The sequence below is a fragment of the Schistocerca piceifrons genome, chromosome 1 (genome assembly GCF_021461385.2).
Source record: "Schistocerca piceifrons isolate TAMUIC-IGC-003096 chromosome 1, iqSchPice1.1, whole genome shotgun sequence".
Taxonomy (NCBI): Eukaryota; Metazoa; Arthropoda; class Insecta; order Orthoptera; family Acrididae; genus Schistocerca; species Schistocerca piceifrons.
The window spans coordinates 423,202,171-423,490,528 of NC_060138.1; the positions used below are offsets into that span (position 1 = coordinate 423,202,171).

At 41.2% G+C, this 288,358-nt stretch overlaps 1 protein-coding gene across 4 annotated transcripts; it reads right to left on the reverse strand.

The window, feature by feature from the left end:
* Window positions 1-6,078: 6,078 nt before the first annotated feature.
* Window positions 6,079-149,414, reverse strand: LOC124782952 (leucine-rich repeat-containing protein 15-like). 4 transcript variants are annotated; one of them, XM_047253987.1, is made up of 3 exons: window positions 149,392-149,414; window positions 43,593-44,020; window positions 6,079-8,492 (listed from the first exon to the last, which is right to left on the reverse strand). In XM_047253987.1, exons 2-3 carry the CDS (start codon window positions 43,997-43,999, stop codon window positions 6,695-6,697), a joined length of 2,205 nt encoding a protein of 734 aa, XP_047109943.1. In that variant the 5' UTR covers window positions 44,000-44,020; window positions 149,392-149,414; the 3' UTR covers window positions 6,079-6,694. The 4 variants fall into 4 exon arrangements, with proteins under 4 accessions (XP_047109943.1, XP_047109940.1, XP_047109941.1 ...); XM_047253984.1 differs by lacking the exon at window positions 149,392-149,414 and adding an exon at window positions 92,217-92,507; XM_047253985.1 differs by lacking the exon at window positions 149,392-149,414 and adding an exon at window positions 92,066-92,210.
* Between the last annotated feature and the right edge of the window lie 138,944 nt (window positions 149,415-288,358).

Here is a 288,358-nt window from a genome sequence, read left to right on the forward strand (position 1 = left end):
CCCGACTGCGCGGTCATCAGCGCCCGTACACTTTCCCAATCTGAATACAGTCCAATCTCGCCACTGATCATGATGATGGAATGATAAGGAAAACACAAACGCCCAGTCCCTGGGTGGAGGAAATCCCCAGCCCGGCCGGAAATCGAAAACGGGTCCACGTGATGCAGAGGTAGCAACGCTAGCCACTAGACCACGAGCTGCAGACAGTTAACTGGAGATAAAATGTTGGAGTTCAACTCAAGACATGAGTAACACATCCGGTGGTGTGTTAAGTTTCTCTGTGTTTATTTGTTATTAGCAGTTAGTGTCCTGCGAATGCTCAAAGGCCCCTTCCAACTTTGTCCACCGCTCCGTGTCCCGTGTTGTTGTTGGAATGATGGTTTATCACATGATTGACGCTCATCTCGCCATCTTCTTCCTTGTCTTCCCCTTCTAGTTTTTTCCCTTTAGGAGCGGTTAGCATATTGTTACTTTGTAAATAGTCGCAGGGACATCCACACGGTATACAGTGTCCCAGAATTCGCGGCTGAGGCATCAACTGTACATGACGAAAACCTAAATAATGTTACAAACCCAATGAAGAAATTTGAGACTCTTTTACCACAGAATTGTTTGTGGAACTGAATTTCACAGTGTTGACAAAGCATTGAGTCCTAAGCAAGCATTTGAGTCATGAGAATGGAAATTCAAATAATTGTTCAGACGGATAAAATTTGTAGGTACGCTATGTGATCAAAAGTATCCAGACTTCTGGCTGAAAATGATTTACAAGTTCGTGGCACCCTCCATTGGTAATGCTGGAATTCAATATGGTGTTGGCTCACCCTTAGCCTGGATGACAGCTTCCACTCTCGCAGGCATACATTCAATCAGGTGCTGGAAGGTTTCTTGGGGAATGGCAGCCCATTCTTCACGGAGTTCCGCACTGACGAAAGGTATCGATATCGGTCGGTGAGGCTTGGCACGAAGTCGGCGTTCCAAAACATCCCAAAGGTGTTCTATAGGATTCAGGTCGGGACTCTGTACAGGCCAGTCCATTAAATGGATGTTATTGTCGTCTAACTACTCCGCCACTGGCCGTGCATTATGAACAGGTGCTCGATCGTGTTGAAAGATGCAATCACCATCCCCGAACAGTGGGAAGCAAAAAGGTGCTTAAAACATCAACGTAGGTCTATGCTGTGATAGTGGCACGCAAAACAACAAGGGGTGCAAGCCCCCTCCATGAAAAACACGACCACACAATAACATCACCGCCTCCGAATTTTACTGTTGGCACTATACACGGTGGCAGATGACGTTCATCGGGCATTAGCCATACGCACACCCCGCCATGGGATCTCCACATTGTGTACCGTGATTCGTCACTCCCCACAACGTTTTTCCACAGTTCAATCGTCCAATGCGAGGCGTCGTTTGGCATTTACCGGCGTGATGTGTGGCTTATGAACAGCCGTTCGATCATGAAATCCAAATTTTCTCACCTCCCGCCTAACTGTCAAAGTACTTGCAGTGGATCCTGATGCAGTATGGAATTCCTGTGTGATTGTCTGGATAGATGTTTGCCTATTACACATTACGACCCTCTTCAGCTGTCGGCTGTCTGTCAGTCAAAAGACGAGGTCAGCCTATACGCTTTTGTGCTGCACGTGTCCCTTCATGTTTCCACTTCACTATCACATCTGAAACAGCGGACCTAGGGATGTTTAGGAGTGTGGAAATCTCGCGTACACACGTATGACACAAATGACACCCAATCACCTGACCACGTTCGAAGTCCGTGAGTTCCGCGGAGCGCCCCATTCTGCTCTCTCATGATGTCTGATGACTACTGCGGTCGCTATAAGTGGAGAACCTGGTAGCACAGTGCACCTTGCATGAAAAAGTATGTTTTTTGGGGGTGTCCGGATACTTTTGACCATATAGTGTGTATATATTGGTGCATTGCGGTGCAACGTTTTGCTTAACTAGGTGAGCTGCAGGTAGGTACAGCGATTTACGACTTTTACTGTTTTCATTCTTTTACCGAGATGTTTTGTTTGTATTTATCGAAGTAATACGGAACTGAAAGCCCATTTATTGCACTTACCTCATTACTCGATATGCGAACAACTGAATTCAAAGTTTTCTGTAAAATTTCCCATTGTGGGCATAATTTATTTCTATAAGTCGGTAACAAACTTCATATATTACAGTAAATATTTTCTGACAAGTAGGTGATCCAATAATGTTACGTTACTAATTTAAAAAAAATGCCCCTTCATGGGAGCTTTAATGGCCGTTTATAGGCGCACTCTGTCGCTGTTGTCCGATGTATTCTATCGTTAATGTATTGGGAAAACGTAATCACTACTTATAAACTTAGGGGTAATAACTATTAGGTGTAGCTGTACGAATTTGTAACATTTCTTGCGCTGAACTAGTAATGATTGCATGTTTGGTTCTATCTTTTGAGAATAGCTCTCCAAAAATTATATTGATTGGCGACTCCATAGTGTCCTGTGCACTACGACCAGATAATGGGTATACTTGAAAGGAGAGACAGCATTGGTCGTATATTTTTGTTTATTATCGCAAAATCGATTTTCGGTCACTTAGTGACCATCTTCAGTGCTGTAATATATAACTTAAATTAGTAAGCACTGGTGTCAATAAGCTTACGGCGATCACATAGTCTATGTGATCGCCGTAAGCTTATTGACACCAGTGCTTACTAATTTAAGTTATATATTACAGCACTGAAGATGGTCACTAAGTGACCGAAAATCGATTTTGCGATAATAAACAAAAATATACGACTAATGCTGTCTCTCCTTTCAAGTATCTCCAAAAACTGTTTTTGTGGTTGGATATTTTCTCTGACATAGGCATCACAGCGAAGCCAAATGCAGTTACGCCAGGTATTTAGTTCGCTCGATTCATTGTTTGGGTAAATATTGTCCGAATGCAGTAAATTCGTACAAACAATAAAAAATGGAAAACTGTAGCTTTCAAATCTGCGCCTTCAGATTACCACTGCACTGTTGTGGCCACGACACCATGAGAGACAGACGCCGAAGCACTCTCCATATGCTCGTCGAAGGTAATTTTGTAGCTGTTATCTTTATTCCAGAACGTGAGAAGGCATCATTTCAACTTGCAAAAGACGAATACTGGCTAATCTAGAAAAAAAATCCCTTGATGGTGTAACAGGTCTTTCATTCTTAGCTAACCCTGAACGGAATATAGTGAGCCATTATAATCGCATTCTTAAAACTTTTATAGCCTCTGTGCCTCATATCTGCTGTTATCGCTGTCATTTGAACATTCAGTCAGGTCCATAATCTGTGTCATAAAGTAAGGAATCCTTAGCACAAGGGACATCGGTGAATAAGTGAAAGTCGGACACCTGGCATTTCCTTAAACAATGACCTACTTCATCTGTCTGACATCACGCCGTGGCCCGGATTTTGAGCTGTTCTTTCCAAATTCTCTGATTATTCCACTGTTTTGTCTACAGTGCCGTAGGATTTTTGGTGTTGAGAGTAGGCCCTACTTATGTATGTATGTATGTACGATCCACATCTCCTTCTAAGCCACTGGACCGATTTCAACGAAACGTGGTGCACATATCACTTACTATGTGGTCAGAAGTGATGTAGGGGTAAGGGATAGGGTCTCCCATACGGATAGGAGTGGAGGTGAAATTTTCTGGAACAGTTTCAACCAAATTTTGCGTATCTGTATTTACACACATACTGCGACAACACCATATTGCTCCTGTCGGAGGGAATCATGTACCACTACTAGTCATTCCCTTGCCTGTTTCACTCGCAAACGAGCCATAATTTCTCTTATCTTACTCTCGTAGTTCTTACGTAAAATGACGTTAGCGGCAGTAGAATAATGCTGCAGTCAACTTCAAATGTCGGTTCTCTAAATTTGCTCAATAGTGTTTTGCGAAAAGAACGGCTCCTTCCCTCCAGGAACTCTGATTTGAGTTTACGAAGAACTCCGTAACACTCGCTTGTTAACCGGACCTACCGATATCAAATTTGGCAGCCTGCCTCTGAACTGCTTCGATGTCTTCCTTCAACCCGACCTGATGCGGATCTCAAACAGCCAAGCAGTACTCAAGAATGGGTCGCATTAGAGTTTTACACGCTGTCCCCTCTAAGGATAAACCATACTTTCCTAAAATTATCCCAATAAACCGAAGTCGACCATTGGGCCTCACTACTATCGTTCTTATGTGCTCGTTCCATTTCATTCTGCTTTACATTATGCTCAGATATCTGATCGACATGACTTTGTTAAGCAGTACGCTACTAATGCTGTATTCGAACATTACGGTATTGTTTTTCCCACTGATGTGTATTAACTTACGTTTAGAGCAACTTGCCATTAGTTACACCAACTAAACTTGGAACTTGATCCGTATGCGCCTACCTTCGTTAACAGTATGGAGTGGGATACCGTGTCAAACGCCTTCAGGAAATCTGACATTTGTCTGTTGCTCGACATCCATGATTTGCAGGATATAGTGCGAGAGAAGGGCAAGCTCAGTTTCGCACGTGGGATACTTCCTAAATGCGTGATGATTTGTGTACAGATACTCTGCCGTCACAAGGAAATTTATTATTTTCGAATTGAGAATATGACAAAGAATTCTGCAGCAAACCGATGTTAAGAACATTGGTCTGCAATTTTATGGGTCAGTTCTTTTACCCTTCTAATACAGGAGTCGCCAGCGATTTCTTCCTGTCACTTGGGACTTTGCGCTGGGCAGAGATTCCCGATAAATGCAAGTTAAGGAGCCAGTGACGTAGAGTGAAAACCTAATTGGGATTCCATTCGGATCTGGCGACTTACTGATTTGAACTCTTTCAGTTCCGCCTATTACGAGTACTATGCTCTCCGTAAGGGACTCGGTGAGCCGCTGAAACGACGGTATGTTTTTGGTTTCCTCCTGCACGAATGAGTCCCTAAAAGTGAAATTTAAGACTTTTTTACAGAATTCTATTGCCACAACACATTGGTCAACGAGTGGCTGGCAGAAGCCTTCGACCCCCTTAGCGACTTTAAGTGGGACCAGAATTTTCTCGCGTTCTCGGCAAGATCTTTTCCTACATGACTCATTATTTGTATTATTTGCATAAAAAATTCTGTGGAATAATGTACCCCTACCAACTTTAACGGGTGAGGCTAAGAAGCTGTGATGTATGAAAATATTAGACAACGGCCCATATTGGTATCAAATCCACAGCTTTCAGGGTCGTTAAGCTCAGTAATGACAGTCTCGGTGATGTTTCAATCCTAGGGAGTGGAAAGGGAGAAGCAAAGACATAGACGTATCTCTGAGATGCTTGAAGCAATTTCTGTCAAACTCGGAGCAGTTATCATTGTTATCTGGAAAAATATCTATGAAAGTAAGCACTCAGAAATGCCTGGAGCAGTTTCAACGAAGTTTGGTAAACACATGATGCCTCATTATTTGCTTTAATTTGTAATGTGTTGCGACACAAAAAAGGAGCCTGTGTCCACTGGAGAGAGTGCGACAAGTTATCGCAAAATCACAACACACACGTATGTCATACTAACATGTAAATCCATCTGATGATGGAGGTTTAAGCCTTCGCCGGCCAGAGTGGCCGAGCGGTTCTAGGCGCTACAGTCTGGAACCGCGCGACCGCTGATGTTTTATTCATGCCATCGCAATTGTTCTACACTTTGGCTGTCCGCATCCGTACGCAGAGGTAGCGTTACCGCCTACCACGCAAGAGGCCTGGGTTTAATTCCGAGCAGGGGACTGGGTGTTGTGTTTTCGTCATCATTGACACGCAAGTCGCCGAAGTGGTGGCAACTGAAAAGACTTGCAATACGGCGGCCGAAACCCTAAGGATATACCATAGCAATTTTTTTTTTTTTACACTTTGGCTAAGAGTCGTCACAGTCTACACAAAGTCTTGACTATTATAAATTTTAGTGGTGTAGGATAAACAGCGGTTTAGCTATCTCTGACGTACTGTAATGGAAATGGCCGATAGGAGTATTTTTGGAAGTACAGGAAAATGATTTTTATGGTTCAGATTAATTGTATACACTCTAGACGTTTATTTATTAAAACAAGTACTCGGTACTTTATTGTCTTATACAAAACGTATAGATCACAGTCAGTGGAAACACTTTTGCTAATGTAGTGTTTGTTGAAATAAATTAAGACGGGTCTGTAAGTATTTTATTTGTTCTCAGTGCAGTTCAGTAAATATACATTAAATACAAAAATCTCAGAACAATATATGACGAAAAACATTTCTGCACAACTGAAACGAAATAAATGCTTAACAGGCAATCAACTTATTCTGTGGTGAAAATATGGAACTTCTTCGAGAAAGAATGAATCGTCCCTCTTGTGTTGTATAGTAATTTATTGAAAACTTTCTCGAGTGTCCATGGCACTTAGAAAAGAAAATAAAAGAAAAGAAAGAATGTGTGACACACGGTCATAAATTGTTGTCATTAACGAATCTGAATATGAGAGGAGGATAGAAGTGAACACTAAGAAAGTACAGCGAACGTAATGTTAACCTAAATAGTCCCGTTTCGTGTGGAGACATTCCTAACGAAACACTGTGAGCTAAAGGAAAAATGTTAAGGCCTCGTACTAGCTACGGCCTGCAGGCAGGGATGCAGAGGCCAGTGGGAGGTGGTGTGTTCAGTGCTTGGCGTGTCGGCGGGACCTGAGGAAGGAGAAGGCGCCGATGCCGGCGGCGAGCCCGAGCAGGGCGGCGGCCGTGGGCAGCGCGAACGCGGGCCTCAGAGCGCCGTGGCCGCCCGCCTGCCTGGCCGAGCGCCTCTCGCGCCGGCCCGCGGGTCCGCGCGCGGGCGGCGTCAGCTCGCAGCCCGCCTCGCGCACGAAGCGCGCCCACGTGCGCTCGTTGCTCAGCTCACGGTGGCGGATGCGGCTGGCGGCGCGCGGCCGCTGCTTGCCCGGCTCGTAGTGGCACAGCAGGCCCTTGCGCCGCGGCTTCGTCTCCGGCGGCACCGTGAACCCTTCCAGGATCGCCAGGTTGCCCTTGCCCACGTTCGCCCAGTTCCACATGTCGGCGATATAGCAGTCGCACTTCCACGGGTTGCCCGTGAGGCGCAGGGTCGAGAGGTTGGGGCTGTGGGCAAAAGTGCGCGGAGATATTTTGGACAAGTTGCAGTAACTCAAATCCAAAACTTCGAGGCTGGGTATGGTTTCCAGGAAGTCGGCCTTCAGTTCGCCGCCGCTGCGGGAGCCTAGCAAGTTACCTCGGAGGATGAGCGTCGTCAGGTTCGGTGTCGACACGAAGAGATCGCGCGGCAACTGAGTTATATTGCAGCGGCTGATGTCTAGGACTCGTAGCCCGGAGAACTGTCGGGGTAACAGAGGCTCTCCCTCCTCCACAATTAGTGGATTGCCAGCCAGTCGCAGTTCTTGCAGATTCGTGTAAGACTGGTCATTCGAAAACACTTGTGCGTCGGGCGGATGCTGCAAGCCGCAGTCGTTGAGCTCCAGTACCTCGAGTTTGGTCAAATTCTGGAAGAGGCCGTATTCCAAATCAGTAAGTGGATTGTTAGACAGGACTAGGCGCTTCAGATGCGTCATTTTGGAGAAAGTATTGGCCGAAATATGGGACAGATTACTGTTCGCCATGTTGAGCACCTCCAACGATTCGAGAGGTGAGAGAATCCCCGTAAAGGCGTCATTGAGAGGGTTGGAAGATATGTCCAGTTCGTGAAGCGAGGTTAAGTTGTCGAAAGTATTTTGTGGGAGCTGTGTGAGGCTACAATTACTGAGATAGAGACGTTGAAGTCTGGTCAGCGGCTCGAGCGCCTGTCCGAGTACTTCTGATGACAGGTGGTTCCCTGACAGCATTAGAGTACGCAGCTTCGTCGCGTTAGTAAACGGATTTTCGGCGAGCGGCCCGTGCAGATGACAATTCGTCAGATCTAGAGTGTCGAGGTAGAGTAAACTGTGTCCGAGTGTGGTTCCGACGTCCAGGTCGCGCAACTCGTTTTCCCCCAGTATAAGATTTCGTAAGTATGTGTTGTTGGCAAAGGCGTCTGCAGGCAAGTAAGTGATGGCGGAGCGCCGGAGGATGAGCGTTTCCAGCAGCCGCATCGGCCCCAGCACCAGCGTCCAGTCGACAAGCGTCAGGCGGTTGTAGGACATGTCCAGCGTCTTGAGGTGCGCAAGCTGGGCGAAGGCCGTGTCGGACAGGTGAGACAGGTTGCAGTTGCTGAGGTAGAGCGTCTCTAGCACAGTGAGAGGGTCCAGGATGCCAGGGAGCAGCGTGCCCAGCGGGTTGCCGGACAGGTCGAGGCGGCTCAGCGACGTCAGGTTTGTGAAGAACTGCGGCGACAGTCGAGTCAGGCCGCACTCGCTCAGGTCGAGCGTCATCAGCGTGCGTGACACCAGGAACGGAGAGTCCACCGGCTGCAGCCTGTTTCTACGCAGGTCCAATGTGATGAAGCCGGGACTGTCCCTGTTGGCAGAAGCATTGCAGTGTAATTAACTCTCGCAACTTCCTACGGCACTAAGTATGTTAACTGCAGTTAGTTGCGCTTAAATATGCTTTATACAACGTTATTACACAATCTTTGCGTTTTCAAGAAGGTGGATGAAATGGTACTGAGCACTATGGGACTTAACATCTATGGTCATCAGTCCCCTAGAACTTAGAACTACTTAAACCTAACTAACCTAAGGACATCACACACATCCATGCCCGAGGCAGGATTCGAACCAGCGACCGTAGCAGTCGCTCGGTTCCGGATTGAGCGCCTAGAACCGTCGGGCATGGGTGTGTGTGTGTGTCGTCCTTAGTGTAACTTAGATTAAGTTAGATTAACTAAAGTGTAAGCTTAGGGACCGATGACCTCAGCAGTTTGGTCCCATAAGACCTTACACAAATTTCCAATATTTAATGTACAGAGCATATGATGATTGATTAATTCTATATTTCAAATTTCAATGGTCTTGATGGAAATAAAATGCAATTACAACTAGAAGGTTACCAGCTGCGGGTAGCTAACAACCTTGCTCATATCTAAGGAAACAAACAGAAAAATTGCCTTACAGTTAATGTGAACACTTAACAATATTTTAAAAAATACACATTTTTTATAAAAGTGTTAGAACATTAAATAGAATCTTCTCTTTACTTGTTAAAAACATTCAAAAGCCTCGATCGCATAAATACTTCTTTATTTAAGACAACCGGTTTCGACAGGTCCTAAAAAATATTTTTGTTATGAAACGTTTTCATTTTACGCTGAACTTCAAGCCAAGTTGTCATTTGTATAAAAATCAGCAAAAAAGTCCATGTCCATATATTTGTTACATCGCAAAATCACAGTACACATTAGCACATCTCTTTAAAAAAGCTGGATATGACCCAAACAGTGAAAATCCACTTTAAACACCATATACGGTACAATTGACTCAGTTGACTGAGTCGGTTGTACCCTACGCGCGGATTAAAGTTGACTGGGTCGGTTGTACCTTATGTGCCGATTAAAGTTGACTGAGTCAGTTGTACCTTATACGCCGCAGAAAGTGGATTTTCGCTGCTTAGATCATGGCCAGCTTATGTAAACACATCTGCGACTGTGTCCTGTGTTTTTGTGACGTAGAAAACATCTGTGAGCGGCTGCACAAGGTGCTTTATGTTTTCAAATATGTTAGTTATGACAGACTCTTTATAATGTGCTGATTTTTATCCAAATGACGAAAACGTGTGAGGTCCAACGTAAAATAAAAACATTTTATAACAAAAAGATTTTTTAAAACGTGAATATGACATCAAGATTGTCAACAACAGTTGTCTTAATTAAAGAAGTATTTAGAAGAACTAGGCTTTTGAATGTTTTGCAAACATTAATAATAGGAAGAAACCTACCATTTCGCACTGTAAGCGGTACCTAAGTACAGCGTTAACCACAACAACATCTTTACTAAGTGTATGTTGTCAACATTAAAAGGCTGGTCAAAGTGTAACCATGATTTACCATTTATAACTGACAGGTGGTGCACAAGGACACAGAGTTACAAGTTTGAGAAACTAGAAGGACTAATGATATCAATACACTTTTCACTTATTGAGACAAATACAAATACGTACAGGTAACTAGTAACCACAACTTAGAAATGAAATTCACTGAAACTGTTTCAGAATTAAATAATATCACAATTTATCAGAGAGTAGCAATCAAAACAAAAGGTAAACCAAGAATTATAATTTTTATAATTGAAATAAATGTAAGGACAGTGCTTTAATATCAACATTGTTGTTAGTGCACGAGAAATCAGTCTAATCAAAAAGTCCGTAAATTCAACAAAGGTATTATAAAACCTAGGTATTCAACCTTGGTATTACAATTACGAACAACTTAAATTGAAAGGAACACGTAGAAAATGTTGTGGGGAAGGCTAACCAAAGACTGTGTTATGTTGGCAGGACACTTGGAAACCCGGCAGGTGTGGCCGAGCGGTTCTAGGCGCTTCAGTCTGGAACCGCGCGCCGGCTACGGTCGCAGGTTCGAATCCTGCCTCGGGCATGGATGTGTGTGTTGTCCTTAGGTTAGTTAGGTTTAAGTAGTTCTAAGTTCTAGGGGACTGATGACCTCAGCTGTTGAGTCCCATAGTGTTCAGAGCCATTTTTGAACACTTGGAAAATGTAACAGATCTACTAAGGTGACTGCCTACACTACGCTTGTCCGTCCTCTTTTAGAATACCGCTGCGCTGTGTGGGATCCTTACCAGATAGGACTGACTGAGTACATCGAAAACGTTCAAAAAAAGGCAACACGTTTTGTATTATTGCGAAATATGGGAGAGAGTGTCACAGAAATGATACAGGATTTGGGCTGGAGATCATTAAAAGACAGACTTTTTCGTTGCGACGGAATCTTCTTATGGAATTCCAATCGCCAACTTTCTCCTCTGAATGCGAAAATATGTTGTTGACACCGACCTACATAGGGAAAAACGATCACAACGATAAAATAAGGGAAATCAGAGCTCGTACGGAAAGATATAGGTGTTCGTTCTTTCCGTGCGCTATACGGGATTGGAATAATAGAGAATTGTGAAGGTGGTTCGATGAACCCTCTGCCCGGCACTTAAATGTGATTTGCAGAGTATCCATGCAGATGTAGCTGTAGTCTACAATGATCCTCGATTTCGGCACCACCCTCATGCATGCTACCGTTGTACAGCCGATATCGAAGCACGAGCACAGGAGCCATAGGGAAGACAGTGAGTCTGCGTTGGCAGTCTTCCGTGAAGAAGACATTCAAGAATTGAAGATTTAGAGTTTCCTGCCTACAAACACATGAATGATATTAAAATATTAAATTTGGACTATTTGAAGTAGGTCATCGAAAATACTAAAATAATAGTTCTGAACGAGCGTTGCGTATTGAGTATTTGTTCAGAAGAATTTTTGTTGTAACTATAAATTTCTATTTCTTCCAATAGATCGAACAGCCATTCCTTGGGTGTGGTGTGCGACACTTTCGTATTATGGTTAATACCTTGCAGCAACGAGAGTTCAATCAGAAGTATTATTTTAATATTTTCGATCACGTAGTGAAAATTTAGTGTTTTAAAATAATTAACGTGCCAACAGACAGGAAAGTCTAAATCTTGATTGGAAGACTGCCAACACAGACTCGCTGTCTTCCCCATGACCAACTGTGCTCGTTTGGCGTTTCACGACAATTTTAATTTTAATATTAGACTAAATCACTGACTTTATCAATTTTCGTTTACTCCAAACGTAGAAATTAGTATTGGTTAAAAACAGTCTTGGTTGCAATTTTAGTTTTTTATTTTTCAACGGCGTGTTTCGCCTTATTTAGGTATCTTCAGGATGTTGTTGTTCTTGCTGTCTTCAGTCCTGAGACTGGTTTGATGCAGCTCTCCATGCTAATCTAACCTGTGCAAGCTCCTTTATCTCCCAGTACCTACTGCAACCTACATCCTAGTGTATACATCTCTTGGTCTCCCTCTACGATTTTTACACTCCACGCTGCCCTCCAATGCTAAATTTGTGATCCCTTGATGCCTCAGGACATGTCCTACCAACCGATCCCTTCTTCTAGTCAAGTTGTGCCACAAACTTCTCTTCTCCTCAATCCTATTCAATGCCTCCTCATTAGTTATGTGATCTACCCATCTAATCGACAGCAATCTTATGTAGCACCACATTTCGAAAGCTTCTATTCTCTTCTTGTCTAAACTATTTATCGTCCATGTTTCACTTTCATACAAGGCTACACTCCATACTAATACTTTCAGAAACGACTTCCTGACACTTAAATCTCTACTCGATGTTAACAAATTTCTCTTCTTCAGAAACGCTTTCCTTGCCATTGCCAGTCTACATTTTATATCCTCTCTACTTCGACCATCATCAGTTATTTTGCTCCCCAAATAGCAAAACTCCTTTACTAATTTAAGTGTCTCATTTCCTAATCTAATTCCCTCAGCATCACCCGACTTAATTCGACTACATTCCATTATCCTCGTTTTGCTTTTGTTGATGTTCATCTTATATCCTCCTTTCAAGACACTGTCCATTCCATTCAACTGCTCTTCCAAGTCCTTTGCTGTCTCTGACAGAATTACAATGTCATCGGCGAACCTCAAAGTTTTCATCTCTTCTCCATATAATTTTAATACATACTCCGAATTTTTCTTTTGTTTCCTTTACTGCTTGCTCAATATACAGATTGAACAACATCGGGGAGAGGCTACAACCCTGTCTCACTCCCTTCCCAACCACTGCTTCCCTTTCATGTCCCTCGACTCTTATAACTGCCATCTGGTCTCTGTACAAATTGTAAATAGCCTTTCGCTCCCTGTATTTTACCCCTGCCACCTTTAGAATTTGAAAGGGAGTATTCCAGTCAACACTGTCAAACGCTTTCTCTAAGTCTACAAATGTTAGAAACGTAGGTTTGCCTTTCCTTAATCTTTCTTCTCAGATAAGTCGTAAGGTCAGTATTGCCTCACGAGTTCCAACATTTCTACGGAATCCAAACTGATCTTCCCCGAGGTCAGCTTCTACCAGTTTTTCCATTCGTCTGTAAATAATTCGTGTTAGTATTTTGCAGCTGTGACTTATTAAACCGATGGTACGGTAATTTTCACACCTTTCAACACCTGCTTTCTTTGGGATTGGAATTATTATATTCTTCTTGAAGTCTGAGGGTATTTCACCTGTCTCATTTATCTTGCTCACCAGATGGTAGAGTTTTGTCAGGTCTGGCTCTCCCAAGGCCATCAGTAGTTCCAATGGAATCTTGTCTACTCCCGGGGCCTTGTTTCGACTCAGGTCTTTCAGTGCTCTGTCAAACTCTTCACGCAGTATCGTATCTCCCCTTTCATCTTCATCTACATCCTCTTCCATTTCCATAATATTGTCCTCAAGTACATCGCCCTTGTATAGACCCTCTATATACTCCTTCCACCTTTCTGCTTTCCCCTCTTTGCTTAGAACTGGGTTTCCATCTGAGTTCTTGATATTCATACAAGTGGTCTCTTTAATTTTCCTGTAGGCTGTATCTATCTTACCCCTAGTGAGATAAGCCACTACATCCTTACATTTGGCCTCTAGCCATGCCTGCTTAGCCATTTTGCACTTCCTGTCGATCTCATTTTTGAGACGTTTGTATTCCTTTTTGCCTGCTTCATTTACTGCATTTTTATATTTTCTCCTTTCATCAATTAAGTTCAATATTTCATCTGTTACCCAAGGATTTCTACTAGCCCTAGTCTTTTTACCTACTTGATCCTCTGCTGCCTTCACTACTTCATCCCTCAGAGCTACTCATTCTTCTTCTACTGTATTTATTTCCCCCATTCCTGTCAATTGTTCCCTTATACTCTCCCTGAAACTCTGTACAACCTCTGGTTTAGTCAGTTTATCCAGGCACATCTCCTTAAATTCCCACCTTTTTGCAATTTCTTCAGTTTTAATCTACAGTTCATAACCAATAGATTGTGGTCAGAGTCCACATCTGCCCCTGGAAATGTCCTACAATTTAAACCTGGTTCCTAAATCTCTGTCCTACAATTATATAATCTATCTGATACCTTTTAGTATCTCCAGGATTCTTCCATGTATACAACCTTCTTTTATGATTCTTGAACCAAGTGTTAGCTATGATTAAGTTATGCTCTGTGTAAAATTCTAACAGACGGCTTCCTCTTTCATTTCTTACCCCCAAACCATATTCACCTACTATGTTTCCATCTCTCCCTTTTCCTACTCTCGAATTCCAGTCACTCATGACTATTAAATTTTCGTCTCCCTTCACTACCTGAATAATTTCTTTTATCTCATTATACATTTCTTCAATTTCTTCGTCATCTGCAGAGCTAGTTGGCATATAAACTTGTACTACTGTAGTAGGCATGGGGTTCGTGTCTATCTTGGCCACTATAATACGTTCACTATGCTGTTTGTAGTAGCTTACCCGCACTTCTATTTTTTTTATTCATTATTAAACCTACTCCTGCATTACCCCTATTTGATTTTGTATATATAACCTTGTATTCATCTGACCAGACGTCTTGTTCCTCCTGCCACCGAGCTTCACTAATTCCCACTATATCTAACTTTAACCTATCCATTTCCCTTTTTTAAATTTTCTAACCTACCTGCCCGATTAAGGGATCTGACATTCCATGCTCCGATCCGTAGAATGCCAGTTTTCTTTCTCCTGATAACGACGTGTTCTTGAGTAGTCCCCGCCCGGAGATCCGAATGGAGGACTATTTTACCTCCGGAATATTTTACCCAAGAGGACGCCATCGTCATTTAACCATACAGTAAAGCTGCATGCCCTCGGGAAAAATTACGGCTGTAGTTTCCCCTTGCTTTTAGCCATTCGGAGTACCAGCACAGCAAGGCCGTTTTGGTTAATGTTACAAGGCCAGATCAGTCGATCATCCAGACTGTTGCCCCTGTAACTACTGAAAAGGCTGCTGCCCCTCTTCAGGAACCACACGTTTGTCTCGCCTCTCAACAGATACCCCTCCGTTGTGATTGCACCTACGGTACGGCTATCTGTATTTGTTGAGGCACGCAAGCCTCCCCACCAATGGCAAGGTCCAAGGTTCATGGGTGGAGGTCTTCAGGATATCTACATAGAAAACAGAAAACAAATACATCTATTTAAGAATCGCGATCACGTTGTGTAGACTTGGATAACCTATAAGCCTGTATAAACAGATCAAATATTGAAAGAGCATATACCTTAATTTGGTATTTCTTAGAAGAATCTTTTAGTCAGTGTAGCCAAAGGGCATCGTCGAATATATCAGGCCAACATCGCCTTCGTTAAACTCAGTAAAAACTAGAAACATACAATAGTAAAATCATTACCATTTCTAGATGGACGCGAGAGACTCCAAGATCTGCATAACGCGTTCCCGTTCACAGGAGCGAGTAACAGAGTAAGATGGGGGATCAGGTAGTAGTAAGATGTATTTGTTCTCTGTTTTCTATGTAGATAACCTGAAGATGCCTAAATAAGGCGAAACGCATCGTTGAAAAATAAAACACTAAAATTGCAACCAAGACTGTTTTTAACTAATACTGTTAAGCACTGGTTTGCTGTATGCCACATATGGATTGGAAGATATAGAAATTACACGTCTTCGTTTACCATTTATTTTAGTAGCTTCCGACTGACAAATTATGTTCTTCATCCTGATATAACCTTTCTTAATTTCATATTTATGGTGGGATTACCAATTTCATGTACGTCTTTGTACTTGTCTCAGTAATTTTATGTTATCGTGATATCGGTAGTAGCTTCCGACTGACAAATTATGTTCTTCATCCTGATATAACCTTTCTTAATTTCATACTTATGTTGGGATTACCAATTTCATGTACGTCTTTGTACTTGTCTCAGTAATTTTATGTTATCGTGATATCGGTACTTTTTGGCTCTCGAAACTGTGACTGTGTGTCCTTGCGCGCCATCGGTCAGTTGCAACTGGCACACCACTGTGGTCGTGGCCAAGCACGCACACCAATTAATCGTCCACTGGTTTTATACGCTAACGGTTACGCCTTTAGCAGCCTTTGAGTATTGCCAAGTATTGCTGTTTGGCTTGCCTGTGTGACGCTATTACTGCGCCTAAATTGTATTGGTCGAGCGGCAATGGGAATTTAGTAGTATAGTATTAGGTTACCGATTATATACTGAAGCGTCAAAATTTTAGAAAACACAATAGAGATAACAGTGAAACATTCTACAGCTATAACGATGACGCCTTAAAAATGGGATAAGAATGGCTATACTGACCCATTTGATGAATAGCAGAAATGGAAGCTCCAATAAACTGCAAAACAGGTAGTTCACAGACTAAACTACGAGAAACCCATAATGACGTAAAATGAATTAAAGGAATAAAAGATTTCTCTGTTATACAGAGAAATGCCAAGCATACTGGCATTTGTTTCCAGAGCAGTAAATCACATTTCCATTGTAATTTAATACATCATCCGTTACCCAGAAAAGAATGAGATGATGTTGCCTTATCACGCAGAGATGAAAGCTTCCGGGTTAGGAAATGATTTGATGTTACTTCGACGATCACAACAAGTGATTAATATCATTTGCGATCAGCATTGAAGATAAATAATTCAACAGTTTCATTGTAACAATTTAGATGTTGGAGCATTACTGACTTAATAAGTGGATGCTTTAACATGCTACAGCGCCCACAAAATTACTAGTGTCGCAGAGAGTTTCGAAATATACTCCACAGGACAGTGTACAGTGCATACTGGAGATTACTTTGCATTTATTTGTCATTCTTTGCCATATTACACTCGCATGTGGAGAAAAGGAGAAACTGTTGTATATGTGCCACTTAAGGGACCTAATCTCTCATATACAATTCTCACCATCCCTACGAAAGGTTGTAACGCCGGAAATGCATATACTCCTATTTCCATCTATTGTACTATTATTTTTTTTCCTTGTTTTGTTACCTCAAGATATGACATTTCTGTCTCTTTATATATTGTAATTGTTTTACTGTTTGTATATATATATATTTATGCACTCATGTCGATGTATAATTGGTTTGTTTCGTAAATATTATTTGTATTTTTACGCTGGGTCTTGCCTAGGGAAAACTGCTATCGAACGATTACGTCGATAGGTCGTGTGACGAATCAAAGTGTGTAGGATCTTTGGTAGTGTTAACTCTGCCGCGTGGAGCGCGGGCAGAACAGTGAGAGTCTGGCGGGAGTAGCGAGTGGAGCAGGTGTCGTGTGACGCTCCCGCGAGTTGCCGCGCTTTCGGGGTTTGGCAGCAAGTAATTGCGCTCGACTCGCGATGATAGTTTCTGACATGGTGTCGCGGACGGGAAGCATTAGCTGGCGCACATCAAGAGCCCGTTTCGCCTGGTGACCGTGTCGAGAAGAAGGCGCGCCAACATCCAGCTTCTGCAACAGCGACGGCCGACAATGAGTGACTGTCGCCACCTCCTCGATCGACGGCTTCAAACCTTCAATCAACCAACAAGGAAGACTAAAAGCACGTAAAGTTTCAGAACTGTATGGCAGACCTCAGCTTTTCAAATTGTTCCATTTGCCTCGCAAAATTACAGCAACTTAGCATGAACCTTTGTTGCTCATTGTCCCAATTGCATTGCCAAGCAGGGTCCCTTCCTTTTCCGAAATGAACCCGAGTGTCGTTGAAATTCAAACGCCAGCATTAAAATAATATGATTAGATTTCACTGCTTTAATTTCAAAGTTCAGTAGCTGGCTACAATATTTAGGTTACACGAGCACAAATTAAGAGTGCGAGTTTTGTTAGCATATTTTAGCTTACCTGTGACTGCAGCTCAGCTTGGTACGTACTAAATTTTACTATTGTTAATTGTTCAGAATCATTTAATTCAAGTTCAAAGTTAAATCTCTTGTTTCTAAATTGCGTAGAGTCAAGTTGCTTTTGAAATGATTGTTGAGGTAGTCCAAGACTAACCGTATTTTACTGGATTTCGATGTGCTTCAGAAAGAAAGCTTCTTATTAATTTCATTCACTAAATTAACTTTCAGTTTTCTGGTTTTATTAATTCTTCTGCTAAATTAAGTCAGAGTGTAGCGAAATTTATTACTTCTGACAAACTTTCAGTTTTCACACTACACGTGTCAACCTTCAGTTGCCACGCTTCTAGTGCTAATTATATGTGTAATAACCTTACTTTTTCAGTTACTATAGTAATTGTCCTTAGGACTGGCGACCGTGATTTCCTCCAAATCTCAAATATCTAATTACCGCTAGTTAATTGTTAACGTAACGGCCGCACATTTACTTTCTTTATTAACTTTATCCCTTTTCAAAATTAATTTCCACCAGTTTCATTTGCATTTTTCCTTTCATTTTAGATGTAACCCTTTCCTCCCTCTTTACCGATAGATTAACTTCGGTGACGATTGCTTTTCCCAAATTTCCATTAGGTACACGCGGTTTAATTTTTCACTGTCATTAAGGTCGATAAGTGAGGGGGGGAGGTTACACGTGGCGACCGTGACAGGACAATCTTCGGTTTTGAGGTTGTTCTGGACACGAATTTGGCATTGTGCAAATCTCGTAACAAAGTACTGGTTACGTACAGGCCGTTACGTCAGCGAGAATAAGTAGTGGGAGTAATCCTAATTACATTTGAGATTTGTCATTTATATTGAAAATTATTAAAATGAGTGAAGGCAACAATTACCAAAATTTGGTAGACTTGGATACGGAACAATCGGTCGAACAGTGGGAAACGCCCACGGCGGTTCCCATTGTTCAGGGGCAGGCGGATAGCATGAAAGACGCGACCGCCGAAACGCAACAAAGAGCAGAAATGGAATTCCAAACTTTAGAAAATGTTTCGGAATCGGAAGCGAAAATCAAATCTGTACCCCTTGATGATGAATACGGGGGAACATGTATAGAGGAACCAGCTACGGAAGTAAAACCGGTAGTTTCCGGGAATTTAACTGATTTATTGAACGTTTTGATTAACGAAATCAAGAGTCAATCGGTCAAGCAAGAAGCTCAGTCTGAAAAATTTGAACGGATGCTAGACAATCAGAACAAAGCTATTAACGTTGTTAACAACAATGTTGGAGTTGTTAACACAAAAGTTGATAAAATCAAAGAAGATATTGTTGTAATTAATACCGAAATCGGTAATCTTAAACAGGAAATGATAGGCGTTCAGGCGGAAATTGCGAGCATAAATACTCGTTTTAATTCTGAAATTAGCAGAATCGAGAAAAGTGTAGGAGAATCAGTTGCTCCGATCATCGAGAATAAGGTGACGGAACAAATTCAATTAGTGAAAAAAGAGGATCAAAAGAAGGTGGAAACTTTAAAGGCTTTAGTATCCGAAGTAGATACCAAAGTGACGAAGCAGGCTAACACCTGCGAAGAGAAAAAGAGGGAAGTGGAAACGCTTGCGACAACCACTTGCCAAGTGATTACGAGGGTGTCGGAATTAGAAAGGAAACTTGACGAAAAACAGAGCTATGTGCCAATCTGTGCACATAGTTCGGAGTTGTTGACGAAAGAGGAGCGGTTCGACCCCTTGAAAAAAGGCGGTATACACCCGACGGATTTCATTAAAAATTGTGAAAGAGTTTTACCCAGATCATGGACTGATGAGAGAAAAATTAATGCGATTATTGATGTGTTGGCTGGTGATGCCAAGCGTTGGGGCTTAAACCTCAACATTACGAACCTGACTTTTGACGAATTTAAAAATTTGTTTCTGGCTGAATACTGGTCAGAGCAAAAACAGCAAAGTGTCTGGCGCGAATTTGTCGTATCGAGGCCTTTCGATGCGAATTCGCGCGGTTCGATGAAGGAGTTTTGTGAGGGCTGGATCCGCAAGTTGGAATATTTGCGTGACCGCCGCTCGGAATCCGAAATAGTCTGGGAACTCTACAAGAAGCTTCCAGATGATACAAAACGATACGTAGGAAGCAATTACAGGACAATCAATGATTTCCTGGAAAGAGTGGAGGACGAGGACAATTGGCGCAATAATCGCGACAGTGGCAGAGGCCGTGGTAACAACAACGGGTACCACAGCAACCACAACAACGATAACCACGGGAATAATGCATACCGCAACCATGGCAGCAATAACAATAATGGTTCGGACCGTAATAACAATCGGTACAATGCAAATAATAACAGGAATGACGGAAACCAGTATCATACTAACGTGATACGGGCTTCACAGAATAGTAATAACGCCAGAGGGTGTGATCAGCCGCCTCAGCAGCATCCGGGGAGCGTATCTGCTGGGACGAGACAGGGAAACCATTAGCCGCGCCGGTGAGGGGCCGACCGGGCGTGGAGAAATTTTGGCGGCCCAATAGCAGGAGAAAACCCAGGTGTCGTCGGTACGAAAATTCCGTGTGGAATAATCAACGGCGGGAGAGTGTGCCAGTGTTAAGAGAAAGGAGTGCGCCCACAAGTAGTAGATCAGCTGTATACACGGCAGTAGAAGGTACATTCACTGTCAGTGAGAACAATTTAAGTAGTGTTCCGGAAATCGATTATAAGGTGCCAGCTGTAATACCCACAGCGGAACTGGAGATTGAGTTTAAGAATGATTCGCAATTGTTGAGAGAAGATCAGATGTCGGATAAAACGTCCGTCATCGAGCGAGGGGATGCAGAGAGGGATGAGGTCTGGTTAAGGCAGTTCGGTCGCTTATACGACGAACTAAGAGATTATAGGGGTCTGTATGGGAGAAGTGTTTATGGGGAGCGCGTGCAGTATTTGCCGCGTCTCGTCCCACAGGAAGATAGTATTTGTGAAGTGATTGAAAGTTCTGGCCCTAACCGGCAGACTTTACCAGAAATAGTTGATGTTAATGGGGAGCACGAGCAAGATTCGTCGTGTTTCGTCCCGAAGGAGTTAGATGTTGAAGGAGTAACGGAAAGTTCTGGCCCTAACCGGCAGACTTTACCGAAAGTTATAGTGGTAGAAGTAGCTGACCCATCCGACGCAAACCTCCAGTTTAAACATTGCGAGAGTATTAAGGGGAAAGATTACGAAAATTTTAGTGATAGCCGGACACAATTGGTAGAAAAGCACATAGATTTCAGCGTGTATGAGGTTAGAGCTGACGTTATGCGGTCAGACGGTAGCAGTGTGGGTTGCGCAGATCCAGAGGAAGTAATTTCAGATGCGACTGGGCACATTCCTCCAGGTAGATTGGCAGATGAGATCAATCTGATTAAAGAGGAATCAACGAAGGTGACAATTAGTGAATCGATAGCAAAGCAACACTCACTAGTTGACGAGTTACAGGAAAAGGTTTCGGTATTGGAGGCGAAGCTACAGACTAAGCCTCAGGACAGACGTGTTGAAATTAAAACTGTATGTGAACAGAGGCTGAAAAAGCCGCCAGATAAACCGGATTTGGGATCAAAGCCGGATGGTTTTTTCTGGAATGACCTGGATATAGACGAGGATTTACTGTGGGAAAATAAAGAAACCGTCGAGGACAAGTGTAGACAGATAGTAGTGTCTGTTAATATGCACGACCTACAACTAAACGTGTTGATTGACACCGGTGCAGAATTGAGTGCTGTATCTGGGAAAATATTTGAGTTACTGAAAGATAGACCTGGCATCGTAGTTATGCCAGTAACAGGAGTGAAAATTATCGGTGCTACTGGGAAGGCCAGTAAACCGGTCACAAAACAGATTTTTGTCCACTTCGAGATATGTGGGGCAAGATTTGAACAAGAGTTTGTCGTCGTGCCAGACTTGACTACGGAAGTAATTATCGGGTTAGATTGGCTATTAAAGTACCGTGCAGTGATTAATTGCGAAAGCAAAACTTTGACATGTACGTCACAAGATAAAACAATAGTAGTTAGTTTTGACGAGGCAGGAGACGGTGTGCATAGGCAATACCAGCCTATACACATTGTTAACTGGCCGGATGACATTGACGTAGGAATGGGTTTGAACTGCCGTAACATGAGGAATTTCGGCATTGACAAAAGTGTAGAAAGTGAATTGGAAGAGATAATCAAATTCCCTCCACGGATTAACATTAGTATTGGTGTGAAAAAAGATCGTTTGCGAGAAGTAATGAAGCTAAAAGCCGATGCTCGCACACGTCGTCATGACGCTAAAGTGCGTTTTGCTAAGTTTGCAATCGGAGACTTAGTACTTGTAATAGCTCATGAGAAATCGAGCGAGATAGACCATGAAATCTCTAATTTTAAGTTTGTTTATAATGGACCATATAAAGTCATTGGTATACCTCACACAAATGCTTGCGGAATATTGTAGACTTGAAATTGTACCAACCTAGGATCGATTAATACCACACAATTGGTAATTTATACAGTATGTAAAATAGAGTGTAAGATTTAACGATTTGCTAGATTGCCATGCTTTTGACTGACCAAGAGGACATTAAAGAAGTTGTAATTAATAAGTAATTAATTTTGACTAAATGATTTAAGAGAGAGTGATTATTTATCAATTGAAAAATCCAAGCTGCTAATTTAAGTTTTCAGCTGAGTCACAGTAGATTAAGCAACGTAAATATGATTTTGTAACTAGCTGTAAGATTTCATGAATATGTGTTTTACTAGTCATTGCCGATGTACTTAGACGCTGTTTTAAGTTTCAGGCTAGTACATGCGTGTGATGATGGACAGTGTTGAGTTATCCACTGTGATAGTATTAAGGGACTCCTTGAGATTACTCGGGAGTGAGTTTTTCCTAAAGAATTCAGTGAAACGGACGTTCTGGAAACGCCGTCACAAGGGCGAGTGAGATCAAGCGTGCCGCACACGCGGGCGCAACAATACTGGCGAGGCGAGCCGCTGTCGGCTCTTGTGCCGCTGTTGGCTCTTGTGCCGCTGTCGGCATTCTTTGTACTTGCGAGTACGAAAGGCGGAATAGTTTTTCTTCCCGGACAGCTGATGTGAAAGAATTCTGCTGTCAATATTTATGTTTTTTTTCGATCTACTGAATATTATTTTCTTGTTTAGCGTTAAGTGGAAGCTCATGACGAGATATTAATTATGAAAAGGTTATGTAAAAATGTGTATTCTATGTAATTAATTATTAATTTGCGTATTTTGATCTACCTGTTTTTATGACCATGTACTCTGATTAATTTTGCAAATAGTATTCCATTTCTCATAGTGTTACGAATTTTAATGATTTTGGAATAGCTGAACCATTTTCTATATCTTCTATGAATTTTAATATGTTGTCAACCTGTTTTATTTTGTGCAAGATGACAGAGTGGAATAAGATTAGGAGTGTCCCCACTCAATTATTATGGTCTAAAAATTGATTTATGATTAATTAGACGAATGCTAAATTTTGTTGATGTTTTGAGCATATGCATTTCCGCTGTTTCTTTTTTGGGACATTTTCTGAGTCTGTTTACGTTACACGAACATCCTCAGACAATGTGGGGCACGTGTAACGCCGGAAATGCATATACTCCTATTTCCATCTATTGTACTATTATTTTTTTTCCTTGTTTTGTTACCTCAAGATATGACATTTCTGTCTCTTTATATATTGTAATTGTTTTACTGTTTGTATATATATATATATTTATGCACTCATGTCGATGTATAATTGGTTTGTTTCGTAAATATTATTTGTATTTTTACGCTGGGTCTTGCCTAGGGAAAACTGCTATCGAACGATTACGTCGATAGGTCGTGTGACGAATCAAAGTGTGTAGGATCTTTGGTAGTGTTAACTCTGCCGCGTGGAGCGCGGGCAGAACAGTGAGAGTCTGGCGGGAGTAGCGAGTGGAGCAGGTGTCGTGTGACGCTCCCGCGAGTTGCCGCGCTTTCGGGGTTTGGCAGCAAGTAATTGCGCTCGACTCGCGATGATAGTTTCTGACATGGTGTCGCGGACGGGAAGCATTAGCTGGCGCACATCAAGAGCCCGTTTCGCCTGGTGACCGTGTCGAGAAGAAGGCGCGCCAACATCCAGCTTCTGCAACAGCGACGGCCGACAATGAGTGACTGTCGCCACCTCCTCGATCGACGGCTTCAAACCTTCAATCAACCAACAAGGAAGACTAAAAGCACGTAAAGTTTCAGAACTGTATGGCAGACCTCAGCTTTTCAAATTGTTCCATTTGCCTCGCAAAATTACAGCAACTTAGCATGAACCTTTGTTGCTCATTGTCCCAATTGCATTGCCAAGCAGGGTCCCTTCCTTTTCCGAAATGAACCCGAGTGTCGTTGAAATTCAAACGCCAGCATTAAAATAATATGATTAGATTTCACTGCTTTAATTTCAAAGTTCAGTAGCTGGCTACAATATTTAGGTTACACGAGCACAAATTAAGAGTGCGAGTTTTGTTAGCATATTTTAGCTTACCTGTGACTGCAGCTCAGCTTGGTACGTACTAAATTTTACTATTGTTAATTGTTCAGAATCATTTAATTCAAGTTCAAAGTTAAATCTCTTGTTTCTAAATTGCGTAGAGTCAAGTTGATTTTGAAATGATTGTTGAGGTAGTCCAAGACTAACCGTATTTTACTGGATTTCGATGTGCTTCAGAAAGAAAGCTTCTTATTAATTTCATTCACTAAATTAACTTTCAGTTTTCTGGTTTTATTAATTCTTCTGCTAAATTAAGTCAGAGTGTAGCGAAATTTATTACTTCTGACAAACTTTCAGTTTTCACACTACACGTGTCAACCTTCAGTTGCCACGCTTCTAGTGCTAATTATATGTGTAATAACCTTACTTTTTCAGTTACTATAGTAATTGTCCTTAGGACTGGCGACCGTGATTTCCTCCAAATCTCAAATATCTAATTACCGCTAGCTAATTGTTAACGTAACGGCCGCACATTTACTTTCTTTATTAACTTTATCCCTTTTCAAAATTAATTTCCACCAGTTTCATTTGCATTTTTCCTTTCATTTTAGATGTAACCCTTTCCTCCCTCTTTACCGATAGATTAACTTCGGTGACGATTGCTTTTCCCAAATTTCCATTAGGTACACGCGGTTTAATTTTTCACTGTCATTAAGGTCGATAAGTGAGGGGGGGAGGTTACACGTGGCGACCGTGACAGGACAATCTTCGGTTTTGAGGTTGTTCTGGACACGAATTTGGCATTGTGCAAATCTCGTAACAAAGTACTGGTTACGTACAGGCCGTTACGTCAGCGAGAATAAGTAGTGGGAGTAATCCTAATTACATTTGAGATTTGTCATTTATATTGAAAATTATTAAAATGAGTGAAGGCAACAATTACCAAAATTTGGTAGACTTGGATACGGAACAATCGGTCGAACAGTGGGAAACGCGCACGGCGGTTCCCATTGTTCAGGGGCAGGCGGATAGCATGAAAGACGCGACCGCCGAAACGCAACAAAGAGCAGAAATGGAATTCCAAACTTTAGAAAATGTTTCGGAATCGGAAGCGAAAATCAAATCTGTACCCCTTGATGATGAATACGGGGGAACATGTATAGAGGAACCAGCTACGGAAGTAAAACCGGTAGTTTCCGGGAATTTAACTGATTTATTGAACGTTTTGATTAACGAAATCAAGAGTCAATCGGTCAAGCAAGAAGCTCAGTCTGAAAAATTTGAACGGATGCTAGACAATCAGAACAAAGCTATTAACGTTGTTAACAACAATGTTGGAGTTGTTAACACAAAAGTTGATAAAATCAAAGAAGATATTGTTGTAATTAATACCGAAATCGGTAATCTTAAACAGGAAATGATAGGCGTTCAGGCGGAAATTGCGAGCATAAATACTCGTTTTAATTCTGAAATTAGCAGAATCGAGAAAAGTGTAGGAGAATCAGTTGCTCCGATCATCGAGAATAAGGTGACGGAACAAATTCAATTAGTGAAAAAAGAGGATCAAAAGAAGGTGGAAACTTTAAAGGCTTTAGTATCCGAAGTAGATACCAAAGTGACGAAGCAGGCTAACACCTGCGAAGAGAAAAAGAGGGAAGTGGAAACGCTTGCGACAACCACTTGCCAAGTGATTACGAGGGTGTCGGAATTAGAAAGGAAACTTGACGAAAAACAGAGCTATGTGCCAATCTGTGCACATAGTTCGGAGTTGTTGACGAAAGAGGAGCGGTTCGACCCCTTGAAAAAAGGCGGTATACACCCGACGGATTTCATTAAAAATTGTGAAAGAGTTTTACCCAGATCATGGACTGATGAGAGAAAAATTAATGCGATTATTGATGTGTTGGCTGGTGATGCCAAGCGTTGGGGCTTAAACCTCAACATTACGAACCTGACTTGACGAATTTAAAAATTTGTTTCTGGCTGAATACTGGTCAGAGCAAAAACAGCAAAGTGTCTGGCGCGAATTTGTCGTATCGAGGCCTTTCGATGCGAATTCGCGCGGTTCGATGAAGGAGTTTTGTGAGGGCTGGATCCGCAAGTTGGAATATTTGCGTGACCGCCGCTCGGAATCCGAAATAGTCTGGGAACTCTACAAGAAGCTTCCAGATGATACAAAACGATACGTAGGAAGCAATTACAGGACAATCAATGATTTCCTGGAAAGAGTGGAGGACGAGGACAATTGGCGCAATAATCGCGACAGTGGCAGAGGCCGTGGTAACAACAACGGGTACCACAGCAACCACAACAACGATAACCACGGGAATAATGCATACCGCAACCATGGCAGCAATAACAATAATGGTTCGGACCGTAATAACAATCGGTACAATGCAAATAATAACAGGAATGACGGAAACCAGTATCATACTAACGTGATACGGGCTTCACAGAATAGTAATAACGCCAGAGGGTGTGATCAGCCGCCTCAGCAGCATCCGGGGAGCGTATCTGCTGGGACGAGACAGGGAAACCATTAGCCGCGCCGGTGAGGGGCCGACCGGGCGTGGAGAAATTTTGGCGGCCCAATAGCAGGAGAAAACCCAGGTGTCGTCGGTACGAAAATTCCGTGTGGAATAATCAACGGCGGGAGAGTGTGCCAGTGTTAAGAGAAAGGAGTGCGCCCACAAGTAGTAGATCAGCTGTATACACGGCAGTAGAAGGTACATTCACTGTCAGTGAGAACAATTTAAGTAGTGTTCCGGAAATCGATTATAAGGTGCCAGCTGTAATACCCACAGCGGAACTGGAGATTGAGTTTAAGAATGATTCGCAATTGTTGAGAGAAGATCAGATGTCGGATAAAACGTCCGTCATCGAGCGAGGGGATGCAGAGAGGGATGAGGTCTGGTTAAGGCAGTTCGGTCGCTTATACGACGAACTAAGAGATTATAGGGGTCTGTATGGGAGAAGTGTTTATGGGGAGCGCGTGCAGTATTTGCCGCGTCTCGTCCCACAGGAAGATAGTATTTGTGAAGTGATTGAAAGTTCTGGCCCTAACCGGCAGACTTTACCAGAAATAGTTGATGTTAATGGGGAGCACGAGCAAGATTCGTCGTGTTTCGTCCCGAAGGAGTTAGATGTTGAAGGAGTAACGGAAAGTTCTGGCCCTAACCGGCAGACTTTACCGAAAGTTATAGTGGTAGAAGTAGCCGACCCATCCGACGCAAACCTCCAGTTTAAACATTGCGAGAGTATTAAGGGGAAAGATTACGAAAATTTTAGTGATAGCCGGACACAATTGGTAGAAAAGCACATAGATTTCAGCGTGTATGAGGTTAGAGCTGACGTTATGCGGTCAGACGGTAGCAGTGTGGGTTGCGCAGATCCAAAGGAAGTAATTTCAGGTGCGACTGGGCACATTCCTCCAGGTAGATTGGCAGATGAGATCAATCTGATTAAAGAGGAATCAACGAAGGTGACAATTAGTGAATCGATAGCAAAGCAACACTCACTAGTTGACGAGTTACAGGAAAAGGTTTCGGTATTGGAGGCGAAGCTACAGACTAAGCCTCAGGACAGACGTGTTGAAATTAAAACTGTATGTGAACAGAGGCTGAAAAAGCCGCCAGATAAACCGGATTTGGGATCAAAGCCGGATGGTTTTTTCTGGAATGACCTGGATATAGACGAGGATTTACTGTGGGAAAATAAAGAAACCGTCGAGGACAAGTGTAGACAGATAGTAGTGTCTGTTAATATGCACGACCTACAACTAAACGTGTTGATTGACACCGGTGCAGAATTGAGTGCTGTATCTGGGAAAATATTTGAGTTACTGAAAGATAGACCTGGCATCGTAGTTATGCCAGTAACAGGAGTGAAAATTATCGGTGCTACTGGGAAGGCCAGTAAACCGGTCACAAAACAGATTTTTGTCCACTTCGAGATATGTGGGGCAAGATTTGAACAAGAGTTTGTCGTCGTGCCAGACTTGACTACGGAAGTAATTATCGGGTTAGATTGGCTATTAAAGTACCGTGCAGTGATTAATTGCGAAAGCAAAACTTTGACATGTACGTCACAAGATAAAACAATAGTAGTTAGTTTTGACGAGGCAGGAGACGGTGTGCATAGGCAATACCAGCCTATACACATTGTTAACTGGCCGGATGACATTGACGTAGGAATGGGTTTGAACTGCCGTAACATGAGGAATTTCGGCATTGACAAAAGTGTAGAAAGTGAATTGGAAGAGATAATCAAATTCCCTCCACGGATTAACATTAGTATTGGTGTGAAAAAAGATCGTTTGCGAGAAGTAATGAAGCTAAAAGCCGATGCTCGCACACGTCGTCATGACGCTAAAGTGCGTTTTGCTAAGTTTGCAATCGGAGACTTAGTACTTGTAATAGCTCATGAGAAATCGAGCGAGATAGACCATGAAATCTCTAATTTTAAGTTTGTTTATAATGGACCATATAAAGTCATTGGTATACCTCACACAAATGCTTGCGGAATATTGTAGACTTGAAATTGTACCAACCTAGGATCGATTAATACCACACAATTGGTAATTTATACAGTATGTAAAATAGAGTGTAAGATTTAACGATTTGCTAGATTGCCATGCTTTTGACTGACCAAGAGGACATTAAAGAAGTTGTAATTAATAAGTAATTAATTTTGACTAAATGATTTAAGAGAGAGTGATTATTTATCAATTGAAAAATCCAAGCTGCTAATTTAAGTTTTCAGCTGAGTCACAGTAGATTAAGCAACGTAAATATGATTTTGTAACTAGCTGTAAGATTTCATGAATATGTGTTTTACTAGTCATTGCCGATGTACTTAGACGCTGTTTTAAGTTTCAGGCTAGTACATGCGTGTGATGATGGACAGTGTTGAGTTATCCACTGTGATAGTATTAAGGGACTCCTTGAGATTACTCGGGAGTGAGTTTTTCCTAAAGAATTCAGTGAAACGGACGTTCTGGAAACGCCGTCACAAGGGCGAGTGAGATCAAGCGTGCCGCACACGCGGGCGCAACAATACTGGCGAGGCGAGCCGCTGTCGGCTCTTGTGCCGCTGTTGGCTCTTGTGCCGCTGTCGGCATTCTTTGTACTTGCGAGTACGAAAGGCGGAATAGTTTTTCTTCCCGGACAGCTGATGTGAAAGAATTCTGCTGTCAATATTTATGTTTTTTTTCGATCTACTGAATATTATTTTCTTGTTTAGCGTTAAGTGGAATCTCATGACGAGATATTAATTATGAAAAGGTTATGTAAAAATGTGTATTCTATGTAATTAATTATTAATTTGCGTATTTTGATCTACCTGTTTTTATGACCATGTACTCTGATTAATTTTGCAAATAGTATTCCATTTCTCATAGTGTTACGAATTTTAATGATTTTGGAATAGCTGAACCATTTTCTATATCTTCTATGAATTTTAATATGTTGTCAACCTGTTTTATTTTGTGCAAGATGACAGAGTGGAATAAGATTAGGAGTGTCCCCACTCAATTATTATGGTCTAAAAATTGATTTATGATTAATTAGACGAATGCTAAATTTTGTTGATGTTTTGAGCATATGCATTTCCGCTGTTTCTTTTTTGGGACATTTTCTGAGTCTGTTTACGTTACACGAACATCCTCAGACAATGTGGGGCACGTGTAACGCCGGAAATGCATATACTCCTATTTCCATCTATTGTACTATTATTTTTTTTCCTTGTTTTGTTACCTCAAGATATGACATTTCTGTCTCTTTATATATTGTAATTGTTTTACTGTTTGTATATATATATATATTTATGCACTCATGTCGATGTATAATTGGTTTGTTTCGTAAATATTATTTGTATTTTTACGCTGGGTCTTGCCTAGGGAAAACTGCTATCGAACGATTACGTCGATAGGTCGTGTGACGAATCAAAGTGTGTAGGATCTTTGGTAGTGTTAACTCTGCCGCGTGGAGCGCGGGCAGAACAGTGAGAGTCTGGCGGGAGTAGCGAGTGGAGCAGGTGTCGTGTGACGCTCCCGCGAGTTGCCGCGCTTTCGGGGTTTGGCAGCAAGTAATTGCGCTCGACTCGCGATGATAGTTTCTGACATGGTGTCGCGGACGGGAAGCATTAGCTGGCGCACATCAAGAGCCCGTTTCGCCTGGTGACCGTGTCGAGAAGAAGGCGCGCCAACATCCAGCTTCTGCAACAGCGACGGCCGACAATGAGTGACTGTCGCCACCTCCTCGATCGACGGCTTCAAACCTTCAATCAACCAACAAGGAAGACTAAAAGCACGTAAAGTTTCAGAACTGTATGGCAGACCTCAGCTTTTCAAATTGTTCCATTTGCCTCGCAAAATTACAGCAACTTAGCATGAACCTTTGTTGCTCATTGTCCCAATTGCATTGCCAAGCAGGGTCCCTTCCTTTTCCGAAATGAACCCGAGTGTCGTTGAAATTCAAACGCCAGCATTAAAATAATATGATTAGATTTCACTGCTTTAATTTCAAAGTTCAGTAGCTGGCTACAATATTTAGGTTACACGAGCACAAATTAAGAGTGCGAGTTTTGTTAGCATATTTTAGCTTACCTGTGACTGCAGCTCAGCTTGGTACGTACTAAATTTTACTATTGTTAATTGTTCAGAATCATTTAATTCAAGTTCAAAGTTAAATCTCTTGTTTCTAAATTGCGTAGAGTCAAGTTGATTTTGAAATGATTGTTGAGGTAGTCCAAGACTAACCGTATTTTACTGGATTTCGATGTGCTTCAGAAAGAAAGCTTCTTATTAATTTCATTCACTAAATTAACTTTCAGTTTTCTGGTTTTATTAATTCTTCTGCTAAATTAAGTCAGAGTGTAGCGAAATTTATTACTTCTGACAAACTTTCAGTTTTCACACTACACGTGTCAACCTTCAGTTGCCACGCTTCTAGTGCTAATTATATGTGTAATAACCTTACTTTTTCAGTTACTATAGTAATTGTCCTTAGGACTGGCGACCGTGATTTCCTCCAAATCTCAAATATCTAATTACCGCTAGCTAATTGTTAACGTAACGGCCGCACATTTACTTTCTTTATTAACTTTATCCCTTTTCAAAATTAATTTCCACCAGTTTCATTTGCATTTTTCCTTTCATTTTAGATGTAACCCTTTCCTCCCTCTTTACCGATAGATTAACTTCGGTGACGATTGCTTTTCCCAAATTTCCATTAGGTACACGCGGTTTAATTTTTCACTGTCATTAAGGTCGATAAGTGAGGGGGGGAGGTTACACGTGGCGACCGTGACAGGACAATCTTCGGTTTTGAGGTTGTTCTGGACACGAATTTGGCATTGTGCAAATCTCGTAACAAAGTACTGGTTACGTACAGGCCGTTACGTCAGCGAGAATAAGTAGTGGGAGTAATCCTAATTACATTTGAGATTTGTCATTTATATTGAAAATTATTAAAATGAGTGAAGGCAACAATTACCAAAATTTGGTAGACTTGGATACGGAACAATCGGTCGAACAGTGGGAAACGCCCACGGCGGTTCCCATTGTTCAGGGGCAGGCGGATAGCATGAAAGACGCGACCGCCGAAACGCAACAAAGAGCAGAAATGGAATTCCAAACTTTAGAAAATGTTTCGGAATCGGAAGCGAAAATCAAATCTGTACCCCTTGATGATGAATACGGGGGAACATGTATAGAGGAACCAGCTACGGAAGTAAAACCGGTAGTTTCCGGGAATTTAACTGATTTATTGAACGTTTTGATTAACGAAATCAAGAGTCAATCGGTCAAGCAAGAAGCTCAGTCTGAAAAATTTGAACGGATGCTAGACAATCAGAACAAAGCTATTAACGTTGTTAACAACAATGTTGGAGTTGTTAACACAAAAGTTGATAAAATCAAAGAAGATATTGTTGTAATTAATACCGAAATCGGTAATCTTAAACAGGAAATGATAGGCGTTCAGGCGGAAATTGCGAGCATAAATACTCGTTTTAATTCTGAAATTAGCAGAATCGAGAAAAGTGTAGGAGAATCAGTTGCTCCGATCATCGAGAATAAGGTGACGGAACAAATTCAATTAGTGAAAAAAGAGGATCAAAAGAAGGTGGAAACTTTAAAGGCTTTAGTATCCGAAGTAGATACCAAAGTGACGAAGCAGGCTAACACCTGCGAAGAGAAAAAGAGGGAAGTGGAAACGCTTGCGACAACCACTTGCCAAGTGATTACGAGGGTGTCGGAATTAGAAAGGAAACTTGACGAAAAACAGAGCTATGTGCCAATCTGTGCACATAGTTCGGAGTTGTTGACGAAAGAGGAGCGGTTCGACCCCTTGAAAAAAGGCGGTATACACCCGACGGATTTCATTAAAAATTGTGAAAGAGTTTTACCCAGATCATGGACTGATGAGAGAAAAATTAATGCGATTATTGATGTGTTGGCTGGTGATGCCAAGCGTTGGGGCTTAAACCTCAACATTACGAACCTGACTTTTGACGAATTTAAAAATTTGTTTCTGGCTGAATACTGGTCAGAGCAAAAACAGCAAAGTGTCTGGCGCGAATTTGTCGTATCGAGGCCTTTCGATGCGAATTCGCGCGGTTCGATGAAGGAGTTTTGTGAGGGCTGGATCCGCAAGTTGGAATATTTGCGTGACCGCCGCTCGGAATCCGAAATAGTCTGGGAACTCTACAAGAAGCTTCCAGATGATACAAAACGATACGTAGGAAGCAATTACAGGACAATCAATGATTTCCTGGAAAGAGTGGAGGACGAGGACAATTGGCGCAATAATCGCGACAGTGGCAGAGGCCGTGGTAACAACAACGGGTACCACAGCAACCACAACAACGATAACCACGGGAATAATGCATACCGCAACCATGGCAGCAATAACAATAATGGTTCGGACCGTAATAACAATCGGTACAATGCAAATAATAACAGGAATGACGGAAACCAGTATCATACTAACGTGATACGGGCTTCACAGAATAGTAATAACGCCAGAGGGTGTGATCAGCCGCCTCAGCAGCATCCGGGGAGCGTATCTGCTGGGACGAGACAGGGAAACCATTAGCCGCGCCGGTGAGGGGCCGACCGGGCGTGGAGAAATTTTGGCGGCCCAATAGCAGGAGAAAACCCAGGTGTCGTCGGTACGAAAATTCCGTGTGGAATAATCAACGGCGGGAGAGTGTGCCAGTGTTAAGAGAAAGGAGTGCGCCCACAAGTAGTAGATCAGCTGTATACACGGCAGTAGAAGGTACATTCACTGTCAGTGAGAACAATTTAAGTAGTGTTCCGGAAATCGATTATAAGGTGCCAGCTGTAATACCCACAGCGGAACTGGAGATTGAGTTTAAGAATGATTCGCAATTGTTGAGAGAAGATCAGATGTCGGATAAAACGTCCGTCATCGAGCGAGGGGATGCAGAGAGGGATGAGGTCTGGTTAAGGCAGTTCGGTCGCTTATACGACGAACTAAGAGATTATAGGGGTCTGTATGGGAGAAGTGTTTATGGGGAGCGCGTGCAGTATTTGCCGCGTCTCGTCCCACAGGAAGATAGTATTTGTGAAGTGATTGAAAGTTCTGGCCCTAACCGGCAGACTTTACCAGAAATAGTTGATGTTAATGGGGAGCACGAGCAAGATTCGTCGTGTTTCGTCCCGAAGGAGTTAGATGTTGAAGGAGTAACGGAAAGTTCTGGCCCTAACCGGCAGACTTTACCGAAAGTTATAGTGGTAGAAGTAGCCGACCCATCCGACGCAAACCTCCAGTTTAAACATTGCGAGAGTATTAAGGGGAAAGATTACGAAAATTTTAGTGATAGCCGGACACAATTGGTAGAAAAGCACATAGATTTCAGCGTGTATGAGGTTAGAGCTGACGTTATGCGGTCAGACGGTAGCAGTGTGGGTTGCGCAGATCCAAAGGAAGTAATTTCAGGTGCGACTGGGCACATTCCTCCAGGTAGATTGGCAGATGAGATCAATCTGATTAAAGAGGAATCAACGAAGGTGACAATTAGTGAATCGATAGCAAAGCAACACTCACTAGTTGACGAGTTACAGGAAAAGGTTTCGGTATTGGAGGCGAAGCTACAGACTAAGCCTCAGGACAGACGTGTTGAAATTAAAACTGTATGTGAACAGAGGCTGAAAAAGCCGCCAGATAAACCGGATTTGGGATCAAAGCCGGATGGTTTTTTCTGGAATGACCTGGATATAGACGAGGATTTACTGTGGGAAAATAAAGAAACCGTCGAGGACAAGTGTAGACAGATAGTAGTGTCTGTTAATATGCACGACCTACAACTAAACGTGTTGATTGACACCGGTGCAGAATTGAGTGCTGTATCTGGGAAAATATTTGAGTTACTGAAAGATAGACCTGGCATCGTAGTTATGCCAGTAACAGGAGTGAAAATTATCGGTGCTACTGGGAAGGCCAGTAAACCGGTCACAAAACAGATTTTTGTCCACTTCGAGATATGTGGGGCAAGATTTGAACAAGAGTTTGTCGTCGTGCCAGACTTGACTACGGAAGTAATTATCGGGTTAGATTGGCTATTAAAGTACCGTGCAGTGATTAATTGCGAAAGCAAAACTTTGACATGTACGTCACAAGATAAAACAATAGTAGTTAGTTTTGACGAGGCAGGAGACGGTGTGCATAGGCAATACCAGCCTATACACATTGTTAACTGGCCGGATGACATTGACGTAGGAATGGGTTTGAACTGCCGTAACATGAGGAATTTCGGCATTGACAAAAGTGTAGAAAGTGAATTGGAAGAGATAATCAAATTCCCTCCACGGATTAACATTAGTATTGGTGTGAAAAAAGATCGTTTGCGAGAAGTAATGAAGCTAAAAGCCGATGCTCGCACACGTCGTCATGACGCTAAAGTGCGTTTTGCTAAGTTTGCAATCGGAGACTTAGTACTTGTAATAGCTCATGAGAAATCGAGCGAGATAGACCATGAAATCTCTAATTTTAAGTTTGTTTATAATGGACCATATAAAGTCATTGGTATACCTCACACAAATGCTTGCGGAATATTGTAGACTTGAAATTGTACCAACCTAGGATCGATTAATACCACACAATTGGTAATTTATACAGTATGTAAAATAGAGTGTAAGATTTAACGATTTGCTAGATTGCCATGCTTTTGACTGACCAAGAGGACATTAAAGAAGTTGTAATTAATAAGTAATTAATTTTGACTAAATGATTTAAGAGAGAGTGATTATTTATCAATTGAAAAATCCAAGCTGCTAATTTAAGTTTTCAGCTGAGTCACAGTAGATTAAGCAACGTAAATATGATTTTGTAACTAGCTGTAAGATTTCATGAATATGTGTTTTACTAGTCATTGCCGATGTACTTAGACGCTGTTTTAAGTTTCAGGCTAGTACATGCGTGTGATGATGGACAGTGTTGAGTTATCCACTGTGATAGTATTAAGGGACTCCTTGAGATTACTCGGGAGTGAGTTTTTCCTAAAGAATTCAGTGAAACGGACGTTCTGGAAACGCCGTCACAAGGGCGAGTGAGATCAAGCGTGCCGCACACGCGGGCGCAACAATACTGGCGAGGCGAGCCGCTGTCGGCTCTTGTGCCGCTGTTGGCTCTTGTGCCGCTGTCGGCATTCTTTGTACTTGCGAGTACGAAAGGCGGAATAGTTTTTCTTCCCGGACAGCTGATGTGAAAGAATTCTGCTGTCAATATTTATGTTTTTTTTCGATCTACTGAATATTATTTTCTTGTTTAGCGTTAAGTGGAATCTCATGACGAGATATTAATTATGAAAAGGTTATGTAAAAATGTGTATTCTATGTAATTAATTATTAATTTGCGTATTTTGATCTACCTGTTTTTATGACCATGTACTCTGATTAATTTTGCAAATAGTATTCCATTTCTCATAGTGTTACGAATTTTAATGATTTTGGAATAGCTGAACCATTTTCTATATCTTCTATGAATTTTAATATGTTGTCAACCTGTTTTATTTTGTGCAAGATGACAGAGTGGAATAAGATTAGGAGTGTCCCCACTCAATTATTATGGTCTAAAAATTGATTTATGATTAATTAGACGAATGCTAAATTTTGTTGATGTTTTGAGCATATGCATTTCCGCTGTTTCTTTTTTGGGACATTTTCTGAGTCTGTTTACGTTACACGAACATCCTCAGACAATGTGGGGCACGTGTAACGCCGGAAATGCATATACTCCTATTTCCATCTATTGTACTATTATTTTTTTTCCTTGTTTTGTTACCTCAAGATATGACATTTCTGTCTCTTTATATATTGTAATTGTTTTACTGTTTGTATATATATATATATTTATGCACTCATGTCGATGTATAATTGGTTTGTTTCGTAAATATTATTTGTATTTTTACGCTGGGTCTTGCCTAGGGAAAACTGCTATCGAACGATTACGTCGATAGGTCGTGTGACGAATCAAAGTGTGTAGGATCTTTGGTAGTGTTAACTCTGCCGCGTGGAGCGCGGGCAGAACAGTGAGAGTCTGGCGGGAGTAGCGAGTGGAGCAGGTGTCGTGTGACGCTCCCGCGAGTTGCCGCGCTTTCGGGGTTTGGCAGCAAGTAATTGCGCTCGACTCGCGATGATAGTTTCTGACATGGTGTCGCGGACGGGAAGCATTAGCTGGCGCACATCAAGAGCCCGTTTCGCCTGGTGACCGTGTCGAGAAGAAGGCGCGCCAACATCCAGCTTCTGCAACAGCGACGGCCGACAATGAGTGACTGTCGCCACCTCCTCGATCGACGGCTTCAAACCTTCAATCAACCAACAAGGAAGACTAAAAGCACGTAAAGTTTCAGAACTGTATGGCAGACCTCAGCTTTTCAAATTGTTCCATTTGCCTCGCAAAATTACAGCAACTTAGCATGAACCTTTGTTGCTCATTGTCCCAATTGCATTGCCAAGCAGGGTCCCTTCCTTTTCCGAAATGAACCCGAGTGTCGTTGAAATTCAAACGCCAGCATTAAAATAATATGATTAGATTTCACTGCTTTAATTTCAAAGTTCAGTAGCTGGCTACAATATTTAGGTTACACGAGCACAAATTAAGAGTGCGAGTTTTGTTAGCTTATTTTAGCTTACCTGTGACTGCAGCTCAGCTTGGTACGTACTAAATTTTACTATTGTTAATTGTTCAGAATCATTTAATTCAAGTTCAAAGTTAAATCTCTTGTTTCTAAATTGCGTAGAGTCAAGTTGCTTTTGAAATGATTGTTGAGGTAGTCCAAGACTAACCGTATTTTACTGGATTTCGATGTGCTTCAGAAAGAAAGCTTCTTATTAATTTCAGTCACTAAATTAACTTTCAGTTTTCTGGTTTTATTAATTCTTCTGCTAAATTAAGTCAGAGTGTAGCGAAATTTATTACTTCTGACAAACTTTCAGTTTTCACACTACACGTGTCAACCTTCAGTTGCCACGCTTCTAGTGCTAATTATATGTGTAATAACCTTACTTTTTCAGTTACTATAGTAATTGTCCTTAGGACTGGCGACCGTGATTTCCTCCCAATCTCAAATATCTAATTACCGCTAGTTAATTGTTAACGTAACGGCCGCACATTTACTTTCTTTATTAACTTTATCCCTTTTCAAAATTAATTTCCACCAGTTTCATTTGCATTTTTCCTTTCATTTTAGATGTAACCCTTTCCTCCCTCTTTACCGATAGATTAACTTCGGTGACGATTGCTTTTCCCAAATTTCCGTTAGGTACACGCGGTTTAATTTTTCACTGTCATTAAGGTCGATAAGTGAGGGGGGGAGGTTACAAGGTATATACTACGGAGAAAGTATAATTTTAAATCTACATCGCATATTGGTTCCTCGAAATTACGCATGACTGGTCCATGAGACGATTTCTTTCTTGCAACGATTAACATTAAAGTTCCTCGAATATCTCTTCTACACTTGCGCGTATGGGCTATGCGACCTGCTGCGATTCTAACAGTGGCTGTGAATTCATTCGATGTCTGCTGTAATATCTGCTTTGGAGACTCCAAACGTAGGAGTTATGCTCGAGAATAGGTAACACTAGCGTCTAATGTGGTTTGACTTACAGAGAACTGCACTTCCACAGAATCCTCTCAATAAATCTAAATTTTCCGTTCGCTCTCCCTGTTATAATTGTTCTCCAAATTACTTACTGTAATCTCACATTAATTACGAATAAATGTTAATAGCGGGTTTTAAACGTATGTAACTTCATATCTTCCTATGATCGAAGCAAGTATGTGCCAGGAAAAAGAATGTAGCAGTCTGCGTGATAAAGCGCATTCAGAGAAGAGAAATAAGTTACATTTTAATAATAGGAGGAACTACAATTCCTTGAAATATTTGTTGGACAACCGTTTTTTCAGAAAAGTAGGTCACATAAGATGAGATACTTTGCACCTAGATAATACAGAGCTGAATCTGATGATAGTCACCGGCCGAAATTAATTGTTTTTAAACATTATGCTATGTAACTGCAATCTTGCACTGTAATAAAAACCTACTTAAGTAATCGCCTACACTTGTACATATTTGCGTCTTCATTTGACATATCGCTCACTTTCGAATATGACGTACGTTATGCAATATTTACATGTAATTCATCATAATGGAACGAAGGGGTTTTAGGGTTTTCTTGTCATTTTCTTTCTAAGGCGTTCAGAAAAGGCGGGCACTACAAAATACTACTTACCGGTTATCTCTGTGGAAAAGCTAGTGCACTACTGCCCATTGAAGTTGCTACACCAAGAAGAAATGCAGATGATAAACGGGTATTGATTGGACAAATATATTATACTAGAACTACCATGTGACTACATTTTCACGCAAGTTGGGAGCATAGATCCTGAGAAATCAGTACCCAGAACAACCACCTCTGGCCGTAATAACAGGCTTGATACGCCTGGCCATCGAGTCAAACAGAGCTTGGATGGCGTGTACAGGTACAGCTGCCCATGCAGCTTCAACACGATACCACAGTTCATCAAGAGTAGTGACTGGCGTATTGTGACGAGCCAGTTGCTCGCCCACCATTGACCAGACGTTTTCAACTGGAGAGAGATCTGGAGAATGTGCTGGCCAGGGCAGCAGTCGAACATTTTCTGTATCCAGAAAGACCCGTACAGGACCTGCAACATGCGGTCGTCCATTATCCTGCTGAAATGTAGGGTTTCGCAGTGATCGAATGAAGGGTAGAGCCACGGGTCGTAACACATCTTAAATGTAACGTCCACTGTTCAAAGTGCCGTCAATGCGAACAAGAGGTGACCGAGACGTGTAACCAACGGCACCCCATACCATCACGCCGGGTGATACGCCAGTATGGCGATGACGAATACACGCTTCCAATGTGCGATCACCGCGATGTCGCCAAACACGGATGCGACCATCATGATGCTGTAAACAGAGCCTGGATTCATCCGAAAAAGTGACATTTTGCCATTCGTGCACCCAGGTTCGTCGTTGAGTACACCATCGCAGGCGCTCTTGTCTGTGATGCAGCGTCAAGGGTAACCGCAGCCATGGTCTCCGAGCTGATAGTCCATGCTGCTGCAAACGTCGTCGAACTGTTCGTGCAGATGGTTGTTGTCTTGCAAACGTCCCCATCTGTTGACTCAGGGATCGAGACGTGGCTGCACGATCCGTTATAGCCATGCGGATAAGATGCCTGTCATCTCGACTGCTAGTGATACGAGGCCGTTGGGATGCAGCACGGCGTTCCGCATTACCCTCCTGAACCCACCGATTGCACATTCTGCTAACAGTCATTGGATCTCGACCAACGCGAGCAGCAATGTCGCGATACGATTAACCGCAACGGCGATAGGCTACAATCCGGCCTTTATCAAAGTCGGAAACGTGATGGTACGCATTTCTCCACCTTACGCGAGGCATCACAATAACGTCTCACCAGGCAACGCCGGTCAACTGTTGTTTGTGTATGAGAAATCGGTTGGAAACTTTCCTCATGTCAGCACGTTGTAGGTGTCGCCACCGGCCCCAACCTTGTGTGAATGCTCTGAAAAGCTTATCATTTGCATATCACAGCATCTTCTTCCTGTCGGTTAAATTTCTCGTCTGTAGTACGTCATCTTCGTGGTGTAGCAATTTTAATGGCCAGTAGTGTATTCAGGACATGAAAAGAACTTTCAGTGTAACATAAGTCGCACCTGTAAATCCGGCGCATAAAAAAAAGACAGATCTCATCAAACTGTATGTGCCACCCGATAACTGTGACATACAAATCGAGCGACTTGTGCGGCTCAGCTTAAATAATATTAGAATGTCCAGCTGAGCCTATCAACAGCCCTCCTAGCACACATGTACAGGGCATGAAACATATATATTTTCCAGTTCAATCTCTAGAACTGGTAATCGCCTCCAACAAAAATCACTAGAAAACCATTCAACTGGATGTGTACTACCCACTCATATTGGAAAGTGACGGATAGGAGACCTATACGTTTCAATCACATTAAAGCGACCACCGCCTATGTTCGACGTTAACGTGCATTAACAACTCACAGGCGGCAGCTGGCAGCACTAGCAGTGGAAGGTATCTAAAAAGTGTAGGGGTGAAGCGGTCAAGAGAGTAGTAGTCGTAATACGGAAACGAGCGATTTATCGGAAGTCCAGATGGGCGTGATAATTGGCTTTCGGGCCAAGGGTCGAAGCATTTACGAAGTTTGTAAACTGTTCGCGTGTAGCATGGTTCAAGTATACCGTGCATGTCGAAATGGCGCTATCCACAACCAGTACAGAGACAACTGCGGTGTGGGGTGGAAGACAGCTGCGGAGATGTGTAACTGTTGAGCAACTGACAGCCCAGTTGAACTAAGGGGCTACCAACAGTGTCTCCTCAAGGATCGTTCAGCGATCGCTGCAACGTATGGGCCTCCGCAGCAAGCGCCTGAATCCTGTTCATCGGCGACAAAGGCTGGAATCTGCGCGACAGTATCGCAACTGGACGTCCAACAGCGGCGACAGGTGGCCTTTTCAGATGAATCGCGTTTGATGCTCCAACGGCGTGAAATGTCTGAAAGCAAACACCCTGCAACAATAGTCGGAATGGTCCAACACAGAGGAGGGAGCGTTATGGTCTGAGGAATTTTATCGTGACATTGCATCTACATCTATATTTATACTCCGCAAGCCACCCAACGGTGTGGGGCGGAGGGCACTTTACGTACCACTGTCATTACATCCATTTCCTGTTCCAGTCGCGTATGATTCGCGGGAAGAAAGACTGCCGGAAAGCCTCCATGCGCGCTCGAATCTCTCTAATTTTACATTCGTGATCTCCTCGGGAGGTATAAGTAGGGGGAAGCAATATATTCGATACCTCATCCAGAAACGCACCTTCTCGAAACCTGGACAGCTAGCTACACCGCATGCAGAGCGCCTCTCTTGCAGAGTCTGCCACTTGAGTTTGCTAAACATCTCCGTAACACTATCACGCTTACCAAATAAACCTGTGACGAAACGCGCCGCTCTTCTTTGGATCTTCTCTGTCTCCTCCGTCAACCCGATCTTGTACGGATCCCACACTGATGAGCAATACTCAAGTATAGGTAGAACGAGTGTTTTGTAAGCAACCTCCTTTGTTGATGGACTACATTTTCTAAGGACTCTCCCAATGAATCTCAACCTGACACCCGCCTTACCAACAATTAATTTTAAATGATCATTCCATTTCAAATCGTTCCGTACGCATACTCCCAGATATTTTACAGAAGTAACTGCTACCAGTGTTTGTTCCGCTATCATATAATCATAGAATAAAGGATCGGCGATCTCGTCATATGGGAAGCCGCAATGGAACAGCAGAAGTATGCATCTATCCTTGGGGAGCCTGCCGGAGTGGCCGTGCTGTTCTAGGCGCTACAGTCTGGAACCGAGCGACCGCTACGGTCGCAGGTTCGAACCCTGCCTCGTGCATGGATGTGTGTGATGTCCTTAGGATAGTTAGGTTTAATTAGTTCTAAGTTCTAGGCGACTGATGACCTCAGAAGTTAAGTCGCATAGTGCTCAGAGCCATTTGAACCATTCTATCCTTGGGGATCGTATCCACCTCTATAGGCAATATGTCTTTGCTCCGCACGGTGGAATCTACTAGCACGACAATGTAACGTGCGATACCGCTTGCAGTGTACGTGAGTGATTCGGAGAGCATCAGACTCCGCAGCTGGCCACGGCACTGGAATCGACATGGTTCCACATCCTTCTCGGTACCTTCCAGAGCCTCACTCACTCTCTTCCAGCACGTCCGCGCTGCAAAAGGTGGTTATTCAGACTTTTGACAGATGGTCACATTACTGTGACTGGACTATGTATAACTAAAAATCGATTTGTTTCTGTTAACTATCGAGGTCACCTTTTTGCAGAAATCTTTATGAACGTAACACATACGAGGCCTGTCCAGAAAGTAATTCTTATTGATTGCAAAATGGAAACCACAGTGAATATCAGAAATGTTTTATTTGTAACAGTTAGCTACAACTTCCAGCTACTTCTCTACATAGTCGCCGTTCTGACTTAAGACATATGTCGTAGCGTTGTACCAACTTTTCAATACCCTCGTCATAGAAGACAGCCGCCAGTGCTTTCCGCCAATTCTCCACGCTGGCCTACAGCTCGTTGTCTGTGCCAAAATGTTGTGTTCACAGACAGCGGTTCATGTGACCAGAGATGAAACTCAGAGGGAGACAATTACGGGCTGTATTGTGGGTAATCAAACATTTCCAATTGAAAACGATGCAGGAGCATCTTCACTGACCCTGTAGAATGCAGCTGAGAATTGTCTTGAAGAAGAAACAGCACGACAGTTATGTAATGTTGCATACATAGCTTCAGGAGAAATTCCTCAGCAGGCCCTCGTACTTGGCGGGAGTCACTACTTTTTAGACATCTTTACGCGCTCACTGTGAGCTCAGAAATGAGAAGAGCGACGTGATGCTATCTGGGGTCATACTAGAGACACTGCCCAACACCTCTGTGCAAAGCTTTATCGGATTTTCGTTGTCGTTTCCATTTCGCGAGCGATACGAACTTACTTTCTGGACACCCCTCGTATTTACTGTCTGGGATAGAGTATGGACAAATTATCCACAACAGAAATCTTGGAGTATTGAGGATGAATAACAATTTACGTACCGGAAAGCATCGGGATCGACTCTGGCGATCTTGTTGCTCGAAAAGTCTGCATCCAGCAGGTAGCCAAGCCCCTGGACGTATTCTCTCTTGAGCTCAGTGAGGTTGTTGCCTGCCATCTCGAGCGTACGTAGCTTGATGCCGGGAGGGAAAGTCTGGACTTCGGACAAGTCGTTGTCGTTCATGTTGAGGATGTAGACATTGATGCTGAGGCCCTCTTCGAGCGTGGGCACGGCGGTGAGGTTGGAGCCGGAGCAGTCGGTAACCCAGTTGATGCGGAAGTAGTGGCAGTCGCACTCCTCGGGGCACTCCAGGTCTGGCAGCTCGCAGTGGCAGGGCACCGCCAACACCGCCAGCAGCGCCACCAACACGGCAGCCAGCGACCGCCAACTTCCACTCTGCGTCTTCATCGTCGCGTCAGGTCAGGAGTCCTACGGCAAACACAATGTGCTCATTCACAAGGGAAGCACTTTGGGTACTCTGAAGATAAATTTTGCAAAATCTCAGCATGCATAAAATACAGGGAGCGAAAGGTTATTTGCAACACATAGAGAAACCAGGCTGCACTTACACGAGTCAAAGAACATGAAAGGGAAATAGTTGAGACTGTGTGAAACAAAGTTGTAAGGTACCCACGATGTTATTCAGTCTATACAAAGGGCAAGCAGTAAATGACAACAAGGAGAAATTTGGAAAGAGAATTGCAGTTCAGGGAGAAGAAATGAAACATTAGCCATTTGCATATGACATTGCAACTTGTAATGGTACTTGAATTACGTAACCATTACGGCAGCTCACCTGAACCTCTCGATACCAGCAATATTCTACTGTGTTTTTGTAAAGTAGTTATCATGTTTCTGAGACAACATTCATATTTGATTTCATTAATGTAGAGGTACGTTGATGCATCGATATGTTTATGTTGCAATGATATTATTCTTATGTGTATTCTTTCTTTTGCCACTATGATCTTTGACGTACTTGTAACTCTGATTTTTGGGCGCGTAAGCGATTATTAGTTAGTTAGAGAGTCGGACCTTGAGAAAGTCAAGTCTTGGACGTCGTGGTGGAAAGACGCATATTGTAGTCAGCTTATAAAATGTGAACTTTAACAGTCAAGAAGATGTTTTCAAGTATGTTTTGTATTGTGAAGTGATGTTTTGTGTGTTACGTGATATTGCAACAAAAGCAATAAAAAGGAAGTGTAACTTAAATTCGGAGTGCTGATTATTTTTTTACATCACCATTGTGCTAACTTTCTAAGGTTTAATCTTCAAGAATGGTTTGTGAAACACATCTATAAAACTTTTGAATATAGCAGAATAAAACCTAGGCCTCCTTGCATCCGAGCTTGGAATCATCACCACCTAGATTTTCGACGATTGAGCCATGATTTTACAACGAAACCAGCGTGGGATACACGAAAACATGAGTGCCTAGTTTATTCATTATTACATGAAATGACTTTATTAATTGTGCTCTAATGACACCTGCCACATAATAACTTTGTTGTTGCCCGAAAATTGCAGTATTTAGCAGCGAGAGCAACACCACAATCATTATTAAATTTTGACCTCTGTTGTGGTAGGGTTGTTAGAAACTGTATCAGAGAAACAAATGACTTAAAAGAGCAGCTGAACGGAATGTAAAGTGTCTTGAGACGAAGCTATAAGATGAACATCAAGTAAAACAAGGGTAATGGAATGTAGTCGAATTAAATCAGGAGATGCTGAAGGAATTAGCCTACAAAATGAGACGCTAAAAGGAGTAGATGCGCTCAGCTATTTGGGCAGCAAAATAACTGATAATGGCTGAAGCAGAGAGGATATTAAATGCATATGGCAATAGCAAGAAAGCATTTCTGTAAAAAGATATATTTGTTAAAATTGAAAGTAAATTTAAGTGCCAGAAAGTGTTTTCTGGAGATGTTCGTCTGTAGTGTAGCCTTGCGCGGAAGTGAAATGTGGTCGATAACAATTCAGACGAGAATAGAATAGAAGCTTTTAAAATGTGGTGCTAGAGAAGAATACTGAACATTAGATGGGTAGATGATATAAGTGTTGAGGATGTAATTTATGATAAAACTTGCCAAAACAAAGGATTTGCTTGACAAGACATTTCAGGTAATCTGGTAATTGAAGGAAGTGTATGGCTAAAAGCTGTTTAACCCTTTGTTTCCTGACATAAGAAAAAATTTACTTTTTAACATTTTCTTTGCAGAATTTATGCTATTGTGGCCTCAAATGACGGTAGGATTTTTTGTAAAATTTTATTTTATTTTTCACAACTTTTTTCTCTCCTGGTACTTACAAGTACCGTCAGACTCCATGTACAGAATCACAACATGCGCAGAAAAATGCTCCAATTTTTATAACTTGTACCTTATTCCACATAAATATTAAATATTTTTACATTAGAAAATTAATTAACCGAAATATGATATTTCTGAATTTTTTTTTTAAATTTCGCATAAATTTATTCAAGAGCAACTTCACAATACATAGACAGTATATACATATCAGTATATACATATCACATATTTAGTGTTAGTGATACCTCATGAAATTGTAGGAAACAGTTCTTTTTCTCATTGCAGCACAAACACACTTTACATGTACTACATTGTGAATGTGGTCTCGACTGAATTTTATTTTTCGCACACATTTCGCATCGTCCTCTTTTACAACTGAACACTACAAAATGGTTTCCTCGGTTGCCAAGACGTACATCCTTCGGAACAGATAAGTTATCCTTCCTTCTCTTTGGGAGAGTTATTTCATCTTTACCAGAGTTTCTCTTTTTGAGATTTGGCACTTGCTGTTCATTCATTAGCCCTAGTGCCACAGCACACCTGGATTCCAGCAGTGGCAGTGCCCCATGTAGATAACTGAAAATGACGTAAGGATTGACAAAAGTAATTTCTATTGCTCCCCAGAAGAGACGGTGCCACCATTTCTCTGATCGCTTGTCAAGACCATAAGTTGAATGTAATCTGTCTGCATGATCCACACCACCCATGTTTTTATTGTAATCACATACAATAACTGGACATGGTATAGTCATACTAGTTCCATCTTTCTGTTTTCTTGTCACTACGCTCTGTTCAATGCCATGGAAGTTTGACGCAAAATATACTACTTTATTTTCCTTCCACTGAAATACTGTTAGGTCTAAAGATGACTCTCTGTGATTTGATTTAGACATTTTTCTTTAGGTAAATTCCCTGGCAAACCTTTCCTGTTTGTTCCAATTGTTCCACAGGCAAATGTATTTACCGATTTCTGTGTGAGAAAAAGTGGACAGAACAACTAGTGAGAGGTAACGCATTGTTGCTACAATAAAGTGTTCGCACAACCTGACGGTACTAATAAGTCCGCTTTATGTTTTCCACTTTATCTCATTCACTTGTAACGTAATGCTTCAAACTATTATAAAAAAACAAAGAAGGTAAGTACGTACAATGGAAAACTCAACGGAAGTTTCAATAAATTGCGCACAAATTCAGGCAACACCATGGAAACAAGCACATACAATTTTCTGTTTTTCACAGCAGCGCGCGAAAAACAATTTCAAGCTCTGACCGCCAGAGAGGTCTATGTATTGCACAATAACATCTATGAAACAGTAGAGCAGAGTTACTGTTACGTACCGACAGGCTCTCAGATCACGAAACTGCACCACGAGAAAATAGTTAGAGTCAAAACTTACTGGTACTTTTAAGTACCGTCAGGCAACAAAGGGTTAAGTCCAAGGCTGGAATACGCTAAGAACGTTCAAAAGCATTTAGATTGCATGATCTGACATGGAGAAGCTTGCACAGGATACATCAGAGTGGAGAGAGCTATAAAACCGTTTCCGGACTTAAGTTCAAGACAGCAACAACTTATCGACAAAGAAAACCAACGTCTACCGAACACTCTCTGAATATAGAAAGCGGAATGGACAGCAAATACCGTGCGGTTCCAGGCGCTACAGTCTGGAACCGAGCGACCGCTACGCTCGCAGGTTCGAATCCTGCCTCGGGCATAGATGTGTGTGATGTCCTTAGGTTAGTTAGGTTTAATTAGTTCTAAGTTCTAGGCGACTGATGACCTCAGAAGTTAAGTCGGATAGTGTTCAGAGCCATTTTGACAGCAAATATATCTAACAAGGAGAGACTCCATCGGTGGGATCGACTTTTTGGAACCTATACGGTGAGATCCCAGGTATCACAACTTGCAGCCATTTCCCTAGTGGGCCTTCGTTTGCGAGAAATCGACGAAAAAAATTCGGAATTTCAAGTGACCCTCAAGAACGTTTAAAAGATATAGGTTTATGGAATGGCTGCTTGTTGTAATGACAGTGTAAAGTCTTCACTTTCAAAAATGTGTGGGTTCGAATCTCAATGGGTGCTTTCAAGTTTTTTATTTTTAAATCTTTATCAGTATTTTTATTCAATTAATTGGTGAACAGAAATAGAATAAAAATTACTTTTAAACAAATTAATTGGATAAAAATGATGATAAAACTCATTTCGATAAAAATTTAAATAATTAAAGTACCTGATTACAATTGACCCCACAACCTTCTGCACGTGAAGATCTTATCCTATCCATTACCACACATAACTGGTAGTTACGATGCTACTTTTTAATGTTAATAAGCTTTACCCAACACTCCGAAATTGTTTTCGTCAATTACTCTCAAACAAGGGCACAACAGGGCGAATAGCTGCAGCATGTGATACCTGGAACCGTAATCTACATCACTGTGTAGATTGTTTCAAAATTGTTGATCCCGACGCTGGGAACTTCTCTCTGTTAAGTCCTCTCTACTGTCTCCAGTTTCTGTTACCGACTCATCGATGAGGCTGACAACGCCCACACGAGTGATACTTTAATAGAGACGCAGATTACAACTTCAGATTTCTCGGGGTGCCCACACGAGTGATACTTTAATAGAGACGCAGATTACGACTTCAGAATTCTCGGGGTCCCTTGTTGATCATGTCAAACTAACTACGATAGATTTAAAGTACAGCATGAGAAATAGAAATCCACCGCTAAGTTTCTTCGGTTGACCAGCCGACGGACTATTTTCACTGTCTCTCAGTAGAGTATGCAATTATTATGGTTCCTGAGGAAAGATGGCTTCTAAGTGGCTGTGCACTTAGTTTCGCCACGACAATTACCACATTACTGGGATCTGTCACCAACAGTCAACATGGCTGCCTAAAACTGACGAGCAAGGGCTCCATCGGAATATTGGGAAGTTTTGGCGATAACATCTGATACATCTGACGTAACACCATGGTCTCAAATGCCTATTTTATTGTCAAAACAGCATCGCTAGGTAGTGCCTAGCAGGCATCTAGCGTACATTTCTGCACAATCGCAAATACTTAGGCATCCTAGCAGTTCCCTCGGGCGCTCGCAAGTCACATGTCTCCTGGAAACCTATGGTATTCCGCGATGTTTGAACAGGACTGGTACTCTTTGGACAGAGCATTGACACATTAGACAAGACTAATTTCGAGTAGAAAACAAGCTCGCAAAGAGAATTCAAGCAAAAAGGTTGTTGACATGATTAGATATGTCCTGCTGGTTTCAGCACAACTCTTTCTTCAAACTATTGAAATAACATATTCTGAGATGTACTATACGTGTGTTCAGAAAGTATCGGGAATTTTCCATTTTTTGAAATAATTTTATTTATTCGCCTACATTAATGTTATCTCTTTCAAATTAGTCCCCGTCAGACATTATACACTTATGCAAAAGCTTTTCTCAATCCCTGAAACAATTCTGGAACTCTGTCTTAGAGATAGCAGTTTCCTCTTTCAGCGATGCGGTGTAATACGCATCTGAACGTGTCACACTACGTCCCTTCACGATTCTCTTCATTTTTGTAAACAGAAAAAATTCACAGGGGTCTGCATCTGGCGCGTATGGAGACATTAACATCATTAGTGTTGTTTTTCGCCAAAAATTCACAAACAAGCAATGAAGTGTGAGCAGATACATTTTCGTGCGCAAAAGCCATGGATTTTTTCGCCACAAATCGCGACGTTTTTTCGGATTGATCCTTAGTGATCGTCTGACCTTTTGGCAAGAAATCATGATGCATTATGCCGTTAAAATCGACGAAAACAGTGAGTAGAACCTTGACATTCGACGACACTTGCGAGATTTTTTCGATCTTAGCGATCCAGAACGCCGCCACTGGGACGGTAGAGCCTTAGTTTTGACATCATACCTGTACGTTCATTTTTCGTCACTTGTTATGACACGTTCCAGTAGTTCTGCATCTTTGTTGACTTCATTTAGCGACCCCCGACCAATTCCCATTCACCGCTGTTTTAGCTCGAAATTCAATACCTTTGGCACAAATTTTGCTATCACTCGTTTCTTAGCCAAAACACCCGTAAAGATTTCATGGAACGAGCCAACTGATACGCCAACATCATCGGCAACTTATTTGATTGTGATTCGGCGATCGTTCACAATCCATGTTTTCATCGATTGTTGATGTGCTGGGGTGTCTAGAACGTTCGTCATCTTCAACTTCTTAGACCAATCACAAACCCTTGTTTTACTCATAGCGGACTCACCAAAAGCAATATTCAAAATTTCTAAAACTTTGTTGCGTTTTATTCCATTTTATAGCAGAATTTAACGCAAATTCTCTGACCAATTTTTAAAATGAATCAATAAGCACAACTCATAAGCAAAAATATATGTAGCCTACATGTAGCCTTCTTGACAACTGACGACAGACTAAACATTAATATGGCTACCAGGTTTCAATGTGTTTGCCAACATAACAACGAGAAAGCGCGCGAACCGGACCTATTCAAGTCGCGAAATTACCAAATTCCTTATAGGCCTACTTTTTTAACACGGCTCTTATGTTCTTGAATGAAAAGAATAAAAAATGTACTAAATGCTTTTAACAGAAATGAAATTCTAACTCTGCATTATGACTGAACTCCATCTGAACTAAAATTCCACATGGCGCTAACAATGATACAAAAATTACACGAGTTTTACAATGAGACTACTGCACATACGACATTCTTAAGATATCTCGTCAACAGAGTACAAATTTTAAGGATTCTGACCCTCTTTTGAAGAGAGAAAGCGTTCCTCTGAAGCCAGCGCTAAAACGATTTTGGAAGTTTATTCAGTCCACAACGTCGAACTTCTACAAAAGTGTCATTAATGCGATAGTATCCCGTGGAAGCGACAGTATAAAATTGTGTTTTCGAGTATATTCAATTTTCCTTTCCTCCGAGCTACTTTCATTTGAAGTTTCACTAGCGAGTGTGACAGCTATGTTCACAGTCTAGTACGAAAAATTGACATCGGGAATGAACGTACTACGCAATCGAGGAGGTGTGCTAGGATAAAATTTCTACCGCAATGGCGGCAATGTATGCAGAACTCACCAATCGTTTATCGCTGCTCTGACGGTCAGGTCTGCCCATTCGATTAGCATGCGCTGGCTGCTTCGCCTTCAAGGCTATCAGAGGTCGCGCTAAACAGCTGGTGCCCTGCTGCACAGCTTGTCCGCGAGCTCAGATTCAAAATCGTTCAAATGGCTCTAAGCCATTGGTTCCCAACAGGTGGTTCGCGGACCCCCAGGGGTCCGCGAGCTATGCCAGAGGGGTCCGCAAGATGCTATTAAAATATAAAATATATTAAATATATTTCGTATGATAACAGATTTTTTGTTTTGGCCGATTCCTGCATGAGCAGAGTTTTAGTAAACGTTAACTTCTCCGTCTAGCGCCTTCCTAGAACCAACTGACACTAGCACACACTATTTTTCTTAAGGAGTTTGTTATACTAAACACCCAGATTTGAAGACAAAGATTTTGAGCAATAATCAAAAATTTAACAATAACAATGATGGCTAAATTGAAAAACTTTTAAGCTCAATATTTTTTCAATAATGAATAAGTCAACGTTTTTTCTAAGTTCCAAAAATAGAAAACGTATAAAATGACTCTTAATTTGGCTTTTTTAGGTACTTGTGCTGTGATATGACAAGGTACCAATCATGCTCGATGAAGGAGTCCTCGAGAAAATTTTGTTGGGAACCCCTACTCTAAGCACTTTGGGACTTAACATCTGAGATCATCAGTCCCCTAGACTTAGAACTATGTAAACCTAACTAACCTAAGGACATGCCCGAGGGAGGATTCGAACCTGCGCCTAGACCCGCCTGGCCACAGCGGCCGGCTTGTCCGCGAGCCAACTCGAGAAACATCTAACACGATAGGACTGAATTATTTGTACATGCCACAATCACTGTCAGGCTTTAGTGGAGACCGCTGTGAAACTGATCTGCAATGGATACTGCATGATTAGTGGTAATTGTTCATGTCACTGCCCTAATGGATGCCTTGATGGCAAAAGGTGTACTGACGATTGATCCTGTTCCATGTAGTATCTGTTGTATTAGGAACAGTAGAAGAAGCTGCACTACTGCCATTGTTCTGATGTATATGAAGCTATGACAAACAACTCCCTTCCAACTACTGTAGAGCAAACAATACAATGTGCGCTACAGACAGCTGCACTACCCATTGCATTGCATTGCATTAGGCTATTCAGTGGTAGCTCGTTTTGTTTTTGTGGGTGTGACATTGAGAAGGATATCAGTTTTAGCAATTTAGGCTGCGGAAGAGAATAGCTGTCAACAAGAAGGCACGAAACAAGAACATTTATTTATTCTAAAGGGAAGAAAGAACACAAGTCATACAACTCTATTATAATATTCAATTCTACTTACTGCGCCAGGACAATCACTGCATGAAAACACAGGTGACAAAATGGTTCGCCAGTGTGTCTTCCGCAAGTGGAACTATAAGCGGGAGTTACGGTAAAAGAGAAGTCAGAGTGTGACGTCTCGTCGATGTCAGTGTCATTAGGGACGAAGCGTTAGCTGCTAACTAACTATGAGAGATAAAATCGGTCGTGGTGCTGAAGAAGCCATACTTGCATTCTTCTGAACTAAGTTACGGAAGATACTGTTACAAATTTATAAAAAATTACGCTTTGGGCGATCATATTAAAAAATCTGCTTGTTAAGTTAGTAGCGATGTTCCTGCTTTTAGACCCTTATACAAGCAACTGTAGAGGACAGTGTAACCTGCACGGGAGTGCAATATAACAAATTAGGCCGAAGTTTATGTTGTTCACAGTGTTGACTGTACTGGAGTGTATGAGTACGATAAGAGTTTAATTGCAAACAAGTTTGCTATTGACACCATTTATCTTGTATTTAGCATCACGTATGTCGACTTGAAATCACGTTGTCTTTAACACAACTAAATATTCGAATGAGGTTTGTGAACTGGGGCTTAGCTAATGTTCCGTCGACAGTGAGGTCATTAGAGACGGGGTAGAAGCTAACACGGGGAAGAAAATCGGCCGTGCCTTTCAATGAAACCATCCTGGCATTTTCCTTACGCAGTTTAGGGAAATCGGTTGAACTAAGTATGGATGATCAGACGCGTATTTGAACCGACGTCCACCCGAACACAGGTCAAGGCAACTTTCGTGCACAGTACATCGAGAGTAACTTCCGTACACAAACTACAACAAAGATGTTTTTTGAATGTACTCGACAGATATAATCCTAAAGGTCTTCCACACATGATATACTTCTGTACAGAAAGTATTTATCGTCAATGGGTACTGCAGCTATCTGTAGTGCACTTCGTATTTTGCTCTAATTTGCTTATATATATTTTCCAATGGTGCTTATAACTATTGGCTACTGTTGTTGTTGTTGTGGTCTTCAGTCCTGAGACTGGTTTGATGCAGCTCTCCATGCTACTCTATCCTGTGCAAGATTTTTCATCTCCCAGTACCTACTGCAACCTACATCCTTCTGAATCTGCTTAGTGTATTCATCTCTTGGTCTCCCTCTACGATTTTTACCCTCCACGCTGCCCTCCAATACTAAATTGGTGATCCCTTGATGCCTCAGAACATGTCCTACCAACCGATCCCTTCTTCTGGTCAAGTTGTGCCACAAACTTCTCTTCTCCCCAATCCTATTCAATACTTCCTCATTAGTTATGTGATCTACCCATCTAATCTTCAGCATTCTTCTGTAGCACCACATTTCGAAAGCTTCTATTGTCTTCTTGTCCAAACTATTTATCGTCCATGTTTCACTTCCATACATGGCTACACTCCATACGAATACTTTCAGAAATGACATCCTGACACTTAAATCAATACTGGATGTTAACAAATTTCTCTTCTTCAGAAACGCTTTCCTTGCCATTGCCAGCCTACATTTTATATCCTCTCTACTTCGACCATCATCAGTTATTTTGCTCCCCAAATAGCATAACTCCTTTACTACTTTAAGTGCCTCATTTCCTAATCTAATTCCCTCAGCATCACCCGACTTAATTAGACTACATTCCATTATCCTTGTTTTGCTTTTGTTGATGTTCATCTTATATCCTCCTTTCAAGACACTGTCCATTCCATTCAACTGCTCTTCCAAGTCCTTTGCTGTCTCTGACAGAATTACAATGTCATCGGCGAACCTCAAAGTTTTCATCTCTTCTCCATATAATTTTAATACATACTCCGAATTTTTCTTTTGTTTCCTTTACTGCTTGCTCAATATACAGATTGAACAACATCGGGGAGAGGCTACAACCCTGTCTTACTCCCTTCCCAACCACTGCTTCCCTTTCATGTCCCTCGACTCTTATAACTGCCATCTTGTTTCTGTACAAATTGTAAATAGCCTTTCGCTCCCTGTATTTTACCCCTGCCACTTTTAGAATTTGAAAGAGAGTATTCCAGTCAACATTGTCAAAAGCTTTCTCTAAGTCTACAAATGCCAGAAACGTAGGTTTGCCTTTCCTTAATCTGTTTATTTAAGTTACTCCCTACGTATATTGTGCACGGAACACTATGTGTGATGTTTAGGATGGTTGAAACTCTGCACAAATGGGCCATAAGAAAGCTGATAAGTACGAGTTCTTCCAAATTTCGCCATTAGCTTTATATAAAGATCGATAACGAACTAAAAATAGCGCGTTTTTTATATATATTGTAGTAAAGCCAACAGATCAAAGCAGAACCTTACACATCAAAAACATTACATAAAAATAGCATAGTAAACAGACAAAAACGCACTTGAAAATGGGAATCATGTAAGATATAAATAAAATAAAATCGTGACTCGTAGGAGAAAAGTTATTCACAAACAAATCCATTGCTTTCACAGTCGCAGTGTTTCACAAACCATTTATAATGAATCGAATCAAATTGCTGCGCTCTGCTCGATGGTGTAGCTAAAAGTTCATTTAGTTCTACCGTTGCAATCTAAGTAACTGTAAGTCATGCAAATTTCTATGGAAGAATGGTCATTTTCATTAAACCGCATCGCCGTTGGTAAGCAATAGCTGTGGAAATATTTCTACTGAGAGCGGTAAGTGGATGCGGCGCAAGCTTTTTTGGCACCCACCTGAAGTGGTTCGTGTGGCGAAAATCAGTCTCTTCATGAAATTTTGTTTTGCAGGAAAGCGCAAGAGTGCAGATCTAAATCGAATCGGAAGATGAAGTACAGTGGATTCCGTATTCCCATTTATAGCTTTTTTTTATTACAGTGGATTCCGCATTCCCATTTATAGCGTTCTTTATTAGTTAGTTTAAAACACAATCTTGCGCGGCCCCTCCCGCCGGAGGTTAGAGTCCTCCCTCGGGCGTGCGTGCGTGCGTGCGTGCGTGCGCGCGCGCGCGCGCGCGCGCGCGCGCGCGCGCGCGCGTGTGTGTGTGTGTGTGTGTGTGTGTGTGTGTGTGTGTGTGTGTGTGTGTGTGTGTTGTTCTTAGAATAAGTTAGTTTAAGTAGCTTGTAAGTCTAGGGACCGATGAATTTAGCAGTTTGGTCCCTTAGGAACTCACATACATTTGAACATTTTTTTTAAACACAATCGCAAAAGTAAGATAACCGACGTCAACGGCTCAAATGAACGAATACGCCACATCAAGCACGAAGACCTATAGATGAAATTTGAATCATTTTGGCACTTTAGTCCTAACAACAATGAAAACAAAGGTACTGAACAATGGTATCGAAAAAAGTGAAAATAATTTTCTCGTTGGTGACGGCTAATGTTCTTTAACGTGTTTTTGTTTAATTTTTTCCCAATAAAATCTTGGCAGATTACTTTAAAAAAAGGAAGAACAGTAATTGGACTGGTTTAAGATTCTTTGTTAGAACTCCTGATGAAGTACTCGCTGAGAAACGACGAAGAACGGCTAATAAAAAAATGCTCTTTCGCCTGACATCGCATTGTTCATAGAGCGGCAACCATTGTCTTCCAAGTGATTTTGTTGAGATTTGAATTGGTTCTTCGTTCACCTTATATCTCTGAGATACCTCTATGCGAGTTCTATTATTTCCCAACTCGAAAACAATGGCGAATAAAATGTTTATCCAATGAGGAAATAGTCACTTGTATACATTGAAGTATTTAACACACGAATCACAGCTCTAAGAATACAGGATCAACCAAGGAACGACGGAATCATATAACATGACGATATTTTACGGAGTATGACAGAACGTATTATCCGAGGTAACGGATAAAGTGGATCCCCTTAACAGTTGTGGAAGTAGAAATAAAGTGTCTTTTAAGAAAATGGTTGTCTTGCTCTTTCCCCAGTTTTATCAAACTATACTCGCTATTAGAACAAAAAGTAGTCAATTTTTTTAAAATTCAGTTTTTTAATACATAATTTTGTATTTACTAACGCGTTCTAAAACTATGTGTCTTCTTTATGCTTAACAGTATGAGGATATAAACGAACGCCATCGTAATATACAGGAACAACATCAAAGCGAAAGGTCAAACCGTAACTAAGTGTATACAGATACGCAATCCACTATTAGTGTTTCTTGTTAACTGATATGATGATTACACAAAGTAATGAAGGAAAAAATTCATTTGCTTGTGAATAATTTGTACTTATCGCCAAAGTGACGCATTTTACAGTTACGAGTGTGTAGCGGAAAGCAAAACAAGAAACACGTAAATAATTTATTTTTTTGTTCTTTCGTGGAATTGGCCACCGATTTCAAAATTCGATTTGGAACTGAAATAGATTTTTAATTCGCTGAGTTAAATTCGTTACGATTGATTCTAGATTGTTTATGAGGGAGTTGTCCAGTGTAATTTTATCCCTATCGTATCACTGGCGTCGTTCCCAATGTTCCTATTAACGCCGCTACGTTGCTAATTCATGTGAGAGCAATGCCACGCAATGCATATTTAAAGCTTTTCTAATGCACATTTCGATTGATTCTGTAATTCTATTAATCGACAATGATCGTAATGTTATTTCAAAACGGGATTTCATTAAACAGAGTGATTTGCTCGTCTGTATTGCACGAGAGTTGTGATTTTACTCACCTCTACGGAACAAAAAAACATTTTTTGTGTTATGGAGGCAATGGGTGACTAAGTAAATGAAGTATTATCAACAGTTTTATGAAATTCCTACAGCTTTTCGTAGACGCTTGCGTATATTGTGTTCGAGCGTGTGTAATGGCATCACTTCCGATGCTTGCAACAGATCATAAGCAGAGCACATGCGGCGTAAGTTACTGTACGGTATCACTCGTTATAAAAGCATCCTTCTGTAACAAATTTTAATACATCTGCGTAGTGAATAGTGACATCGTACGGAGCATATGGCGGTTTCTATCTTTCTTTCCATTAGGATAAAATGGAACATGCGACATGAAAGGCGGGGTGGGAGACAAGGAGAAGACTTTGAGGAAAAAATATTACAGCATTAAGAAACTCAATGAAGATGACAACCAAGTCACACCTCTAAGTAGCTGAAAGTGGGCCACTGAATGAAATAAGAAATGAATATGTTACCGACCATACCCGGTTTTAGACGAAACTGTTCACCCTAAAATCGGGTTTGGCCGGTAACAGATACAATAACTGAGAATAAACTTAACACCATGTTACGTAGCAAACTTTGCAATGTGTGTACTCAGGGCAGACTTTTCTTTGGCATCAGGAGTTATTTGTGAAAATCAGCGAACTACACTTTTTACGCCTTAGACAACTTGCATCACATACATTAAAGATCCTCGAGATTTACAAAGATTAAGTACACTTGGAGAAAAGTGAAACGAATACGAATATTATAGACCATCACAGCGTTTGACTACGAAAGGTAGAATTATACCTGTAATGTAACTTGACACAGCGTGAGGCATGCTAAGAAAGGAGGAACCGCTCGCAGCAACCAACGTGCAGAGTGCCAAGTTATATGACACAGTTGGTAGTACTTTCATTCTGATCTTACGAGGGAAGCCAGAGGGTTATTGATTTTACCCCGTTTCTGCACAGTTGTAGTATTTGCTTAGACGTAAGAAATGCTGCTCGATACGAAGTGCTACTCAAGCGTTGTGGACAAATCAGGGTTCAAAACGTTGTGAGCCTGTTGATAGCAGTACGAGGTTGCTAGCCATCGTGCAGCTGCGTTAGTGTATCCGGCTAAGGAGGCAAACTGGAAGTCTGCCCGTATTGTGTTTTTTTTTTCTTTTCTAATCTTACACCAGACACTAGTATCAGTACAACAAATCACGCGCCTTCGGAAAGAAACAGTAATAACAATGATCATCATGATGGCGCATTCGTGATTAGGTATACTAAGGAATCGTGATGAAATTAACTCCAACCCCCCTAACGTGACCTCAACCCCAGGTTTTGCAAATGTAGTGGTATCTAGGCCGGATGGTTGATTCTCTGGCTTAGCGTTATGATTAAAATTCAGAGAACAATGTTGTTGTTGTTGTTGTTGTTGTTGTTGTGGTCTTCAGTCCAGACACTGGTTTGATGCAGCTCTCCACGCCACTCTATCCTGTGCAAGCCTCTTCACCTCCCAGTATCTACTGCAACCTACATCCTTCTGAATCTGCTTAGTGTAATCATCTCTTGGTCTCCCTCTACGATTTTTACCCTCCACGCTGCCCTACAATGCTATATTTGTGATCTCTCGATGCCTCAGAACATATCCTACCAACCGGTCCCTTTTTCTTGTCAAGTTGTGCCACAAACTTCTCTTCTCCCCATTTCTATTCAATACCTCTTCATTAGTTATGTGATCTACCCATCTAATCTTCAGTATTCTTCTGTAGCACCACACTTCGAAAGCTTTTATTCTCTTCTTGTCCAAACTATTTATCGTCCACGTTTCACTTCCATACATGGCAACACTCCATACAAATACTTCCAGAAACGACTTCCTGACACTTAAATCAATACTGGATGTTAACAAATTTCTCTTCTTCAGAAACGCTTTCCTTGTAATTGCCAGTCTACATTTTATATCCTCTCTACTTCGAGAACAATGTTAGGCAAGTGAATATTAAACGATTTAAGCAATAACACGCCAGATAAGTTCTCAAAAGACACAACTTAATCGACAAACATCATCAGAGGTTATCCAATTTGCACGAAATATTTATGAATTATACACACTAACACCGTATCAATGTCCGTACAGTAGTTCCTGAGATTAGACAGAAGACGGCTACAGGGAACTTTAATACGGATAGATTCAAGCGTGCATTAAAGAGTTATCCGCAATGACGTCATTACACTTATAATTGTGCACTGAGAACCGCAAGGGCGAAATGTTTTCTGAAAATAGGTGTCTGTTAAAATGAGATTTGTAGATAAAACACCAGTGTTACAGGTCTGAACCGTTTTTTAATCAAGTCTCATCTTCCCACAGTTCCTATCAAAAAGTAATGTACGACTTTATATTCATCATCATCAGTTATCTGCTATATTAGCAGGTCCTTTGCCTCTCCATTTTCTGCGATCCATTGCTTCCTTCTTAAGGCTGCTGTATGTTGTACCGTCCATCATGTCATCCAGTATCTGGAATCTCTTCCTTCCTCGCTTCCTTTTCCCTTCTACATAACCTTCTAAAACTGTTTTTATCAGTCCGTCATTATTTCTTAATATATGCCCAATCCAATTTCTTTTTCTTCTCTTTATTACATCTAGTAACTGCCTTTTCTCTCCCACTCTTCTCAGTACCTCTTCATTTTTTACTCTGTCCATCCAACTTATTCCTTCCATCTTCCGCCATGTCCAGATCTCAAAAGCCTCCAGCCTTTCTCTGTCTTTTTTCCTCATAGTCCATGTTTCAGCGCCATATAGAAGAACACTCCATACAAGACATTTTATGAGTCTCTTTCTGAGTTCTCTGTCCATACCGCTGCAAAAGATTCTCCTTTTCTTATAAAACGCCTCTTTTGCCATTGCTATCCTTGTTTTAATTTCTGTGGTGCACTTCCAGTCGGTGTCTATCCTGCTTCCAAGATACTTAAAATTTTGCACCTGTTCTAGTTTTTCTCCATTCAGCACAATTTTTAGTTCCTTATTTCCTCCTATTGCCAATACTTTTGTTTTATTTGTGTTAATTTTCATTCCATATTTTTTTCCGTTAGTTGCAATGGTGTCCACCAAATCCTGTAATTCTTTTTCCCCTGTGGCTAGAAGGACCATGTCATCAGCAAATCTCAAGCATCCTACTCTTCTTCCTCCAATTTCTACTCCTTTGTCATCTAATGAGCATTGGTCAACCATATTTTCCAAGTACAGGTTGAAAAGAGTAGGTGATAAACAGCATCCTTGTCTTACTCCTTTCCCTAGTCTGATCCAGTTTGTACTTTCTCCTCTCACTTTAACTGAAACTTTTTGATTAAGGTACAATGAGTTTATAAGTCTTCTGGTTTTCCAGTCCACTCTCTTTTCCCTCATAATAGTCGCCAGCTTGTCCCAAACCACATTGTCAAATGCCTTTTCTAAATCGATGAAGCACATATATAGGTCTCTTCCTTTTTCAATAAACCTTTCTCCTAAGATTCGTAGGAGCCCTATTGCATCTCTGGTGCCCGTATTCCGTCTAAAGCCAAACTGCTCCTCGCCGAGATTCTCCTCTATTACTTTTTCAAGTCTTTTATTAATTATTCTTAACATCACTTTGGCTGCATGTGAAATGAGGCTGATTGTCCTGTGCTCGCTGCATTTCTTGGTTCCTTGTTTTTTCGGCAATGGAATCATTACTGTTGTCAAAAAGTCCTCAGGCCATTCACCACTGTCATATATTTTATTACATAACCTCAATATTTCTCTTATTCCATTGTGGTTCAAGCATTTTAGTATTTCTCCCGGTATTGTATCTGTACCTACTGCTTTGCCATTTTTCATTGCAGCAATAGCAGACTTTACTTCTTCCATTATGATGGTCGGTCCTTTCTCTTCATCACTTACACTGTTGTGTGATTCAAGTTCCAGAGTTTCTGGTTTGCTATTTGTGTCATATAGCTCTTTTATATATTCTTCCCATCTCTGGAGGACATCGTCACGATCTTTATACACTACCTCTTCGTCTTTACTCAAAATTTCCATAGTAGCACTTCCTGCTCTGTTTTGTTCCCATGTCATAGTCTTTACTCTGTTGTACAGTAAGTCGTATCTTCCTTTCCTGTCCAGTTCTTCAATTTCATCACGTTCCTCTTTTAGCCATTTTTTCCTAGCCTGCTCTGTTTCTCTTCGCAGTTCGTTATTTAACCTTCGGTATATCTTACTTGCATCTTCAGTGTTCTTGTTTTTCAATTTTCTTCTCTCCTCCATCTTGGAAATCATTTCTTGTGTGACCCATGGTTTTTTTGACCTTTTCCCTTTTACATATCCTATATTTTGCTGTCCTGCTTTAATGATTCCTTCTTTCAGCGTATTCCAGTGCTCGTTGGCATTATCAGGTGCTTCTTTGTCTCGTAATGTGTTTAGAAAGTCTCGAGACAGCATTTCTGTAATTTGTTCTTTGTTGGACCTTATCTTCTCTAGATCCCATTTCTTCACCATTGTCGCCTTTTTCAGTTTTTTCATTCTTATTTCTATTTCTGCCATAAGTAAGTTGTGGTCACTATTAATATCTGCACCTGGTAATGTGTGCACCTTCTTGATTCCATTCCTGTATCTTTCTTCTACCAGTATAAAATCGATTTGGTTTCTATATTTATCCCCTGGTGATTTCCAAGTGTAGAGCCTCCTCTTATGGTTCTTGAACCATGTGTTTGCCACTATCAGCTGCCTTTCCCTGCAGAAGTCAATTAACCATTCACCTCTGTCATTTCTCTTTCCAAGACCATGACTGCCTACTATGTTTCCCTCTTTCCCTTCTCCCACAATAGCGTTCCAGTCTCCCATTACTATTTTGCAGCATTTTTTATTTTCGTCCATTATTCTCTCTATTACATTGTACGTTTCCTCTACAATTTGGTCATCATGTTCTGAAGTTGGCATATACACCTGGACAATCAGTAAATCTTTTTGTGCTCCTTTCAGCCTTACACCAATAACCCGGTCATTTGCATAGTCTACATATTCCACACATTTAGCCAATTCCTTTGTCATCATCATTCCTACTCCATTAATTCCTTTTACTTCTCCTCCTGAGTAGTAGAATACATATTCATCTGACTGCAACTCTCCATGTCCATTCCATCTTACTTCAGCAACTCCTACGAGGTCCATATGATTCTTTTCCATCTCTCTTTTAAGGTTTTCTAGTTTTCCTGCTTGTAGCAGAGTTCTGACATTCCAGGTACCAATTCTCGTTTTGATTTTTTGCCTCCTTTCAAGTTGTCCCCCCCGGAGATCCGAATGGGGGACTATTTTACCTCCGGACACTGATTTAACATGAGAGGAAGCCATTTTTTGTGCATAAAATGGAGACTGCATTATGCAGGGAAGATAATCTGCGGTGGTATTCCGTTGCCTTCCGCAGTTCTGGAGGCCGCCCCTAACATGGGATACAGACGCCTTTTGCAGCCGCCCGCTCCGGGTCAGACGCTGCATGAGAAGTATAGGTTGGAAAATGAAAGACCCCTAGCCCTCGAAACCTAATAGCGTCAGGGTCGGAAAAGAACAAGAGCTGGCCGAGGGTGGCCAGATAGGAAAGATAAGAGTGAGGAGCCTGGCATAAGTAAGTGGAAATATTAATTACTGTTTAGGATTATATTTATTATTAAGTCACTTAATTTGCATCTGTTGGCTAGCGACCATGGAGCCCTTCGACAGTTGTAAAATTTGTAATTAATGTAAAATTAGAATCAGAACATAAGGAACAGATACTAAATGCATCATATGCGCCGGCCGCTGTGGCCGAGCGGTTTTAGGCGCTTCAGTCCGGAAACAAGCGGCTGCTACGGTCGCAAGTTCGCATCCTGCCTCGGGCATGGATGTGTGTGATGTCCTTATGTTAGTTAGGTTCAAGTAGTTCTAAGTCTAGGGGACTGATGACCTCAGATGTTAAGTTCCATAGTGCTTAGAGCCATTTGAACCATTTTTAGCCATCATATGCACAATTACGACACATTCCAACATTTCCTCGTCCTCGTCATCATTTTCATTAATCACGTCCTGTGGTTGGATGTTCAGATAAAACAACCGATATACCTACGATTACGAATTACTATTACTACGTACGTGATATAGATACTAAATTATGTTGGCAATGTTAGGTAACAATTGAGCAGCAAAGAGCAACATAACTACGCCTTGTGCTTTTGGCCCAAATGGAAAAGAACGTCCAAGAAATCGGTGACAAAGCTTTTCGTGAATGTTTACATACACACTGTGGGCCTATAGATACAGATAAAGTTGGTTCACCAGAAGATCATTACGTGTCAGCACCACGCATACATGCTGTAGTCTTAAGATTCCTGACGCTGTGGTTGAGGCCCTTGTGGTTCTTAGCGCCTCAATTATTCGTTGTCTTTGGTAGGCTGAAAGCATTTGGAGTAGTTTTCATCATCAGGGTATGAGAAACATAGCGTGGATTGTACCAAGCACGTCTTATAAACTCCACTTTTTGCCTCACACAATTGAATTTTAGTAAGTTAACGGAAGTTCACCTCATTAACAGTCGTAAAGAATGGCAGCTCAGAAATATTGTTTTACGTAAACCACGCGTATTTTAACACAGGGACGGATCTTTCAAATGATGCAGTATCAGGGAGTTAATAGTAATGCAGTCTTTCAGCGAAGACATTTCCCTCTTGCCCTGCGGTAATGTAGAATCATTCTGGAATCGTTTCTGGAAATTTTTGACCAGTTGCGCCATCACCGTTGCTTGACGACTGGAGCTGTCGTACAGTATTCAGCATGCTCCCAAAACTCTGAATATAGGTTTCTCACAAAAGCTTGATAAGCACAACTTACTAGAGCACCATCTGTTATATTTACGTCTGAACTTCAGTTGTGGTAAAGATGAGCAAAATCGGTGATCTGTTGAAATTAGGCCCCCTGTGTTAGATATCTGCGACGTGCTAACAAGTGACTCACGACAGAAGTTCATTTCGGTATTTTCCAGTGACTGCAGGTAACAGGATATGAGCCACCGTCAAAAGCCGAAGGCCAAGATACGAGAAATCGTCGTCGATGCCCATCGCTGTCTGTCAGCATATTCGATGAAGAATTGTCTCCTCAAACTCGGAAATTCAGAGACCCCCAGTGTGCGTGAGAGGAGAGAACAACAACAAGCAGTCCGATTTCCTATGCTGATACTCCGTCCTGGACAATGCGTCGACATTCGAAGGCGGCGAACTAGTAGGCGTATCATTTGTTCTAGTTTATCTTAGCAACTGAGAAACCTTTATTTGAAAACAAAATATCGTGTATACCCAATTGCGAATTTCTCTGTTAAAAGAAAATACTTTGAAATTACTAATGTGTCCTATAAATTATGCGCGTACACTTTCTGACTTATCGTTTTTCGCCGCAATAAGACGGCAGTAGAAGTCAAAGTGCGTACTTCGCAGCACTTGGGGTTCACATCCAGAACATCTTTCGGGAAAAGAAAAAAGGAAGATTAGACTTTTACGTCCCAAAGACATCGAGGTTATTAAAGACAGAGCACAAGCTCAGATTGATCAAGTATGGGAAAGAAAATCGGCTGTGCATCCCGGCATTTGCCTGGAGAATTTTAGGGGAATTACGGAAAAAGTTCACTCTTGGATGGTCGGACGCGGATTTGAATCGTCGTCCTCCCGAATGTGAGTCCAGTGTGCTAACCACTGCACTATCTCGCTCGGTTTTGTATCGGACATCTGTTTGAAAAGGTTCACTGTGAACATTCATATGTGTTGTGTTACTGTACTCGGCTATTCACCAGATGTCGTAGTTATGAATGCTAACTGTGCTGGACAATACGCAACCTTATGCGTACTGTCACTTGCCGAAATACTTGCTTCATTGTCGTGAACCACATGTGAAACATTAACGACGTTCACATTATGTGGGATACCACGTGCATGAAGTTATTAATTTAAGTTACTTTTTCTTTACTCATTGTGCCAAAAGTACTCTCTTGGTGTGTTCATTTCTGTACTTGCATGAGAGCTACAGGTGTCACGGCAGTTACCTGAACGCTGGAAGACTGAACAACGAGGCGCAAAATGTTGAGTCGCCATATGTACGAAAACTAGCGACTTGCAATGTATACGGCAATAAAGCTGAAAACAAGTCCAGTAATTAAGCTGAATATTATTTCACCTTTAGGTAGTATAACAATGTGCGACACTTAGCAGCAGTTGTAGCATGTTTTATGGTCAGTTACAAGCAGCGTATTGTCAAGAATATGTCAGTAGTTAGGTACAGGAACTATATGTTTTAGTTTTCTCTGAGAAACAGTGTTTTGTGTAGGGCCCCCGTGAGGACGCAGAAGTACCGCAACACGACGTGACATGGACTCGACTAATGTCTGAAATAGTGCTGGAGGGAATTGACACCATGAATCCTGCAGCGCTGCCCATAAGCCCGTAGGAGTACGAGGAGGTGGATATCTCTTAAGAACAGCAAGTTACAAGGCATCTCAGATATGCTCAATAATGTTCGTGTCTAGGGAGTTTGGTGACGAGAGGAATGGTTTAAACTGGAGCCACACTATAGGAATTCTGGACGTGTGAGGTGTCCCATTGTCCTGCTGGAATTGTCCGTCGGAATGCACAAAGGACATGAATGGATGCATGTGATCAGACAGGATGCTTACGTACGTGTCACCTGTCAGAGTCGTACCTAGACGTATCAGGGGTCTCATATCGCTCCAACTGCACAAGCCCCACACCATTGTAGATCCTCAACGAGCTTGAATAGTCTATGCTGACATGCAGGATCCCTGGATTCATGAGGTTGTCTCCATACCCGTCCATTCACTCGATACAATTTGAAACGAGATTCGACCGACCAGGCAACATGTTTCCAGTCATCAACAGTCCAGTGTCATTGTTGACGGGCCCAGGCTAGGGTACGCGAGTGGGCCTTCGGCTCCGAAAGCCCATATCGGTTGGCACACTCACACTTGTTGATGGCCCAGCACTGAAATCTGCAGCAATTTGCGAAAGGGTTGCACTTGTGTCACGTTGAACGATTCTCTTCAGTCGTCGTTCCTCCCGTTTTTGCAGGATCTTTTTCCGGCCGCAGCGAAGTCGGAGTGTTTATGTTTTATCGGATTCCTGATATTTACGGCATACTCGTGAATTGGTCCTACGGGAAAATCCCCACTTCATCCCTACCTCGGAGATGCTGTGTCCCATAGCTCTTGAGCGGACTATAACAACACATTCAAACTCACTTAAATCTTGATAAGTTGCCACTGTAGCAGCAGCAACCGATCTACAAACTACACCAGACACTTGTTGTCTTATCTAGGCATTCCCCGACCCTCAAATGGCCCTAAGCACTATGGGACTTAACTTCTGAGGTCATCAGTCCTCTAGAACTTAGAACTACTTATACCTAACTAACCTAAGGACATCACACACACCCATGCCCAAGACAGGATTCGTACCTGCGACCGTAGCGGTAGCGCGGTCCCAGACTGTAGCGCCCAGAACCGCTCGGCTACTCCGGCCGGCCGGCATTACCGACGGCAGCGCCTTATTCTGCCTGTTTGCATATCTCTATATTTGAATACGCATGCCTATACCAGTTTCTTTGGCGCTTCAGTGTTTATTTCTCCGCTTAGAGGTACCCAATGCTAAGGTTTTCTCGATCAGTTTACAGATGCAGATACTATACAGAGGAAGGACACCTGGTTCCCCATGACGTGACGTGACGTGACGTGATGTGTGTGTGTGTGTGTGTGTGTGTGTGTGTGTGTGTGTGTGTGTGTGTGTGTGTGTGTGAAATAAGAATCTATGCTGTCTGACATAAGCTAGCGAACAAAGATATATTACGTCATACGAAAAAGCAAATTATGGATTACGCTGTACTTGTTCAACATCACCTTCAGAAGGTTAAGGCACCCTCGTCCACTCCTCCAATAGCGAAAAAGGCCCCTCTATTTCGGTATGAAGTAGCTATACGTGCAGCTACTAGAATGCTTCGAAACCCTTGTAAAGTTCGTGGAACGGACTGTTACACACCATCTGACCATCCAGAAACATCCAAGCGCGGTATCTTAAGAGTAATTTCTTCTTTCCAATCTCGTTCTATCGTCAACACTGCCCGCTTTAACTTATTGTGTTCAAGAGGCATCGGTTCGGAGCGAATCTGCTTTCGAGAGGCACATTCATACAGCAATCACTTGTAAGGAAGGTGTTGAGTTTTAGGACGAATGAACGCTATAACCTGCATGAGAATATGCTCTTGCCAGTGCTAGCGGAGCAGTCAGTATGAAACTGCAGTGACTGACTTACAGATTCCTTATGATTGACGCGTGTACTTTAATAGCTGGGATAAATAAAGAATGTTGTAAACTGACAACGGGACTGACGACACTCGCAACGCTAGCTCATGAGCTATTGCAATAACAATGACGCTCACTACATCTTCAGCCAAGGTGCAGAGGAATGTTTTCAACTAACATCGGAAAATTCCGAAAGGCGCCTAATAATGTATTGGAGGTTTCTGATTTCTGAAAATGGCCTGAGTGAGAAGGAAACACACCCAAGTGCACCCAATGTTCTGAGCGAATAAGAAGTACTCAAATCGGGGACGGCAGGTTTACGCGGATGAATAGGCACAAAGTGACATGCTGGGATAGAAGCAATCAAAGCAGTGAAAAGAAAGGTGAAATTGTAGGGTCATCGGAATTGTAGGAGTCTCATATGATTCAGGCGAATTCACAACTATATTTTAAAATGTACTGGTAATAATCTTAGAAAGTAGACACTAGTGCGAGCTCTTCTTCAGAAGGTTACACTCACTGGCTACCGTGAGTAAATAATATATCTCTCCGAAAGAAAGCTGTCATCCATGCACCTCGCCAGCCATCTTAAATTGAAGGTCACCTAATTTGTTAACTTGGACAGAAACTGCCAAGTGATAATCATCGCCCAGTGTGACAACGTGACTAATCAGTATTTTTATTTTTTATCGACTTGCTGTCGATCTATTTCTTCGTTGTTTTTTCGCCAATTGTTCTTCGTGACTGCTGTATGACAACTTTCAAATTTCATCACTGAGAAATCACTGAGCTTTTTAATTCCAGAGGGTGGCCAACCCCATCACCGACACACTGAGCTACCACGCCGGAAAAGGGGCCTAACGAACAATGAGCTGACATTAACTATACGTTGTCAGGGAAGCAAGTTAAGAACTCAACCTAAGTTTCGTAATCTATTCTATCAAGTACTTATGTGTATGTATGAATAGACAGAAAAGGGAAACCTTTAACGATGTTTAGGGTGGTGGTGGGATTAAAGGGACCAGACTGCTATGGTCATCGGTCCGTTGTTAGGGTTCCGCTACACCATTCCCCCCTTCTCTGAAATACGAGGAAAGTAAAACGCAGTACCACAATAAAACAGTATAAATTTTCTTGTATAATGTTCTTTTACATCACAGAATCAATGTCGTTAAATAAAACTAGTCTAAGAGGTATAGCTCACTTGTCACATGTTAACAAAACCTTTGTCTTTCGTTCACAGCGTATGACAACACTGAATATGTTAAATTACTAAACATAGCGCTAGTTTGTAGCGTCCAGGACCTAGAGAGAAAGGAAAGGAGGTTAAACCCTCCATACTATATCGACGTAGAGTTCGTTAAAGACTGGACTAGCTTAGTTAGAGAACGAGGGTTGGAAACGGCTTGGTATTTTACGAATAATTATCTCTGCTTTTGTTAGATGTTGGCATAGGAGAAACTCGGGACATCAAAATCGGGATGGTCAGTGAGTAGGAAATTTTAACCAAAATTCTCTCAACACAAATAAACAGTCTCAAGTAATCTCCTTCTTGCTCGATACGCGTGTTACAGAAGAAGAAAACAGGTACGATAAAGAAGAATGATTAAAAAGTTTAAATTATAATATAATTCGCACTAATTTGTAGAGTTTAAACCATAACGACTCAGCCACTGCATGTTCTATACAGCCATGCCATGCATGCTAAAGATCTTTAATGTGTTGTTGTAGTGGCCTCCAGTACGAAGATTGGTTTGATGGTGCTCTCCACGATAGTTTCTGAATTACTGCTGCAACCTTCAACGATGCGAACCTGCTTACTGCATTCATGCCTAGGTCTCATTCCACAATTTTTGCCTCACACACTTCCCTCCAAACTGACTATTCCTTGAAGCCTTAGGATGTTTCGTAACAAACATGGCCTTATTTTAGATGCGCCACAAATTTATTCGTTTCCAAATTCGAATCAATAGGTTCCTCCTTATTAGTTATTAAATCTACCCAGCTAATCTTCAGTATTCCTCTGTAGAACCATGTTTCCAAAGCTTCTATCCTCTTTTTCTCTGAGCTACTTGTCCTCCACGTTCACTCCCACGCCCAAGGCTACACTACAGGCATATCTTCAGAAAAGACTTCTTAATGTGTAAATTTATATTCGATATTAACATGTTTCTGTTTTTCACTAACGCTTTTCTTGCTATTGCCAGTCTGCATTTTATATATCCTGTCTATTGCGGCCTTATTCATTATTGTGGTGCCCAGAAAGCAAAACTCATCAGCTACATTTAGTGAATTAAAAAGCAGCACCGTTAGTGACTAGCTTTTAAAGTCCATGCTGGTGAACTGTTTGTTAGGATATACAAAATAGGCCACAACTGAGTGGAAGAATGACTTAAGTTTCATTGTAGGTTTGAGTGCAAGGTAGATATTAAGTTCAAACGCGAGATGCTGTTTATATAGGGACAGGTTGCAGAGGCATTGAAGGTCGGAGATGATTTACACCGCGAAACTAACTAGCAAGTAGGCCGCTGTAGGCGGCGTTGGGGTCCTTGACCACAGCGAGATAATCCCACAAGTTGGCTGCGCGTAACGAGCGCTGAGATGGGCGCAGGTGCGGCGTTGCAGCCCCCACAATGGAGGTCAGCCTGCGCAGATAAGCCGGCCGTGATCTGTGCCCCGGACACTTCCCTTCACGGCTTCCCGGCCGCTCCTCGCACTTGCCGCCCATATACTACGATGCTGCACTCAGGCCTGCTTCCTCCGAAGCCATCGTCCAAAGCTAGACCTCAATCTCCTGCTACTCTTGTAGTAGACTCCGTGTTCGGCCTTTGCTGCGTCGTGTTTCGTTGTTCGCCATTTAACCTCATTGACCTTTCATACTGGTTTTCTTGCCATTTTTGATTTACAGCGTCAGTGCAAAATGAAAAAATTCTTGTACCTACAGATATAAAATCAATACTGTAAGCAAGAAACGAACGAGAAAACCCTCATCTTTCACAGCCATTTAACTGAATATGCCGAAACTAGTGACGTAACGAAGAAATGCGTTTCAGCGGTTTCACGCATCGTACTAACAATAATAAACTTGTTTCCCCAGCAGCTGTCGATAACGTGGCCACACAAATGATGAACATGCCCGATATTATTCGGAAATATCAGTATGCTGAAAACATGTGATAATTTAATATATTTACGTCACTTGGATGTAAAGTAGTCAACCACGCAATGTTGATGTAATTGCATTAATGAAAATTATTGCCGGCCGTAGTGGCCGTGCGGTTCTAGGCGCTGCAGTCAGGAACCGCGGGACTGCTACGGTCGCAGGTTCGAATCCTGCCTCGGGCATGGATGTGTGTGACGTCCTTAGGTTAGTTAGGTTTAAGTAGTTCTAAGTTCTAGGGGACTGGTGACCTAAGATGTTAAGTCCCATAGTGCTCAGAGCCATTTGAACCTTTTGAAAATTATTCTACAACGGCGCATACTATTTTGCTCTAGACTACGGCAAAATGCAAGCCAGATTCGCTGGCGCACATCTGTTGTGCACATTCTTCTCAGCACCGGAGAGTATTTAATATCTGTAGTCATAGAAAATTAATACGTCCAGGTAAAAGCTATTTCGAGAAAAATAACACGTAGTTCAATGTAGCCTGATAATGGAAAGCACCAAGAAATGAAATTTTGTAGTTAAGAACATTGGGGTCTTTAGCACTTGACGTATACCTAACTTTTGTTTCTTGTTGTTTTAGTTAAATTACCAAGCGTGGATGATCAACACGAAACTCTAATACGCGTATGTGCTGTGGTGGAATTCCTCTAGAAATCCAACTGTAACTGCGCAACACCAGTTCACAGTGAACTGTTTCCCGTTTGTGGAATCAACACAAAGACTCGGAGTAACGTATTTTAATGTCTTTAGAGGATTCGGCGTGGTGACTGCGGCATCCAGGGTCAACCACGTTCAAGATGACTGTCCATTCATTGATCAGTGTGGAAGAGCCATTGCCAAAGAATAATATTACTTGTCCTTGGTCAGTTTAAAGCGTAACACGTATGAAGAGGTTCAGTTACATGAAATGCGCACAGGGTACAGCGGGGCTATTCCACTCCTCCTGAAGTAGAGGTGTTGCAACAGTGCGCTAGTTCCTCACAGAGTCAAAGTAGTTTGCGTTCAGTGTGTGATAGTATTTCTCTGTCGCCGCATGTCGTTTTAGTAAAGGTGTTTTTTGTGAAGTTAGTGACAGGACAGAAAAACAAACTCTAGAGGTAAGCGAATTGTGACGGCTTATTGCCATAGTTAAATGATTCAACCAAACAAATTAAGGTATGCCATCCAGAATAACGTGAAATTTTAAATTCTTATTGTCGGTTGTATAAGAACAAAGGTTATGCAGTGTGTTTATCAACATATATTGCTGGCTTTTTACACAAAGGTCTGATTTGCAGCGTCTTTCGAAATGTCTGCACATGAAGTGTTTTTCGCCCCGTACAAAATTGGCTACTTCCGCTCAGTCAAATTATTATTTTAATTGGTATTTTACTGCGAAATTCTAGAGAAAACGTCGTCATGGTTTCGTTTCGGATGTCCATATATGCAGAAGGAAAAAGCCAAGCGCTTTGTAGTCCGCAGTTCGTGGTCTAGTGGTTAGCGTTGCTCTCTGGATCACAGGGTCCCGGGTTTGATTCCCGACCGGGTTGGGGATTTTCTATGCCCGGGGACTGGGTATTTGTGTTGTCCTCATCATTCATCATCATCATCATCATCATCATCATTCGTAACAAGTGGCTCGATCGGACTGTGTAAAAATTGGACTGTGAAAAAATGCGGACTTTGTACGGGCGCTGATGACTGTGCATTTGGGCGCCACAAAAACCAAACATCATCATCATCATCATTATCATCATCATCACCACCACGGTCCGAGGAAGATTTGAAAACAAGCAGTAACAAGTGTTGCAGGCAGCTCCTCTGTATAAATTGCCAATACTATGCTACGTTGTTTCACGAAGTGTCTGGCTGCAAAAGGGCGAAAAATGTTTACATTTGATGAATGCTTGTGATTTGGACGCTAAAATACTCTGGGAGGAATAGCCTCTTGACTGGATGGAATATGCCCTCCGCTTTTTATACAGTGGGTTTTCTGCCTTATCCAAACTTTGTAAATGTAAACGAATTTCGACCTTTTGTGTATTGGAATGTATTCTCAATTAAAATACCATAACTATATCACAATGAGAGATTTTTCGAGAGGTTAATGTTATTTTATGTAGGTTAGAACTGAAATGAGCGGAATAGCCCTGCTGTACCTTAAAGAGGTGTCAACATGAGGCGGTATCACATGGTGTACATACTTCAGATGAGAAGTTAGGTCAATTATGATAATAGTGGGATCACATGCTCCACACACTGTCGGGTTTGAGCGACTGAAATCTCATAGTTCTAGAGAGGAAATGTGCTCACTGTATGTTGAATAAGCGATACAATGACCAGAATTTGAGGGTTTACGAAAGCACAGTCATGTCATGGAAATAAAAATGTTGCAGTGAAATGAATCAGGTGGATTCTGTAGGTGTGATAGTTCCTTATAGCCAAAAAAATGCTTCTATTAACAAAACTCCATTTTCCTAATAGTTAATATTACCGAACTACTGTACTTTTCGACCGAGCTTTGTACAACTGTGTCCTGTACACAGCTCATAACATTCGAGCGTAAATGTTGAGTCTCGTCGACCACCAGAACAGATTTTTTCTTTGTTTTTGCCCGAAGACAACTAGCTTTCGTCTCCGCGGTTTAATGGTGCCTACAGTAGTCAATAAGTTACACTTAATGTAGATATGGATGCAAAATTACGTATTATTTCGCAACTAATCATGATTTCTAGTGAGGAAAGGCACTTTATTTATGGGGGTAAACATTAAATAAATTGGAAATACGCTGTCTGTGATTTTCGTTCTGATGTATGTGAAGAACATTGGCAGTAACTGCCTTCGAAACCACGCTGGTCTGCGCCAAGTGTGCTTTGACTGACAGCAAGCCCCAGGTGGCCGTCGCATTCCGGTATCATGGGCGGATATCTCAGCAGCGGACCAAGATTCGCCAAGGTTAGTCAGTTTTTCAACAGTACCTAAAAAGCAATATGAGCGTTGCGCGTTCCGAAACAGTTTTGCCCAGGGCCGCTAAAACTTATCACCCTTCTCACGGGACAACGAGCCCAGGGCAAAGATATCACGGCCGAGGAGCGTGCTGGATCAATCATTCGCGTCTCCACAAGGACAGCAGAATAGTGAAAGCAAATGTTCACAGCCGAGACGAAAATGTACACTGCGTGACCAATAATGCTACACTTTGATGTGGATCTTGTGGCTAGGCCAACAATGTGTAATAACCAAAACCGTAATTCCGTCGTATTTGATTACTTGCCCACCATTCCTGTACCCGCCATGAAAGTGAGATGCCTTACTACAATTAAAAACAGATGCACCCATCAGTATTCCCGTGATGGTCAGTAGTCTCTAATCATGGAATTAAGCTACAGACACTACCACATTGCTTGCCAATAACTGACACTTGCTAAGGAACAACTGCCAGTTGCTGCGGAACAAGCAACATTGCTACGGGGCACCAGAGCAATGACAGCAAAAAGAAATGAAGAGGGCGGACGTGTAAACAGCAGCGAAGCCTGTGCACGAGCGCTCAGTGGGAATTCGACAGTTCGTGCAGTACCGTGTCTGACAACGGTTGTTCTGGAATCGATGAGTGCGATATTGCTTGTGGTACGGGAAAATGTCTATAAGACCTCATATGACTTCTTACGATCGCGGACGAGCAGATAGACGGCCTTGAAGACGGTCAAAGAGTCACTATTGTGGCCGCAGTAATGCGTGTGTTCAAAAATTTCATCGGGAGATTTAAAAAGGCCAATAAAGGTGGTGGTTCTAGACGGACCACCACACCGCAAGAGAGTCGATATGTGGCCCTAGTGGCGATAAGGAACAAACATTTTACTCCTAGGCAGATCGCAGCAGAACTTGACACCGCTACCGGTTTTCATGTCTCTGCTAGTACCTTTAGCGGCGATTAGAACAGGCTGGTTTATATGCTCGTAAGCCTATTAAACGCATATCACTTCAGTTACGCCATAGACGAGAAAGATTTCATTGTTTTGGAGCAGCAAGAGGGGCCCAGAGTGATGTTCTTCGGCGAATACCGCCTCACTGTGGCAAGTGGTTCTGGCCACCAGTTGGTGTGGAGAGACAGAGGAATGCGAAACACATCACAGAATGTTCATCAACGTTATCGATATTGCCTAGGTTTTATGGCGTAGGCAGGCATTATGCACAATAGGCAAACACCGCTGCGTACCTTCGCCGGAGGTATCGTTACAGCACAGCAATACTGCAGGGAGATTGTTCTGGATTCCATCCGTTTAGGAATGAGGTACGTCCCGATTTTCTGTTTATGGACTACAAGGCCCGCCCACTCAGAACCACTGAGGTATCGGACACACTGGAAAGTGAAAACATTGAACACATGGAATGGCCTGTTTATTCTCCGAACCTAAATTCTATGGAGCATGCCTGGGATGGCCTTGGCAGAAGTGTTTCTCAGCGAACTTGCCCCTCCCCGAACCGTACAAGAAGGGAGAAGTGCCTTGAGAGAGGAGTGGGACAATATCCCTCAAGGATTCCTTAACAGTTTGGTAGCCAGCATGAATAACAGGTGCAAAATGTGCATTAATGACCTGGGGGTGGGGGATATTCCTTACTGAGATTCCTTTATCACCCTTTATGTTGGGAGTCTCAGCTGTGCAAACACCAACGTTATTTATTTCTGTTATCCTACTTTCTTAATGGATTAAATCTCTATTATTTTTTGTTATAAATTTATCACTCAATCTCTATAACGTACGTGCAATGTTTCATCTCGTCCAACATTGTCTGTGATTATTCCTGTCCAACAATATCTCTGTTCCTTAGCAATTGTCAAGCAGTGTACACTGTAGAGTTGGGCGACACGATTCATTTTCCGATTCGATTCCTACGATTGAATCTCATAATGCGAATCGACTCCTACGATTCGTTCACGATTCTTGCACGATTCATTGTAGTCTGCGATGGCACGATTCTTACGGAATGCAAAAAGTTCTACATCTCACAGATGGCGGGACATGTCTGAAATTTTCAATGGGGTTAGAATCGAATTGTGTCATGATAAGATATGCCAGAAATAGTTTATTTATGAGTAAACATGCATATAACGTTATAAGTGTGATTCTCGATTTATACGTGTAATGCCTTAATTGATGAAAGGTCACGTTTGATTTGATTGCATCTATTGTTTTATTTCAGTATGCCAGGAAAGAGGAGTCGATTTGTGCTAGACTTGGCCACTGTTTCTATGTTTCAGTACAGTGTATCGATACGTGGAACTGTTTCATTGTTTCGGAACGGCTGTGGTTCACTGTTTCGAAACAGTGGTGTTTCATTCCGCCCCTGTCTCGCATAACCGGACCAGATTCGATCTCGAGCCAGACACAGAAACAGTATCGTTGTTTCAAAATAAGGCTGTTTCAATCCACTTGTGCTTGGAATGGACTAATTGTATCGAAAGAGTGATGTTTCATTCCGCTCTGTGTCGGACGAGATTCGGGCTCGGCACAGGTACTGAAACACAACATACCACTTCATGAAACACTTTCAAGAGTGTCGAAATCGTTTTGACAGGCAATAGCATGAAGCTTAAGATATCCGAAAATAAAGCTTCGTTTCTAGCTGACTGTCCTATTTCGAAATGGCGTAACATCTTCTTTATAAACACCAACCAAACAATAAAACAACGCATACTATTCACATTCAAAATAATAAGTATGTGAAAATCATTCAGTTAAATTACACTTTTTTTATAACATATGCTTCTCTGTTCATGTGCAGTAATCATATTAAGAAACTCAAGTAAGCCTACAACATTTTCAATAAAAAAAGGCGTAGAGTGACAGTTATTAGACATATACATAAATTTGATGTAGGTATAATTGCAAGCAATCTCTTTGACACGAAAGCAGCGCATTTGCTGAAGGAAATACGAAACTGCCAAGACACCTAACTGATAGTTTCATACTTTCTGCGATATGATTAGCGCTCTCGCACCTCATTTGTGTTTATATGGACATACTTACACAGTAGACATTCACGATGATAAAATGTGTAGGTTTATTAGATTACAAAACACAAACTGTTTCACTATTTCGAAACAGCGTATCGAAACATTACGCTGTACTGTTTCATTTGTTTCGAAACAGTTACGTGTTTCAGTTTGCCCATCTCTAATTTGTGCGAAAGGTGGTGCAACATTACTTCCTTTGTTCACACGCATCCTCCACTTGACTGCCATCTGGCGGTCGTAATCATTCGGAACGACTCGGCATGATTCGGAAGTTGCCTTCGAAGCATAGCGTACTAAGAATCGATGAATCGTTGGAACTTGGAATCGTCACGACTCGGAAACACGCAATCGTTCTTACGATTCTTTTGAACGACGATTCGTCCGTATCACTATTCGATTCTTACGATTCTTGATTTAGAGTCGTTCAAATGAACGACTCATTCACGAATCGCCACAACTCTAGTACACTGCACTGCAAAAGCTTTTTAAACCACTCTGCCTATAAGTAAACGCTGCGAACTTACGGGTAAATGCATCTAAAAAATGTTAGAGGCAAGTGGAAAAGTCGATCTGCAGCTATCAGACAAGTCGGACGGGCCTGGAATTACCCAGCCGATGTAGTTCCCAGATGTCGACCATGTGTACCTTATACAGGATGTTTTGAAAAGATTCATCCTGTTTCACAATACTGTATCTTCTCTAAATGAAAGAAGGTAGAGACTTGGGCTGGAGTTTAACTTGAGCATCGAAACTAAAGGTTCACTTGGGCACCAGTTGTTAATTCACTGGTTCACGTGTTTGAGGCTGGCCGCCTCCGTGATGGAGCTAGTCCACGGGATGTTTGCGTAATTTGCAGTGCATTCGCAGCATTCCTGTCCCCGTCCCGACTTGTCCCGATAGCTAGTAGCTCATTCGTTCGTTCATAACCCAGTGTGCGTCGACCAAGATGGGGATAACACATCCACATATAGATGAGCACAGGAGGGACTCCAAAAATTCGTGTTTTGTGCTGTATCCCGAGAAAAGATTTACGGGCCGTTCTTTTTTGCGGAAAAGACGGTTGCAGGAATCATGTACTCGGATACCTCGGAGATCTGGTTTTTCTGCAACTGCAAGAACATGCCTAAAATTTCGCTTTCAGACAGGACGGAGCATCACCGCACTAGCATCTGCACGAAGGAGCATTTCTTGACAAAGATATGCGTCAGCGATGAATCTGCCATAAGAGTTGTATGGATCTCGCGTCGTGCCACTGGCCTTCATTGTCGCACGATCTCATAATGCACAATTTTTTTGATTGAGATTTGTGGAACACATCTACTTGTCTGCCCTTCCAATAACTTTCCGTGAATTGCGAGTGTGCGTAGCAACAGTGGGTTAGGGTTGTTTGGAGGAGGAGACCAAACAGCGCGGTCATCGGTCTCATCGAATTAGGGAAGGAAGTCGGCCGTGCCCTTTCAAAGGAACCATCCCGGCATTTGCTTGGAGCGATTTAGGGAAATCACCGAAAACCTAAATCAGCATGGCCGGACGCGGTATTGAACCGTCGTCCTCCCGAGTGCGAGTCCAGTGTGCTAGCCACTGCACCAGCTCGCCCGGTCCTCAGAAATGTTCGCAAAATTATGGAACGAGTTTTACTGTCGTCTGTATGTTTACCGTGCGTCCGGTAGAGGGTACATTCAACATTTCTGAAACGGTAATCAAAACACTGATCCTAAACATAATTGCAAAAAAGTACCCCAAGGTTGTACATGTCTTCACGGAAAAAAAATATATTCTTGTAAATTAAAAACTTTGAAAAAGACTTTGAAGTCTTGTGTGTGATTTAAAAGTCAGCCTAAGTTTCTATCTTCATTCATAGGGAATGCAATAACTTGTGAAATCGTATCAATCTTTTTCAAAGACCCATTGCTTTGACTGGCTGCTAACACATAACCTTCAAGTCGCAAGACTGGTCTTTACGAACAGAGTTCAAATGAATAACTTCATTTCGTCCGAGACGGAAGACGGTTTTAGCAGCCATGACCTACAAGTTACTGCGTAGGTGGAACAGACAGATTATACTGACTTCCGTTAGAATTGTAAATGTCTGTACTCCTCACAAAGACAAAGTTTTTCATAATATACATGGCCCAGTCACATTAATGCGACCAAGGCGTATGTTCAGCGGCGAGTGCAATAACCACTCACAGACATCAGGTGGCAGCACTAACAGTGGAGGGTATATAAAGAGTGTGGGGAGAAGGGGGGAAACGGGAAACAGTGCAGTCGTTGACGTAATGCGGAAAACGCAGCGATTTATCTGACGTTCAAAACGGCATGATGATTGGCTTTTGGGCCAAGGGTGGTAGAATTCCCGACACGGTTAAGTTTGTAAATGTAAACCGTTCACATGCCACTGTGGTTTAAGTACACTGTGCATGGCAAAATGGCGCTATATAAACCCGGAGCCGAGGCAACTATGGTTCACCACGGGCTACATATGATAGGAGTGAACGATGACTGCGGAAATGTGTGCAACTGCTGAACAACTGATGCCCATTTAAACCAAGTGTTCACAAACAGTCTGCTCAACAACCGGTAAGTGCGCATTGCTGCGTATGGGCCTCTGCAGTAGGCGCCTGGAGATGTGTACGGCCGAATAGAAGTGCAACTGTTGAGCAACTGACAGCCCAGATGAATCAAGGGTTCACAAACAGTGTCTGCTCAACAACCGTTCAGTGCACGTTGCTGCGTATGGGCCTCTGCAGTAGGCGTCTGGTTCGTGCACCCATGCTGACTGTTGTTCATCAGCGACGAATGCTGCAGTTTGCACGCCAGTACGGCGTCTGGATTTCGAGTGAGTGGCGACAGGTTGGCTTTCAGACGAATCACTCTTTCTGCTCCCTCGCACAGATGAGTGTTGTCGTGCACAATGTGAAACGTCTGAAAGAAAACATCCTGCAACGTTATCGTCTGGTGTACGTTTTCGTGGCAATCCGTGAGTGATGTCGTCATTCTGGAAGGTACAATGGATCAACATAAGAAAGCAACTATTCTTGGGGACCATGTCCACTCCTAGATGCAGTGTTCGTGAGAGTTTCGAAGAGAACCAGGATGTGCCTACCATAATCCCCTGGCCACTAAACTTTCAGGATTAAAACCTATTGGAAATTCTGTGGGACCACCACTTTGAGTGGGTTCTGCGCGCCATGGCTTCGCAACAGAGAAAACTAGTGCAATTGGCCACAACATGGCTCCACATCCGTCAGTACGTTCCAGAACCTCGTTCACACTCTTCCTGTACGTCTCGTACCGTCCACATTGCAAATGGTCTTTATTTAAGCTTTTGACAGGTGGTCACATTAATGTGACTTGACAGTGTAGATTCTGTTCAGCGTTAACACGTTGAACGCCAAGAGGCAGCTGGGTGCCGTGGTCAGTTCTGGCGGTGAAGGTCCATCAATGTGTGTGAGGCAGTCAACTATGTTAACTACAAAATTATTAACCTGAACAACTATTCCATTCTCATATTTTATTGTCAAACGAAAATCCATAATACACTTCCTTAAAATGTATATGAAGACAGTAACCGTTCTCGAAAGAACAGATACTATTGATGACCGTGCAGCTTTTCCCTGGAATAAATGATTACTAACTGAAACCCTCAGCTGCCGACAGGTGTTCGTTAATATACCTCGATGTGGACTGCTGAGGCACATTACATGTGTAGAATTGTGGACAGCTGTGAATGTGAATTTCACGGGGGGCGCGCTATTCTTCTGTGTCCTCGGTGGCTCAGATGAATAGCCGGCACGGTAGCTCAGCGAGTTCGGTCAGAGGGTTACGTGCCCTCTGTAGTAAAAAAACTGAGTTAATCGATCATCCACGAACTTAAACGGATGTCTTACGACGTCCGCCCGAAGCCGACGCAACGAACAAAAGCAAACAAAATGAGATTTAAAAAAAGACCCCGGGTTCGAGTCTCGGTCGATACACACATTTTCAGCTGTCCACATCGAGGTATATCAACAACACCTGTCGGCAGCTGAGAGTTTCAGTTAGTAATTATTTACTTCCTTAAAAATTAATTCTTAGGTAAGTGCCATGATCAGCTGGTTTTCTAGCAACCAGAAATAAGTCATTGTACCATCCAATTTTATCTAGCAAGTGTGTCTATTGTGCTTAATATTTTCTTGTTGTACTGTCTGCTGAAACGAGTGTGTACCCGAGCAATTCTATTTCACCTTTCTTACATTCTGCTGATAACAATTGGTACTTCTACGATTTTCGTTATAACCGTCTTCGTAATCTTTGTCGTCTTGCCGTGATACCTGTATTACGCTAAACATTGGCTTTTGGGGACATCTAAATTCTGGGTTTAGTCGCTAAATTATGAGCTTCAGCTTGTAGTTTCCGATACATAAATTTTTCAGCTGGGCAATTGGACAACCCAAAAGCCACGGATCTGGCCTCCGTGCAGCTTGTTCGGCATGTGAAAAAATATAGCAGGCGGTGCAATTAAAACGGTTCAAGTAGGCCGAGCATGCCACTTGGGGCGTTCGATCGAGTCGCAGAATCTTTACGATCAAAGTGCGATAAAGAAAGCTTAACATAAAAGTACCTCAAGACAGTATTATTCTTCCAGTGAGCCCAGCCTTGCTCAAAAAGGAGGGTCTAAAATGACAAATACTACTCCACAAACACTAAGCGAAACCTGCAAAAGAAACGAATATATGAATTGACAAACCAATCATTCATTCAATAAAAAATAAAAAAAAAAACAAGTTCTAGGGATGTAGAAGAGATACAGAGAGATGCAAGTATCATTAACGCTCACTACTGTTGCAAACTGTGATTGTTTCCAGCAGTTAGTTACCTCATAAAAGCTGTAAAGAGTTCTGAAACTTCGTTTTCACATTTCTGGGGCGATATCAGCGCATTTAATTGCTGGCAGCGATTTAGTGCCCGACACAATGGTCGTTCAATCTCTGAGGTCGTGCAGGCACTGGGCTTAACAACTGCCACCATGGGTATTATTTATCTTTTATTTATTCTTCATAATTACAGCCTATTATCTGTAAAGCTAAAATATGTCATTTAAATAACATTTCCTTGGATAGCAATAAATTATGTATGAACTATTTATTTCTGATAATTTAGAAAAAGAAGAAAAAGGAAGAAAAAAAGGAGTAGTGCGAATGCCTCGTTTTGGGGAAATTACAGTCACTATTAGTGTCAACCTGGCCGCGCGGGATTAGCCGAGCGGTCTGAGGCGCTGTAGTCATGGACTGTGCGGTTGGTTCCGGCGGAGGTTCGAGTCCTCCTTCGGGCATGGGTGTGTGTGTTTGACCTTAGGATAATTTAGGTTAAGTAGTGTGTAAGCTTAGGGACTGATGACCTTAGCAGTTAAGTCCCATAAGATTTCACACACATTTTTTGAGTGTCAACCTGTCATTGGCAACAACGCATTGCTGACAGAAGTCCCTGTCATCTAAAATGGATTGCAACAGCACATGACTACGCTATAGTTCAGAGAATCATTTACCAACCGACTACTGGACAACGACAGCTGGTGAGCAGCCAGGCCACTCAGAACCACCACCTCGCAGTAGAGTGTAGAAGCCACAACCCCAGAAGAGAACCTCAGCTCAAAACACTTCACAAGAAAAAGAGAATAGCACGGCTGTAGCAACGTTCATTGCAAAGCATCAAGTCGGTTTGACTGATTAGTCACGGTGTACGTTGGTACATGGCATTGGCAGGATTTATGTATAATATTTGATCAAAAGTATCCTGACACCTATTAGTTGGCATTAATATGGGATGTGTCCATCCTTCGCTTTTCTGACAGCTTGAACTCTGGTGGGGACACTTTCAATGACGCGTCGGATGTCTAGAGGAGTGGCAGCCCATTCTTTCTCAAAAGCCGAAATCAGAGAAGGTATGATGGACTTTGGGGTCTGGACCAAAGTCGACGTTCTAAAGCGTGCCAACTACACTACTGGCCATTAAAATTGCTACACAACGAAGACGACGTGCTACAGACGCGAAATTTAACCGACTGGAAGATGATGCTGAGATATGCAAATGATTATCTTTTCAGAGCATTCACACAAGGATGGCGCCGGTAGCGACACCTACAACGCGCCGACAGGAGGGAAGTTTCCAACCGATTTCTCATACACAAACAGCAGTTGACCGGCGTTGCCTGGTCAAACGTTGTTGTGATGTCTCGCGTTAAGGAGGAGAAATGCGTACCATCACGTTTCCGACTTTGATAAAGGTCGGATTGTTGCCTATCGCGATTGCAGTTTCTCGTATCGCGACATTGCTGCTCGCGTTGGTCGAGATCCAATGACTGTTAGCAGAATATGGAATCGGTGGGTTCAGGAGGTTAATACGGAACGTCGTGCTGGATCCCAACGGCCTCGTATCACTAGCAGACGAGATGACATGCATCTTATCTGCATGGCTGTAACGGATCGTGCAGCCACTACTCGATCCCTGAGTCAACAGATGGGGACGTTTCGAAGACCACAACCATCTGCACGAACAGTTGGGCGACGTTTGCAGCAGCATGGACTATCAGCTCGCAGACCATGGCTGCGGTTACTCTTGACGCTGCATCACAGACAGGAGCGCCTGCGATGGTGTACTCAACGACGAACCTGGGTGCACGAATGGCAAAACGACATTTTCTCGGATGAATCCAGGTTCTGTTTACAGCATTATGATGGTCGCACCCGTGTTTGGTGACATCGCGGTGAACGCATATTGGAAGCGTGTATTCGTCATCGCCATACTGACGTATCACCCGGCGTGCTGGTATGGGGTGCCATTGGTTACACATCTCGGTCACCTGTTGTTCGCATTGACGGCACTTTGAACAGTGGACGTTACATTTAAGATGTGTTACGACCCGTGGTTCTACCCTTCATTCGATCCGTGCGAAACCCCACAATGTGCCGCTGCTGCCATAAGAGCAAAAGTGAGTACTGCATGCTAGAGGCGGAGTTGGTTATGTATATGCATTTCAGTAAGACAATGTTGGACTACACTGTGCTGCTTTACCGGAGAACAGAGAAGTTTCTTCCTTACATTCACTATGTAAATGGTCCGGCCACGCATGTAAGTAAATACAAATTAGCTGTGTACCTTGACAGAAGCATCATTACAGCCAATAACAAACATTTATATGAATGTGTGGTGTCTGTTCTTTTGCGTATAACTGATTCGTCCCAATGGAATATGAATCTACAACCTGCAGTGCAGATGCACATTTACATTTGCCGCCGGCCGCTGTGGCCGAGCGGTTCTACGCGCTTCAGTCTGGAACCGCGCGACCGCTACGGTCGCAGGTTCGAATCCTGCCTCGGGCATGGATGTGTGTGATGTCCTTAGGTTAGTTAGGTTTAGGTAGTTCTAAGTAATAGGGGACTGATGACCTCAGATGTGAAGTCCCATAGTGCTCAGAGCCATTTGAACCATTTTTACATTCGCCGTCCTGTGGGAATCCAAAATTAACGAGCGTGGATGACATTGACGGGGACTGCGGATTGACGGGGACTGCGGATAAGTGGTGCAAGGTGGAAGTGAGAGCCGGCCAGGGAGCGTGCCGAGTCTGACTGCCCATTTGTGATGGAGACTGTGTCCAGGTGGAACAGTGGTTAGCACAACTGCCTAATAAGCAGGAGATCCTGTGAAACTTCCTGGCAGATTAAAACTGTGTGCCGGACCGAGACTAGAACTTGGGACCCGAGTTCGATTCTCGGTCCGGCACACAGTTTTAATCTGCCAGGAAGTTTCATATCAGTGCACACTCCGCTGCAGAGTGAAAATCTCATTCAGGAGATCCTGTGTTCGAGTCCCAGTCCGACAAACATTTTAACTCATTGCCACTGCTTCCGGGTAATGCCCTGATGCAGCTGATATCATTAGTTCCTTCTCTTTCCTTTCCATTCTCCTTCTCCACCATCAATTTACATAATAAAAAACATATCAGGTGCCTCATTAATTCCATTACAGTCCTTCCTAAGGCCATGACACCTTCATAAAACTCTTGCGTGTTAAATTATTTTACGTAAGCGTCACTGAGTATGCCTTCATACCAAGAACCATTTCGGTGAATTGTATATCCGATGTGGCAGACGTGTGCCTGAATGATAACAGTTAACTATCATGACTGCGTGTTAAGTGTAGCGCTAGGCATGTGTTGACAGTGAAAGCGAGTCGCACTTATGCCATTCTTGTTGGAACAACACCTACATGGGATTCGGCAGTTCAGTTCAAGTTTTAATGCTTATATAAATCTTTATTGACTGCACCTTAATTATATGGATACTGATAGCTCTCGATATCAAGAGGCTTCAGCAGTATGATGTGCGTTTCCTATCCTCAAGCAGCACTATCCCAAGCAAGTTCGTCTGCCCCCACACTGTTCGGTTTTTACTGTGGAAGCGATAGCCATTTGAGATATTCTCAGATCAAGCGCGGCTCTAGAATCCGCTGATAGTGTGGATATTAGACTGAAAATTTGTATTGCAATCTACTGAAAACCCAATGTGAAGCAATAAAATATGTATTCAAATACTGGAAATTATACGAAAAATATGGGACTCTCGTTTCCATGGGCCCCAGTTGATGTAGGATTGGTTTACAATGACAAGGTCAATCAATCAGCGAAGGAGCCAAATGTCTCTGGACGCGTAATGAACGTCATTCTACTATCGTTCGATTTCAAGTTATGAATAAGGCAACTGGCCGCGGAAGAATGGGCAGAGAATTGGTAACTTTCCATCTGCCGCCAAGATCAATAACATGCTGCGATCCAACTTCCCCCTGGTTTAGAAAATTTCAGGTGGGAGAGAAGCGGATAATGGACTTGGTACGTATGCACACAGACCACGACTCAACTCCTTCCCGCTTAGAAAGGATACGCATCGGCCTATCTTTACTATGACTGTCAGAAGAAAGAAGAAGGAGATGTACATCACTTGCTGCTTGCCAGTGGCTTTTTCAAAGCACAGCAAAACCGTTTACTACAAAACCTTGTACAACTGACGGTACCCTTTTCAACAAGACTCTTGTTCTATTGTGTCATAAATATCCTGAAATATACAAAGCCTTTTTTGTTTTATACGAGATGTATATATGAAATATGGTGTATTAGTTGTAGATGTACAAACACTCTAATCTCCAGGTGTTTGTTCCCAAAGACTGCTGAGTTCCTTTTATACTCTATTTTGTCTATACAAGTTTATATGTCACGATTCCTTAGCTATAAGTATTGTACCAATTTAGACAATGTAAAACAATACTGAATAATTGTTTAAAATATCGGGACTTTTCTGTATATTCGAGTTTATATTTGTAATGAGTTGTTGACATGATTAAAAATCCTATCCGAAGAAAAGTGACCTAAGAGCTTAACGTTCCCACTCAGCTAACGGATCATCATAAAAAGTGTCACGTGCTCCCACTTCATGAGATATTGTACAGAGATTAATCAGCTATCTGTCCTCCTCTTACTGCCTCAGTGCGGGCAGTGAAACTTTCTTTTGTCGGCAGGATTCAAATTTGTGTTATCTCTACCACACATCCGCACATCAGCAACCTTGGGTACAAAAGAGAGACGGGGTAAGAAAATATCGTTTATGTAGAAGTGTGGTTGTTATTTACAGCATCAGTTTGATTTCTCTAAACAATTCCTCTACAGAGGTATATTATCACCCCCATACTTTAGTATCAAGAAGGATGCAGATGAGCTGGTGTGGGTATCACAGCAGAATAGTTCATGTGTGAGGCGTTGTGTGGGGAGAGCTACTGACCAAAGTGTCTACTTGCCTGCGGCAATAGGCCTCGCCCACTTCTTTTGCAGACAAACTATGTGTCATCTGGTCTTCACCTCACATCGTCCTCTGTTTTCTGTGTGCTTAATCACTCACTTGCCCCCAATAATCGCATTGCGTTTGCTTCATGCTCGTCTCTATGTAGAGTTTGGAGACTCTGCATGTCCAGTTTTTTTTCCTCTTCCCAGGTTCAGGTCCCCAAGATTGTAGTACAGTAATATTTTGTGTTGACAGAGATGGTATCATAGCACTGTTGTGGCTGTGCAAATACAAAACTGGCAATGAGGATGGACGGCCCAAGTGGTGTGGTGCATATCTGTTGTACTTTGGAGCTCAACGTTGCCCAGGGATCATGCTAGCCATGGTGGAACAAAACTGTCGAGTAGCCATCCCTCCAGCATTGCATCCTCGTGTACTACAGTTACTGAAGGCTTTGTTGCAGCGTCAATTATACTAGCCAGCGATTGATTGCAATATTCAACATCTTCTGCGGGCTTGTGCAACCTATGCACAGAACCAGGATGCACTGTTGCATCATTTGTCCACTTGCCCAGATCCAGAGAACCTACTGGTCATGGTATACATCGACTTTGTGGGCCCTATTTTGAGAAATATGTGAGTGGTGGTGGTTGACGCATTGTCAGATTTCCAGTATGTGGCCAAACTATCTGCCATAATGTGAGTGCAGCTGTTCACTTGCTGTCAACCAGTTTTGCTGTTGACGGCACTCCCTGCACCAATGCCTCCAGTAACTGGTGTTATGGGTATAAACAGATTTTTTTTTTCATTCATAATGGTGTCCAGCATCTGACTAAACCCTGTTGCAGCCTGAATCTAACTCAGAGGTTGAGCGATTCATACAAACAGTTAAACCGAAATAAAAAAAAGTCCATGTCTACCTTGTCACCTGATGGTGCGCTGTCTAGTTTTCTAGCCTCATACTGGGCAATGTTGGTTAACACGTGCAGTCCAACGGAATGTTTGTGGTGAGTGCCACGCAAGGAGTGTTTCAGATCCATTGCACCCCAAGTCGAATTTCCCGGACTATCATGGTCCGCTGGGTTTTTCTAACAGGGCTGCCATTCGGAATGGTCTTTCGGCAGGGGTGCTGCTGGATGTCAATGAGCCACAAAGGTCGGCGTTCGTTTGCAGTAGATGTTGGCTGGAGGCAGCTGACCTATTGTTCCAGTCATTTGCGTATACGACATTCTGGACCTTTGGCGCTGCTCTCTCCAAGCCAGCTGGGTGATGGGGCTCGTCACAGCATTGTTCCAGGAGAGGTTCCCAACTGCAGCAGTGTGCTCTCACCTGCTGCCGCTCCCACCGTGCCGTCTACCGTCCTACCTTTCCACAGAATACGGCACAGGCAGGGATAGCTCCCACGACAACCACTGTGCAGCCCATGTAATTCAAACTGGGGCCATCATTTCCCCACTCACCACTAGACGAGACCTCATCCCCACCAATGCCAGCAGATCAACTGCTACCCCAGCCTCTGCAATCTTCTACTCCTCCAGCGGAGCCAGCTGCATCGGCGCTGTCTCCCTCGATGTTCGATCATCTACTGGGTAATCTCACGCCCTCTCAGATTTTGCGCCAGAGGTCGCATAACAAACCTAGCTTTTTGGTCTTACGTGACCTTTTCAGGGGGAAGGTATTTAGTTTCCCTACCAGCGGATAACGACATGGATGCATATGAGCTGCCATCGATATCACAGTGGAATAGTGCAGAATGCTGCCATGGAGGAAGTGAGTGAGGCGTTGCATGGGCAGAGCCACTGATCCAGGTGTTTACCTGCTGGTGGAAAAAGGCTTATCCCAGAAGTTCTTAGACATCATTACCTCGGACGTGGCTTTTGCCTCGTGCCATGCTCAGTTTTCCGTCTGCTTACTTATTCGATTATGCTGGTCACATTGTTTTTGCTCCGTGTTCGTGTCTGTGCAGTGTTAACACGCTCTGCTTCCCAACAGATTGTCTCGCATATAGAGATTCGTTTCCTCTTCGCAGGTCCTGCTCCCTGGGCTTGTGGTCAAGCCGCTGTCGGCTCGTGTGTGATATTTTCTCATGGTTTTACTCGGCTATCTCTGTCACCCCACGATGTCAGGTGTTACAAAAAGTACAATTTCCTCTTCATTTTTGTTCGGTGGTATCAACAGGCGACAATATCTATGAAATTGATTGCCACGTACCACATTTTACCTCTGACACAAAGTCAGACTGTAATCTTAGTAAATTCGGTAACTGACAGGTCAAAATTTGTAAGATTACTTTCTCTTTGCTTTATTCGTAGCTGGTATTAGGCAGCGGAATGATTTCAAGTAGTGTCGGTGATACATTGTATATTGATTAACAGAATAAACGTACTGAAGGTTTGAACCAACGCATTTCGCTTGTAGTTATCACCGATCTAATCGCGTCTAACGGATTGCGCATAATTTATTATCACGCCGAATGAACATTTTGATAGCCACTAGAAGTGGAAGTCATAGAATAGGACACAAAATGGCAGAGTCGCTAACAGAAAAGCCGTCGGTAGGAATCAGTTCCGAATGCAGTCGGGACCCAACAAAGAGTTGCGTAACGCAGTTCGCACGTTCTAAAATGGCGCGTCGGCTTGCTTCCGCTGTGATCAGCAAGCTGGCATACGTTTATTCGCGTTGTCTTCTTGGGCGACCTCCAGTGACTCTCGAGGTCGACGGCAAATGTAAGCAGTTTGGAGGCCGCAGGATCGAATCTATCACAGTACTTACATGGCTTGCAATCCACCTTGCGGTGAAATGCACATGGCAAATGACAATATTTTCAATAACAGAATCCTTAACATATCACTGTTCGCTACGTAATCCTTACTACATCCTAAGGTGGGACATACAGCAAAGCTTGTAGAACGTTACAGCAACAACTTCACCAACCATAAAAAATTTTCTTTCTCAGACGTCTTAATACCAAGTTGACCAGGATTTTTTTCTGTTATAAAGTAATCAGCAATTTTCTTGAAGTAATTTACTTCGGTAAGACTTAAAAACACTGCGATTATTTGCCGTTGTAAATTCGAAATTATAACTTACTGCATCTTCGATTAGATTTTTACTATCTCTCGTTTCATTATTTTCCACTTCTACTGTTACATCTGTTGCATACTATGACAAGAAAGCTTAGTCGTTATATTTATCGTAATATATCATACAGAAAGTGTTATCATGCTAATTCCACATGTTTAATAAAATTCATATTGTCATACACAGCACAAACAGTTGACCTACATGAGTGACATTCCAGGATTATCGATGAAGAAAAGAAAAGTGAGATGACGAAATGAGAAAGTGCCATTTTCACATTACGTAGGATGTCTAATCATGAACGCAGTAGTAGAATGTAAGAAGTAGTTTCACATTTTCAGGCCTTGTTCGGCTACAGCTGTAATTTGACTGCTTGTTTTGAAGAAAGCGTGCATTAACTACCTCACCATACAAAGAAGTAACGAGCAAGGTGACGTAATGGTTGGTACTGGAATCGCACTCAAGAGAAACGGGGTTCAAATTCTCATCTACCCATCCTGATTCAGCTTTTCAGTGGGCTCCTTAAAACGATTAAGTAGAGTGCTTGGAAGATTCCACTGCAAAGTCTTCTGGCGTTTTTCGTGCGCCACCCACACCAATCCGTTGAGCTCTGTCCCTAACGACCTCGACCGACGAAGGTGGCAGAGTGATTATGACACTGGTGTCACATTCGGGAGAAGACACGTTCTATTCCCCCATCACTCTTTCAGATGTAAGTTTTCTGAGGTATTTAGGCAAATGCCAGAATGATACCTTCAGAAAGGACACGGCTGATTTCCATACCCATCCTTACCCAGTACCAGCTCGTGCTTAGTCTCAAATAAATCCATTGTCGAGAAAACGTTAACCACTAATCTTTTCTTCTTTTTCTAATGACGTCGTTTTCTACATAATATTAAGCCCTAATTTTTCTACCTTTTACTGCAGAGGTCAAGCCAGCATTTTATGTGGCGATTACCTATTAGCTACCAGCTTCTTCTATGTGAACAAACAGACGACAATACTACTAAAGCCTTCCATAAACATCACTTCGGACGATTTGTTATAATGAGTACACTGCAAGATGTTACGTGTACACGTAAACGTTGTGAATGTTACGAAGTAATCGACGCTGCCTTAATGAAACGTACAGTTTCAACCGTCAGAACTGTATTTGCATGCATGTAATGGTGTGGAACTGGGTGCCCGATGTGCAGCATAAAGAGGCAGGTGACCTTCAGCTTCCACCCGCGCCGCGCAAACATGGGAACCAACTGTTGATCTCCTGCGTAAACAAGTACGATAATATTTGTAGGGACATCTGCTGCAGTGTGCTGTAACAATGATAACCTAAAGAGTTTGTTGGTAATTTACTCGTCGTACGGCAGTCGCAATAATGAGTAAGAAATGAATTCAGCTTAATAGTGTGCAGTGTGTTGAGTCTGCACTATACACTGCAAAACCATGTCTCTTTCAGAAGACTTACAATTGCTCAATAAACGGACTTTGGGACAGAAGTCGTTTTTTGTCGAAGAAAGGTGATGCACTGAAAGTTAACTTTTCAGTAGTACAGACAAATATTTCGGAACCTTGGGTAGTAGTGTTATTTTGGTTTGCTCCTTGTTTATAAACTACAAGCACAACAATTCGATGTGTTGCGAAATATGTCAATATGTGACGAACTCAGTAGATTAAGACAGGTATTGCAAGTGATTCTACGGCTACATCCTGACCATTTATGTAAGAACCTCTTGTGGCTATTAGTAAACGACTGTTGTTCAAATAACTTGGCAGATCCTCTTCCCAGGTATTAAAATTATAATTTCGACATCCGAGCCACTTTCTTTTCTTGATAAATAGGTCACTTTCCGAAATAAGAACTACGTACCATTGAATAACAAATTTAGAAATGATGCAAAACGAAGTAATACGAGTACAGAAATAGAAGTTATACTTCAAAATACTGAGATCTAACCGTACGACTGAGTGTGGCCTTTTCAACAATAAGCACATAGATAATCGCGGAACAGATAGACATAATTATTTCACCGCTAGAGACTACTATGTAGTAGCACTTATTTGTCAAACACATATCCAATAACTGCATCTCTACACACTGTTCGAGAACTGAAATCTACGCCCATATTACTTTGAAAACAAATACATTTGAGATTAGGTTTAAATTAGTCCTGTAAGGTAGTACCAAAAGTTAGATATTGTAACCAAAGTTTACGCAATAAATTCGAACAGTGAGTTTCAGGGTTTAATATTTCATCTTCAGGTATATGTCTTCTAAATTTGGTTCTAGCATTGTTCAAAAATAAACCAAATTTGAAAATACTGTAGACATGTGCCCAAGGACTGGGTACTGAAACTCCAAATGTTTTACACGAGTTACTGCTTATGTCGGGACTAAGACCGTTGTACAGTTTTGTTTCTAGGCTACCTCCACATTTGTAGAAATTATTGCTTCTTTTCTAAAATGCAACGGTTCCTTTGACGGCAACAGATCAGCTAACAACTGATTGGCCGTGAATAAGGTTTTTCGTGACACTGGTTATCTGGCTCGCCTTGAGCAACGAAAGACTGAAGAGCACTTTCTCATTGACCTCTGCCTGCCACTATTGAGGAATACTATATGCCCGTCTAGATTAACAGCTAATACGCAGATAGTTCGAAAGGCAGCTGCTACTTACAGTCAGTAGAATACCAGCAAAGAGTCTCAGGTAAGTAGCGTAGTGCACTGTAGCGCGAAGTTCACCTGGTAGTGTACTCCGGACAAACTGCAGTTCATCGCACAGCTTAGGGCAAGTCCGTCCTACATGGCAACACCGTGCTGCAACGTACCTAAGTAGATAGTGGCTCCGCTCCCTGCAGTTCTCGTCCTTCCCTCTTCCCGTTTCTTTCCGCTGGCGGCGGAGCTTCTTCGATACCCGGCTTTCAGTCAACAGCACTCATACTGACACTTTCTCTCGACTGAGATCACAAACGGCTTCGGCACTGGATGTCCCGCTGGGAGCGACGGGCGTACGGCACAGTGAGGCTGGAAATCAGCTGGAATTGTCGGTAGCAGCGGCTGCGGCCGCGACCGTCGCTATGCGTTCGCAGCGCCAACTGGTTCGCCGTGAGAGGCGGGCGGCGGCGTCGCGGACATGACTCGTACCACGTGACACCACGCAGTGAGCTGGCGGCCGACGTCACGGCGGCGTGGCTGCCTCCAGCCTTCCCACACTGGCGCTCGAGGCTCGCTCTTCAGCTAAAGCTGGACAAAACAGTCCGAACGCTCTTCTAATTTTGACAGCCAAAACTGCCTGAATCCTCTGCAGCGTATTTACCTACACAGATGAAAATATATTGTGTTCCAACATTATAATATACACGAACATGAAGTATAACACTGGCTCAGAAAATATCGTTCTTGTGAAACACACTGATGGCTCTTTATTCACACGAATAATGAATGTCATCGACAGGGGACGTCAAGCTAGTTTCATGTTTCTAGATTTCCGAAAGGCTTTTCGCACTGTGCCTCAGAAGCGGCTTCAGATCAAACTGAGTGCCTGTGGAGTATCGTTTCAGTTGTGCGGTTGCATTCGTGATTCCCTGCCAGGGAGGTTGCAGTTCGTAGTAACTGGCTGGAAATCCAGTAAAATTACTTTATGTCAGGGTTCCCCAAGGTAGCCTTATAGGTCCTCTGCAATTCTTGATCAATGTGAGCGATTTAGGAGACAATCTTAGCAGGTATCTTAGATTGTTCTTAAATTTGTTTCCACAAGCAGTTACTCCATACTTCTTGCCCTTGCAGTAGTGGTCCTTCATATTTGCATACATCTCGTCTAGAAAAAGTTTGGCAATTGCTGCTCCAGTTATCAGCATTTTGTTTATGTAGTTCCCTCGCAATGTTTTCGTTGCTGCAAAGTTCTCTATACGTACTACTGGCTTTCAATAATTATGCAACAATTTTTTTCTTCTTGTCCTTGCAGTAGTTCAAATGGTTCAAATGGCTCTGAGCACCATGCGACTTAACTTCTGAGGTCATCAGTCGCCTAGAACTTAGAACTACTTAAACCTAACTAACCTAAGGACATCACACACATCCATGCCCGAGGCAGGATTCGAACCTGCGACCGTAGCGGTCGCTCGGCTCCAGACTGTAGCGCCTAGAACCGTACGGCCGCTCCGGCCGGCCTTGCAGTAGTGATCCTTCATATTTGCATACATCTCGTCTAGAAGAAGATTGGCAATTGCTGCTCTAGCTATCAGCATTTTGTGTATGTAGTTCCCTTGCAATGTTTTCGTTGCTGCAAAGTTCTCTTTACGTGCTACTGGCTTTCAATAATGATGCAACACACTTTTTTTCTCGGCCAATTTCGGTTGAAAAAATGAGGAATTTGTTTTGTGTGACATTGTATAATGTTCCTGTTTCAGCCTATGTAGTTTCATGAAGTTATGATAGATGATGGCGCTATACGTAGCCTTCAAATGGCGTCTGTAACGGAGCTACATTCCAAGCAGAGAGCTGTCATTGAGTGTCTTTTAGCGGGAAAGCAGAGCATCGCAGATAATCACATGCGCTTTGAAAAGTCTACGGAGACCTGGCACTCAACAAAAGCACGGTGAGTCGTTGGGCGAGACGTCTGTCATCACCGCAATAAGGTCCTAACCTGTCCGACCTTCCGCGTGCCGGTCGGCCGCACCCAGCTGTCACTCCTGCAATATTGGAACGTGTGGACACTCTCATTCGAATTGCCACAAAAATGAAAACAAACTTCTCCACGACAACGCAAGGCTTCACACAAATCTGTGCACCCGAGAGCAGCTCACAAAACTTCATCGAACTGTTCTTGCCCATCCGCCCTACAGCCCAGGTCTCGCATCTTCCTACTTCCAACTGTTTGGCTCAATGGAGGATGCACTCCAGGGGAATCAGTAGGTGGATGATGGGGAGATTATTGATGCATCAAGACGTTGCCTCTGACGTCGGCAGTAGAGTGGTACTATGAGGGCATGAGCCCCTCCCAAGAAAGTGAAGTGCGGCCGTCGTATTGAACGGAGATTATGTTGAAAAATAGGATTTTGTAGCCAAACGAGTGGAGAATAATATGTTGTATTGGACTTCTGAATAAAATCAACCTGCTTTCAGAAAAAAAAGTGCGCATTACTCACTGAAAGACCCTCGTATGTTACGTTCAGGCAGGCACATTCGCGGTAGTGCTCTTCTTACTAGAGGGAAAATTCTTTTTCAGTATCCTCCTATGTCTAGCAGCAAGCTGATTGTTCTTTGACTATAGTTTTTATCTATGGATTCTTTATATCGTAGCGAGCAGGATGATTAGGACAATGAACTGGTATTCGCAAGAACTGCAGTTGAAACCCTAGTTGTCAAGGATACGGCCGACTTCCTCCCCATTTCTGTCGACTCTGAGCTTATGCTCCGTCTCTAAGGACCGCCTCTTCGACGCTCCATAACGTACTGATCACCCCTCCACAATTTTACTTTTACGGTCTTCAATGGCGATTATACTTACCGTAGAATAGGTTATCTCCACATACATTTTCTCTGCCCGGGGATTAGGTGTTTGTGTTCTCCTCATCATTTCATCATCATTCTTGAAAGTGGCTAGATTGGACTGTGTAAATATTGAGACTTTTTACGGGCGCTGTTGACCGCGCAGCTGAGCGCCCCACAAACCAACCATCATCATCCACAGACATGGAGCGCTCCTATCCAGAAATTACGATCATGAAACTCTTGTGCCTCATTCGTGGATGTGGACGGCTCCTCCCCTCCCCCCTCTCTACTAGCTGCGAACTTCTCAGTTAAATAGCTTTTCGATCTCGGTTGTAATATCTGACGCTGTTTTACTGTTATTTACCACGCATTCATAATATTAACGAGGCTGCTATTTGGTTCACGAGACCATATTGCTGTGTCCGTAACAGATGCTCTAGCTAAGGGCGTACAAAAAATTGTCCTATTTGCCAAAACGATTTCTTACAAGCCGCTTAAGGTCTGTTGCGCACAGAGCCTCTGAATACAATGTCTCAATGAATGGTAATCGTCTGAGAAGCACAGTATTTCCTTTCCTTTTACCGTCCTCGCAGAACTTAATTAGCGCTTCCGAGGCAACTACGACGTCCGTTTGCCAACAGAGAGCTGTCGCATCAGCGCGGAAAAGTTGCATCCTGGCATCAGCTGGTGCGTAGAATCTGCACGTTCGTCACCGCGTTGAGTAACACCAGGCAAACCCCACCGCGAGTGCCTACGTAATCGTCAGATACAGTTGCGTTTGCGTGCCGTCGCGTACCGAGTGATGAGTCACAGTGGAGAGACACAATAGACAGTTAAGGTAATTTTTTCTGAGCGTTCGTCACGCAATGAATCAACAAGGCAATTTCCTAGACTGGATGTAACAACCAGAAGGCCTGCAGCTATATGAGCTCCTGTTGCAGCTGTGGTGGGTCGCATTTCGCAACACCGGCTTGAGAAAAGAAAGAGGAAACGCTAACAATATCCAACATAATTTGTAAAAACATGAAAACCATTCACGGATGAGGCCATAGGCCTGTCCCGACTGACCGATTGCTGCTTAGAAGGCAGTACTAGGAGCGATCAGCGATCATAGGACATTGATCAACATGTCGCCAGTCCCTCCAGCTGTTACTGCCAGTAGATAAATCTTGATCATGCCTCTGCTTTTTATTCGAGCAGCTCCTCATTTGGTCTCATAAGGGCTGAGTCACTCCGAAAAAAGTATGTGTTTCATGATTATTCTCAGCTGCAAGTACTTCAAAATAAGGCTACAACAAGCACACATCGAAAATTTTGCAAGAGGATTCCAGTGAAGAAAATATGTCTCAGTTCCTTTATAAGACACTCTCATGTTACTTCCGTTATCATAAACTTGTCCGTGGCTTTCACTGATAGGAACCGAGTGTTTTGATGATGTTAAATGTGCGAAACTAAGAATTCCAAAAGCCGTCAATTTGCTTCATATTAAACAATTTCGTTACTGAAGTAGATATAATGTAGGATAGATGCTGTCTGTCGTAGATGATTTCAATCATAAGTTGCGTGGACAATAATTGCAAGTGATGAAGTCTTCTCATTTTCTCTCCATACCAAGACGGCATTCCTCACATAATGGGTTCAACTAAGAATAAATTCATTCTGAGTATCACTTGACAGATAATGCACTTGTAAATGTTTTCCAGCTTTTTGTGCGTCTCTGACCTTGCTAATGTGTTTTGCAAGAACTGGATCTTAGTAACGCAAAACCTCTAATATTCCGAGAGAATTTCCATTAACTGGATCTCCAGTTTTCTGAGATGAGCATTCGAAGGCCAAGCCTCTTCGACCAAGAAATAATGTCACATACGTAAAATGAGAGCTCCTATGTAAGTTGGCTATTCTACGGACGAACAAAAGAAGAACATTACCTCCGTGCTTCCGAGCATCAGCATGGCCAATGTACCACTATCGTGTCATTTTATTTCTCCACTTTAACGATCCTTCCAGGACAATTACATACAAATAGGTATGATTTATTTTGTCTTTGCTCTTGAATGTAAAATATTTTCTATATAATTAGCGTAAAATCATCTTGTGATGGAATCAGAAGTGCCGCGTGTTTCAGCGTTGTTGGCAAACATAGTACAATATAACAAGTTTCACGGCTGTTGCCGTGCGCATTTGTTGGAGAAATGTTTTCGTAGGATTTCAAAAACATGTTTAAAGAAAGCGCATTTTCGACTCGATCACAAGGTGATTTTAGCGCACGATGCCTAAAGAAAATACTGTGCATTCCAAATTAAACAAGAAATATAATTGTATGCAACTGTCCTGTAAGAATCATAAAAGTGAAAACTGAAGGAGAAAGCAAGAGCTAGACTGGCTATTTAGATGCTGAGGTAATGTTCTTTTATTTATTCTATGATGCAAAATTTATTTTACAATCCAAGCCCTTGAGAAACCTGGGCCCGTCATGATGCTTCGCCTACGAGGATTTGTGCCCCCTCCCTCACCCCTCTCGTTAGACATGTCCAGGCGTGGGCACCCAACAGACATGAAGCAAACACGTTCAAAGTGTCTCCCGGTCAGGCCACTGCTCTGGTCGACCGAGGTAATGTCTGATCCCTCATCTGTGGTTGGCAAGAGGTCGTTTCAAGGTGTGGCAGTCAGCGGAAGACTTTCCATGGGACCGACCGAAAGGCCTCCCTGGTTCGTGTGATGAGGCGCTGTCTGTGGCTTATAAGAATCCTGAGGCAGGTACAGTAGTTTCTTCTGTAGCAGAGGAAGTTTATTGACCTGCAAGGTCTGGGCATTCACAGTGAGTGGGGCTACTGGTAGCGTGATAGACCCTCGTAGGGGTATGGCTGCCAAAGAGAGGAAGAGATCCCTTGTGCACTCTGTGTGCCTACTAGGAGGAGTTATACCAGAAGTAGAACGAGTCCTTCTGGATGGCATGAAGAGTACAAGATGCAGCCACCTGTAGGTGGTGGCTCATTTCGGTACTAACAATGTGTGTCGTTTTGGACAGAAAGAGATTCTCTATGGTTTCCGATGGCTACCTTAAGTTAAAAGAACAGCCAGTCTTTCTTGCAAGATGAAGACGGAGCTCACTATCTGTAGCATAGTAGAAAATTTGGCCGGACTGATTGTGGAGCTACAGTACAGAACCAAGTACAGGGTTCGAATCAGATTTAGACGACTCTGAGACCGTCTAGGCTGCAAATTCTTGCATTTTCGTCATAGGATGGAAAGGTGTCGGGATCTGCTTAATAGATCAGTGGTGCATTACACACAAGAGACGGCCATTCAGGTAGTGGCCGCTGTGTGGAGCGGACTGGGCGGTCTTTTAGGTTAGAGAGTCACGGGAATTAAAAATCACGGATTCAGTCTCAAACGGTGCACATCAAACACAGGACAAGGGCAGGTTTAGGAAATATCGGTGTTCTAGTTGTAAACTGCCATAACTGTGTTGGGTAAGAAAGGAGCTCGAAAAGCTCATAGAAAGCACTGAATCAGAAATCATTATATGTGCTGAAAGATGACTAAAACTGGAGCTAAGTTAACCCGAAGTTCGACCAAGGACTTTATGTCCGAAAGAACTGACACAGGTTTGATCCTGAAACCACTATGAATCAAGACACAAAGGAATTAAAGGCTTTAGCCGCCAGTGGGCACTGATTTATATCAATGGGACAAGTTGAAATTATGTGTCAGACCAGGATTCGAACCTGGGTCTCCTGCTTTACTCGGCAGGCGTACTGACGACTACGCCATCCGGATACAGTGGTCACCACAATCACGCGGACTACCACAGAAGGCCTCCCATCGGACCCAATTCTTCAACTTATACCACAAAGTATCGATGTAGTGCCCGCTCATTAGCCTCATAACTCGCGGCATCTCATTGATTCCTATAATTGGTGTGCATTTGCACCGAAGGGATTGTTAACCATCACCGCCATAATTATATGGTGTCTGTTCTCTCGGACATGTCTTTAATTTCTTTGTGTCGTGCATGTTTGTTGTTGTTGGAAGTAGTGACGTTGAAGTAGACAATTGCTGCGAATTAGTAAGGGTAGAGGTAACACTTGACAATAGGAAAAAAATAATGACTGGTTCCTTGTATCAATTCCTCGAATCAGGTTCAACCACAATTTGAATCTCATTTCTAACAGGTACTTGACTCATACAATTACAGTTGGTGGTGACTTCAGTCTTCCCACGCCATGTTGCAACAAAAACTTGTTTAAAGTCGGCTGTAGGTATAAAACATCATCCAAAATTGTACTAAAAGCTTTCTCCGAAAGTTAGTTTGAGTACTTTGTTAAGGAGCCAACTCGAAGTGTAAATGGTTGCGGTAACATGCTAGACGTCCTGAGCAAACAGAGATCCATGAATAACTAACCACAAAGTAGTTCTAGCGACACTAAGTACCGTAACACCCAAATCCACCAAAAATAAACACAAAAATAATGCATCCAAAAAATGTAGGTAAAAATTTGCTTGTCGACTTCCAAAGAGACCGTCTCCACTCCTTACAAGCTAACCATGAAAGGGTCGACCAGAGTTGATGGTAAAAATTGAGCTTCCATACCAAGTAAACTAATAAGAAGCGGAAAGATAAGCCATGGTACACAAAACAGGTGAGGCCAATGTTGCAGAAGCATGGGAAAAGCATGCCATAGCTAAAGGACCATGAAATCTTCAGGAATGAAGATGTTTTACAGAAGCTCGAAACGTAGCACCGACTTAACTGTGCGAAATGAGTTTAATATTTTCACAACGAAACCCTGTCTCGTAACCTGGTAAAACAAAATATCAGAAGAAATTCTTATCGTATATAAAGTATACAAGAGGTAAGAACCCATCAATACGGTCACTGCGAGATGGCAGTGGTAATGTTACTGACGACAGCGCCACTAAAGTTACTAAACATTATTCCGAAACTCTTTCAGCAAAAAAGATGCAGTAAATATTCCGGAATTTGAATCAAGAACAGTTACCAACACGAGTAATTTAGAAGTAGATATCATCGATGTAGTGAAGCAGCCTAAATCACTTAATTAAAGGCAAGGTCTCTGGTCCAGTATGTATATCAGTTACGTTTCTTTCGGTTTATTTCGATGAAACAGTTCCATTTATTAGCAGTCATATATGACCTCTCACTCTGTGAATGATCTGTACCTAAAAAGCGGAAAGTCACACCAATATACAATGAAGGAAACAGAAGTAATCTGCTCAATTACAGACCCGTATCCTTGACATCGATATGCAGTAGCGTTTTGGTAAATATACTCTATTCGAACATTATGAAATACATCGAAGAATACATTTAATGACCCATAATCAGCAAGGATACAGAAAATACCGCTCTTGTGCAACACAACTCTCTCTTTATCCACATAAAGTGAAGGGTACCATCGAAGGTGGATTTAAAGTTGATTCCATATTTCTAAAATTCCGCAAAGTTTTTGACATCGTTGCTCACAAACGGCTTCTAATAAAAATTGCGTACCTCCGAAACATCCCTCAGCCTTGCGAATGGATTCGTGGATTAATGTCAGAAATGTCACTGTTCGTAGTAATTGATGGGAAGTCATCGAGTGAAACAAATGTGATAGCTGGGGTTGCCCGACAAAGTGCTATAGGCTCTTTGCTGTACCTAATCTATATAGACGATTTAGGATACATTCTGAGCAGCACCTTAGATGGTTTGCAGGTGATGCTGTCGTTTACCCTGTAATACAGTCATAATAAGATCAAAATGAATTACAAAAAGCTATGGACAAGGTTTCTGTATTCTCTGACTGTGGTGGTAGGGAATAGAGAGCAGAAGGCTCTTGCTCTGGACGGGCTAGGTTGAATCCTGGATAAAAGCGGGTATTTTTCATCGTTCCAGTCCTTCGGGCCCAGGCCCCAGGTACGTTCAGCCTGGTGTCAGTTGAGTACTGGGGGTAAAAGGTTGCTGGGGTGATGGGCCCGCAGCGCACCTCTTCCCAGCGTCGCGGCCAAGATACTCTGCACTCCACCTGCAGTCAGACCAATAGTCCTGTCACGGGCTTTCGCCACGAACATTACCTTTTTTATGCCTATGGTGTGAAAGGTGGCAATTGATCCTAGCAATAAAAAGTGTGATGTCCTCTACGTGAGTGCTAAAATATCTGATTTATTTCGGTTACATGATATATGACACAAATTTAAAAGTTTTCGATTCAATAAAAGTCCGCTTTAGTAGCTCTTAAGTGGAAGGCTTCAGACTCGGCCAACCATTCGGCTCATATTTGGTAGGCCGCTTGTGTAAAAACTGTGAAAGAATCTAAAATATTTTGGTTCAGCACCCCTCTGTTTTTGAGAAAACTATCCCTAAAGTTCACGACGCGTAATCGTGTCACAATTGATGGGATCGGAATTGAAAACTGAACATTTTTCATCATCATATACGGGACGCACAAACGCATATTTTCCTAGAAAAAGTGCAGCTGGCGTAGCGACCAAGGCTCTGGCTAGGGAGAATAGAACCTATGCTCGATTCCCAGATGTATTAAGTAGCTTTTTTTTCTATTTGTATTTTTTATGCAAGGAAATTACTAGTAGTAGTAGTTGTTGTTGTTGTCTTCAGTCCTGAGACTGGTTTGATGCAGCTCCATGCTACTCTATCCTGTGCAAGCTTCTTCATCTCCCACTACTTACTGCAACCTACAACCTTCTGAATCTGCTTAGTGTATTCATCTCTTGGTCTCCCTCTACGATTTTTACCCTCCACGCTGCCCTCAAATGCAAAATTTGTGATCCCTTGATGCCTCAGAACATGTCCTACCAACCGGTCCCTTCTTCTTGTCAAGTTTTGCCACAAACTCCTCTTCTCCCCAATTCTATTCAATACCTCCTCATTAGTTATGTGATCTACCCATCTAATCTTCAGCATTCTTCTGTAGCACAACGTTTCGAAAGCTTCTATTCTCTTCTTGTCCAAACTATTTATCTTCCATGTTTCACTTCCATACATGGCTTCACTCCATACAAATACTTTCAGAAACGACTTCCTGACACTTAAATCTATACTCGATGTTAACAAATTTCTCTTCTTCAGAAACGCTTTCCTTGCCATTGCCAGTCTACATTTTATATCCTCTCTACTTCGACCATCATCAGTTATTTTGCCCCCAAATAGCAAAACTCCTTTACTACTTTAAGTGTCTCATTTCCTAATATAATTCCCTCAGCATCACTCGACTTAATTCGACTACATTCCGTTATCCTCGTTTTGCTTTTGTTGATGTTCATCTCATATCCTCCTTTCAAGACACTGTCCATTCCGTTCAACTGCTCTTCCAAGTCCTTTGCTGTCTCTGACAGAATTACAATGTCATCGGCGAATCTCAACGTTTTTATTTCTTCTCCATGGACTTTAATACCTACTCCGAATTTTTCTTTTGTTTCCTTTACTGCTTGCTCAATATACAGATTGAATAACATCGGGAAGATGTTACAACCCTGTCTCACTCCCTTCCCAACCGCTGTTTCCCTTTCATGCCCCTCGACTCTTATAACTGCCATCTGGTTTCTGTACAAATTGTAAATAGCCTTTCGCTCCCTGTATTTTACCCCTGCCACCTTCAGAATTTGAAAGAGAATATTCCAGTCAACATTGTCAAAAGCTTTCTCTAAGTCCACAAATTCTAGAAATGTAGGTTTGCCTTTCCTTAATCTATTTTCTAAGATAAGTCGTAGGGTCAGTATTGCCTCACGTGTTCCAACATTTCTGCGGAATCCAAACTGGTCTGCGCCGAGGTCGGCTTCTACCGGTTTTTCCATTCGTCTGTACAGAATTCGCGTTAGTATGTTGCAGCTGTGACTTATTAAACTGATAGTTCGGTAATTTTCACATCTGTCAACACCTGCTTTCTTTGGGATTGGAATTATGATATTCTTCTTGAAGTCTGACGGTATTTCGCCTGTCTCATACATCTTGCTCACCAGATGGTAGAGTTTTGTCAGGACTGGCTCTCCCTAGGCCGTCAGTAGTTCCAATGGAATCTTGTCTACTCCCGGGGCCTTGTTTCGACTCAGGTCTTTCAGTGCGCTGTCAAACTCTTCACGCAGTATCTTATCTCCCATTTCATATTCATCTACATCCTCTTCCATTTCCATAATATTGTCCTCAAGTACATCGCCCTTGTATAGACCCTCTGTATACTCCTTCCTCCTTTCTGCTTTCCCTTCTTTGCTTAGAACTGGGTTTCCATCTGATCTCTTGATATTCATAGAAGTGGCTCTTTTTCTCCAAAGGTCTCTTTAATTTTCCTGTAGGCAATATCTGTCTTACCCCTAGTGAGATAAGCCTCTACATCCTTACATTTGTCCTCTAGCCATCCCTGCTTAGGCATTTTCACTTCCTGTCGATCTCATTTTTGAGACGTTTGTATTGCTTTTTGCCTGCTGCATTTACTGCATTTTTATATTTTCTCCTTTCATCAATTAAATTCAATATTTCTTCTGTTACCCAAGGATTTCTACTAGCCCTCGTCTTTTTACCTACTTGATCCTCTGCTGCCTTCACTACTTCATCCCTCAGAGCTACCCATTCTTCTTCTACTGTATTTATTTCCTCCATTCCTGTCAATTGTTCCCTTATAGTAGTAGTAGAAGTGTTAATAAAGTAAGTGTATAAATAAGGAATAATGACAAAATAGAAAAATAAATTTCTCGAACCACTTGGATTAGCACAGAATTAAAATTTTCAGCCTTATGTGAAACTGCTGCGAGGACGAACACTCTATGCGCGTTATCATATAACGGAGAAAAACGAACCCTTGTCACAGTAGGTACTATACATACAATAACACATTCGAAAACGGCACAATATTCCATCACAGCGTCTGGAAAATTCCTGCCTAAAGTTTACTTGTGCTTATATGAAATTAATGATTAATTTGGTCCTCGGCATACAGAAGATGTCAACCGTAAACTGACTCGTTAAACAATGTTTGCTTCACTTGTTCCAAATTTTTGAAATGGACAAATTCAGTTTACAAAACATACCGTGAGAACATTTTAAAACCATAGCTTGCTGATAACAAATTTTGTCTGTTAATGGATTACTGGTCTGAACAAACTAATACTGTCGCGTATGCTAGCGTGTTTACAGATGACTAGAGCCAACCGATTTGCACGGTAGAAGTGATACCTCCAAACAGCACACCTGTTTCTACATCTACGTGGATACTCTGCAAATCACATTTAAGTGCCTGGCAGAGGGTAAACCTCTGTGTTGATTATTTTTATCGTCGATTTAAAAACTATATTTCGAGTCTTAAAAATTGCAATCTGTTTCTGGAAACGCTGTGGGAACTGCAAAATCGGACGAATGCAATGACGATTTACACCATAATTCATGATCAACATAAAGCACCTATTTTTCTGGAAATATTATCGTACGCTTTGTACGCATAAAAATTAATTCTCGAAAAAGAAATATTTTTAAATGTCAACAAAGTCTGTTTCCCGCCAAATCTTTGAAAGGAATAATGTAGTTTTCTGAAGATAACATTTATTGGCTGTTCTTCGAGCTGCATGTTTATTTCCTTCGAATGCTCATATAACAAGTACCGTCCATATAGCTGTTCGAAGGAAACTGAAAATATGTAACAGTGTTAGTAAAAGAGCCATTGTAAAACGACCAGGATTACATTTTTAATTATTTACTAGTGCAAGTCAGGAATACAGAAATACAAGTCACTGATGAACAAAATAAATATGAAGTGCAGGAAAGCTAAGATGAAAGGGTTGCATAAGCAATGTGAAGAAATCGAAAAAGAAATGATTGTCAGAAGGACTGACTCAGCCTATGGAAGAATCAAAATAACCTTCAGTGAAATTAAAAGCAAGAGTGGTAACATCAAGAGTACAGCGGGAATTCCACAGTTTAAATACAGAGGAGAGAGCGAACAAGTGGAAGGAGTACAATGAACGCCTCTATGAGGGGAAAGATTGGTCTCATGTGATAGAAAAAGAAATAAGAATCGATTTAGGAGCGATAGAGAAAGGGAATCCAGTCTTAGAACCAGAATTTAAAAGAGCTTTGGAAGACTTAAGATCAAATAAGGCAGAAGGGATGGATAATATTCTATCAGAATTTCTAGTAGCACCAAAACGACTGTTCACGTAGCTGTGTAGAATATATGAGTCTGGCGATATACCATCTGACTTTCGCAAAAACATCATGTACACAGTTCCGAAGACTGTAAGCGCACTATCGCACAATCAGCTTAACAACTCAGGCATCCAAGTTGCTGACAAGGATAATATAAACAACAACTGAACAGAAAATTAAGGATATGTTAGATGACAGAGATGCAATTCTGACGTTGCGGTTGATAATGGAAGCAAGACTGAAGAAAAATCAAGACACATTCATAGCGTAAGAGTGTAAGACAGGGATGTAGTCTTTCGCCCCTACTGTTAAATCTATGCACTGAAGAGGCAATGATGAAAAAAAGAAAGGTTGAGGAGTGGAATTAAAATTCAAGTTGATAGGATATCAATAATGCGATACGCTGATGACGTTGCTATCCACGGTGAAAATGAACAAGAATTACGTGATCAGCTGAATGGAATGAAGAGAATATGGACTGAGAGTGAATAGAAGAATGAGAAGTAGCAGAAATGACAACAGCGAGAGTTTAACATCAGGCTTGATGGTCAAGTACATGAAGTTAAGGAATTCTACTATCTAGGCTGCATAATAACCAATGACGGACGGATCTAGGAGGACATCAATAGCAGACTAGCACTGACAAAAGGGGCATTCCTGGTCAAAAGAACTCTACTAGTATCAAACAAAGGCCATAATTTGAGAAAGAAATTTCTGAGAATGTACGTTTGGTGCATAGCTATGGTAGTGAAACATGGACTGTGGGACAACCGGAAGAGAAAAGAATCGAAGCATTTGAGATGTGGTGCTAGAGCCGAATGTTGAAAATTAGGTGGACTGATAAGGTAAGGATTGAGGAAGTTCTGCACAGAATCGGAGAGGAAAGGAATGTGTGGAAAACACTGTCAAGAAGAAGGGACAGTATGGTAGAACATCTGTTAGGATGTAGAGGAGCTGTAGAGGGTAAAAACCGTAGAGGTAAATTGAGCTTGCCTTCATCCAGCAAATAATTGAGGACGTAGGTTGCAAGTGCTACTCTGAGATGAAGAGACTGATACAGGAGAGGCACTCGTGGTGGGCCGCATCAAGCCAGTCAGAATACTGATGACTTACAAGAGGAAAAAAAAGTGCGAGTTGTTTGAGTAATTTATTTGTCTCCCTTGCTGTTATTCCTTGTTGATTTCCTTTCCATATTATCCTTCATATTATTACCAGTTTCGAAACGGGAACTGTACAGAAAAAAAACTGCAGAATCCACTTGGGAATGGAAGACGGAATCTGTGCTCCTCAGCCAGATTTCTTCGTCACTTCGTCAGTGCCGCTTCTGCTGGACGGCGCTTGCCTTACAGGTAAATGGTAAAAGTTTCTTACCTCTATTTCTAGGTCAATCTGCTTTGTGGACCTCATACATGATAATGAATAATGCTCAGTTTTCAATTATCTGCCGATTCTGTCAATCTCGAGTCGATTGCGGGCCATAAACTTTAGAGGCAGTTCTCTAAGATACGTTGGGGAGGGGGTTGTTGAACGAAAATATCTTACGAGTATATTTTAGTATGTACACAAGCAACCTTCCAAATATGAGCCGAATCAGTTGGCCATTTCTAAAGTCTTGTTTGTGACCAGTGTGTTTGATTACTACGACGAGGACTCGTGTTCGATTCCCGGCACTGCTAGAGATTTTTCCGTGGTGGGAAGACTGTAACGGGGTGCACTCAGTCTTGTGATGCTAACTGAGGAGCTACTTGATTGAAAAGTAGCGCCTCTAAGGTCAAGAAAGTCGATAACGACCGGGAGGCGGTGTCCGAACCTCAGGACCTGGTGCCCCACCGTAACACATTCGAATGACGTTGTTGGCAGAGGATGACACGGCGGTAGTCGGTCCAGATCGGCGCTTATGGGACCAAAGTCCGGAGCTTGCTTAGCATCCTTATCGGATAGGACTGACGGAGGACACCGAAAAAGTTCAAAGAAAGGCTTCACGTTTCGTACTATCGCGACATAGGGGAAGGAGTTTCACGAATATGATACGCGATTTAGGGTGGCAGTCACTGAAAGGAAGGCGTTTTCCGTTGTAGCGAGATCTTTTCACAAAACATGAATCAGAATCTTTCTTCTCCGAATGCGAAAATATTTTCTCTACTCCCACCTACACAGGGAGAAATCATTATCGTAAAAAATAAGAGAAATCGTAGCTCGACGGTACGATTCTGGTGGTCATTTTCCCCAGTTACCATTCGACAGTGGAATGGTTGAGAAATGGTCTGAAAAGTGGTTGTATGAATGCTCTGTCGAGTACTTAAGTGTGAATTGCAGAGTAGTCATGTAGGTATAGGTATACTTGATGCGCTGTGTTCTCTTCCTTTCTGATTTTAGGCTGTTTTCTTATTTTGTCCTTGCAGGAGATCAGCTGCGGGAGTTGCTAGAAACCAGTTGGAGATGGTGTAGTGAGTGTTTGCGAGGCTGGTTTTTCAGTCCAGTGATCAGATTCGTTAATAAACGTTTCCCAGTAAACACGCGGTGCAATATATCGCTTAATTCGTCTCGCGTGCTGCGCAGTCCTAATGGTGTGGGGATATTCTTTTTATTTCTTAAAATAAATTGAATGGAAAATAGAAGAAATAGGCCACGAATAAAACAGATCCACGTTCATTACGTAATCCGTCGTGTCTTGACCAGCAACACAACAACCGTTCTACGTTTTTCCCGCACGTGTAGGAAAAACCACAAGACTGTCAGTAGCTCGAGGAAACACGAATCAGTGGGCATGGGGATTCTGCTCTTTGTTACCACAGTTTCCTGCAATCGAATGTTGTCAACTGTACGTATCAGTGACCTGAATGTATTCGAGTAGCGAAAAGTTTGTCGGCAATGATAGAAGCCAACTGGGATGAACAACTTGGTCGAATGATAGCCTGGCGTCGCTTACCGGTCAAGCTGCATATTCGCGACAGGTAAAGTTAAGACACAGGTCGTTAAAGCTTCGTCTTCAGCTATTTATAAACGGTATCAGTCGTTTGCGGTCACAAATCCGCCACGTAGAATCTTCGACTAAGTCTGCGTACACAGCGGCACCGACAACGGTCGCGACACCATCACCAGAGGCCGCCGGATAGCAGCACTTGCCAGCTTGGTTACACTGCCACGGATCTCCTGCGTCAGTGTGTTTAGAGATAAATCCTGCATTCTGGTTTTTACTATTAAAACTACGCTGAATGCATATGAATGAGTTACGAGGGAGGATCGGGAAGTAACACACAATAATTTTTTTCTCCCCTCGTATTGCAGCTGGAATGTTGAAATTTCGCGACGATGTAGCTTGAAGTTTTTTCTACAGAGGGTATTTTGTTTTCATGTGCAGCTCTTGTGAGAGAAGCCTGAACTATGAACCAAAAATGACGCACATATTACTGTCGTTAACTTGTGAAAAACAGAGAAGTGTAGTTCGATATTTATGGGCCAAAGGCCATAAACCGATTGAAATTCTTAGGGACACGTGTGGCATGTATGGGGACGACTGTATGGACCGTAGCTATGACTCCAGGTAGCGTGCATTCTTCTAAGGGGACCGTGTGACCCTTAGTGATTCGCCGTGCTCCGGGCGGCAGGTAACAGTTGCAGCCCCGCAGAATGTCGAATCCATTGAGGCAGGAATTTTGAACGACCGGCATGTGAAGCTGCGAACCTTATTGCAGCAGTTATTTCCTATGGTGCGGTGTGCTATATTGTTCACGACACGCTGAAATTTTCTAAAGTTTGTGCTCTTTGTGCGCCTAAGGACCTGATAGACAACCAAAGGGGCCTGAGATTAATGGCAAGCTTGGTTCACTTAACGCGTTACGCCGTAGAAGGGCATGACTTTCTGAAAGGAATCATCACTGGTGATGAGTCATAGGCGTATCACTACATGCCCGTAGCCGAACAGCCCCCTATGGAGTAGAAACATGCTAGTTCCCCAGTATGAAAACATTAAAAGTGATTCAATCTGCTAGGAAAGTAATTGTGACAGTGTTCTGGGAGATGTATTGTGTGTTATTGATGGACTTTGCTGTATGCGGGATCACTGTGAATGTTGCAGCCTACATTAAAACCTCGATTAAGTTTCCCGCCCTTCGTGACAGACGCCACACTTCTTCGTGACAATACTCCCCCATGTTGATGCTCATGTTCGTGATAAAATCGCCCTATTTGGGTGGGAGATGCTCCAACATCCGCCATACAGCCCGGCCTTTGCAAAGTCGGACTTTCATCTGTCTGGTTACATGAAGAAATTCCTGGGCGCCCAACGCTTTGCAACAGATGGGGGAAGTGAAATCAGCAGTCCGCAGATGGCTATACCCCAACTAAACGTGCAGGGAATATCGAAACTGGCACTACGAGGGGGAAAATGAGTTGAGAACGTTGGTGGCTATATGGAAAAGTAGTTAAAACATGCAAGTTCATTTGCATTTTTTATCTATTAAACTTTTTGGTAATAAAATTATTGTATGTTATTTTCCAGTCTTTCCTCGTGTTTCTTTCGACAGTAGAAAGTGGCGAATAGCACACATTGCTTCCTCAGTTACTGGAACAAACAGTCAAGTTTTGCGAATATATGAGAATGAAGAAAGAAATGTTCTATTCCATGCTCAAGATGAATAGTGGTGACACTGAAATGGGATGCATTTCACCGATAGTGCAGCTGGTCATAGCCATATGATAACTGCTTTCGTTAAATTTAACCGACAGGAAGAAGATGCTGTGATATGCAAATGATTAGCTTTTCAGAGCATTCACACAAGGTTGGCGCCGGTGGCGACACCTACAACGTGCTGACATGAGGAAAGTTTCCAACCGATTTCTCATACACAAACAGCAGTTGACCGGCGATGCCTGGTGAAACGTTGTTGTGATGCCTCGTGTAAGGAGGAGAAATGCGTACCATCACCGTTTCCGACTTTGATAAAGGTCGGATTGTATCCTATCGCGATTGCGGTTTATCATATCGCGACATTGCTGCTCGCGTTGGTCGAGATCCAATGACTGTTAGCAGAATATGGAATCGGTGGGTTCAGGAGGGTAATACGGAGCGCCGTGCTGGATCCCAACGGCCTCGTATCACTAGCAGTCGAGATGACAGGCATCTTATCCGCATGGCTGTAACAGATCGTGCAGCCACGTCTCGATCCCTGAGTCAACAGATGGGGACGTTTGCAAGACAACAACCATCTGTACGAACAATTCGACGACGTTTTTAGCAGCATGGACTATGAGCTCGGAGACCATGGCTGCGGTTACCCTTAACGCTGCATCACAGACAGGAGCGCCTGCGATGTGCACTCAACGACGCACCTGGGTGCACGAATGGCAAAACGTAATTTTTTCGGATGAATCCAGGTTCTGTTTATAGCATCATGATGGTCGCATCCGTGTTTGGCGACATCGCGGTGAACGCACATTGGAAGCGTGTATTCGTCATAGCCATACTGGCGTATCACCCGGCGTGATGGTATGGGGAGCCATTGGTTACACGTCTCGGTCACCTCTTGTTCGCATTGACGGCACTTTGAACAGTGGACGTTACATTTCAGATGTGTTACGACCCGTGGCTCTACCTTTCATTCGATCCCTGCGAAACCCTACATTTGGGCAGGATAATGCACGACCGCATGTTGCAGGCCCTGTACGGGCCTTTCTGGATACAGAAGATGTTTGACTGCTGCCCTGGCCAGCACATTCTCCAGATCTCTCACCAATTGAAAATGTCTGGTCAATGATTGGCCGAGCAACTGGCTCGTCACAACACGCCAGTCACTATTATTGATGAACTGTGGTATGGTGTTGAAGCTGCATGGGCAGCTGTACCTGTACACGCCATCCAAGCTCTGTTTGACTCAATGCCCAGTCGTATCAAGGCCGTTATTATCGCCAGAGGTGGTTGTTCTGGGTACTGATTTCTCAGGATCTATGCACCCAAATTGCGTGAAAATGTAATAACATGTCAGTTCTAGTATAATATATTTGTCCAATGAATACCCGTTTACCATCTGCATTTCTTCTTGGTGTAGCAATTTTAATGGCCAGTAGTGTATTTTGCACGAAACACGCTACACGGAGTTTATGTACGACATGAAATGTTCACACGCGTTATCTCCTAAAATAAATCATTCACAAACCTCAAACTTTCTCAAAATACTCAACACTGTCGTCGCTTTTTATCAACTATACGAGAACCGATCAAACGGCAGATTTCTTCATTGGTACAGATTTGATGAGCACGATTTAACATAGGTGTTTACCAGAAGACGGCTCCCGAGAGACTATCGACGCACAGATCTGAGGCACAAAGCCCTACTCAAACGCGCGGAAGATGCTGAATTCCTATCGGCTAGTCAGCCGATCAGATCATCTTGAACATTTCTATACTCGTGCTGTTTTTAATGTCAACCAATCATATTACCACAAGTAATTTAGACTGGAAGTACTGTAATTCGGAAACTAAAGAAAATTCAATAAAAACAAAATACGACTCCTTCTCACAAAGTTAATTACTAACAAATTTTATACTCCAAACGCCCCTGTAGGGTGCCCTTTACAAAATCAAGCTCACTCGGATATACGTCACAAATTCCCTTATTACACAACAACCTTCTCATGCATACATTTACACAGTTTTAATGCAACATCACATTCTCACTTTACGTATGTTCTCCATTCACTCTCTGTCTCTCTAAAAACACTCTCACAAGCTAAACACGATGAAATAATATTTTTCCAAAGTATTTCTAATTACCTCAGTAATCTGTGGTAATGAAACTAAAGCAAATTCCAGAAAATTAGAGTATATGAACCTATGCCCTTGGTTGTAGTTTTAATTGATAATATAAATGAACACCTTACAGTCCCTAACTAGGTTTCACAATGCCAGCACGGCTATTATGTGTTTTAGTAAAAATTTGTCTCAGTAGGTATTCAAGTTATTGATTTGAAATTTTAACAGTATAGTTGTATTATCCATAGACTTTTGTATAGTAAATATGAAAAAGATTGATTAATATTTAATAGTACTTCTTAAGATTATAGACAGTGTGTAACATGTCGCACGCAGCTTTCGGCAGGTACACTTCTCGCTCGGCCCAGTAGCCAGTGTCAGCTATGTGCCGGCGTGAGATCCAAAACCCACTCTTCTCCCGGCTTCACAGTAAGCTACACTTTCAATTCAAGGTGACAACTCATAGTAATTTGCTACGTTACACGTCTTCGGTCGATGTCGGTCATCGGCGGAATCCCCCGACATCGTCGCCACAGTGATGGAAGGCTAAGGGTTACGATTTAAACTAATGACTGAAATCCACTATTACAGCCCTGGTAGGAAAGTACCTCAACCTCATTCCAACTAGTGTGTGCCTAACAGAAGGAAGATACATGTTACAAACTACACTGTACTAAACTCCGTCCAAAACAGGCCTTGGAAGGCCCAACGGTACCGACCGGACGCCGTGTCATCCTCATCCCACAGGCGTCACTGGATGTGTATGGGGAGGGGCATGCGGTCAGCACACCATTCTCCCGCCCGTACGTCAGTTTACGAGACCGGAGCCGCTACTTCTTAATCAAGTAGCTCCTCAGTTTGCCTCATACGGGCTGAGTGCTCCCCGTTTGCCAACAGCGCTCGGCAGACCGGATGGTCACCAATTCAAGTGCTAACCCAGCCCGACAGCGCTTCACTTCTGACGGGAACCGTTGTTACCACTGCGACAAGGCCGTTAGCCAAATACATGTTACAGAGTAACGCAAAGAAGGAAGGTGTAACGTTCCATCGACGCCATTAGGGTCTTAGCATACGCTCTGGTTGGTGAAGAACGGGAAAGGAAATCGGCCGTGTCTTTTTCAAAGAAAACACCTGAGTATTTGGTAGAGAAATTTAGAAAACCAGCCAAATCAAAAAAACCAGATTGGCAGACACGGAACTCAACACTGGTAATCCAGAATACGAATCCGTCGTCTTAACCACTGTGTCAACTCAATCGCCAACTGTGCTCAGAGGATTCTGGTATGGAAATACCTACGCGACGCAATCAATCACATTTCTCACGAGGTGTGTGTCAGCAGTGGGCACGAGTTACAGGTATGTTGTATTGCAAATGGAGCGTGTAAGCCCCTTTTAGCTTGAAATGTGACTGCACACGTCTATTAGATTGCATCCGTGATGCTTATGTACTGTCTTAAGCGGATGCTAAGGTGGTGACGTCACTCTACACGGCTGTTGCGGGCGTGGCCTTGCATACAAAGGCTATTTTTATTTTCGGATCGGAATCCCACGTTTCGTATATTCTCTGGAGACAAATTAATGTTCTGTACATCTACAACCGACTCTCGATAATAACTGACGTTTCTGTTTAAGGAAAGTTTTAGTGATCACGATGGAATCAAGAAAAACTCGAAATATGCGTGTAAATGTAAAAAAAATATTGCAGCAATTTTAATAGTATTTTTTTGTTTATTAAGGGAAGCAGAAAATATGTACTGGAGTGTAAATTAAACTGAAGTTATTTTTTAAGTGTTTCATAAAAATTTTTTTATGTTAAACTTCGAAGAAAACGTCACATAAAAATTACATAAATACACACAAAACTCCGTTTCTGTTTTGATAAGAGATCAGTTATGTTTTTCTGCTTCTTATGACCTCAGTCTGACATGGCAAAGCTGATTTGCTGTTGTGTTCAAGGCCTAAAATATATCATAGTTCATTTCTGTTCTAAGGACGTATATGCGTCACGTTTCCAAAGCTGTCTTCAAGTGAGATGGAATCTGTTTTACTTCTTCTTCTGCGTCATCATCTCCTTTCTTATCACATGGAGAAGTCTAAATTCCATGTCACAGCATCGTAGACTTCCACATGATCTGAAAATTTATGAAAATATTAAATTTCATATTTACTCCTGCCAGGGTGAGGGCTCCGATCTCTATTGTTGATCCTGTGGCTGCTTGATGAATCCGTATCCCTTGAAATATTTTGAAATAACTGTCAGCAGAAATTCATCAGCAAAAGTCATCGCTACCAAAATTTTTGCGTTGTACCTCTGATCATTTTCTGTGCTATCCAACATCTTTGCGGTCCCAAGTTCTGAAATTCTGAATAATTCGCTTGTCAAGCGGTTGTAATATCGAAGCTGTGTTCGCTATGAAACAATGAAATCTCACATTATCCAAAGAGGTGGGTAACTGTCAACTACATAGACTTCCAGAAGCAGGATTTTTCGCTTCGTGGTTTTTTTTTTCTATGTCACTGTCCATGGTCAATAGGCACTCGTTGCACAACTCTGCTGTGATCCAAATCTCTTGTTGTACTTCTGATTCTTTGATGTCTTTTTTACAACTGAGTTATTGAAACGCAGGGGTGGTGGTTGGGGAGAGGTAAGGCAGGGGTACGACACTTTAACAACAGTTTATTATAAACAATTAAAATCTTTACAATAAGAAAAACACATAAATACAATCCTCAAAAATGCATGGGAAGAAGATAACAGTAAGCTATGGTAACAGTTTTAAACAGCTGCAGCGCAAGTATTTGATAGAGAGTTACAGGTCAAGGCCAATCAAACTAAAATGCCTTAAGGCCCAATGAAAAACGAAAACCATGATGAAGCCCCTACAAAATTTTAAAATACTAAGATCTTACACATAAGGAACTTAAATAGTATTTTAAAAGGAAAACATGTACAGGATAATTGAATTAACGGCCTGCAGCTATGTAAATGAGCTTGCAATTCGTGAAAGTGCTTTAGGATTTGGCTGAAATTTGGCGAAAACACACAAGTCCATGAGTAACGATACAGCGAGTTTTCCGGCACAATTTGAAAGCAAACAGAAGCCGAACTTATATTAAAGGTTGCCTCTGGATGGTGTTTCTTATATTTACTTAAAAGGTTTAAAAGACACCAGTTAAACAAAGGTCAACATGATTTAAATAATTAAAGTAAAGTAAGTCTGACAAGCTGTGAAAGCATTAAACAATGTACTAACAAAATAAAATTGAATGAACACTATTTTCACAAAACGCAAGACCCTACATAATATGTAAGGCATGTAGATTATTGGTAACCTCAACAATGGTTGCCTTGAACTCTACTTTAATATAATACCGAATATCTTCATCTACATCCACATCCATACTCCGCAAGCCAACTGACGGTGTGCGGCGGAGGGTACCTTGAGTACCTCTATCGGTTCTCCCTTCTATTCCAGTCTCGTATTGTTCGTGTAAAGAAGGATTGTCGGTATGCTTCTGTGTGGGCTCTAATCTCTCTGATTTTATCCTCATGGTCTCTTCACGAGATATACGTAGGAGGGAGCAATACACTGCTTGACTCTTCGGTGAAGGTATCTTCTCGAAACTTCATCAAAAGCCCGTACCGAGTTACTGAGCGTCTCTCCTGCAGAGTCTTCCACTGGAGTTTATCCATCATCTCCGCAACGCTTTCACGATTACTAAATGATCCTGTAACGAAGCGCGCTGCTCTCCGTTGGATCTTCTCTATCTCTTCTATCAACCCAATCTGGTATGAATCCCACACTGCTGAGCAGTATTCAAGCAGTGGGCGAACAAGCGTACTGTAACCTACTTCCTTTGTTTTCGGATTGCATTTCCTTAGGATTCTTCCAATGAATCTCAGTCTGGCATCTGCTTTACAAACGATCAACTTTATATGATCATTCCATTTTAAATCACTCCTAATGCCTACTCCCAGATAATTTATGGAATTAACTGCTTCCAGCTGCTGACCTGCTATTTTGTATTGTAGCTAAATGATAAGAGATCTATCTTTCTATGTATTCGCAGCACATTACACTTGTCTACATTGAGATTCAATTGCCATTCCCTGCACCATGCGTCAATTCGCTGCAGATTCTCCTGCATTTCAGTACAATTTTCCATTGTTACAACCTCTCGATATCATATGCAAAAAGCCTCAGTGAACTTCCGATGTCATCCACAAGGTCATTTATGGATATTGTGAATAGCAACGGTCCTACGACACTCCCCTGCGGCACACCTGAAATCACTCTTACTTCGGAAGACTTCTCTCCATTGAGAATGACATGCTGCGTTCTGTTATCTAGGAACTCTTCAATCCAATCACACAATTGGTCTGATAGTCCATATGCTCTTACTTTGTTCATTAAACGACTGTGGGGAACTGTATCGAACGCTTTGCGGAAGTCAAGAAACACGGCATCTACCTGTGAACCCGTGTCTATGGCCCTCTGAGTCTCGTGGACGAATAGCGCGAGCTGGGTTTCACGCGACCGTCTTTTTCGAAACCCATGCTGATTCCTACAGAGTAGATTTCTAGTCTCCAGATTATACTCGAACATAATACGTGTTCCAAAATTCTACAACTGATCGACGCTAGAGATATAGGTCTATAGTTCTGCACATCTGTTCGACGTCCCTTCTTGAAGACGGGGATGACCCGTGCCCTTTTCCAATCCTTTGGAACGCTACGCTCTTCTAGAGACCTACGGTACACCGCTGCAAGAAGGGGGGCAAGTTCCTTCGCGTAGTCTGTGTAAAATCGAACTGGTATCCCATCAGGTCCAGCGGCTTTTCCTCTTTTGAGCGATTTTAATTGTTTCTCTATCCCTCTGTCGTCTATTTCGATATCTACCATTTTGTCATCTGTGCGACAATCTAGAGAAGGAACTACAGTGCAGTCTTCCTCTGTGAAACAGCTTTGGAAAAAGACATTTAGTATTTCGGCCTTTAGTCTGTCATCCTCTGACCATTTTGGTCACAGAGTGTCTGGACATTTTGTTTTGATCCACCTATCGCTTTGACATAAGACCAAAATTTCTTAGGATTATCTGCCAAATCAGTACGTAGAACTTTACTTTCGAATTCATTGAACGCCTCTCGCATAGCCCTCCTCACACTACATTTCGCTTCGCGTAATTTCTGTTTGTCTGCAAGGCTTTACTATGTTTATGTTTGCTGTGAAGTTCCCTTTGCTTCCGCAGTTTTCTAACTCGGTTGTTGTGCCACGGTGGCTCTTTTCCATCTCTTACGATCTTGCTTGGCACATACTCATCTAACGCATATTGTACGTTGGTTCTGAACTTTGTCCACTGATCCTCAACACTATCTGTACTTGAGACAAAACTTCTGTGTTGAGCCGTCAGGTACTCTGTAATCTGCTTTTTGTCACTTTTGCTAAACAGAAAAATCTTCCTACCTTTTTTAATATTTATATTTACGGCTGAAATCATCGATGCAGTAACCGCTTTATGATCGCTGATTCCCTGTTCTTCGTTAACTGTTTCAAATAGTTCGGGTCTGTTTGTCACCAGAAGGTCTAATATGTTATCGCCACGAGTCGGTTCTCTGTTTAACTGCTCAAGGTAATTTTCAGATAAAGCACTTAAAAAAAGTTTCACTGGATTCTTTGTCCCTGCCACCCGTTATGAACGTTTGAGTCTCCCAGTCTATATCCGGCCAATTAAAATCTCCACCCAGACCTATAACATGGTGGGGAAATCTACTCGAAATATTTTCCAAATTATCCTTCAGATGCTCAGCCACAACAACTGCTGAGCCAGGGGGCTTATAGAGACATCCAATTACCATGTCTGAGCCTGCTTTAACCGTGACCTTCACCCAAATTATTTCACATTTCAGATCTCCGTCAATTTCCTTCGATACTATTGCACTTCTTATCGCTATAAACACGCCTCCCCCTTCACTGCCCAGCCTGTCTCTGCGGCATACATTCAAATCTGTGTTTGGGATTTCATTACTGTTTACGTCTGGTTTCAGCCAACTTTCTGTCCCTATGGGCATTGTGACCGTTTATTAATGAGAGCAGTTCTGGGACCTTTCTATAGACGCTCCTGCAGTTTACTATTAGCACATTAATATTGTTATTCCCTGTTGCATTTTGCCTACTCCTACCTTGCCGCGTCTCAGGAGGCGTCTTGTCGGGCCTAAGGAGGGAATTCTCTAACCTAAAAAACCCACATGTGCACGCCTGACCTGTTCAGGGGGACCCTACGTCTCTCTTGCTGAGTCTTCCACTGGAGTTTATCTATCATCTCAGTAACGCTTTCGCGATTACTAAATGATCCTGTAACGAGGCGCGCTGCTCTCCGTTGGATCTTTTCTATCTCTTCTATCAATCCTATCTGATACGGATCCCACAGCGGTGAGCAGTATTCAAGCTGTGGGCGAACAAGTGTGCTGTAACCTACTTCCTTTGTTTTCGGACTGCATTTCCTTAGGATTCTTCCAGTGACTCTCAGTCTGGCATTTGCTTTACCGACGATTAATTTTATATGGTTATTCCATTTTAAATCACTCCTAATGGCTACTCCCAGATAATTTATGTGCGTGTGTGCCCTGTAAGTTGCCATTCGGGGTGTGATGGTGTGTATGCGGTGTACACAGGATCAGCCCTATCTTTTCTCATCATGATTCTGCTCACTGTTCATTGATCAAGTACACAAATGGTACTTCACATAATATTACATCTGTCTTCTGTTGATATTCAGCTGTCAGTTTTGTACCAAACGCTGGTCATGTTCAATTTTTCCTGTATTCTGTAACACTTTTCTAATGATTTGACATCGCTACATACAAATTGAAACACCCAATTTGTACGTTTTAAACATGTTATTAGAAGATAATATTTTCCCATGGGTATTCATGTTTCATTTATGTTGTCACAAATTCCTTATCTTGCAGTAGTAGTAAGACAAGAGCCTTGAACTCTTGAAAATGACAGTTCAAACCTTATTTTCTATGATCCTTCTAAAACTAGAATATTTTGAGCAATTGGCATCAAAATCGAATGTACTAGGGTTGAATGAAAAGTAATGCCTCCACCTTCGTTAACTGGTTTTTATTTTAATAAATCAAATGCAGAAATAATCCTCAGACTGTGATCTTTAATTACCAATATTGACTTTTCCACATAATCACCGGCCAATGGGATACATTTCTGCGAGCGATGAACAAGTTTTCTGAAGCCGTCACGGGAGAAGTTGACACTCTGTTTCCGCAACCACAGTCTCACAGTTTCCTCAACGTCTTCATCAGAACCATAATGATGTCCTCGCAGATCGTCTTTCATTATTGATTCTCGTAACGTGAGAGGAGTTCCTGGCAAATTTCAAGTATGTGTACTTTCATTTCAGGAGTCAGCATCCGGGGAACCCATCGTACACAGATCTTCCGAGAGCTAAGCAAAGCACTAATGTGACCCACACGTTCTTTTGAAATGCCGATTGTGCTTGTAAATTCTGTCTCAGTGATAAGACGATCGTCCTGAATCATTCTGTCAACATTTTGCTTGTGAAACTCGGTGGCTGCTGTCACAGGACGTCCAGCTCTTTGTCACGCAGTTCAGATGTTCCCTCCTCAACATCTTTAAACTTACTCACCCAACGACGGACAGTACTCACATCAACACAATCACCATAAACTGCTTTCATTCTCTGATGAATCTCCTTTCGGGTGACACTTTCTCCTGTCAAGAATTCAATGACTGCACGTAGCTTACAGCACATTGACCGACCGTCTGCACAGGGTTCTATACTTCATACTGTAACAACACAACCGTTCAATGCTAAGGCTTACCGCCAACTGGGGCTGTAGAGAAGAGGCTACGGAACAAGCCAGTATCTGCTGCATACCAGTGCTGCCAGCTGTTGAAGATTTAGAAGGTGGAAGCATTACTTTTCAGTCAACCCTCGTAAGACTAGTCTTCCGATTGTGCAAAAAACTAGTGTTACTGGATCATCAGATGATGACAAAAGATATCAAATGGTTTGTGTGTTTAAAGAAAAGTGAGAGATGCCCAAACAGACTGCCGTATCAGCAAGTCAACGAGATCATACAACTTTTCTACTGGTTCAGAGACGTCTTTCACAAATACTGGTTCACAAAGACCACTACCATCAATTTCTGATGGATACTCAACCCACATTTCAAGTAAATTGGTTCGGAAAGCTCAGGAACACAATGAAACTGTCATGAAGCTCCCACTTGACACTAACCATGTGTTACAATCCCTCGATGTTTCATTCCTACAAACACTCACCTGCAATACAATGCCTCTGACAGTTATAATGTGGCTCTTGCAGTAAGTGTGATATTTCCGTAGATAGCCACAATAGAAGAAACATAACTTACATGGAGTATAGACTGGCTGCGTCCAGTTACTCCAAAAAATATTGAAGCAACTGGGACGATGTGAAGAGAATGCTTTTTTAATAATTTTTCTTACTGTGAGACATTTAGGCATTTTTGAGAGTTTTGGGAGTTTTTCAAACAGAGCATTTAAATGAGAAAATTTCGTTCTATAATAAAATACCACATTAAATATTATCTTGAATAACATTTACCAACAAGAAGGCTTTAAATAAAAAGGTTTAAAATCATGTTTTAAAATAACGACACATTTACCACAAGCTTTATTCTATTGCACATATACGTAATATTAATGACATCATTACTTACTTGTAGTAAGACACATGAAGCACACGAACAACCGCAACACCATAATTTGACACGCCTTTATATTCTAAAGATTCTTCGTTTGCTAAGATAATTCATACATTTTACTTCTAAGATAACAATATATACACTAAGAATACAAGCATAGTTAATTTGTGGTACATGTAATATAGTGTGATTATTCAGTATGTAAATTTATTCAGCTTTTTTAAAGAAGCTATCTATCGGTAAACTCTTTTGGTAGTACTGGATAATCATTTCTTAGATTTCGTTTCTATAAATGGAACAAGCCTGGAAGAATGGAAGCCGGCCGATGTGGCCGAGCGGTTCTAGGCGCTTCAGTCTGGAACCGCGCGACCGCTACGGTCGCAGGTTCGAATCCTGCCTCGGGCATGGATGTGTGTGATGTCCTTAGGTTAGTTAGGTTTAAGTAGTTCTAAGTTCTAGGGGACTGATGACCTCAGATGGTAAGTCCCATAGTGCTCAGAGCCATTTGTAACATTTTTTTGTTTTTGAAGAATGGAATTTTTTTGTAAAGAAATTTACGTAATTAGTTTCTAACCACTCACTGAGCAACTTTTAGCCATGTACTGTGCTACTCACGAAAAATTAAAATTCTTTATGTAATTCAATTTGATGCCTCATGCCAACAGTAAAAATACAGTGCAAGTTGATGTGGTGGATAGAGAAAGTCATACATGTAAATGGATCCTGTGCCTGACATGTTAATTAATCAGCCTCTAAAATAGCGAATTAGCAATCCATTGACTGCTAAATGAGACATGAGTCACAGTCAATTCAACTTATTCTGTTAAAGATATTCATTAGACAACTGACAAATAATAGCAACGTATTAAAAGCTTGGCCCATCTGACAAATAAATCAGGAGGAAAGATTACGATAATCATAACTGCATTCGCGAACTTGCACTGTGATTGTCATAATGATATTTGAAAAGACAGATAGTACTACAGAAGGGATTACTCTCAGGTTTTCTCGTCAATAATTATTAGCAATGAGCTTCTGAGTGTTCAGCTGAGTTGTTGTTTGCATTTTCCGCATAATATTTTGACGACAGTGAGCCGTCTTCTTTACGGGTCAGAGTTTGGTTATTATGTGTAGCGGAAGGAAGCGGAAGGTGATGAAGCGGGTAACATTAACAAGGCATTTCTCTGACGCATTCATGGATAGCAGCACTTCTCCATGCAGTTGCAGAGACTCAAGCGATGAGTTACGAAGTTCGCCGAATGGGATTTCGGGACTGATTGTTCAGCGAGACGTAGCAACAAAGTTCTGTTTTCATTACGTGAATTTGTAATTTTTATACTTCGCAGCGCAAGGAATTACTCGAGTATTGTAATTTTTTTACGCTCTTCCATAAAGTACACTCAGAATGCAACTCGTAATTTAAAGATCAATATATGGTGCATTTAGTTGACGATAAACTAGGGTAATAATAATCGAGATCAAAACGTAAATGGCGGCGTGGGATAAGATAACGAATGGGAGGTGGGGGGAGGGGTCACAATAGGATAAGTTTGCTAGTTCGCCATCTTACCGGACATATTGTGGAGAAGCCGTTTTTCATTAATAGCCTTTATCGTCATTTAATAATTGATTTTGAAACTGAATTTTAGACGTAGTTTTTTTTAATTTTAAATTCTAATCTATGGTTGTTCATCTGTTAATGTTTTAAATTTTATAAACATAATGCTAAGAAATTTTATCAGGAAAACTGACGGGAAAATGGGATAAGGAGGCAATGAATGCAACTATTGCTGAAGTCAGAGATAAAACCTGTAGTGTAAATGCAGCAGCAAAGAAACATAACGCGCCAAAGCCAATTTTGCGGAAATAGTTGAAACAGAGATGTGACCACAATGGGGAAGTTGTACGTGGGCTACTGTCGTAAAATTTTTTTAAAGAAATGCCTTAAAAATAATGCATCTTTAGAAATTTGTGGATAAAACTTTCTTTTGTTTTAGGAGTATCCTCGAAACTTAGCAAAATTTAAGTAAATATTTACCGACCATCAAATAGAAGAGATGAGACGATAAGTGACTGATATCGACAAAAGAGCAACGGTTCAATAAGGATAAGAAATCCCCTGGAAATGACTTCGTAAAGTATTTTCGAAATATCTGCAAAATAACTCTGAGAAAGCCAGTGGCAACGTCAGTAGCTCGACTCCTTATCTTCAGTCGAATTGACATAAAGAAATTTTATGAAACACTTAAAGAATTTAAACTGAATTATTTGTTCAAAGTCCGAATATCTACAACATCGATGAAACGGGATTTTCTCTAGTGTCACCGAAAGCTCCTAAAGTGACCTTCTATGGACCACTGAAGATTACCTATTGTCAAGTTTGCGAAGATTATTTAGTGTCTAACCCAGGACTCTCTGATTACAACCCGAGAGGGAACAGGAATACTTCGCAAAGCAGGTAGAGTGAGTAGTGTACAGATTGCTGTTAACAGGTTCACAACTACTGGCACTGATCCGAGATAGCAGCATTTTTACACATGAAGACTTTCAAGCATCATACAACACTGACATTTTTTAAAACAATCAACACGTTAGACCTGCCGCTGGTAAGCAGCTCATTCCTTCAACCCTTCCTCCAGACCCCACGGTGTCAGCAGCCCATCTCCGCAGCCTACCATTTCCTCACTGCTCCTCCACGCCGTCAAATTCCTCACCGTTTCCTCCGCAGCTCCGCAATTGCTCAGCTCTTCCTCCAAATGCGATTGTCAAAAAAAAAGAAGAGAACAGACAGGAAAACGAAGAAAGAAACGAAAGAAAGTGCCTTCTGGAAGTCCTGTGAAGCGAGTTCTGTAGCACAAGACGGAAGAATAATAACTGCAGGAAGGAAATAGCCATGAAAGATTGAAAAGAAAATCTGAAACATTAGCTTCAAAGAAATCCAAGTGTTCCAAAGCACGAAAACGTCCTAGAAAACTAAGGAAAACTAAAAGTATCAACTGGACTACTCATCACCATATGAGTCATCGCAAGATGTTCCTTACTTGGATGACGACAAATCTGATACTGAAACAATACTGTGAGAAGATGAAGAAGACTGCATCATTTGCGGAGAACATGGAAAGGATATTTCACACTTGAGTGTCATTTTGAGCAATCGGTTAATGTATCTTTGGTGTTTCATCTTTGACTTTGTTGTATAAATGTGTTATATACATTGTTTCTCTGAATTTTTAGAATAAAACTTTTCTCTCTTAATGTAAACGTTTATATACTGGTTATGTTACTCACCCCCATTCGTCGTCTTACCCCTTAAGGGGGGGGTAAGATCACGAAAGTTACACTTTTTGTTGGAAAAATATTTTTCATAATTCGAGAAGTGATAGCAGCATTTAAATATTTTTACTGAATGTAAGAGGTAAAATAATTGTCCCTTTACATTTAAGATTTTTAAATTACTTTTTTAACTGTGGGAGAAATTCTGCAGCTTACGTCCGCCATCTTACCCAGCCTCACCCTACTCGCTGCCTGGACGCCAACCAGACTGTGAGCTATTGTTTCTCTTACTCCATTATTTGTGGCGACTTTCGATTCCCGATGTCCAGTGCACCCTTTGATGCTCTTTTATGTTACAGAGCGTGCACTGATACTCTGTAAAACTCATTGAAATTCCGCCACCATCGCATCCATCAGAGCTGAAAAACGCTGAGAGAGTTTATGTATAGCTTAGTATCAGTGCGTACTCTGTAAAACAAAAGATCATCAAAGACCGCGGTAGATGTTGGGAATTGAACACGGCTATACATAGCGGTGTGAGACCAGTAACAGCTCATAGTATGGTTGAAATCCAGGCAGCGAGCACACATAATGGCAAAACTCGCAGCACCTGAAGAAGATAGCTCAGTCAGTCATGAAAACACTGTGCGCAAAATGGAAACAACTCACTTGAGCACCTGGAAGCTCAGTATTAATTAGGAGGGAATACATTGCAGCCATGGTCAGAACTGTCAGTAGACTGTTCATTGAATCTAAATGCTTGTCTTCAAAGAATACTAGAAAATGACTTTGGCTCTGAGCACTATGGGACTTAACTTTTTGTGGTCATCAGTCCCCTAGAAATTAGAACTACTTAAACCTAACTAACCTAAGGACATCGCACACATCCATGCCCGAGGCAGGATTCGAACCTGCGACTGTAGCGGTCACGCGGTTCCAGACTGAAGCGCCTTTAACCGCACGGCCACACAGGCCGCCCTAGAAAATGACTTTAATGTCCTTAAACATCATCTCACGGTTGCAGCTCAATCTCACCATAGTAAATTGGAGGTGTAGGCTCAAATGGTTGCAGAATCATTCATTAGCGCCTCCAACGACCCTCGCTAACGGCAAAGTGCAAATTGGCCCTCAGTACATCAACTCTGGCAACGGAAGGCCATCGGAGGCTTCAGCAGAAACGTCTAATGCCAGAGGCTCCCGAGTCTCTCGAAGATCAAGTAATTTTTCATCGAATGTTTACTAAAAAGAAACCTCGTAGTGCCACGTTTTGTGTCTCTTACTGTAGGTTGTTTGGCTAGGCTTCAGAACTTCCAAGCGCTAACCGGTAAAAATGTTCCTTAGATCATGCTAGTCCCCTTCTCTCTGCTATCGTCTAGTCATTTAATTTGTAACCAGTAACCATCTCTCTCGGTGACCAATGTCAGATCCTCGTCGGCATGATGGAGCTTCTCTATCTAACTTCTAGTTTATTGATGACAGTCAACACCTTCAATTCTTATGTTGCGTAAACATTTAGTTTTTGTGAAGTCAAATGCCCAGCGGCGTCTTATACTTTTAAAGGCCTATTCCACTTTTGGGATGTTTATCTGTGACATCCAGTACCTTCGGGACAAAAATTCAGATTTCTACTTCTGTGGACGGTAGTGCCTTTTGTTAAATTACCGTTCGTACTCCTTTCGCTCCTGAGTTGTAAAGTGGTCACAACTTGGGGGAAGGGGCTTACGCCACATGAGATATTATGCTCGACATCCCAGTGGGGCATTACAAAAGGCTGTCCGGTAGCTGCGAGCCACTGACTTGTGCCTCCCCACCACGTCCTCCTATGAAATGGCTCGAAGGGTGGCAGCCTACTTCACCCCTCTGGAAACCTGGTGCTTCAACACCGTTACAAATGTTTTGACGTCCTTCATTTATATAAGGCATGAAAATTCGAATAAAAGAGTAAATGAGGACTAATGTTAGATTACTCACTTCCCAGCAATCACCAGAACTATTACGTATCAGATTACTCGGCGTCGATTAAAATTCCAAGCTAATGGTTCTTTCATTCGAATTTTACATATATTACGGAACTGTTTCCAAAAAAAGATCCCGTGACACCAATAAGATCATTTTTTTATATCAGGGGAATAGTATCTAGTGTCTTTAACGTAGATGGCTATTGCTGATTTAGAATAATTATCCACATGATAGGCATGACTGTATCTTTTGTGAAAGTCTCTCAAAGTTTGGCATACATAGGGGCTTCCCATACAACTGCAAACTACACTCCTGGAAATGGAAAAAAGAACACATTGACACCGGTGTGTCAGACCCACCATACTTGCTCCGGACACTGCGAGAGGGCTGTACAAGCAACGATCACACGCACGGCACAGCGGACACACCAGGAACCGCGGTGTTGGCCGTCAAATGGCGCTAGCTGCGCAGCATTTGTGCACCGCCGCCGTCAGTGTCAGCCAGTTTGCCGTGGCATACGGAGCTCCATCGCAGTTTTTAACACTGGTAGCATGCCGCGACAGCGTGGACGTGAACCGTATGTGCAGTTGACGGACTTTGAGCGAGGGCGTATAGTGGGCATGCGGGAGGCCGGGTGGACGTACCGCCGAATTGCTCAACACGTGGGGCGTGAGGTCTCCACAGTACATCGATGTTGTCGCCAGTGGTCGGCGGAAGGTGCACGTGCCCGTCGACCTGGGACCGGACCGCAGCGACGCACGGATGCACGCCAAGACCGTAGGATCCTACGCAGTGCCGTAGGGGACCGCACCGCCACTTCCCAGCAAATTAGGGACACTGTTGCTCCTGGGGTATCGGCGAGGACCATTCGCAACCGTCTCCATGAAGCTGGGCTACGGTCCCGCACACCGTTAGGCCGTCTTCCGCTCACGCCCCAACATCGTGCAGCCCGCCTCCAGTGGTGTCGCGACAGGCGTGAATGGAGGGACGAATGGAGACGTGTCGTCTTCAGCGATGAGAGTCGCTTCTGCCTTGGTGCCAATGGTGGTCGTATGCGTGTTTGGCGCCGTGCAGGTGAGCGCCACAATCAGGACTGCATACGACCGAGGCACACAGGGCCAACACCCGGCATCATGGTGTGGGGAGCGATCTCCTACACTGGCGGTACACCACTGGTGATCGTCGAGGGGACACTGAATAGTGCACGGTACATCCAAACCGTCATCGAACCCATCGTTCTACCATTCCTAGACCGGCAAGAGAACTTGCTGTTCCAACAGGACAATGCACGTCCGCATGTATCCCGTGCCACCCAACGTGCTCTAGACGGTGTAAGTCAACTACCCTGGCCAGCAAGATCTCCGGATCTGTCCCCCATTGAGCATGTTTGAGACTGGATGAAGCGTCGTCTCACGCGGTCTGCACGTCCAGCACGAACGCTGGTCCAACTGAGGCGCCAGGTGGAAATGGCATGGCAAGCCGTTCCACAGGACTACATCCAGCATCTCTACGATCGTCTCCATGGGAGAATAGCAGCCTGCATTGCTGCGAAAGGTGGATATACAGTGTACTAGTGCCCACATTGTGCATGCTCTGTTGCCTGTGTCTATGTGCCTGTGGTTCTGTCAGTGTGATCATGTGATGTATCTGACCCCAGGAATGTGTCAATAAAGTTTCCCCTTCCTGGGACAATGAATTCACGATGTTCTTATTTCAATTTCCAGGAGTGTATTTTGTGCATAACTGACTGTGTATGACTATCTGTCCGCTTGTATGTAGCGCTTGAGTGTGTGTTGCAGTTTGTTTTGAGCGACTTTCAAGAAAGATAGAGTGAACACAGAAATGCTTATCCCACAAATAATTATTCTACCTCAGCAGTAGCCATCCACATTGAAGACCCAGAAAACTAGTTCCTTGATATAAAAGACGATCATATAAAACATAAAATGAACAAGAGACATCGAATAGAATTACATGTAGAATTTCAAATTTTCACTAACGACACAGTACGTTGTAACAGACTGCCCAATGACTGATTAGAAGCTAATAGTGTAAATTGCTTTAAAAATTTTCCATTATTGAATGCCTGTTCCATTCATGTTTATCGAGTATTACCAAATGCAAAAACTGGCAGTTCCAGTAATAAAAAGCTGCACGTTACTTAGTAAGTAAACAAATGCATATTATAACATGTGCCGTGACGTAAAAATACCCTCGTTCTCAGAAGCTAAAAGTACGTATTGTCTGAGGAGGCGAAAATCTTTGACATTTGAACAGCTGTGTGAAGTGATGGTATTGTGTTTGTTAGTGCACTTTGTGTTCCAGATAAGGGTACATTGCCACAACATGTGATTTCAATGAGATTAGTGAAATATACCAAATGCTGCACACTAAAATAAACTATTCTCTCTGGACAGGGACAATAACATTCGGAATATAAAATCGTGGCGCAATCGGCAAAAAGTCTTATCATCACTACGTACGCACTAGCAATTAATAATTGAAATGCCTTTGATCATTTCGTGCCTCCACAACTGAATAGTGTAATGTTCATCTCCGTAATTTATTTTATGTTTGTATATTGCGTCACAACTTGTTTCGTTCTAAATTAACATTTTCACATGACTTGCAGGTCAGAAACGTAGATTAGGCTTAAATGTACACGTAGTCTATGATACGCCATGCACATTAGAAACTAAACCACATTTTTAGTAACTAATTATCACAAAGTGGCAGAAAAGTGTCGGTGATGACTTAATATTTTTCAGTCATGACACCAGCATATTTCTACCGCTTTGTTTGAACTGGTTATGAAGACTGTTAGTGAATTTTCGACGTACATATCATATATTATGTACTGTTTTATTAGCTTTCAGCCTAATCTATGGATTGTTGAAATGCAGGTCAACTGAATACGTTCATTTACTGGATTCGCATTTGGGAGCACAAGATTCAAATCTGTATCCAGCAATACAAATTCAGGTCTTCCGTGATTTTGCCTAAATCGCTGCAGGCACATGCCAGATGATATCTTTGAAAGAGCACAGTCGATTTCCTTCCCTATTCTTGAAATAATTCGAGCTTGTGCTCCATCTCTAATGACACTGATGTCGATGGGACATTAAATTTTAATCTTCCTTTCTTCCTTTTTCAGTACTCATTTAGAAGGAAATCGGTTGTGGCGTTATGAACAACTCTAAAAGACAACTGTGGTGATTTTTAGTGCATTAATTAATGACAAAATTTTATTAACGTTGATTAATAATTAAAAAACATTTCAGCAAGTGAGGTGATCTTTCAGGTTTTCTCGGCATGATCGACTGATAGTGAGCTTCTGGGTGCCCAGTCGAGTTGTTTCTATTTTCTGCACAATATTTCGACGATTAACCGAGCCCTCTTCTTCAGAAGCTGCGACTTTTGCTGCTATGGACACTTGCTGCCTGACTCCAACCAGACCATGAGCTAATGTTGGTATCACGCCGCTACTCATTCTGGTAGGACTTTTAAGTCGACCTTTATTTTGGTGGACCTTATTCAACTTGTGTATATTTTGCAACATCTCGTCGCCATTCAGTGAAGTGATACTATCTCTCAAATTTTCTCAGTGTGGATGATTAATAGTGAGCTTCCGGATATTCAGCTGAGTTGTGCACACAACAGCAAAACTCGCAGCAGCTGAGAAGATTGCTGCGTCGGTCGTCGAAAAATTATGCAGGAAATGGAAACAATAGCTCAGCTGAACTCTCGGAGGCTCATTTTTAATATTGAGGCACCTGATGATGGCAGGATGCTGTCGAAAAAGGTCGTGCCCATAAGTATTGGACAATAAAAGTGACTGAAGCTGAGAGATTGTTACAGTGTAAACTGTTAACAATGATATTTATAAAGAGCAAAATAGAACCGTTATCGGCTTCGAGCAGACATGTTCTTTAGCAGACGGCTGTTCATCTTTGATTCTACACAGAGCTTGTGCTGTATATGCAATGTTGGTTGATTCTGCAACTACGAAAATCAGCCAACACAACATGCAAAGCGTTAGGTGTACGTTCAAAAATGGTTCAAATGGCTCTGAGCACTATAGGACTTAACTTCTTTGGTCATCAGTCCCCTAGAACTTAGAACTACTTAAACCTAACTAACCTAAGGACATCACACACATCCATGCCCGAGGCAGGATTCGAACCTGCGACCGTAGCGGTCGCGCGGTTCCAGACTGTAGCGCCTAGAACCGCTCGGCCCCTCCGGCCGGCTGGTAGGTGTATGTTACTTTAAACTTGAACAGCCATCTGATAATGAACCATTCTGCACGAAACCAGTAATGGCGCCAACTGTTCGTAACAAATAGCATTATTAACATTGACTGGTTGAGAATGAACGTGAAGAATACGTTCATCGTGATGTCAACCGACTAACGCCATCTTATTACTGGAGTGATAATGTAGTTAGAAAAGTTTCGTGATGAGAACACCATTCCTGACAGACCTGTCGAGAAAGTAAAAACGATGACAACTCTATAGAGTCCTGTCTTTTCCATCCCACACTCTCAGGCACTTTCTACGCAGTCTGTTGGCATGCGTTTTGAACGTGGCAGTACACAACAGGCTGTAAAGCACAGTACATGGCAAGCACATAGGGAATATGGCTGGCTGCATCACCACATGAATGATTTATGACTTCTGGGGAAGCGCACGAGCAAATGACAGGGTGGCGCGAACTGGGGCAATGAGGCGCAACGGTCTGACAGGCCAAGCCACGAACACCAGTGCATATCCTGCCAGGACTACATTGTACTGAGGAAAGGCGGCGTGAAAAGCGGGCACTCACTTCTTCTCTCTGCAGCTATTGTTCATCTACAACAGCGACGATTTTCTGCACCGATCTCGTGTCGCTCGAAGCGGAAATGTACGTCACTTCAAAACTGTCAGGTCGTATTATTTTAACCATCTAGAAAATGCGACTGCGGGAGCTCACTATATATTTTCACGAGAAGTGTAAGGGCAAAGGGATGATGAACTGTCTGTGCGGATTTTTACTGTCATAGAAGAGGAGCTTTAATTGTGTTGGCTTGTACACTACTGGCCATTAAAATTGCTACACCAAGAAGAAATGCAGATGATAAACGCGTATTCATTGGACAAATATATTATACTAGAACTGACATGTGATTACATTTTCACGAAATTTGGCTGCATAGATTCTGAGAAATCAGTACCCAGAACAACCACCTCTGGCCGTAATAACGGCCTTGATATGCCTGGGCATTGAGTCAAAGAGAGCGTGGATGGCGTGTACAGGTACAGCTGCCCATGCAGCGTCAACACGATACCACAGTTCATCAAGAGTAGTGATTGGCGTATTGTGACGAGCCAGTTGCTCGGCCACCACTGACCAGACGTTTTCAGTTGGTGAGAGATCTGGAGAATGTGCTGACCAGGGCAGCAGTCAAACATTTTCTGTATACAGAAAGGCCCGTACAGGACCTGCAACATACGGTCGTGCATTATCCTGCTGAAATGTAGGGTTTCGCAGGGATCGAATAAAAGGTAGGGCCACGGGTCGTAACACATCTGAAATGTACCGTCCACTGTTCAAAGTGCCGTCAGTGCGAACAAGAGGTGACCGAGACGTGTAACCAATGGCACCCCATACCATCACGCCGGGTGATACGCCAGTATGGCTATGACGAATACACGCTTCCAATGTGCGTTCATCGCGATGTCGCCAAACACGGATGCGACCATCATGATGCTATAAACAGAACCTGGATTCATCCAAAAAAATGACGTTTTGCCATTCGTGTACCTAGGTTCGTCGTTGTGTACACCATCGCAAGAGCTCCTGTCTGTGATGCAGCGTCAAGGGTAACCGCAGCCATGGTCTCCGAGCTCATAGTCCATGCTGCTGCAAATGTCGTCGAACTGTTCGTGCAGATGGTTGTTGTCTTGCAACCGTCCCCATCTGTTGACTCAGGGATCGAGAGGGGGCTGCACGATCCGTCACAGCCATGCGGATAAGATGCCTGTCATCTCGACTGCTAGTCATACGAGGCCGTTGGGATCCAGCACGGCGTTCCGTATTGCCCTCCTGAACCCACCGATTCCATATTATGCTAACAGTCATTGGATCTCGACCAACGCGAGCAGCAATGTCGCAATACGATAAACCGAAATCGCGATAGGCTACAATCCGGCCTTTATCAAATCCGGCCTTTATCAAAGTCGGAAACGTGATGTTACGCATTTCTTCTCCTTACACTAGGCATCACAACAACGTTTCACCAAGCAACGCCTGTCAACTGCTGTTTGGGTATGAGAAATAGGTTGGAAACTTTCCTCATGTCAGCACGTTGTAGGTGTCGCCACCGGCGCCATCATTTTATGAATGCTCTGAAAAGCTAATCATTTGCATATCATAGCATCTTCTTGCTGTCGGTTAAATTTCGCGTCTGTAGCACGTCATCGTCGTGGTGTAGCAATTTTAGTGGCCAGTAGTGTAGGCTACAGTCGAGGTGGGCGCTGGGGTGGTTATTACTTCAGAAACGGCTGAGTGGTGAACCGGTTATTGTCTCTGCATGAAAGCACTATGTAACTAGTGGTATTATTTAGGAAAAGTGTCGTGTAAATTGGGGAGGTTGCGTCGATGTACGAGGTGACAATTACCACGACAGTATGAGAAAGCCAAATGTGCTTCATTGAAACAACTCAATGTCCAAACCACTTGCCACAAGACCCGCGGCTGCAAAACTGGCCAGCGTTATGGGACTCGGAAAGAAAAGAGTGGTGTCTGTTTTCATGCTAATGACAATGCAACAGGAATGAAGCTATGAATTTGGTCGACAGCGACGAAATTAGATTTTTGTTGAGTGAAAGTGCTGCTTTCACCATGAACATCATCAGGCACTAAACGCAAAGCCTAGATGATGTAGCCAACCTTTGCTGTTTCTCGCTGCGTTTACTATTTGATTGTAGTTGGTGCAGTTCATTCCACTGACAAACTATACAATAAGAATGTTCTGGGACTGCTTCCCTATTTTTTCCCAGAATTTTTCCTTCTGAGATGCTTTTATGAAGCTGTTGTGTCGAATTGGGCGTGCAAATAATTTAGTTTCTCTTCTCTGCATCGTGTTAATCAAAATCCTTATCTCTTTCATTTCTTTTAGCACTCATCATTAGATTTCGTTTCAGTCCAGGATGTTTTTGTGGTTCTTATCCATCACTTCTAACTTTGTATTTCCCTGTTTCCCGAGAGTCCACCCTTCACAAACATATTTCTTCCTTGGTTCTGTATTAAGGTGGCTGTTTATTAAATTACTCTTATTTCTCAAGGCTTGTTTAGTCATTTCAGCTCCTCTTTTAATGTCAGTTCTATCTGTCATGTATTATTTTACTTCCTAAGTATCAATATTCATTTTCTTGTGTTAACTTTTTATTTCCAACTTAATGTTTTCCCTTACTTGTGCGTTTGAGCGTTATTTTAGCCATTTTTTTGTTGATTTTCGGTTTGTGGTCGTGCAAGGCATCAGTCAAAATTTTTAAATGTAATTCACGTCCTTTCTGAATCTGTTAGGACTTCCACACCATAAGTAAATCGTCATCATCATCAGTGTTCTGCCAAAAGGCAGTTTTTTACATGGTAGTTCTCCAGGCTGTCCGGTCTTCTGCCATCCTCTTCAGGTCTGTATAATTTCCTCTTCCCTTTATGCCGTCTATCATCTTGTATCTCCTTCTTCCTCTCAGTCTTCTCCCACAAACCAGTCCTTCCAGAGTATCTGCTAGCAAGCACTCCCTTCTCAATGAATGTCTCAACCAGTTCTTTTCCCTTTCCCTTATAATCTTCAGTAGACATCTTCTCTCACCAATCGTTTCCAATACTTTTTCTTTACTCACTCTTTGCATCCAGGTTATTCTCTCCAATCTCCTTCACATCCACATCTCAAATGCTTCAAACCTGTTTTCATCCTTTCGTCTCAGCGTCCATGTTTCTGCCCAATATAGTGGCACACTCCAGACAAAACCTTTTCCTTAGATCTTTATCTAATTTACCACATAACAGTCTCCTCTTTCTGTGAATGCCTCCTTCGCTATAGCAGTTCGAGATGTCACCTCACTCTCCGCTCACTTTCTGCCACTAATACCATGTCATCAGCAAATTGTATACTTTCTATTCTATTTCCATCAATACATATTCCTTTTTTCTCATCTAAGCCTTTCCCAATAATCTCTTCAAGGTATGCATTAAACAACAGTGGGGAAAGGCAACAACCTTGTCTAACATCTCGTACAATGCTGCTTCCTTCTGACATTTCATTTCCAATCCTTATCCTTACTTTCTGGTGTAAATATAGATTCTCTATGAGCCGTCTCTCTTTCCAATCTACTCCTTTCCTCTTCAAAATATTCATTAGCTTGTTCCACTGAACTCTGTCAAAAGCCTTTCCCCTAAATCTATAAAGCAGCAAAGATTTCTCTACCTTTCTCCATATATCTTTCCCCTATAGTTCTTAAAAGGCCTGCAATCCCTCTATCCATCTTGCCATATAGCCTTCTATACAACACTCTCAGCAACACTTTGGCTGCACAAGAAATTATACTGACGGTTCTACGCTCTTCACATTTTTTAGTGTTTCTCTTTTTCTCTATTGGTATGATAACTGTTGCAAGGGAGTCCTCAGGCCATTCCCCTTTGTCATATATCTCATTACAGAGGTAGACTGTTTCTTTTCTTGCCTTGTTTCCCAGACCCTTCAGCAGTTCTGCTGGCAAATCATCAGCTCCACATGCCTTCCTATTCTTCATCTCCTTCAGTGCCTTTTCTACTTCTACTTCCAAGATAGTGCATTCTTTTCCATCTTCCGGCACATATTGATCCTCTTCAACCTTAATTTCGCTTTGTATTTCATCCTCCTTATACAGACATTCAATATATTCTTGCCATCTGTTCAAAAGCTCCTGTTGGTTCTTCTGCTAGAGTACCATCCGCTCTTTCTATTTCCATGTTAATCCTATTTCTTTTACGTTCAAAACCTATCTCACTAGCCAGTCTATACATAATTTCAGACTTTCCCTCTTTCTCCATTTTCTCTAATTCGTCGCATTTCTGTTTCATCTATTTTCTCCTTGCTTCTTCAGTTTCTCTTCTTAATTCATTATTCAGTTTCCAGTACCTCTTTTTGCCTTCTTCAGTTTCTCCATTTTTCCACTTTCTCCCCTTTTCCATCAACATGTTTTCTGTTATCCACGTTTTCCTGGTACTTTGGGATACTCTAATTCCTAGTACTTACTAGGCAGAGTCCATGCATCCTTCCCTCGTTTTTATCCATTTGCCATTAACACTGTAACATTACCTCTTTCCCATTTTTCCATAAATCTGTTTTCCAAATCTGATGCCTTTCCTACCTCTTTGAGTCTTTCTGTTTAGTATTTCTTTTGATTTACCTCTCAAGACGTTTTTCAGCTTCATTTGCATTTCTCCCACTACTAGGTTGTGGTCTGAATTTATATCCGCTCCTGGATAAGCTTTGGCATTCTTCAAACAGTTCCTAAACCTTTTTTGTATCAGAATGTAGTCCAACTGATATCTTTCCCTATTCAAAATTGTTATCCATGTGTAATGTCTCCTGTTGTGGTGTTCAAATAATGTGTTACCCACTACGAAGAATTTTCTTCACAGAAAGTAATTAGTCGTTCACCTCACTCATTTCTTATTCCTAATCCAAAGTTTCCTACTGTATCTTCATCTCTTCCTTCACCCACCACTGCATTCCAGTCCCCCATGATGAAAATGGAGGCATTTTTATTTTCTTTCTTGATGAGTTCTTGTGTTTTCTCATAATATTCTTCCACTTCCTCATCTCTATGCTGGCTGGTTGGCATGTATACCTGTATTAACGCCATATCTTTTGAACTACCCTTCAGTCGTCTCATCATCAGTCTTCCATCAATATATTGTACCTTCATTACCTTATTTTCCAGCTTTTGCCCTATCAATATTACTACTCCGTTTTCACCACTCTTGATTTCCTCCGAGTAAAAGAGCTTATAATCTCCACTTTCTATCTCCCCATTCTCTCCCCATCTCATTTCACACAAACCAAGGGCATCTAATCTGTTACTTTTCATCTCCTGTTTTGCATTCTCTAGCTTTCCCGCTTGCAGTAGTGTCCTCACATTCTATGTTCCAATCCTTATCTTTCCTTCCTTCATTGTCCCTTTCTTCCTTTCAAATATGTCTACTCTGAATGTGTTCCCCTCCCGGCGATCCGAAAGAGGGGAAGTTTTAACTCCGGAATCTTTCACATGGAGAGACATACCATGTTCTGCTTGGGAATATAATGTAGTAGTTTCCCGTTACTTTCCACATAGGCAGTAGGTTGCCGAGACTAAAATCAGCCGCTCACTATAGTCATACGCTGTCTGTACCCGCCTCTCTAGAGTACAGTCGCTACTTCAACTCTTTTTGTACCTAAAGAGAAAAGGTGCGTCTTCCGCCAGCTTCACTGTTCCGAAAGACTTTCTCCACTGTCGTTGCCGTTGAGGTCTTATACGTGTAAAGGGAAATGACAGGAAAAGGAGATGGTGGGATAGGAAAGGGGGAGCGATAGGTCATTGTAGGACAAACTTTGTCTGGCTCCTCCCCTTTGGCCTGTCCGCCTTGGATGACCCTTCTGATAGCTAAGCTACCGCCAGCATAGCCCTCCGGATCCAGAGCACGCAAACTTTCTCGCCCACACGGACAGTGCTACGTTAAGGCGATGTCCCCAGAGGAGGATAAGTAAATCGAATACAACGTATTTCTTTATCATTAATTTTGATTCTTTTTGTCCCACTTTTCATTACTGTACTAGAATTTCTAGTAAAAATGTTAACTGAATATGGAGATAAAAGACGGCCTTTTCCGGCAACTGTTCTCATCGTAGCCTCTTTCTTAGTGCCACTGATACCTACTTCTATGCACTGGTTTTTGTTTAGATTTATGATCAATCATTTGTCTTTCCAGTCTATTCCAATTTCAGTCAGTCCACTCAATCAAAAGCCATCTTGAGGTTAATGAATGCTGTATACGTCTCCCTGCGCATCTCAGTTCTTCTTTCTAAGATTATTTGTAGCGCCAATACAGTTTCCCTGGTGTCTCTTCCTTCCCTAAATCCAAACATGTCTCCTTCTAAATGTTGATTTATCTTAGATTGTAGTTTTTCCTCAATAATATTAACAGAAGGTTTGAAGCTTAGCTCAGTAATGTCAAGATTCCATAATTTAAACTATCTTTAGCATTGCCTTTCTCAGCTATAGCATTTGGTTTATTTTTTTAAATACCATTATTAGTGTTCCATTTTCAAAGCGGAAACATAAATTTGTTACCTCTAGCATTCTTTAACAACCCAGCAAGCATGTTACCTGCTCCAGTAGCGTTATTTGTTTTTCGTTTGTATGAAGCATTGTTCAGTTCTGACCTGGTAATTTGTGGTCCTATGAATTAATTTTTCACTTCTTCCATTGTGCTTCTGTAATATGAATCAGATTTGATCTTCTCTGGTATATATTTCTTCAATGAATTCTGTCGACCACCTATCTCCTACTTTTAGAAAGAAAGTTACCTTTTTTATCTTTAACGACGTTACTACGAGTTCTTCATTTAAACTGTATTGATCTAATTTTTAGTACATTTTGTCTAACATTTTGTCTAACAGCAAACAGTAGATATTTTAGATTTTAGTTTACTGTGCGATAAGAGTTTGTGAAAGGACACATGCAACTGACCATGGTGAAAAACTCTGATCGTAAATCAATTACAACGAACTGAATGTCCCACCTTGAGCATTTTTTATGCTACTGTAAACGAAATCCTCTTTAGCTTGAACTGAACTGTCAAATCAGTTGGGATCATTGGTAAACGAGGTGTAAAAGAGATCTCTCCAGCTGAATCTGTGAAGGAAGATGGTAGCTTCAATAAAATTATTTTATTCATGGCTATAATTTTCACCAACTGTAGTATTATTTTTCAGGATAAAATTCAATCATCAGTTACACACAAAAATTTTATTATGCTTGCCGGTATCGACACATTATTTTGTTATCTTCAGAAGATTATTATTGATTTACCAGATGTCAATATCTTCTTCAACAAGCATAATGCCACGGACTATGCCCAGAAATGTATATATTATGTGTCATTATTTTGAACACTGATTGACAGTTTACAGTAGCTGAATCAGTTACTGTAAATTGTCAATCAATAGTCACAAACAATATTCAGATACAATATATACATTATACTTCTACGAAGAGATAATGATATCTGCTGCATGAGTACTAAGTTTTCTAAGATGACAATTAATTTGTCGAAACCTCTAAAGCGTTATAGAATTTATGTGCAATTAGTGTTGTAAGTGACTGTATTTAGTACTAAAAAAGCTTCAATGACATTATTTCGCATAGCTTTAATCCGCGAAAAAGTGGGTTTCGCACGGTTCTGATTGCGATAAGTCATAAATACAACTTTCCTAGAGTAGAGGCTTTCTGTTAAAAGAGATTGCGATGAAGAAAACACAGCAGCACATTGTTGTGTAAAGAATTTTTGTTTAAAATTTTACATATGGAGACACAGTATACTATATGGGAGAAACAAAGTGCCTAATGGCTTACATGTTCTGGTACTGTCGTTAAAACCTTCTGTGAACAAGAAAACGAAATCGCAACTTTTCACAGCACAGGAGAGCATTTTCTTTCTTGCTGACAGTTGTGACAGAAAACCTGTACATTGTTGTTTAAAATATATATGTGGTCTGTGTTCGTTCGAAGGTTTATCGGAGTATCGTGTAAAAATCTGAAGCAAAGAACTTTTGGAAACAATATCTTATATTAGTGCACAGATGCGGTCCTACCCATCGGCGCAAGGAGTGCTCCGCACCCAGCCGCCGACCCCAGGGGGGACTAAAGGCTGAGTGCACCATCCATCACTAAGCTAATTATTAATTTGTTCTCAGACCCATTACATTACTATTTTATTACTGATAAAAACTTATAACAGAATTGTTTTATACGCCTTCTAAACACTTTTAACTCACTTGTTTAATTAGGCCATGAGGGCCTCCTGGTAGTGCTCGCACCGCAGCAAATCATTTTATTGAATATTCTTTAAAGATAACAAAACGGAATTCCCCGAGAAGCAATAAAACAGAAAAGGTCTGAGAAAAGTCACAGTACCATCTAACACTAATGCTAGTATGCAGATATTTAATTACGAAACCGATGTTTTGAATGGACGACGTAATCAGTGATGTTCTTCATTTCTCTGTTCTTGGCACTGCATCGCAACAGTACATTGAAAAATGCCGTTCAGTGAAAGAGATTCAGTGCCGCAATAGACGTGGATGGTGCTCAACGAGCGTAGATCACTGGCTGCTCAACGTGCTTTTCCCGAAGTGTTTTAAAGAACTGCATTCTTACTTAAACCACGGGAAGAAAGGAGAAAAGGCGTTGAGTTTGTAGTCCGAGTATCAGAAAATAACAGCGAGGGGAAGACGCAGTGACCTAACTGATGAAAATAACCCAGAAGTTACCCAAATCAACTTAAGAAGATATAAAATATGACGTCCGAAAAGGAAACTGCATTATTTTCACTGAAAAGTGAAGCAGTCATCAACCTGAAAATCAGGATACAGTGTTTTTCTGAGAATGGTTCTACTGGAGGAGATATGCTTTTAGTTTCCCCATGTGAAGTGGACGCACTCATCCAGATACGAGAATTTGGGCGGATTGCACCATAGTAATTCTGACTGACTTTAACAATCAGGTATGGGCAAAACAATGAGTCTTCCAAAGCGTCTGTGGAAGTTGAAAGTTATATTCTATTATCACTGGGTTTCACGTCTCATTGTAAGGGTTATACGAGATTTACGAATAAGCAGAGATTGCAGTTAATAAAACTGGAATATTTTCAATCCACCAGCAATTCATTTTCTGACGAAATGACTGTTAATGGCTACGGAAGTGAAGTTAATTTTGTGTCTGAATCGAATTTTTAGATTACTGAGCTTCATTAACGAAATGTATATTTTATTCACATTCAGCTCGAATACTTTGCATACTCTTACAACTTGTCACGCCGCTGCTGGATACTGTTTATCGGGAATCGATGTTTAACACGCCAACCCGCTTCGCAGCGCGTGATCCGTAGTATGATTTCGTTTTTGTCATACTGCACACAGACGAGAAATACGCATGGCGTAACATATAATTATCAGAACACTCGGGCGAGAAGCAATCGTGAATGCGACAAGCAACGACATAGTAATTGCTATGCTACACGAGCCAAGCGGGTGGTACTTCGCAAACGTCTAGACTTTTGCGTGAATACTGTGGTGACGCGTGAAATCGCAGGTCATCGACATATAGTAATTGCTTTAAGATTTGCGTGTTACTAGAGGAGGGTGTTTATCTATCTTTTGTGGCCTACAGGTACTATTAAAATTTTTCTGACAATAATAACAAACTTTCAAAACAAAAGTTGAGGTAAAAAGAATGAAGACAGTTTCAGATGAGATATCTGTCTCGTGAACAGTACTTAGCAAATAACTGAGACATCAAAAAACGAATAATTAAGTGTGGTGACTTTACATTATAATACAAAATTACACAGGCAATACTTTTCTTTCAACACCAAAAGCATAATATGTATATGTCATTATTAAATTTATTTATTCAGTCGAACACTGCTGTTTCTTTATCTAGTCTGGAAACTGAAAGGAAAGTCACTGATCTGAGATATCATTTACTGAGAGAGTTAAACGAAGAGGTACTACAGTATTTAGAATCGTGGATGCAAACAAGAAGTTAATTTGGAATTTATCCGTGACAGTGTAAATGCATAGCACAGTCACGACGAAAGCAATCTCTCTCTCTCTCTCTCTCTCTCTCTCTCTCTCTCTCTCTCACTCTCGCTGTCAAGTAGGAAACGGTTTTCCGGATTTGACAACAGGATTAGGTCATTTTATGTACACGATTAGCTCTTGTACGCAAACACTCGTAACTATTTTTCTCTCATGAGGCACTGTGTCCAGTTGACGTGATGTTATAACGGATTTGTTATCTTTTGTGCCTGCACGGACTTACTGACACAATGTCATAAGTTGGAAAATGTTCTATTCGTTTTCGTATCTTAAGAATTATATCACACACATCGTAGGCCTATTCGAAAAACCAACTCTTCTATTACACTATTAGGCTAATAAGGTCGTCGGTCACCCCATGAGCTAGTTGCATGTTACCTATATCTAACGGCTTTGAGAGCTAACAAAAGTGAGCGAATTTAAAAATCTAAAAAGTTGTCAGAATTACTCATTAAGCGGCAAGGTTTAACACAACAAGTACTGAAGTTAGAAGCTGTATATATTCACTAAGGCAGTGTAATTCACTGTGCGAAAACTATTCATACTATATTAATTATACTAATGGTTGTTCCACAGATCATGAATACGACATTGGCTATCTATCAGACTCTTAACGCTATTAATTACCCCAAAAGATGATAGCATTTGAATGCAGCGAATGAAAATAGGTATAGTAGACTAATTTACTGGTATGCTTGTCACCAAAATTTGCAATAACCCTAACAGCATAAGCAGCTGAACGTAAATATTTCAAGAGGTCATCGTTGCGTTTCTCTAGTTCAGTTTCTCATCAATACATACACCCCAATTTTGATTATTCTGCATTAGCAACAGACCTCTGTTCAAAGTCAAATCATGGTGTTATGTCATTGAGCAGAACTGCTTTTTCTCAAAATTTAGTGAGAGTTCCACTTGCAGAGAACCACTTGATTATTTTCCAAATGGCATTATTTACAATTTCCTCAGCTAATTCTTGTTGGTTAGGTGTGATTATTATACTTGCATCATCATAAAAAAACTAGCTTTGCATCTTCATGAATATTGAGTGGCAAGTGATTAATATATATTAAGAACAATAAAGAACCCAAGACTGAACCCTGTGGCACACTGTTCTTGATACCTCCCCAGTTAGAGGACTCTGCTGCTTTTTGGGGACTATCTGTACTGTTAATTTCAAACTTCTGCATTCTTCCAGTTATATATGAATTGAATCATTGGCACACTGTCTAACTCATAGCACAATACTTAGCTTATCTAAAGAAATTTCATGATTCACACAGTCAAAAGCCTTTGAGAGATCCCAGAATATCCCAACAGGTGATGTTCAGTTATTCAGAGCATTTAATATTTGATCAATTCTTAGGAAGTGGCTGTTTGCCCTACAAATGGCAGTCTAGAGACCTATCGTCGTAATTCTTTAAAACATAATGGGAATCAGGAAGGAGAAGGATGAGAATTCTCAATATCTATTACGTATTCGCATAACCGAAGGGTAGCACAAATTCGCCATGAAACGACATAACAACATAATGCAAATAGAATTTAAATATTTATTCGCCGGCGAAAGCGGTGAAAATTACAACGATCGACAGATGATTTGTACAAGATTCATTGTTTTGTACATCAAGAAGCACGTATGGAACAAGAGACGGAATTGGTGGTGAGAACAGCACTCTTTCTTACAAAGTCACTTGAAAGAGTTTTTGATGGAATTGAACTTAAAGTGTATAGAGACATTAAATATTACTGCAAAGTATGTTGATTATGTCAAAAGACATGCATGAAAATAGTTTACGATTTAAGACTCGCTACTGTTGAATTTCTGAAGGAAAAGGTAAAGCAAGAATGAAAATTATAAAATCCAGAATTGATTGCACACCTTGAAATTTAAACAGAATTGACTGCAGGCTTCTCGCAGAAAGACACCGAAAGGGGAGAAGCAGTTTATTTCTGATTTCATGGTGGAACTGGATGCATGTAAAAAGAAAATCGCATTGTGGAAGGCACGACTTCTGACAAGGATCACAGTTCATTTCCCTAAGCTCACTGGCGTTAAAGATAACACAAATTTTTAACAATCCATTATGGCACTGAAAGAATCACAGCAATAGCTTTCTAAAAGTTTGAGGACACTGCCAATCTACTTGGTTTTACCGTCCGTCATTCACTTTCCATAGATCCTCACGCAAACAGAGAATCTGCTTTGCCCTCCCAAGATTGTCATTACCAGGCGCTGGGCCACAACAATTTATCCTTCGCCGAAGTCGCTTACGTCAGTGTATTTTGCGACCCACATCGTAGCTAAATAAACCCCATTCGTCTCTGCTCTGCTTATATGATTTTCTTACCATGCCATGTGCCCACAGCATCACCAGGTAGGATTCGCTGTCGCAGAAGTCATAATGTTTTGGCTCAGCATTATATTGAAGGGGTCCAAAATGATACAGCTTTCACTTGTGTGGTGCGGATCCCTTCATCTCTACCTCGCTATAATAATATTCTGGTAAAATGAATAATCTCTCATGTGTACGACGTAGTGACAATTCAACTTCTTCGTTTTGTTGCCTTTGCTGTGTTGTACTGTTAATCACGTATTCAATTATTCAATTTCGCACACAGTTCATGCTCTGTTTCTCTGCTACCTGTGTCCATGGATGATGATGATGTTTGGTTTGTGGGGCGCTCAGCGGACTGTTGTCAGCGCCCGTACAAATCCTCAGTCTCTTCAAAGTCTAGTCTCGCCATTTTCTCGAATGCGGATGAAATGATACGAACAACACAAACACCCAGTCCCCGGGCAGAGAAAATCCCCGACTCGGCAGGAAATGGAACCTGGGAGCCTGTGATCCAGAGGCAGCAACGCTAACTACTAGACTACGAGCTGTGGACTGTGGCCATGGGCAAATGGACGTCTGTTTGTGTGCATCTAACTTGTATGATTAATCTGGTAATCACTCTTTTTATTAGGGACGGTTTTACAGTATGGGGTATTATTAGTTTTGCTGTTGTAATTTGCCTTTGGTCTGCAACCAGTGCATTAACAGATGTACTAATCGTTCGCTTTTTTTACTGAGTAATATAGTATTATCATTTCTGTCTGACAAGGCAGAATATCACTGAATCTGCACTTGGTGCGTTGAGTAAGCTCTATCTACTCCTCACATTGTCTGTCAAACTGATACGGAAATTAGAGAGTTTGTAAGTAAGGATGACGAAGGGCGCCTGGCTAGCCATGCGGTCTCACGCGCTGCTTCCCGAGTGGGAAGGCGTGCCGATCCCTGGCATGAATCCGCCCAGCGGATTAGTGTCGAGGTCCGGGCTGGCAGGCAGTCTGTGGATGGTTTTTAAGGCGGTTTTCCATCTGCCTCGGCGAATCCGGGTTGGTTTCCCTTATTCTGCATCAGTTACACTGTCAGCGATTGCTGCGCAAACACTGTCTCCACGTACAGGTACACCATAATTACTCTACCACGTAAACATTTGAGGTTACACTCGTCTGCTATGAGACGTTCCCTGGGGGGTCCGCTGGGAGCCGAACCACACAGAAACCCTGGTTCGGAGTGGGGCGGCGGTTGGGTGGGTGGACTGCTGTGGCCTTTTGTGGGGTTGTGAATCACTGAGGCCTCTCCATCGTTTTTAGGTCCCCAGTTCAATACACAATACACAAGAATGAGAAAGCTAACTGCGAAGGCAAGATATGGCTGAATCTGTATTGGGTGCTTTCTGTGAGTTCTACCTACTTCTTAGACTTCTGCCAAACAGTCAGTATCCACCTCAGTGGCTTTTTGAGTCTGGTTTCTCCAAGCAGCTTGATAAAACCGTGGAAGTGGCTTTCCAGTTATTGTTTTCTTAATCTTCTTTGTGCTGCAAGTAAACGCTACACTGTATAACCCTTTCGTAACTTATTAATGTCTGGAATGACAACAATAAGAGCCTGCAGGTAAAACTGAATGTCAGTGTCATATTTACTATTAAGGATTGTTGCATGTTTACGGTTGAAGTCAACAAGCTAATACCGTAATTAGTTGATTCTGATTACTGCTGCATTTCCTCATTGGGTACATTATTTAATTTTAACATTATTTAATTAATATATCAGTTCTGATAAGTTGACTCATTAGTCACACTTTGATCAATAAGAACAACAGACACTGTATAAATTAGTCACTGTTTGATTGACTGTAGTCTGCTCAAAGAGACGATTGGTAAACAAACAATTATAATGGAATGTTCCTCTTAGTGAAAATACGTGTCATTTTAACATCGTTCCGTCATGCTACACAGTTTATAAGATAATGTTTAATAACCATGGGAGCTGTCAGACACTTTCATGAAGTTTCTGCTCAAAACAAATCAGTGATAGATTGTGCCACTGATAATCATTATTTCGATAAAATATGAGATCTGCAGATTCTGATACGACTGTCTTGCTGCTGGATCCTGAGTGCCTTGCTGCACTACTTATCCAATTCCTCTGTACTAATATTTGTTTGTTGTAAGTTTGTTTTCGCATTTATATTTAACTTTCTGCCACATACAATTAATTCTTCAACTGATTACTTCCACTTTGACAATTTCTCGATAGTCTAATCGATCCAGCTCGTGCAGTGGTAAGACACTGGTCTCCTATCCAGGAGGACACCGACTGAGATCCCTGCACACTCACGCAGGCTCATGTTCTATTAAGTCATTTAAAGTAAATGCTGGGATGGTTACTTCATCATAACTTTCACCTTTCTTAATTTCGTTGTCAAGGACGAGACGCTAAATACTAGTCCTCCCTCCTTCGTTTTCTTGAGTCAAGCATTTCTCCAACCAGATTAAACCGGTGTGGTTAACATAGCTCACTTTGGTATCTAACAGTTTACAATTGGTAATGTTAATTAATTGCTTATAATTGGTGCGTTGAAGAACATACCATAAAGTTCACATTTTAAAGTAGAGAACTGACGTTTCGTGAAAAATTACTGAACATCCAACGACAGCGTTGTATGTGTGCTGTGCCCTTTCTAAACAACTTGTCGAATGCATAGTTGTTTCTTCAACAACACGAAGATATGTTTCTGTCCTCATGAATCAGTCTGAGATAGAGTTGCTCCTCTAATGTACGCTATGCAGACAGGGCTCTGTAATTTAACGACATAGCTGTGCCTTTTAACTGATCTATTCAAAAATTAATGGCTGACTATGATGTTTCTATTGAAACTACTGCTTTGACATCTTGTTACTCTGCAAAACATCTATACATATTATAAAGTGACCTGCCATAGTTTTCTGTCTGCATGTGAAGGCTAACCTCAGGGACTACTGCGTGATTCTGATACGGATTCCACTATTAGATAAACTGATTCAGAGGAAGTTTTGTGTGTATAATTACCGCTACGTCAGGTAAGTCGTTCGGCTGTAGGTACTTAGTACTACGTGTGCGAAGACGGGGCGGTCCTCTAGTATTACTTAACTAATAATGCAAGTGCATTCATAACATCTACATCGCTCACAAGCGCAACAAAACGGTGAAACTTTTGACTATTTTAAACTATACGAAGCGTGTTGAGTGATTAAACCTTAAATATTACATTATTTTATTGATTCTTCAAGAAAATGGAGCAAGGTCCAGACTGAACTGTCTTGGTAGGTCCTTCGTAGTTGAAAGAGGTATACTGTATCACTTTCTTATTTTTCATAACTTATCTTCCTGAAACTAAATTGTTTAAAATGGTAAGTATGGGATCAAAAATGGTTCAAATGGCTCTGAGCACTATGTAACTTAACTTCTGAGGTCATCAGTTCCCTAGAACTTAGAACTACTGAAACCTAACTAACCTAAGGACATCACACACATCCATGCTCGAGGCAGGATTCGAACCTGCGACCGTAGCGGTCGCGCGGTTCCACACTGTAGCGCCTAGAACCGCTCGGCCACCTCGGCCGGCAGTATGGGATCAGCATCAATCGTCGGCAGTCTTAACTTGAGATTTTTCTGATGACATTATTCTTTTCCATAATCTGTTCAAAGCTTCATTCACTGTTGGATAATAATAACATTGGTTAATATTGAAGAAATCCGTTACCAGTCATAACTGATCCGTTACCAGTCATAACTGAAGTTGGTTTATTTAAAATACGATCGGCTTCGGGAATACGCCCATCTTCAGGTAATTACGATTACTTTCGTCTTTACACATTCAATGTCGGAATTTAAAACAGATCAAGTATCCAAATGGTAATTGCATACTCGACTCCAAAGTAGTCATTTGAAGTACCATATCCCTATATTCACACACTAATTCGACTGAAAATGTTACAAACTCTGGACTAAGCATGAACTCATAGAATCCAACTAATTTACATTCAAATACAGAAATTAATAAACACGTTGGATCCTTGCGAGAATCAACTACAAAAAACTTCTTCCCCTTCTACGCAGGACTTATGAGGCAGGGGAAATACCCCCAGACTTCAAGAAGATCTCAGTGCTAAGGGAGGCAAATGATGACATGTGTGTATTACGAAATAATCAGTTTAAGTTGTGGTCGTATAACACTAGCATGAATTATTTAGAGAAGAATGGAACGTTGTTGGAGCCGACCTGGTGGAAGATCAGTTTGAATTCTGGAGAGTTAGTACTGACGCTACGACGTACAGTAGAAGAAAGACTAAAAGAGACAAATTATACTTATAGCGCTTGTACATCTAGATAATAGTTTCGAATGTACTGACTGGAATGCACTCTTTGAAATTTTGAAGTTATTAAAGATGAAATACACTAAAAATACACAAAAACTGTAAGAGAGGGAAATGACTAGGAGGACGCTTTGAACGGAATGAATACTACCTTCAAAAGAGGTTGAAAGACAAATATCAGCAAAACTGAGCCTAGAGTAACGGAATGGAGTTGAATGAAATCAGGCTATGCTGAGGAAATTAAATTAGGAAGTGAGATGCTAAAAGTAGCAGATGAAATTTGCTATTTGGGCAGTAAAATAAATGACAATGGTCGAAGCAGTGAGGATATAAGAGGGCTATTCGGAAAGTAAGGTTCGGGCGGTCAAGAAATGGAATTCACAGTCAGAATGAAAAATGTTTTATTTGCATAAGCTAGGTGCAAATTTCATCTACTTCTCTACATAGTCGCCGCTCCGACAGAGACATTTAACGTAGTTTTGTACCAGTTTTCTGATACCCCCGTCATAGAACGCAACCACTTGTGCTTTCTGCCAATTCTCTATTCTGATATGCAGCTTTTTGTCTGTACAAAATATTGTCTTCACAGTCAGTAGCTCATATGAACAGAGATGAAAATCAGAGGGGACCAAGTCCAGGGGAGTATGGTAGGTGATCAAACACTTCCCATCGGAAACGCTGCAGGAGTTTCCTCATTGCCCCTCAGCGTGCGGCCAAGAATTATCGTGAAGAAGGCAGTTGTATGGGCTGCGTGAAATCAAGCGGAATCTCTTACAGGCACCCCCACTTGGCGGGAGACACTACTCTCTAGGCATCTTTACGTTTCAATGTGCTCTCAGAACTGAAAAGAGCAATGTGAAGCTATCGACCGGCGTACTAGAAACACTGTTCAACACATCTGTGCAAAGTTTCAACGGATTTTCACTGTGGTTTCCATTTCACGATCGATAGGACCTTACTGTCTCAACAGTCATCGTAAAACACAGACTGGCAATAGCTAGAAACGCTATACCCAAGAAGAGAAATTTGATAATGAGGAATATAAATTTTAGTGTCCTGAAACCATTCGTCTGGCGCATAGGGCTGCACACGAGTGAAACGTGGGCGATAAACAGCTCATACAAGATAATAGACGCTTTTGAAATGTGCTTTTACAGAAAATGCAGTAGATTAGATGGAATGATCAATAAATACTGAAGAGGTGCTGAATCGAACTGGGGAATAAAGGGCTTTACTGTTTAACTTGACTAAAAGATGAGATAGGTTGATAGGATACAACTTGAGTCACCAAGAAACTGTTCATTTGGTAACGTAGGAAAATAAGGTGGGTAAAATTATAGTGAGAGACTGAAGTTTGGCGACAGTAAGCAGGTTCAAATGCATGTAGGTTGCAGTAATTATGCAGATACGGAGACACTTGCACAGTACAGGCACAGCAGGCCGAGCTGCCCTGAAGACCACAACATATGTCTACAGTTGACTATCTCGTAAATTGCAAACTAAGCGTTAGAGGACTCATAAACCGTCCGTCCGAACAGGCCTCGGACGGCCCAACTGTACCGACTGACAGCGCCTTCATCCTCAGCTAATAGGCGCCACTGGATGCTGATAAGGAGAGGCACTGGGCCAGCACATCGCCCTCCCTGCCATTGTCAGTTTCCGAGACCAGAGCCGCTACTTTTCAATCAGGTTGCTCCTCAATTGGCTTCAGAAGGGCTAAGTGTACCCCAACTCACCTACAGCACTCGGAAGACCCGGATGGTCACCGTCCAAGTGCCAGCCAAGTTCGATAGAGCTTAAACAGCGCTTAACTTCGCTGATCTGACGGGAATCGGTGGCAAGGCCGCTGGCGAAGACTAATAGTCTTCTCTTATCATTATCATTACATGATGTTTGTAAACCCAGTGAACTTTTTAAAGTTTATGATACAAGCTATAGCAATGTATGCTATCATATTACTTTTCAAGATCATACAGTTTCGTTACATGCTTGCTATAAAACCTGCTTCGGAAGCGTGGTACGGGAGGTTGTAATCGATACTAGAGGCAGACAGCGGCACAATGAGCGGCTTACCGGAGCGGCGAGTGTTGAAGCCTGGCCCGCAGCCAGCGGCGCACTGCGTGCTGCGCCGCGCCGCCCACACCGTGCCCCCTAATGAGGATGGTACGCCCTCGCTCCCCACACCACGGGTCCCCTGCTAACCACTGCTCCCGCTGCGCTCTCTGCCTCCCTTTCTACGTGCGTACTGGCTACAGCAAATCCACACTCGTAATAAATATCAGCAGTCTATAATTTGGGTTGTTTAGAAATGCGCCTGTGGACGAAACAAATGTGATGTAATATGATACGTTCACACACACACACACACACACACACACACACACACACACACGATAAGCCATGACATTATGACCACTGCCCAATGTGACGTTGGATGCCGCCTGGTGGTTTTACAGGCAAGTGACGCGGTGACAGAACTATGTAAGCGGAGGAAACACGGACAAGATATGGGCTACAAATGGGGAAATCCGTTGACATAAGTGACTTTGACAAAGGGCAGATTATTATTACGCAGAGCCTGTGAACGAATATCTAGAAAACGGCAAAGCTGGTCGAATGTTAACGTGCTTCTGTCTTGAGGATCTACGGAAAAAGGTAGAAGGACGGTGAAACTACCAGTAGGTGCTGGTTGGTTCACAGAACGTGAGGTTCTGAGGCTTGTCTGTTCTGTGAAGTAGGTGATCCGTGGCATCTCTGCCGAAAGAGCACAATGCTGATGCATGTGCAACTATTCCGGAGCATACCGTTCATCGTACATTGTTGAATACGGAGCTCCGCAGCAGACCACTCCTGCGAATTCATATGTCAACTCAACGATATCATCAATTCGATTGCAGTGGGCCCGGGACCATTGGCATTCGGTCGTCGATCAATTGAAACGAGTCGGGTCTTTGGATGAATCACAATTTTTATACAGTACGTTGATGGTCTTCTCCGCAAATGCCGTCACGAAGTGAACATCGGCTCGACACGTACACCGAATCACGGACGAAGGCTGGTGGGAACGTATAATGCTATGGGAAACATTCTGTCCATGCGTGGGACCTGTGGTAACAACAGAAGACACGCTGACAGCCGAAACCCTTCATGTTTGATGTCTTCCCCGATGGCGATGTCATCTTTCAGCAGTATAACTGCCCGTGTCTCGGAGCCAGAATCGCGCTACAGTGGTTTGAGGAGCATTATAGTGAACTCACATTGATGTCTCGGCGAAAAATTCGCCTATTTTAAATCCTATGGAACCAGTCTGAGTCGCTATCGGGTGCCGTCACCGCGAACGAAAGTCATTGGCCCGTTATTTAAGCAAATTACATGAGCTGTGCTTAGGCATCTAGTGGGTCATACCTTCAAAAACCTACAAAGAAACTGTCGGATACCTGGCACACAGAATCAGTTATGCATTTCGGCTCATCAGCTTCTGTAAGAAAATCACATCACATACGACCCCCGCCCCCAAGCAGACAGAACGATAGTTCTCACGAAGCATTCAAAAGTAACGTCACATTAAACACAAGGCAAACGATGAACAAGTGAGCAGCGATAACATAGCACCTTCCAATGCGTATGGAGACAGAAGTGTCTGCTCAAATCACGTTTTGTCACGTTGTGTGGAAAATACGTGCGAAGTAAAGTAAGCGAAAATTCTTATAAATAACTGTGAAAACAGTTTCCTCAACAGCAACAGAAAGAGATATCCACCAGAGGTACACAACTGGACTTAAAATGTCAGTACAGCAACATAATAAGCTTCACTCATAAAAGAGTACTTCAGAAATACACAAAAATTTTATTCATAACTACTTTATAGATGACGTGTTGCCAAAACGACGAAAAGGGCACAAAAACCCACAATTTCATTAGCAGGTGAGCAAACGAAAAAAAAAACAAAAAAAAGCATATGTTAAAATTTCTAGGCCTACAATAGAAAAATGACTTTAAACTTTATATTATACTTTGCAGAAATAAATTAGACACACAGATGACGACAAATAGGTGTCGGATCATGTCTGGGCGAATAAAAAAAAATAAATAGCGTTCTACATAACGTGGATTTCAAAACAACGCAAATTTTAAATCGTGAAAAACGTCTAGAGAAGCTTCAAGCCAGAGTAAGATGTTATCAATAATCTAGTATTGATTTTTTTATGTAGTAATAAGTTTGGTTTGTGTAAATACCCTTTCAACAAAAATGCTAAATGGCTTGCTTTCTTTTTCTCACCAAAGAGTGTTACTATACTTATGTGTAATCTTCTGTGGCCCTCACTAACGTCACTTGCGTCTTTAATTTACCAGATGGCTCTCCTTGATAGAGGGTATAGAGTGCCATCGTATCACCTTACATTGTCATAATATTCCAAAATTATGGTAGTAAGCAAATCAGAAATTAGGTCATATCACTTTCAAAGTGAAAGGAATAAAACAGAAACAACTGAAAATTTTGTTATTTAAGCACCTTACATGAAGAAGACAACCGATGTAGCCTGGGAATAAGAAAATAATTGCAACAGCTTAACTCGCGTTGAATTTTGACAACTACTAGTGAAGAAGTCGTATAGTATAGAAAAGAAAAAAAATGTTATTAATCGACCTGATGCTGGACACTGTTGAGGACAGAGAGAATGCGTTGACAGGATAACGAAGACCAGTTGGACAGAAATAAAAACAAATCAAGGTACCATGAAAGAGATCAAGAATAAGAGAAACCTTAGGCCAGCTATCCAAAAAAGGATAAAGTAACTGAGGCACATTAAGTTTTTAATGATATACTGGGAGGAAAAAGAAGACTGTTGAAAATCAACCTTTTATGCTTTAATTGTCTTAGAATAAAAGCGTCATTTCTGTTTGGCTTATTGCGTATTTATTTCAGTAAACTTCTGTACTATCCTGTAGCAGTTCTTTCTAAGTTTCATCAACCTATGTTATTTGGTAGTGACACATCATGCCACAGTTTCGTGCTGAAGTTTTGCACACCCCAGTGTGATAGAAGTATATGTGTGTTGCGAACAACTAATACAGGTAAATGATTAAATTATACAATACTGCACAGAACAAGTACAGTGCAATGCGGATGTTGTAAAACAGATACAGAGAAAGAGAAACAAAACATAATATTTATTTTTTGGGATAGGTTCTCAAAAAATAATATACAAAAATTTGGAATATTATAAACACAAACTTTTCTTGTATCTTGTACAAGGGTACTGAAAATTACAGGTTAATTTCTCTGCTGTTATCATTCTGAAAATAGCGGAATCTCTTGAGAAATCACATTTATGAATTAATTTACATAAACATAACTTCCTTAGGGGGTACCGGTTTGTTTCAAAAATGATAAGAGTAACAAGATCGGTAAAAATGTATTTAACAAAAGCTGTGCTTTGAGAATGTGGCAAGGATAGGTTTGAAAGAGATAAGTATCCAGATACATTCAAGATCCTTGGCACACTTCACCACAAAAGAATTGTAAATTGGTATAGGAATGTGGAGTAGCTAATGAGTAGTATTCGTTAAAACTGTAAAATAAGGAACAAAGTGTAGAATTATCGAAGTTTAAAATATAATAAAAACTGGCACTAACATGTATCAGACTAAAGAAAACACTTTGACAGAGGATTTCCTTAAAGTTCCATATTAGACCCATTACTGTTATTAATACACAAAAGCAGCTATTCAGGTGACGATAGCTATGGAAATCATTTGCTGATGACACTAACACAGTAGGTGATGATACAAGAACCAAACTCTTGGTAATGGAAGTGAGCAATGAGTAAAATACATAAGTCTATGAATTTTCCACCAAAAAATATAGCGATTCAGAGTATAAAGAAAAACAAAGAACGACCTTGAGCTTGACAGAAGGAAAAATTGTAGCACTGTAAGCGGTACATGAACCAACATCTTTCTTAAGACGGAAATCTAGCAAATTGTCAGAATATTAAGAATGAGAGTGCCATTGGCACGTTATGCCATGAACATCCTTTCGTTAGTTCACAAATGTCTTGCTTACACATTTTTTCTATACGTGCTAAATTTATTGGTAATTTTAATTTAAAAACCCAACAATAATAAATAAAGTAGTACTCATTGCTACAGACATTTTGCAAAAACTGATGATCTGGAGATTACAATTTAAAAGCATTCTAGTGCACAAAAAGGGCAACATTTATAATTACTTCACAAAAATCTCTACACATGGGTAAAAAGCTAAATAGAAACAAAACGCTCAAATTATCATATTCTATCAATAAATAAAATTATAATCTACACTTCCAAAACAGATTTAATAGATAACTGAAATGGATTCCTTTAGTAAAGTTGTTACCATGTGGCAATATCACTATAGTTCCAAGTTTGCATTTATAAAAATTAACTAATACAAAATAAACAGAATGGTGTTCATTCAAGTAATGTAATAGATGATAATACATTTCACAAAAAGTTATTTTATTCGATATTTACAATGTTATGTTTGGTAATTAGTGTGCATCACGAGTTCTGTGTTGTAGCAAAACTGTAATGTATCATGTATCTACTTTTTGGTCAATTTCATAATCAACTAACGATCTAGTTCTTGGCATCTTATAATTTGATAATTTTTTGTGCATTGATAGTCAAAGTTGTCTATATGAAAAAAAATTAAAAATTTTTACAACTCTCATTTTTTAGTTATTAACTTTTAAAATCATCAAATTTGAGTGATTTCTGGCACAGACTGAAAGTTTAAATGGCCATGTCTAAAAAACTATTTCACTCAGAGAGATGAAATGTGTACCACTATAATCAATTTCTTTCAAGGTTTAAAATGAAGTGCTACTTTACCATATTTATAAAATATTAAATTTTTCCAAACCAATCATTTTTAAGCTCCTAATATTTCAAAATTGAAAATTTTGTTTTATTTTGAAAGAAGAATTGTTGGCCATATACTATATGTGAATGTTTGTGCCAAATTTCATGATGGTTTTCCACTAGGAACATACCAAAACAAAGTCTAATTTTAATGGTACATATAGCATCCAGTAGGTTGGCTGTAGAATGTTGAACTCATTATTAAGCTGTAATGATAACCCTAAATGGCAAAAACCAAATAAGGCTGAAAAATCATTGTTATTTTGTATATGGTTACAATTTATTATATTATTAGAATTATATATTTAAATTTAATTTCAGATTTGACTTTCCCATGGTGTCTGTGAAAATATGTTTTGAGAGACCATAATAATTTATGGTCAATAAAGACTATTAATAATTTAGTTAATTGCACATTATTTTACAAATACATTAATATTAATTAAACATTGATGTAGCTGTTATTATTTAATCAAGTTTTTTAACATCTTGCAAATGAGAAAATTTCTACAAACATCCAACATAAAAATATTATGGTGCTTCAGTAACAATATTACTAGGGTCTATAACTGTATTGCAGCCTCCTTATAAATGACACTCTCCAGTTCTCTCAACCGCTTAGACAAGTTGTTGACAACAACCATTTCGATTCCAACATAATCTGTAAAATTTTTTGCATCTCTTTGTATGATAATCTATATGTTCTTTCAGTGGCAGTTGTGGGGTGCAATTTACATAGTACAGATTTTTCCTGAACAGACCATTTATCAGGTTTCTTGGCACTGAAAAGAAGGAACTGAGCATCAGAATGCTTCAATACAACGTTTATTTCTTTCTTTTTCATCTTTTGCAGTGCATAAGCATCCATCATTTGTTGCAGTAAGCAGAAACAACAAATCCTATAATAAAAATGTGGTCCATCTGGATCTGGACCCACTAGAATATTATGAACATCAAACTCCTTAAAATCAGAAACAACTTTTGCTTTAAATTTGATTTTGCTCACAGGAATAAATGCATCATACTTCTGAGTCTGTGAGGCTGCTATGTCTTCATAAAATCTTTTTGGCAAGCTCCTTTCTTCTGATGCAAGCTGATCACTCATCACATAGAAGAATATGACTTAAAAGATATTTCCTTTACTCCACTCAGACAATTGAAATGACGTTGGGAACTGCTTTTCACATTATTTTGCAGGCTAGCTTTGGCTACAAATCTTTTTACTGGGCCACCAACATAATCACATGTTCCCACCCCATGTGATTAGAAAGTTAACCAATTTTTACGCTGTGCTGCTGAGCCATCACTTAAGTGTTTGTGAACTCATTAATTTAGCAAAGTTATGTTCAGTGCTAGACTCTTCAAACTGTACTGAACCAATGCTATACCATGTAATGTGCTACTACTACTGTTTCGAAAGTTACTTCAAAAATTGCATCATGGAACAGATGTACTTTCTGTGTTACACATGCAGGCAACAACATGCTTCCTCTTTAACATTCCCGTGCTTCACAAACTTTATCTCAATAAAGCCAATACAAATTAACACTTTTGTTTTATTGTTGTACATTGATAATGTATATTCTGTACTTTGTATAAAAATAACAACTGAATTAAAATTTATATCAAATGAAAAAGACATAACATCCTTTATGTTTTTGTATTAATATTTATGTGGCATGCTTTACTCCATAGATAAAGTTATCAACTGAATTGTGTTTAATTAGTACACAATAATTCCATTTTTACTTTATTTTGTGTATCAATTTTCAAGCAATGTGCAGTTGTGGTAGAGTTTGCAAAGCTGACTGAAGTAAAATAAAATTTATTTCAATCTGCTTCAATCAGAACACCATCATGAACTTTTCCACAGAAATTAACAAACAGTGCATGACTGATATACATTTGTTTCAACACAAACACTTTCCAATTATAATTTTTTTTAATTTAAAAAATTGGTGTGTGTAAATTTAGTATTTTATGGATATGGTCAATGAGCACGTAATTGTGAACTTCACAACAAATAGAATAAAATGGTACAAAAATCAGGTCTGTATGTAAAATAGTTTCTAAGATATGATCACTTTAAAGTTTTAGAATCTGATAAAATCGCACATTTTGGAAAAAATTAATACCTTAAAAACAAATGTTCAAGAACTCCTTTGTTTTGGATTTAGCCTTTTTGGTTGGTACAAAAAACGAAAAATTACAAAATTATAAATCATTGGGGTCCAAATTAAAATTTTTACTTATTGATTTCACACCAAATAATCCTTTCCTATTCCTAACAGATTTTAATTCCCAGTTGGCAGATTTCAGAAAATTAAAAATTCATGAAAATAAAAGAATAAAAATTGTGGAAAGCTTTCAATAGAATACAGACCAAGTAATATTTTATATCAGTTGAAAAAACTTCTGTCAGAGCACAAAAAAGGCAAATACGCTTCTCTCTTAAAGTTTGATAGAAAAGTGGGGAACTATCTGCTTCAATCCCCATTCTTCCTTCCTCACCAAAAATTATGGCATACAAACATGTTCAGTCTTTTTTGACACAAAACATTCTAAATGCTTTTACTCAGTTTCTCTTTATAGTGATGCATTCATACTCAGCATCTCCCTCTCATTGCCACTGCCTATATGTCTCTGTCTCCTTTTTCTCCCACTGGCACTTTGACGTCTGTCTCTCCCTCTATCACTGTCTTAGTCCCTTTCTCTCACTCATTCATACCGCGGTTTCTTCTCTGGCACTTTAATAGTCTTTATGTTCCATTACTACTGCCTCTGCCACATTACTTATCTCTCCCATTGCCACTGTCTGTTTCTTTCTGGTTTACAGTCTTTGTCGTTCTCTTCAAAACCGTAATCTCCTCTCCACATATGTCCTTGGGGAGGATTTGCTCCATGTTCTGATCCCTAGACTGGTAAACTTTATCACGTGAATAGAGGGGATGGGAGAAAGTGTTAAGATTCGCCGATCTGGGGAAGGGGATCCCAGATCTTCCAAGCCCTTGTATAGTCTCCACTCTCTTTTCATTTTCACTGTCTCCTTTATCTTTTACTCCCACTGTTACTATCTCTATCTATCTCTTTCTTTTACTGGCACTGTCTCTCAATGACCATCCCTATCTGCCCTCTCAGGCTCTCACTGCTATTGTCTTCATCAGTCTAGCGTAAGGTCGCGTAAGAGTATGCGTCTGATAAGAGTTCGCACTGGCATTTTCTTTAGAATGGCAACACTGACCGACAACGAGAAACTACATTCAGGTGTTACTTCTCTAGCGACGCCGTCACATGTAATCGTGAAAAGCTCCACTAGATTTATTGGTTACAGCAGGTAAATACAAGTTTTTGTTTCAGATTATATAATCTCTAAGTTGCACATAGTAAGCAATAAGCACTAGCTAGGCATGCACTAGAAAATAAAATTATTTGCCAAAATAATCATCGTTCTGTGAGGAACAAACCACGCCGCGATAAAGGGCGGAGCCAGTGGCTGCCTTTCGTGATATATTTTTGAACTGTGTGATCCATCAATTAAGAATATGCTGCAATATAGCGGGAGAGACAACGCTCGTACTGTTAACCCCCTCCCCCACCACCTCCCCCATTGTTTCTAACGGTTGCTAATCCAGGAAGACTCATTAGACAGACAGCTGTGAGTGCTTTGTTTCGAGCTGGATATTGCAGAGCAGCTGCAAGCAAAACAGCTGATAAATCCTCCCTTTCATACCGGATATCTTGACAGCAGAAGACTTTGCTCCATCAGAAATCACTGAGAGAGCCGAAATTCCAATTGAAGATGCCAAAGCAGTTCGACAGTAGCTCCCAGAGAAATGCTGCTCCTCAGTAACAGATGATTTGTCTGCACAGTCACCAGGAAATAACCAAACGTGGCAAAAATTAAGGGCTGTACGAGCAGGTGTAGGTCTATCTAGTATTTATCCACTGCCAAAATATGACAATCCAGAACAACGAAGAAAGTGGCAAAAAAAAAATCCTAGGTTTTGGCTGAGTCTCCGTACAAAGGCGCATTGTTAGAAAAACAAGCTACATCAGACAAAACCAAGAAGAGACAAAATACCAGTAACGAACAACGCAGAATCTCTAGGGCTAATCTGGACTTAACCGCGCCATTATCTCCAGGAACAACCAGATCCAAATCGAAGGAGGGATCTGATGTTTTAAATTGCCCAAGGTGTGGTGGAGTCTAAAATTAGCCTATCACGGAAGACTGGATAAGTGTGACAATTGCTCTCAATGGTGGCATGAAGAATGTACAGGTTATGAAGGACAATATGAATTTTCTTATGATTTATGTTAGTGCATATTCTTCAACTACTTGTCGAGTACTCTTTAACAGACGATGCGGCTAGGAGTACGAGCGAGCATTGTCTTACATAAGTTGACATTTAAGATTTGTGTGAAAAGTTAGACAGCTGCAACTGATTTACGGTGTTCCTAAATAAACCAGCAATACTTTGTTATAGCAAAAGATTCTTTTAACTCTCTCGTCTACTAGATATGAGCGGTTTAAGTTAAGTGCGTACTCTTTCCCGACTTTCCCCTATACGTCTCTTTCACTGCCACTCTCTCTCCCACAATCGCTGCCTCCAATCTCTTCCACGGTCACTGTCGCTCTGCTATTGTCTTGCAGCACAAAAAGCATGTTCGCGTGCCAAAATTTTTCGTCAGGAAGGTGGAACGAGCATTGAGGCAGCTGGTTCTACATCTACATCTATACACCGCAAACCATTGTGAGCTGCATGACGGAGCGTATTCAGTTATTAGGGTTTCTTTCTATTCCATTCACGTTCCATTTCTGTCATGCGTCTTTAAAAGAGAGCATATTCGCAGTTTTTCAGCCGGTTGTCTTCTTTTCCCTATTACAGCAGGGTGAGCTGCATACACAAAACAAATCCTGTGATCAGTAGAGCTTGGCAGTTTGTGTATCTCATCATCGTCAGTTTTCTGCTATATTAGTAGGTCCTTTGCCTCTCCATTTTCTGCGATCCATTGCTTCCTTCTTAAGGCTGCTGTATGTAGTACCGTCCATCACGTCATCCAGTATCTGAAATCTCTTCCTTCCTCACTTCCTTTTTCCCTTCTACACAACCTTCTAAAACTGTTTTTATCAGTCCGTCATTCTTTCTTAATATATGCCCAATCCAATTTCTTTTTCTTCCTTTTATTACGTCTAGTAACTGTCTTTTCTCCTACTCTTCTCACTACGTCTTCATTTTTTACTCTGTCCATCCAACTTATTCTTTCCATCCTCTGCCATATCCTTATCTCAAAAGCCTCCAGCATTTCTCCGTTTTTCTTCCTCAAAGTCCATGTTTCAGTGCCATATAGAAGAACACTCCAATAAAACATTTTATATTTTCCTCAGTTCTTTGCCCAGACTGCTGTAGAAAATTCTCCTTTTCTTATAAAATGCCTCTTTTGCTATTGCTATCCTTGTTTTAATTTCTGTGCTGCACTTCCTATCGGTGTCTACCCTGCATCCAATACACTTACAATTTTGCCCCTGTTCTAATACTTCACCATTCAGCATAATTTTTATTTCTTTATTTCTTCCTAGTGCCAATACTTTTGTTTCCTTTGTGTTAATTTTCATTCCATAATTTTTTCCATTACCTTCAATGGTGTACGCTAAATCCTGTAATTCTTTTTCCCCTGTGGCTAGAAGAACCATGTCACAGCAAACCTCAAACATCATACTCTCCTTCCTCCAATTTCTACTCCTTTGTCTACTGACCATAATATTGGTCAATCATATTTTCCAAGCAGAGGTTGAAAAGGATAGGTGATAGCAGCATCCTTGTATTACTCCTTTCCCTAGTCCGATTCAGTTTATACTTTCTCCTCTCACTTTAGCTGAGGCTTTTTGATTCAGATATAACGAGTTTACAAGTCATCTGGTTTTCCAGTCCACTCCCATTCCCCTCATTATAGTCGCCAGATTGTCCCAAGCCACATTGTCAAATGCCTTTTCTAGGTCGATGAAGAACATTTAGAGGTATCTTCCTTTTTCAATAAATCATTCTTCCAAGATTCGTAGGAACCCTACTGCATGTCTGGTGCCCGTATTCCGTCTATTTAAGTAAAACTGCTCCTCACCAAGATACTCCTTCATGTGTATCTACTTCGACATATTTGCATACTTTGGCACATATGAAGAACAAATAAGTACGCATAATATGAGGTAACACAAAATCGTCTCCCATCTAACGCAAGTTCACTTTACAATACTTTACATACTGTAAAAACTCACCACAACTTTAGTTACACCTACAGTAAACAAAAAAATACTATGATTTATTTGCTAGTACACAGAATTTCGTGGGATAAAACAAATGTTTGTAAGATGCTTCCACCGCCAGGTGGCACTACCGTATAATTTCCAGATCAAGGCAGCCTTTATCTGCGTGAAGTGCTCATTATACACAGGCTGCACGTCATATAAAATTTTATTGGTGAAAAAATTGTGATTAAAAACATAGTTTGGTGACTTCAGGACCCTTGGGATGATCTCAGACCGGATACTTCGTGCATATTTTACGTGCATAAGTGTGTAACTTCGAATCTCTGGATGACGGTAACAGATAATGATATCGAAAAAATCTTGAAGATTCCCCACAGAACCATTGCCGAGTGTTCAGTAAGTCAGTTAAAACTACGTTTACGCCTCAGGCCGCATATTATGTGCATATTTAAAGTTCATAAGCGCCAACATCGAACCTCTAGATTTCGGTAACGGATAAAGATACCAAAAATTTTTCAAGATTCCCCGAGAACATCATTTTAAGAGCGTATCGTAAAAATTTTGTCGATTCACCATAAATGGAAACTACGGAAGTGGCCATCCCCAAATTCGTACTTTTGGTGTCGATAATTGGGTTTTTTTCCTTGGTCTATCTTGACGGATACAGTTTGTCGAAAACGGGAATATAGTGTTTCTAGGTAAATGGCTAAAGATTGTCCAATTAAAATTTGAGCCATTTTCTACGGTTAGGTTAGGTATTTAGATAATTGTCGCACGCGATGCAAAAACGGCTAAAAAACGGTTTTGCGGTGTTCTGCTTAAGTACGGTAACTTTCAGTCTCTGGATCTCGGTAACGGATATCTTGTTGTTGTTGTTGTTGTTGTGGTCTTCAGTCCAGAGACTGGTTTGATGCAGCTCTCCGTGCTACTCTATCCTGTGCAAGCTTCTTCATCTCGATGTACCTACTGCAACCTACATCCTTCTGAATCTGCTTAGTGTATTCATCTCTTGGTCTCCCTCTACGATTTTTTCCCTCCACGTTGTCCTCCAATACTAAATTGGTGATCCTTTGATGCCTCAGAACATGCCCTACCAACCGATCCCTTCTTCTAGTCAAGTTGTGCCACAAATTCCTCTTCTCCTCAATTCTATTCATTACCTCCTCATTAGTAACATATCTACCCATCTAATCTTAGGCATTCTTCTGTAGCACTATATTTCGAAAGCTTCTATTCTCTTCTTGTCCAAACTATTTATCGTCCATGTTTCACATCCCTACATGGTTACACTCCATACAAATACTTTCAGAAAAGACTTACTCACACTTTAATTTATACTCGACGTTAACAAATTTTTCTTCTTCAGAAATGCTTTCCTTGCTATTGCCAGCCTACATTTTATATCCTCCCTACCTCGACCATCATCAGTTACTTTGCTCCCCAAATAGCAAAACTCCTTTACTACTTTAAGTGTCTCATTTCCTAATCTAATTCCCTCAGCATCGCCTGATTTAATTCGTCTACAATTCATTATCCTCGTCTCACTTTTTTTATGTTCATCTTATATCCTCCTTTCAAGACACTGTCCATTCCGTTCAACTGTTCTTCCAGGTCCTTTGCTGTCTCTGACAGAATTACAATGTCATCAGCAAAGCTCAAAGTTTTTATTTCTCTTCCATGCATTTTAATTCGTACTCCGAATTTTTCTTTTGTTTCCTTGCTCAATATACAGTTTGAATAACATCGGGGATAGGGTACAACCCTGTCTCACTCCCTTCCCAACCACTGCTTGCTCCTCGACTCTTGTAACTGCCATCTGGTTTCTGTACAAATTGTAAATAGCATTTCGCTCCATGTATTTGACCCCTGCCACCTTCAGAATTTGAAAGAGAGTATTCTTGTCAACACTGTCAAAAGCTTTCTATAAGTCTGCAAATGCTAGAAACGTAGGTTTGCCTTTCCTTAATCTATCTTCAGAGATATGTCGTAGGGTCAGTATTGCCTTACGTATTCCAACATTTCACCGGAATCCAAACTGATCTTCCCGGAGGTCGGCTTCTACCAGTTTCTCTGTTCGTGTGTAACGAATTCGTATTAGTATTTTGCGGCCGTGACTTATTAAACTGATAGTTCGGTAATTTTAGCACCTGTCAATTATTATACTCTTCTTGAAGTCTGAGCGTATTTCACCTGTCTCATACGTCTTGCTCGCCAGATGATACGGTTTTGTCATGGCTAGCTCTCCCAAGGCTATCAGCAGTTCTGATGGAATGTTGTCTACTCCTGGGACCTTTTTTGGACTTAGATCTTTCAGTGCTCTGTCAAACTCTTCACGCAGTATCATATCCCCCATTTCATCTTCATCTACGTCCTCTTCCATTTCCAGAATATTGCCCTCAAGTACATCGCCCATGTATAGAACATCTATATACTCCCTCCACCTTTCTGTTCAAAGTGTTCAGATGAGTGTGGATTCCTAACGAACCAAATTGCAGAGGTCATCGGTCTCTAAGACTTACACACTACTAAAAACTAACTTATGCTAAGAACAACACACATACCCATACCCGAGGGAGGACTCGAACCTCTGGCGGGAGGAGCCTCGCAATCCGTGACACGATGCCTTAAATCACGCCTCCCACCTTTCTGCTTTCTCTTCTTTGCTTAGAGCTGGTTTTCCACCTAAGCTTTTGATATTCATACAGGAGGTTCTCTTTTCTATAAATTTATCTTTAATTTTCCTATAGGCAGTGCCTGTCTTACCCCTAGTGATATACGCCTCTACATCCTTACATTTGTCCTCTTGCTATCCCTGCTTAGCCATTTTGCACTTCCTGTCGATCTCATTTTTGAGACATTTGTATTCCTTTTCACCTACTTAATTTACTGAATTTTTATGGTTTCTCATTTCATCAATTCAACATCTCTTCTGTTACCTAAGGATTTCTACTAGCTCTCGTCTTTTTACCTACTTGATCTTCTGCTGCCTTCACTATTTCATCTCTCAAAGGTACCCATTCTTCTTCTATTGTATTTCTTTCCCTCATTCTTGTCAATCCTTCCCTAATACTCTCCCTGGAACTCTCTCCAGCCCCTGGTTCTTTCAGTTTATTCAGGATCCATCTCATTAAATTACCACCTCTTTGCAGTTTCTTCAGTTTTAATCTACAGTTCATAACCAATAGATTGTGGTCAGAGTCCACATCTGCCCCTGGAAATGTCTTACAATTTAAAACCTGGTTCCTACATCTCTGTCTTACCCTTTTACGATCTACCTTCCAGCGTCTCCGGGGCTCTTCCACGTATACATCATTCTTTTATGATTCTTAAACCAAGTGGTAGGGATCTGACATTCTACGCACCGATTCGTAGAACAACAGTTTTGTTTCTCCTGATAAGGGATAATAATATCGAAAAAAATTGAATTATCCGGAGATCATCATCTTGAGAACATATGGCAAAAGTTTCGACATCTGTCAAGAACAGAAACTACTGGACTGACGTTTCCACATTTGGTGCTTGTGGTACCCAAAAATCATGGTTTTTCGGGATTTTCTCCGGAACCGCCTGTGAACAAATGGTGCTTTCATAAGCCGCGTAGGGCCCACCCTACTCCACGCCCAATGCAAAAGAATAACTTGTTTGTTGTATCTGCTTGGATGGGAGGAAGTGTGCGATCCAAAACACTTGGCCCTTTATCTCTGTGATCAGTGGAACCCGAGATAGGACCGTCTGAATAATCACATTTTCTCGGGCGACTTTTTCGAATATGTTGATAGCCTGTACTGTCGTGCACGGGCTGCCGGCCGTTGTGGCCGAGCGGTTCTAGACGCTTCAGTCCGGAACCGCGCTGCTGCTGCGGTCGCAGGTTAGAATCGGCACCATAGCTCAGTGTGTTCGGTCAGAGAGAGAGCTGGTTGGTCTCTGTAATAAAAAACTGAGGGAAAGGATAAACAACGAACTTCAATGGATGTCGTGTGACGTCCGTAACGACCAAACACAACGCCTCGGGCATGGATGTGTGTGATGTCCTTAAGTTAGTTAGGTTTAAGTAGTTCTAAATCTAGGGGACTGATGACCTCAAATGTTAAGTCCCACAGTGCTTAGAGCCATTTGAACCATTTTTTTTTCTCGCATGGGCCGATGCTAGCAATTTTATGACAATGCCATAAGTAGAAGATGATCAACAAATTACAGGGTTGTTGTTGTTGTTGTTGTTGTTGTTGTCTTCAGTCCTGAGACTGGTTTGATGCAGCTCTCCATGCTACTCTATCCTGTGCAAGCTTATTCATCTCCCAGTACCTACTGCAACCTACATCCTTCTGAATCTGCTTAGTGTATTCATCTCTTGGTCTCCCTCTACGATTTTTACCCTCCACGCTGCCCTACAATGCTAAATTTGTGATCCCTTGATGCCTAAGAACATGTCCTACCAACCGGTCCCTTCTTCTAGTCAAGTTGTGCCACAAACTCCTCCCCTCCCCAATCCTATTCAATACTTCCTCATTAGTTATGTGAGCTACCCATCTAATCTTCAGCATTCTTCTGTAGCACCACATTTCGAAAGTTTCTATTCTCTTCTTGTCTAAACTATTTATCGTCCATGTTTCATTTCCATACATGGCTACACTCCATACAAATACTTTCAGAAACGACTTCCTGACACTTAAATCTATACTCGATGTTAACAAATTTCTCTTCTTCGGAAACGCCTTCCTTGCCATTGCCAGTCTACATTTTATATCCTCTCTACTTCGACCATCATCAGTTATTTTGCTCCCCAAATAGCAAAACTCCTTTACTACTTTAAGTGTCTCATTTCCTAATCTAATTCCCTCAGCATCACCCGATTTAATTCGACTACATTCCATTATCCTCGTTTAGTACGGATTGTCGCTGTCTCTACAATAATATAACGATTTAATTAGAAAGTTAGCAGTAAGAACTAGAACAGAGACAAATATCTTGGTAGCCTCTAGCTCTGAAAAAGGGTGTCACCTAACGATATCACTGGAAACACCTCCCAAACCATAAAAAACACTGAATAATAAATTTCGCAGGCCGAAAGTGAGAAGAGGGACTGTTGTAATTGGTTAACACAAACCATTAAGAAATGTACGGAAGTCTGATTTTCAACACATACTTATGTCTTTTTTTTAATGGAAACCTGTTATGATTTTTAGAACAACTGAAAATAGAAACAAATACTTAATCAATGCCGTTTGTCACATTGTAAAATGTTAAGTACCACCAGAGTAATTTGTAACGCAAAGTTGACACTTGAACCCTCACACGTGTTGTTACAAACAAGATCTGTAAGGGTATGTTTACGAAGACTACGATCTTTACGTGTTTGGCTGTCTCCGAGTCCGCATGTAGCGCTTGCTGAATTAGTCCTTGTACTCAGATTACCTGTAGTACACTGTGTTACCTGGCGTCTGTGCTAGTGTACTGTACACAAGTAAGAACAGAAGTAAACACAGTAGGAACTTGAGAAGCTCGCAAGTACAACATTGTGTACAGTGTTGTAAGAACTGTGAAAATGGTTTATTCTAACTCTGAGTAGACAGAGATGATACTCGTCTATGGTGAGTGTAGACACAATGCAGCTGCAGCCTGCAGGTTGTATACAGAAAGGTATCCAGACAGACATAATCCAAAGCGCCGCACATTTGAAAACATCTACCAACAATTGTATGCAACAGGTATGGTCGTAACACGCAAACGGGTCCGTAACAAACCCGACACAGGAGAAGCAGATGCAGTTGGTGTGTTAGCTGCTGTTGCCGTGAACCCATACATGCGTTCACGTGACATCGCTAGAGGCAGTGAATGAGTCAAAGTAGTGTAATGCGCATACTTCATCATAACAAATTTCACCCGTATCACGTGTTGCTTCATCAGCAATTACATGGAGATGAGTTTCATAATCGAGTGAATTTCTATCAATGGGCATTAACAGTGAATGTGTTGCAATTCTGCCTGTTTGCCGATGAAGCAGGTTTCACAAACCACGGTCCAGTGACTTTACGAAACATGCATTACTGGTCCGTGAACAATCCTCGCTGGCTTCGACAGGTAGAGCGACAGCGACCGTGGAATATAAATAAATGTTGGTGCGGAGTAATTGGCGACCATCTCATTGGTTCAAATTCAAATGACTCTGAGCACTATGGGACTTAACATCTGAGGTCATCAGTCCCCTAGAACTTAGATCTACTTAAACCTAACTAACCTAAGGACATCACACACATTCATGCCCGAGGCAGGATTCGAACCTGCGACCATAGAGGCCACGCGGTTCCAGACTGAAGCGCCTAGAACCGCTCGGCCACATCGGCCGGTTATATCATTGGTACTCACTTCATTGCAGGCACCCAAACAGCCGCAAAGTACATTGAGTTTCTACAAAGTGATCTGCCAATATTGCTAAAAAATATCCCGCTGGAAACGCATAAACGTATGTGGTATCAACATGATGGTGCTCCTGCGCATTCTGCAATGAACACTAAGCTGACCCTTGACAGAACGTTCGACGGGCGTTTCATAGGACGTGGCGGACGCATAAATTGGCCAGCCAATTCTCCTGACCTTACACCTTTAGATTTCTTTCTGTAGTGTACGTTAAAGGAAAACGTGTACCGTGATGTGCTCACAACCCCAGAGGATATGAAACATCGTATTGAGGCAGCCTGTGGCAACATCACACCAGATGTACTGCGTCGTGTAAGACATTCATTACGCGGTAGGTTGCAAATGTGTGAAGAAAATGATGGGCACCACTTTGAACATTTATTGGCCTGAAATGTCAGGACAGACTCTTTTGCATTCTGTAATTGAAAACAAAAAACCAATTTGTAGGTTTAATTAAATCCTCATGTTAATGTACACTTTCTTCTAACAAATCAGTGCCGTATAGTATTCTTCAGAGAAAAAGACTAATAAAAATGTTAGCATGTGGACGTAAAGTGCTGTTCAAGTCTCTTCTGCACCTAGGTTACATCATTGTTCTTTTTGTACCCCTAATTAATTCGATTCTCTCCGATACACATGATTGAAATGCTGAGGAGTTACTCAAGCGTCAATTTCACATTACAAATTACTATGGATTTTACAAATTACATTTTACAATGTAAGAAACGGCACTGATTAAGTATTTTTTTCTATTTTCAGTTGTGCTAAAAATAATAACAAGTTTACATTTAAAAAAACATAAGTATATGTTGAAAATCATACTTCCCTGCATTTCTCAATGGCTTGTATTAACTAATTACACCATCCTCTCTCCTCCCTTTCGGTCTGCGGAATTGGTTATTCCGTATTTGTTGTGGTTTGGGAGGTGTTTCCAGTGATAGTATTAGGTGACTCAGCCTGTATAGGGAGAGAAAGAGAGAGAGAGAGAGAGAGAGAGAGAGAGAGAGAGAGAGAGAGGCTGAGGGAGACATAGTGTGTGTGTATGTGTGTACAGAAAATTTTATAGAACATGAAACATAAATATGAAACCAGAGAGGAAACTAAGGGTCTACAAAACAAAATACAACAAAAGTTAAACTAAAACGACTGAAATTTATAAATTTTTGTGCGTTATTGGATTAAAAAACGATAATGAATGTAAAGCTAATAAGGGAACTATCTACAAAGACTGCAGCAAAGCAATCTATCCAGGAACAAAATAAACCAAAAGCTGAGGATTTATGACAACTTACAAGTTAGAAAGTCCACGGGAAACAAAATTTCCAGAGCATTATAATATTCAGAGGCTAAATAATAATAATCTCTGCAATTGTTGTCATAATAGCATAACCGTAATATAAATATTACATATTTAGATTTCAAATTACAACTGTGATTAGCTACATTTTGACAAATTCCTAGTCACTTGTGCGATGTTTCCTAGTTTCATTTAAATTATTAAAGAAGTAATACTGTAACGTCAACATCGCAGAGGAAATGTACATTTTGGGATAGGGAAGAATAGTGTTGCTTGATGAATAGCAAAAGTAACACGACGGAACCGCATTATAAAATCTGACATTCATGGTAAGTTAGTTTCAAAGATACTTTCAGTGAAACAGAGATACGAAGCCTGCCTAGTAACCGAGTGAAAGCAAATCTCATTCTACTAACATTTACAGAGGACGTCACTGGTTTTTAGAATTACCCTGTTCAGATTTATACTGGAAACTCGTTTCATTGATGTCAGTAACTCAGAAGCATTCAACATCTAGTTGAGTAAGCCTATTGGAACGTAAAGTTGATCATAATTCAAACTTAATGCGCAAAAGGCTGTGAATGGGCTATTGTGGGATTGGCAGCCGGGAGTTCGCCGACAGATATTAATCGACCCGAAAACTTGATCTTCGACTTTATGAAGAAGACCTGGATAATTTATTGCCTTTGCTACCTCCACGAGAGCACATAAAAGAGCTTCGCCGATAAACTATCTGTTAGATGGATATATTTTAATAGAACCTGGGTTAATAGTTTTAACTCAGAATAATTAATCTTGTGGCAGGTAGTAAATGCCTTGTCATCTGTGGGGACAGAATCGACAAAAGTAGACAAAGACAGTTCGATGCATTCCTCATTAAACCAGAAACCTGTGTAGTGGTTTGCTAGTTGGAACTAAGGGTTGACAAACCAGGACTGTTCACCTGTTAAGTAATCTAAAAGCGCGACTGTAGCATTTCCAGCACAGAGAAGTTCGAACAATCAGCGTACTTAACACAAAAATAATCATTTAATCTTTCGACTCATTTCAGACTCGAGCATCTTTCCAGCCACTGTCTTGACGTTTATTGCTCTGTGCAGTAATAGTTCGTTGAACTCTTATCTGCTACACAAGCTTTCTCGGCAGAAGTAACAATCATAGTGTAACTCAACAGTCACTACCCTTTATCGAGATTCTAACGGAAAGATAGCATGGGACTGACAAATTAAAAGCATTTAGAAGTAAATGGAAAACACGCTTCCTTATTCGTTCCTCCTACAACTTAGCTCATCCTTTTACAATAGAAAACTGCTGAATATACATATGATTAAGTTAGTGAAGTGGTTTTCCAGCAGAGAGGGTGTTTTAAACGAAAAGATGGCAGCAATTGTCATCGCGTATAAGTGATAAGCTATGTTCAGTAGACAGATTTAACTTGTAAACAGCCTCACGCAGAAAAAAGGAAGCTTATGACTGTTTATGTACTGGTGTACCGACATTTCTAATACGTTTGAAAAATGAGCAACAAATATTTCGTAAGCTGAAACTTGAATGTAACACACATCGCTAAACCTCCGAATGATTTTATGATTTGCGATTTATTTCCACATTCGCTGTGAAATCAGTCTACCGAAATATTACATTGTAGCATGTCTTTCCGCTCCCGTTTTCCTTTAGTACCTCGTCCGGAACCCTCCCACCTGACTTACACATTATTACGTAAGTCTCGATGTTTTCCATATGTTCCTGTCTCGTGCTTTTCATCTACATGCAACTGCTACACCCAAAACCCCGATAATTTATTTAGCATTTTCTAAACTTCGTCTCCTTCTACAATCCCCATTCCCCCCTCTGATACTACCAAAGATAGTTATTTCTGGATGGAGTGTACCCCAGTAGCCTATCTCTTCTCATGATAATGTTGTTCCATAGTATAATACATCATTTTATTTCGAGTCATTTGAAGCGTTTTCCATAACTTTGACCATTGGTCGAGTTGGATTCCAGAGACGTTTCAGCGCGTAATTGAAACATTACTGGAGTGATTTTCGTTCTCCTCGCTTACTATTAGAAAATGTAAAAGGCATAGCCGCCATTTTATGAACCCTACTTCTGCGACAGATCTTACCTAGGTCTTACTTGAGCGTCAGACCTTACTGAGCTAATTCAAATGGTTCAAATGGTTCTGAGCACTATGGGACATAACATCTGAGGTCATCAGCCCCCTAGAACTTAGAACTACTTAAGCCTAACTAACCTAAGGACATCACACACATCCATGCCCCAGGCAGGATTCGAACCTGTGACCGTAGCGGTCGCGCGGTTCCAGACTGATACTGAACTAATTGGATAATAAATATTTTTGAGAATTATTTCGAGATAGAAGCTTAATTTTTGCAGTGTAACTATGCGGAAAGCACTCTAAGCCGGCGTAAGTTTTACTGTGTATAAAAGCATAGAAAACTGTTAGTAAACATTAGAGTAATATTCGTGTAAATTGTTAAGTGATCTTCTTCACTGAAATATTTCAGACACGAAAGGGATAATCTGGAAAAGCAGTATAAACAGAAATTTAAAGTGCAGTTTCGTTATTTTACCGGGAAAGTAGGATTTCATAGTCACTGCTCATTCTAAATTTTGATTACGTAGGAAACTGCTACAGGTGTCGAATATTGAAGCCTACGGCAATTAATATCATTTTCACTGCCGGTTGCCGCCAGATAAGACGAGTGTTATTGCCGTACTGAATACTAGCTCTCGAAAACAAATCACAGGTTTCGCTACTGCCGTGGTAGACGAAATTTAAGAATAGTGCCCTCAAGCGCTATTATAAGAGGCTACCCTCTTGTAACACTTCGTTTCGCACTTTTATCTATTCACTTAAATTTTAACTTCACTGTTGCTAGGAGTACTCGCTTCCCGGTAAGAAAAAGGATGCGCATTAGTATGGCGGACCATGCTACTCTTCGTGGTCAATGATAATGTTATTAATTACATACGCCATATTCTGACTGAAGTGGAGGTTTTCTTAATATACTGTAGTATTCCTTCGTTTGTTATGGATACTGATGACGAAGTCATCTGACTATTACTGGTCTGATGCTGTACCCGTCCGTTTCCTATGATCTAAGGCCCAATCTCCATGATCCCGTGTCCACTGGGCGTCTGCTGTTCAAAAAATGTATGATCAGCAGTGTGCTCTGGAATACCTGTGCCTCCACCAGCATTGTACTCTTGTGAGATCTGTCACACATCACCGACTATCCTGCCTTACAGAGCGGGAAAGCCTCCGACTTCCACATCTGTGGTGAGGCGTGCGCGTCCAGTACTCATAGTTTCGCCGTCCTTCAACCATTTTTCGTAGATGTTCACAACAGTAGCACGCGAACAGCCCACCTACTTCGCTGTTTCCAAAATGCATGCTCTCAGGCACCGAGCCGTAATAATCGTCCTATGTCAAAGTAGCTTACGTCGCTGGATTTCCCGATTTGCGGCCCGTGTCGTCGCTAGAATGATAGGCCAGTCGCCTCTGCTCCTCCTATATACCTTCGTCATCGAATCACGCACCCAAAAATGCCACCAAGCAGCATTCAACCTTGCCTAGGGGCAGTAATCACAATGTTTTGGCTCAGCGGTGCATATAGTTGCTGACAAACCTTTTTCACCTATCTTATGCAATGCATGGCTTGATTCCACATTAATTTCTCCTGGTATCTGCCATGTTTTCCAGATTTCCTCACAAATTAACCCTTTGAACCACAATGGTTTCTGCCTCAAACTACCATTTAGTTAATTTTTTTTAAGAACCAGTGCCTTTCGCTTGCAATAACCGACGTTCCTGCAAGATTGAGATTCCAAGTGGTACAATGAGGCACTTCTACGAATGTACTGCATTGCAGCTGTCGCTTACAGCGTTTAAAGCAACAATCGGCGCTGAGGTTTTGCTACGTGATCTTAGGAGATTTGTGTCTGTAATTTTTTAAACATAAACATGCATAGGGATCGTATTGAGCAAATCAATGACAATGAACGCAAGTATATCTAAAATTATTTAACATAAATTTGTGTTTGTACTACAGCTTTTATGAGTGGCTTTGATAGGAAACAATGGAGTTATATGTACTTTTATAATTAAGGTAGTAATTGGATGTAAGTTTATTAAATTTTAGGCCAGTTTTTTGCTTGTTATTTAGAACTATAATTTCTTTTAGGCATTACATGTCCATGGACGTTTCGAAATCCCACCCATTATCTAAACGTCCGTCATTAAGAAGAAGAAATTCCGAGTGATTTCGATTCAGAGACATCTGAGGCAGAAAGGGACGCTGAGGATGCTTCTGTGAATGTTCTCGATCAGGCAAGCACATCAGGAGCGTCATCTCCTTTTCCTGGACTTTAACTACTGATTGAAAATGCTGTTCATGACGATATTGAAGACGACAGTGGAAACAAGCCTGCCGTGGTAAAACTCACAGATAAGATGGCACACATCACACAAAATGCTCTATTCTGCAAATTTATGGATATAATTCGTTAAAATATAAATAAAAACCGATATTCCTTGGACAGTATCCGCAGATGTCAAGAGGAACCAACAAGCTATCACAAATTCGCTAAAAATACAAACACTGGTCACAAAACCGCAGTCAGCAATTTAAAAAGCAACAGTACAAACGGATCTGATATGGAAGTCAAGAAAAACTACACTTGGCTTGACAACGGGAGCCGGCCGGAGTGGCCGAGCGGTTCTAAGCGCTACAGTCATGAACCGCGCGACCGCTACGGTCGCAGGTTCGAATTCTGCCTCGGGCATGGATGTATGTTTTGTCCTTAGGTTAGTTAGGTTTAAGTAGTGCTATGTTCTAGGGGACTGATGATCTCAGCAGTTAAGTCCCATAGTGCTCACAGCCATTTGAACCATTTTGACAACGGGAATTATAGCTGAAATAGGCCTATCACAATAAAGAAATTCAATTAGAAGACTTACATCACGCTGCGTGCCCAGAAGAACGTAAATTCTCGGAAGAGGTCGGAACAGTTGTTCATGTAAGCTGTGAATCTCCAGTGGAAGTGTTTCTGAATTTGTCCCCACAGGAACTGAACACTGAGGTGGCAAAATTCTCAGGATACCTCCTAATATCGTGTCGGACTTCCTCTTGCCTCGCTTAGTACAGCAACTCGATGTGACATGGACTCAATAAGTCGTTGGGAGTCCCCTGCAGAAATACTGAGCCGTGCTGCTTCTACACCCGTCCATAATTGCCAAAGGGTTGCCGATGCAGTATTTTGTGCATTTATGGAAGAAATGACCTCCCAATTATGTCCCACAATTGTGCTCACATGAAACACCTGAGTACAAATGACAGCTCCGCTAATTCAGAATGGTCTTCAAACCAATCGCAAACAACTGTGGCCCGATGACAAGGTGCATTGTCATTCATAAAAGTCCTATAGTTGTTTGGGAATATGAAGCACACGAATGGCTGAAAATGTTCTCCAAAGAGCCTAATACAATCATTCCCATTCAATGTTCCATGTAAACACAACCCACACCATTAAGGAGCCACCACGAGCTTGCACAGTGCCTTGTCCATCAACTCTTACCAACTGAAATTTGGACTCATTTGACCAGGCCACGGTTTTCCAGTCGTCTAAAGTCCAATCGATATAATCTCGATCACAGGAGAGGCGCTGCAGGCGGTGTCGTACCGTTAGCAGAGGTACTCGCGTCGGTCTATCTTCTGCCGTAGCCCATTAACGCAAATTTCGCCACAGGGTCGTAAAAGGTAAGTTTGTCGTACGCCTTACATTGATTTCTGCGGTTATTTCACGCAGTGTTGCTTGTCTGTTAGCACTGACAGCTCTACACAGACGCCCTGTTCTCGGTCGTTACGTGAAGGCTGTCGGCCACTGTGTTGTTTATGGTTAGAGGTAATGCCTGAAATTTGGTATTTTCGGGAATAACCTTGACACTGACGAACTCGGAATACTGAATTTCCTAATGGAATGTCCAATACGTCTGGCTTCATCTACCATTCCCCGTTCCAAGTCTGTTAATACCTGGCGTGCGGCCATAGCCACGTCGGACACCTTTTCACATGAATCACCTGAGTACAAATGACAGCTCCGCTAATTCACTGTTTTTTTATATCTTCTGTACGCGATACTGCTGCCATCTGCTTATGTGGATATCGTTATCCCATGATTTTTGTCACCACAGTGTACGTCCCAGTGGTTCCAAAGTGAAACCACAAACAAAAAATAATCAGCTGTTTACTTTTCGACAATGTCTTCCTGTATTCGTTGCTTAAGATGACAATAAAGGTTAATTTTGTGAAAAATTTTAAAATTGTGGCTATTCACATTGTCGGAACCCAAAGGGTTAAAGGTAGACCTACTAATATTGCCAGATGCGATCATTTTTAAAATTAAGTAGTAATTTAAGTTAACAATTGCGAATTCGGAGGCTCTCGCCCCCTCATGACGCTAGTGGTGAGACGGAAACATACCGGTCCCCGCTCGTGGTACTTTGCGACGTTGTTGCGCGCGTCTTTGATTCAGGGCAGGTACGCGGTCGTGGCGTTAATTGCAGGGCCTAACTAACGGCGCGCTCGGGGCGTTCCGGCCATTCGTCGGTCCTTATGATGTTAATTCCGAGGCCAGCGCCGGGTGCCGGACGGCGCACTGCTGCAGTTTCCGCCGACGACGAGAGCGCCCAAAAAAGTTACATTAGCGGCACGCTGTGCTGCGCACAAATTCTCGCACGGTTGCTTGCCAACTCACAGCTGGAAGCTGGACCGCGCTGCGTGCCGCCTCGCCGCGGACATATGCTCTCACAGACTACACAGAGACCACCAAAGCTACCTCCTTTTATTTGCATGAAAATTCAAGAACATTAAGTATACGAGGGTACATACTTCGTCTGAAATTTTCTACAGTTTCTAAAGTATTTATTTAATTTGGCAAGGTGTGGGTTGTTACGACCTCTCTTACATCTAACCAGGCGTTCTAGATTTACATTACATAATTAGCAAGAAGTGGAACAGGGAGAAGATGGGGGCAATTGATTTAATGTTTGACTGAGGGAGAACTGGCCAGGTACGTTAATCTTTAAGGCAACACTATGAGGGTGGAAAAAGGAAGAACTTCAAGTCCTTCTTAAAAGCAACTATGAATTGAATTTTGTGCAAAGTGCTGTGTAGCCTGTCACAGACGTGGTCGGCAACAACGGACAAGGAGTTTGCGAATATTTTTGTTTTATGGATGGGCAGAGCTAGAATACTAGATAAGCGAAACTTTGTGTTTCGATTACTTGGAGGTGACAGATATTTAACCTCTGATGCGAGGGTGCTGGTGCTCTCAGGAACCGATGAAGCGGACATAACGTATGGTGGTCACGTGACTTGCCTGGTCGCAATAACTTAACTGGACGTTACGAAGTACTGATACAGTGAAATAGACAAATGTTGCACATGTAGCGCACACAAGCATTCACAGTTATTTCTAATCGTCTAGTGTTCTCACTACTCGCGTCATGCTGGATTATATCGAAATAATAAAGACTCGGTAGAGCGAGTGATTGCACAAGTTAACGTTTCACGACCTGTGGAAAAGTGTTCCGTAACTAGCTGAGGACGTAATTTAACGTTTGAACATGTAAGAATAAAATCTGCACCAATTTTAACTACAGCCGAAAATACATGATTCGCTGCTATTATTTTCAACTTCAGAATTTTCGCACAGTTGCGACATTCATGACCAGTAGTTATATCCTTCATGATTTTTGTTGTTCGGGCAGTATAAGCCGAGGTGTAAGATATATTACTGTCCCCAAAGTTCCTTCTCCTAATGTTGGATGCGTTCCGCCTCCTAACGTTGGATGTGAAGACAGAGTTTTAGAAGCCCAGAGAGCCGAACTGCTTATACGTAACTGCGCAACGATTGGATCGTGAAAACGTCATCACACCACTGCAGATCGTGTTCGAACCAATATGTATTATGAAGCTTATTCTGTGGAAGAGTTGGTGCTGTTTGTTGTTATTTAGCACTAAGGCACCCAACTAGCCTAATTGAAATCTTTCGTCAGTTCTGTTAAATCTATTTTTGTTCTTTTGAATTTCTACCCGCGTCCTGACACGATTAATACACTCCTGGAAATTGAAATAAGACCACCGTGAATTCATTGTCCCAGGAAGGGGAAACTTTATTGACACATTCCTGGGGTCAGATACATCACATGATCACACTGACAGAACCACAGGCACATAGACACAGGCAACAGAGCATGCACAATGTCGGCACTAGTACAGTGTATATCCACCTTTCGCAGCAATGCAGGCTGCTATTCTCCCATGGAGACGATCGTAGAGATGCTGGATGTAGTCCTGTGGAACGGCTTGCCATGCCATTTCCACCTGGCGCCTCAGTTGGACCAGCGTTCGTGCTGGACGTGCAGACCGCGTGAGACGACGCTTCATCCAGTCCCAAACATGCTCAATGGGGGACAGATCCGGAGATCTTGCTGGCCCGGGTAGTTGACTTACACCTTCTAGAGCACGTTGGGTGGCACGGGATACATGCGGACGTGCATTGTCCTGTTGGAACAGCAAGTTCCCTTGCCGGTCTAGGAATGGTAGAACGATGGGTTCGATGACGGTTTGGATGTACCGTGCACTATTCAGTGTCCCCTCGACGATCACCGGTGGTGTACGGCCAGTGTAGGAGATCGCTCCCCACACCATGATGCCGGGTGTTGGCCCTGTGTGCCTCGGTCGTATGCAGTCCTGATTGTGGCGCTCACCTGCACGGCGCCAAACACGCATACGACCATCATTGGCACCAAGGCAGAAGCGACTCTCATCGCTGAAGACGACACGTCTCCATTCGTCCCTCCATTCACGCCTGTCGCGACACCACTGGAGGCGGGCTGCACGATGTTGGGGCGTGAGCGGAAGACGGCCTAACGGTGTGCGGGAACGTAGCCCAGCTTCATGGAGACGGTTGCGAATGGTCCTCGCCGATACCCCAGGAGCAACAGTGTCCCTAATTTGCTGGGAAGTGGCGGTGCGATCCCCTACGGCACTGCGTAGGATCCTACGGTCTTGGCGTGCATCCGTGCGTCGCTGCGGTTCGGTCCCAGGTCGACGGGCACGTGCACCTTCCGCCGACCACTGGCGACAACATCGATGTACTGTCGAGACCTCACGCCCCACGTGTTGAGCAATTCGGCGGTACGTCCACCCGGCCTCCCGCATGCCCACTATACGCCCTCGCTCAAAGTCCGTCAACTGCACATACGGTTCACGTCCACGCTGTCGCGGCATGCTAGCAGTGTTAAAGACTGCGATGGAGCTCCGTATGCCATGGCAAACTGGCTGACACTGAGGGCGGCGGTGCACAAATGCAGCGCAGCTAGCGCCATTCGACGGCCAACACCGCGGTTCCTGGTGTGTCCGCTGTGCCGTGCGTGTGATCATTGCTTGTACAGCCCTCTCGCAGTGTCCGGAGCAAGTATGGTGGGTCTGACACACCGGTGTCAATGTGTTCTTTTTTCCATTTCCAGGAGTGTAGAACAGTTCAGAGACAGGCGAACTGTTGCTTTCCATTATATGGTGTTTCATCGTCTGGAATATTCACCGCTCATTGCAAGTGTCTGGGAATCATCCAGAGTTATTATTTCTCAAGAAGTCTTCTACAGCTCTTGAAATGTCCTGCTAAGCACTGGTCTGCCAGCAAAATGTTTTGCATGCGAATGCGAGAAATGTACAGTAGTACGCGGAGCACGTTGATCGCTGGATTTGTGTGATATCTGCACCTTGAACCATATCTGAGTGAGAATGGCATCTTTCATTGCTGCACCTAGTGCTCAGTGGTTAGCACACTGTACTCGCATACTCATATTGAGAAGGACGGTGAATCAGACCTGCGCCCGGCCATACCGTTTTAGACTTCTGTGATTTCCCTAAATCTTTTAAAGCAAATGCCGGCATGGTTCCTTCAAAAGGGCTTGGCTGCTTTCCTTCTCCATCCTTCCCTGATCCGAGCTTGTGCGCCGTCTCTAATGACCTGGTTGTCGACGGGGCGTTAAACACTAATCTCCAGCCCCTCCTCATTTTCACAGCGGCGAGATCTTCCCACTAAAATGTCAATCTTCAACTTTCTCGACAGAAGCAAAATTTTTTGTCGGCGCCCACGTGCTGAAGGAGGAGTGATCCTTGCAATAAAATAAGAGAAATCAGAGCTCGCACGGAAAGATGTGTTAGTTTTTTATCCGCGCGCTATTCCAGAGTGGAACTGTAGAGAAATAGAGTGAAAGTGGTTCGATGAATCCTCTGCCAGGCAGTGATAAATATGAATTTTTGCAGCCAAGATCACATGTTGAAACATCTGTATTTCCTCAATGACCGTTTCGACAGAGTCTAACTTTCATTTTCGGATCTTCTGGAAATAATACTTTTGTGCATGAATCGCACAACCAAAGGATCCGAGGATGACAGTTACAATCTGTCGAAACGGGTGACTGAGAAAATAAAAATATTTCAAAATGCGATCTTGCCTGCAAAATATCCTATTTATCACCATATATCACATGGCGCCCGACAACATATGCAATTTAAGTGACTGTGAAATAGTGTTGTGGATGTAGATGAATTACAGACACGATCAACGCCTATCAATAAAACTGTAACAATCGTCCAGTGCCACTGTAGTATGGCAGAAGTAGTTCGGGGTATGTTGCTGCCTGTATTTATGGTTAATCAGTCAGAGAAACATCATCAATAAAAATGCAGAACTGTGATCTGCACTGATGCATCGCAGTAAGGTTTTTATTATGATTATGGATGGACTTTTTGTCACTTTTAGGGAGAACAGTTTCATATTTAACAACGTCCTATTGGTATGTGCTTACGTTGCAAGTTGGATATTGGTGGCTATCATCATACAACTGACTATAGTTTTCAATACTTATAACCAGTAAGCTCAGATTACGGGTAGAAAATTTCGTATTTTACATTCTAAAATCATTGTTTTGAAGTTCATCGGCAGTATGTGTTTAAGGAGTTTTAGGCAGCTTCTGTGCTTTGGCTGAATGATGTAATAAGTGGACTATGATGAAATTTCGTATCTATATATGATAACATATTAAATACGACATTTATTTTGACAAATACGTTCTTTAGACTTCTTGTTGGATATGCTGAAAACGTATCCGTCTCTCGAGAGGGATCAGCTAACCTCACATGGAGAAAAAGTTCGCAGGAACAGTTAGATAGGCATCTACATTAGAATTTCGTGACTACGGTATAGGAATTTATCTGTCAGAACGTGTCTCAACCAACCTGTGAAGGGAAAAAACTGCCGCCGTTGCCGTAATATAAACGAGTAACGCGACAGTCCACTGTGCAGAATTATGCAACATATGCTATTAAGAGAGCCCGTTATCTTCATTTGCAATATATAGATCAAGGTGCAGTGTTGAAAGGAAGTTCACTGAAATGATTTTCATAATAATTTACACAAAATAAAAATAAATTCGATGTCTGGTCGATTGTTACGGCCAGAAAATTTGACTAGAAAGTATAAATAAATAACAAAAGAATATTTAATTTTGTATGGAAATATAAGCATTGCATTAAGTGCTGTCCGGTTGCTATGAATGAAATAATGAATTTCGGAATTATTACGGTAAATTTTCCCATTATATGAGGTAACGTTGATAACTGGAGCCATATTCGGAAGGAACTGGATACAATTCCTAACCTTATAATTCGTATTTATTGCGGTAAATTTACCTGAATGTTGGGATGATTTGCTCCACAAGCACGCGGACAGTCCTTATTTACATGCTTCTAAAATGAAGTTGTATTCCTTCGTTCATGGCTTCGACTTCGACATTGCTTTAGCACGTCTCTCCGTCTTGCTTCAGTATTCCTAACCAAAACCGTGTTGCCGCAACATCTCAAACACATATACCTGCATATTAGCAATTTAGCGCCGAGTGAACTTGGCGTCGTGAAAGTAAGTCAAATAAGGCTGTTTTACGAGTTCGTATCAGCTGACGTGGAGCGAAGTGCCAACAATACATTTGGACATGATACAGCAAACGAAGAGCAGAGCGATCTTTCATGAAATTACCATCACATGAAACGTGAGGACATACATTAACAGCACTGGATGTCCAAAATGTGAACACTATTAGCGCCTAACCCTCGCTACACTGCGATGGACATTCTAATGACACTGGGGACATCCATAGTCCGGATTTTTCAAAACATAGCAAGATTGAATATTAACATGGAACTAAAAGTAAACAGAAATCCTAAGCCGGTCATAAATGATTTCAGCAATATATTATTCAAGGTTTCATCTCTTTTATTTGCGTTGTAATAGTGGAAATGTGAGTCCGGGAGCGTCATCAATGAAAAACAATGCGTTCTGTCGTTATCCTGTATAACTTTATCCAAGTGGGCCCCAACTCAAATGCTGCAGACAAAATGTTGAACACAAATACTCGAAGGTAAAGAACAAATTGCTGAAACGCGTTGTATCAGATTAATAATATAAATTGGGACTGGTTGTAGAATACAGTTTTGGTTTACACCTTTGTTTGTACAATCAGCAATAAGTTCGTCTTTTTTGGAAAATATGTAGATCTGAAAACTGATGCGAAGATTATGCTGGCCCCTTATTCATTCCCGCATTGTAAGATGATAAAACATAAAAGATAAGTAGTCCACTTAGTTAAATACCACGCTTGGGAAATGTCGCGATAAGTAAGCCAGACGTGTTTAGAGATATCAGGTTTTATTGCCTCACATTATCGTGAAGCACCTTCTACTATGAAGTCTAACACTAAACTGAACAAACTGCACTACAAGATGCCAAATATCTCGCTAAAATATTTTTTTCTTTCCTCTTTTCCTCCCAGGAATCTGCAAAACAAACTTCTAGTTGAGGACAGCTTTAGATTTGAATTACGTTAAGGTGCGGAACTATTCATGAATGGATCTTCTGTCCAAAACACATTTGGAATCCCTGTTTAATGTGAATGACCATATTCCATTAATATTGCAATATATTGTTTCGATTGACTGTAAATGAACTGACTGGAGAAGGTTTCTGTTTTGGTTGTAAATACTTATTGTCACTGTGATATTGTCATTTGCGAGGTTTTATTAGCAAATCAGGTACTGTGCTGGATGGTTTTTGCACTCGATCCATAGGTAGCCCTGCATAGTTGAAAAGGCCAGAGCAGCACAAAATTAGTAAATGATTAGTAGAGTTGACGAAGCAGTTTATTGCTTAGGAGAAAAAAGTACTTCTTAGCCGAGATCGCTATAAAAAACTTAATTGTAAAACAAAGTTACCATCTTCAGAATTTCATAAAGATTATTACAAACATCTTGTGCCATCTACACACAAAGCCTTGCATTGAATTTCCAGGTACATAAAACATGAAATGAGCGACGCGTTGGCACGTCAAAATTAAAATTACTACACACATCACAATTCGCCGAAACATCGTTCCCATAACATAGTACGTCACGCCTAACAGGTCGGCTTTTGACAGTCTTGTGGCGCCCTGGCAAGTATGACGTATTAAGTTACAGTAACGATGTTTTGGCGAATTGTGATGTACATAGTAATTTTAATTTTGACGTGACAACGCGTCGTTTGTTTCATGTTTTATGTACCTGGAAATTCAACGGAAAGATTTTGTGTGTAGATGACACGAGATGTTTGTAATAATATTTATGAAGATCTGGAGATGGTAACTTAGTTTCACCGTAACCGGTTATCTATAACAAAACTTTTTATAGCGATCTCGACTGAGAAGCTCTTCTTCTACTAACCGAAACCGGTTATCTGTAATAAAACTCTTTATAGTGATCTCGGCTGAGAAGCTTTTCTTCTCCTAAGTAGTTACTACAGATCGCCCCTACGAACTCAACATGTGTAAACTAATGAGGCAGATTATACTTTGTGGCACTGATGTAGCCCGTTCATACTTATTCTGTTGTTGATAAAAGGTACACTCAAAATGAGTACATGGCTGTTGACAGAAAAGGTGCTCTTAGAGAGGCATTAGCATGTAGTAATTTTCATTTATTTGAGTGAAATATGAGATAATATGAACTTCAGCAGGAAGGAGAATTAAGGAGAGGCGGAACTTCCCCGAAACGTACTTCAGTCTCACTGATAACTCATTTCTAAAGTGCGATTTATCATTATTCGTATTTTTCTCATTACAGAACAACAATCGATAAGCGTTAACACAAAAACACAGAGGCTCATTTTACACTAATAATAGTCGAAAGGTATGGAAGCTGGGAGTCCCCCAAGAGCGATGTTCAGCCGTCAGTTTGGCGACTTTGGCGACTTGGGTGCCTTACTGGGGAAAGGGGACCTATCTGTGACACATTACTGAGCTTTCTATTAGATTGACTTTAAATTACTTTGCATGTTGTGATTAACGAAATCGAAAGGGCAGAATATGAGTAACACAACAACAATATATGGGACAAATCAGTTCAGAGTGCAGACTGATTCAGACCCTTCACTGGCAGATGTAGCCCATATAAAACTGTTTAAAGCGCGAGAGTTTCTGGTGGATTAACGGAAACAATTGCTTGTTATTCTTGCTTTTCAACACATAAATCATGATGCCACACATTAAAAGACACTAGTTTTAAACTTTAAAGCATGTGTTAATAGCTGGTACGTCGAATGGGAATTATCGCGTTCCTACCTGCAAATATTCACTGTCGCACTTCGTTATTTTTACAATCCTCTCAGCAAAGTAGCTGTTTCTGACGAGCTGTAAACCAGCTTTTCCAAGTATGATGGATTTAGTTCAACTCTACATATAAATCGCCTTTTACCATGAACCCCAGAGTATTAATACATAACTTTTCGTTACGTCAATAAAGATCCGCAGGCCCAAAAGTGTGGAGATAGATGAAAGTAGCTTACTGAAAATATAATTTTAAATCCACATTTTTCTAATTCATTATTCTTGAAATATTTCAAAATAGAGGGAAATTAATGCACTGTCGCAGTTTTTATATCAGTTAGAGAAGAATGATTTATCGGAGAGTCCACTTTCCGTTGTATAACTCAGGAACGTCGCAGCAATAACAGCAGACATAAGCAGTCCGGTTTATGAAGCTTTGGTTACATTCTGTAGTATAAAACGAAATACTTGCAAGTTATTATGGAACCTTGAAGACGTTCTGTTTTTTAAAGGGATGGCGATGGGTTTTAATCTTTCCTCTGATTCATAATCACTGCTTATTTTATTTCAGTTTTATTTTGGGCTCAAAATGTCACGGACATGAAAAATTCGTGGGAACACACACAAAGATTAAACCGCTTATGTGACAAGACAAGTAAACTAAAACTAGACCAAGGCAGAAGCACAAAACCACTAGAAAGCCCTGTGCTACTTAAAATGCCAAAAAATTTCACTAAACCAAACAATTTAACCAATACTACACACATCAGCCGTGAAATTAATATTTTCTTTTAGGTAAGAGGAGTTATCAGCTTTGAGTTTATAGAAACTACCCAATTTTGAAAGGTTATAACTGCAATTTTACAATGTAGAACGTTTTTGTTGTAACGTATCTCAAAGTATTCGCAACACATTTTCCAGAGAGTATCCACATACACCGCTGGACGTAGCAGTAAAATTATACCACTGCACCACACATAGTTCAGGAGATAATGACCTTATAAACATTGAAATGTCTGAGAAACTATCTTTTGCTTAAAACGAAGAGCAAATTATCCACGCTATACTCATCCAGTGTTTGGTAATGAGAGAGCTTAGCGACTTCCAACGAACTTTATACATAATTTCAAATTTTTCTTAAACTTTTTCTCGCTATACTTGCTAGTTGTTGTTGTTGTTGTTGTGGTCTTCAGTCCTGAGAATGGTTTGATGCAGCTCTCCATGCTACTCTATCCTGTGCAAGCTTCTTCGTCTCCCAGTAACTACTGCAACCTACAGCCTTCTGAATCTGCTTAGTGTATTCATCTCTTGGTCTCCCTGTACCATTTTTTCCCTCCACGCTGCCCTCCAATACTAAATTGGTGATCCCTTGATGCCTCAGAACATGTTCCACCAACCGATCCCTTCTTCTAGTCAAGTTGTGCCACAAACTTCTCTTCTCCCCAATCCTGTTCAATACCTCCTCATTAGTTACGTGAACTACCCATCTAATCTTCAGCATTCTTCTGTAGCACTATATTTCAAAAGCTTCTATTCTCTTTTTGTCCAAACTGTTTATCGTCCATGTTTCACTTCCATACATGGCTACACTCCATAAAAATATTTTCAGGAACGACTTCCTGACACTTAGATTTACACTCGATGTTAACAAATTTCTCTTCTTCAGAAACGCTTTCCTTGCTATTGCCAGTCTACACTTTATATCCTCTCTACTTCGACCATTATCAGTTACTTTGCTCCCCAAATAGCAAAACTCCTTTACTAGTTTAAGTGTCTCATTTCCTAATCTAATTCCCTCAGCATCACCCGATTTAATTCGACTACATTCCATTATCCTCGTTTTGCTTTTGTTGATGTTCATCTTATATCCTCCTTCCAAGACACTGTCCATTCCGTTCAACTGCTCTTCCAGGTCCTTTGCTGTCTCTGACAGAATTACAATGTCATCGGCGAACCTCAAAGTTTTTATTTCTTCTCCATGGATTTTAATACCTACTCCAAATTTTTCTATTGGTTCCTTCACTGCTTGCTAAATATACAGATTGAATAATATCGGGGAGAGGCTACAACCCTGTCTCACTCCCTTTCCAACCACTGCTTCCCTTTCATGTCCCTCGACTCTTATAACTGCCATCTGGTTTCTGTACAAATTGTAAATAGCCTTTCGCTCCCTGTATTTTACCCCTGCCACCTTCAGAATTTGAAAGAGAGTATTCCAGTCAACAATGTCAAAAGCTTTCTCTAAGTCTACAAATGCTAAAAATGTAGGTTTGCCTTTTCTTAATCTAGCTTCTAAGATACGTCGTAGCGTCGGTATTGTCTCATGTGTTCCAATATTTCTACGGAATCCAAACTGATCTTCCCCGAGGTCGGCTTCTATCAGTTTTTCCATTCGTCTGTGAAGAATTCGCGTTAGTATTTTGCAGCTGTGACTTATTAAACTGCTAGTTTGGTAATTTTCGCATCTGTCAGCACCTGCTTTCTTTGGGATTGGAATTATTATTTTCTTCTTGAAGTCTGAGGTTATTTCGCCTGTCTCATATGTCTTGCTCACCAGATGGTAGAGTTTTCTCAGGATTGGCTCTCCCAAGGCTGTCAGTAGTTCTAATGGAATGTTGTCTACTCCCGGGGCCTTGTTTCGACTCAGGTCTTTCAGTGCTCTGTCAAACTCTTCACGCAGTATCATATCTCCCATTTCATCTTCATCTACTCCTCTTCCATTCCCACAATATTGTCTTCAAGTACGTAGCCCTTGTATAGACCCTCTATACACTCCTTCCACCTTTCTGCTTTCCCTTCTTTGCTTAGAACTGGGTTTCCATCTGAGGTCTTGATATTCATGCAAGTGGTTCTCTTTTCTTCAAAGGTCTCTTTTAATTTTGCTGTAGCCAGTATCTATCTTACCCCTCGTGAGACAAGACTCTACATCCTTACATTTGTCCTCTAACCATCCCTGCTTAGCAATTTTGCACTTCCTGTCGATTTTTGAGACGTTTGTATTCCTTTTTGCATGCTTCATTTACTGCATTTTTATATTTCTTCTGTTACCCACGGATTTCTAGTAGCCCTCGCCTTTTTACCTACTTGATCCTCTGCTGCCTTCACTATTTCATCCCTCGAAGCTACCCATTCTTCTTCTACTGTATTTCTTTGCCCCATTCCTGTCAATTGTTCCCTTATGCTCTCCCTGAAACTCTGTACAACCTCTGGTTCTTTCAGTTTATCCAGGTCCCATCTACTTAAATTCCCACCTTTTTGCAGTTTCTTCAGTTTTAATCTACAGTTCATACCCAATAGATTGTGGTCAGAGTCCACATCTGCCCCTGGAAATGTCTTACAGTTTAAAGCCTGGTTCCTAAATCTCTGTCTTACCATTATATAATCTATCTGAAACCTGTTAGTATCTCCATGTATACAACCTTCTTTTAAGATTCTTGAAACAAGTGTTAGCTATGATTAAGTTGTGCTCTGTGCAAAATTCTACCAGGCGGCTTCCTCTTTCATTTCTCCCCCCCCCCCCCCCCCCCCATCCATATTCCATATTCACCTACTACGTTTCCTTCTCTCCCTTTTCCTACTACAGAATTCCAGTCACCCATGTCTATTAAATTTTCGTCTCCCTTCACCCTTCACTATCTGAATAATTTCTTTTATTTCATCATACATTTCTTCAATTTCTTCGTCATCTGCAGAGCCAGTTGGCATATAAACTTGTACTACTGTAGTAGGCGTAGGCTTCGTGTCTATCTTGGCCACAATAATGCGTTCACTATGCTGTTTGTAGTAGCTTACCCGCACTCCTACTTTTTTATTCATAATTAAAGCTACTCCTGCATTACCCCTATCTGATTTTGTATTTATAACCCTGTATTCGCCTGACCAAAAGTCTTGTTCCTCCTGCCACCGAACTTCACTAATTCCCACTGTTAAAAGAAAAGAAAAAATTCCGTGACGTCTATATTTATGTACTGCTCCATGACTCTGCTGTCAATATCTTTATTCTTGGCTTGTGTGTAACTTCTGTGTATTTTCTTACAGTAAATGTGTTTTTTTTTCGTATCCAGGGTGTAATTACAAAGTTAATAAAATGTTTTCTTGCCTTTAAATAATATTTTTCATCAGGTTATGGGCCCAGTACACGTGTAAAGGCAAATAACACAGTTTCATTAAAACAATATTTGAAATGAGCGTATGTCTGTAAAGAAACATGACTGCTAGCGGCGATTATAAGGTCAGCATTGATAAGCTTGAAGGACCTGACGACTGGGCCAAATGGAAGTGGCATATTTCTATGGTGCTACGTTCTTATGGACTAGAAGACATTATTAACGGTACACGTGAACGTGTAGAGTTGCCGCAAGATGCGACAAGTGAACAAAAAGAAGCGTACGTGGAATGGCACAAGGACGACGCAAAGGCAGTAAGTCTTATAGCAAGTGCGCTAAGTAAACCTGTTGCAGAACTCGTCTTAACGTGCAAGAATGCTAAAGAAATCTGGGAAAAATTACGCGCCCGATTTGAACGTAGCAGTACTCAGCGTTTGAATATGTTGATTGAAACATTTTTCCGTGTTAAACGTGATGAATCGGAAGATATTAGTGCACATGTGGCCAAACTGCAAAAGTTATTTGTGGACCTGAACGATGAATTATCAAAACATGAAGAAAATACGCTATCTGAAAGAATCTTAAATGGTCGAATTTTGTCTACATTGGGAAAAGACTACGACAATTTTAAGGATCTGTGGGATACGATACCGACAGAAAAGCAAAGCTTGAATTTATTGATTGAAAAACTCTGTACTATTGAACTGCGTGAACAAGACGTTAATGGAAGTGCAGCTTTTGTCGTTTCTAAAACAAGAAAACGGCAAACAAGTAATCAGCAAGTAAAGATGACGAAGTCACACTTAAAACAGAAGTTTCCGTGTAATAAATGCAAACAATTAGGTCACTGGGCAGCAGAGTGTCCACAGAACACTCGTGACAGCAATAAAAGAAAAGAGAAGAAGCGAGACAGTGAACACGCTGCATTTACTTCATACGCTATGGGTGTGTGTACCAGTAATCACAGTGACCCAAATAAATGGTATTGCGACAGTGGCGCTACAAATCATATCACTCCCAACAAACAGTATTTTGTTTCGTATAGTGAATTTGATGTTCCTCAAGTAATTTCATTGGGAAAACAAAATGTGAAAATGTGTGCGTACGGTCAAGGAACAGTTTACATCCAAATCCGACGAAACAATAAATGGTACAATGCTAGAATGGACAATGTTTTATACGTCCCTGATGCAAGTGCTAATCTGTTCTCTGTGAGAGCCATTGCCTGCAGAGGCTACAGTACTAATTTTAGTTATAATAATGTCTGTGTTCGAAAACAAGTCAGTGGCAATATTGTTATGACAGATTATGTGAAAAATGGACTTTATGTGTTGAACATGCGTGTTGTTAGAAATGCAAAAATGAATCGTATGAGCTTGATGACTTCATCCGAAACATTGCAAGTGTACCATGAAAGGTCTGGTCATCAGAATAAACAACATGTGAAGAATATTTTAAAAGGAATGAACATTAATGTGGAAGATGCCAAGAGTGAATTTTGTGACGGCTGTGCGGTTGGAAAGATGCATAGGCTGCCATTCAAAGCACGAACAATACGCGCTACCAGTACTGGTGAATTAATCCACGCGGATGTAAATGGACCAATGAGCACGAAATCTTTTGGAGGCAAGCATTATTATGTATGTTTCAAAGACGATTTTAGTAAATTTCGTCGAATTTTCTTTTTAAGACACAAAAGTGAAGTGTGTACTGTGCTTAAGCAGTTTTTAAATGAAGCACGAACTAATGGACACGTTGTCAAACAATTTAGATGTGATGGTGGCAAAGAATTTAACAATAAGAATGTCAGTGAACTGCTTGCAGACAGGGGAATAGAGCTACTGATTGCTCCTCCTTACACTCCTGAACAAAATGGTGTGGCTGAACGGGAAAATAGGACCATTGTTGAAGCTGCCCGGTCAATGCTAAATCCGAGTAAATTACCTAAAGGGTTGTGGGCAGAGGCATGTAACACAGCAGTCTACCTAATAAATCGTACTGGAAAATCTTCAGTTGAAAATAAAACCCCTTATGAACTATGGTTTAATCGACCAGTAGGACGACTTGATCATCTCAGAATTTTTGGTACAGGCTGCTATGTTCACATTAACAAACAATTCCGTTCCAAGTTTGATGATAAGGCAGTTTTTGGACGACTTGTTGGATATGTTAATGACAAAGATGGGTTCAGAGTTTGGATTCCATCTATAAGAAAAGTGGTGTTGAGTCACGATGTAAAATTTAAGCCAGAAATTGTTTGTGATTTACATAGTGATCATGTTGAATTTGAAGTCCCTCGGGAAGAATTTAATGATCCGAATTCATCTAAAGATGACCAATGTAAATCTCCTAGGCTGTACACTTCAGGAGGAAGCCAAACTCAAGAAAAAATTGGCACTCTCGATTCTAGAGAAAGTCAAGAGTCGAGTGAATCTGAAGAAAATAAAGAATTAACAGAATTTCTAAAAGCAGAAGCTGCTGAATCTTCTAATGAAGAGAAACAGAAGAATAAAAGACAACGAAGAAAACCAACCTGGATGGAAAGTGGTGAATTTTGTATGGCAACAAAAGTTGATGCACTTGGATACAAAGATCCAAACTGTTTTTCAGAAATATTGCAGTCAAACGAGAAGGAAGAATGGATGCAAGCTATTAGTGAAGAACTTCAATCACTTAAGGAAAACAATACCTGGGTGCTGGTTGGCCGTCCGAAGAATGCCAAAGTATTGCAAAACCGCTGGGTTCTACGGCGAAAGGTCGCAGTCAATGGAGGTACTCGCTTTAAAGCCAGATTGGTTGCAAAAGGCTGTATTCAGAAAGCAGGAATTGATTATGACGACGCCTTTAGCCCTGTGGCACGTTATGACACCATACGAACTCTGTTGGCTGTAGCTGCTTCAAAGAAAATGCTGCTAGAACAATTCGATGTAAAGACAGCTTTTTTGAATGGAATACTTGAAGATGAAGTATATTTGGAACAACCAGAAGGTTTCGAAGATGGTACAGGCCGAGTATGTTTCTTAAAAAAAGGTCTTTATGATTTGAAGCAAGCGCCACGTTGCTGGAACAAACGTTTTGTTGAGTTCATGAAGAAAGCTGGTTTTTCAAACAGTGATGCAGACCCATGCCTATTTTATCGTAGACAAAATGGAAATAGCCTTTATGTGGCAATCTACGTTGATGATGGCCTGATTGTCGGCAGTAACAAGAAAGAAATTGCTGTTTTTATGGATGTTTTACAGCATGAATTCGAAATAACAACTGGCAGTCTTGACAATTTTCTTGGCATAAAAATAAAGCAATATGAAGATGGAGCAATAATGATAAGTCAAGAGAAATACACAGAAGAAATTCTGCAAAGATTTCGAATGGCAGAATGCAATACAATCTCAACTCCTATTGGACGTGAGGACAATAATCAAAACGAAGAAGTTTCGTCATCTGTACCCTACCGTGAAGCAATTGGTTGTCTCATGTACCTTTCAACAGTAACTCGTCCAGACATCACTTTTGCAGTCAATAAAGCTGCTCGAGCTATGGAGAAACCAACCACTGAAGACTGGAATAGAGTAAAGCGCATTTTCCGGTATTTGAAAGGGACCTTAAATTTTGGAATTGTATATAATAAAAAAGAAGAGTTAAAGATTTACGCTGATGCAGATTTCGCAGGTGATAACCGGACAAGGCGCTCAACAACTGGAATTCTTGCAAAGTACTCAGGTGGTGCAGTGTCATGGACAAGTCAGTTGCAGAAAGTAGTGGCCACATCCACAACCGAGGCGGAAATAAATGCAGCTAGTGAAGGAGCAAAAGAGTTAGTTTGGTTACGTCGTCTGCTATCAGAATTAGTGGAAATGTCGGGGCAGCCTCCAGTTCTTTACATTGACAATGCTAGTGCATTGAAGTTGGCAAAAAATCCAGAATATCATCGACGTTCTAAACATATAGAGGTCCGACATTTCTATGTTCGTGAAAGATATCTGAACGGTGAGATTTTCTTGGAACACATTGATGGACACAATCAGTTGGCAGATATTTTGACGAAACCTCTTGAACGAGTTCGATTTAATTTTCTATGTTCAGAAATTGGCATGCAAGAGACAAAGCAATAATTTCATGATTTTTTTCTTTTGGAGGAAGTGTTAAAAGAAAAGAAAAAATTCCGTGACGTCTATATTTATGTACTGCTCCATGACTCTGCTGTCAATATCTTTATTCTTGGCTTGTGTGTAACTTCTGTGTATTTTCTTACAGTAAATGTGTTTTTTTTTCGTATCCAGGGTGTAATTACAAAGTTAATAAAATGTTTTCTTGCCTTTAAATAATATTTTTCATCACCCACTATATCTAACTTTAACCTATCCATTTCCCTTTTCAAATTTTCTAACCTACCTGCCCGATTAAGGGATCTGACATTCTACGCTCCGATCCGTAGAACGCCAGTTTTCTTTCTCCTGATAACGACGTCCTCTTGAGTAGTCCCCGCCAAGAGATCCGAATGGGGGGCTATTTTACCTCCGTAACATTTTACCCATGAGGACGCCATCATCATTTAACCATACAGTAAAGCTGCATGCCGTCGGGAAAAATTACGGCTGTAGATTCTCCTTGCTTTCAGCCGTACGCAGTACCAGCAGAGCAAGGCCGTCTTGGTTAGTGTTACAAGGCCAGATCAGTCAATCATCCAGACTGTTGCCCCTACAACTACTGAAAAGGCTGCTGCCCCTCTTCAGAAACCACACGTTTGTCTGGCCTCTCAACAGATACCCTTCCGTTGTGGTTGCACCTACGGTACGGCTATCTGTATCGCCGAGGCACGCAAGCCTCCCCACCAACGGCAAGGTCCGTGGTTTATGCTTAACGCCAACTATTTAACATATTAACTCATTTGCCAAGAAATTAGATATCTGGAGCGTTTTATACATGGCGGTTCCATTCTTTAAACAATTGGGCTTCACTGCTTGAAAAAATATTCAACAAATAATGACATTTTTTTGTAGGAGCTGCTCTGATTTCAAGAGATTGAGGAAAAAACCAAACATTTTCTTTACGTCACATTACTCTTCCATCGTTGATTCGAGTTTCAAAGATGATCCCTCTCATTTCAGGTCTTCAAGCTATTGCACATTGCCAGACTCGCCTGCACGTCTTCGGGCATTCTCCTTCATTCTATGTTCAAGTACTTCATCAATTATTAATCATCATTTTAATGATTTTGTATTAAATGCCTAGAATTTCAAACTGGCGAACTGTCTTGTTTTCTAATGTGCGGGTTCGCATAGACTGGAGCCTCAGTGTGGGTGTATTAGCATGCAATGATAAATAACGATATCTGTAGGGTGCCAAAATTGGCAGCTGACCCCAAATAATGAAAAGTGTGAGGTCATCCACATGAGTGCTTAAAAGAATCCGTTAAACGTCGGTTACACGATAAATCAATAAAAATTAAAGACCGTGAATTCATCTGAACACCTAGGAACTGCAATTACGAACAACTTAAATCGGAAAGAACACACAGAAAATCTTGTGGGGGAAGGCGAACCAAAAACTGTGTTTTATTGGCAAAACACTTAGAAGATGCAACAGATGTACTTACGAGACTGTCCGCACTGCGCTTGTCCTCTTACGGAGTACTGCTGCGCGGTGTGGGATCCTTACCAGATAGAAGTGACGGAGTACATCGAGATTCAAGAAAAGCAGCACGTTTTGTACTATCGAGAAATATGGGAGAGAGTGTCACGGACATGATACAGAATCTGAGGTGGATCTCATTAAAACATAGGCGTTTTTTGCTGCAGCGGGATCTTCTCACGAAATTTCAATCACCAGCTTTTCTCCTCCGAATGCGAAAATATTTTGTTGATGCCGAACTACACAGGGAGAAACAATAATCACAGTAAAATAGGGGAAATCAAAGCTTGCGCGCATAGACTTAGGTGTTCGTTTATTCCGCGCGCTATTCGAAGGTGGAATAACAGAGAATTAATATTGTGAAGGTAGTTCGATGAAACCTCTGCCAGGCATCTGAGTGTGATTTGCAGAGTATCCATGTAGATAAGATGTAAATGTAGATGAAGACTTCTCCACTTCGGTTTGACAGTTCAGTCTGCAGTTGTTTCACAGCTTCTAAGTATCTCGATGCACTCCCAGGTTCAGTTTCACCAGCAGGAGAAGGTATTTTCGCCAAATGGTTTGCTATCCGTCCTGTACCGTTAGTCAATGTGCAGAAAGCTCACTTTATTTACACGGGTGTACTGTTGTTCATCTCTGTGCACAAACCTGAAGGCGTGCGTTCAGCATATGTTGGATGCAGGAACCAAGTAACAAGCTCTTTTTGTAGTGATTGTATAGAACTTGAGGGAGGACTCGAACCTCTGGCGGGAGAGGCCGCGCAATCCGTGACATAGCGTCTCAAACCCCGCGGTCACTCCGCGCGATTATAGGAACTTCAAACGAACTCTTGCACAACAAGAGTCTTCACACCCAAATAAAGCTTCCGCGCTACAGCATTTTATATGCGTTATGTTTACATGCCTAACGCATTTTAGCTGTCATAGGCTGTACGGAAAGTCACCACTGAACGAACAAAAATTAGCGTTTACATTCACTCCATAACCAATTTGACTATTCCTTGATGCCTTAGAATGTGTCCTAACAATCGAGCCCCTCTTTCAGTCAATTAGTGTCACCGATATTTTTTCTTCCAGTCGATTCGATATCGCTTCTAATCTACCCATCTAATCTTCAGCATTCTTCTGCAACACCATATTTCAAAAGGTTTTAGTGTCGCTTGTCTGTTCTGTTTCACTGTTGCATATGGCTTCATTCCAGACAAACCCTTTCAGAACAGACAGCCTTGTATTTAAATTCGTATTAGGCAGAAAGATACTTATCTTTCTCGGAAACTTTATTTTGTTATTGGAAGTCTGTGCTGTAATCTTTACTTTTGTTTACGGTGGTTATTTTGCTGCTCAAATAGAAAAACTCGTCTACTTCTTTCAGTGTCTCATTTCATAGTCTCACGCCCTTCAGTTGTAACTTATTTAATTCAACTATACCTTATTAGCCTCGTTTTAACTTTGTTTATGTGAATCTTAAACTCTCTTTTCAAGACATTACCCATTTGATTCAACTGATCTTGCAATCCTTTGTCATCTCCGATCAGTCACAATGTTATCGGCAAACTTCAAAATTTAATTTATTCCCAGTGAAATTCAGTTCCCTTTCCAAATTTCTCCTTGGTTTAATTCACAGCTTCCTTGGTTTAATTCACAGATTTCTGAACGTACTTATAGACTAGTTTCGGGGATAGGTTACAATCCTGCGTCACTCCCTTCTCAGTGACTGTTTTCTTTTCATGTTCTTTCAGTCTTATAACTGCAAACTGGTATCTGTAGATAATTTTTCACTCCCCGTATTTTATCCACGCTACGTTCAGAATTTCAAACAGTCTGTGCCGGTCAACATCGTCAAATGCTATCGACCCTGTTACTACAAAGACTTGTTTACAATCGGAGATAATATCTCAGGAGCTTGTGAAAGCCCGGCGACCGTCCGCCTCTCGCTACCTCAATGACACTCAGCTGGGTATTGCCGAGCAGCGCCGTGGACTTTAAGTGTTGCGCTGCCAGCTTCACTGACCTCGCACCTGGCCATAGCACATATCAGACAAAATGGAGCTTTAAGAATTCAGGGGCCCTTTATGGCAGGGCGTTTTCAGTTTATTAGAGGCGGTACACAGTCGGCGGCGCGCGCGCTGAAAGCGGCGGGCCCTAACAGCTCGTTTTCACGTCGCAGCGCGGCCCAGATGTGATTTACAAATAAGGGCGTGGCCCGCGGTGTGCGGGCTAGCGGCAGCAGGTGTGCGCGCTCGGTTAAACGATCGTCCAATTTTAATGGCGCTCGCGGCCTCTGCTGCGTACCTCTCCGACAGCCTATTGCGCGTCCTGACCCGGTAAAGAGGACAGCGTATACACGAACCAGCGGCCATCTCTCTCGTGGGCTACTGTACTGCCCAATCACCAGAACACAAAGAAGAGAGAGCACAATGGAAAAATATGTTCCAGTAAGGTTAGCCTGTAACATCTACCTACCACAATCTCGGATTAGACACTGGGCGCCAGGAAATAGGCTATGAATTGCTAGAAGAAACTATGCCGATATTTCTCGTATGTGGAAACCCCGAATAACCTTAATGTAGCTAACTTCATCTATACTCACAAGACAACCTCCCCATCGCAAACCCCCTCAGATTTAGTTATAAGTTATCACAGTGGATAGGCCTTGTAAAACTGAACACAGATCAATCGAGAAAAAAGGAAGAAGTTGTGCGGAACTATGAAAAAAAAGCAAAATATACAAACTGAGTAGTCCATCCGCGAGATAGGCAACATCAAGGACAAAGCGAGGTTAGGAGCGCTATGGTCCCGTGGTTAGCGTGAGCAGCTGCGAAAGGAGAGCTCCTTGGTTCAAGTGTTCCCTCGAGTGAAAAGTTTAATTTTCTATTTTCAGACAATTATTATCTGTCCGTCCGTCCATCCGATGCGAGGTAACTGCGCCGTAGTATGGGGTCGCTACACCTAAACAAACATCGAAACACACGACGTCAATCGATTACAGCGCACGGAAGAGAGAGTATTCCTGCTAACGAGGCTCCCTGGTTGGCAGTTGATGTTCGCTACTTTGGACAAGAGTGCATTAAATATGTGAGATGTATTCCGTGGACAATATGAATCCAGCAAATATAGCTCGCGACTTCAATAACAAGGTCAATGAATATTTTCCGAACTGTAAGGAATCGGAAATTTCCTTAAGGGATCGAACGATTGTTGAACATTTGTATAATTATTTCCTACATTTGTTGATAAACAGTACGTGTGGTGATGAAGATACCTTGCTGATTGCTGCGGGGCTGTATGTACTAGATGATGAGATGGTTAACGATCCGTACGATGAACACGAAGAGGATATACTGCGACTTCAGTCTGATGGTATTTCTTTGGGTTACATGCAGGAAATGCTCCAATACAGGTTACTGTCCAAACGACCTTTCGTCTACTAATCGCACGGTTTTGCGGTGCGGTCGCAAAGCACAGACACTAAACTTATTACAGTGAACAGAGACGTCAATGAACGAACGGACAGATCATAACTTTGCGAAAATAAAGAAAGTAAACTTCTCACATGAGGGAAGACTTGAACGAAGGACCTCCCGTTCTGCAGCTGCTCACGCTAACCACAGGACCAGGGCGCTCCTGAGCTCACACTATCCTTGATGTTGCATATCTTGCACATCGACTACTCAGTTTGTATATTTTGCTTTTTTTTCATAGTTCCACACAGCTTCTTCCTGTTTTCTGAATTAATCTGTGTTCAGTTTTTCAAGGCCTATCCACTGTGCCAGCTTATAACTAAATCTGAGGGGGGTGCGATGGGGAGGTTCCCTTGTCAGCATAGCCGCTATACAATGCAGGACGGAGGGGTACATTGTACCAGTATTACCGTATTTATTTCCTACTACATTCGCATATTGATCAAGGGAAAAATGACAGTCCTCAGGGTGTTCCAGGAGGAATGGTCAATATTCAGCGATATCATAGGAACGATCATTCGAAGCAAAAAAGTCTAGTAAACATGAGTGCTGAATGCCATATGATAAAAAGTATCAGCACTTCTTCATCTTCAGTACTGTGAAACAAATCTCCTTCACCCCAAGCACTTTGTTTTTAATATTTTGAGAGGTGGTAGTACGGGTCAAAATAAGAAAAAACATGTCCAGCAAGCATGGGCTCCCAGGTGAATACCTTAGGAGCTACGAGCACTTGTTCATCCTCGTTAATGTGAAACTCGTCTCTTCTACTGAGCGAGTGCTTCTAGCTCTTAAGGTATGCATTTTGGAGCCCACGTTTACCAAACAATATTTTCCTGTTTCGGTACAAACTACTTCCTACCAAAATATCTAAAGCAAAGAACTTGCAGTAGAAGATATTTGTTTCATAGTATTGAAGATACGCACTTTACAGCTCATGTTTATAAGACTTTTTTGCTTGGAATGATCGTTCCTGTCATATCCCTTAATATTGACCTATTTGCTTAGGAGACACTGTATAACACGTCGTACTCGCCGTAAGCTCTCTTATCTTATTGTCGGATCTCTAAGTGAGATATATGACGGTGGCAGCATAGTGGTCGCACTACACATATACTAAGAGAATGTCAATAGCTACAATCATCAACGAAGAATTACAGTGTACAATATTTTAAAACTGAAGGAGTATATTTCTCTTTTAGCAGATCTTAGTTCCTCAAACAGATCCGTTGCCAAAGTATTTGCCATTTCATCCGTTTTTGTAAAAGGGAATTTTAATTCATGTAGCTTGAACACCCTAAATATCTCAGACAGTTATACACTTATCTTTTTATAATGTGATTATGTAATTCATGAAGTCCGACGAAGGTTCACAATTGTATCTGGTGAAATGGACTTCCCCTGAAACCAAAATTTAAAAAAAAAAGGACTAGTGATGTTGAGGTAAGACATAGTTGATGCATGCGCCACTCCCTGCAATGAGTGGAGTTAGCTCAAACATCCTCATATTCAACTCTAACCACTTTTTCTTGGAAACAAGGAAGTTTGGTACCAAAGCAGATCACCTTGAGAAAATGTACTTATTTACTCACTTAACACCAGTCAGTCAGTCACCAACTGCAGGATTCACCATTACCTTAATTTAAAAATCTACATTTACATCAAACGCCACATGTCTAATTGCGGTGTATAGAGGAGGTTACGTCTAGTAGCACTAACTGATCTCCTATTCCCTGTTCAACTCAGAAATGGCGCGCGGGAAGAACGATTGTCGGTAAGCCTCTGTATTAGGTCTAAAAATCTCGAATTTTCTCGTCGTGGTCATTTCGCGAGATGTATGTGGGATGAAGTAATATTTTGTTCCACTCTTCCCGGAAAGCGCTTTCTCGAAATTTTTATAGTATACCTCACCTCTTAGTGATGCACAACGCCTCTCTTGTAGACTCTGCCACTGGAGAGTTTTGAGAACGGTCGCGTGACAAAACGTGCAGCTCTTCTTTTGATCTTCTCTATCTCTTCTATCATTCCTACTTGGTAAGGACCCCAGACTGATGAACAATATTGAAGAATAAGTCGAACAAACGCCCACATTTCGTTGAGATTCTTCTTAAGGATCTCATTCTGCCGTCTGCTTTTTTCTGCTAGCTATTTGTTTTATATGGTCATTTCACTTAATATCGCACTGGATAGTTACGCCTAGACATTTTGCGGTAGACACTGTTTCCAGCAACTTTCCATCGATAGAGCAGTTGTACTGCAGTAGATGTATTTTCCTACGCACTCACAATATGTTGCATTTATTTACGTTAAAGGTCAACTGCCAGAGCCTGCACCATTCATCAATCCTCTGCAGGTCATTCTGCAAATAGACACTGTCTTCTGCCGTTACTAGTTTCTTACCAACAACAGCATCATCTGCGAACAGTCTTAAAGAGCTTCCAACAGTTTCTAACAGATCATTTATATACATTGTAAACGTTAAAATATTCGATGAATTGTTTAAATCGTCAAATTTCTAAAATTGACCACCGCGGATATACATTTTGATATAAAAAGTATTTCTTGTAAGACTTACTGTCAAGAGGAAATCAAATTATTTACACTTTATAATCTTCATTGCAACAGGGTCCACAGATACGATGATTTTTTTAAAATGATTTTGTGGTCTTCAACTGAAATTTTCTTTATTTTATGTACGATTGGACAGTTTTGGCCTTAGGCCAGTTTCAAGTATTTTATAGAAGATTTATTAATGGTATATTACGCCATGTACGTCTTTGCCCTTAGGACTGCATGTAACTGTCATAACAGAAATTGCAATGGTTTTTCGTTATTATAAGAGCATGTCCTGCTAAAATTATGGAAAACGTTTTCAGTATATTTTATGACAATTACAGGCAGTCATAAGAGCAACGATGTACATGGAATAATATACCATTAACGAAAGCTATGTAACATACTTGAAGATGGCCTAAGGCCAAAATTGTACAACAGTACATCAAGTAAAGAAAATATTAACTGAAGGCATCACAAAATCATTTTAAAAATATATAAATTTTGTTACCCTTAGCATTTGAAATTCTAACAGATATTGTCAAGCAGTTTATTTCATTGTCTTGTCAAACACAGCAAGAAAATATTACAAGGAAACTGTTAACAATATCCTACAGACGCGAAAAGATATCATAATAGCTGGGAAAAGTCTTCGACAGAAAGAACACATTTGTATAGTTATTGTCGCTTCTGCAAGCCTCACGGTGCTTGTTTCTAAGTCATACATATGGGGCCCAAATTGCGTGGTTTAACAGTTGTTTCCCTGATATTTTTATCGTACTGGATACTAATATTTATTCAAATCAGTAAATAATTTAATTGTCTTTAGGAAACAATAAGTTCCGCAAGGGTCAAACAAACTACTGTACTTGTTAACATTATTATTAACTAGCGACACGCCCCGGACTATCTGGCGTAACGAATACGCTATATGGACAAATCTTCCTCGTGAATTAGTCGATCTATTAACAGACACCATATCACAACCCCTGCAATATTTCCTGAGTTAGCCTTCACATACAACTAGAAAAATGTGGCGAAAGACTGAATTACATGTACGTATAAGCGGCGGAAGGGCTTGGAAGAAAGGGTGCAAACCAAACCATACATGGAATAAATTCAGTTTGCGTACCAATGCAAAAAAGCGAGTTTTGCTATTGTGAAGGCTTATAAATTGTGACTTCCAGACTGAAAGATAAGTGCCATATCACATAAACAGTAATGGCTGAATGTCGTTGTGTTTATATAAAACCTACTATTATTAAGAGAAAATGCACACTGAACGTTCTTTTTCTCTGCTTGAGGTGGACTGAAACTCGAGAACCAACACAGATGAGTGAGGTATGCAAGATTTACCTTATAGACACAAAACAGAACTGCTGTCTTTCGACTCGCGCTGTTTTTACGAATTATAAATTTTTAAGCTACAATTTTTCTCAAACTAAAGATAATATTGAACGTTTCCGTGGTCATGATCCTTCGACATGTAGCTAATATGAGATGGTTTTTAAGGCGTAACCTGACGTGGCTTGCTAGACGAGGAAACTTAAGTTGTTGCTGTGTACGAGAGAAAGTCACTGGATACATGGTTCAATTTTCCATGTTAAAGCGAGAATCATCTCATACAAGATACTGGTACTACTTTAAGTGTTGCTGATGAGTAGCTGCAACCGAACTCACTGCATGTTGTCTAGAGATGTTGTGAAAGTGAGTAAAGAATGAGAGTAACAGATAAGACGTCGCGAGAAAACGTTGCAACGTTTGGGAAGATCCATTTCTAAAAGCGAGAAAAATATGCAGGGAGCAAAAACAGAGGCTTTGAAACTGAACTGTTCACAAATGAAAAGATCGCTTGCATGAATACAGCCTCCGGTTAGTCTACCAACCGGATGATGGTGCTGCGTACTTGTCACAGACGAACGTCATTTGTGTGGGGCAGGTGTCAACACAATGTGTGTTCACACTGAGCTGCTAAACGGCGCGTAACTGACAATCAAACTGAACGTCTGTGTCGTCAGCACCTTTTCAAAGCACACCTCCTTCCTCTCTCTACTGCTGGTTAGCGCATTGTAATTGCTTTACCCCTGGGCTACTATTAGGTAGCTAAAAACGGAGTACATACGCGGTGGAGTATTATGCAACGAGACAAGGAGCCATTGGGAAGCTGCCGGTCATTGCCTTTCAGTGAGTCGATGTGGTACGTCTTTTTGTTTGCGGTTAGAGGAATCTCCTCCCTCCGTTCCTTCACCCTGCGGAGGAAAGGTGGTCGGACGAGCGCATGACTGGTTCCCGGTGATCTACGACCGAAAGCTGACTGCGCTGCGGTCTGCGGTGTTCCGCTTGCAGCGAGGCGTTGGCCTTGCCAGCCAGTTACTCATCTGGCGCTGACAATTGTCTGCAACCGGCGGGGGCCCGCCACCTCTCTGTGACTGCCGACGACCTTGGGACAGCGGACGGCGGCTGCGTAGGTGCGGAGCTGTGCCGACTTCGACGAAGAGCTTCAAATAACATAACAACAAACACACACCACCACCAGCTGTAGCACCAGTTCGATATTTAGCGAACTTTCTGGAGATGCTCGTCACTTAACAGGTACTACACGATTAAAGCTTCATTCCATTCGGAACTGATGTTCATCATCATCACTAACATGAGTATAGCGAGCACGAACACTCTCGTATTCGTAGTGCAATGGAAGCAACCTGCCTCCGTAAGTCATTTTGGGGGTTTAGTTGCTATGTCAGAAACAGATTTCTGGCTAGTATGGAAGTATATGTCTTCCCACGTCATCTAGGTCACGCTTACAGTTGCACTTTACCAAACTACGGTACGGCAGCTTTTGTACATTATATAAATGACGTAGTAAATGGTATGGTCACCGGTATTATTGGTAGCATTACTAGAGAAAAAAAAGGTAATGAACGTGTAAGAGGGAAACTGGGAGCCGATTACCTCTCTTTGGTTTTTTGCTTGTTTGGTTGTTTCTTTTGCACATAGTTAGAGCCGCTGATCATTCAGTTTCAGCCCACTGTGCATTTTATATCCGTACGGAATATAAATTGCATTTCATAAATAATATAAATAAGTTCATCGCATAACTTCTGCTCTTTTACATAACCAAAGCTGTTACTTTTGATGCAAGTACATTTTACCTGCACAGACAGCACAAACACACACACACACACACACACACACACACACACACACACACACACACACATATATATATATATATATATATGGCGTATACGCGGACAAGGAAAAAATTCCCGGATTTCCGTTAAAAAAAATTTTTCACCTGCGAAAATACACTTCTTCCATGGTGAAAAATGCACTTTTTCCATGATAAGGGACAGTATACTTTCCCTCGGAGCTGTAAAAATATCAATCCTTTGAATAGTAAAGATTTCATACACCATCGAAGAGCTTCCCGGCACTTCTGATAACGAAGAAAACTCGCCTGCTCCCCCCCCCCCTCCCCCCCCCCAAAAAAAAGAAGAAGTTTTGGAAAGATCCTTGATGTGCAGTAACATTTACACTGCAATGTTCGTATTCGTATGACGGAAGTATAGATCCAAATTCCACCAAGCACGCCACGTTAGCTTCCGAAGCATTTAAATCGAGACTGAAATACGCTTTTGTCACGTCAATAGCAACATCACTGTTAAATACTGTCAACACACAAATAGGAGAAGTTAATGGTTTAAATTAATGTACATAGTGTAGCTACAAGAAAAGCTAAGGTTTCACATGCCATATTGGTATTTTTACGTGTGTTACTCTGTAAGATACGTCACACGAAATTTTAAATAATGACATTAATGTCTGGTGTTTTGGACTCGAAATTCTTGTAAGTGGTTGTTCCTCAGTGCATTAAGTTTTAAATGAGACTCAAACGCTCTCATTGTATCTGGCGTAGCACGTTTGTTCGTATATTATTAAGAGATCTTACATGACGTCATAAAAGAAATAGAACATCAGAGGATGCTGGAGCATGTATAAAAATGTATAATTCTGCTTAAAGTTTTATGTCCAGCTTGACAATGAAATAGGCCCAACCTGATATTAAGCTTTACTGTGCGATTTTCGGGATGCAAATTTTCTTGGAGTGGCGTAATGTCATAAGTGCCAGAACACGAAAATGTGTACTTCAAATTCAGTGAACGGTTGAAACTAGTCAATAGTGTGGAATGAGAAATTTAGTTTTCTAATAAATTGCCTACCTCTGCGGAAAAGATTACAAAAATCCACTTTTATTTAGCAAGAAGAGTAAACAGCAAAATCGCTAGACGTATAAACGGCTCACGTGGAGACTAACCCCCTCCCCACTAAAACCCAAACTGCTCTGCGCATGCGTGAATATGGCAGCTTGGGCGCACCAGAAATTTTTTTTACGGGTAGCATCTGGCCGCTTGTTACTACTGCCTGATACAGCTAACAGCCAAACAAACGAAACAGTTGTGACGTCATGCTCATAGGCAGCAGTTTATTGATATGAAGTATTTCATGGTCTTCATACTAAAGGCTTTGATACATTTTGCTGTTTTAACATTTCTTACTAGTCAAAATTACAAAAATTTAACTGAAGACTAAAACAATGAAAAATTCCTCTGGGCATGCTGCGTTCTGAACTTAAAGTTACAGCCAAGTCAGAGACAGCCATCAGCCGCCAAGTACTATACCATTCTTCGGTTGCAGTAATTAATTTTTCTGAGCTAAAAACACTGGAAATAAGCTCGCATAAGGCCGAAATTTTAATAAATATCTGCCACATAGATGAAAATACTGGACTATCAGCTAAGCAGCGTTCCGTCAAGGTGTTCATGGTGTAGGAGTTCCCATTCCCGACAGTGTAGCTGTGAAAGAAGAAAGCAAAGATGGTCACAGTAAAACAGCTCATCGATGCTAAGGCTGTTAGATATGAAATACTGACTACGTCGGAAGAGAATAAGGAAAATATAAGGCTGTGGCCTTTTCAAAGGAAGCGTCTCGCTACTGGGCTATATGAAATCTGAAATCGGAAAACCTGTGTTAGGACGATCAGACGAGGATTTACGCTACGCTTGTTTTAAAAGCGAGAATAGAGCGTTATCCATTTCGTCACCTCGATCAGTCTACCTTGCGAGGTATTTGATATAAATGTGTTATTGAAACCTTAAATTCCATTCGTCACTCTTGTTGAATTCTTATTCAAACGTCACTAAGAAATACAGCTCGCGTAATACTGTTCCGTCAATGTGTTGTTTGCTGCAGCAAAACACGAAAAAATCTTTATGTCATTACATTGTCGTCTACCACTGTATGCCTGACGGCGGCGCATGTCGTCCAACTTATAAATTTTAAAATGTAACCGTGCTATCCAAGACACGAACACTTACTATACAGGATGTAAATAAAGTCTGGGAACACTTTCAATTATTTATTGCACAAGAACAAAACATTGTACAGATATCATACATATGTCATTTTGAAGAGAAACGCTGAAAGTCTTTTTTTTTTTTCATGAATACCACCACAGCGTAGTTTAGTAATTTGCCGATAGTCTGCGCTAGTCGCAAACATGGCGAGTTCAGGTGCGGAGCGAGCTTTCTGTGTGTTGGGAGTTAAAAAAAAAAAAAGGGTGCTACAGCTGTTCAACGGATGTTTAGAACCAATCACTGTAAGAAGTCACCAACAAGCAAGGCCATTTACCACTGGCACAACAAATTCGTTACGACGGTTTGCTTCTGCCCGCAAAGAGAAGCTGACGTCACAGTGTGAGTGAACTGAACGCGGAGTGCGCACGAGAACACTCATAAGGAGTCCAAAGAAATCGGTGCGTCGCGCATCCCGTGAACTGGCTCCAATGAAAGTGTGGAAAGTTCTGCGATAGAAGCTGTTTATGAAACCACTCAAATTGGAGTTAGTGCAGAAGCTCAATGACGACGACAAAGACCAGCTTTTTGAATTTTGTTCGCAGTTGCAACAATTGAATGAGGATGGGGATGGCATTGTTGATCGCTTAATTTTTACCAACGAAGCCACTTTTCACACTAATGGGAAAGCAAACAGGCATAATTGCCGAATCTGGGGTACAAAGCATCCACAAGAATGGACTGATTTGAGCGTGATTCCCCAAAGGTAATTGTTTTTTGTGCCTTCACACGCCGAAAAATGTACGGATCATTCTTCTTCGCCGAGAGCACTGTCACTGGATATTCCTACTTGGACATGTTGCAGCAATGGTTGATGCCTCAAATCCAATCGTACTTTCTGTTCATCTTTCAGCAGGATGGGGCTCCACCCCATTTTGATCGTGAAGTTCGTGGGTACGTGAACACGGAGATGCCGCGTAGATGGACCGGCCGTGCTACAGAAGGGGACAGCTGTTTCATGAAATGGCCTCCCCGATCACCCGACCTCACTCCGTGGGACTTTATTCTGTGGGGATACATTAAAGATCTGGTGTATGTACCGCCTCTACCACGTAATGTAGCAGAGTTCCGGGAGAGAATACGGGAAGCGACTGCCACAGTCGACGATCCCACGCTGGGACGGGTACGACAAGAATTCGATTACCATATTGACATCTGTCCTGTCACTCATAGTTCGTATATAGAGTGTTTGAAAAAAAAAAACAACTTGAAGAGCTTTTCTTCAAAGTGCATTATGTATGACATCTGTACAATGTTTAGTTTTTCTGCAAATAAATAATTGGGAAGTTTTCCCGTACTTTATGTAACCCTGTACATGAAATTATTCGCAACTGTCTGAAAACTGTAGTGTGGATAAAAATGCAAAATTATTTCCAATTGGAGCCTTTGACTGCAGAATGAAATTACCGAATCGTCGTGGATAGTAAAACATACGGCAACAAATAACGGCTACAGTGCAGACATAATGCACACTGCCAAATTACGTAGCAAAAGCGACAATACAGATAAAGAAATAACATTAACAAGAGAAGAAGAACCAGAAAAAACTAAATACATTACCTTGTTATAGTGCCATATCAGACAGAATAGCCGACAATTTTCGTAAAACTAATGTACGTTTCAGGTTCCGCACGAACTACAAAGTAGGCACAATAATCATACACACAATCCAAACAAAACAAAACCACTTATACATGCAGGAATTTATATAACCAAATGTGGTGAATGTGAAAATTTCTGCGTGTGGTAAAGAGATAGATGTTTCTCCACCACATACAAATAACACACAAACATAAGCGAGAACAGTTAATCTTCATTTAGGGCACTTCTACGAAAGTACAATCATTACACCAACAGCATCGAGGATTCTTTAAAGGTATGGTACAACATACAGTAGAGAGGGACAGATTAATGGACGCTTCAGAAGAAATTGAAATTTATAGCGCCTTCAAAGAACAACCAATGTATTTACTCAATGAACAACCATATCTCAGAAATAAAAATTTTCTAGATTGTTTCAGACATTTACTCTAATGTACTGTAAGAGCACACTTTTAAATGTGTGATATATACAATCCACTCATAATCGCTATACATAAAGTGGAATACTGACTACTATCGCAGACTAGTTGTTCTTTGATGTGCGTATTACGTTGTTATGTCCGTCTAACGTAAACATATTTATGTCAGCATCTTGTATGAATGATATATAGATGATCCACGACAATGCGCGTCCACACACTGCAGTCAGTGAAAAGGACATTTGTGTTGTGGCCTCTAGCCTCGAGAATAGCCGATTTGAATTTTGACGGTGGAACACATTACCACGCTAGTATTTGAACAGCATGAGAACGACAGGTGATGGCATCAAGTTCCATATCGCCTGACTTGGCGCCAGTGTTATGAAGCAAATACCAAACACCATCTTTCTTTACAGTAAAGGCATGTAATACCATTAATGGAGATACGTCTATGGGACGAGGACATTAAACTGGGTAACCACCCTTGCACAGAGTAGATGTCGGTGTTTGGTTTCACCTTCTCTCACAAATATACAAAAAAAGGCGTTACACTGGACTCATCTCTTTTAGGGACGCTTAAAATAGAGCACTCACACTTAGCAAAGGTACCAAACGGGTGCGAATAAGGAGTCTTATTGATTTAGGCGGCTGAATTCCCAGAGTATACCCCAGGCAATAATGTCATATGAATTTTTTGAAAGAGATCTATTAGACATGAAAGAGATCTATTAGACATTGACTGTGGAGATGACTTATTTCAAAGCTGCCATTTGGACCTTGAGGTCAATAAGCACAGAATATATATGTAGAATTGCACGAATATGCTATGTTTCCTACTGTATTCCCTTTTTATATGTGTTAACGAGAGAGAACCACGTGCATTCGCAATCGTTTTGCAGTTTTAATTTCATTTTATCTTTTATATTTCATTATACTTTTACAGTGTAAGTTATCTTATGTAATAAATTTCAGTATTTCATCATAATACTGTATAATTTCTTTCTAGATCTTTCTCTGTAGCATTCTAAGCACCATAGAATTGTATGACTATACTTACATTCTTTTTTCGCACTTACATTACGTTTCACGTATTAGAGGTTGGTAAAAATACTTAAATTTACTAGGTAATATCTCATTAAACATTTTGTTTCCAATTTGCGTAGTTGTGTTACTGTCCATTTAGTTGGAATGTTGAATGGGAAAGCATTTCGTGCTTTCTGTGTTGTTTCATCAGTTTTCGAGCTAGCATCCCAAAGATGTTCGGGCTCACATGCGGTTCCTCTTCGTCGAAATGTCTTGGCTCAAACTCGAGTAGGGGTTGAACAGTATGTGTCACATTACAAGCCCTAAATTAGACACTTGTGACCTTTTGGTTAAATTATCTGGCAAACTAATATCGAAAGTGGTTATATTTAGAGTCACTGTTACACTCGATGGCATATCCATTTGACACAGTTCGATCATTCACAATCTCATCGCGAAGCACAAGTCCGATACTCCACACGAAAACTTAAAAGAGTTCACACCAGGCTCGCGGCTGCTGACCGCTCAGAGACTAAGTCCCGCAATACCACAAAACGCGAAATTTTGTAAGCCGTTTTACTTCCTAGCTACCTAAAGGCCGACCGTCCGCTTTCGCGTCTCTACCAGCAATGTCTCTCTCGTCCCCGGCCGCGTTTCCGGAGTGCCGAGCATCGTCGCTAAACTGACTAGTGCAGTTCCCTTCCCTGAAGAGGTCCATCTGATTGGCTACAGCTTATTCTACATTATTTCACATTTTAACATATTTAAATAATCAAAGCTTGATCACTTTCATGTTCTAGATAAAGTAACAATAATATCCATTACAAAATAAACGTTAAATTCTTTTACATAAAACCAATACAATTTCCTTCTTAGCTGTGAATGCCACAGCTAGTAGCCTTGCACCAATGTGCTTTCTGATAAATGAATAAAGAACAAAAGTAACTATTATGCACTAAATTTTACAACAAATATGCTATTGCCCAATGATTCGTTAAGGTGTCATGCAGTCATCGTCAGTGTGTTTTGTGTGGAGGCAATGATGATCTGATGCTTAACTGAAAATACTGATAATTTAAATTTACTATATCTTTTAAACAAATAAAGTTACAGAATTGCTATTTACAACATCTGTCATTTTAATGATGCTCTTCTATATGAAATATAGATCGTTAAAGTAGACCAAAGCGTTCAGATTTTAGCATTCACGTCTTTGTTACAAGACTTGTGAATTTCACTTAACAGTAAATCCTGAATTATTATAGATATAAACCATATTCAAGTATTATTGGGATCAACATGAAAATTTATGGAGGATGACAGATTAAAATTACTGTGGTTTCACCCCCTGCATTATTACAGAATTAAATAGTTTCTATAAATGTTTCCCTTTATGGCCAATCTTAGGTCCGCCATATTTAACACTGTGTAGAACAGTGATGGACAAGAGTGGTAACTGTCTGGATGCGCCATACTGAACCTCGTCTGAGTTTCCCAAGTGATTTATTATTTCCAGCTACAGTGCCCCCATTCCTCTCGGTCTGCGTAACCGTGTCCTGCAATGCTGAGGACACCACTTCGCTGTCTGCCAAACGGCTTGGCGTGGAATGGCTACCTCAGAGACCTGTGCAGCATACTGCTGTGTTTCGGCCTTGTACGGCCGTGGAGTTGTGATGACATCAGGATGTGCCGGCAGCCGACTCGCCCGTTGGGAGCTGCAAGGCAACCCGCGGCGTGCTTCCTCGCCGGCGTGGCTAAGATCGCGGCAACAACAAGCACCCGCGATCCGGCGTCCGAATCTGTGCCCTCGCCTCGGGATGTCTCCGGCCTGGGTTGGGAGCCAACAAGACTGCCCGCAGTAGTGAGCCGTAGCGTGGCCTGCCGCTGGCGGGCTGCGGACCCCGCGTTGGCCTCAGAGGGTCGAACCAGCGACCTGCTGTGGACTGGAACACTGGTGCCCAATCTGCTGCTGCGTGTAGCCGGTGGCGTGACACGCCCTGCCGTCCAGGAGAGCTGTCACACTTGAATGCCTTGTTAGTGAACCGGCGCCTTTTTATACGTGGCTATGCGCCTCTGTTTTGCTAACGTGCCTCTCTGAGTCATGTAATCATAACACCTGGGTTGGGCAGTGGGCCTCTTCTGCCTGTAACTTGCGCTATACAAACCGCTGTATTTACTCTATTCAGTAGGTCTATGGCCCTGTGGCCTCCATTCTACTTCGCAGCCGCTGGTCGCGTAACTTACTGTCAAGAGGCCCGCACCTGGCTTTAACTTGTGCGCTCAGAAATATTGCACCGAAGCTAACTTTCTCCCATCTTTAACTGGTGGTGTCGCTAAAACTGCTACGCCTCCTTGGCCACAAACGGCTTCTACTGGCTTTCCCTATGATGTAGGTTCTCGTCTGTCTCACTCACACACTACAGTGCTTAGGTCTCAATAGACAAATGACGCCTGTGAGTTTCCCAATCTCGTGGTGAATGTGTGCCCTTTTTGGCATGCGGTCCTGGACGACAGGGTCGTTTCACAATTCCTGAAGGCTGACTCTTTCGGCCATATACGTAACTGAGAGAGCAATGCTCGTTAACTCATTAGTTGCAATGTATAGCATGCAAAGTGATTTCTAAGATTACTATTGCCGTGTTTGTATGAGCACCCAAGCCAACGTCCTTTAGGGAACATAACATATATTTTTATGCCACTATGTTATAAATAAAATTTATTGCCCCGTCCCTTTGCTACTTGCGACTGTATAATTATATAGAAAACTGTATGTAGAAAGATCTTATGATACTAAGCTTACAATTGTTCTCATTGGAACATACTATCTCTGACAATAACAAAGAAAATATGACTTGTGTATGTATTTTCGCGCCAACTGCCTTTTTCCCATGTAAACAGTTTGTAACAACTTCGGTTTATTGCGATTTGTGTTAAGGATGTTAATCACTGCATAGTGTACAAAGCTTCGCGTTCATCCAATCTGCTATATTCTTACAGTGAAAACGCACAGTTCGGATGATGACAGGTACACATGACGATATATTTTAAAGTCTGACATGTCTTGAAGGAAAACGCAAGAGAAGTGTTATTCTTGTTGTTTTTGCAATGTGCGACTATACACATGGTATTTTCGTGCAATTTAAAATGTACAACCTGACAACCTGTGCTCAGACTTTTTTACACTTTTTAGTTTTTGCGGTATCACTTGATAGCCAATAGAAATATGAAGTCCTTCACAAAATTCTACGTGACTGTGAAACCATGGAAAGTTAATCAGTGCCATATTACGTTTAAATTTTTACTTATAAGTTTCACGGAAAATATTTTTAAATAAAATTTACATATCATTACACTTAATTGTTCTATACAATAAAAGTAACGGCATATCAAACTGTCTGTTAACGAAAGATTAATACATGAAAATTGAAAGGTGCTTGTCGCTGAAGTAATGTATATTACTAATCACTGTATCTATCCCCCAGTGGCACAAAATATAAATCAATCAGTTACTAACTGTCCTTTCCCCATTCATCTTCTTTCCACGATACGCTAAGAGCCCAATCAGCTAACCGAAAATCTTGGACTTATAAACAACGGCGAGTCTTACAGGACTGGAGCTGCAAACTGGATTGGCAAATATAAATTCCTCTTCTTTAACTTTTCACAGATACAGGCTACTTGCGGAAATAATCCGCAATTTGTAACGACGATATAACTGATGATATCTACCGGCGTCTAGTATCAAATATCGCTATTCTGCACGTTTTCTCCGAAGCGTTTTCTAAAACGAGCTGCTGTTTACAACTATAGTACATACTGTAGCCATTATTGAACATGTACTATGCGTAAATACTGCCGTTTCTGACTTAGAAGTTATTTCACTACTGCTGTAGCATTGGTCTGATACGTTTATTTTCCAGTGACATACTGATCACGTTGAATTATCTTGGGGACTTTGCAACCTGCGCTATCATAAAGAAGCTGCAGTTGCTGCCAGTGGTCGTGACGTAATATCTTTTCCAGCACAGTTCCGTTATTAGAATTTTACAAGATAACAACCGACCACAACTTGCAGTGACAATATCTTCCGGCAGCCGTTTCCATGTAGTCTGCACGGTTCTTCTCTCCACGCAACGAAAGGTATGCCCAGGGCTTGGATCAACATTATTTCTCAGAAGAAGCTAATGAACCAGTTGTGCGACAGTACGTAATTTGCTGTTTATAATCCAACATGCAATGCAGCGTTAGTGAATGTGCTGCTGTCAACCGAGATCTTGTTTGTTCAATTTTATTCATATGAAATTTTTTGGTGTCATTTATCTATTTCTTAGACCGTGTACAGTTACCTGTAGAGCCACATCTCATGACAAACAGAAACTATCTCGTCTACCAAAGGCGACCCAGAATGATATTAAATGATGCCCACAATGTTCTAAATGGTTCAAATGGCTCTGAGCACTATGGGACTTAACATCTATGGTCATCAGTCTCCTAGAACTTAGAACTACTTAAACCTAACTAACCTAAGGACATGAAACAATGTTCTAGCTGAATTGTATACCTAATATCAGTAGATGCGGTTCGAAACTAATTATGGCTGCTCACTACGCAAGAGACGGGCGGTAACAGCAGTTCAAGTGATCACATAGTCAAATTTCACGAGACATAGTCCATAAGTGAAAATAATTTATGTGAACTGCGTGAACCTGGAATGCATTTTCTTTTTATTATAATTATTATTATTTATGTTCGTGTGATTTTGTTTCTGTAATAGCTACAAAGTTAATAATGAACAAATGATGTTGTCTTCATTACAGAATGGCGTCATAAAAGACTGACGTAAAGAGGGAGTTTCACAAAATGCTGTCTTCAGGTTCTATGTTGCGAAAACCAGACAAGTTCTTCGATGAGTTAATGTTGCCAGTATTTCTGTGCTTCGTCATAAAACATTCTGAGTTCGTTGTAATTCAGTCTCCCCTTTTTTTCTCTTCTCTTGGTATTTTCTTTATTACACTCAATAAATAGTTTGCTGTAAGTGATCTTTTTCCGTGATAGGGCTGCTCTCTTAGCTAAATTATCAGCTAGTTCATCGTTCACGTACTCCTGTAAGAGCTGTAACCCATCCCAAGTCTGCCTGTTTGTTTTGCTTCTGTACTCTTCTGGTCGCGGATATCATTTCTTCAACAAGAAGTTATGAACCTTTGGATTTCGTAATTAATCCAATGTTATCGTGCTGTCGGCGTGAATGACTGCAACTTATCAATATTCGTTAGATCGGTCATTGATCCAAGCGTATTTAGAATGAGACTGTTCTGCTTGGATTTTTGAGCATTCGTTATCCAGTTTGAGCCGTAATTGAAGAGGAAGCTACTGGTTGATAAATAGTGCTATTTCTGAACCTACTCCGTCTTTAATTTGCTTCCATCCGTGTATACTTCAACAAAGTAGTTTTTTTTTCTTTTCGGTTATCCTGGAAAGGTTTTACTGAGAATGGCCATCTTCTGTTCTCTAGGGTGATGTGTACAGTCTCTCTGGCGTTGACTATGTCATAACATTTGCCTACTTCTCGTATCTTAAAACTTAATGGCGTGAGGGCTGCTAAAACATTTGGCGCTTCATTGGATGTCGTCCTGTAAGCCTTTACTTCCTTGAAATTTATTAAACATTGTGCCTTATTAATTTTCATATGGTTGTATTGCCACTCTTATGCTTCTGTTTACGCCAGCGAGGCCTACAATAATATAGCTAATATCTCTCCTTTGTAAATAGATGGTAGTGCCTCAACGTGCGTACCCCATATGAATCTAGCTGATTCTGAGGGAGCGTTAATTAAAGCAGTACATCTGTCTGTAGTTTGTTGAATATGATTGTTCATTATGACTCTCAGGTATTTCAGTTGAGTCTCCTGTTCAATTTCTTTATTCTTAAAGTAAATGCTAACTTTTATGATCCACATAGCTTTTTCCTTGTGATGAGCATAGCTTTTGATTTCTGTCCGCTGAAACGGAATTTGTTGTCATCGGCCCCAGCTGAGATTTGTTGCCTTTCTGTGTTGCACACGTTCTCAGTTTCAAGAGCACTACTTCCTTTGGTTAGTAGAAATAAATCGTCCGTAAAAGCAGTTTTCAGAGAGGGCATTGAGTAAAGGAAGGTAAGTAACGAGTTGTATAATATATTCTCTCTTTTTAGAAAGTTGTTGACAGTTAACATTGCGGTTCTGTGACTGAAGTAGCTGCTTGTCAAGTTATACAGATTCCTAGGGCGCTCAAATTCACATAACGTTTTTTAAAATACTAGGCTACCAAACTGCGTCGAAGACTCATTATATGTCAAGAGTCGCCACGACAACGCGCTGTGAGTCTGCTGTCGACAAATTTTTTGACTGCCATTAGCTCATCATCACCAGTCGTGCCCGTTTGTGCCGTGAAACCGTATTTATTTTTATGTAGTCGATCTCTGGAGCAGGTGAAATACATTACCGATACTCGATTTATTAAAAGTTTTCCTGGATCTTCGCTTCTATAAACAAAAGATTTACTGAGCAAGGACACGTATTTGTAACGCGAAACGCTCCAAGAGCATGATCTCAAGTGTATTTTAAGAGACCCTCCCTCAGAAGATGAAACACAGAAACATTGGAGTAAATTTATAAATAAATAAACTTGACACGTTGCTAGCTAGACAGTACTTAAAGCGAACATTGTTTTCACTGTTACACCAGCTTGGTTTCACCACCGAAATCCGAAGGCTTCCAGTGACCGCGAAGGCTAAAGATTTCGGTTACTACGTGATCATGTCCACATTGCTCACTTAGACGTTTAACAATGTTAAGAGTTTCTCTTTTCACCTTCAGAGCTTTTCGTTATGACAGATCGGGGAGTTACAAATGTCGACTGCATGCCACGACATTGTGGAAGAAGTCGTAGTACATTCATCGACTCATATCTTTAACGGCACGTCAGCGTATACAAACTATAGCAGTTAAAAGAAAGGCAAAAAATTCACAGATATAATATTTTTATTGTATAGTATTTTCCAGTCACTGAAAATAATTCAGCAAATTAAGAGTGTTATTTTATGCGCTCATTTATGTAAAAATCGCCCTTCACAGTCTATTACTAATCTCAACTCTTTTAAGAAAGCAGTAAGAACACTGAATAAATATGTAATGTGACGTCTGTTCTTTCGTACATTTTGGTCCAGGAACCACTATGAATTAAGACAGTAAAGAATTACAGACGTTGGCTGCCAGTGGGCATTGATTTAAATCAATGGAGAAACCTGAAAATTTGTGCCGGACTGGGATTCGAACCCACGTCTCTTGTTTACACTCCAGCTGCTCGTGGTCAAAGCATAATATGCCTAATAAGCGCCGGCACGGTAGCTCAGAGTGTTCAGAGGGCTGCTTGCCCTCTGTAACAAAAGAAAAAAAAAACTGAGTATAGGAATCAACGATCAACTTGAACTGATGTCACATGACGTCCGTCCAGACCAACGCAACGAACAACACAGTAAAAAATGAAAGAAAAAAAAGCAGGAGATCTGGGTTCGAATCCCGGTCCAGCAAAAATTTTCAACATTCCTCATTGATTTAAATCAATGTCGACTTACATTTTTTGTGTCAATTTCTTTGTATCTTAGAACTGAATATTCTAATATAGAACACGACTGAGAAACTGTGAGGGGCAACAATAATAATTCGAAGCTAATATTGTATCTGCGAATGTGTGGTATTATTACGCCACGAAAGAGAACTTCAAACCGAGCGAGGCGGCACAGTAGTTAGCACATTGAACCCGTAATCGGGAAGACGACGGTTCAAACCTGCGTCCGGTCGTCCACATTTACGGCCGCATAAAATCGCTCCAGGCAAATGTCGGGATGGTTCCTTTGAAAGGGCATGACCGATTTTCATCCCCATCATTGACGCAATCTGAGCTCGTGCTCTCTAATGACCTTGACGTCGACGGAACATTAAACTCAATCTTCCCTCCTTCCTTTTAGAAAACTTCAACATTTACAGGCAGATTAAACACAAATAAAAACACTGTAATGTGCATAAAATGGAATGTAACCTACATCAAATTAACTTGCAGAGTGAGACACTGGTAGTGACATGTACTCAGTGTGTTGAACGTATTTGTCGAACATCATGTCGATATTGTGCGCAACATAAGGGAACGAAGGTGCAGTTAGAGCGCTAATAGATTGGAGGACATCTCAAATAAGTTGTGGCTTCTTGTTTTGCGCCCACATTTCTAGAAAGAAGACAAAGTGGCCGAAGAGATTAGCTGTTCCGGTACGTATTCACCGACACTGCTGGTCCTTTCTCACACTCGGTACGAGTAGAGTATTAGCTACGTAGATGAATATGAGTAAAATCTCCTCAGTTCCCAAATACCAAATGGCATTGTGTCAATTAAAAAAAAGGTATATTAACACAGTTCGTAAGTAAATTGCATGTAACTAAAATACAGTGGAACCTCGTGTATAAGTAGGTGAGACCGTAGGTCGCGCCGGCCGCTGTGGTCGAGTAGTTCTAGGTGCTTCAGTCCGGAACCGCGTTGCTGCTACGGTCGCAGGTTCTAATCCTGCCTCGGGCATGGATGTGTGTGATGTCCTTAGGTTAGTTAGGTTTAAGTAGTTCTAAGTCTAGGGGACTGATGACCCCAGATGTTAAGTCCCACAGTGCTTAGAGCCATTTGAACCGTAGGTAGGACAGATTATCGAAAATCCAGATAATTCGGAAAATTGATAAAACTTGATTTGATCATGAGTTTACTTGTTATAGGAAATAGATTTTCGAATTTCTTTTTGGGATATTCAGCAGTTCCTGTATCCTCCGAAAGGCTTTCGGCAGTCAATGACAGACGATGTTTTCCACAGTCTTGCTGCCGTTGTAACCAATCTTGACTGACAGTGAAGTCAAAATCGCCATTAGAAAACATGTAGTTTAAATTTCTCTTTTCCCCGAAATATCGAGCCTGAAATCGAAAAGCCGCTCCGCCTCTGCACTAAACCGCACGACAAGTGCGGTATCTACTGAGTCATTCATTTCTTTTTTCGTTGCCCTGATACTCTCTGAACTGTTCTTTGTCATCAGTGTAAAAGAAAAGTTTTCAGTCTGTTTCCGCTTATTCTACACACTTTTTGTGATGTGTTTATCTTCCTGGCACCGTTGAATTTCCAACAATAAATTCAGTAGCTATTCCTTCAACAATTCCAGACACCACGACATGATCGGCTAATGGCGGTTGGGTGAATTTAAACGACCTTTGTCGTCAACAGTTTCCGCTATTACTTCATGAGTATTAAATCTGCAGTCATAGTAAGGCAAAAAAAAGTCATTGTAAGGCAAATATAAACATCCAGAAGAATCGGAGATCCAGATCAATGAGGGCTGGACTAAAGAGATTTCACTGTACATTGATTCAGATAGTGTCTGAGATTATAAAATGTGATCGGAATGTGGCATCGCATGAATCGTTCTCGTGACGTCACCCGCAGAGATCAGTTATTTATGCTGTTAGGCCAAAGGAGCTTCTAATCCCACTGGAATAAATGCCGCAGTGAACGGGAAGTTCACGCGCTAACGAAACATTTAAGTACCTCCCCATCTCCCAACCTACCCTATTGGCGTGAATTTCGAATGTTGGCTGTGATGACGTCTCACCCCACCCCCTCCTAGGAATTGGCAGGAAATTACAATTAGTGGTACCCTTCCTGGGTCTCAAACCCTCGTCCCCCTGGATGGAAAGCCCAAGTGCACCCCCCTTACACCATTATACCACCAGAGGCGTTTGGAATTGACAGGAAATTAAACATCACTGTACCAAGTGCAACTTGTTCGTCTATAGTGACACAGCCGCCCCTAATGGTTAGGGGGCGTACCTGCAGCAGTGACCTGACACAGACTAGGAAGGACTCCAACGCCTTCAATAGGCCTCTCATTCTGTGATGGAAAACACTTCTATTTAACAGCAACAACTCTTTCTTGCAATGTTTTAAAAGTATTTCTGGGAAAGACTGGAGCCATCTGGAACAACAAAGAAATTCCAGAGAACGGTCCAGATCAGTGGTCGGCAAACTTTTTTGCTCAACGGCCAAAACTAACAATATGATGTGGCACCTCGGGCCGCAGATTTCCGGGACTTTTTTATTAACTGGCAAACCACGTAAATGGTGTGTTATGAACCTCCAATATACTAGCTATAGTAAAGAAGCGAGATGTTTACCACCGACTTTCTAGCACTTATCGTTAAAGTCGATACCATTCGAACCACTACGTGTAGAATGTTCTCTGTTTCAGATTGTTGCCACCCTCAGTGACCCGTAAATTGTAACACTGTACTTGCCTGACGAAATGTTGCTGCGTTGTATTTGAGAACAGATGCTTAATAACAGAAAATGGATTTACACTAAAATGTATTATGTAACATGAGACACGATGACAACTGTTTTCTACATGTTTTGAAAGTCATTTTTCTTCAACTGACTTAGCTGAACTACAACAGCCTTACTTTTATTTCATACTAGATGAGGTACTTGGCACTGGCTAGATATATATTTATTCCAATCTTATGTTATTCTGCCTCTTCCTTCCCTCACTCTCTGTCGTTCATCTCGACTTTCCCCTCACTCACCATCTCTTCACCCCTTTATCTGTCCATTTCGCACTCCATCTGTATGTGTCCATGTCCTCCTCCCCCTTCTCCCTCCACATTACTATTCCCCCCCCCCCCAAATAAGGCGTTGCCTTTCCTTACCCCACAATATTTCTTTACAGGTTGAAAATAATATGTCTATCAGTGTGGTTGAAATCGAGCCGAGGGTTTAGGAGGAGAAGTGGAGGATAAACACACACACACACACACATATATATATATATATATATATATATATATATAAAGGTACGGCCAAACTTTCAGGAAACATTCCTCACACACAAAGAAAGAAAATATGTTATGTCGACGTGTGTCCGGAAACGCTTACTTTCCATGTTAGATCTCATTTTATTACTTCTCTTCAAATCACATTAATCATGGAATGGAAACACACAGCAACAGAACGTACCAGCGTCACTTCAAACACTTTGGTACAGGAAATGTTCAAAATGTCCTCCGTTAGCGACGATACATGCATCCACCCTCCGTCGCATGGAATCCCTGATGCGCTGATGCAGCCCTGGAGAATGGCGTATTGTATTACAGCACGAAGAGTCTCTACATTTGGTACCGGGGTTGCGTAGACAAGAGCTTTCAAATGCCCCCATAAATGAAAGCCGAGAGGGCTGAGGTCAGGTGAGCGTGGAGGCCATGGAATTGGTCCGCCTCTACCAATCCATCGGTCACCGAATCCGTTGTTGAGAAGCGTACGAACACTTCGACTGAAATGTGCAGGAGCTCCATCGTGCATGAACCACATGTTGTGTCGTACTTGTAAAGGCACATGTTCTAGCAGCACAGGTAGAGTATCCCGTATGAAATCATGATAACGTGCTCCATTGAGCGTAGGTGGACGAAACTAAAATGAGCTCTAACATGGAAATTAAGCGTTTCCGGACACATGTCCACATAACATCTTTTCTTTATTTGTGTGAGGAATGTTTCCTGAAAGTTTGGCCGTACCTTTTTGTAACACCCTGTATATATAAAAGAGCTAATGACTATTTCTTTTAACAAATGTTTACCACATATGACCGTCTCTATAACGTGTATTCATGAATCCAACGCACTTTCATTTAAGATTGATACAATAGCAGATAATTGTTGTCACGCACCCATTTGTTGTCAGCACTGAGAAACAAACAAGAAAACATTTCCATTATTATGTCCCCTCCCACCGCAACGACAAACCTATCTGCTCCTGTACCAAGTGGCATCTGTAAAGGTGATAGAACAACTTTACGCGCTCCTACTTACAATTCTTCCAGTATATTTTTCATTTGACGAATAAGACAGGTACAGTGTTGAGACCGGCTGGAATAATCGTTGTGGTACCAATGAGTCAATGATGGCATGTGCCACTCACAGACTTTCACAGAATGATTGTCACCATGTTTACGAGTGTTGAAAACTGCATAAAATGCTGCTGATCAAATTTCAGTAAACTGAAAAAAAGCATACAGTGCTTCTGACTAATTAATTACAGGTTAATTATCTCTGTGAAAATAAAATTCACAATGTTCATGTAGCTAGGCAGGAGCATATGAAGGGCTAAGGGAAGGAAGGGAATCCTTAGTAATTTTGACCCACTACCAAAAACAAATCTGGGATCAGTGTATCTTGTTCCTGAAATTTATTTTAAAGTACTTTGATACAAGATGCGATAGATGTATTATTAAAATATTATATTACATTATTCAAATGGCCACAAAAACTTTATTATAATTGCATTAATCTCAGTCTTTCAAAAATGTAGAAATAAATAAGAAATTTCAAAAATAAGAAAAGGGCAGATTCATTTCACATGCAACAGGCTATATAAGAAAGCTGCAGGTCTCTTATTGAATATGGTTTTTATTCGTTATAATTGCAAAACAAACATAAATACAAATATATAATTTTTCATTAATGTGACTTATGATGTTGAACGTTTTTGGCTATGTCGTCTATACCTGCGTCGTTTGGGCAGCATGCAATCCTCATTGCGTCTTCTAAATGACTGGACAACCGATTACGATATTTATTTTTCAAGTACTTCGTTTTTGAAAATGAAGCTTCACAAAGGTAACTTGAAGGAAACAGTATTAAAAAGACCTGTGCATAATCTCGTAAATTTTTATAATTGTTAGGCACACATTTCCAAAATCCAGTGTACTGTTGTGTTTCACGATGTTCTATAATCAGAGCTTTAAGCTGTGTGTCATGCTGAAGTTCGACAATTTCATTTAGCAAATTAGTTTTAGGAAATCCAAATTGGCAGAATAATTGGAGATCATCATATCCAACATGCCAAGGGTTCTCTACGAGAATGAAACAGCTTCGAATATTTCTAACATCTGCATATGTTTTTTATTTCTTCCAAACAGGCTTCCAAATATTCTTTCATGTTTTTGTAAATAGTTTCAGCATAGTTAAGCCTGATCGGAGCGTAGCAACTGTTGGAAAATTAGACAGATCTTTTACTTCGAGTTCCTTTGTATATAATTGGAGTTTGGCTTCAAATGCAAATATTCTGTTAGGCATTTGCCCAATTATCTTATTTGGTCCTTGTAATTCCAAGTTAAGTGTGTTGAATTCTTGTGTAATATCGGTCAAAAAAGCTGAAAATATCCACCATTCTTCAACATCAAGTTCAGGATAATTTTTGCTATTTTGCGTTGCGGAACACCGGCAAGTGGAGCGTTAAATGAAAGTGGTGGGTGGTTTTCAGTTACCTAATTACTTCCTCGACTTTAATCACAATTCTACGCAGTTTCCGTAAACAAAACACCGCTACCCCAGACAAGTAGATAGCTAATACTACCAGTGCGAAGCAGGAGGGTCGGGGGCGGCACGAAAACATGATCTGGACCGCATGCGGCCTGCGGGCCACACTTTGACGACCATTGGTTCAGATGGTTCGCAGCACTCGGCTATCCTCCATCTGGCCGCCGCCTTAAGGCGACACTCCTACGCCAACACTGTAATGTGTGTAGTCAACTAAACAATAGGAGATAAAAAGGACGGCCACCTGAAATGCAACTTGTTCGCCTAAGATATAGCGACAGAGCCCGCACTCACTGCCCCCTTGGACAGAGAGTTGCTGTGTCCGGCGACCACCCACAGCAGCCCACCGTTCTGCGATGGAAAACAATTGTATTCGACGTCAACGGATCTATAATCAAGCATCTATTAAAAATGCAAAACACAATTGCGACTGTAATAATTGTCCTCTTTCCACAAAAATAGGTGCACTTCATTTACTTTTAGTTTCATGAGCAAAATCGGTATGGCTTTTACATTCAATTGCAGGATACAATCCGCATCTCATTATTTTGCGACATCCAGCGAAGTGTACCGCCGCCGATTACAGGTGATCAGCAAAGACATGCTCATCCTGTGTAAAATCAGGAAAAAAAACAAGCATCGACTATTTTGCAGCGAAAACTACAGACGACCGCAGAATGTCCTCGTTATTTCGAAACCATCATCAGAGTTAAGAAAAAGCGATAATTTAAACACCGAAGAAAAAAAATCTATATTAAGCAATTTATTTCAGCTTGATGGACAAATTACACGATCTGAAAGTGTCTCTCGCGTTTAGCGTCTGGAAATAAACGTCATGCACGCGTATACTACAAACATTTCAGACACGTGAAATAACATTAGCGAATATAATAATTCACGACACTGGCTCACATGCTGGAAAAAACACAATCTTTTTACATTGGACAACAGAAATCTATAGTTCGCTTTCTTAGGATAAAGTTAGAGACCGAAAGATCTCACATTGTCTTTGACCAACGCCCCCTGCAGTACTGACACCGATTTAATCTGCAGCTGACCAGAAGTAGACCGCTATATTCCAAGTTTCATGTAGGAACAATGCGAACCGAGGCTGCAACTGCTGCCCTGCACCCATCCAAGAGAACAAGATTTCTCTAGGTGCGTGAATGTCGAGGAGGTTAGCACCCACGGTGTATAGTAGATATCAATATGTTGTGATGATATAACAGATGGTTAAGAACAAGAAACGGGTGCTTTTTATGCATGATGGAGCTCCAGATGCACGTAGTTTGCTGCATTTTACGTAAATCAACTGCGTTATCAATTCTAAAGTATTGTTCCAGTGTCCGGTGTCATTACCAAGAAGGTACTGGTAAGAGAGAATATAAATACATGCACTCCTAAGGCTACAAGGTTCTGCACTTAAAACATTAAAACATGCTAAAATGTTAGATCGTTGCCGTTTCCAACCTATTAGTCGTATGGATTGCAACACTGTTATTATCCCAGTGTAAGAAATATATTTCCAGCGCATGACATGCATTGTTGTTGCAGTTTTCTCTACGATAAACTACGGTGATAAACTGTAAAATGAAAAATTACTTCCTTAAGACATCGATTCCTTGTGATACATGTAAAACATAGCTTTCCAGAAGTGTGTAGCCCCTACTGTTCACATCTGATCACGGTTCAGAAATTATGCTATGCTTGCATCAATCCTATATAAAATCATCGTTAGTAACTGAGTATGCCTCTTACAAAAAAAGAGAAAAGCGCATATCAGCGGTGTTTCACATTTGAAATTAGACGTCATGCCTCCATTAACTCCGTATCAGGACATCTGTCAAGCATGTGTATACACGGGGATTGTAGTACCTCACAAACACCTGTCGTTAACTTAGAATCACTGTAGCTATGAAACTGAAGACTCGATTTTATGCCCAAGAGCGGCACGGGAATGGAGTATGTCGCATAAATCTTCGCTCGTCTAGAGGAACGCGTCGAAACAGGATGGAAGTCCTCTGATGACCGGGAGGTTTACTTTTAACGATCGCAAGTAGGCAGTGATCTAAGTCACACACAGAAGACACAGTTGTATGCGAGTCGAAAGAAGGTTAGTTCACACACCTGACGCATCCCGACAGAACAACGAAAAAAATGGTCAAATGACCATGTTCCTACCATTAAATCATACCTCGTTATAACTCCACCTCAACTGATCATCCACTCTCTGTCATCCTTTAACGCATATGCAACTAAGTTTAACGGCAGATGGCGGCTCTTTTTTTTTCGTGCAAGCATTAAAGACAGCAGTCAACTATTACCTCAATAGACATACAGTAGATTGTTGCCTCGAGGAAAAATAAAAAGACTTTCCCTGGTTCCCGGTGCTTCCATGTCAACGTTTTCTCGTATTCCTCTTGCTGTCATATACTCGTTCCCATGTACAGGATTTGTTCTCCACCAATCAGAAGTCATACAAGTATTCGATCAATTTTACCTCATTTCGGCGTATTTGCCTTCAATTTATACGTCATTTTATCCATTTTCTGTCACTTCTACCCATGCAATCATCACATCACTTCTAGTTCCGTGTTCTAAAATTGCTTGTAAATGTAGTACAGCTGCCAACACCTAGCGCAAATGCACTATTTTTCTGGTCGAGCAACATAGTGATGTCAAATACAAGCAAGTAGGTAAAAAATTGTATTCACTTCTTGACAAAACTGCTTTTATATGCATAAATAAACACGTTCAACTTACTAAGTTGGCCACAATGCATTGTCCACAACACGACAGACCACAATATTGCACACATTAATCTCAAAGTGACCCCTTTAACGTTTGCAACTGGTTATAGATGAGTGTTAATGTGATTTTGTCACGAGGCAAACACATTTATTTAAAAAACAAACCGCTCAGGAGTGAATCTTAAGATTATAATAAGCAATCGCAGCTATTTTTATATTTTACTGATAAGCTCTCCTAGATGGCCAATCTACCGTTAAATATAAAAAGAAGAAAACTCCTGAAATTGACTTCTAATGATCCACAATGGACTGAGTGCGCCGACCATCATAACTAAGAACGCATTAAACTGTACCTCTCAGGTGGGGTGACAACAACCGAGATTTTAGAAGCTACGTTGAAAATGTGAAGAAAGCTGTCTTTAAAAAATTACCTCTGTTAGTAATAGTATTATGCAATTGAAAGTGGAGCTTTGGAACTGCAGAAATAGAAACGTGGAGGGCGTAAGAATAACGGAAAAGAAGAAACTTGTGGACATACGAACAATGTGATAGCGAAGTGCTCGAAGTAATAGAAGAAGGAAGAATTCTGTGGATAATTTTTGCCAGAAGGGTGTTACCATTTTCTGTCCTCAACCATCGTAATTATTTACTATTTTTTGCCATCTTTCGTAAAATTTTTCTCTTGTGGGTGCGCATATCCGGCCATGACGTATCGGTAGTTACGTTGCAACAGATGGTTAAGCTGTATCCAGCAGTAAATAATTATATTTCCCTGCCTAAAGTGTTTTATGGACAATCGTTGCTGGACCGAATCTATCTAGGCAAAATTTTAAAATACCTATAAAATGTCTGTGTTTCAACACTGTGGTGTACGACCTCTTATAATCGGAAAATAAGTACAAGCGATTAATTTGGGTGGATTTATTCGACGCTAATTTTTCAGTGGATAGCAATCACCTCTCAAATCTCTCCCTCCCTCGTATTAAATTGATAGAGGCGCCTGTCCAAACGCGAGGCATCTTAGTTGACAAAATCGCTAAGATTTTACATGGTCCGATAATGTTTTTTATTTCATGTCGTCAGACAAGGATTCCTGAACTCTTGAAGTTGGGAAAGCAGTTTTCAAGGAACTGCATTAAGATAATGCGAGAAACTTACGAGATGACAAATGAGTTACTGACCCGTTAGGTCATCGCAAGGTCACGCGAGTGCCGTGAGCATTTTAGTGGCAATTTAAGACTTCTTCTTCTTTTTCTTTTACCTTTGTCTCATATCGGCACAGGTGCGGCATGGTTAGTAGCGGACTTGACACGGTTAATTTTAAGGGTGTCTGAGTGCCCTTCCCGTCGCCACACCATTACTACCTAGAGAGGAATATGTGTACCCCAACTGTAAGTGTAAAGTGTAAAGCATGTGAAAATGAGTGTATGTTTCCTAAATGTCTGCAAATCGTATAACTGAGATGGAGCTTAGGTACCAACCCGGAATTCATCTAGTGGGATGTGAGAAACTGCTGAAAACCCACATTCAGGTTGGCTATCACACTGAACCTCGTCGTTAATGCGCAGACGGATTCGATTGGGGCCGGCGCAGCTTCTCATTATCACGGAAGTGATCCTTTAAGACGCAAGGCTCTCCGGGCAGGCTGGGAAATCCAGAAGTCAAATAAATTTAGCTGTTTTGAATAAATACGAATGTATTTTTATAAATCATCGTTTGTCATAATGATTATACTACTACCAATATGTTTATAATTGGAAGATGTAATTTGTTATCAGGAGAAAGAAAACTGGCTTTCTACGGATCGGAGCGTGGAATGTCAGATCCCATAATCGGGCAGGTAGGTTAGAAAATTTAAAAAGGGAAATGGATAGGTTAAAGTTAGATATAGTGGGAATTAGTGAAGTTCGGTGGCAGGAGGAACAAGACTTTTGGTCAGGTGAATACAGGGTTAAAAATACGAAATCAAATAGGGGTAATGCAGGAGTAGGTTTAATAATGAATAAGAAAATAGGAATGCGGGTAAGCTACTACAAATAGCATAGTGAACGCATTATTGTGGCCAAGATACACACGCCCACGCCTACTACAGTAGTACAAGTTTATATGCCAACTACCTCTGCAGATGATGAAGAAATTGATGAAATGTAGGACGAAATAAAAGAAATTATTCAGGTAGTGAAGGGAGACGAAAAATTAATAGTCATGGGTGACTGGAATTCGAGTGTAGGAAAAGGGAGAGAAGGATACATAGTAGGTGAATATGGTGTTGGGGTAAGAAATGAAAGAGGAAGCCGTCTGGTAGAATTTTGCACAGAGCACAACTTAATCATAGCTAACACTTGGTTCAAGAATCATAAAAGAAGGTTGTATACATGGAAGAATCCCAGAGATACTAAAAGGTATCAGATAGATTATATAATGGTAAGACAGAGATTTAGGAACCAGGTTTTAAATTGTAAGACATTTCCAGGGGCAGATGTGGACTCTGACAACAATCTATTGGTTATGAACTGCAGATTAAAACTGAAGAAACTGCAAAAAGGTTGGAATTTAAGGAGATGGGACCTGGATAAACTAACTAAACCAGAGGTTGTACAGAGTTTCAGGGAGAGCATAAGGGAACAATTGACAGCAGTGGGGGAAAGAAGTACAGTAGAAGAATAATGGGTAGCTCTGAGGGATGAAGTAGTGAAGGCAGCAGAGGATCAAGTAGGTAAAAAGACGAGGGCTAGTAGAAACCCTTGGGTAACAGAAACAATATTGAATTTAATTGATGAAAGGAGAAAATATAAAAATGCAGTAAATGAAGCAGGCAAAAAGGAATACAAACGTCTAAAAATGAGATTGACAGGAAGTGCAAAATGGCTAAGGAAGGATGGCTAGAAGACAAATGTAAGGATGTAGAGGCTTATCTCACTAGGGGTAAGATAGATACTGCCTACAGGAAAATTAAAGAGACCTTTGGAGAGAAGAGAACCACTTGTATGAATATCAAGACCTCAGATGGCAACCCAGTTCTAAGCAAGAAGGGAAAGCAGAAAGGTGGAAGGAGTATATAGAGGGTCTATACAAGGGCGCTGTACTTGAGGACAATATTATGGAAATGGAATAGAATGTAGATGAAGATGAAATGGGAGATACGATACTGCGTGAAGAGTTTGACAGAGCACTGAAAGACCTGAGCCGAAAAGGGCCCCCGGAGTAGACAACATTCGATTAGAACTACTGACGATCTTGGGAAAGCCACTCCTGACAAAACTCTACCATCTCGTGAGCAAGATGTATGAGACAGGCGAAATACCCTCAGACTTCAAGAAGAATATAATAATTCCAATCCCAAAGCAAGCAGGCGTTGACAGATGTGAAAATTACCGAACTATCAGTTTAATAAGTCACAGCTGCAAAATACTAACACGAATTCTTTATAGACGAATGGAAAAACTGGTAGAAGCCGACCTCGGGAAAGATCAGTTTGGATTCCGTAGAAATATTGGAAAACGTGAGGCAATACTGACCTTACGACTTATCTTAGAAGAAGATTAAGGAAAGGCGAACCTACGTTTCTAGCATTTGTGGACTTAGAGAAAGCTTTTGACAATGTTGAAAGGAATACTCTCTTTCAAATTCTAAAGGTGGCAGAGGTAAAATACAGGGAGCGAAAGGCTATTTACAATTTGTACAGAAACGAGATGGCAGTTATAAGAGTCGAGGGGCATGAAAGGGAAGCAGTGGTTGCGAAGGGAGTGAGACAGGGTTGTAGCCTCTCCCCGATGCTATTCAATCCGTATATTGAGCAAGCAGTAAAGGAAACAAAAGAAAAGTTCGGAGTTGGTATTAAAATCCATGGAGAAGAAATAAAAACTTTGAGGTTCGCCGATGACATTGTAATTCTGTCAGAGACAGCAAAGGACTTGGAAGAGCAGTTGAATGGAATGGACAGTGTCTTGAAAGGAGAGTATAAGATGAACATCAACAAAAGCAAAACGAGGATAATGGAATGTAGTCGAAATAAGTCGGGTGATGCTGAGGGAATTAGATTAGGAAATGAGACACTTAAAGTAGTAAAGGAGTTTTGCAATTTGGGGAGCAAAATAACTGATGATGGTCGAAGTAGAGAGGATATAAAATGTAGACTGGCAATGGCAAGAAAAGAGTTTCTGAAGAAGAGAAATTTGTTAACATCGAGTATAGATTTAAGTGTCAGGAAGTCGTTTCTGAAAGTATTTGTATGGAGTGTAGCCATGTATGGAAGTGAAACATGGACGATAAGTAGTTTGGACAGGAAGAGAATAGAAGCTTTCGAAATGTGGTGCTACAGAAGAATGCTGAATATTAGATGGGTAGATCAGATAACTAATGAGGAGGTATTGAATAGAATTGGGGAGAAGAGGAGTTTGTGGCACAACTTGACAAGAAGAAGGGACCGGTTGGTAGGACATGTTTTGAGGCATCAAGGGATCACAAATTTAGCACTGGAAGGCAGCGTGGAGGGTAAAAATCGTATAGGGAGACCAAGAGATGAATACACTAAGCAGATTCAGAAGGATATAGGTTGCAGTAGGTACTGGGAGGTGAAGAAACTTGCACAGGATAGGATAGCATGGAGAGCTGCATCAAACCAGTCTCAAGACTGAAGACCACAACAACAACAACAATTTTAACAACTGAAATACTGATTTTTCCAAGGCTATGAAGCTCAACGTTTTGTTCTTTTTTTAAAAAAAAGTTATAGTTTTTCGAAGATGTTAATAAATCGTCTACGTTTTTAAACTCTATAAATCCTGCCGCCCACCATGAAAGCTGGAACGCCCAGTGGGCGGTAGGGACAAGATTGACTGTCACTGGCGTAGATGATAGCGCCAGAAACCGCTCCGCCTTTCGCTCGGGTTCCATCCGTATTACCGTCCCACGTTCAATTTCTGTATCGCTCTCTTGTTCTGTCATAGGAAACCAAATGAAGAACACGTTTGCCGACACCGTCCCTGGCGGGCCGCTTAAATTTCTGCGCGCAACGTCCTGAAAACTTCAAAGCGAATTAACTCGGAAACGGCGCAACGTATCGAACTTTTTTCTTAACAGTTATTTCTCAGAACAACCTTTCCCTGCAATACCTTACAAGCTTTTCGAACTGTTTCTGACAACCCTGTATACAAACACATATTGTTGCGAACTATTATTGTAAGCATTAACGTCTCACGTTTTCAAAACGTACCTAGGATGTTGCTTTGTGTTGTCACTTTTAAGTAATGTACTCTTAAGAACTAATTTTATCACAAGATACTTAATGTTTAATAAAATACAGCTCCAGAAATGATGGTTCCATGTTCCATGAAGCAAGCAATTGTCGACGTCAGACCGCTCTTGCCCGCAGCGAGCAGCTGGGAGGTTATGATTTTCTACAGGGACCTCGAAGGGCACGAGTGAGAATGTCGGGAGATAGCGAAAGATTAATTTATACGATCCGCACTAATGAATTTTTGTACGACAGACACCATGATGAATGCAAAAATGTGTCGGAAGAGGCGAAACTGCGAAATGAAATTCGTGCGATTCTGAATCAAATACGTATTAATGTTTCTGTGTTTCTGAAATAACCGGTCGCGTTCCTACAAAAACTCATATACAGATGAACGTGGTTTATTTCGGAAACATATATTACATCAGCTGCAGCTGCTCCAGCACAAAACTATTTGGAAAGTATTAAAGTATTCCATACTTTTATAAATAAGTGCATGCTTTTATATAGTGTAAAATAAATGCTTGCACGAACGTAGGGCCAACAACTCTATAATATAATTATTCGTATGCAGGGACTAGGCATGTAGAAGGTATTAATTAACACAATATCATTCTGGAGAACCATGCAAATAAAATTAATTACTTTTCCTTTCTATCTTTTGACTAAACGATTAATGATTGTAAGGTGTCAGGCAAATCCAACACCTTCCATGAAAACCCTGACATGATAAGCAAATCCAGTAGTATGTGACATAGCTCCGAATAAATCGTGACATTAAAATAACCAAAGTAATACGAGTAACGAGTGAGCAAATGGAATACCACAGGCTAGCACAAGAATGCCTAAATGCATGTCATACCTTCCCACCGTGAGACAGACGCAGTTCTGAGGGGAGAAACGAGAACAGAAGCCGAGAGCAGAACTGTGTTAAGCTGGAAGGCCCTACGATAAGGGACGGACGGACACCCACGTCGCCAGCTAACCGCTAGGACCACACCACCCGCAAGTTTTAGCGTGAGACTTTTTCGCGTCTCTGTTACGTCAGGACCACCCCCCAGCCCATGTTAAAAGATAGAGCCCTCCAGAAGAACGGTATAGATCTTACGATAACGCTAAAAGGACCACACCAGCTGCAAGTTTTAGCGTGAGACTTTTTCGCGTCTCTGTTACGTTGCAAACATTAAAAACATTGCCCCACCACGAAAAGTATAACGTTTCTCATTGGATAGACAGAATTTTTGTAGACGGAGCTTAAAGTTAACATTGAGACCCTGATTGGTCAGATGAAAACACAGCCAGATAGTTTTTTTAAACCAACTTCGGTAAATTGTAGTAAGGAGAAGTTAGGAGGGAGTTGCTTCCGAGACGGAGAGGTGAGCGGAGCTGTGCTGTCCGCCGCCCCCTGACGAACACCGACAAGGTAATGAACGCATGCAATGCCGCATAAAGCTTCACTCAGAACTGCAGAAGTCTCATCTGTTACACCCCCTTTTTGCGTAATACTAGTGTCGATCGTCAATTAAAGCTCATGGTGTTCACATTTGCCACTTGAAGTAAAAATCTGAAACGTGATGATTTTTCTGTTATATAGTTATTGAGAAGCCACATCAGCCACTGTAATTTACGATAAGTTAGATAAGTAATTAAAGATACTTGAGGGTCACTGTAGACCATTTTGATAGTTTTCTCTTTTGTGAAACTTAATTTAAACCTAGATTATAGATGTGATATGGCATAGGTCATCCTTCGATCCATTGTAGAACTTGGAAACCCATTCAGGGAATATTCGTTCACATTTTTGTTGAACGCAGTTGGTTTTTTACCATCCTGTATTAAAACAGTTTCTTTTATCAATAGTGCAATTTATAAACAATGTTTTGTGAGTAGAATAAAATTTCCAATGGTAAACTTAACTGCTTTTTCGACGTTATTTTACCAGCTAACTAAAAATAGGAAAGCCTTGAACCCCTTCCACTAAATTTAGTTAGTATTAAGATTCTTTTACAGGGAGTGCAGTGGAGCTGACGCTGAAATAATTAAGTATTTGGTTATATCATCGCTAGTCTCACTGAACTGTTCTTAATTCTACATGTCATGTGTGGTCTGGCGTCTCCTTACCAGCAACAGGTCCCAGGTTCAAACTAGTCAATTCCCTAAAAAACACGCTCAGAGCGCCGTTGCGCGTAGGGAGACACGATATAGAACAAACAGACACCACGCAGAATGTTAGATGATGCGTAACAGGAATTCCTCAAGATTCTCTGTTCCGTGGGGTTGTTCAATGCGCGATGATGTCCGAACAGAGAACGTACCTCGCGATGGAACCACAAGTAAACATAGTCGCTGCAAGAAGCAACAACGAACGAGAGAGGGTGGCGCTGTGACAATAGTAAACCCAATGATATTCCTGTGGTGTTTATGAAAGTTACGTATTTCGTCTTCTTCAAGTTGTAATAAAGTGATTTAATAGTTGAAGTGTTGCAGTATCATCTCCGCCCACTCCAGGAGTAAAAATAAGAACCAACCACTGTATGGGCGAGTGTTATTCGTCTGGTACAACATAACGTTTTCAATTGTCTACGAGACATACGAACATAACTGAACAAACGGTCTTTACTGACCACAGTTACGAACAAGTAAGATGAAATTCAGACAGTCTTCTAATTTACTATTGGTTGGTTGGGTTGTTTTTGGGGGAAGAGACCAGGGAAGGAAGGGGAAGGAGGTCGGCCGTGCCCTTTTAAGGGAACCATCCCGGAATTTGCCTGGAGCGATTTAGGGAAATCACAGAAAACCTAAATCAGGATGGCCGGACGCGGGATTGAACCGTCGTCCTCCAGAATGCGAGTCCAATGTGCTAACCACTGCGCCACCTCTCTCGGTAATTTACTATTAATATTATTTTACCACTTTCCTTGTTTCCTGGAAGGGAATGCAAATAAAAGCAACAGCGGGTCGTCATCGGAACTTCAAATGGTTCAAATGGCTCTGAGCACTATGGGACTTAACATCTGAGTTCATCAGTTCCCTAGAACTTAGAACTACTTAAACCTAACTAACCTAATGACATCACACACATCCATGCCCGAGGCAGGATTCCAACCCGCGACAGACTGAAGCGCCTAGAGCGGCTCGGTCACAACGGCCGGCTTCATTGGAACTATCACTAATTTATACTGCACGACAGCTAACTCATAACGATTGCCATTCAATGACTGGATAGCTGAGTGCTGCCTGGACTCTTGTCAGAAGACAGCCGACCGCGGCGAGCAATCCGTTCTATGTTTGACTGACTATGTTTTAATTCTTCTACCGGACTTCATTCTCTCTTTTCTCATTTACAACTTAATTTTAACTAAACCTCACTACAGCTATTCACACTAAATAACGAATCATTACAGCGGAGAAATATTTTTAAAAAATCAATCTAACTTCGCCTTTTTTGTGACGTCACCGATTTCTATACGGATGCTTCAGTACATGTAACGATATAAATCATTAAACGTAACTAACTGCAGTTCAGAAAAACATCAATCGTTGCGGCACATGTATTTTTATCTCTTTGGGAAAAGTTCAATTATCTCAAAATTACTTCGAATTTAATAATAACATCTATAAATAAGCTGACAGTGTGACTGTGGATAATAGTATAGCGGCTACAATCGCGGACAGATTCCTCAACAAGCTGGAACAAAAATTCTTCACTCCTAACCGACCTAAATTAAAATATATTATATATTACTACTGATACGTGGGCGATATTGTTATGCTAATTAATGGGAGTACACACATACTCAAGAAATTCACAAGACTTTAAACAAACTACAACCCAAAACAAAATTCACGATGGAAATTAGAGACAAGCAATACTGTATATTACTTGGGCCTTACGATCAGCAGGAAGGATGGCTACCACAAATTCGACGTTAATAGAAAGCCTACCTCTGCGGACAGCATCATCAAAACGCAAACTCTTGCCATCCAATCACACAAAAACAGAGAAAAGAATATAACATCTCCCAAAAGGGCCTTGACATCAGATCTACATCACCGCTTAATCAAATCCGCAAGAATGTGAATTCACCCTTTCTCACAACACAGCGCCAAACATTAATTAATGACCAGTGTGCAGACTGTTAGATAACATATGGTACAAGGATTATTCGTTGCCTGGCGAGTAGCGTCGTGCACAACATTCACCTCAGCAGTCCAAGACTAGCAGACAAGTAGCTTCTGCATATACTCCAGCTTTGAACAGAGTGAGTTGTAACTGAAGAATGACGGTGAAGTTCTCAAGTGTGGTGCACGTCCAGCCAAAATGTCAGATGGCCTCCAGGGCGTCCCCGGTGCTGCTGTTATCTATAATGGAAATCCGTGTCGCGCAGGCCAGGATATGTAGACGAGCAAAGATAGGAATCTGGCCGGCGCCTCGTCTGCGGGCACCCACCTCAAGAAGGAACGAGCATCTTAAGGAAACCCGACCCGCGGGTCTGTCATTCTTCAAGCTTTATTTTTGTTGCCACGAAACAGTGCCGAAGCGTTCTTACGGTATTGTCAACTGTGGTCTTTCCCAGCAAAACAATTGCCTTCGTACGTTCACTTTCATCCAGTAGCTTCCGCCCGTCTATGAAGTAACAACAGCAAGTTTTCTTGACAATGCAACCGTTTACAACAATGATCTAGGCGCTTCCGGTCATTTATAGGCACAGAACTGACGTTGACTACTGACATGTAACTTATAAAACGTTCCGAGGCTTAAGCGAAGAAAGGTACAGCAGGGAAGCATGTCTTCTTTAATTTATTTTTTAACAGTAATGTCAAATTTAATGCTGTGCATTTGCTACAAGAATCATGCTTGGCATAGCTGTGTGAAACAATTACATGTGGCAGAAATATATACGACAAAAAGCCGACGGTAACGAATATATTACACAAGTAGTTTTCAAATTCAAAATTTTCATTTTACCTCCTCTTTCGGAAAAAAGTTAATGAATTGTGTTGACAGCATACAACAGAAAATTTCCAGCTAATTTCACGTAGATACAACTCGAGTTAAACGTTCTCTATGCTCTGATCGCGACGGAATTGAAAAAAACCTCGTTTTGATATCTATCTACAGCGTATTTGTCGCAAGTTAGCAACTGATAATCAGAAATAACATCTATATACTACTTTTACGCCCAGTAATCAGCCTACTCCAACAGGAATACGGCATCATGAGTTTCTATAAATTTACATGTTAGGTAGTGACCACAATCTAACCCGTATTGGACATTCCTTTTCTTTTTAAGTAATCGGTCTTTCGGTGGCTTTTCGTCTTCCTATACTGGGCTAATTTTTCATCTATGAAAATCAGTTATAGTCAAAATTCTGGACAACGTATTTTTCTTAGGCTAATCTTTGTCTACGTCTACAAGTTACGACTTTAATGTTTCCTAAGAACTGCAATTTGATCCGTATTTTCTTGCAAGATACCCCATACTTAATAAGCGTATCACTTCCTCAAAAGAAGCGAAGTATACTGTAACGGCATAATTGCTAGCAAGGACAATCCCCAACGCAACTGTGATTTTTTCTCACGCTCGATAAGGCAGAAAAGTCTGATTAGCATACAGACTCATTACCTGCTACATCAAAGGACACAAAATGGGCAAAAGGCGCAGGGGGCTTCTTATTCAAAGACTGGGCAGCTGGCGAGAATGACAAATCGGCCATTATTTCTTCGAGTTGAACTACTTTAATAGTATACTTCCGTTGCATCGTGCGCAGATAATAGTCGAACATAGTTGCATACGAAGCAACGGAACGTAAAGAACCAAGTAATGATTAACTTGAATTTGATAATCAATCAGCAATTAACATGTTACATGTCTTGATCACCTATTCTAAAGGACGCACACGTTCAGATTCCTTACCTTTATAAGTCTTTTATAAGTCACAGTGGAACAGCATCGGGCTCCATGTGTGTGAGTTATTGTGTATTTCGTGAGCTTACTTGCTGCCCGCCAGTAGCAAGTGTTAGCTAATTGCTCTCGTGAGCACTTTTTGTTCTTGGTGAATAACTGTTGAAAACTGAAATGGATTCTAGGAATAACATGTGTAATTATGCCTTCTTTAATTTCACACTAATTCATCCATTCATTTCAATACATTTAATTCATTTCAAACGAATTCCTCGTGGAATGGTAAGCTGTGATCCTCTACTGATTCACATACCCCCTCGAAGAACCTCTAAATATAGTGCTTGGAAACGTCAGTGACAATAAAAGCTTGTCAGGTCTGAAAGAGTGCTCAAATAGGCTAATTATTAACACGATAGCTAGCAGTAAGCGTGAAGTCTAGCTCCGAGTCTCGCTCTGGTACAAAATATCAATTAAAACCACACATTCATAACAATAATTAACTTGGGGCATATTAATAAATATAGATGTAAGTTAAGTGGCACTGTAGCACGAGCAGGGTTGGTAACAAGTATACATTATGACCAGCGAGCGAGACAGTGCTTGTTGCCGTTCTGGACGGATGTACGTAACGGTAACTCTGTACAGGTACGGCCGTTCTAATATGACTTGGGTTTTCAATTTCAGGAGTACGAATACATCATGACGTCATACACTGTAAACAGCGCGGAAACTGTTACATTTAAGCGGAACACCGTTTCATGTTTTAAAATTTCACACGTTAGGTGAAACAATAGAAAGTGAAACAACATTAACACAACAGTATATCTGCTTGTCTAGGGGCCAATGCAGTGGCAATTATAATTCATCTCTTACTTCATACGTGTAGAAATTATCTCTATAGCCAAGTGAAGAGTAGGTGGGAACAATATGGTACGCATTGGAAACAGTTACCTCAGGGCGTAGTTATTTCTTACTTTTTTGGACAACCTTCCCAGAAAGCAGAACATGCGTCTCACGAAAAATTATACTAAGAACATGGGGTAGTTTACCTAAGTCAGTGAAAAGCTCGACACGTGCAATGTGACACTTCCCAAGCATCATCTCCACCCGAGACATGTGCTTGTACTGCTCTTTGCTATTCGGTATACATTCACTTTTCCATTACATCCACAGTCCAGCTTAATTGTTTAATGTGTATAAAATATTTCAGAATAGCATAAATGTTCGGATTTATTTTATAAGATTATATTTACTGACAGATATTGAAATATTCCTGACAAGTATTACAATAATTTGGTACAGTTTTGTAGCTTCGCGAAACAGCAGGTAAATGTCCTCAAAAAATCTGCAGTTTTCTACCAAACTATGAGAACCGAAGGTAAATTACTTTTCGCAGTAATGTTGAAAGGTCTGGGCAATAACTGTTACCTCATTTACTCGCTATGGCGACTGTTTGTATAGTGCTGAAAGCGCAGTATTTAAAGGCATATTATTTTTGTTTTTAACGTATATGGTAAATGTAGGAAAACATTGTTTGCTAACTATGAGCTATCCCAATCTCCTGAAATTTACCTTTTGTTTGTCACTGTGATTACCATTTCACAACATGTCTCTTACTTACGGCTATCCATAAGCATAATTTCTTCCTTTTTGTATGTATCCCATTATTAATTTTGGGAGTGATTTTATGTATTATTCATACACTTTTTGGTGGTAAAAATGGGAACTGTGTGGATCAAACCTAGAGCGGCATATTTAAATAAACAGTACTGAGAGCAAAGAAATGGTTTAAAATAGGACAGGCAAATTGAATAAATCACTAGTTATTTTGAACAAACTATATCTAAAGTAATATTATTTATGGTTAGCTTATGCGCAAGAGATATATTAGTTTTTCCTATGGAATAGTATTCCTTCGTGAATGTAAGCTAAATCATCCGTGCTTTCCTTAGTCTACAATTTGTTACGTACAACGATAAAAAGGTGACGAGTTATAGTAGTGACAACGAGAAAGTAGTGACAAGGAGAAAGCTTTTATATCACCTTGAGAACATCATACTCCCGCTAACGATCAAGATGTGTGATACCGTTTGTCCATTAAAAGATTGTGTTTTCATTCGAATTCCAATGCGCTAAAAACACGAAAACAACTACAAATGTGTGGCTGACATAAAATAACACATACTGTCCATTACTTCGCGTAACATTTCCTAGAACATGTTGGAATAAGTCAGAAGAGCTACAGCGCTCTATTTTTTTCCAGCTCCCTTAGATTAAATCATAACTTTCAGAACTAGATAATAATTCCACGGTTTGTTGCACTCTTAGAGGGACTTGAACGGGACGTTAAAGACGAGATAAATCTACAAATACACAATTTCGTAGTTTCCTTTTCCGTTTTTAACAGTCCAGTGTCTACACTAAGAAAATGTAAAACCACAGGGAAAACGGAAACACTCGCCAATTTTCAGTTGTTCAGATACTGCTCTTATTCGCTTGACGAGTTGCACGAATTGTTCCGGACCGTGAGGCAAAATTAAAGGACTGTTACAAGCGGATATGAAGCAAAACCTCTGCAGAAATAACGAGAAAACTGCTGTTTGTTACTCAGGCTAGAGATGGAAGAAAACAATCCCAAAACGGAAATTGGTCTCGTAGGATCTGTCTCGCTTCGAAAGTCAGTTTCTGCTCTCGACACTACGACGCAATACTGTGAATATTTTTTCCGGACGACGTACAGAGGAAGCTGTGCTAAAGTGTATATAAAATGGCATCAATCCCTGGAGTGAGAAAAAAATGAAAGTAATGATTTTATAATTTGTCATACATAGCGTCAATCTGCACCATTAAACCAGAAGTGCACAGAGTAGATGCACGAAAGAAAATTGTTGGTAATACGGCCCATTCTAATTTTCTATGAAGTGCATCACCCAACCACGCAACTCAGTTTTTGCTTTACAAAGATTGTTTTGTCGAAATTTTCTTCTGTGGAGGTTGAAGGAATTGAGGTCATTGTAGCTCAGCGTCATGCGGAACAGAGGGGATCCATACTAGTGAAGGCGAGCTCTACAAAAGTCAGCTGAACAAACTAGTCGTAGGCATGTAGCGGCATACTTCGGACTTCATCGATCTGTGTGCGTCCATGTTCGTATTCTCGATCACTATCAAGCCATCATTTGTACTGTGCAGTGAGGTCAGATTCAGCTGCTAAGCACAAGGGTGGCCCTCTCATATTCCCCAACCAGATCTCAGTGAAAGAAAACAATATAGTGTAGTCATGTCTTTTTCTTTCAACAAAATTATTTAAAAGTCGTTATTATGCAGGTCCCCAGTCGAACAACGCTCAGTTGCACTGGCATGGGTGGTGGAGGGGGATAGGGAGCTAATCCTATGCTTTCTTTGTGATTATCTATCAGCATTGCTCCTCCGAAGCGCACCTGTAATGTTGAATTTCAATTGAAAGTGGACAGGGGCTGCCGATTTGCAGAATAGTCCAGGATGCTATTTATAAATCACTGTTTATCATCGATCAACATTGTACTCAGTCCCACTAACAAGTGCGTTTTACATATGGAAATACTGAGCCACTCTGACGATGTAAGATTACATACACATGTAACAGCAGCAGTATTAACCACCAGCTCCAACTGACGTCACCCAGCCAGTGGTTCACCATTACATATGTTTACACCTTACCTCATTCAAAGTATTAATTGCTGTTATCTGCAAATAAATTTTAGTACGATACTTTGTTAAGTTCCACGGATATTCCATATGTTTCCAGTTGCTGATCAATTTGGCTACTTTATCTGAATGATATTAATATTAAGAAAATAATGTATAGGTTATGTGTAGATACTCCGAGTTTGGTTCGACTGAAAGAATTACACCACTTTGTTAGAAAAGTCCGGCGATAGCAGCTCAGTGATCGCTAGAGCATTACTCAGAGGTGCAGCCAATTGTCTATATAGTACAGAGATACATGATCGTCTTTTCGAACACATTTACAAGGCTTCCTTCATTCCTATTTGACACTGGAGATTTATGATTATGTAATCTTTGACATTTTGTACTAAATACCATTTTTGACAATTTTTCATCCTGGTTCTTGGCCAAACAACAAAAATAATCAGTCGTATGTAAATACAGTTCACAGATGAAACTTTCGTTAGGTAATGTAAGCTTGCTATGATGCCAATAATGCATGTCTGCACCAAGAAAACTGTAAGACTGTTAATTTGTTCTATTTCTTCGCTTTGTAACATCGTTAGGTAATGTAAGCTTGCTATGATGCAAATAGTGCATGTCTGCACCATCAAAACTGTAAGACTGTTAATTTGTTCTATTTCTTCGCTTTGTAACAAACTCTGAGTTACCACAGATGACATAACATCAATTATACCATTGAGGAACACTTAAATTATTAGCAATGACGCTGGTCGGCTATCGTGTGAAACAGAATAAACTTAGCAACACAACAACAAACACAGAGAGCATTACTATTGTCATGAAAAAATACTTAACTAACGAGAATTTCAAAAAACTCGCTTTTTTCTATACTACAAACTGTAACACGTTATAAAAAAAGAAAACATGGTAAAGACAATTACATTTCAGAACAGTATAAAATAAAAATCTACAGTTGTGCTTAGAAACAACTATTGGTGGTTTTTTAAAGTTATTTTTAAGACGTTCGGAGGAAGTCGTCACTTAGTATTTCAAATAAAAGATTACTATCCCACCTATCACGCTTACAGCACAGCCGAATATTTACACGTCAGGCTGCGTACTATGCACCAAACATGACACGATATAAACTAAAGGGAACATGGAAAAGGCAAACACATTTAAAATACAAAATAACGAGCTAAAGATGTTCTTCGAAATAAAGAGCTAAAGATGTTCTGCGAAATATTTATCGGCTTTTTTAAATTTATTTTTAAATCGCTATGAGGACTGTCATTTAGTACATCAACTAAATTGTTATTTCGCTTCATTTTGTGTATGCAGCCCATAAAAGAAAAAAATCTGAAACTAGTCATACGCAGAGAGCACGTGTTCTGTGTTTGCTACATGTTATTCTACAGGAAAAATTCTGTTTAACCTTTTTCAGTGGCGTAATATACGCACCAGTCTGTATAAGGGCAGCTTGCGGAAGTAAGAATACTGAAGTGGTGTAATTGAAGGGTGAGGCTGGGATGTGGTGGCTGTGCTGCTGCATTGTAGTGATGGTGATAGTGTGTAGTTATTTATTTAATATCATGTAATCGCACACGTGATTAGAAACTGAATATCGGTAGAATATCATCTACGCCATTATTTAATTACACTTACATGCAAATCAAATGTTTTAAGTTAGTTTGCATTTTGAGGTATGTTATGTGACTGTGTTAACTTATTGGTGGAAAAGTAAATTTAGTAACTGTAGTTACTTCTATCGGTATATCAATAATCTCTCAGTTATGGTTCTAGTTTATAGCACAGAGTTCTTAATCTAATTTCATACCATTCTGCTGTCGTATTGCATTCGATCTAAATGATGTTCAGCTCACTGAGCGACATGTTAAAGTGGTTTGTCACCATGTGCGAGCTGTACTCTAGCTCTGAAATTAATGCCTCTGACTGTAACTGTTCAAGGGCGTGGAGTCGCTGTACCGGCAACCAGTGATGCTGCCAGCGCTCTAGATTAACTCTGACGATCATAAACATGCAGAGGCAAATCCTAAAAATATGATTTATGTCTTCTCAAAAGAAAGAGCCGAGAAATGATAGCATTCCAAACTCCAATTTACACGGTTTCTTTAAGACCTGCAGATGGTTTCTTTAGGACCTATAGGTGATTTGTAACAGATGAAAAGTAAGTATTTCAGATGGAGCTATCTTGACTTACTGTTTTGTAGGTGCTAAGTGGTTTCTGTGCAAGGATAGCTAGTCGCTGCTCACCCAGCACGATGGCACGGTAACTCTTCACGTCCCTGAGGTTGGACACGCAACTATTCTTCTTGTCGTGCTAAGTTAACTGAAAATTGAGACAGTAATAAGTTAGACTATCAATGGAGTAAGTGGAAATAGAATGTCATGGGTAAATAAAAAACTATTGTGTGACATGAGAAAAATATTTATCAATCCTGAGAGTCGTTTCTCACCTCGCAACTTAGCTATCATGATCCTTTAGCTTAATACCAATAAGCCACCGATTCTTTAAAAAATCACACTTCCAAGTATAAAACGGCTTCAAACGTCTGATTACCTTACAAATATTTGACGTTAAGCATCTAAGCTAGAAAAAGTTAATTTGAAATTATGTTTAAATTGTTTTGGAAGTGGCCAAATGTTCTCGTTATCAAACACGGAAGAATATGGTCTGGATAATTTGGGCTTCATTTCAAGCAAAAGGTAGTTTTTCACGCATCTTAATGTTTATGACGTTGTTTCTCAAGAACTGTGTGTCTTACAATGACATAATTTTGTAAGAGCACTCAGCGGTACATGTGGATACTGTCTGTAAAATGTGTTGCGAATATAGCCAGCAGGAAACGAAGGAATAAATTAAAACGCTAGATCTGATGTTGAAGTTTTATTGCAAGGACATTGAAAATGCAGTAAGCAAATGGAAATTATGTGTAAAGCTTTTTGGAAGCAGCGAAATGTGATCTCATCCTCAAATACTGGATGAATATAGTGTGGGTAAAACGTGCGCCGTGAGTCACGCCGTCTGAAGACGTATACACTGTTTCCTTATGTACTACTTGTCTTACTGTGTTAAATCCTTAACGGATTACGGCTGCATTTTAAATTTTTAAACTTGGCCAATAATTATACGAAATACGGACAATCGTATTTCTTGGCCCTGGAAGCCATAGATATTCAAATGGACATTGCACCATGAACCATGAATCGGGTTAGCTGCTTAGTCCGACTCTGGAATATGGTAGGCCAACAATTTTTCAGGGAACCGTCAGCTTAACTTGTAATGTAAACTACGAGTACAAGGCAACATGAAATTTTCACACAAAAAAAGAAATGTCGGAGATAAAATTGAGGTTCAAAAGAAAAGATATTTACAAAATATTATTGCAGCGAAGCAATAAGTGAGTTGTCACCTTTCTGATTCTCTTTTAACGGTGTAGGAGGAAATACTGTTCATTAACGTTGCTGGTTTATTGGGCAATCATTTTCCGGAAGAGGCGAGGCATTTTCGAATATAGCTTTGTGTCGTGCTAGTTTTCTGAATCTTCTTAAGCCTAGTCCACACCGGAACAATGTTGCGGGTCATCGTTGCGGGGCTGCCCAGATGCAATGCCTTACATCAGTTCAGGGACAGCTCCGCAACAAAGAGTCTTGTTCACACTACGAGGGGCAATTTGCTTGATATGTCTCGGGAACTAGCACATGTAGGTATATTTGTTTCGCTTTTATCCTCGATAAAAAAAGAAACGCTACAAATTGCGGTTCCAGAACATAGTGTAAGTACGTTTATTTAACTATAAGGGTTCTTTAAAGTGTTGTGCTTACAGTAGCTTAGGCGTCTCCAAACTACAGTCGGTGGGCCAACACCGGCCCTCGAACCCCATCGATCCAGCCCATGGTAATGGGTCAGGTATGCATGGTATCCGGACCACGGTATTTTTTTTTCTCCCGTAAGGAGTGATTCACCAAACGAGTAGAAGTAAATGTAAGAAATTGGCTCGCTTAACGAACTATGTTTCGCATAAAGACTCCGCTTAGCGCTTTTTTTCAGTATTCCCTCAAGATTTTATGTTGACTATGCTACAAATATAGCACCATTCTTATCCATCATCTATCAGGGATGAGCGGAACAGCCGAAAGTTCCACGGAACTGGAAGAAGGCCCAGGTCATAGCAATCTATATAAAGGATACAAAATCGGATGCACGTAATTACCGGCCAATTTCATTGACATCCATTTGTTGTATAATCATGGAACATATTTTGTATTCGGACTTAATGACCTTTCTAGACGCTGAGAAGCTCATCTGCAGAAATCAACACGGTTATAGGAATCAGTGGTATGCGAGACACAGCTGGTCCTCTTTGTGTATAATATATAACAGGCTCTAGATACCGGCTCCCAGGTTGATGCCATATTCCTCGACTTTCGAAAGGCTTTCGACTCACTTCCGCACTGTCGCTTGCTCCAAAAAGTGCAAGCTTACGGTCTATCCGGACACATATGCGGTTGGATAGAAAGCTTTCTAACAGACGAGCAGTATGTCGTCCTGAATGGGGAGACTTCAACAGAAACAAGCGTAACACTGAGTGTGCCGCAGGGCAGCGTAATAGATCCGCTGCTTTTTACGATTTACATAAACGATCTAGTAGATGGTATTGACAGCGGCATTAGACTTTTGTCGATGATACTGTAGTCTACAGGAAAGTAGTATCACACGAATATTGTGAACAAATCAATGAGGATTTGCAATTTGGAAATTTGTGGTAAGTTCTTATGGGACGAAACTGCTGAGGTCATCGGTCCCGCCGGCCGCGGTGGCTGTGCGGTTCTAGGCGCTTCAGTCCGGAACCCTCGGGCATGGATGTGTGTGATGTCCTTAGGTTAGTTAGGTTTAAGTAGTTCTAAGTTCTAGGGGACTGATGACCTCAGATGTTAAGTCCCATAGTGCTCAGAGCCATTTGAACCAATCATCGGTCCATAAGCTTACGCACTACTTAATCTAACTTAAACTAACTTACGCTAAGGACAACACACACACCCATGCCCGAGGGAGGACTCGAACCTCCGACGGGGCAGCCGCGCGGACCGTGACAAGACACCTGAGACGGCGCGGCAAGGATTTGCAGAAAATGCATGCGTCGTGGAATGATTGGTAGTTATCTATCAATATTAGTAAGTGTAACCTACTGTGTATATCAAAGCGAAAATCCTCTTTAATGTACGAGTACAAAATATATGCATAGTCTTTGGAAGCGGTAACGTCTGTCTAGTATCTGGGTGTGACTATTCGAAATGAAGTCAAATGGAAAGATCAGATTACACAAGTAACGGGTTAAGCGAACTCTAGATTGCGGTTTATTGGTAGAATCCTGAAGCGATGCAGTACTTCCACAAAGGAAATTGCTTAAAACACCGGGTGATCAAAATGTCAGTATAAATTTTAAAACTGAATAAATCACGGAATAATGTAGATAGAGAGGTACAAACTGACACACATGCTTGGAATGGCGTGGGGTTTTATTAAAACGAAAAAAAAAAATACGAAAGTTCGGAAAATGTCCGACAGATGGCGCTTCATCTGATCAGAATAGCATAATAAGTAAGACAAAGCAAAGATGATGTTCTTTACAGGAAATGCTCAATATGTCCACCATCATTCCTCAACAATAGCTGTAGTCGAGGAATAATGTTGTAAACAGCACTGTAAAGCATGTCCGGAGTTACGGTGAGGCATTGGCGTCGGATTTGTCTTTCAGCATTCCTAGAAATGTCGGTCGATCACGATACCCTTGCGACTCCAGATAACCCCAAAGCCAATAATGGCACGGACTGAGGTCTGGGGACCTGAGAGGCCAAGCATGACGAAAGTAGCGGCTGAGCATACGATCATCACCAAACGACGCGCGCAAGAGATCTTTCACGCGTCATCCTGCATAAACATCGTACGTTCCAGCAGGTGTTAATCAGCCAGGCTGGGGATGATACGATTCTGTAATATATCGGACTACCTCTCATCCGTCACGGTAGCAGTTACAAAACCAGAATCACGCATTTCCTCGAAGAAAAAAGGCCCGATAACGGTAGATGTGGTAAATCCAACACATACCGTGACTTTCTCGTCGTGCAATGGAGTTTCCACGACAGTTCTAGGATTTTCGGTAGCCCAAATTCTGCATTTGTGGGCGTTGATAGACCCTCGGAGCGTGAAATGAGCTTCGTCGGTCCACAACACGTTACTCAACCAATCGTCATCTTCCGCCATTTTTTGAAACGCCCACACCGCAAATGCCCTCCGCTTCACTAAATCGCCAAGTAACAGTTCATGATGCCGATGGATTTTGTACGGATAGCATCGGAGGGTACGCCTAAGTGCCAACCAAACAGTAGTGTATGGGATGCCGGTGCGACGTGCGACTGCACGAGCGCTGACTTCCCCGTGCATAGACGAACCCGCTACATTCTCCATTTCTACCCGAACTGTCTCAGCAGCACTACGCCTTGTGCTCGGTCGGCCCCACTACGGGGTCTATCGTCTAAACAACACGTGGCTTCGAACTTCGAAATCATTCTCGCCACAGCTGCATTTGTCAACGGACCTTTACCCGTTCGAATCCCCTTCCTATGGCGATAGGTTCGTAGCGATGAACTAGCACATTCCCCATTCCGATAATACAGCTTCACTAAAAGCGCCTTTTCAGGTAACGTCAACATGCTGCGACTGCTGACGCATCTGATTCTCTCTCTCATTACAGCTCATTTTGTCATGCGCAGTCACTGACGTTTAGCTGTCCAGCGCCATCTGTCGGACATTTTGTGAACTTTGTTTTTTTTTTTTTTTTGGTTCTAATAAAACACCATGTCATTCCAAGGATGTGTGTCAATTTTTACCTCTCTATCTACATTATCCCGTGGTTTATTAAGTTTTTACATTTATACTGACTTCTTGATCACCCGGTACTTTAGTTCGTCCAGTCTTAGAGTACTGTTCGTCTGTATGGGACCCTTATCAGTTGGGTTTGATTCAAGAAATTGAGAAGGTCCAAAGAAAATCGGCAAGATTCGTGACTGGTACAGTTAGCCATCGCAGGAGCGTTACAAATCTCATAGAATGTTTGAAGTGGGACACACTTGCAGATAGACGACGCGCTAAACGGAAGGAGCTGCTCACTAAATTCCAAAATCCAGTCTACGCCGAGGATGTAGAGCATATATTATTACCACCAACTTCCAAATCGCGCAATGATCACCATTCAAAGATAAAGGAAATTACAGCTCTCGTACTGAGGCATTCTGACAGTCGTTTTTCTCTCGCGCGATCCGCGAATGGAACAGGGGGAGGGGGGGAATATGATTTTGGCGCGAATACGCCTCCTGCAACACCGCTTAGTGGCTAGCGGAGTACATATGTAGATGTAGAACCATTTCAAAACGTACCTTGTGGCCCGGATCGGTCTCTTTTGGTCAATATAAATGGACACTTAAGTAACCGCTCTATAAAGTAGAAACACCGACAGTGCTGTATTCAGTCAGCTGTACTGAACCAAATCCGTCGCAGTTGTCAACCGCAGCACTGCTCGGGCTTCCGGCGCAGAGCAACCATTTCTCTAGCACTATCTGTTTATGAATAAATGTTCTGATTTGTCATCGTTAACTAACAAGAGGTCACTAAAGATGCCCATAAGGCAGTAGTTAAGTACGACACTACTTTTAATTATTAAAATTTTGGAGCTCAGGCATCAATAAATATCTTTAGACAACTTTCTACCGAAATAGGATGTACTCTACTACAAATAAGGATTTGCAATACTCTCTTCGAGTAGGTATTTTTTCGGAATGGAACACATTGACCTATTCATTCTACATGGATTCCTAAGGAAAAAAGTGTTTCATTCAACGAATGTTAATTCCGAATAAGATTCAGGTACTGATCATGCTCACTTAGTGAAGTAACACTGTTCAACGTAAAGTTAACATTGCAAATAAATCATACAAAATTCGTACAATAATGAGTTGTTTGTTATGATCAATTAAGATATACATCAACTGACATATTGTATATAATATAATTGAAGATATAAAGTGTAAATAATTATGTAAGGCTTCCTTAAAATTTACCATTCGTAACTGACATATAGGCAACTCATGTAATGATATTAAGGATTAAAATTATGATTAATGAGATTTATGCAGCTGTAACTTATCACTTAAATTTGTTCGCAATTGTGGATAAAGTTTACTAGTGGAAATTATCAGCAGCGATTTCAAATGCTCCTCAGTTAGTTTAGATCAATAAACATTTTTTGTATATTTCATTTTGGAGAATGTTTCTTCGCAGACATATGTAGTGCCGAAAGTAGAAAAAAAGCCACGAGCAAACACGCTACTGATCAAACTGTATGAGTGGAAGACTCTCTACAAAATTCCAGCAATGATGAATATAAATATTTATTTTTATAAAAATCGCTGCATTGCATTCCAAACATTTCCATTTGAAGCTCTGGGGCAAGAATTTCTATATCGACATTAAAACGATTTTTAAAATGTTTGATATCGTTTGCAGTTGCATCAAAATCTGAAAAAATTAGACTCAAAATTTATTTTGAAAGCCCTCAAAATGGTGTTGATTTCTACCTGAATGTTTGGTATGTATTAAAATAAGAGAAACACTTTTTATTTGATTGAGAATAAAGCGAAACAATTTTTTGTCGAAAAAAATTAATACAAATGTGCTAATCAGACAGTAGCTGGTTTTCTCCTTTTAATTTTAAATTACGGTCTTTCGTGTGTTTAATTTAGCATGTATTGAGTAATAACTTCCATAACAAATCGTTGTTCTGTAATGCAGCCATAGGACGATTCCTTTCACTCAAAAAAATTTCGATTGCAGTTCGGAGCTTAAAAAATCGTGTCAGAGCTTTCGAATAGTTAAGTCAGGTTACTGAAGATTCGTACGGCAAGTAATTTTCTTCAGTCTCTTCAATAAACTCGCTGAACTGAAATGAGGAGAGTATGTGATGTTATATGATTAACAGCTAACAGACTAGCTTTAAGACTAATGACGTATAAAAGCATATTCCTCAAAATAATGTTGATGAATGATGCAATGTGCGATTAATGGTTTTGATTTACCGCCATTTTCTACTGCCTTGGATACGAGAGCAACAATGCCTTTATCTTTTCCACACATGTTATACACACACAGTTGTTATACACCTTAAATTTTTCCTGTGAAGATTTTTTTTACGAGTATTTTCCACTCCTTCAAACATTTCTTCTCCCGTGGCCGTGTCGTGAATGCTATAACGCCAAATAGCTCTTCACACACTTCATAATTTTTGTTTATCCCACGAATAGAATTAATGCCTGTGTAGTATCTGAAACATCTGTTGACTCAAACACAACCAGAGAGAACCACTCTAAGAGCTATGTTTTCTTAGACTTTTGAGTTAACACATTTTGAACAAAATCATTTACATAGTGTTTCCCGACAAACAATGTTTTTTAATATATAAATTTTCTGGGTAAATTTCTTCAAATGCTGTGATCATGGAATCATTTGTTAATTCGCTGTCAGTTAATGGCTTTCCATGTATTGCTGTCGAGTGACCCGCACGGAAACTAGCACAAGTTGCTGCTTCTTGTTCAGCATTTAATTTCTTAAAAAACAGTTGCTGAGACTTCAATCCGCGTTTCAAAGACGCTTACGTTTCTAACAATTGGCTTCCAGTAAGTTGGGATTAACTCTGAGAATGTTTAGTCTCATAATGAAGTTTTGTTGTATTCTTCGAGAACTTATATTTTATTGCAAATTACACAAGTTGCCTTATTACTTGACTCAATCACGAAATATTGATGTAGCCACTACTTTTTAAAATATCTGCACTCACTCTGTATCTTCCGTTTCTTTTCGACATTCGAGTAGATCCACACAAAATGATGCCCTTTAATACTATTAAAAGGAAGGGTTCTGAGTAAGGAATTCCACTGGGTTTATTATTATGGTAATTTCATTTCAACTACTTTTTCCTAATCCTTGTTCTGTAGTTGCAAAAATGTGATCTGCGGTTCATAACAATTACTAATTTTGTATTATCTTACCTTATATTCTTCTACAGTACATCAGTGCTACGACTTCCTCTTAACTGATTGTCAGGAAGGAGAAACACCAGAAATTCATATCTGAACCAGGAAGGTTTTAAGGGAAGTCCCAATCTTCCTACTTTCCTCCAATTTCTCGTGTTTCCATCGAAACTGTGTGAATTTTTTATATTTTCATTATTAACCCCGAACTTTTCCAACAACACTTTAATGCCTGTCCTCGTTTGTCGCGGTTTCTGTATTCGATACGTGCGATGTCCAACATGCAGTTGTTAATTTGAAAGTCTTCAATTAGTTACGATAGTCCACTTCTACAAAAATGTAAAATACAACCACGCCAGACAACAACACTGACAACGTGCCAGAGAGGCGAGTGAGCCAAACTCTCCGAGAACACATTCACACTTGCAATGTTGGCAACAGTTTTAGACAATCCCATTTGGATGGGATTCAAACCTTGTATCACTTTAGACCCGCAATACACGCTGGAAACAAGGGAATATGTTGCGAATCTGAATCGCATCTATGCCGATTTAGACCATATTCAGCCGGGCAACAAAGATGTGCCACATGTAACATTGAGCCCCGGTGTGGATTGGTTTTACACAACATTTATGAAATTGTCAGGTGGATCAATGACATTACCATTGAGTTTGAAATTTATTTAAAGAAACTCTATTTGATTCTCGATTCTGAATGACAAGAATCATGGACTGCTTGGCAATCTGGATACTTGTTTTGAGCTCATTTTGTTAAAACATTCACAACGGAACGATAAGTACGAAGTGAATAAGGAAGCTCATTGTTCCTCCAATAACATGCTTTTAGAGGAAATAATTTACATATGGTACCGCTATGAAAGTGTCACAAATCACGACAAACGAAAATAATTATTGTTCACATTAGGATAGTTTGTTAAGGAAAAATGTATTCCTCCACCCACCTCACTTGCAAATGATGTGGTGCATCGAATCTGTATTACTGAACGGCTTATTTGGAGCATGATTCCAGCTACAGGGTCAACAAAGATTCGATTTTCAATATGTCACATTGTCACAAATTTGAAAACTGAAAATGCTGTAATAATCTACTTATTAAGAGCTATAATCTAATGTTAATGGTTTAAGGTAATGAATCAAGTGTTACAGTTTCAAACTGTGTTTATGTCTTGAGGTAGCGTATTTTTATTTATTTCTTTTATTTATATTCATTCATAGACCATTCAATACAACAGTATCGGACATGCCAGATGCATTACAGAAATAATACAAACATATATAAAACATACAAGATAGTGTAGGACTAAGCGAGGTTAGAACAGGAAGTTGGCCATGGCCTAACAAAGTAACCAGCCCGGCATACACCTTAGCAATTTGGGAAAACCACGGAAAACCCAAGTCAGGATGTCCGGACACGGAATAACTCCACTCCTCCCCTAATGAGAGTCCAGTGCATGATGACTGGCATAGCCACCCTTCTCGGTACGTGATTGGACACAAATCATACATTGCGACTGCATCATGCTCAAGAAGTAAATCAATGATGCAAGTAGAACATGAATTTTTGATACTAAAAACAATAATGGAAAAATGAAAACACATAACACTGCTGAAATTACAACATGCACTACAAATAAATCAGTTATATAACTAAAACATGAAACTTTTATATAAAACACCTCTGAAAAATTAAAAACACAGTAACACATTATGTAACACTGCTGAAAAGCATAACGCACGCTCACACGAACACCTGCCGTAACTATAGTCGTCACAATTAATCTAGCACCAGACGGCTTCTCTGAGGAGGTGTATTGCACTGCATCTTAAACAGTGGAAACTGAAAACCACCAGCAGAAACATTCTACTGCAAAGGCAAACACAGCATAGATGGTACCCCAGTTAACAGAATCAATCATAAATGGGAACGTAGTATTCCTGTAAGCTAACAATTCACTTACTTTGTAGAAACCTTTCTCAATAAAAAATGCTTTTAACTCTGCTGTAAAAGTCGTATGCTTTCCCAACGCGTTTAATAAATCGGTAGTCCTTTATAAAGAATGATATTGAAGTAGCCCATGTCGCTGAGTACTTGTTCTAACTTGTTCTACACGGAGTGACTGTCAATTGCAATTATTGTACTGAACCTGTGGTAACTCACATGGCGCAAATTGCTCATACTATATCCATCCAGTTCAGTATTTGAAAATGAGAGCACTTCGCGACTTTCAACAAACTTTACACATAATTTCAAAACTTTATGAAACTTTTCCTCGCTGACACCTCCCCCTTCTTCTCCACGAAATGATGAAAGGAAAAACCATTTGTCGTTTAACTTCGTTTTAGCGGTTGATGCTGTAAAACTGCAGTATGAGACATTTCGTTTCAATTTATTACTTCTTTACTACTAACTCCGGCAACATACTTTGCAGACAATATCCACATACAAAACTAAATGTACCTGCAAATTTACGTAACTGTTCGGGAGATTTGAGTGGAATGATCATATAAAATTAATTGTTGGTAAGGCGGGTACCAGGTTGAGATTCATTGGGAGAGTCCTTAGAAAATGTAGTCCATCAACAAGTGAGGTGGCTTACAAAACACTCGTTCGACCTATACTTGAGTATTGCTCATCAGTGTGGGATCCGTACCAGATCGGGTTGACGGAGGAGATAGAGAAGACCCAAAGAAGAGCGGCGCGTTTCGTCACAGGGTTATTTGGTAACCGTGATAGCGTTACGGAGATGTTTAACAAACTCAAGTGGCAGACTCTGCAAGAGAGGCGCTCTGTATGGCGGTGTAGCTTGCTCGCCAGGTTTCGAGAGGGTGCGATTCTGGATGAGGTATCGAATATATTGCTTCCCCCTACTTATACCTCCCGAGGAGACCACGAATGTAAAATTAGAGAGATTAGAGCGCGCACGGAGGCTTTCAGTCGTTCTTCCCGCGAACCATACGCGACTGGAACAGGAAAGGGAGGTAATGAAGTGGCACGTAAAGTGCCCTCCGCCACACACCGTTGGGTGGCTTGCGGATATAAATGTAGATGTAGATGTAGATGTATACATGGGAGTTGGATTCTTTAAGGAATCCAGGATGAGGGTTTACTGAAAGTGAAGTAAGGCACTTTAATCGATATCTTCCGATACGTAAGCTAAAGCTAGATCTTATTGAAAACACATTCGTTATTTCACGGCATTTTTAAATCAAGCTGCAAGTCATTTAGAAAATTAATAAAATCGCTAGTTTACAGTAGATTCGCGTGCTGGTTTGATAAACAGAGAGGTGGGCCAGACGCGGATCGAAGCCGCGCGGTGAATGAACGCCCGCTGGTCTGGCACAGCGTACAGTCTTTGAGTGGTTTTCCACGATCATTTAGGAAAATGCTGAGTTGGTCCCCAATCTCCGCCTTAGAAAATACCATACAGAAACAGCTGGAGGACGACAACCCACAGAATGCTTTGCTGACAGATATCGCTCACGATCCCCTCCATTACGTTAAATGATCATTCGGCGACAGGAAGGGGAACCGGCCACTAGGGTACAATAGAGAATTAGTTCTATCAAGAAAACTCTGAACCCCGTACTACGGGATAAACGTTGGGAAAGAGAGAGAGCTTAAGGAAGTAATCTGTTTACGAAAGCCGACTTGATAAATTGAATTAGCATAGCTCTCTGAAAGTTTCTGAAAGAGAGAGAAAAAGAAAAAACCAGATTCTTCATTCCATTTCCAGGGGTTCGTTGGTTTTGAGGAAGGAGACCAGACAGCGAGGTCATCGGTCTCATCGGGTTAGGGAAGGACGGGGAAGGAAGTCAGCCGTGCCCTTTGAAATGAACCATCCCGGCATTTGCCTGGAGCGATTTAGGGAAATCACGGAAAACCTAAATCAGGATGGCCGGACGCGTGATTGAACCGTCGTCCTCCCGAATGCGAGTCCAGTGTCTGACCACTGCGCCACCTCGCTCGGTTTTCCAGGGGTAATCATTTAGAAATTATCAACGTCTTTCAAACGAGACGTCGGAGGAAACGCAACATGATGCATACCAGGTACATGCACGCACTTAAAGCGACGACAACGTTGAAAGGTGGCTACACTGTGCCACTGCGCCAGAGAGTGCGCCAAAGAGTACTATTAAGCCGCCTCCACAGTGCGTGTTTAGAGTTCGTGGCAGTCAGTGGTTGTTGAGAGTTCGTGGCAGTCAGTGCTAGTAGAGAGCACAGTGTGTGTTAAGAGTTCGTACTGAGATGTACTAGTGGGCACTGCTTGTCGTGAAGTCGGAGTAAGATGTTGTAGTAAAGAGTGTTGTTCCTTGTCTTATGCAGTGATTTGATGGGAGAGATAGCAGATGTTATTGTAATGAGTGCATTTCGTCAATATATGAAGGTAAAATTTATAATGTTCCTTTATTAGTTGTGTATCTGAAATAATGTGTCACTACAGGTTCAGTCAACAAAGCATCTGGCTTGTGTTCTTGGATTAGAGTGTAATTGTGATTTTTTTGCATAATTATAGTTTTTCTAAATTTCCTTTGTCACGTCAGTATAATTGGTATCAAAATTCTTGTCTTGTGGGAAAAGAACCGTGCCAGATGTGGACGTTGAGTCACACTCCCACATACAGAACAGTTACTCTTGTGCTTGTTGGCTTCGTAGATTTTTATAGTTGCTGGGGTCTTAATTAATTAATTGTGTTTACGAAAATCTTCTTACATTGTTTGTTGCAGTCAGATTGCGTAATAATACTAGTCAGGGCCAACCGTTTACGAGACTTGCGTAATCGGACAGACAGTTACTAAAAATAAAAGTATTTTCAATCAAATATAAATTTAATTAAGCCCCCATGCACGTGGCGACCGCTGCTTCGGATCGTCCCTTGGAATTTTTCTGATTGTGAAAATTGTAGACTGTAGTATTGTTGTAGTAATTTTGAGTTAGTAATTGTAGTCTATTTTGCATGTGTAGATTTGGTAATTGTCATTCTTCTAATGGTATTTTTCAAAATTTAATTTTTATTGCCTTGTATACGCGTTTGACAAATTAGTGCAATTATTTCAATTGTTCGATTGATCGTGTTTGAGGGAGACATTGCATGTAAATAGTATTGTTGGAGATAAGGAGTCATTGTCTGGGATTTTCAAACAGTGACGAATTTTTTTATGTTTTGTAAATGATTACGCGGTCTATGAAAAGGGCAAAAATGATGGATAGTGAGAATGGCGAAATTGTTAACATGGCGAACTCGCCAACAGAGGAAAACAGTATGATGAATAATGGAGTTGAAAACAATTTAATAAGTCGGGAAAATAGTCCAGAACCATTTCGAAATTTTTCTCAATCAGAAAATTCACAGAATACGAGAGTAACGATAGAAGATTTTGGAATAGTATCGAACACAGATAGCTTTACAGCCATGCAGAAGGAAGCTGGTTTTGTGGGAAATGTGAGGGGTGAAAAGACTTTTGAAACAGTTACTATGGAGCAGTTGATGAGTGCTATATTAAATGTGGGATCACAGTTACGATCTGAATTAAAAACAGATATGGAAACACAAATAGGAACAATTAAAACAGAGATGGGAATTTTACGAGCTGAATTAAAAACGGATAGGGGAACAATGGAGCAGTTTCGATCTGAATTTAAAACAGAGATAGGAACAATTAAAACTGAGATGGGAACGATTAAAACAGAGATGGGAACAATGGAAACTCGGTTAGGATCTGAATTTAAAACAGAGATGGGAACTTTGGAAACACGGATAGATTCACGAATGGGGACGTGTTTCAAAAATATGAAAGATGAATTAAAGAAAGAAATCAGGGAAGAAGTACAACCGATTCTGAATTCTCACAATAGTAGATTAATTGCAGTAGAAATCAGACAAAGGGAACAGGATAGAGAACAGGAAGAAAGAGATCGCGTAATAGTACAGAATTTTTCAGAGTTAAATTTACAACGTGCAAAGGATAAGGAAGAAATATTTGAGAGAATCGAAGGATCCGTACCAAATGACAGATTAAATAACCTAACACAACAATATGAACAGTTAACTACCAAATGTGTCAATACTGAAACTCGAGTCGCGACACTTACGGAAGACGTAAATAAACAGAAAGAACAATTAGGTGACTTATCGGAAAGAGTTGAGGAAATTTCAGATAAACTGAAAAATCTTAGTTTACATGGGGACAGAGATTCGGATGATACAGCTCCATTACCATTTGCAGAAACCGAAGAGTATCAGAACATAAATAAGCATGTTGAGAATCAGGGAAAATTTAATGAACGCGTGAAAAGGGAATTTGAGGCTTTAAAAAAGCAAGTCAAACAGATTGAGGGCGAAATCGTAGGAAAAGACGGCAAAGGAAATTTAGAATCACAGATAGCAGAAGGGTGTGAAGAAAGTAATTTGTTTCATTTACGGGATGTAACAAGAGAGCGCCAGGCGCGTGAACTTGACAATAATCGACATTCGGACTGGGACAGACGCGGTAGGTCTTTGTCGCCACGAGGCGAAAACTTTGACTATAAATACTTTTTGACTGTCCGGAAATTTAAGATCTTCCGCAATTCTAAGAATGACATACATCCATGTGCATGGCTAGATCAATTTACGTACGTACTTCCGCCAGATGTGCCACTAAGTCACAAACTAGAAATTATGTGCAGCTATTAATGTCCTCAGGGGATTCACTACTCTAAGTGAATATGTGCCGTAGCGAGCATAGGGCCCCGAGCTGTAGTGGTGCTATTTCTCTTTTAGTTTTCTGGACCGCTGCCTACTCTTTTACTATTCTTTGCATCTGTCAAACCAACTCTTCGACTATCAATCTATCTAGTGAGTAAGTGAACAATAACCGGATATGACTGTTTTACCCAAAAGTGACTTTGGAAATTACCGATTGGACTTACTGTACCTATTGCAGCATTCATTGTAGTTTAAACGAAATTTTATCTGTTTATCTTCGTGACAACATTACTTCGTATGTTGACGACATTATTATTGCTAAACGTTTTTGGAGTGAGCACAACAAATTTTGGACTCATTATTACGTATCTTTGCAAAAGTTGGCATTACAGTAAACTTGGAAAAATCTGAATTTGGTCGTTCTCAGGTGAAATTTCTCGGTCACATTATTTCTACAGAAGGTATTCTTCCTGATCCAGAGAAATTAGACGCTATTCGTAATTATGCTGTTCCTACTACAAAAGTGATGTTCGTAGTTTCCTTGGTGTCTGTAATTTTCCTAGACGCTTTGTTAGTTTGGACGATTTGGCCACACCTCGTTTTTGCGATCTATCTGGAAAGTTCTTTTAAACGAAAATCGATCGACAGCTTCGTTTGATTAGTTTGTATTCCTGATGAATGGGTCAATAAATTGATTTGGTATACGCATTTCAGTTATGCACACTTTGGTCCCCGAAAATGCTTTCATAAATTACGAGAAAATTGTTACTTCAGTAATATGGAAAAACGTATTCGATCTGTTCTTGCCAAATGCAAATTATGTCAAATGGCTAAGCCTCCAACGATTTCTCACAGAGCACCGTTGTTTCCCGTCATTCCAGCGAAATTAAAGGAGATGGCTGCAGTCGATTTGTTTGGTCCAGTGGTTCGTTCTTCTAATGGTTTTGCGTACATTTTCGTAGCAGTGGAGTTGACGTCAAAATATGTGTGTTTTACACCTTTACGAAAAGCAACAGCTCGTTCAGTATCTAACGCTTTCATCAAACATTTTCTTAAAGAAGTTGGTCATGTTGATAAGGTTATATCAGATAATAGATCACAGTTTCGTTCTAAAATTTGGCTTCGTACTCTACAGCGTCGTAAAATTAAACCAATTTTCATTTCCCTTTTTCACCCTCAATCTAACGCTTCAGAGAGATGGATGAAGGAAATCAATAAATTGTGCCGTCTTTATTGTCATCAGAATCACAGAACTTGGGATCAGTATCTTCATATTTTTCAAAACATTCTGAATGAACTTCCTAATGACTCAACTTCTTTACCGCCTCTATTGATATTAAAAAATAAGGTACCAACAAATCGCATATCTGAAATCATTCCTTTTCCGCCTTCACGGAAACTGCGGCATTCTGAAGTTGTCAACCTGGCTCTGCAAAATATTGCATCTGCGGCTGCTAGAAGAGAGAAATCAGCTAGACGTCCTGGTCGTTTAAAAATCTTGTCAGTTGGTCAAAAGGTATTAATTAAGTCCCACCGTTTGTCTCATAAAGGAAAAGGCTTGTGTCGCAAATTTTTTCTGCTTTATAACGGTCCATATAGAATTCGCAAAATTATTCATGATAACACTGTCGAAGTAGAAACTCTTAAATCACGACGCTCTAAAGGAATACATCATATATCAAACGTTAAAATTTTTGTGGAATAACATACTTTAGAGAAACTAACAGCTAGATGTAAACACGCAGAGAGTACAAGGATACCGCGCTGTGTTTTGGCGGCGGCACATACTCAAAGCAACAGTCAAGTCTGCGCGCCGCACAAGGCAGTCGTTGACCGCGAACAATTGCTTCCTACGTCACGCGGCTACAGCTGATCGAGCGCTCAGTGCGAATGCACTGACAGCCGTAAACAAACACACAGTCTAATTTCTCCGACTAAATTCTGTATAAAGCTATAAGGACTTGTTGAATTGTGTTATTAACATTCAGTATTTTGCAGGATACGGTGTATAAAGTATTTAAGACCTTCAGGTAAATTCTGTGCGTGTCCGACGTTAAGACGACTTGCTATCGAGAAATTTTCAGGAAGAATGTAATTTCGAAGAAGAAACTAATAAACTAAAAAAGGGTAACTATTAATTGAGTTTATTTTCAGGTAACAAATTTCCACTTAGGTACGTACTTTAGACGTAATTTGCTGCTCGCGATTACGTGATTCATACTTTGTGCTAAATTTCATGTTCTATGAATTTACTTGTGAAGCGATGTGCTTGCGTACGTTAACTGAATTTGACAATGATTATTAATGAACAGGGTTGTTATTTGTGTATATTATGCATTGCTTGGCTGCACTGCTTTTTCACTGATGTCATATTTTTTTTAATTATGTGCCTGCTGTGCTTATTTATTTAATTATAATTGTAACCTGATTTATTGTGCTGATGTGTTTAGGTACGTAAGTTATACTTTGTGATTTATCTGCTTGCGCCTTCATGTTTACTTATTAAGATTACATATGAACATTTATTTGCGTATACTGATATGATGATAATGACTTGTTTATTACGTAGGATATATGTTTGCTGCCTTGCTTATGGATTGCATATTTACACATTTCTGTTGTTGTCATAACTACTCTTCAATTTAGAATATAGAAATGCTGATATACTGTGTATAAACATAGAGTTTAGGTCACACTATTGGATTAATTATAGATTGTTCGCTTGGCAGAGCCTCGTTGTAGGAATTGTGCTGCATCCACTTGTTGACTGGTATATTTACTCACTATTGCAAGTTTTGCTTACGCTCAGTGCCTTATATATTTAAGATAAAAAAATTAACTGCTATAATTCGACGAACGACATTAGTACAAGAAAGTCATAGAAGTCACATGAGCTGAGGTTTTATGGAAGCTGTATACATTTATGCTAATAGGAAGGAAGCTAACGACATGACAGACCAAAACTAGGTTTAGACCATTGACAGTATTACACTGCATTTTTCGTGAGCAATTGAAATAGGAAGTGACACTTGACACAAAAAATACTCCACATGTTTGCTTCTGCTATGATTCTTGAAGTGGTGTACACACTGTGAAATATTATGATCATTCACACTCCGTAATCGTACTTAATTACTGAGAGTTATTCAAACTAAGTCTGTTAGAGGTCAGGTATGCATTTCTTTTATTTAATAATGGACAAGGAACCAAAATGTATCTTATAATTTATAATGAGTAGAAAATTTGGGTCAGATGGATTACACAGAGGTTGTGTGTTGGCAATGTGTCTTCGGATTGTATGGGATGCTGAATTGAAGTTGCATTAGGATTTTATCTGTACTTGTTCGAGGAGACTGACGAGAGGAAAGAGTTGTTATGGAAGTGAAATGATATTGGTGCTGAGGTTTATATTTATCGATGTATTATTATAGGTATTGAGAGTATATGAAGTTGTTTGTGGACAAGAGGTAAGGTGATATTGGTGCTGAGGTTTACATTTATCGACGTATTATTGAGGTATTATTGAGATTATGTGATGCTGATAATTATTGGAGTTTTGGTGGATAAGAGGTAAAGTAAGTGAGGAGCATATTTTTTTTGTTGGTCTTATGGAACAAGAGGATGAAGAGAGCAGACTAAAACACTAAAATAGAAGGAAGATAGTCTATACACACACTTTGTTATATCACTAAGCAGTATATACTTTTTTTTGAAGAGAGGAAGTAATTGCATATCGTGGCTCACTGACAGTTGTTCAACAACAGTACATTTTGATCTGGCTTGGCAAACATTCGTCTTGACATGATGACTATGACGTTGACCTAAATATTATTGACTGTTATACATTGCTGCCACTACTACTTGATACACATGATGAACATCAGATTTTGACAGAATTACATTTACACAGTTAACACTATTCAATTACACAGTAGTACTTAAGGTGGATGAGAGATGAGTGAGTGTGTTCTGTGTGTTTTCCTTTACTAATCCTAACCACCTATCTCCTAAATATTATTTTATTTGTTTGTAGTGGCTTGCACTGACACCCATAAATATTATAGGTTTACTGGTATTTGTGTATTGTAATAGTTCATAGGACAATTATCTGATATCATTTGTGTGTTTGTTATGATTTTTATGTTACTGTAAAAGCATTTGTATGTGTATTCAAACTATTGTTCATGCCTGAACTGTCTGATTAGTGAAGATAAATATTCTGAACTGTTACCTGCACTTTTCAACATGATGTGTGACATTTGGTCGTGTTTAATTTCTGCTGATGAACAGTGTGATCAGTGCTAATGAATTTGATGGAACTGCTTCTACTGAAAAGATGTCCCCTGTTGCTGTGTGCACCTGATCAACATTGCTGATGCCACTAATGGACTGTTTTTACTGAAATGGTGTCACTTGTTGGTGTTTGCACCTACTCAACATTGCTGGATGCAACTGATGAACTGTTTTTACTGAAATGAAGTCACTGGTTGCTGTCTGCACCTACTCAACATTGCTGGGTGCCTCTGATGGACTGCTTCTACTGAAATGGTGTCACTTGTTGCTGTCTGCACCTGCTCAACATTGCTGGGTGCAACTGATGGACTACTCCTACTGAAATGGTGTCACTTGTTGGTGTCTGCACCTGCACTCAACATTGCTGGGTGCAACTGATGAACTGTTTCTACTGAAATGAAGTCACTTGTTGCTGTTTGCACCTGCTCAACATTGCTGGGTGCAACTGATGAACTGAACTGTTTTTACTGAAATGAAGTCACTTGTTGCTGTCTGCACCTACTCAACATTGCTGGGTGCCTCTGATGGACTGCTTCTACTGAAATGATGTCATTTGTTGGTGTCTGCACCTACTCAACATTGCTGGGTGCCTCTGATGGACTGCTTCTACTGAACTAATGTGACTTGTTGCTGTGTGTACCTCTTGAACTTTACTGAGTGCCACTGTTAGAACTGTTTCTACTGAAATGATGTTACTTTTGCTGTCTGCACCTACTCAACATTGCTGGGTGCCACAGATGGACTGTTTTTACTGAAATGGTATTACTTGTTGGTGTCTGCACCTGCTCTCAACATTGCTGGGTGCAACTGGTGAACTGCTTTTACTGAAATGAAGTCACTTGTTGCTGTCTGCACCAACTCAACTTTACTGGGTGCCACAGATGGAACTGCTTCTACTGAAATAATGTCACTTGTTGCTGTCTGCACCTGCTCAACATTGCTGGGTGCAACTGATGGACTGCTTCTACTGAAATAGTGTCACTTGTTGCTGTCTGCACCTACTCAACATTGCTGGGTGCCTCTGATGGACTGCTTCTACTGAACTAATGTGACTTGTTGCTGTGTGTACCTCTGCAACTTTACTGGGTGCCACAGATGGAACTGCTTCTGCTGAAATGATGTCACTTGTTGGTGTCGGCACCTACTCAACATTGCTGGGTGCAACTGATGAACTGTTTCTACTGAAATGAAGTCACTTGTTGCTGTCTGCACCTACTCAACATTGCTGGGTGCTTCTGATGAACTGCTTCTACTGAATTAATGTGACTTGTTGCTGGGTGTACCTGCTAAACTTTACTGGGTGCAACTGATGGACTGCTTCTACTGAAAAGATGTTACCTGTTGGTGTTCTTTTTTTGTATAAACTAATCATTGAAGGCATTTTATGTGAACATTTGCATAAACTGATTTTTTGTATATTGTAAACTATTATGTAAAGTATTGCTTACTGTATTTCATACATTAGGTTGGTGAAAGGTCAGTGCAAAGCCAAAATTTTTAACTAATTATGTGATGTTTAGGTATTAATATTATCTTTTATTTTTGTCTGTATTTTTGTGGACGAATTTGGTGGTATTTTCACCACCAATGCTGGCAAAAATACCATCAAATTCTGGCCTGTGGAGGAGGGGCATATGAAAGGTGGCTACACTGTGCCACTGCGCCAGAGAGTGCGCCAAAGAGTACTATTAAGCCGCCTCCACAGTGCGTGTTTAGAGTTCGTGGCAGTCAGTGGTTGTTGAGAGTTCGTGGCAGTCAGTGCTAGTAGAGAGCACAGTGTGTGTTAAGAGTTCGTACTGAGATGTACTAGTGGGCACTGCTTGTCGTGAAGTCGGAGTAAGATGTTGTAGTAAAGAGTGTTGTTCCTTGTCTTATGCAGTGATTTGATGGGAGAGATAGCAGATGTTATTGTAATGAGTGCATTTCGTCAATATATGAAGGTAAAATTTATAATGTTCCTTTATTAGTTGTGTATCTGAAATAATGTGTCACTACAGGTTCAGTCAACAAAGCATCTGGCTTGTGTTCTTGGATTAGAGTGTAATTGTGATTTTTTTGCATAATTATAGTTTTTCTAAATTTCCTTTGTCACGTCAGTATAATTGGTATCAAAATTCTTGTCTTGTGGGAAAAGAACCGTGCCAGATGTGGACGTTGAGTCACACTCCCACATACAGAACAGTTACTCTTGTGCTTGTTGGCTTCGTAGATTTTTATAGTTGCTGGGGTCTTAATTAATTAATTGTGTTTACGAAAATCTTCTTACATTGTTTGTTGCAGTCAGATTGCGTAATAATACTAGTCAGGGCCAGCCGATTACGAGACACAGCGTAATCGGACATACTAAAACAAAAAAATCATTTTCAATTATAAATTATTTAATTAAGCCCCCATGCAACGTTTTGTTGAATTGACTTAGGTTCATAAAATTGTCATTGGCTTCTTAAGTAATAGTGTCATTAATAATGGTTCAAATGGCTCTGAGCACTATGGGACTTAACTGCTGAGGTCATCAGTCCCCTAGAACTTCGAACTACTTAAACCTAACTAACCTCAGGGCATCACAAACATCCATGCCCGAGGCAGGATTCGAACCTGCGACCGTAGCGGTCGCTTGGTTCCAGACTGTAGCGCCTAGAACCGCTCGGCCACTCTAGTGTCATTATATCAGAATTTAAATCAAGTCGTCCATGGACACAGTCTGAAAAGCAAGACAACAATGTTGCTCACAGATCATACGACCAGCGAGCAGATGTTTATTCACCCAGCATAGTCAGTTTTGTTGAACGATAACAACTATAGACAGGGGACGTAAATTGCTGCCTTATACAGGTTGATTCACGAAGATGTGCAAATGTTTTATTCCATAAGTTAAACTACAGAAAAAAATCTTATAAACATAGGTTCGCAAATGTTTAGTTAAGGAGTTACGGTTAATAAAAGGTTTTGTCTGAAATTTAGCAACTTCGCTAATATGAAGCCATCGCAAAATTGTACAAGGTTAAAGTAAAGCATTATTTCCATTTATTTTGTTGCTATTTAGCTGGTGAATCTAATAAAATATCTCCAGACGTGTTATCTGAAGTAGTTTTCCAGAACATCCAGAGAAACAAACAAGTATTTTCGTAAAAATTTTAATTTTTAAACTACTTGGTCTAGTTTGTCTTTTAAATTCCAGACAATTGCACAAAGGTTTCAACAGAAGTTGTAGAGAGTCTAATTTTGGATAAATGACGGTAATAACGTTAACTGAAACTGTATGAATAAGTCAGATAATCTGCTTTTATTAGTACCATAGCACACGCGAATTCGTATTAAACTGGAAGAAAAAAAGCTCAGTGTTACGGAATACAATTTCACTATACATTCGTAACAAATGTTCAAAAAGGTCTCCATCGAACGCAATACATTTAGCTGCAAGCGTCATGTACAGATTTTGTTTCTCGTTTCAGTTTCACAGGGTTGCTCTAATTTCGTCTATTGCATTCATAATGAGAACAAGTAATGCCTCACGTGTATTGACTTTGTCCTCGTAAACTATGTCTTTCATCCATTCCCATACACAAAAATCCATTGGTGTTAAATAGGGTGATCTGGGTGGCCACAGACGTGTAGCACCACGACCAATCCATTTCTGGGGAAAATGTTCTCTTAAATGTGCAGTAACGGTGTTGGTGAAATGTGGAGGCACGCCGTCATGTTGAAAATACATTGGCAATCGCGTAGCACGTGGAACACTTTCGAGCAAGCGGGCATTTCTTCTTGAAGGAATTGTAAGTACGTCTCACCAGTTGGACGTCCTGGAAAAATGAATGGTCCAATAAAGTCCACGCCACACATTTATGCTAAATCGCTGCTGGAAATTGGGTTGCACTGTTGCATGTGGATTTGCTTTAGATCATACGTGCTCGTTATGTAACTAGCTTATACCATCTTGAATAAACTGTGCCTCGTCAGTAAATAAAATGTATTTGTGTTAACTGCCGATAAGTATTTAACCAGTTGCACAACTCCAAGCGGATGTACTTCTATCCGGGCTACGTTGAACAGCATCCATTAATGTCCTCCATCGTCGTCTACACGTATTGAGCGCTCGTACTGATTATGAACGCTATGCAAAGAACCTGTCTCCCGTTACATTCGAAATACTCCTCTAATGGTTCGTGCATTCGGAAACCCAGTTTGATAACGTACGCGATATTCGTTAACTGCAGCCGTAGCATTACCGTCACATTTTCCATAAATAAACACCATATCGACGTATTCCTCTGTCGTAAATTTGAAAGGCATCCCTATTTCATAACTAATCTACAAACTACAGCAGTTGCTATGTGGTTTCACTTGAATGCACTGTTGTTATGTTCTTTCACCGAACAATACAGAAAACTAAATCGTTTCAAGTCTAGAAAACGACTGAAACAATTCACTAACAGTTGCCAACAATGACATAAACATTTCTACATTCTTAATGAAAAGTAAACGAATTTATTTGTATAATAATCTTTGCTTCTCTGGGTGTTATGGAAAACTACTGCAGATACGCGGTTGGGACATGTTTTATTAGATTCACGAGACCAATAACAACAAAATAAATGGAAATCGTGCTTTACTCTAACCTCGTACAGGTTTGCTATGGCTTCATATTAGCGAAGTTGCTAAATTTCAGGCAAAATCTTATTAGCCGTAACTCCGTAACTAAACTTTTGCGGACCATCTATTCTTCCCTTTTACTTATAGAATAACATATTAAAATATTTGCATATCTAAAGGAATCATCCTGTATGTTAAGATATCTTCATTTCTTCTACATTTCTGTCATGTCTGTTAGGAATTATAATACAGCCAATGAAAAGTTTCACCGCGATGGCAGAGCGATTCTAGGCGCTTCAGTCTGGAACCGCGCAGGTTCGAATACTGCCTCGGGCATGGATGTATGTAATGCCTTAGGTTAGTTAGGTTTAAGTAGTTCTACGTTCTAGGGGACTGATGACCTCAGATGTTTAAGTCCCTTAGTGCTAAGAGCGAAATGTTCACAAAAATGGTTCCCACAAAGGTATTGAAAATAGTTCTGTATACGTGAACACTGACTATAAGAAATTGAATTTTATCAAAAGGTAAGTACCTTCCACAACACATTATGATAAATTGGCAGCTGGTACTGGTAATAAGTTTCTTACTGAGGAAACTGACAAAAGCACAAAAATTTTGCTTTGTTTTTAGGGGAACAAAGAAACTACAAATCTAGTGATCTGTATGAAATAAAAGCGCTTATGGCGCATTGTATGCTAGCTTCTATCAGTAAGTCTGGGCATGAAGATATGCTACCACTGTTTCCTGCTGTCTATGTTGGAAAGACTATATCGCCGCAATGTCACTACTCCAGTTCCATATCCTGTTACTTTGTTTGCGATTTGTTGACCCTGAAACAAGAGAAATGCGGAAGAGAATATACTTGAGTAGATAAATGCTCGTACCAATTCGTGGCAGACGAGGCTTCAAAGCGTATTTGCCCAAAGAGACTGCGAAATATAGTGTAAGTAGGCTGTTGGTTTTTTTATTGGTTGGAGAATACACTTGAGTAGATAAATGCTCGTACCAATTCGCGGCAGACGAGGCTTCAAAGCGTATAAAAGAAGGTATCAGATAGATAATATGATGGTAAGACAGAGATTTAGGAACCAGGTTTTAAATTGTAAAACATTTCCAGGGGCAGATGTGGACTCTGACCACAGTCTGTTGGTTATGAACTGTAGATTAAAACTGAAGAAACTGCAAAAAGGTGGGAATTTAAGGAGATGGGACCGGGATAAACTGAAAGAAACAGAGGTTCTAGAGTGTTTGAGGGTGAGCGTAAGGGAACAATTGACAGGAATGGGGGAAAGAAATACGGTAGAAGAAGAATGGGTAGCTTTGAGGGATGAAATAGTGAAGGGAGCAGAGGATCAAGTAGGTAAAAAGGCGATGGCTAGTAGAAATCCTTGGATAACAGAAGAAATATTGAATTTAATTGATGAAAGGAGAAAATATAAAAACTCAGTAAACGAAACAGGCAAAAAGGAATACAAACGTCTCAAAAACGAGATCGACAGAAAGTGCAAAATGGCTAAGCAGGGATGGCTAGAGGACAAATGTAAGGATGTACAGGCTTATCTCACGAGGGGTAAGATAGATACTGCCTACAGGAAAATTAACGAGACCTTTGGAGAAAAGAGAGCCACTTGGATGAATATCAAGAGCTCAGATGGAAACCTAGTTCTAAGCAAAGAAGGGAAAGCAGAAAGGTGGAAGGAGTATATAGAGGGCTATACAAGGGCGATGTACTTGAGGACAATATTATGGAAATGGAAGAGGATGTAGATGAAGATGAAATGGGAGATACGATACTGCGTGAAGAGTTTGACAGAGCACTGAAAGACCTGAGTCGAAACACGGCTCCGGGAGTAGACAACATTCCACTGGAACTACTGACGGCCTCGGGAGAGCCAATCCTGACAAAATTCTACCATCTGGTGAGCAAGATGTATGAGACAGGTGAAATACCCTCAGACTTCAAGAAGAATATAATAATTACAATCCCAAAGAAAGCAGGTGTTGACAGATGTGAAAATTAGCGAACTATCAGTTTAATAAGTCACAACTGCAAAATACTAACTCGAATTCCTTACAGACGAATGGAAAAACTGGTACAAGCCGATCTCGGCGAAGATCAGTTTGGATTCCGCAGAAATATTGGAACACGTGAGACAATACTGACCCTACGACTTATATTAGAAAATAGAAAAAGAAAAATTCGGAATAGGTATTAAAGTCCATGGAGAAGAAATAAAAACGTTGAGGTTTGCCGATGACATTGTAATTCTGTCACAGACAGCAAAGGACTTGGAAGAGCAGTTGAACGGAATGGGTAGTGTCTTGAAAGGAGGATATAAGATGAACATCAACAAAAGCAACACGAGGATAATGGAATGTAGTCGAATTAAATCGGGTGATGCTGAGGGAATTAGATTAGGAAATGAGACACTTAAAGTAGTAAAGGAGTTTTGCTATTTGGGGAGCAAAATAACTGATGATGGTCGAAGTAGAGAGGATATATAGAGTATAGATTTAAGTGTCAGGAAGTCGTTTCTGAAAGTATTTGTATGGAGTGTAGCCATGTATGGAAGTGAAACATGGACGATAAATAGTTGGGACGAGAAGAGAATAGAAGCTTTCGAAATGTGGTGCTACAGAAGAATGCTGAAGATTAGATGGGTAGATCACATAACTAATGAGGAGGTATTAAATATAATTGGGGAGGAGTTTGTGGCACAACTTGACAAGATGAAGGGACCGGTTGGTAGGACATGTTCTGAGGCATCAAGGGATCACAAATTTAGCATTGGAGGGCAGGGTGGAGGGTAAAAATCGTAGAGGGAGATCAAGAGATGAATACACTAAGCAGATTCAGAAGTATGTAGGTTGCAGTAGGTACTGGGAGATGAAGAAGCTTGCATAGAATAGAGTAACATGGAGAGCTGCATCAAACCAGTCTCAGGACTGAAGACAACAACAACAACGCCACGTATGAAAATCACTGGCTGTGCTGTGTGCAGTCTGTGGCTGGTTTGCATTGTTGTTTGCTATTGTAGTGTTGGGCAGTTGGCTGTGAACAGCGCGTAGCGTTGCGCAGGTGGAGGTGAGCCGCCTGTAGTGGTGGATGTGGGGAGAGAGATGGCGGAGTTTTGAGAGCGGATGATCTGGACGTGTGTCCATCAGAGGCAGTAAATTTCTAAGACTGGATGTCATGAACTGATATATATAATGACTTTTGAACACTATCAAGGTAAATACATTGTTTGTTCTCTATCAAAATTTTCATTTGCTAACTATACCTTTCAGTAGTTAGTGCCTTCAGTAGTTAGAATCTTTTATTTAGCTGGCAATTTTGGCGCTCGCTGTATTGCAGAAGTTCGAGTAACGAAGATTTTTGTGAGGTAAGTGATTGATGAAAGGTATAGGTTATTGTTAGTCAGGGCCATTCTTTTGTAGGGATTATTAAAAGTCAGATTGCGTTGCGCAAAAAATATTGTGTGTCAGTTTAAGCACAGTCATTTATATAATTTTTCTAAGGGGACGTATCAATAGAACAAATATCTTGTGTCTAACAGATGCCCGCACATCATACTTATACAATGTCTATACGTACACTGGCAAGGGTTCTGAGGGCGCTGGACTGAGCAATGTCTGTGTTCCTACACAGTCAGTTCTTCGATTAGATCAGCCAGTTGTAAACATTATTAGAAATGCAACCGCTGGCAACTGGTTTTCCTTTGTACGACGCGTGGAGGAAGCGATGGCTGATGCACTCACGGTTCAAACGTTAATAGAGATTCGTGAGCATGCGAGAAGATCTATGAGCGAACCATCCGACTACCGCCGTCATACCAAAAGAACTCGAGAAAATTCTGGTCCTAGGTATTACCGCCAAGCGGATCTAAGACTGCTATCCGGTCACTCGTTCACCAATCTGGTGTGGCAGTTAATAAAAGAAAACGAAAGGCAAAGTTTTAAGTTTCGCGTTTAAGAAATCATTCACGCGGGAGAATCGTGAAAACATACCTTCGTTTGACCATCCAACAGACTCACGTATGGATGACACAGTAATAAGCAACGCTGACGTAAAGGAGGAGCTGAAAAGACGTAAGTCACCAGGTCCGGATAGAATTCCAGTTCGGTTTCTCAAAGAGTACTCTATGGCATTGGCCCCTTACTTAGCTTGAATTTATCGCAAGCATGTGCCAGCACAATGTTCCAAGCGACTGGAAAAAAGTGTAGGTGATTTCTTTATACAAGAAGTGTAAGAAAAAGGACCAGCAAAAGTACAGACCAATATCCCTAACATCGGTCTGCTGCAGAATCCTTGAACATGGTATCCGTTTTTTTTTTTTTTATAAAAAAGCACTCCGTCTTCAGGTCATTCCCAGTGGAGGATGCGGATAGGAGGGGCGTGGGGTCAGCACTGCGCTCTCCCGGTCGTTATGATGGTATTCTTGACCGAAGCCGCTACTATTCGGTCGAGTAGCTCCTCAATTGACATCACGAGGCTGAGTGGACCGTTAGAATATAATAAATTTTCTTGTATCCGAGAAGGTTGTCCACAAATCAGCACTATTTTAGAAAGCATCGTTCGTGCGAAATTGAGTTTGCTCTCTTCTCACATGACGTACTGAGAATTATGGATGAAGGGCAACAGGCAGATTCCATATTTCTAGATTTAAGGAATGTATTTGACACGGTGCCCCACTGCACACTGTTATGGAAGTTACGACCATACGGAAAAGTCTCCCAAATACGTGAGTGGCTCGAAGTGAAAGAGCCCAGTACGTTGTCTTCGACGGCGAGTGTTCATCACAGACAAGGGTGCCACAGGAAAGTGAGACAGGACGCTACTATTTTCTATATACATAAAAGATCTGGCAGACAAACAATTGTTGGTAGTGTTCTGCTTGACACAGTCAACGTCGATTAAATATTGGGCATAACGTAGCAAAATGATATGAAATGGAACGAGCATGGGAGTATTGTGGTAGGGAAGACGAATTGTCGGCTTAAGTTAACTGGAAAATTTTGGAAAGTGTGGTTCATCTGCAAAGGTGACGGCGTACAGGACTCTAGTGCGACCTATTCTTGAGTCCTGCTCGAGTGTTTGGGATCCGCAACAGGTCGGATTAAAGGAAGACATCGAAGCAGTTCAGAGGCAGGTTGCTATATTTGTTACCGGTAGTTTCGAACAACACCCAAGTGTTACGGAAATGCTTCGGGAATCTCTGGAGGAAACGAGACGTTCTCTTCGAGAAACATTATTGAGAATATTTAGAGAACCGGCATTTTAATCTGACCGCCAAACGATTCTACTGCCGCCAACATACATTGCGCGAAAGGACCACAATGATACATATAGATATTGGTTTTCCTCTCGCTCTGTTTGCGAGTGGAACAGGAACTGAAATGACTAGTAGCGGTACAGGGTACCCTCCGCCAAGCACAGTAGGGCAACTCGCGGATTATGGATGGAGATGTAGAGGTAGAACTGGTTAGACAACTTCAGAGCAAGGCGTTAACACACGTAGGAACACTGAAGAAAAATAAACCTGAAATTCCAGTTGAATTCCTGTCTTCGAAGAATAGGGTTGTTGCCTCTTCTCTTTATGGATTCAGTGATGAAATTACTAAGTTGTCAGCACCCTCAAGAAAGAACAAAGCAGTTATACTACTATCCGGTACGCATTTCTCAAAAGGAGTGGATGAAGTGAAACCTGAAGTTATGTCCGTCTACGACAGCACCAAGGGCAGTAGAAACACTGGACTAAAAATGTGCATACTACGCATATAATAGAAAATATAGCAGCTGGTCTCTATCAACGTTTCTTACATTAATCATCATCAGTATATTTGACAGGTGCATACTCTACTTCGGCTTTAGAAAAAGTGTCTCCAGGTACAGATTCATCAAAGAACTGTCTGTAAATGTAGTGTGTGATCTCATCTTGAAAATGTTCTACGTATCTCAAATCTGAGAGGAAATTTGAAGATAATAATTCAGAATATCATTGGAAAAGACTCAAGGAAGACGGAAGAAGAACAAATGATGGTGAAGAACGACAAATTGGAAACAAAGAATAAGTGTAAGATTTGTCTTCACCAGAACAACAGCAACACTGCATAAAAGTGTGTGAATATTGATAGACCTGTGTGTCTGAAATGTTACAGAAAAACATGAGTTAAGTATTTAATGGACTAATTAATAAAAAGTATTTGTTAAGGGCCGGCCAGTGTGGCCGAGCGGTTCTAGGCGCTTCAGTCTGGAACCGCGCGGCCGCTACGGTCGCAGGTTCGAATCCTGCCTCGGGCATGGATGTGTGTGATGTCCTTAGGTTAGTTAGGTTTAAGTAGTTCTAAGTCTACGGGACTGATAACCTCAGATGTTAAGTCCCATAGTGCTCAGAGCCATTTCAACCATTTTTTTATTTCTTAAGTAGAAGCTTATCCCTGAAATTTCTTTGTAGAGTTGCATTATATGAGCATTCATGAAAGTAATACATATTTGAATCCTTACTTGGCGAGAATGTTCACTCATTGTTCAGTGTATTAATATATTAATGTATCACTTTGTCACAAAGACAACATTTATTTCCTTTTTTTGTTGACGCGTCTGTCAGACACTTATTTCAGTTAAATAATAAAAGTAAGTCTTCCTTCTTATGGCTGCATCTTGTTGTAGTTATATACTGATCTCTACCGTTCCCCAAGGTTTAGGTTAGTTTGAAAGGTGACAGTTCGTGAAATGTTATCGGAGTGTTTTTAACTGAATCATCATTTGACATGACTGTTGCGTCCTTGCGCCTTCGGAAGTTCACTACAGCACACAAAATGTTTAGCCGCCTGGTTAGAGGCGCCTTGTTACTGATTGCGCGGCCCCTCCCGCCCGAGGTTCGAGTCCTCCCTCGGGCATGGGTGTGTGTGTTGTTCTTAGCATAAGTTAAAGTAGTGTGTAAGTCTAGGGACCGATGACCTCAGCAGTTTGGTCCCATAGGAATTTACACACATTTGAACATTTTTGAACAAAATGTTTAGTTGAAATTCAGCTTGAAATTATTCTGAGCAACCATTAAGCTGAGAGCTTAATCACGACATCTTAAAAAATACTGCTGTCTATTCGTTTTCTTCTTTTTGCTGTCATGATTTACATTGCATCTGTAAGATAACCGAACTGAGCAAGAGAACTGCGAACTTACGCACGAGCATAAGCTAACAACGGAGCTGCTGAAGCGTTGTTTCCGCCAGACATTAAACGTACATATCCGTGTTGATTGAGGACGTGTGTATGCTCCACGTTGGCCGAACGTAGCTGGAAGGCAGCGTCCTCACGTGGGGAGTGGTATCGGGACCTCCACGTTGCTTGGGAACCTGACTGGCATGTACCCGGACCGTAGTAGGAATGAGCCTGCTTCGGGAAATGTTGCCTGCCCATGTTGTACACTATGGTGGGACCTTTTGGTAACAGGCATCAATTTTGTGCTCCTAGTTGTCTCTGCGCCTACTTGGTATTTGGTCAGTGCTCCGGTCTGGTGTTGTGAAATAAGGGCGAAACACTACTGCGTCATAGGTGTCAGGAGCATACAATAACGGGTTCTTATTTAGCTCATGTTTGTTGAAAAACTGTGCACGAACAGCAAACAATCGTTCACAAAAAGATCTTATAATGAAGACATGGTTTTGTGGAATACGTTACAACCTATTTTGATAGCATTAATCGCTGCTGGGGGACCTGTTAACCAAGATTAAATAAATAATTTAGAGAAATAGATTCACTACATGTTTTGCGGACGGGATGGTGTAAAGACGTCCGCGGGTCAAACTTTGCGAAGTTCGTCCATGCCCGGTCTAAGGATATCACGCACGAATGGTTCCACTTTGACACACACACACACACACACACACACACACACACACATACACATACACATACACATACACATACACACGCACAAAGAGAGAGGGAGAAAAAGAGAGAGAGAGAGTTATATGGATTACGGAAAAACAGATGCAAACAGATTTATCGCGAGGTTTCTACAGAAGTGTAATTCATACAAGGAGGTAACTGTTATTTTAAAGTAGTACTCGTACCTTATTAGGCACCAATAGTTCTCTTATCTCTTTTAATTTTTTTTACGATCAGTCACATTTCACAATGCCCTGACGGTTTCGACCAGCAGGTTGACGACCCATGCTGCAAGCAAAACCCGTTGCGTTTCCTACAGTTGTTATTGCAATGGAAACCACTTGCAGCATGTTCGTTTAGTCATATGAGCCGAGTTGTAGCATCGTCTTGCAGCAAAATTTCAATGGATTTCTTATTTATCATCTACTGGCGAAGATGTGAGTAGGAAACTCTTTGAAGCGTTGCTGCAAGATGACGCTGCTGCACGGCTATAATCCCGCGAAGACTTCCTCAACGAAATTCCGCGAGAAAGCCTGCGTTCCCATATACGCAGTATCTAATTTTTTTTCCGCTACTCTATGCAGACATCTACATCCATACTCCGCGAACCACTGTGAAGTGCATGTAAAGGCAATTGTCATAGTTATTAAGGTTTCTTCCCGTTCTATTCACGTACGGAGCACGGGAAGAGTGATCGCGTAAACGCGCGCGGTAATTAGTTCAAATCTTGTCTTTAGTTCTTGAAAGTTTCTAAGCAAGCTTTCTCGGAATAGTTCGCGACCCTCTTCAAGCATTTGATAACATTCTGTTCTTTCAGTATCTTCGTACTCTCCTCCACTGGTCGAACAAACCAGAGACCATTCGTGCTGCCGTTTTTTATATCCGTTCAATATCTCCAACCAAGTCTTCTACTTACTTTTAACTATGACTGAGTCTTTAATGTGAAGTGCAGAATATTGCATTTCCGAACATTCAGAGGTAGTTGCCAATCCTTGCACCAATTTGAAAACTTATGAGATCTGACTGAATATTTGTACAACGTTGTTCAGACGTTCTTTGTTCTAGGCAATGGCATCATCTGCGAAAAATATGAGATTACTATTAACATTTACTGTAAGGTCATTAATGTACAACATGAGCAGCATGAGTCCCAACACACTTCTATGGGCCACATATTACTTCTACATACGTCGATGCATCTTAAGAAATTCTCAATCCAGTCACAAATTTCGCTTGATGCCCCATACGATAGTCCTTTCGATAATAAGCTTCTGCGTGGTACGTGGTCAAGTGTTTTACGGAAGTCAAGGAATCCTGCATGTACCGGACTGCCTTGATCCATATCGTGTGAGAAAAGCATGAGCTGGGTTTCACGTGTTCACTGTTTTCACAATCCATGCGATTGGCATGGAGAAGGTCATTGTATTCGACATACCGCGTTCATAATTTTTGTGTAATTCCTGACGAATTTTGCCGACTGCTGTGACCGAGCGGTTCTAGACACTTCAGACCGGAACCGCGCTGCTGCTACGGTCGCAGTTTCGAATCCTGCCTTGGGCATGGATGTGTGTGATGTCCTTGGGTTAGTTATGTTTAAGTAGATCTAAGTCTAGGGGACTGATCACTTCAGATGTGAAGTCCCATAGTGCTTAGAGCCATTTGAACAATTTTGAACCTGACGAATTACTTTAGATACACTGTACTTTCTCATGCTCAAGAAGTCCTGTAGCTCTATAAAAATAGCAATTTTAGAATCTTGCTCCCTTTTTGACAAAGTTCAGTGGACGCTAGTGGTGGCTTGTGGATCACATACGGTTACATGATGCCGGTCGCATTTAACTCTCCGTTTCCCGTTGATTAAGTTATAGTGGGCACTACCGTACAAGAGTAGCGGTCCGGCACTGCTATGTGCCAAAGCTACTAGGAGAATCGAAAAGAACTGCGTCAAAAATTCACTTGTTGATCGGCAAGGTTTTCTGATCACAGTCCGGCCCCGGTAGCTGAGTGGTCAGCGCGACAGAATGTCATTCCTAAGGGCTCGGGTTCGATTCTCGGCTGGTCAGAGATTTTCTCCGCGCAGGGACTGGGTGTTGTGTTGTCCTAATCATCATCATCATTTCATCCCCATCGACGCGCAAGTCGTCGAAGTGGCGTCAAATCGAAAGACTTACACGAGGCGAGCGGCCTACCCGACGGGAGGCCCTCGTCACACGACATTATTATTATTATTATTCTGATCACAATGTATCTTACATCGAAGGCTCTTACACAATAAGGGAAACTAGCCTTAATCCCATACTTCTGATTTCGAACCAGTCTTCAGTTGTTGGTTGTTTCGTGAACTCTTTTCTGAGCGTCTCCTGTATAGCCACACTGTATCAAATAATGCGTGCAATCGAAGAACGATGGAGTAGATACTATAAGTGAAGTGATCGGAATGAATTTCCTGACCCTATAAACCTGAAAATTATTTGAAAATTCTAATTTACAACGCGCATAAACGTTGAAAAGCATAAAGAATAGGTATATGAGAACATTAACACTCAAGGAAGGCAGAAGTGGAGACGCAGCAAAGAATAGGAACGCCAGAAGAGCGTTGATTTCAATCGTTACTGATAGTGAAAGATCTTGCAGCACAGCCGCAATAAAACTGAGAAACCAAGCATTTGCTTGAGTCCCTTGGTGTGGAGCGTGTGGCCCCCCCAACGACAAGGTTTTACTCGCCTGCCTCCCTGGTTGCTCCTGAGGCCCAGCGTCCTTTTAGACTTGTCGGAGTACCGGAGGAGCTGCACTCCTGCGTTTGTTTTTACCTCCTTATTTTATGATATTTTAAACCAGCATCCCGACCATGTACCAGTATTTACGGATGGCTCTAAACAGGGGGACTCTGTTGGTTGTGCTGTTGTTTTCCCTGATCGAGTCGTCAAGTTACGGCTTCCTGCGGCGTTTACCGTCTTTGATGCCGAATTGTTTGCGATCTTGCGGGCATTGGAGCAGATGAGATGTGTTCCCAGTCTTAAGTTCCTCATCTGTTCTGACTCCCTGAGTGCCCTTCAGACCATGCAACACTTGTACCCAGCGGATACGGTCGTCCAGAACATCCATGATGTCCTACTCCACCTGCAACGGCAGGGGAAGGAGGTTTCCTTCTGCTGGGTGCCGGGGCACGTGGGTATTAGGGGAAACGAACTGGCGGATGTGGCTGCCAAAGATGCCTGTTCCCTCCCTCACGTTGTTGCATGTGCCGTCCCCCTCCATGCTGTTACCTCCCTCTTGCGTTTTCGCGTTCTGCGTCAGTGGGAAGAGGAGTGGCTGGCAGTCTGTGAAAATAAGCTGCGTCTGGTCAAGGCCACCACGCGGCCATGGCGTACGTCCTACCAGTCATTCAGGCGGGATGAGGTTCTCCTCACTCGCCTCCGCATCGGGCACAGTCCCTTAACGCATGGTTTTTTACTCCGGCGGGAGGACCCCCCAATCTGCAGTGCTTGTGGCGTCCAGATTCCTGTCCGCCACATTTTACTTGACTGTCTTTTATTCTCTGACCAGAGGACGGTGGTTTCCTTGCCACCGGATTTGCCCTCTATTTTACAAGATGACGCAACGACTGTAGTTAAGGTCTTACGGTTTTGTGTCCTGACCAATTTGTTGCCTCGGATTTTAGGGAGAGGGTTATAATGTGCTGCTGGGTGACTGGCTCACCCAGGTTTTAGGTAAGAGGTCAGCCAGTCACGATTACCTCCTTGTTTCCCTTCGGTTTCTGTTCTCTTTTTCTTGTTTCCCTTCCTTTTTAGTGTGTTCCTCCTCCTCTTGTTTTGCCTCTGTATGTGAGGATTCGGACCTGCGTCAGGTCTGTGTCTTTTAGCCGTTCTCCTTGTTCGCTGTTCGTCTTTGTCCCTTCCCTGCATGTGTTCCTGTTTTTATGCGTTTGGGCGCTGATGACCACGCTGTTTAGCGCCCGTAAACCTCAAACACACACACACACACACACACACACACACACACACACACAAAACTGAGAAATGGACCAATAAGACACTATCCATAAGCTAGAAAGCAAATACCTTTCTCCAGCCACGTTTTAAAAAAAGGGAGTGATTATTGAGCCATATTAAAATCTTATGTTAATGTTTCATTACTTCTTTTTAATCACTGCAGTTCGAAAAAAATGTTTGCCGGAAAAGAGGAAGCAGTGATGAGTCAGTTCTAATAGTTGACGAAAATGTTTCAGCTGCACCTTTGGCTGCTCCTGTTTCAGGAACTCTGGCACGTGTACTTGCACGATCGAGTGCTACTATCCAGCAGATTTTCCTGCTATGTGTGGCCGTCACACTAGTTGGAAATCCTGATATGCTTTTCTAGGCCAAATGCCGCTGGAAGAAGCCCACTTGGGGCCATAGCCTCACAGCGGGTCAAATTGTCAACAGTCACCGTGAACAACGTGACCCCTGCCAACCTCCAGCCTTCAACTACACACGTTTAACCTCTCTGGGCGCGCTCTTCCCGTCTACACATAAAACCAAAGGTCTCCCGGTTTTCTTAAAGGTCTCTGCAAAGTGGCGGGATTATTAAGATTTACATAGCTTCTGCTACCTCTTAAGATCAGAAAGAGGCAGGATAAGAACAACGCCATATATGTACCGATGTCAGTCTTTTGTTCTTTCAAACTTTAAGTTTTTCTAAAATAAATGGAGGTTTAATCTTTCGTCTAAAGAAACGAGTCTGCCCAAAATTTGGCAAAGTGGATCTAGTGTCTTGGTCACTGGTCCCCGGCGCTCGGTGAACCGCGGAAGGAGTGTGGCGAGCGTCGGAGCGAAGCGGGAGAGTGTCAGCGTGTACCCGTGGGGCGTGCAGCGCAGCATCCAAGAGGAAGCCCTCGGGTGTTCATTAAATGACGCCTCCCGCCGAATAAATAACGGGTTGCCATTGTGCTGGCGCGCCGCGCTAATGACAGCCCAAGGCGCCAGGCAACGCGATGTCGCGGCTCCACACCTCGCCTCCCGCAGCCTACAACTACGACAACGAATATCAAACTTCCCCACACCATTCCCTCAAATACGTCAGTCTCCCAGATCCTTGAGATTTGGGATGGCAGTTATCACTGAAACATCGGTTTTTAGCTATATCGTGTTTTCTTTCCACATCAGCTTAACCTGATCGTTAAAACAGCTCAAAGCAGCCGGTTTCTGTAGTAACCTATTTTCGGCTTTTTATTCCTATTATTTCGTGTAGTAAACGTAGGAATGAAACAAAGACAGAAAAATTTTGGATCACTCAGTGTAAAGGTACATAAAATCAATATATTAAGTTAAATAGGCAAATAAAACTTAGTCCACCCAGTCTTTTCCGCCTTTGTCGAAAAGTCATACTTTCGACTTCCGGGATTACATGAGATCACTACGATGCCTCTTACAAAATATGAAGCTGCTGTAAATAGCCACAGTCTGATGTTGCTGCCTGCAGTTTCTTGAAAGCTGACTAATACACAAATAAAAGTTTTAAAACATTATAAAATGACTGGTTACGGTTTCTATACAGATCATCCACCACAGCACTCCGTCTTCAGGCTAAAAGTGGCCCATCGGGACCATCCGACCGCCGTGTCATCCTCAGCTGAGGATGTGGATAGGACGGGCGTGTGCTCAGCCCCCCACTCTTCCAATCGTTATGATGGTTTCCTTTGACCGGAGCCGCTACTATTCGGTCGAGTAGCTCCTCAATTGGCATCAAGAGGCTGAGTGCAACCAGAAAAATGGCAACAGTGCATGGTGGCCCAGATGGTCACCCATCCAAGTACCGGCCAAGCCCGACAGCGCTTAACTTCGGGGATCCGACGGGAACCGGTCATCCACCACAGACTCCTGCTTCTATCAGTTTACTCCATAAGTTCCTTAGTTCGACGGTTCTGCAGAGAACCTTCTCATTCCTTACCTAACCATTCCATTTAATTTTCTACATTCTTTTGTAGCGCCACATATGAAAAGCTTCGATTCTCCTCTGTTCCGGTGCACACTCGTGACAAAACAAATTAACTTACACACACACACACACACACACACACACACACACACACACACACACACACACACACACACGTACAGATACAGAATTATGAAGACCTTCACGAATGACACGTCCTTGTAACCAACAGCAGAAAATTTTTTCGCAAACAATTACAATAACTTAGCAAACAAACGACAAACACAATCCACATAGCATTGCAGACAGTAGAAAGTAACAAATGGCAGCAATAAGAGAAATAACGATAACACAGCGCAAACACGAACGGTTTAATTTTAGGCCTTTTTTGTTCCATTTACGCAGTCTATTATAGAGAATTCTTTTTTAGATGCAAATGACATACTTTAGCTGAATATCGCGGATGACAGGAAGCTGCATGAACTGCAGTACATACTGTTAAGGAACAAATTTTATTAAAGGGGTGCTGCACTCAGGGTTAATCCCAGAACTGTAGGTATTACCTATCATTACATGTTGCCTTTTTAGATGGTGGGCCCCGTTTTAGCAGTTTCATTTATACAACTAATATAGATTTATAAGTACCGTCTTTTGCGAGCGTAATAAAGATGTTATTGACAACACTAAAACGAAAATACATTCAGTGTCATTGAAAGTGCAGTGTATCAAAATCGACAACCTATTCGTAGACGAACCCTTGGACTAAAGTAGGAAACAAAAATTCTTACAACTGGAGATACTTTGAAATGATGCAAAACGCATATGATTTAAATGAGGTTTTTATTACGGCCGCAAAGTACGGTATATAAGCTCTGGTACTTGTACCTTTATTCTGCAGAAAAATAAAGGGAGCCCACTGACGATTGTGCATGTTCACTGAAATTTATATGGGTGTAAAAATAAATCTGTTAGCGCAAGGCTGATACCTTAAACAAACACAGACACAAAAAATGATCATTTATCTCGAAAAACTTATGCATATAGTGTCTTGTCACCTCCCCTACATCGATGTTTTTGACTGACCTCGAGCTTCTGTTTTCCAGTACCTCTAAACGCACTCTTCATGTCGAAATGGTACACTCCTCTTCCATTTCTCTCATGGCTGTTGTCATGGAGTGTCCGTGTACCACATAGGACTCTTGATATGAAACTTCGTGGCAGACTAAAACTGTGTGCCGGACCGAGCCTCGAACTCGGGACCTTTGCCTTTCGCGGGCAAGTGCTCTACCAGCTGAGCTACCCAAGCAGGACTCACGCCCCATCCTCACAGCTTTACTTCTGCTGGTGCCTCGTCTCCTACCTTCCAAACTTTACAGAAGCTCTCCTGCGAACCTGCAGAACTAGCACTCCTGCCTTTTTTGTTGGTGGGCCCCGTTTTCATTTATACAACTAATGTATGTTTGTAAGTACCGTCTTTTGCGAGCTTAAGAAAGATGTTATTGACAACACTAAAACGAAAATACATTCAGTGTCATTGAAAGTGCAGTGTACCATAACTCATTTTGGAGACTCTTGATATTTTTAAAAATATCGGTAATCCGATACATCGATATGCAAAGAGTTATCATTACCGCCTCTCGATGTATCGGGCAAGGTGTCGATACACAGACAGAAGAAATGTCGACGGAAAAAATATCAACATACCAGCCCATAAAAATAATGGCTGCACATAGTAAGTATACTGCCGTTCTTAGAGCGGTATATTTAAGAACTAATTTATTATTAGATATTCTGTACATCAACAAGCTAGCAGCCTGGCTATCCCCTTTAGAACGAAAATTGAAGGAAAACGACGCGCGCTCACTCTTCGCGATAACCACTTTGCTAACAATGGTGGTAACTGCATGTAAGTGGCACGGTAAAAGGTGTTCCATGGGTCCGTCGTTCGGTTTCGTCACATATCGGATTTGTCCAGAACACTTCATGTGGCTTCCCTGTTTTATCGTTTCTACTAACGCCAGCGACCTTGCAACTGTAGTGTCAAGATTGCATAGTGAAGCTGAAGGTTACAGTTTCTGTTGGCAGCATCAGGCGCCGATTACGTCAGCATTTCCCCTCATACGTCTTTGTCCACCGCAAAGACCAATCGACATTCAGATTTTTGTTCATCATTTTCGGCAACTGTTTTTGAAGAATGCCGATATGAAGAAATGGCACACTAGACGCGTAATATATATATATATATATATATATATATATATATATATATATATATATATATATATATAACGCAACTAGTGTGCTACTTCTTCACATCGGAAATCTTGTTACTACATTCATACCTCCCCCCCCCCCTCCCAACCCAGTGCAATCGGACTTCTTTTTCTTTTGTGCCACATATACTAGCTTCACACAGTCAAAGATAAAGACTAGACGTGATGAAAGCTCAAAAAGTAGTACGACAAACAGTGAAAGTAAAATTGTGGAAGAACTTCAAATATTTAACTACATTGGTGTCCAAAATTAGGGTAACAAACTGTCAACAGGTGTTACCATCGTGTTCTGCACGGAAGATGGCATTCCGATCAACGGAGAACCACACCAGCAATGACGTCAGGGCGCTTATCAATGGGGGTATTTGTTTGAAGGGATAGTCCCACATCCACAATCGCTGTGTACAGACTCTCTGCTGTGGAGGGCCGTAGGAAGAATGGAAGCAGGAGAGTCGCAAAATGATGTGGCCCGATGGCTTAATGCGAATCGTTCGGTTGTTTCTCGGATGAGGCGACAGTTCGTAGAGACCGAAAACTGTATCCCGGAGACCCGGACAAGGCCGACCACTTGTGACACCAGAAAGAGTGGACCGTTATTTGGCTGTAAGGGCACGACGGTACCGCCTTAGTACTGCACTGTAACTGGCATCTGGCCTCGCAGTACCTCCTGGACCTGTTGTATCGAGGCAAACGGTATACAGAAGGCTTCAGCAGAGGGCCTTTATTGTTGGAGACCTGTTGTCTGTTTACCTCTGGCGTGTCTTCACGGGCGAGAACGTCTAGTATTGGAGCCATCAACATACCACCTGGACGGTCGAATGTCAGGCCAGTGTTCTTTTCACAAACGAGTTCCGATTTTGTCTGGAGAGTGATTCTCGTCGGGTCGCATATGGAGGGGACGTGGAACACGATTTCGGGACTTAAACATTGTGGAAGGAGACCGATATACAGGAGGATCCCTAAGGGTGTGAGCAGGGATTATGTTGACAACTTCATGAAACTGTACGGGTGAATCAGCAAGATTTAACTGCTATCAGGTACCGTCCTTCCCCATGAACCATGGACCTTGCCGTTGGTGGGGAGGCTTGCGTGCCTCAGCGATACGGATGGCCGTACCGTAGGTGCAACCACAACGGAGAGGTATCTGTTGAGAGGCCAGACACACGTGTGGTTCCTGAAGAGGGGCAGCAGCCTTTTCAGTAGTTGCAGGTGCAACAGTCTGGATGATTGACTGACCTGGCCTTGCAACATTAACGGCCTTACTGTGCTGGTACTGCGAACGGCTGAAAGCAAGGGGAAACTACGGCCGTAATTTTTCCCGAAGGCATGCAGCTTTACTGTATGGTTAAATGATGATGGCGTCCCCTTGGGTAAAATATTCCGGAGGTAAAATAGTCCCCCATTCGGATCTCCGGACGGGGACTACTCAGGAGGACGTCGTTATCAGGAAAAAGAAAACTGGCATTCTACGGATCGGAGCGTGGAAAGTCAGATCCCTTAACCGGGCAGGTAGATTAGAAAATTTAAAAAGGTAAATGGATAGGTTAAAGTTAGATATCGTGGGAATTAGTGAAGTTCGGTGGCAGGAGGAACAAGACTTTTGGTCAGGTGAATACAGGGTTACAAACACAAAATCAAATAGGGGTAATGCAGGAGTAGGTTTAATAATGAATAAACAAATAGGAGTGCGAGTAAGCTACTACAAACAGCACAGTGAACGAATTATTGTGGCCAAGATAGACACAAATCCCACGCCTACAACAGTAGTACAAGTTTATATGCCAACTAGTTCTGCAGATGATGAAGAAATTGAAGAAATGTATGATGGAGATAAAAGAAATTATTCGGGTAGTGAAGGGAGACGAAAATTTAATGGTCATGGGTGACTGGAATTCGAGAATAGGAAAAGGGAGAGAAGGAAACATAGTAGGTGAATATGGATTGGGGCTAAGAAATGAAAGAGGAAGCCGCCTGGTAGAGTTTTGCACAGAGCATAACTTAATCATAGCTAAAACTTGGTTCAAGAATCATGAAAGAAGGTTGTATACATGGAAGAATCCTGGAGATACTAGAAGGTATCAGATAGATTATATAATGGTAAGACAGAGATTTAGGAACCAGGTTGTAAATTGTAAGACATTTCCAGGGGTAGATGTGGACTCTGACCACAATCTATTGGTTATGAACTGTAGATTAAAACTGAAGAAACTGCAAAAAGGTGGGAATTTAAGGAGATGGGACCTGCATAAACTGAAAGAAACAGAGGTTCTAGAGAGTTTGAGGCTGAGCGTAAGGGAACAATTGACAGGAATGGGGGAAAGAAATACGGTAGAAGAAGAATGGGTAGCTCTGAGGGATGGAGTAGTGAAGGCAGCAGAGGATCAAGTAGGTAAAAAGGCGATGGCTAGTAGAAATCCTTGGGTAACAGAAGAAATATTGAAGTTAATTGATGAAAGGAGAAAATATAATAATGCAGTAAATGAAGCAGGCAAAAAGGAATACAGACGTCTCAAAAATGAGATCGACAGGAAGTGCAAAATGGCTAAGCAGGGATCGCTAGAGGACAAATGTAAGGATGTAGAGGCCTATCTCACTAGGGGTAAGATAGATACTGCCTACAGGAAAATTAAAGAGACTTTTGGAGAAAAGAGAACCACTTGTATCAATATCAAAAGCTCAGATGGAAACCCAGTTCTAAGCAAAGAAGGGAAAGCAGAAAGGTGGAAGGAGTATACAGAGGGTCTACACAAGGGCGATGTACTTAAGGACAATATTATGAAAATGGAAGAGAATGTAGATGAAGATGAAATGGGAGATACGATACTGCGTGAAGAGTTTGACAGAGCACAGAAAGACCTGAGTCGAAACAAGGCCCCGGCAGTAGACAACATTCCATTGGAACTATTGACGGCCTTGGGAGAGCCAGTCCTGACAAAACTCTACCATCTGGTGAGCAAGATGTATGAGACAGGCGAAATACCCTCAGACTTCAAGAAGAATATAATAATTCCAATCCCAAAGAAAGCAGGTGTTGACAGATGTGAAAATTACCGAACTATCAGTTTAATAAGCCACAGCTGCAAACTACTAACGCGAATTCTTTACAGACGAATGGAAAAAATTGGTAGAAGCCGACCCCGGGAAAGATCAGTTTGGATTCCGTAGAAATGTTGGAACACGTGAGGCAATACTGACCTTACGACTTATCTTAGAAGAAAGATTAAGGAAAGGCAAACCTACGTTTCTAGCTTTTGTAGACTTAGAGAAAGCTTTTGACAATGTTGACTGGAATACTCTCTTTCAAATTCTAAAGGTGGCAGGGGTAAAATACAGGGAGCGAAAGGCTATTTACAATTTGTACAGAAACCAGATGGCCGTTATAAGAGCCGAGGGGCATGAAAGGGAATCAGTGGTTGGGAAGGGAGTAAGACAGGGTTGCAGCCTGTCCCCGATGTTATTCAACCTGTATATTGAGCAAGCAGTAAAGGAAACAAAAGAAAAATTCGGAGTAGGTATTAAAATCCATGGAGAAGAAATAAAAACTTTGAGGTTCGCCGATGACATTGTAATTCTATCAGAGACAGCAAAGGACTTGGAAGAGCAGTTGAACGGAATGGACAGTGTCTTGAAAGGAGGATATAAGATGAACATCAACAAAAGCAGAACGAGGATAATGGAACGTAGTCGAATTAAGTTGGGTGATGCTGGGGGAATTAGATTAGGGAATGAGACACTTAAAGTAGTAAAGGAGGTATGCTATTTGGGGAGCAAAATAACTGATGATGGTCGAAGCAGAGAAGATATAAAATGTAGACTGGCAATGGCAAGGAAAGCGTTTCTGAAGAAGAGAAATTTGTTAACATCGAGTATAGATTTAAGTGTCAGGAAGTCGTTTGTGGAAGTATTTGTATGGAGTGTAGCCATGTATGGAAGTGAAACATGGACGATAAATAGTTTGGACAAGAAGAGAATAGAAGCTTTCGAAATTTGGTGTTACAGAAGAATGCTGAAGATTAGATGGGTAGATCAAATAGCTAATGATGAAGTATTGAAGAATTGGGGAGAAGAGGAGTATGTGGCACAACTTGACAAAAAGAAGGGACCGGTTAGTAGGACATATTCTGAGGCATCAAGGGATGACCATTTTAGTATTGGAGGGCAGCGTGGAGGGAAAAAATGGTGGAGGGAGACCAAGAGATGAATACACTAAGCAGATTCAGAAGGATGTGGGTTGCAGTAAGTACTGGGAGAAGACGAGGCTTGCACAGGATAGGGTAGCATGGAGAGCTGCATCAAGCCAGTCTCAGGACTGAAGACCACAACAACAAAAACAACAGGTACGGTGAGGAGATCTTGGGATCTCATGCGCAGTTGTTGCGAGGTGCTGGTTGTTGTGAGGTGCTGTGAGTTCAGAATTCGTACTGATGGACGATAATACTCGACCTCGTAGAAAATGGGTGGTCGACGTTTCCTTGGTAACGGAAGCATTGCACACATGGCGTGGCCTGCTCGCTTTCCCGACTTGAATGCCATAGAGAGGCACTAGGGACACGGGTTGCATCACGTAAGGCATCCACCAACCACTCTCCATGACATGTGAGTAGCTCTGCAGGAAGAATAGGCGTTATTGCCTCAACATGAGATTGATGACATCGTTCACAGCTGTCCCGCCCTTGTCAGGCCTGTACTGGTGCCATAGAAGGTCACACCCCATACTGAGCACATTAACCAGTTGTCAGAAAGTGTATGCAAATCCGTTAAAATGAAAAAAAAAGAAGAACATTTTTGTCTACCGTTATGCATGTTGCAGTTGATTACGTTCTGTATTCTTTACATTGTTTCTACTTTACTTCACTTTTTTATACTGTTTTGTGGTAAAACAGACGCAACCTTGCAAAATTTCTGTTTGTTGCTTTAATTTTGGACACCAGCGTAGAATTGTGGAAAAGATATAATAAAAGTTTAGGCACTCGATATTGCTGTTTTGATATCGATATAACCGGTTTAAAGTACCGCCGACGTATAATCGATACTTATTGGTAAGGAATCGAATAGCGACATTTAATCGAGAGCCCTATGCAACATTAGGATCATCTTGCAGATATTTTTTCCAGATAGTTCTGGAATGTTTGTGCCAGCTGAAAAGTCATCCGCCCGCGAATTACTACAGACAAAACAGCGGTTCACAACACAGTACTCCATTTGTTATGTATGGGAGGTTGGTAAAGTAACCTGCCAGGGTAGCCGAGAGCGCTAACGCGCTGCTTCCTGGACTCGGGTAGGCGCGCCGGCCCCGAATCAAATCTGCCCGGCGGATTAACGACGAGGGCTGGTGTGCCGGGCAGCCTGGATGTGGTTTTTAGGGAGTTTTCCACATCCCGCTAGGTGAATACCGGGCTGGTTCCTACGTTCGGCCCAAGGTTACACGTTTCGCAGACATTTGAAACACGCCCGCACTATTTCACGATTTACACTAGATGCAGACAGCTGGGGTACACTGATTCCTTCCCTGGGGGTACAGGGTGGCGGCAGGAAGGGCATCTGGCCACCCTACAACAAACCTTGCCAAATCCGATGTAACCACAGCGACCCTGGGATCGCTGCGGGACTCTGGCGTAACCGAAAGAAAGAAAGAAGAAAGGAGGGTGGTAAAGGAAGTTCTGTAATTTGTAAGTAGTTATGTACTCTGGCAAGAACTTTCTACAAGATTTTTTAATGCAGAATTAAAACAGTCACTCATGAGTACTCCTCTTTCAACACTGCATAAACTGTACAGATAGTATGCATGAAGAAAATCATGTGTTTTAAATGACAGAACAAACATATGAGAATTAAAAACCCAAATAACATGTAAGAAGCTTGAGCCATACTCGATGATATTTACTCCATCAGGCCACAATGCATGATATGCATTTACCCACAATGCATAATATGCATTTATTTTGCATCATAGCGACATTGTTTTCTCAAGATAGGGAGTTAACAAAAGCATGGGTTTCCCTTGTTCTTCATCCAGCAGCTTCACTGAAATATTAAAAACTAACTTCTGCTTGTCAGTGATTTCATTTAGAATAAAATACACTGAACTATCAACTGCTATTAGTTTCATTTGTGGCACTTGTTTATATAGATCAGAGACGCACAGACCATGGCCCGTCATCGATCTGATAGGGATTCACCACTCACGGTTCATTCTTGCAATTTTTTTTTTTTTCGCTCTTCATTCCTTCCCAGAGAAGAGATTGGTTCAGATGGCTTTGAGCACTATGGGACTTAACTTCTGAGGTCATCAGTCCCCTAGCACTTAGAACTACTTAAACCTAACTAACCTAAGGACATCACACACCTCCATGCCCGAGGCAGGATTCGAACCTGCGACGGTAGCGGTCGCGCGGTTCCAGACTGTAGCGCCCAGAGAGGAGAGCAGGGGCCCTCTCTTTTGAGCCACATTATTCTAACTTGCTCTGGGCCATCAACATCTCAATTCGGAGTAATAACTCCTGCTGCCGCACGTTACTTTTGAACTTGCGCACTTGGACAACAATGCAGTCGTCGCAACAAGCGCTGCAAGTAGACCTGCTGGAAACGACGTTGTTTAGTCATGTGTGGTTCGCGTATTTTACAGTGCATACCTTGCGTCACTGAACTTCATCAACCTACACATTAGTGCGTTGAAATTTTTGCGATGAACGTAAACAACAATTTTATGTATTTCTGCAAACCTGTAAGCATTTACTTCACGATTATTGGTCATTAATAATATAAGACCATTTTATGCAATAATTGTGTTTTGAGAACCAATGTTTTTATTTTTCTCTCCATCAGCTTTTTGGCGAAGATTTACTGCCAAAATTTGTCGAAGATAATCGCTGAATAATACCATTTGCCTTATTTGCGAAAGTGTAGCAAAAAGTTACCGGCCAATTACGGACGGAGATTATGTCTAAAATTGTTTCGAGATAGAAAAGATTTCCTCAGAATGATTTAATATTTTGAAGAAATTTCGCCCGCAAAGGAGACATTTTTATGTCGGCAAATACGAAGGACCATTTAAAAACTCGCCCAAAGAAAATTGCTTAATTTTCACTGCCTATTAATTTGTCAACTGATATCATCTACACACTCACGTCGTTAATATTTGCACGTGGGATAATGCACGAGTTTGAAGTATGTGAAGAGTTGATTGGAATGAGTTCACTGTCAGGGTGAACAAGGGATAGTGTTTAGTTTACTGTACTATTGGAACAGTGTTCGAAAAATGATTTAGGTATGTTATCTTGTATTACAACTGTTGAAACTCGTTCCATGGTATGAATTAATTTTGAATTTATGTCGTTATTAAAACAGTATTTAAGATTTAAACACTGTATAATCCGCCAGGTGCCTTTGTGTACAAAGAAAATGTCATAAAAGATGTGATTTCACCAATTAATTTAATAAAATCTCATGGCCTCAGTCAAACAGTTTAACCATTTTCTCGATCAGGTTGACGATTATGGTGCTTTGGTTTTTTATACAGAAATGAGAAGACTAAACCGCAGAAAAACGCTGGAGTGGTTTATGAATTTAATTTATGAAATTGAAACTTTCATGAACGAAAAGAACACAAATATCTCTGAATTAAAAAATGTGATATGGTTATGTGACTTAGCATTTTTGACTGCAACGGAGATTGGTTATGTGACATAGCACTTTTGACTGATGTCACTAATCATTTAAATGCGTGACTTTAAGGCAAAACTTAATTGCTTAATAAGTTCTATGGTCACATTACATCTTTTCAGTGTGAGTTAAATCCCGTTTTGCCAATTTGTCTATAAGCTCACCAGAGCGCCGCCACTGCCAAGCAACTCATCGAGATGTAAAACGATGAGACACTGCGAATTAAATTCGACGAAGCAAATATGTTGTATTTCTATTGTTGTGTCGATAGAAACAGTTACAATTCATTGGCAGGTAATGGATAAATGTGCGCTAGCCTCTTTGTTACCCACGTATGTAAAAATTAACAAATCAAAAAATAGGAACCGCTTGACAGATGACAATTTAGAGTCAATTTTGCGCTTGTCTACGAGAAATATTTAACCAGCCAGTATTAATACCGGAACTTCCTGGCAGACTAAAACTGTGTACCAAAGCGAGACTCGAATACGGGACCTTTGCCTTTCGCAGACGAGTGTTCTACCACTCTAGAGCACTCGCCCGCGGAAGGCAAATGTGCCGAGTTCGAGTCTCTATTTGGCACACAGTTTTAACCTGACAGGAAGTTTCATATCAACGCACACTCCGCTGTAGAGTGAAATTCATTGTAGATAATAATGTTTCTGTAAAAATACATTTTGCTAATTATATTCGTTAAATGAAGTGGAACTTGTGAAACAAATAATGGGAAGTAATTATATATGTGGTATTTTTTTAAATGCAACGGATCAGTGGGTGAGAAAGTACT

Bases quoted from the DNA above. Each gene is read 5' to 3' on its own strand.
- LOC124782952 (XM_047253987.1), bottom strand. From the start codon at position 43,999: ATGAAGACGCAGAGTGGAAGTTGGCGGTCGCTGGCTGCCGTGTTGGTG. The intron at 8,493-43,592 runs GTACGTAAATTG...TTCTGCCAACAG, and splicing joins GTCGATCCCGATGCTTTCCG to GGACAGTCCCGGCTTCATCA.